The sequence below is a fragment of the Leucoraja erinacea genome, chromosome 24, assembly GCF_028641065.1.
Source record: "Leucoraja erinacea ecotype New England chromosome 24, Leri_hhj_1, whole genome shotgun sequence".
Taxonomy (NCBI): domain Eukaryota; kingdom Metazoa; phylum Chordata; class Chondrichthyes; order Rajiformes; family Rajidae; genus Leucoraja; species Leucoraja erinaceus.
In genome coordinates, this window is record NC_073400.1 from 3,770,478 (window position 1) to 4,058,835 (window position 288,358).

Sequence of the window (288,358 nt, forward strand, 5' to 3'; positions counted from 1 at the left end):
GCTAAATGTTTCACACCAGGAGCTGCCAGAAGAGATAGTGGAGGCAAGAGCAATGACAATATTTAAGAGGCATCGGGACACGTACTTGAATGAGAAGGAATAAAGGAATATGGGATTAATACCGGCGTGGGATGAATGGTTTAGATGTATGTAGTGGGCCGGAGAGCCTGTTTCCATGGTGTCCAACTCAATGACCTTAAAGCCAGTGAATGTAGTTACGTGGCCAACTTTTCTGCGCCTGAATTTATACATTTAACGCCCACATCACGGTGTTTTAAACGGTTAAAACCAATCTGGTATCACGCAGCAATTTGTTGAGCGGATTCCTGGTTCTTTAAACACAACTGCGAGCGCTCCAGGAGGCGGCGTCTCGTTAAATATTTAGAAAGATTACTATTCATGGGTGTTGTATAAGGGTGCGACGTTAATGTTCACGAGGAGAGGCCGCGTCTTCCTCCCGTGTAGCGGGCTGTGCGGCCCCGGCTCTCTCCAACAAGCGGCCCGGCTTCTCCCCTCACCCGGCCCGGCCCGGCCCCGCTCCCTCCCTCCCTCCCGCCTCCTCGACCCGCGGCCCTGTCTGGTCTGGACTCCTCCCCGTTCTCCCTCCCCCCGCGCGGCCCGGTGCCTGGTCGCAGGGAGGCGGCGGCGGCAGTAGGTGAGTGCGGGGCCGCGGCTTCCCGCTCCCCACCAGGCCGCACGGTGGGAGAGGAGGGAGGGAGGGCGGAGGGTTCATGGCGGCTGGAGGAGAGGGAATGGAGGAGCAAGTGGTCTGTTGGGAGGGAGGGAGGGATGGATGGGGAGAATGGTTGTGATTCCGGATGAAAGGGAGGGTCGGGGTGGACGGTGTTGAGGGGAGGGGAAGGAGAAGGGAGGGCTCAGGTGAGGGGGAGAAGGAGAGAAGGGAGGTGGGTTCTGGTGGAGGGTGAAGAAAGGGAGAGATTGAGGTGAGGGGTGAAGAAGGGGGGGAAAGTCTGGTGGACAGAAGAAGATGAGGAATGTTCTGGTGTGGAGAATGGGAGGGGGCATCTGGCTGGGAGAGGTCTCTGGTGGGCAAATATTATAGAGGAGCTCTTCTAGTATCTTTGCTGGTGGGTGGGTGGGGGAGGATGTGTTTTGTTGCAGAAGGGGGGATAAGGGGAGAGAAGTTGTTCTGGTGGGTGAAGGTGGGATTCTGGTGATGTGTCTAAAGTGGGGGGGGGGGGGGGATAGGGGTGCAGGGGTGGGTAGAGGGGCAGCAAGGTTTGTGGGGTGGATTTTAGGAGATGGATTGGGAAGATTTTCAAGTGGCACAAAGTACCTTGTTTCGCTGCTGGACCATGTGTAATTTTCATGTGGGACCTTGTGTGACCATTATTGGAATCACGCCAGTTACACGCTGAGCCCTAAATTGCATCAACTTTATTTGTATATTGGTATCTAGGTAAGATGAACGACAGATGGCCTTGAAAGCAAGAGACACCATAACTTGGTACCAGAGGAAGGTATGTGCACAACTTATCACACCCAGTACAAGCAGTAAATGGGCGTTGATGGAACTTGCAACACAGCATCAACCCTTTGGATCAACAGACCTAATCTGCTGTTTATGCTCCTCGCGTGTCTCCTTCCTGTCTATTTCCTCTTGATCGACCAATATTTTCTTATTTTTCTTTCCCTCCCGAGTGCTTAGCAACGTTTCCCTTCAATGCACCTAACCTGTATGTTCCAAATGTTCAGTGAGGTCATAATTTCCTCCTGCAAATGTGTTGCATTAATTTGGAATGAGTGGAGATACAAGAAACTGCAGATACTGGAATCTTGAGCAAAAAACAAAGTACTGGAGGAACTCAGCAGGTCAGGCAATGGTGGTGGAGGGAATTGTCAGATGATTTGGGTCAGGATCCTTCTTCAGACAGATACGAGTGGGGGAGGGGGGAGGAGAGAAAGCTGGAAAAAAGAGCCGGGGGTGGTACAAAATCTGGGAAGTGTTAGGTGAATAAAGGTGGGGGGGGGGGGTTAATGATAGACAGGTGCAGTGAGTGACAAAGGCTGGAGGTGAAAAGGAGACAAAAGGTTGTCAGATTAGGATAAAAGAGGAGGAATTGTAAATCTGGATATGGAAGGTGTGGGAAGGAACTGCAGATGCTGGTTTACATTGAAGATAGACACAAAATGTTGGAGTTATTCAGATTGAAGAAGGGTCTGGACCCGAAACATCACCCATTCCTTCTATCCAGAGATGCAGCCTGTCCCGGCTGAGTTACTCCAGCATTTTGTGCCTTATCTTCTGGATATGGAAGGGGACAGGGGAAAGGAAAGACGGGGAAATGAAAGGAAAATGTCTTGAAGATGGGAAATGAATGTGTGGAAGAAGGGAAAAGGAGCGAGGTGACTTTGTGGTTGGGATGTGGTGAGAGATTGGTGTGCAGTGGGGTGGGGGAGGCATGGGAAAGAGGGGGCTGGAGAGGTTACGGAATTCAATGTTAATATCGTTGGGTTGTGAGCTACTGAACTGGAATAATGGCTAATGTTCCTATGGTTTGCTTGTGGCCTCTCACCAACAATGGAAGAAACCAAGTACAGAAAGATCGGTGTGGGGATCAAAGGACAGTTACAGTGGTTAGCAACCAGGAGATCCAGCGTGCCTTGGGCGATGGAGCGCAAGTGTTCGGCAAAACTTCGGCCTAGTCTACACTTGATCTCTGATGTAAAGGAGGCCACATAGGGAGCAGTAGATTTAATAGACAAGGTTTGACGAGGTGCCTGTGAACAGCTGCCTCACTTGGAAGGACTGCTGAAGGAAGTGAGAGAGGGGGTGCAGGGACAGGGTGTTATATCGCCTTCGGCTTTAGGGGTTTACCTGGGGATGCGGTGTGCTGGTGGGGAGGGATGAGTGAACCACGGAGGGGAGCGGTCATACAGTCATTCATTGGGGAGGGCGTAGTCATACAGCATGGAAACGGGCCCTTCAGCCCAACTTACCATGCCGACCAAGTTGTCCATCTACACTATGCCACATGCCTGCAGGTTTGACCCATATCCTTCTAAACCTTTCCTACCCATGCACCTGTCCAAATGTTTTTTAAATACATTCTCTATGTAAATGTGTGGGGTTGGGAAGACGTGACCTCTCACGACCATACAGGCGAACACTGGCGACATGTCACGGATGACTTCTCACGACCATGCAGCCTGTATGGTCGTGACAGGTCTCCAAAGAGACGTCGCGTCTTTCTGGTCGCCGCTGAATTTTCAATATGTTGAAAATTTTGGCAACCTACCACGGGTGCCGGCAGTCGCCTGTAAAGGTCGCGTTAGTGGGACAGGCCCTTAAGAGATGGTGTTCCTGCAAGAAGAAAAGTGGCTGGGTGGGGGGGGTCGTATAGGTAGATGTCTTTCCCCTGTGATGGAGACAATAAAAGCGATATTGGTGAGAGAGATGCCAGTGGTTCAACTTTACAACTATCTTACTCAACCGCACAGACTATTTCTTGACACCCTCTTTTCCCTCCTTTATGAAGTCGTCTCCAATACCCAAGTCCTCCATTTCCCTTTTATCTCCCATCTTTCCCCATCCCCACTGTCCCCTTCCACCCATATCCCTTCCACTGGCTTTACATTTCACTATACTTTCTCTTCTTATCTGACACCTTTTGAAAAACAAGATCTCCTGCCTGAACAACTATCGACCAGTGGCCTTGACATCCGCCATAATGAAATGCTTTGAGAAGCTAGTTGTGGAACACATTAAATCAGTCTACCAAGCATCCTTGACCCACTGCAGTTCTCCTACATGCCCCAGTTTGCATTGACAGCACCGAGGTAGAGATAGTTCAGGTTCCGAGGAGTAAATATCACCAGCAATTTGTCCTGGACCACCCATATTGAAGCCCAGAAGCAATGGTCAAGAATGCACACCAACGCCTCCATTTCATCAGAAGGCTTGTTCGGATTTCACTGTACCTTAATTGGTACATTTGACAATAAACTACCTTGACGCCTTGAAGTTCGGTATGTTCCCAACAATTCTCACCAACGTCTATAGATGCGCCGTAGGAAACATTTTACCGGGTGCATCACAGCATGGTTTGGGAACAGCTTCATCCAAGAGCGCAAGAAATAGCAGGGAATTGTGGACGCAGCCCAGACCATCACGCAAACCAGGGTTCCTTTGGTTTTCTCTATTTTAGATATAAGATCATTTGTTCACCATTTCCTGATGGTTACAGCTTCTTTGAACCTATTCAGTGCTAGATCAGTCCGGTCAAAACATGTATGTGGCTAGTTTTGCAATTATTAATTTAATCAAGTGATGGTGATGGCTATGTAATAAAAACCACAGTGGTTGGTGGTGGTCCTCTGGTTGGACAAGATTTCACTCCAGACACGATTCAAGAAATGTCACTTTTATATCCTAATTTTCTCTCACAAACAAACAAATGTACAGATCCGTTCATTGATATGCTGGCTTGCGTACTCGTGCACTAGCTTGCTCCCTCTAATTTTGTATTTGGAGCTTTTCCTTTGAATTATTGTAAGTATGATATTAGATCGACAAGTCTGAAAGTACCATTGCGGTAACAAAAATAACGGTGAGACCTTTCACCACATAACTTGCTGTGTTTCAGATTGGAGCTTACGATCAACAAATCTGGGAAAAGTCGATTGAGCAGAAGGAGATTAAGGTGGGAATAACAGTCTGATAAAATGTTCCTGCTCTCAAAGCCTTGATGAAACATAAATATTTGAATAGATGGCATTCCTGGTTGTGAGAAACGGTTTGGGTTCTTTGTAAAACCTTAAATAGAATGTTGCAAGGTGCCAAGGTCAGCATCTGTGATGCATGCATTGGAAAATGTGAGCTAGTTCCCATTGATAACTGCAGTGTTGTCAATACCAAGAGAGAGGACTGGCAATTCTAAGAATCAGCTGCTGCTATAGTTAAACCTGACTGGTAGGTTTCTGGCTGCAGGGACCTTTTCCAGGAATTTTAAATGGAAGCCTGAAGTAAAATCATTAACAATTGGATTTCCATGGACCAGAATTTGTTGGCAATGGTCAGTGTTTGCACTCTTTGGCAAGTACAAACCTGTGATTTGCACATCCTCACATAGATGACAGCCTCGGCAAGGCCAGCAGCATAATCAAGGACGAGTCGCACCATGGCCACTCCATCTTCTCCCCTCTCCTGTCAGGCAAAAGGTATAGAAGTGGATTCAGGGACAGTTTCTTCAAAGCTGTTATCAGGCAACTGAATCATCCTACCACAACCAGAGAGCATCTTGAACTATGATCTACCATTTTGGTCACCCTCGGACTATTCTTGATCGGACTTTGCTAGCTTTACTATGCACTAAATGTTATTCCCTTATGTATCGATACACTGTAAATGGCTCGATTGTAATCATGTATTGTCTTTCTGCTGACTGGTTAGCACGTCACAAAAGCTTTTCACTGCACCTCGGTACACCTGACAGTAAACTAAACTGACTGACTGGAGGGGGCCTATTCGTTCCCTAGTTACCCATGTTTTATATATTATACACAAAATTGCTTTGGATTCCTCTTAATTGTATCCACCAACACTACCTCATGCTCCCCTTTTTCCCCTCTGGATTTCCTCCTGAAGTATGCTCCTCAGTTCCTTTAAAATCCTCCAGGGATAAATGTGATTCCAACTGCTTGCACCATGGGTGTACAATTTTGCTTGAGATTCTGCGGGAAATACTGCAAAAGGTGGTCTCCAGACGAAATCCCATTTAGAGCATAGCGTTAGAAGAGCAAAAGACTGCAGATGTTGTAAATCTGAAATGAAAGCAGTGACGTTTGGACACTCAGCAGGCCAGGCAGCATCTGTGGTGAGATAATCAGTTAACATTGCAGGGATGACATGACTTCAGAATTAAGGGACAGATGTTTAGGGGTAATATGAGGGGGAACTTCTTTACGCAGAGAGTGGTAGTGGTGTGGAATGAGCTCCCAGTGGGAAGTGGTGGAGGCAGGTTCATTGGTATCATTTAAAAATAAATTGGATAGGCATATGGATGAGAAGGGAATGGAGGGTTATGGTATGAGTGCAGGCAGGTGGGACTAAGGGGAAAAAAAAAATTTGTTCGGCATGGACGCTACCACTCTCTGCGTAAAGAAGTTCCCCCTCATATTACCCCTAAACATCTGTCCCTTAATTCTGAAGTCATGTCATCCCTGCAATGTTAACTGATTATCTCACCACAGATGCTGCCTGGCCTGCTGAGTGTCCAAACGTCACTGCTTTCATTTCAGATGGCCTGTTTCCGTGCTGTAATTGTTATATGGTTATATGGATCAATGGCTTTTCACCTCAGTTGATTTAATTGAAGTACAGATTTATTTGAATTGCAGTCAGCAAACGTAGTCACCATTTAACAGTGTTTCTTTTGTACACCTGATATTTTAATGTAATTATCGTTTATATAGAAATATGTAAAACAATTATGAATTATTTATATATTGTATTTCTCCAATGTGTAGGGTATGGCAGCACACGAAAATTCACAACCTGGAAGCTTGTGATGAATTTCAATGGGAATCCTGATTGTATGAGCATTCAAATTGTGTATGTTTCCAAACATAGCTATTTGAACTACAGATTTAAAGTGTGTACAAATACAAGTCGTTACTAAAAAGTAGCAAATAATTCTGAATGAGATTTCTTGGCACACTTTAGTCTCCCAATGATCACAATAAAATCAATGGTGACTTTCTTTGGTGAATGGGAACTATAAAAGTCAATCTTGCGGAGTGGTGTGTACTGGTGAACTCCCCTAACAAAATTTAATTGCATTGTTTCTCGATTGGTTTAGTCATAGCAGCTGGCAATCTCCAAGTTGACACACCAGGGGCTCGGTGCAAATATAACAAAACAAGTCACTGTTTCTTGGCAGCTCATTCAGTATTGCAGGCACCGATGAGATTTTGAAATTCACCAGAATTGTTTGCTTCATTACAGGGTCTGCGAAGTAAACCAAAAAAAACTGGCCGAATAAAGTCTGACCTGATTGATGTTGACCTTGTAAGAGGTGAGTGCCAAGGATGTTGTCCCCAGTAATTTTCTTTAGTCTGATAAACTAAAGGAACATATACAAATACCAGCAGGCAGTCAGGAAATTTAAATTCAGTTCACAAGTTATGCGAGTAGAATTAGGCCATTCGGCCCATTGAGTCTACTCCGCCATTCAATCAGCGGACCCTAATCCTCCTAATCCCATTTTCCTGCCTTCGCCCCATAACCTTTGACACCCGTTCTAATCAAGAATTTGTCAACCTTGCCTTAAAAATATCTACTGACTTGGCCTCCACAGTTATTTAAATGAAAAGCCAATGTCAGTACTGTGAAACGATAGCCAAAAATGCAATTGACTCGGTAGAATTGTCGAGCTTTATATAATAATAATAATAATAATAATAAATCTTATTTATGGGCGCCTTTCAAGAGTCTCAAGGACACCTTACAAAAATTTAGCAGGTAGAGGAAAAACATGTAAGGGGAATGAAATAAATAGTAGAGACATGACTAGTACACAAAGTAAAGACAGAATTCAATTCAAAACACAATATGAGGCAATTAATGCACAGATGAAAAGGGAGGGGGACGTGGGGCTAAGGATAGGCAGAGGTGAAGAGATGGGTCTTGAGGCGGGACTGGAAGATAGTGAGGGACACGGAATTGCGGATCAGTTGGGGGAGGGAGTTCCAGAGCCTGGGAGCTGCCCTGGAGAAGGCTCTGTCCCCAAAACTGCGGAGGTTGCTTTTGTGGATGGAGAGGAGACCGGCTGATGTTGATCTGAGGGACCGTGAGAGTTGGTAGGGGGAGAGGAAGTCAGTGAGATATGGGGGGGGGGGGGCAGATGGTGGAGGGCTTTGTAGGTGAGGATAAGGATTTTGTAGGTGATCCGGAGGGAGATGGGAAGCCAGTGAAGTTGTTTGAGGACTGGAGTGATGTGATGCCAGGATTTGGTGTGGGTGATGAGTCGGGCGGCTGCGTTATATAGCATGGAAACAGGCCCACATTGACTCTGCCGAACAAGTTGGCACACTGGGCAAGTCTTGTTTCCCTGTATTTGGCCCAAATGATCGCTCTTCAGAATTTCCAAGGAAAATAATTGTAAAAAAAAAAAAATGCACTCTGTGTTGTGAAAGTATATTTTCTAGAATTACCGAGCAGATCTTATTACAGTGTTGTGGATGCATTAGTTTCGTAGAATAATTATTTATGGACAAACATTTTATTTAACATTAATTATAGAGTTTTTGAAAACCTTACATAAAAAAACCACAAGTGGCTACATTAAGTGTATTGTTGTAACCTCTTGCTATGGGCTAAAAGAGTGGGAACGCTTTGAAATAAAACACAAATGAATAAATAAATGAAGTAAAGGGCTCTGGTGAGACCACATCTGGAGTATTGCGTACAGTTTTGGTCTCCTTATTTGAGGAAGGACATCCTTGTGATTGAGGCAGTGCAGCGTAGGTTCACAAGATTGATCCCTGGAATGGCGGGACTGTCATATGAGGTAAGATTGAAAAGACTGGGCTTGTATTCACTGGAGTTTAGAAGGATGAGGGGGGATCTTATAGAGACTTATAAAAGGACTGGACAAGCTAGATACAGGAAAAATGTTCCCAATGTTGGGTGAGTCCAGAACCAAGGGCCAAAGTCTTAGAATAAAGGGGAGGCCATTACTGTAATATCCCAGTTCCCCAAGCTAATCCATGCCCAGTAATGTCATTTAACAAAGGAATTATAACTTCCTTGTTTCCCCGGACAAATAATTTAATTCTTAATTCTTAACTCTTAGCTGTCCTCTAAACCAGTCCAGTAAACTACACAGTTGTGTCAAACAGCTGTGAATAATCATTATTAATACTAATTTCAAAGCTTTGTTTAAGCAACGTTTAGGGGGGAACTGCAGATGCTGGTTAAATCTGAAGATAGACAGAAAAAGCTGGAGTAACTCAGCGGGACAGGCAGCATGGGTCTGAAGAAGGGTCTTGACCCAAAACGCCACCCATTCCTTCTCTCCAGAGATGCTGCCTGTCCCGCTGAGTTACTCTAGCATTTTGTGTGTATCTTTGTTTAAGCAAGCAAAGCCTGGCATGTTCAATTCTTTCTGATGTTATAAATGTCCATGCCCGGCTGTTATCAGCTTTTAGTATGTTTTTATTGTTCCCTCTGAGAGCTGCTGTGATGTTTTAACTAATTGTGTTCATCATCCAGGATCAACCTTTGTGAAAACTAAACCTGAAAGTCCATGGACGGCTTTAACACGGAAGGGGATAGTACGAGTGTTGTTCTTTCCATTTTTCTGCCAGTGGTGGATCCAGGTAACCTCACGAGGCATCTTTGCATGGCTTCTGCTGCTCTACTTCATGGAAGGTAGGTTCTGTCAACGCAGGACCATGTCCTTATCTGTTGTCATTTTATGTGCAGCTTTGTGTAAGACGACACGCCCTTCATCGCCAATTTGTTTCTATTTTAAGTGATTGCCATCGGCCTTTACCTGCAAGATCCAGTGTTGTACGTCAATGAAATCATCAACCCCATGGTCCTGATGCTGCTACTGGGGACTGTCCACTGCCAGATAGTCTCCACCCAGAGGCAAACTCCCTCCCCCACAAATGGAGGCAAGCGCAGGAGGTGAGTCTTTTGATGATGATGATGAAGATGATGAATGCCAACAACTGCCCTATAATTCACAAATTTAATACAATTTATATATATATATATATATATACTCAGTCAAGATATACACAAAATGATGGAGTAACTCAATGGGATATTCAGCACCTCTGGAGAGAAGGAAGGGTTGATGTTTTGGGTCGAGGCTCTTCTTCAGACCATCAGTCTGACGAAGGGTCTCGACCCGAAATGTCACCCATTCCTTCTCTCCAGAGATGCTGCCTGTCCTACAGAGTAATTCCAGCATTTTGTGTCTATCTTCAGTTTAAATCAGCGTTTGCCGTTTTTTCCTATACATTCAGTTGTGGCTTATTCTTTCTAAATTCTTGTTGGCATTTCTAATCACAGACACTTCCCACCTTACATAAAAGTTACTTTTCACAAACCCTTAATTAAGACAGATTTTATGCAAGTTGGAATCACATTAAGACTAGACAGAAACAAAGAACTGCAGATGCAGGTTAATACACAAAATGACTGGAAAAGGGTCCAGACCTGAATTGCCACCTATCTATGTTCTCCATAGATGCTGCCTGACCCACGGTTATTTCATCACTTTGTGTCATTTCACCATAAAACTAGGTGTTGATACTGCTGTTCTGCACCAGCGAGACCTTCTTCACCAGCTACAGCCCCATCCGGTTGACTGCTGTTGTTGCGGCATACGTTGTAGCCCTTGACCAACAGCGCTTTTATCAGGCCGCAGCTACTGACAGGACGCGCTCAGTCACTATGGGGCTCCCTCCCCTCCAGCTGCCGCTTCTTCCTGTCGGCCGTCGCTTGGCTCCCCCCCCCCCCCACCCCCCCCCCCCCCCCCCCCCCCCCCTTTTTGCACTGCCTCCTCCTCCATCTCCCATTGCTTTGTCCACTCCACTGCTCCCCCCTCCTTCTCCCCGGGAGTCCAATGTGTCTAAGGGGGAGGATGGAGGCGACTGAGGGAGAAGGAGAAGGAGGCGGCTGGTGAACCTTGTGGAAGCGGTCAGCGTTGCCCTCACCACCTCCCTCATTCTCACTCGCCTTCCCAGTGTCGCACCAATCCTGGGCGACACTTTTATATCAATGACGTAGACGGGAAACGCTCGCCATCCTCCTGTTAAAATAACACAGGTTATTCTTCTAATGGGATTGCCTAGTGTGACGAGTTTACATAAATCGCCTATTACATAGGTCAGGGAGTGCCTGTAAAATTGATTACAAACACGCTACACTGCAGCACCTGTGTAGATGGGTGAATGGAATTACATAGGCAGTTATAAATGCCAGTATAAGAAGCTTCATGGAAATACAGGTGAAATGGATTGCTTCAGAATCGAGATAGAATTATAATGTGGTCAGTGATTCACAATGTCTAACTTGGACTGTTGCAAAAGCATTCAAAGATCTCGATTTTACAAAGAGGCACATTCGGTAAAAGCAAGGAAGTAGAAGTTCTTGCCGAAGTAAAAAAACGATTTAAATCACTTGTTAGATGCAGAGGAAGGATTGTTCAAATGTGAACTCTAAGCTTTAGGATGTCAATGCTTGAAAGAGGGAACACTATAGATTGTTGGAATTATACCAGCTTGAGGAACTAATTTTGTAGACCTGAAGAAGCTGGAATTTTACCCTTGAAACAGAATAAGTTAAGGGATATTTAATTAAGGTGCCCAAATCTACGAGGGATGTGGGCAGAAAAATGGGAGAAACTTCCACTGGCAGAAGGTTAGAAACCCGAGAAGAAGAAAGCTCTCGACCCGAAACGTCACCCATTCCTTCTCTCCAGAAATGCTGTCTGTCCAGCTGAGTTACTCCAGCGTTTTGTGTCTATCTTCAGAAGTAAGATAACTGGCAAAAGAACAAGAGGGATTTTTAAAGGGTAAAATGTTAAAATGGTATCTACTGCATAGAAAATTGGTGGAATTTTGCAATGGGGATTGGAAAGGGAATGTGCTTTTTTGGACTATGGGGGAAGGGGGGGGGAGGGATAATGTAGGATGTGGGACTAATTGGATAACTTGCAGGGCTGTATTGAACATGGAAGGCCCAGTAACCTAATTTCCCTTGACTAATATATTCAATGAATTTGATAATATTAACTTTTCCCAGGACTGGGCCCAGCTCTTGCGATACATTCTTATCAAGACAACATCCAGATTGAGTAGTGTCTTTATAACTCTTTACTAATCTATCCAGTGAAGCATTTCCGCATTCAGTTTCCATTTATTTTTGAGACCTGGTGATTCTAGGTGGCGGATTAAAAATGATGAGACTATTTGTGGGTCATGAGCATCCCAGAGATGAAAATCTAACAGTGAAAATCTTTTTCCATAAACCTCCCTTCCAAATCTGGGGAATGAATGCTGGTGCTCTGTTTTATTCCGGAGTGTGTATGCATGGAATGAAGTGTCTTTTCCTTTATCCTCAGAACTACACAAACAAGACACCTATCTAGGAAGGTTGAACGTGGCTCCATGGTCCCCACGCCCAATGGGAAAGTAAGTCCGTACCCCTAATTGTTGTGGTCTGGTGCTTCTGATTCATAATTTAGTTCAGTTGCTTGAGTATTTCCACTCAGTTTGTACACATTTACTTCAGATATGTTGCTTGCAGATTGATCAATCTGTGGATTAATTTTCAATTTATCTATTGTTTAGATGACGATTTGGAAGTCATCCATAGATCGATAATGATTTTATTAGAGCTGGAGCCTCTTGTTGTTAAGAATAGGTGAGGGGAGAAAAGATTTAATAGGAACCTGAGGGGCTAGTGTTTTACACAAAGGATGGTGGGTGTGTGGAACGAGCTGCTTGAGGAGGTGGTTGAGGCAGGGACTATCACAAAGTTTAAAAAAACATTTGGGCATGTGCATGGAAACGATAGGTTTGGAGGGATATGGGTCAAACGCAGGCAGGTGGGACTAGTGTAGATGGGACATGTTGGTTGGTGTGGGCAAGTTGGGCCGAAGGGCCTGTTTCTCAGCTGTATGCCTTCATGCCTGTAATAAGGATTAGAAAATTAATTTCAGTTTCTGGTAGTCACTTAGTTCTTGTTCAGACCTGTCGACCTGTTTTGTACTCGGTAAAGTCTGCACAGCGATACACTAGGCTTTAAACCTCCTTCATGTTCGCAGGATACACAGCAAAGAGTTGCCAGTCGAGGTTCAGAGGATAATTCTAGTGAAGAAACAGAGGGCCAAACAAGGCACTTGCTATCGCAGCAAAGGGTGAAGGGAACTTTGAGCATCTTACGACTGCGAAGAAGTGCACAATCCAAAACAACTGGAGTTGCAGAGGTAGTGTGTGTCTCTCTCTCTCTCTCTGTCTCTCTCTGTCTCTCTCTGTCTCTCTCTGTCTCTCTCTGTCTCTCTCTGTCTCTCTCTGTCTCTCTCTGTCTCTCTCTGTCTCTCTCTCTCTCTCTCTCTCTCTGCCTCTCTCTGCCTCTCTCTGCCTCTCTCTCTCTCTCTGTCTCTCTCTCTCTCTCTCTCTGCCTCTCTCTCTGCCTCTCTCCTCTCTCTCTGCCTCTGCCTCTGCCTCTGCCTCTGCCTGTCTCTCTCTGCGCTGAAAACCACATCTCCACAAACATTTCTGTTCTATTCACACCACCCCCACCCAAGTGAATTACAGTCTGCAAGTGAAGTTGGACATGTATTTGGAGCAACTTTAACCAAGTCCTGCCTTTGTTCCTGCAATCACTTTCCCTTCTACTTACAGGGTAGAGAGAAGATTCCAAGGTGGGAGATTCCTAAACGGCTGGTGGGAGATTCTGACAGCTTACAGGACTCCGAGTTTGAATCTCCAGCCCCAGATCAGGTATGAACTTCAATGATGAGTTTATCAAAGTATCTACCATAAGATCAAGATCGGGCTCCCTGACATAGTAAGTGTTTGTCTTTCTCATGCTGCCCATTTAAAGAGGAGGGGAGGGAGTAAGGCATAAAATCATCCTAGGAGAGACACAAAAAGCTGGAGTACCTCAGCGGGTCAGACGGCATCTTTGGAGAGAAGGAATAAGTGACATTTCAGGTCGAGACCCTTCTCGAGTTGAAACATCACCTATTCCTTTTCTCCAAAGATGCTGTCTGACCCGCTGAGTTACTCCAGCCTTTTGTGTCTACAATTTAAACCAGTATCTACAGTTCCTTCCTACACAAATCATTCCAGGAGTTGCTGCCTTTTTGATGGTGAGCTATCTACGTCTACCTCTGTCTACCTGTAGGCAAGAGGGTTCTTCACGAAAAGTGTAAGCTGAAAGCATTAATAAGAATGAGAAGTTAGAAAATAATGTGTTCTCCAGAAAAGGTGAGGCTGGGGGTGTCCTGATAAAAGGCTTTTAATGTCATAAAAAGATCTGGTGGGTTAAACTTAGTGCTTATTCTTTTGCAAATATCTATCATAAACATTTGTTCAAGAAGGAACTGCAGATGCTGGAAAATCGAAGGTAGACAAAATTGCTGGAGAAACTCAGCGGGTGCGGTAGCATCTATGAAGCGAAGGAAATAGGCGACGTTTCGGCCTGAAACGTTGCCTATTTCCTTCGCTCCATAGATGCTGTCGCACCCGCTGAGTTTCTCCAGGAATTTTGTCTACCTTCTATCATAAACATGTTGGATACTACCAATCCAATCAAGAATCCGAGAAGAACTTCGTAACCCATGGCAGCTTCTCGGAGCCCTTCGACATCCGCAGTGGCATCAAACAAGGCTGCGTCCTCGCTCCCACACTCTTTGGGATTTTCTTCGCTCTGCTCCTGAAACATGCCTTCGGCACTGCAACAGAGGGGATCTACCTGCGTACAGTAATTGCATGCAAAGTATGGCAGGCCCCCCTGGGTCATGACTGACCATGGGTGATGCATCCTAGTTGTTGGCTGCTTGCTCCAAATCTCGGCTGGAGCAGAGTCGCTTGTGGCTGCAGAGACCAATGTGGGAGTGACATTCTCTGTGGCAAAGGTCACATTTGTGTGTGTGGTCTCTGGTTTGTTGAAGTTGCTGCGCTCCTCTCTGCATGCCCGCTTGTCTGCCGCTGCGTTCAACAGTTTCTCTTCCCCGTTTTGAGATGTTGGTTCAGGATACCTCTCCACCTCGTGCGGTCAGCTCAAGGCTCTCCCAGGACTCCACATCGATGTCGAGCGCCTTCATATCTCTCTTACAGACATCCTTGTAACGTAGCTGAGGGCGGCCAATGGTTCTCCTCCCAGATGTTAGCTCTACATAGAGGATGTCTTTTGGAATACGGCCATCCTACATGACCCAGCCACTGCAGTCTGCGCTATCCAGGTTCTATCATGCTCTGCAGTTTTGGTGGGCAGCCGATCTTTGGCAGGGCCTTAAATAGGCCATCTCTGCTGGCGAGGTTGAACGCCTTGGTGAGGTCAATGAAAGCAACATACAGGGGCATCCGCTGTTCTCTGCGTTCCTCCTGGAGCTGGCGAATGGAGAAGACCATGTCGACTGTTGACCTTCCAGCTCGGAAACCGCACAGTGACTAGGTAGACACGTTCTGTCAGCCTCTGCAGGCGGATCAAGATGACCCAAGATGACCTTGCCGACGATGTTGAGGGGGGAGATGCCTCTGTAGTTGTTGCAATCGCTTCTCTCACACTTGGAGCCGTGTGGAGCTGTGCGGGGCTGGTCCCGACATCGCGCGGGGCTCCGAAAAACTGACACTGTCCAAAAACCCCGCGAGGCCGTACGCCTGAAGCCACCACGTTTGGTCGAGCTCGCCGCATGCAGTCGCATGCTGGTGGGACAGGCCCTTAAGGTAGTCTTGCAATGCTTGATCAGTTCATGGGGAACCCCGTCACTGCCTGGGGCCTTGCCTGAGGCCAGGCTGTCAATGGCCTTGCTGGGCTCTTCCACCGTCGGCTCTGCGTCTAACTCATCCATGGTCAGCAGGCACTCACTCGATGGCATCAAGGGCTGAGGGGGACACAGTGTACAAAAGGCATATGTAATTGTTATTATGAATCATTACAGAATATGTTGGTACAAATTGGCTCTTACTCAATAAGAAGTATAAGTATTGTAGCTCGTTTAGAATTAAATAATGGGTAACTGAACCACTATCTAGTTCCACTTCTAGTTTCAGTTCTCGTTATTGTGCCGAGTTAGTAATAAGTTTGAACAGTGGACGGCACGTTGGCGACTGTCATACAGCACCAGAGACCCGGGTTAGACCCTGACTACGGCTGCTTGTCTGTACGGAATTTGTACGTCCTCCCCGTGGCCTGCGTGAGTTTTTTCTCCAAGATCCCACACTCCAAATACGTACAGGTTTGTATGTTAATTTGCTTGGTATAATTGTATAAATGTAAAATTGTCGCTAGCGTGTGCAGGGCAATGTTAATGTGCATGGTTTGCTGGTCGCTGCGGACACGGTGGGCTGAAGGGCCTGTTTTTGAGCTGTATCTCTAAACTAAACTAAAACTGAGTAGACTCGCAGATACAGACGTAAAATGATTGGGTGTTTTATTTTTCTTCCTTTATTTAGTCGCAGGATAATTCGTACATGAGCTTCAGCTCCGTGAGCTGCAGTAATTCCCGGCAGGACTCCGAGAGTAGTCAGCAGGGCTCGGAGACTGAGGATATGTTATGGGATGATCTTCTCAATGGTCCTCGATGCCATTCCTCTTACAGCAGTGAGAGTGACTGTGAGAACATGCAGAGAGTGCCACTGCCTAAGAAAGAATCCAAAGATGAACAGGTGGGTGCTGCTGATCCGTGCAACGATTTGTAGCTCGTTTTATAACAACGATGGTTTGCATTTATTAAATAAAATCACAAACTGCTGGAAATACCAAGAACTCAGCATCTCTGGAAAGTGAAACATTTAATATATCGGGTTGTGAATCCTTCAACAGAAAGTGAGAAAATAAGTGAGTCTGAAGCAGGGTCTCGACCTGAAATTTCCCTTTCCTTCTCTCCAGGGATGCTGCCTGTCCCACTGAGTTACTCCAGCATTTCGTGTCTTTCTTTGGTGTTTAACCCGCACCTGCAGTTCCTTCCTACACAATCGAATGATAGAAATGTCCAACAGATCAGGATGCCTCCAGGGAGAGAGAATAAACTGAGGGCAGGTGAGGAGAAACTCATTATAAATGGCAGAACAAAGGTGAACTCAAAGGTTTGAGAAATAGATGTATTCAAGGGTTCTGTCATTCTTGATGGGCAAATGAAGAAGGAAGACTAGTCAGGCATCTGTATGGAAATTCTCTAAATATAAGCAGATACAATGGAGATATAGGAATAGTGAAAATAAAATGGCGTTATTACAAGGTGCAAGGTAGGAGAAAGAACATGTGTGTGAGTCTGGACCTTGTAATGCATGGAGCAGTGATTTGCTTGTAGTTCATTCTCGTGCACCACATTCAGTTTTCACTATGTAGTCTCTATAGTGAAGAAACTAAATACAATTGGATCACTGTTTTCGTGGATTATTGCTGTTTCGTCCACAGAAGTGACCTTGAGCTTCCAGTTGCCTGTCAGTCCATCGGTAATTTTCCATTTCATTCCCATTCTGATCTATCTGAATGTGGGCTCCTGTACTCTTCCAATAAGGTCCAAATAGGCCGGAGGAGCTGTACCGTATCTTCCATCTGAGCATGTTCTGGCCTTTTGGACTCCACGTTGAATTAAACCATGTCAGGTGACTTTTTGTTTGTATCAGAACTGGCTAGTTCTGCAGTAAATCCAAGCATCTGTGACATTAACAGATTTTCTCTCTACAGACACTGCTATGGCCAGAGCTTTAATGTGTCCCTTTGTTTGTTTGTGCTCTCTCTCTTAACACTTATTCAGACACCTCCGTATATGTTGGGATTATCTTGCAACCCTGGCAGCCTTTGCAATTTGCGACTAGCCTGTTTTCTTATTTTCCCAACTCTGATGAAGGGAGTCCCATAATGTTTGGGACAAAGACCCATCATCTATTTATTTGCCTCTGTAAATCACAATTTGAGATTTGTAATAGAAAATATCACATGTGGTTAAAGTGCACATTGCCAGATTTTATTAAAGGCCATTTTTATACATTTTGGTTTCACCATGTAGAAATTACAGCAGTGTTTATACGTAGTTCCCCCCCCCCCCCCCATTTCAGGGCACCATAATGTTTGGGACACATGGCTTCACATGTGTTTGTAATTGCTCAGGTGTGTTTAATTGCCTCCTTCATGCAGGTAAAAGAGAGCTTTTGCCTTGTATATGCTGAAGAGAAAACTGAAGGGGACTAGCCCCTAAAACAAGCATAGGCTAAAGATGGCTGCAATACAGGCCTGGCAGAGCATCACCAGAGAAGACACCCAGCAACTGGTGATGTCCATGAATCGCAGACTTCAAGCAGTCATTGCATGCAAAGGATATGCAACAAAATACTAAACATGACTACTTTCATTTTCATGACATTGCTGTGTCCCAAACATTATGGTGCCCTGAAATGGGGGGGACTATGTATAAACACTGCTGTAATTTCTACGTGGTGAAACCAAAATGTATAAAAATGGCCTTTATTAAAATCTGACAATGTGCACTTTACCTTCATGTGATTTTTTTTCTATTACAAATCTTAAATTGTGTAGTACAGAGGCAAATAAATAAATGATGGGTCTTTGTCCCAAACATTATGGAGGGCAGTGTATCTCTCCTACTTCCACAGATGCTGACAGATCAGTATTTTATGTTATTTCAGATGTTAAGCATCTACAGTTTATTTATTTTCAATGATGGCTTGCCTCTAATGCAGTGCCTTTAACGCAGTAAAACGTTCCCCAGTGCTTCAGGAGAGAGTTGACAGAGAAGCGAGCATTGGGCACTGGCTCCCTTTGCATTGTGGAATTCCACAATCTCAACACCAATGTAGTCTTGGGAACCAAACTCTTCACAAAACACTCCACCAATACTCTATGGGGAAAGGGTTGAGAGAACTTGATTTGGAACAAACAGTGACCACTGCTTTGCTCAATGTGCTCAGCAAGTGCATGTACCCTGTGGTGAGAGGCTTGCTACATACCAGCAGTGCATTGTCCTGAATGTCCGTCCTTTCCAAATGTTAGTTACCATCTGGTGTGTGCGTGAATGACTGATCCGACAGCATTTTAAACTAACTCTACCTTCACTGAATTGTGTCTTGCCATCTCCACTGATAGTCTACAAAAAAAGGACCTTTTATTATCTGTTGTTCTGATTTGTATTAGTTTCCACTTTGATGGAAGTTTTTAAAAATCCTCACTCTGATGTTCACTGTCCTTGTCCACTCGATCGCACTTTCTCTCTCTCTCTCTCTCTCACACTCTCACACTCGCTCACGTTCTCTCTCTCGTCTCTCTCTCTCTCTCATTCTGTCTCACGCTCTCATTCTCTCACATCTCCAAAATGACAAACCTCCAATGCCTTTGCTATCCTCATTTAAAAGACGATGATGCTCTTTCAGTCACTGGTGGCTCTAAAGTGAACATTATTTAATTTCAGAACCACTTGAACTGGTTGTACAGCAGCAGCCGGAGTTCAGAGAGAGTCAGCGCCATTGTCTGGGAAGGAAATGAATGCAAGAAGTTTGATATGTCCGTCCTGGAGATCAGTGGAATGATCATGAAGCGGGTGAGTTTCTGGACATCTCGTGGTAAACGGTGAAAGTGACTTGAAACCTGATTTCTCTCTGGGACTGAGATTGAAACCTGATTTCTCTCTGGGACTGAGACGAGACAGAAATGCAAACGAGACGAGACAGTGAATGAGAGGGTGGTACGGGGATGTCTGGGCAAGGTGCCTCTGGATTTAGAAAAGATGCAGCCCAGGGTTGCTGTGGTGTTACTCAGATGGATGGAAGGGCAGGGCAGGGCGTGGTGCAGTCAAGTCAAGTTTTATTCGTCACATGCACAAAGTGCAGTGAAATGAATTTGCCAGCAGCGGTACATAAAAAAAGAACACACAATACACAATAAAAATGTAACACAAACATCCACCACAGCATTCATCACTGTGGTGGAAGGCACAAAGTTTGGTCAGTCCTCCATTTCCAGTGGCATACAGCGTGGCAACAGGTCCGATGGCCCAATTTGCCCAAACCGACCAACATACCCCATGTCCACTAGTCCCACCTGCCTGCGTTTGGCCCTTATCCTTCTAAAACTATCCCACCCATGTATCTGTCTACATAGTTTTTTTAAACTGCCCATTATTTAAATACCCATTCTTTCCAAAAGCTAGTTAAAGAAATGTGAAAGCCTAGATTAATTAGCGTTTGAAAACGTCAAAGGTGTCTAAACTCCAGATATAGATTTTGGGTTTTTAAGGGAGAATGAGAGCTGTGTGTTTCTGCAAATACTATTCTTCCTCTCATTTCTCCCTCCGCCTCACCTCTGTTCTATTTATATTTTACATCAACAGGCAAATACCTTTGAGCAGCAGAATGGTTACCGGATCTTGGGATACGTGGTGACTTCTGTCCTCACCCTGCTGCCCTTTGCATTTCGCCTTTTCCAACAGAAAACCTTGGACCAGCTGGCCTCGTCTTCTGTTTCTGAGCTACTGACAATCAGCTGTGGTGGAAACCCTGAGGGGCTTCTCATTGCCTTGGTGCTGATTAACATTTTGGAGCGTTTCTGTTTGATGTGGATGTTCTTCTTCATTCTTTGTGTGGCAGAGAGAACATATAAACAGGTGAGCAACAGTGGAGTCTCAGTTGGACAAAAGTGCTGGAGAAACTCAGCGGGTGTTACAGAGATAGGTTGAATAAGTTAGGTCTTTATTCTCTGGAGCGCAGAAGGTTAAGGGGGGACCTGATAGAGGTCTTTAAAATGATGAGAGGGATAGACAGAGTTGATGTGGACAAGCTTTTCCCTTTGAGAATAGGGAAGATTCAAACAAGAGGACATGACTTCAGAATTAAGGGACAGAAGTTTAGGGGTAATATGAGGGGGAACTTCTTTATGCAGAGAGTGGTAGCGGTGTGGAATGAGCTCCCAGTGGAAGTGGTGGAGGCAGGTTCATTGGTATCATTTAAAAATAAATTGGATAGGCATATGGATGAGAAGGGAATTGAGGGTTATGGTATGAGTGCAGGCAGGTGGGACTAAGGGGAAAAAAATTTGTTCGGCATGGACTTGTAGGGCCGAGATGGCCTGTTTCCGTGCTGTAATTTTTATATGGTTATATGGGTGCAGCAGCAGCATCTATGGAGCAAAGGAAATAGGCAACGTTTTGGGCCGAAACCCTTACGGGTTTCGTCCCGAAACGTTGCCTATTTCCTTCGCTCCATAGATGCTGCTGCACCCGCTGAGTTTCTCCAGCTTCTGCCCGAAACGTTGCCTATTTCCTTCGCTCCATAGATGCTGCTGCACCCGCTGAGTTTCTCCAGCACTTTTGTCTACCTTCGATTTTCTAGCATCTGCAGTTCCTTCTTGAACATGGAGTCTCAGTTAACCACTGGCCTAATGTTATCAGATTGCAGCATCTCACCCAACCCTTCCTCACGCATTGAAATCCTCGCCTAACCTGTTATCTCCAAACCGTTGACGGTTGAGGTTAATCCTGTATATTCCTGGCATCCCTCCTATTTTCCACCACCTGAAAGCTGCTGACCTCGCTTCATTCATTAAGTGCCATTGACGTTTCTCCCCTAGGCTCACCTCCTGTGTTTCCCATTCACACAATGCCTCACTTTAGTATTTTCATCCTCATTTCTAGTCCTTTTATCTTTAAAATCTCAGCTCTTAATTTTGGGCAAATTGGCAGCCCATCATTTTAATTGCTCCAGCATTGGTGTCTGTTAATATTGGAACCTCTGGCCAAATGAAACCAAATGAGAATGCAATCGTACAAATAATTGAATCAAAACCTCTCTCTTGTTGCTGTAGTTTCTCTTCACTGAGACGTGGTGTTAAGTCTCGTTTGATATTCCTCATGGGGTCTGCTTTTGGCACATTCCTAAATAGGAACACGATGTGACATGAGCATCTTCATATTTTGATAATACACATAAACGTCACACTGAATGTGATCCCATGTGGTTTAAACCTAACTTAAGCCTCCTCTGCAGTTCTGGCAAGTCTCCTCCCATTGCCTTTTCTTTCCATTGCTCTCTCTCATCCCTGCCCATTTTTTGTGGCTGCTTTTTCTGAAAACAATCAAAGAGACATCGAGTCATACAGCAGGGAAACAGACCCTTCGGCCCAGCTTGCCTACACCGACCAACATGCCCCATCTACAATAGTCCCACCTGCCCCGTGCTTGGCCCATAACCTCTAAACCTATCCTATCCATGTACCCATCTCTTCACCTCTGCACACCCTTAGTCCCATGTCTCCCTCCCCTTTGCATCTCTGTCTTACTGCTCTATTTTGTTTTGTTCTTGACTCACCATGTAAAGCGACTTTGAGTCCTTGAAAAGCGCTATACAAATAAAATGTATTATTATTATTATTACCTGTCCAAATGTCTCTTAAATGTTGTGATAGTACTTCAGTTAAAATTCTTGCAAATTTCTTCTTCAATATTTTAAACTTAATCAGGTCATCCACCCACACTAACTCCTGCAAGTATGTGACCTGCCCCCTTTTATATCCTGTAGTTCAGGCTTTCTGTCATTTCTATTCTATTTTGTTTCTTGTACTCTATTTTCCTTTTGAAAGTGTCTGCACTCTGTGAAGAAAATGTTTGGTTGTAACTTTTGTAATTGCAAACCCATATTACGAATCTAATTATCTAAAAAAGGTTATTCTCCAATCTGTATGTTACTTCATGCAGAATAAGGTTGTGATGAATCTATTTCAGAAAATGGTTGCTCAGTGGGACATGACTACCAGTCTAACCATATAACAATTACAGCACGGAAACAGGCCCATCTGCCCTAGTCCGTTGCCGAACATTTTTTTTTTCCCTTAGTCACCTGCCTGCACTCATACCATAACCCTCCATTCCCTTCTGTGATGCCTATCAATTTATTTTTCAGATACCAAAATGGTTGCTCCACTGGAACACGACTACCACTCTCTAAAGATGGGTGTAAGGAGGTCTACGATGGGTGTAAGGTTATCAGGATGCTGGCTCTGGTTTATAATCCTTTACTTTATTGGAAAGCAATGTATCTATTGAATTTACGTACTCTTTTGATGCCCGTTCCCTATTAGATGGGTAAAGCTCACAGCTTCCTCTTTATTTCTACACAGCGCTTGCTGTTTGCCAAGCTCTTCAGTCACCTGACGTCGGCTAGGAAAGCTCGCAAGTCTGAGATCCCCCATTTTAGGCTGAAGAAAGTGCAGAACATCAAGATGTGGTTATCACTTCGCTCATACCTAAAGGTAGGTGCAATGATCACGAAATAATGAAGCACATGAAGTGTATTTAATGACACAAAATGCTGGAGTAACAGACCCGCTGAGCTGCTCCAGTGTTTTGTGTCTATCTTCAGTTTAAACCAGCATCTACATCAGTCCGAAGAAGGTTCTCGACCTGAAACATCACCCATTCTTTCCAGAGATGCTGCCTGACCTGCTGAGTTATGCCCCTGTCCCACTTAGGAAACCTGAACGGAAACCTCTGGAAACTGCACCCCACCCAAGGTGGCAGGCGGTTGCCGGAGGTTGCAGGTAGTGGAAGGGAGACTGACAAAAACCTCCGGGAACCTCACGGAAACCTTGGGTGGGGCGCAAAGTCTACAGAGGTTTCCGTTCAGGTTTCCTAAGTGCGACAGGGGCTTAACTCCAGATTTTTGTGTCTATCTTTGGTTTAAACCAGCATCTGCAGTTCCTGCCTACACAAGTGTAGGAAGCAGTCTTTATCCGGGATACTATGAATTAGTGTCGAACACTATTTAAGCAGCTTCCTCCAGCAAAATCATTGAAATTGACCAAAGAAGGCAGTGAGTTTGAGACACACAAACAGTTTTCTACTGAACATTTCAGCATCAGCAAAGTGTTGGGAGAACTCAGCAGGCCAAGCTGCCTCTGTGGTGGGAAATGCGCAGACGATGTTCTTGGGTTCCTCCAGCAGTATGGCATTCGCTCAGGAATTTTGAGAAATTGTACCCTTATTGTTCAGTCCACTTACCCACGAGCTTCTGAGGGATCATGCTGGCAGAATGAAAAACCAGAACTACAAACTGAAAAACTAACACTCAAGCATGAACCATGAGTGCGATGTTTGCAAATGGCCCAATTTGGAGCGCAGAGAATTACCGGAGATTTATCACAGATTAAAATCTATCATCTATTGCCTTCCAAATTGTGATAAAATACACAGCCCATAATGGTGCCTTTTTCTTACTTTTGTTGATTCTTTGTTTTTCACTAATTATCCATCTTATCTATTGCTGGTAGCCCTGAATCGCTTATTGTTATCTCTTGTATTTTTGTTCCTCTTGAAACTTTCTCTCTTTATATATATATTTAACACTGTTTTGTGGTCTGTCTCTTTCTTTCACAGAGGCGAGGCCCTCAGCGATCGGTTGACGTTATTGTTTCATCAGCATTTTTACTTACTCTCTCCATTGCTTTTGTCTGCTGTGCTCAGGTAAGACTTGGAACTTGTTGCAGTTTATTGGAAAAGGGGAGAGTGTTTCTTTGACAACCTATAGAAAGGCCAGAGTCTCGTGGGAAATGACTTGCATGAGCTTTGGTGCAGGGGTGTTGGGCTGGCAGGGAGAAGGGCGGAAGGTTTCTACTATAGCCTATTGGTGTGATTCCTTAAGCATTTGAGAGGTTGATGTTATTTTGTGTTAATCTTCACCAACAATCTGGAGTTGGAAGATTTTTATTTTGTTTGTTCCCAGGACTGAGACGTTGTAGCTATGGAAACCTGGCAAAGAGATGGACAGGACTGGCAGCTTAAACCAGGTTACAAAGGCTATAGGAGATAGTGGGGGTGTTTATAAGGAATTAGGCCATTTGGCCCTTCATGACCATTCAAGGAATCGGGCAATGTGGCCATTCAATCATGGCTGATCTGTCTCTCCCTCCTAACCCCATTCTCCTGCCTTCTCCCCATAACCTCTGACACCTGTACTAATCAAGAACCTATCTATCTCTGCCTTAAAAAGGCAGTGTTGCTGTATTGATGGAGAGTGTCGCGGACGAGATGACATTACTGATGGTTCAGCCAGTGAAGCTCTATGGGTGGAACAGATAAATAAAAAAGGGATGACCACCTTGTTGGGAGTGTACTGTAGGTCCCCAAATAGTCAACGGGAATTGGAGGAGCAAATATGCCAAATATCTGGTGGCTAGGCAAGTTTCTGGAGAGTATAATAAGGAATAAGATGTTTTCCGCATTTGGATAGACAGGCTGATTTCGGATAGTCACTGTTATTTTGTACCTGGGAGATTATGTCTTACAAATCTGATTGAGTTTTTGAAGAAGTAAGTAACCAAAAAGGTTGACAGGGGTAAAGCCGCAGAAATTGTCTATATGAACTTCAGCAAGGCATTAGATAAGGTTCCGCATGGGAGGTTGCTGTTAATGATTTGGATGGGAATGTAGAAGGCAAGATTGGTAAGTTTGCAGATTACGTTAAAGTGCATGGTATCGTATTTAGCAAATGTGGTCATTAAAAATTGTAGCAGTATCTTGACCAGTTGGGTAAGCGGGCTGAGGAATGGTTAATAGAGTTTAATATAGATCAGTGCGAGGTATAGCATTTTAGGAAGTCAAACAAGGGCAGGACTTCCACAGGTCCCCGGGGAGCATGGTAGAACTAGGGGATCTAGGAGTGCAGGTACATCATTCCTTGAAAGTGGCGTCACAGGTAGATGGGGTCATCAAGAAGGTACATTGGCCTTCATCAGTCAGGGTATTGAGTATAGAAGTTGGGATGTTATGTTGCAGTGATGCAAACATAGAAAATAGGTGCAGGAGTAAGCCATTCGGCCCTTGGAGCCTGCACCGCCATTCAATATGACCATGGCTGATCATCCAACTCGGTATCCTGTACCTGCCTTCTCTCCATACCCCCTGATACCTTTAGCCACAAGGGCCACATCTTAGCCAATGAAATGGCCTCAACTACCTTCTGTGGCAAAAAATTCCAGAGATTCACTCTCTGTGTGAAAAATGTTTTTCTCATCTCGGTCCTAAAAGATCCCCCTTATCCTTAAACTGTGACCCCTTGTTCTGGACATCCCCAACATCGGGAACAACCTTCCTGCATCTAGCCTGTCCAACCCCTTAAGAATATTGTAAGTTTCTATAAGATCCCCTCTCAATCTCCTAAATTCTAGAGAGTATAAACCAAGTCTATCCAGTCTTTCTTCATAAGACAGTCCTGACATCCCAGGAATCAGTCTGGTGAACCGTCTCTGCACTCCCTCTATGGCAATAATGTCCTTCCTCAGATTTGGAGACCAAAACTGTACGCAATACTCCAGGTGTGGTCTCACCAAGACCCTGTACAACTGCAGTAGAACCTCCCTGCTCCTATACTCAAATCCTTTTGCAATGAAAGCTAACATACCATTCGCTTTCTTTACTGCCTGCTGCACCTGCATGCCTACCTTCAATGACTGGTGTACCATGACACCCAGGTCTCGCTGCATCTCCCCCTTTCCCAATCGGCCACCATTTAGATAATAGTCTGCTTTCCCGTTTTTGCCACCAAAATGGATAACCTCACATTTATCCACATTATACTGCATCTGCCAAACATTTGCCCACTCACCCAGCCTTTCCAAGTCACCTTGCAGTCGCCTAGCATCCTCCTCACAGCTAACACTGCCCCCCAGCTTAGTGTCATCCGCAAACTTGGAGATATTGCCTTCAATTCCCTCATCCAGATCATTAATATATATTGTAAATAGCTGGGGGTCCCAGCACTGAGCCTTGCGGTACCCCACTAGTCACTGCCTGCCATTGTGAAAAGGACCCGTTTACTCCTACTCTTTGCTTCCTGTTTGCCAGCCAGTTCTCTATCCACATCAATACTGAACATCCAATGCCTTGTGTTTTAAGTTTGTATACTAATCTCTTATGTGGGACCTTGTCGAAAGCCTTCTGGAAGTCCAGATACACCACATCCACTGGTTCACCCCTATCCACGCTACTAGTTACATCCTCGAAAAATTCTATAAGATTCGTCAGACATGATTTACCTTTCATAAATCCATGCTGACTTTGTCCAATGATTTCACCACTTTCCAAATGTGCTGCTATCCCATCTTTAATAACTGACTCTAGCAGTTTCCCCACTACCGATGTTAGACTAACTGGTCTGTAATTCCCCATTTTCTCTCTCCCTCCCTTCTTAAAATGATCATGGCTGATGATCCAACTCGGTATCCTGTACCTGCCTTCTCTCCATATCCCTTTAGCCACAAGGGCCGCATCATAAATATAGCCAATGAAATGGCCTCAACTACCTTCTGTGGCGGAGAATTCCAGAGATTCACCTCTGTGTGAAAAATGTTTTTCTCATCTCGGTTCTAAAAGATCCCCCTTATCCTTAAACTGTGACCCCTTGTTCTGGACTTCCCCAACATCGGGAACAACCTTCCTGCATCTAGCCTGTCCAACCCCTTAAGAATTTTGTACGTTTCTATAAGATCCCACCTCAATCTTCTAAATTCTAGCGAGTACAAGCCGAGTCTATCCAGTCTTTCTTCATATGAAAGTCCTGACATCCCAGGAATCAGTCTGGTGAACCTTCTCTGTACTCCCTCTAGGGCAAGAATGTCTTTCCTCAGATTAGGAGACCAAAACTGTACGCAATACTCCAGGTGTGGTCTCACCAAGACCCTGTACAACTGCAGTAGAACCTCCCTGCTCCTATACTCAACTCCTTTTGCTATGAAAGCTAACATACCATTCACTTTCTTCACTGCCTGCTGCACCTGCGTGCCTACTTTCAATGACTGGTGTACCATGACACCCAGGTCCTGTTGCATCTCCCCTTTTCCTAATCGGCCACCATTCAGATAATAGTCTACTTTCCGGTTTTTGCCACCAAAGTGGATAACCTCACATTTATCCACATTATACTGCATCTGCCATGCATTTGCCCACTCACCCAGCCTATCCAAGTCATCTTGCAGCCTCCTAGCATCCTCCTCACAGCTAACACTGCCCCCCAGCTTCGTGTCATCCGCAAACTTGGAGATGTTGCATTCAATTCCCTCGTCCAAATCATTAATATATATTGTAAATAGCTGGGGTCCCAGCACTGAGCCTTGCGGTACTGCCTGCCATTCTGAAAAGGACCTGTTTACTCCTACTCTTTGCTTCCTGTCTGCCAGCCAGTTCTCTATCCACATCAATACTGAACCCACAATACCGTGTGCTTTAAGTTTGTATACAAGATGTTGGTGAGGCCACATTGGGAACATTTTTTTCATTTTGGTCACCCTGGCTCCACCAGCTGAGCCACTGAGCTTCAGACTCGCCTATCCATGGTCCATCATACTACCTGACCCGCTGAGTTACTCCAGCAGTCTTTTTTACATGTGCATGTTCTTTATTTCTGAGAGATGTTTTGTGATTTATATTGGAAGGAACTGCCTTCTGTTATGGCACCAGATACGTGTGCAGAATCCTTTACAACTCATTTTCTGAATCCACAGATCCTTCATGGTCACAGCAGCTTCCTGGACTCCTTGTATAACTGGGAGCTCCTCATCTGGGAGGCATCACTGACTGTTTTCTTGCTGAGGCTATTTACGTTGGGGTCAGAAGTCAGTAGGAAATACAATAACATTTCCATTTTGCTCACAGAACAGGTATGGAACTTCCCTTTACATCGCCAGTTCATTGCAATGATGTTCCCACAGCCCTTCACTGGCACAAGGCTCAGTAACTGGAATCTGCCACTGCTGGAATTTAGCTTATTATTCAGCAATTGTTTTTATTAGGACAAAACTGAAAAGTGTTGGAAATATAAAGAAAATCATTCATTTGTGGTGCAGGCCAAGTAGTGTTTACATTACTTCCCTTTTATTTTTATAGATCAATCTATACCTTAAAATGGAGACCAAACCCAACAAGAAGGAACAGCTTACCCTTGTCAACAATGTGTTGAAACTTGCCACCAAATTACTGAAGGTGAGCAGCTTGTCGGCTGGCTGTGTGTACTCTGTGTTGCCAAGCTACCGTGTTGCTACACAATCTTACTCTTGTGCTGTGCAATAGTTCTGCAACAACTACTTGGGATATAATTTCCATGGGTAACACTAATTCTTGGTCCTGTTCTTTCTCAACTTTCTGTGAGTGTAAATAATGCTGTGGCATTTATTAATCGTGGACAAAATCTGTCCACTTGCGCCACCAGCTTCTTGCTTAAAGGCGATCTGTACAACAACTGCACTAAACTTGATCGGGCTCAACACCGACAAGACTAAGGAGTTAGTGGTGGACCCTTGCCCTGTCTCCATCAATGGCGTGGATGTGCAGTTTACCTGGGAGTACAAATACCTTGGAGTGTACCTGGACAGTAAACTGTACTGGTCCAGGAACGCTGAGGCCCTGTACAAGAAGGGACAGAGCCGGCTGTACTTTTTGGGAAGGCTCCGCTCCTTCGACATCTGCAGTAAAATGCTGCAGTTGCTTTACCAATCGGTGCCGTGTGCTGGGGCAGCAGGGCGAACTCCGCGGACACCAACAGGATCAACAAACTCATCAGGAAGGCTGGCTCCGACCTGGGGGCGGAGCTGGATTCATGGGAGGTGGTCTTGGAGGGGAGGATGCTCCTCAAACTGCGTTGCATCTTGCACAAAACAGCTCACCCCCTCCATGACACACTGGACAACCTGAGGAGCACCTTCAGCAACAGACTGGTTCCACCAAGACAGAAGCCCCCCCCCAATCCTTTCTGCTCGTCAATTTAATTTCATGCTTCATTTATTTTGAGTTTTATGACTGTTGGCAGATCAATTTCCCTCCTGGGATAAATAAAGTTCTATTGAAGGTACTCCTCGGGTTGACCAGTGTGTCATGGAGGGAATGAGCTGTATTGTAACCAAAAAAAGCAAAAGTCCTTGTGCCTTACAAGCATAGCGCTGCGAATGGAACCCTACTCCAGAGACTTGGCTCAAATCTGAAATATTTGCACCCACAGTTCTTGTTTGGATGCCTACGTTAATACTTATTACTTAACCTTCAGTCACTAAAACAGGCAGATGAACCCCAACTGTCTTGTGGTTGTGAAGAAATGTAGCAGCAACAGTGATGTGTAAGACTCATGCTTGTCATCTGCAGGCCGGCATCACTGATCCAAGTATCATGCTTTGCCTTTACAGGAGCTGGACTCTCCTTTCAGACTTTACGGACTGACCACAAATCCACTGCTCTACAATATCACCCGGGTTGTCATTCTGTCTGCCATCTCTGGAGTGATCAGTGATTTGCTGGGCTTCAATCTTCGGGTAAGTCGTGAACAATAAATCATCCTTCCCACTTTCTCTACCTACCCATTAATATTTTGTTCCAAGGTGAGATTGTTGCTCGAAGTCTTGCCTAATATCTTCCATTAAAGTCAAAGCTCAATGTTTAACATCAATGGCATTTAAAACTCGTCTGCTCAAAGTCAAAGATAATTAAGGTATCAGTTATTTGATTAGACCACACAGTTAACGTAACTTTCTCTCCCCTAGCTGTGGAAGATTAAGTAAACTGATGACTGCTCCGGTCAAGATGGTGAAGAACACTCCTACTCGACTGACATGACCTCCTAACATCATTGCTTTCAGAACACTGACAAGGTGGAGGAATGCTTGTCGTTTTCCTCCCTGCCATGCTTTTGCTTCCACCAGCAAATTTGGAGGATCCCAAATAGAAAATCACTTCAATTCTTTACCAGTTTGCTACTTGGAAATGCAGCTTATGTTAAGGTCATAATAAGAGTAGAATTAGGAGTCTACTCTGCCGTTCAATCATGGTTGATCTATCTCTCCCTCCTAACCCCATTCTCCTGCCTTCTTCCCCGAAACCTCTGACCCATACCAATCAAGAACCACATACTTCGTTGACAATAGATTCAAAGGAAGAGATCCATCAGGTATAAAAAGACCAGAGCTTTGGCCTAGGCATTTCTTCTTCATCCATCCCTCTACAAAGTGGCCCTGGTTCAGCACATCTCATATTACAAATGTCCCACTCTGGTATGGCAGCTCCTGTTTTCACCCTATCCAAATACGAAATCTCAATTTTTAATTGTGTGTAGTATGATGCTTGAGTGAAAGATCCTGCAGAGCAGGTAAAGACAAGGCTGGTACTATAAATATAATATCCATGGACAGAAAGTGCTGCTAAAGTTGTTGATTAAGTAGTGACCCGTTGACTAATTGTACAGTCACAGGTTGCTTCTACAATGTTATTTGATGAAATCTGTCATTTCTAGTGATTGCCAGCTTGGCTTTCAAAATAAAGCAAAACTTCGACTTGAGCATCTCTAGTTTGATCTGTCAACTAATAAATGGGCTGGAGACCAGAGATTATACTAGTAACGGAGTTAGAGTACAGTATGTGTTGGAAGAGTAATTGGGGTGACATTCAACATTTATCGAAAGCCTTTGTAGGATACACTCAAAGTTGCATGTCTAACCCTAAACTTGCACATTTGACCTTGCTACCACAGAGATAAGGTTTAAACAAAATATATCTGATTGGGCCTGGGAGATTTATCTACTTTCATATGGTGTGATAGGCCGAATGGCCTAATGCCCCTGTCCCACTTAGGATACCTGAACGGAAACCTCTGGAGACTTTGCGCCCCACCCAAGGTTTCCGTGCGGTTCCCGGAGGTTTTTGTCAGTCTCCCTACCTGCAACCTCCGGTAACCGCACAAAAACCTTGGGTGGGGTGCAAAGTCTCCAGAGGTTTCCGTTCAGGTTTCCTAAGTGGGACAGGGGCATAATTCTTTCTTCCCCTTTATATGCTAATGATTTTATGTATCTTAACCAGAAGATTGACTACACAAGCTATAACTTGGGGGAACTTTAAATAATAGTAGTCAATAAGGTAGAGAGTGGCACAGCAGAAGAGTTGCTGCCTAAGGGAGCCAGTGACCTGGGTTCTTTCTGTATGGAGTTTGTACATTCTCCCTGAGGATGCGTGGGTTTTCACCGGATGCTCCAGTTTCCTCCCACAGTCCAAGACATACGTTTGTAGGTTAATTGGCTTCAGTAAAAATTGTGAGTTGTGGGATAATACATTGTTGGTGCACGAGGTTGGCCACAGGGCCTGTTTCTGTGTTGCATCTCTTTAAAAAAAAAAAAAAGTGTGGCAAGGTGCAGTGGTGGAGTTGCTGTCTATCAGCATCAGAAACCCAGGTTCAATCCTGACTATGGGTGCTGTCTGTACCGATGTTGTGCGTTATCCCTGTGATCTCGTGGGTTTTCTCCAGGTGCTCCAGTTTCTTTCCACACTCCAAAGACATGCAGGTTTATAGGTTAAATGGCTTTGGTTGAAAAAAACATTAATTTGTCCCTAGTGCATGGGTTAATCGGTGGTCGGCCTGGACTCGGTGGGCCAAAGGACTTGCTTATAAGCTGTGTCTCTAAAGTCCAAAAGGTAGAGAACAGGTGCTCATTACCAAAGGTAGACACAAAATACTGGAGTAACTCAGCGGGACAGGCAGCATCTCTGGAGAGAAGGAATGGTTGAGACATGAAACGTCGCCCATTCCTTCTCTCCAGAGATGCTGCCTGTACCACTGAGTTACTCCAACATTTTGTGTCTACCTTCGATTTAAACCAGCATCTGCAGTTCTTTCCTACACATGTACTCAACCTATAGATTAGGAAGCACACCAAAAAAATCTCATGTAGTTTCCTCCCAGTTGTCAGCTTACTTCAAATACCACACAAATAAACAGCAATGTGTAGATTAATCAACCTCTAACATTGCGCCTACTTGTGCAGGGGGTGGATGAGAAAGTGTGACAACATAGAACAGGTATGAACCTTGAGTCAGCGTCGGCCAAAGGGCCCATTTCCATTTTGTATCTCCAAACTAAACTCTATTATCAGCTAGAGACAGTTAGCTTTGATCTTGACCATTTTGAAACCAAGAATGAAAGTTAAGATTTATTTTACAGTGCAACAGTTCAACACCATAACCAAGGATTGCATTTTTCATGTCATACATAAAAAAATAATGAGGGTTTACAGATCTCTCCCTAATGACAGTATTTATAGAGACTGTACAGTATAAAAATTTACAACCAACAACTCAAGGCTTGTTCAGCTTTACTCAAAGGCCATACCTATGCCTTGAGTACTGTACAGTCTGCAAGATGCTTTGTATGTTACTGATGGGGTGGAACAATGAATAATAGCTATTCTACTGCAAAGGAAATTCAGAGAATACTGTGGAGTGAAAAGCTGGAACTGATCAGTGGATGAGCGTTATGGAATATCAAAACATTTCTGCATGAATTCCTAAGTTCAACTTTTACACATTATCGCATATGAAATATAACAGTAAAGTGGTCATAAGACACTGTCTGTACCACACTCACAGTCCAGGGTCTTTATTTCCTACTGTGTTTTAGCTGGAAGGGTAGGAACAGGGACATACAGTGCCATGGAGGATAACAGAAATACTTATCGGCAACAAAGCCCCCTGCAGGGCAATGGAAGTTACGTACCAGATACAAAATGTTCAACCATTCAGAAGGAGAATGTGCCTCACAGATAGTGTATGTGGGGATGGGTGGGGGCTAGAGAAGAAGAGCACAGGCATTGGCCACGTATGGAGAGGCCATTCCGGAGAGGAACAAGGCTACAGGCGGCTCATCTATTCTATCGCTGCCACCATTTCCAGAAGAATCTGTTACAGATCTTAAACGACTGAACATAAAGTGTTTGTGCTGCAACGAGCTCAGCGGGGCACAGAACGCGGATCAAACACGGAGAAATGTCTAAGCGCACCAATACCCTCCAACATTGGAGCAGGGTGAAGGTCCAACGCAGGTGGGATGGGAGATGCAGTGGCTTGTTTGAACAAGATGTGTGACTGAAGTTCTCAACTGCAACGCCAAACAAATCGCTAATCCATGTGCAATATGTCCTTTGCCGATCTCGTTGCTTGTTAAAGTGACCAGCTAATCTTAAATCAGTCCAGGGAGCAGCGAATCGGGCAGAACATTTTGCAGGACCTTTTCAGTGGCTGTTCGAGGAGAACTCACAGATACTGAAACCAGCAGGCGAGAGGTCGCAGTTCAATCGTGGTCAGAATACGGTAAATTATTTCAGCTCAACATCAGGCGACAGGAAGATTTTCACAGAGTATTAGAGAAAACGAGAATTAAAATGCCCCACAGCGAGGCACAATTTAGTCCAGACTGACAAAAAATAAATCAAACAAAACAAATAGCTGCCCTGGTTAATGATAAAAAAAAATGTCTCGGCGAACTAGTGATTTCAGGCCTGCAAAGAAATGGCAAGATTGTACCCATGATCTTACACAGACATCCCGTGACAGCTTGGTGCACTACTGCCTGACCTTGCTCACACACAGCAGTCCCATCCCAAGTACACAGCTTTCCCAGACGGGTACATCATGCCCATTAGCGCATACCTCGTCAACAATTAGCAGAACAGGGACCCCCCCCCAACAGAACGTCCTTCGCAGCCAGTAAAATATGTTCCAGCGGCCGAGTACTGGAGTGATTCCTTCACTTGGACAGTCAGTCTTAGAGAACTTCGGTTGAACTGCATAATCTTTAAATAAGATGCAACAGATGCTCAACAGAAATCAAAGTTTATAAAAAATAATTTAACATATAATTTGCTTTCTGTTACACGGGCCTCTGAGCATCGGGCTTTTTCCAAGGCCCAGGGGTAATTGTCTTTCTTGCCGTGGCTGCTGCTCTTCTGCTAGCAGGGCTGGAGTGTGATGTTGAGCCGCTCTGCTCACCCTTGCTTTGGTCCTGACTCTTCGCCCCACTGGCGCTGGAGCCGGGGGGATGGGCTGCAGCGGGGCGGCTCTGCCCAGCGCCGTGGCCGTGGCCGCTGCCGGGGGGACTGGGCTGCTCTCGGCCCTTGGCCGCCCGGACGCCGCTCTCTGGACTCCCGGTTCGGAGCTGCAGCAGGCTGGCTCCGTCCAGCGGCTCGCCCGCTGCTCCTCCACGCGGACTCCGCGGTGGGCCCCGACCTCCAGCTGCCGCCGGCCGCTCCGTGGCGCCCACTACTCCCCGGGAGCCACCGCTTTGCAGCGTCGGGTTCCTGCCTTCGTCCTTCCTGGGACTGCCCGGCTGCTCCCTGGTCCCCGCGGCTCTGCGTGGGCTAGCACCCCGCTTCTCCCTGTCGCTGAGCGGCCGCCCTCTCCTCGGGCTGCCTGCACTCTCACCCGGCACAAAGCTTCTCTGCTGTGCCGCCTTGTCCTTTGCCAAAGCCCTGCGAGCCTCCTCCTCCTCCACCCACCCAGCGCCCGCTATGTTGGGCCCGGGCTCCTCTTCTCTCTCTGGCTTCTCCTTTGATGGCATCTTTACAGGGTCAGTAAGGTTCAGGGCGGAATGTGGATCGGATGGTGATAGCAAGTCTTCAGGAGCTGTGGGTAGTTCCTGGAGGCTGGAATATGGAATGTCCTGGGTGTCGGGGTTGTCTGCAAAACGCAACGCATTCAGTTAGCCATGAAACTAATAGCATTCGAACCAATGAAAACCTCTCCTGCACAAAATCCCAATCTCCCCCTAACCAGTGTATACGCAGTGCCAGCCATGCATAATGCGGGAGAGGAGGGCAGAGGGCAGAGCAGAGAGAGGAGGGAGAGAGGAGGGGTGGAAGCAGACGAGACAATGTAGTTGATGTGGAGGGAAGACGAAACAGTAACATCACGGTGACAGATCGAGCAAACATGAATGTGATGACTCTGGAGATTTATCATCAGTACAGGCTGTTGTAGTAATCTGCCATCCGTCCCTGAACCGGGCTACCGTCCACACGTGGGTTCATTAAACCTTCCAAAGGGGGGGGGGGGGGGGGGGGGGGGGTTAGTGAACTGGTACAAGCCGATTCAATACTTGTGTTGGAGCTACTAATTGAGAAATATTTATACCGTTTTTCTACTCGCCATACATCCCAGTTTGCTTCAGGGACGCTGGAGCTTAGAGGGTAGAAGATGATGGGCAGCTGGTGAGCTGTGGGGAGGGGAGGAGAGGGGAGTCACTGGAGCATGTAAAGAGGAGGTGCCAGTGAATGTCATGTCTCTGGGTGCAACATTACAGAACAGAAAACAGGCTTTTGGTTCAAATAGTGCATGAAGGGAGCTGGTTTCAGTCTCATCCTGACATTCTTTCTTGCTTCTCTGAAATGTGGTTCTGCTGTTTGAACTTAACAGCTACCCAAAATATTCAATCTTTCTCTTCCACAGAAGCTGTCCAAATACTCCCTGCATGTTCTTTGTTTTATTTCATATTTAGACCATTTGCTCTTGTGGCAGTGAGTTCTATATTGCGTTTCACTGACTGACACGTTGGACAAGCCCAGCTGCTCCATTCTCTCAGCATATGACAGTCCCGCCATCCCGGGAATTAACCCTGTAAACCTACGCTGCACTCCCTCAATAGCAAGAATGTCCTTCCTCAAATTAGGGGACCAAAACTGCACACAATACTCCAGGTGTGGTCTCACAAGGGCCCTGTACAACTGCAGAAGGACCTCTTTGCTCCTATATTCGACTCCTCCTGTTATAAAGGCAAACATGCCATTTGCTTTCTTCACTGCCTGCTGTACCTGCATGCTTACTTTCATAGACTGATGTACAAGGACCCCCAGATCCCGTTGTACTTCCCCTTTTCCCAAGAGATGTTCCTTTGCTGGAACAAGACATGTATTGGGTCGTTAATCTTTGGGTCAAACGTTGTGGGTTTAGGTGGCCTACCAGAAATCCGAGCACAATCCTGGCCAATTACTCACACCAGCTGTTTGAGATGCAATCTTTCACAAATCGATCATTCAATATAACCATTCTCAGGAAGGTGCAGGAATCTCATGGCATGATACTGAACAAAAGCAAGGGGCCATACTTCTGGTGTCCTTCCCAATATTTTACCAGTATTAAAAAAAATGATTAGGACCATTATCACGATTGCTTTGAAACTGTAATGTGCTTACGTTACCCGTCTCATCTCCGACAGCAATGACGACACTTCATTGCCCGTGAAGTGCATCGGGACATCCTGAGCTCAGGAAAAGTACTGTATAAAAAATTTGCTCCCTAAAAGCAAAGTTTTAGTGTAAACACAGAACTCCCTTAAATTCAGCAGATTTAAACAGACTGCAGGAGGGTGAGCGCATAGGCAAATGGACAGAGTGAGGTTGCCATGACGATGAGACCAAGGGCTTGATGAAGGGGTACACAGGAAGACAGCAAAGGCGAGGGCAAAAAGCGAGAGAGAAAGACACACTGAATCAAACTGATAAAAGCTTTGAGAGTGTGAATAAAACCAATTAAAAGACGTGCTGATTTACCAGGTCCCAGGAGAGATGAGAGGAGATGTGAAGCCTCAGCGCTGCTCATGAGTCGTACATGTCGAGAGACTGCAAGGTGCCATTCCTAGAGAAGGGGAGGGAGAAGCCTAGGACTAAATGCAACTATGAGAATAAAATTAAAGTTCCACAGAAGATCACATTTCTGCAAAGCCAGTGGTCCAGAGCAGGTCGAAGAGACAGATACACACAGACCAAGGGGCAAGACGGAAGGAAGGGGGCGGGGGGGGGAGGGTCTTCAAAGGAATCTTCTAGCATTATCGCCTCATGATGGAAGCACCATTCAGCTCTATATCATTCGCTGGATTGGGTGGTGGTGGAAGAAGCAAAAAAAAAAAAAAAAAAAAAAAAAATCACTGCTTGATCACCCCCACCCCAATCATTTATTATATTACAGCAATTAGTTCTGTAAAATTAAGGCTGAAAAGGAAACCCACCAAAGTCAGGCACCTGACCTATGCCTGGCTTCAGGACAAGATGCGCTTTCCTGCCTCCGGACTGAATCAGCTCGATGGCTCTTTTGTGTGTGATCCCTTGCGTAGATTCTCCATTGATCTCAACAATCTGATCACCAACCTGCAAGAGTGGAGGAAGAAAAAAGAGAAAATCACATTCTGACTGACGTGGTGGCATCCTTGGGGAAGGCAACACGCAACTTGGAGACGTCTATACAAAAAGTAAGAACACAGCATGAGCAGTGAGAGGTGAAAGCGAGTTGTTGGATGGAAATTTGAATCAATAACCCAGTAATATTACTACACCACTACGCCCATACTAATCAAAATATAGCAAGCTCATCTTAGAGGCTAATCGTTTTACCCATTATAGCTGCATAATCCAATGTCCCGCTCCCGACAGTAATGTGTACAAAAATGCTTTGCAACACAGCAAATTTGCTTCTGTGGTATTTAATATGGCAGCAGTCATCATTTCTCACAGTTGGCTTAAATTCCAATACTGTGTATTCTCTCACATAACAGCGGGTGGCACCGTCAGCGATGGCAACCTCGCCAACGGTCTGTCTGCCATTTCTTCTTTTATGTTATTTTTAGTATGTTTTAAAAGTATGTGTTAATATTCTCTGGTTTTTGTTTTATGTGTGGGGGGGGGGGGGAAAGAAGAGGGTCGGGGGAAACTTTTTTTCAATCTCTTCCTTTGCTGGAGATGCGATTGTTTTCTGGATCGTATCTCCGGTCGCTCTGCAGCCTAACATCGTGGAGCTGGAGGCCTTGTTCGGGACTGACTTTGGGCCCCACCCGCGGGGCCGTGGACTTACCATCCAAACATGCGATCCCCTGCCTGGGATCGGCGCTCCAACCGCGACCTGCGGATTTCACCACCGTGGAGCTCGCAGTCTCGGGCGGAGACTGATGTCGGGAAGCTCCAAAGTCGCAGGAGGTTCGGCCAGCCCCGACCCGGGGTCCGATCTACCGGCGCGGGGGAGTTGACTTCCCCCCCGGTGCGGGAGTTTGATCGGCAACGGAAAGCTCGAAGCCCCCGACCACGGGAGAACAAAGAAGGGGAGAGATTGAAATTTTTTTCCGCCTTCCGTCACAGTGAGGAATGTGGAGGAGTCACTGTGGTGGATGTGTATGTTAAAATGTATTTTGTGTGTCTTGCTATTTATTGATATGACTGTATGGGAAATCAAATTGCTCGTATGTTGCAAAACAAACTTGGCTAATAAAGTATGATTAGGATTTATGAAGATTGTAATCATGTATTGTCTTTTCATTGGCTGGTTAGCACGCAACAAAAGCTTGTAGTGACACCATCTCCCCTCCCTAGCAGACACATTCAGTTCCAAGCCCCCCCCCCCAGAGATAAGGATCCCAGGCCAAATGCAGGTCGCCGTAAACACCAGAGTTACCATAAACACAAGAATGGCGCGCCATCCTTCTACAACGGGCACAGAACCACTTTAAACACGTACTTGGATTCTACCATCAAGCAATGCCGCACCACCTTCAGCCAGGCGGAGGATGAAGAGCCCCATGTTGTATTCCTTGCCACCACGGACACTGAACCCAAACCCTCGCGGTCCTCTCTCCAATTCAACCGGGAAGCAATCAGTGTTCTATTTGTAAAAGGAAGACAAAGAGGAAGACAGTGAGGAGTAAGACAACCTGGGACATTTCAAACACAAGTAGCACGGCAGATTGTGATCAAGGTTAAACAATCATGCTTTGATTCATTCATTGTGGGTGATGCTAGCAAGGCTATTAGCACGAAGACCATCATATTTCCGCTACTTGATGGGACTGAACTGACTTACAAGGGCTGAGGACAGGCCACACACACTGCTGTGGAACTACATTACATAAAGGCAGAAACTTTCCTTCCCAATAGTGAAGCAGTTGAATTTAATAAAATAACACTGTGCACACTTTGTGGCTTTGAATCTACTTTGGGATGAATTGTCTAGTAAATGTTACAGTACTACATGACCCTTCTTAGTCTGATCAGAAACTGGTGCAGTTAACTTCACTACATTTAAAGGGGGATCATGTGACCCATGAGCCAGCTCCCTGGCACATTCATCCAATGAATCCTACTGCCTTGAATTTCTCTATGGTCTTTACCCAATGTTTATACAATTCCCTTTTTAAAATGATCACAGCAACTTTGGAAGGCACATTCCACTTTACAACATGTGCAGAAAAGAACTGCAGATGCTGGTTTAAATCGACGGTAGACACAAAATGCTGGAGTAACTCAGCGGGACAGGCAGCGACTCGAAACGCCACCCATTCCTTCTCTCCAGAGATGCTGCCTGTCCCGCTGAGTTACTCCAGCTTTTTGTGACTACCTTCCATTTTACAATACTGCATAAAAATTGTTTTGTTTTACTAATTATCTTAAATCTAATTCTTTGTTTCCTGACCATAAGGTGAAGGTAGATTGCTTCTTTGTATTTAATTGAAGTGGTTCAGCATATCTCTGCACACCAACTCGGCTCCAAAGGGAACATCACCAGCTTCTCAGAGCACCATACACAGCCGTGAGTTCCTTATGCTGGGTACTATTTTAGGGAATCTTCTCAGAGCCCATTTCCAAAGACATCCTAGAATATGGCCAGAATGAAGTTATACTCTAATTCGGGCCTAACCAGTGATTTAAGGTTCAGCCTAACCTCCTTATACATCTCTATTTCAATTTACCTTCACCTGAGAAAACTAGATTTTTTAAAGATGATACAGGTACAGACACAGGTGAAGATGGAAATTGCTGCATTTTTTGTGTTATATCAGAAAAGTATGGAGACAGCTTTGTCTAGTCAGCCGGTGAATGGGATGCTTGGAGAAATGAGACCTTGGGCCTTACCTGGGGTCTGCTGCCTGCAGTCCATGTCTCTCTGTCAGCAGCTGGCTGGAGGTACTGGTCAGATGCTGGCTGCCTGAAGTTAGAAGGCGGGTTGACAAAGTCTCGAGACTTCCCACTGCTCCTTTCATCTACATCCGTCTTGCTGTTGGACAGAATGAACAAAATCTGAGTCTCGGTACAAGTTCATTCTCTCCCCTCACAAACCCAGTCATGTAACTTCCATGGCATCTCACACCCAATGATCACCTCTTCATGCAACCTCCCCACCAGGCGCATTGAAGAATTCACATTTGCAAAATCAAAGCTACCGGAGAACATTGGCACCTAAGGCCGAGCAGACCCACTCCACTGCAAGAGTCTACAAACTCAGAGCAGGTCCACAAGTATACACTCTCTCCAGTCACTGAGTGACCAGGCCTCTCACCTGTTGTCCTGTGCTGTCATGTGCAGCGCTGGAGTTTGTCCCATGGGTTTGTGCTGCAAGGCTGGACTCTGTTTGGCCGAGCTGCCCCCTGATGGAGGGCCAGTCACATCTTGGAGGAAAACAAAATGAAAGTGCGTTAACAGAGTGAGGGGTGCTCGTTGTTTGTGCAGGAAGGAGCAGGAAGCTGCTGGTTTACACCAAAGACAAGACACAAAATGCTGGTAGCACCCGAGACCCGGGTTCAATCCCGACTACGGGTGCTGTCTGTATGGAGTTTGTACATTTTCCCCGTGACTGCGCGGGTTTTCTCCAAAATCTTCGGTTTCCTCCCACTCCAAAGACGTACAGGTATGTAGGTAAATTGGTTTGGTAGAAATGTAAACTGTCCCGAGTGTGTGTAGGATCATGTTAATGTGCGAGGATCACTGGTCGGTGCGGACTTGGTGGACCAAAGGGCCTGTTTCCCCGCTGTATCTCAGATTCAGATTCAACTTTATTGTCATTGTGCAGTGTACAGCACAGACAACTAAACTAAACTAAGCAGGACAGGCAGCATCTCTGGATAGAAGGGTCTCGACCCTGAAACATCACTCATCCCTTCTATCCAGAGATGCTGCTCAATGTTTGTTGCTGTTTAGCAAGAATCTAGTGGCAAGTCAATGCTCCATAGGTTTAGGCATCACCAGCCACTGCATGTGGGAGGCCAACATGAACAATCCTCACAGGAAGCATTTCTTGCCCATTACTCCAAAGAGTGCAGGTATGAGACAAAAGGCAAGGCTTCTCAATAGAACTGCATCAATTCTCCACAGCTTGCACTGCATAGATTAGTGCCACACTTTATAAAGAGTTTTTCCTGGTGCTGAGAGATCCTGAATTCCCAATGGAATGAAGATGGGCGGACTGGGATCTGGTTCATATCTAGCTCTGACCAAGAAAGCATTCACTCAGTCTCTCCTGCCACAGAAATAACAATTTAAATCTGATAAAGTTTTACAGAATTCCTGGTGGGCACAAGTCTGCAGCACAAATCTACCCGCAAGCGGACACCGATTGGCAATGTTATGTTTGCCAGAGGAAGGTTACTTGATGACCCCGCATATGCTTTGAAGCCAAGGTTTTAGGTTATGGACCTTTACACTTACCTCCCCCAGGTGACAATGTATTTCTCTGAAGATCTGAACAGTGTTGTGCAACATGTAATGCAGACACAGGCTTTCAACGATAGGTTAAACTGATACCTCACACCTAACATGTTCTTTGTCCCCTTCCATATCTCATTTATCTCTCCCCTGGCTCTCAGTCTGAAGAAGGATCTCAACCCGAAATGTCACCTATTTAGAACGGAGACGAGGAAACACTTTTTCTCACAGAGAGTAATTAGTCTGTGGAATTCTCTGCCTCAAGAGGGCGGTGGAGACGGGTTCTCCGGATGCTTTCAAGAGAGCTAGATAGGGCTCTTAAAAATAGTGGAGTCAGGGGATATGGGGAGAAGGCCGGAACGGGGTACTGATTGGGGATGATCAGCCATGATCACATTGAATGGCGGTGCTGGCTCGAAGGGCCAAATGGCCTACTCCTGCACCTATTGTCTATTGTCTATTCCTTTTCTCCAGAGATGCTGCCTGTCCCGCTGAGTTACTCCAGCATTTTATGTCCATCTCACATTGTAATACTGCTTGCATTTCAACCGTACACAAATGGACAATAATGGGCTCTGGGACATGTTCTTTAGTATTTAGATATGATAACCTGCATATTTGAAACATAATCATTTCCCAACACAAAATTTCCTTGAGCACAAATAGAAGCTCGCATGAAAATCTCAAACATGTAGATTGTATGGAAAATTAAAACAATGGGTCAGAATGCTACAATCAAACTATCAAAAGGAACACAGCTGGCAGGCACATTAATGGAGGGGTAAGCCTCGTCTACTCTCTTTCGCCACCCTCTGGGCAGTAAGGTGACAGAAACTGCAGAAGTGTCATATTTTCTATCATTCTATCAACATGATCTTGAATAGGCAAAAGTTGCAATAAGACCAGTCACCACCCAAGCTAGAGGGTACCATGCCCCCCCCCCCACCCCAAAGTCTCCGACCCCCTCGTGTTGAATGTGCCCCATTAAATTACAGAATGGCTAAAGGTTTGAGAGAGGAGCTATCCTTGGCAAGACTGCCTCTTTGTCCTATATTCATCACCCTGGGTTGTGTTGGCATCAGCAATTAATCCAGACCTCAGATTTGCAGGTTAGACTTGTCCCTCAAAGTTGCTGGAGGTGCATGAAGCATGAAGCACAGGCCAAGTGTCTTGACTCAATGAATGGGCTGGCCCAGGAGGTTGGGAGCCAGTTATCGCTGCGACCACCTACCTTCTTCGGGAGTGACAGTGAGTGTGACCGTCTGGCCTGCATCTTTGATGAGCTGGACGATGTCATGGTGGGGCATCAGCACAATGGACTGGCCATTCACTGCTGAGATCCGGTCTGTCACCTTCAACTTCCCACAGTGGTCGGCTGGGCTTCCTTCGATAATGCGACCAATTTTGTGTGGCACTGCTGTGGAGAAAGCATCGGTAAGACAGGGGAAATCCGATTAAGTTCAGGAGGGATTTAAGCTTTAATAATTAAAGAAAATAATTAAGATTAGGGTATGAAGTAGATTCGATTTTTAAAACAGAGATGATTCAATTGTGTTTGTTTATCATTACAGAAATAACTGGGATCAAAGGGAAAGCTCATCTCCTCTGGTGAGATAATCTCTAGAAGAAGGACCATAGCCTTATAATTAGAAGCCAGCTATTCAGGAAGAGCATCAAGATGCCCCATGTAGTTTAGTTTAGTTTTGTTTGGAGATACAGCGCAGAAACCGGTCCTTTGGCCCACTGAGTCTTTGCCAACCAGCGATCCTCGCACATTAACTCTACCCTACACGCACCAGGGGGCCATTTCACATTTAAACCACAAACCTGTATGTCTTTGGAGTGCAGAAGGAAACCAAAGAAAGAACCAAAGGGAAAGGCAGCAGCACTGCTGTGCTGTGGTAGTTGAAAATGTGAAGAGCTTACGTGGATGTATTAAATTAAGTTTTCAAAACTGAGGTTAATAGGTTTATCATGGATAATAAATCAAACTAGATTGACAGAGTTAAACTAGAAATCAACTTTGACCTTATTGAATGGTCTGAATGGACATTCAGAAAGGACAAATAACCTCAGTAATATTCTAACTCAATCTTCCCAGCTCATCTTAAAGTTACTTTACCTCTTCAATGTATTGCCTCCCACACAAATCCCATAAGAGAGGTAGATGGCCAAGTTAGAGAAGAGAGAATGAGGGCAGAATACATTATTTGTTGCTACTCCTTTAGCAAGACCATAAAAATACCTTAATCTATTGCACCCTGGTAAGGAAAATAGTAATTCCCACACAAATTATTTTGTAGAACTCAACTAAATTTTCCCTCAGCCACTTATGTCTAAAAAACACCACAGCCCAGCCAGCTCCATCCTGCTGGAACAACAGCTCAGAGCCTTACATCTGTGGTAGGCAAGCTACTGGAGAGGATTCTGAGGGATAGTCAGAGCTGACTAGGGATAGTCAGCATGGTTTTGTATGTGGGAGACTGTGTCTTACAAAGATGTTTGAAGTAACCAAAAAGGTCGATGAGGGCAAAGCTGTCGGCCTTGTCCACATGGACTCCAGCAAGGCATTTGAAGGAAGCAGAGAGTGATGGTGGTAACTAGACACAAAATGCTGGACTAACTCAGCAGGACAAGCAGCATCTCTGGATAGAAGAAATGGGCGACGTTTCAGGTTGAGACCCGAAGGTTGTTTTTTAGGACTGGAGACCTTTGAGTGGTGGTGTACCTCAGGAATCGGTGCTGGGCCCATTGCTGTTTGTGGTCTATATCAACAATTTGGATGAGAATGTAGACGGCAGGATTAGTCAGTTTGCAGATGATACTAATGTGGATGGGATCATCGATCGTGAAGATAGTCATCAATACATAGCAGGATCTTAAATAATTGGACAAGTGGGCTGAGGAATGGTTAATGCAGTTTAATGCAGATAAGTGCAAGGTGTTGCATTTTGGGAAGTCTAACCAAAGCAGGACCTTCACAGTAAATGGCAGTGCCATGTGGGCTGTTGCAGACCAGATCTCGGAGTGCTGGCATATTGTTCCATGAAAGCAGTGTCACAGGTAGGTAGTGTGGTCAAGGCAGCTTTTGGTACATTCACCTTCACCACTCAGGGTATTGAGTATAGAAATTGGGATGTTACGTTGCAGTTATACAAGATATTGGCGAGGCCGCATACTGTGTTCAGGTTTGGTTACCTTGCAACAGGAAAGATGGTGTTAAGCTTGAAAGACTGCAGAGAAGATTTACAAGGAAGTTGCAAAGGACTTGAGAGCCTGAGCTACAAGGGGAGTTTGGGCAGGCATAGACGTTATTCCTTGGAGCGCAGGAGGCCAAGGGGTGATCTTATAAAGGTCCATAAAATCATGAGGGGAATAAATAGGATGAATGCATTGAGTTTTTTTAACCCAGGGTAGGGGAATCAAGAACAAAAGGACAATGGTTAAGACGAGAGGGGGAAGATTGAATAGGAACCCGAGGGCTAACATTTTCACACAGTGGGTGGTGGGTATATTGAGTGAGCGTACAGAGAAGGTAGTTGAGGCAGAGACTATAACAACATTTAAAGGCATTTGGACAGGTACAGATTCAGATTCAATTTTAATTGTCATTGTCAGTGTACAGTACAGAGACAACGAAATGCATTCGTTGTCTCTGTACATGGATAGGAAAGGTTCAGAGGGATATGGGTCTAATGTAGGCATGTGGGACTAGTGTAGATTAAGGGGCATCGTGGTCAGCATGGGCAAGTGGGCTGAAGTGCCTGCTTCCATGCTCTATGTGCCAACTAAAGTCTCTACTCAATCTTTGGCACTGATGCCAGATGTAGATCTGTGGTGTGATGATTAGAGATACCTGATCATCTAGGCAGTAGGTTGACATGGTGCCCATGGAACCCTTACCCTAGCAAGAGTCTGGAATCCATGGAAGTGACGACATTCATACTGATTTGATCTGCTGATTCATCGTGACGGTGTGGTAGAGTCAGAGAGTCATAAAGCACAGCAATAGGCCCTTGGGGCCAGCTCATCCGTGCCGACCTAAGCTGGTCTCATTTGTCCATGCATGGCCCATATCCCTCTAAACCTTTCCTATCCTTGTTAATGAATCTATCCAAATCAAACTTCTTTTATATGCTATTATTGGACCTGCCTCAAAGACTTCCCCAGTCAGGTTTATCCATATACCCACTATCTTCTGAAAATGTTACTCCTTCAGGTTCCTATTAAATCGTTCCCCCCTCACCTTAAACAAATGCTCTCTAGTTTTTGAATTCCCTTCCCTGGGGAAAACGACTCTACCTATCCCACACATGATTTTATACACCTCCAAGATCACCCTTCAGCCTCTTGCGATCTAAGGATTAAAGTACAAGCCTTCCCAACCTCTCCCTATAGTCAGACCTCGAGTCCCGGCAATCACCTGATCAATCTCTGCATCTTTTACAGCTTAATGGCATCTTTCCTGCAGCAAAACTGAACACATTACATTGAGTGCTGCCTCACCAATGTCATGTACAACTGCAGCATCACATCCCAACTCCAATACTCAAATCCCTGACTGATGAAAGCTTTGCCACCAACCTATCGACCTGCGATGTCACTTTCAGGGAGCAATGTGCTGGTATTCCTAAATACCTGTGCTTTACAACACTGTGACGGTCCTGCTGTAGTTCAACTTCCCAAAATGCAGCGCCACACTTCTGTGAATTAAATTTGTCACTCCTCAGACCACTTCGGCAGCTGATCATGGCCCCGCTGTAATAACATTGTCATTATCCACAACTCCACCTATTCGAGAGTCATCTGCAAACTTATCAATCATGCCGTGAGCATTCTCATCCCAATCATTGATATAGAAGACATGCAACAATGGGCTAGTCACAGGCCACCAGTCCAAATAAAGTGCTTCACCACCGAACCTTGGTTCCCACCATGAAGCCAATTCTGTACCATTGAGCTCCTCTTAGATACCATGCGTTCTGATGCACGAGTCCTTCCCCACAACCACACTTTCTGAAGTCCACAACGTTTATACTCACCAACAGCTGGGGATCTGTTCTTTGAAGTGATAATGACAAAGCCGAACCCCTCCGTCTCTTTACGTTGCAGGACAATATCGTATGACTGTGCGGACTCGGCTGAGTTGGGGCCCTGAGGGAGTGCGTGGACATGGTCTGTGTGATTCATCCTTGGAGAGCCATTCTCTGCTGGGTCCGAACCTGCATCTCGACTATCATCATGTTGGTCTTCTGTTTAGAGAAAGTAATTTAGAGGGTACATCAGTCACGTGAAGGGTGTGAAGCTAAACAGTACATGTTTTATTGTTTTAATTCTCAGGACAGTGCAAAGTGGCGCAGCAGTACAGTTGTTGTCTTACAGCACCAGAGTCCCAGCCTCGATCCGGACTACAGCTGCTGCCTATGTGGTTTGTACGTTCCCCCCGTGACCTGCGTGGGTTTTCTCCGGGATCTCCGGTTTCCTCCCACACTTCAAAGACATTCAAATTTATAGGTTAATTAGCTTGGTATAATAATAAATGTGTCCTAGTGTGTGTAGGATAGCGTTAGTATGCGGGGATCGCTGATCAGTCCGGACTCAGTGGGCCAAAGGGCCTGTTTCCGGGCTGTATCTCTAAACTAAAAATACACTAAACCTGGGTTTGATCATAAATCAGATGCTGTCTGTACGGAGTTTTTACATTCTCCCTGTAACCCCATGGAGTTTTCTCCGCGTGTTCCGTTATCCTCCCACACTCCAAGAGGCACAGGTTAATTGGCTTTGGCAACAGATGGAAAATTGTCCCTAGTGTGTAGGATAGTGCTACACTGTATGGGGTTATCGCTGGTCGGTGCAGACTCAGTGGGCCGAAGGGCCTGTTTTCATGCTGTATCTCTAAAGACAGGGTCATTCCATGTCTGCGTTCACAGAACCAGAACATGGGCAATTTGGCACATGATAGGCTTGAATTGTCCAATTAATCCGCTTCTGTTCCCCAATCTGTATTTTCTCTACAGCTGTAACACTATATTCTGCACCGTTTATTTCCCTTTTGCATTACATGATGTACTCATGCATGGTATTATTTGCCTGGATGGCATGATGCAATATGTGTTATTGAGAGAGGCAAGAGAAGACATTGCGGGAGCCATGATGAAAATCTTTGAGTCTTCTCTAGCCAGGCGAGGCCCCGGAGATCTGGGGAGTAGCTAATCTTGTTCCTTCATTTAAGGAGGGAAGTCGAGAAACTATTGGAGATGATTCTTCGGGATAGGATTTACACCCATTTGTTCAAGATTAGGTTAATTAAGGACAGTCAGCATAGTTTTATACATGGCTGGTTGTGTCTTACTAATTTGTTTTACTAGTTTTTTTGAGGTGGTGATGAAAGTGATGGTTGAGCAATGGATGTATGACAGCATTGATGTCACAGTCATACAGCGTGGCAACAGGCCCTTCGGCCCAACTTGCCCGCGCCAACCAACATGTCCCAGCTACAGGAGTCCCACCTGCCTGCGTTCGGCGCATATTCCTTTAAACCTATCCTATTCATGTACCTGTCTAAAAGTTTCTTAAACATTGCGATAGTACCTCCCTCATTTACCTGCACTTCGTTCCATACACCCACCACCTTTTGTGTGAAAAGGTTAGAGGGACCTTGAGGTCCTCATCCATAACTTCATAAAAGTGGCAACACAAGTAGATAGAGTGGTAAAGGAGGCAAATGGTATGCTTGCTTTCTTTCGGAGTTCGGTGCATTGGTTATAAGAGTCAGGAAGTCAATGTGCAGCTTTATAGGACTTTGGTTAGGTCGCTTTTGGAATATTTTGTGCAGTGCTGCTTGCTTCATTACAGGAAGGATGTGGAGACTTTGGAAAGGGTGCAGAAGTGGTTTACCAGATTAGTGGAGTACCAGCTACAGGGACAAACCTGGATTGTTTTCTCCATTATGAGAGGCACAGATTATGAGAGGCATAGCAGTCAGAATCTTTTACCCCCTCCGAATAGGAAAATCAAATACATGAGGGCATAGCTTTAAGTTGAGATGAGCAAAGTTTAAAGGAGATGTGCTGGGCAAGTTATTGTTTATGTACAGAGGGTGGTGAGTGCCTGGATGGTGGTTGAGGCAGCTGTGCTGGAGGCATTGAAGAATTTTGGATAGGCAAATGGATATGCAGGGAATGAAGGGATACGAGTTATGTGCAGATGGATGTGATGTTCTTGGCATCATGTTCGGCACGGACATTGTGGGCCGAAGGGCCTGTTCTTGTGCTGCACTGTTCTACGTTCTACTAAAGCAGAGTTTCACACTACATTGCGGAGCACATAACAAATCTAAACTAATGCCAAACATTGGCCTTCCCCAGCTTGCCTTGAAATAGTGACCAATGAAAGTGCACCCACAATTTCACAAGGGAGAGAATTGCAGAATTTTAACTCCACAATAATGAAAGAATTGCCCAAGTGGGGATGGTGTGAAGATGGTGGCACACTTGTGCATCTGTCCACTCTGTACTTAGAAGCTTCCAAAATGCTGACAAAATCATGAAAAGTTGCTGCAGTGCCTTTTATAAATGCTGCACAGTTCATCGATTGAGGTAAGTGATGGCAACTTATTGTTATGCATGACAATAATAATCCCATATCAATCATATTAATATTGAATTTCAAGTGCTGTAGGACCTAACCCATCCAAACAAGTTAAGCCTTGGAATGTTTTCATGAGTTAGAGGGTAGTTAGGACTCAAATCTTTGTGCCACTGGGAATGTTATACATTGTCAACAGCGGAAATGCTCCCCAGATGGTTATAGTTTTTAAATAGAAACTAAGCGGGTGAGGCAGCATCTATGGAGCGAAGGAATAGGCTATGTCTCGGACTTGAAACGTCACCTATTCCTTCGCTCCATCAACGCTGCCTCACCCACTGAGGTTCTCCAGCATTTATGTCCACCTTCGATTTTTCCAGCATCTGTAGTTATTTCTTAAATAGTTTTTAAATATGCTGCTGGAGATGATTAAGATGATTAATTTAGAACAGGGTGGGCATTTGAAAAAACCTGCACTCCCTCTGGCAAGGAGCGGTTTGCTTTTGTAACGTCACACTTGCCCCGTCCAGTCACTCACCAGTAGACAGGAGGTTTCTCCTGACTGTCAGCAGCACCTGGTTATTTCGTGTTGCATTTTGCATCAGTTCTAACACAAAGCGATGAGATCTCCCTTTAACTAAGACTCCGTCAACACACAGCAGCTCATCGGCCACACGAAGACGCCCGTCTCGCTCAGCTGCCCCCAGTGGGATTATGGCACCAATTAGAACCTGATCAGGAGATGGGGTAGAAAGAGCAAAAGAGTTAAGCCCCAGATTTACATGGCATTTGATATTACATCCACTTTGGAAAAGGTTCACCATCGAGCTGGCTCTGGTGTGGACAGATTGCTCTGATGAATTCTCTAACTCAGCTATAGAGAAAACCTATTACCGAGGTTTCCGTCAACTCAGTACCTGGCTCTTTGCCTTTCATTGTTACTTCGCATTAGTATCACAGATTGGCATTTTCACAGAGTCTTACAGTCAACTGATTATGAGGAAGAGTCACGAAACCAGTCGGATTGTGATAGGAAGGGATAAAACTGTGAGAAACACTTACAGGTGTGTCTGCTCCATCACCACCAAGCACGCGGAATCCAAATCCACTCTCCAGTTTACGCAGGAAGATATCAATGTCTTTTGTGTTTGGAGCTAAACAAAGAGGAAACACAGTATGGAGTGGAAATGGCCAAAGGGCTGCAGGTGCTATAGAAACTGGCAAAGAGGTCATGGAATCTGTCGGAACTGATGCATTCAGCATTATAACATCTCTTCCAGGGTTTAGACTTTAGACATACAGCGTGGAAACAGGCCCTTCGGCCTACCGAGTCTGCACCAACTACGAGCAACCCATACACAAACACCATCCTGCACACTATGGAAAATTTGAAATTTTACCGATCCAATTAACCTACAAACTTGCATGCCTTTGAAGTGTGGGAAGAAACCAGAGCACCCAGAGAAATCTCACATGGTCACAGGGAAAATGTACAGACAGCACCGGTAGTCAGGATCAAACTCGGGCCTCTGGTGCTGTAAAGCAGCAACTCTACTGCTGCACCACCTAGAGTATGCAATCACACCAGCCTGACTTCTTTAATGCAGCATGTCAGAATCTCTCTTCTTTGCTTTGAATCCGTTTGCTAAGATACCAGATAGAAAGGGAGTCATTTCTATGCCTACAGCTTGGATTTGGAATGCACTGTGATGCTGGTGTATGCATTAGTGTTGGCAGAGGCTAAAATTGCAATCTCCAGTTGGCAGCAACCCATATCCATCCTGAAGATAAAATGTATTCAATTCAATTCAATAGTTTAGAACTACAACTCTTCCTGGCATGGCACAGAAATCAACTTGATTATCTTAGGCACTGAGGAAGACAGAACTGGGGTGTTAATGGGAAAACACCTCATTCTAAAATTAAATCACAAATCTGGTGCAATCAATTAACAACTATGGAAGGAAGGAACTGCAGTTGCTGGTTTAAACTGAAGCTAAGGCACAAAAAGCAGGAGCAACTCAGTGGGACAGGCAGCATCTCTGGAGAGAAGGAATAGGTGACATTTCGGGTCGAGACTCTTCATTAGACAACTATGTTATACAAGTTATATAAAGATGCTGCCTGGACAAGATGGACTGAGTTATAGGGAGAGGTTGGGCCTGTTGAAACTTTATTTCTTGGCATGTAGGGACTGAGAGGTGATTTTGTAGAGGGGCATAAAATCATGAGGAGCACAGATTGGGTGCAAGCAACAATCTTTTTCCCAGGTACACAAAAGTGCTGGAGAAACTCAGCGGGTGCAGCAGCATCTATGGAACGAAGGAAATAGGCAACGTTCCGGGCCGAAACCCTTCTTCTCCATAGATGCTGCTGCACCCGCTGAGTTTCTCCAGCATTTTTGTGTACCTTCGATTTTCCAGCATCTGCAGTTCCTTCTTGAAATCTTTTTCCCAGGATTGGGGAAATCAAAAACTGGGCGGCATAGGTTTAAGGTGAGGGGAATGATTTGATAGGAACCCGAGGAGCAAATGTTTCACACGTGAGGTGGTAGGTATATGGAATGAACTGCCAGGGGAAGTATTGAAGCAGGTACAATAGCAACATTTTGAAGACTTTAGGACAGTGCATGTATAGGAATACTGGAGCACCTAAGCTTTAGATATGATAATCAAGTATTTCTGCAAGTGGATTAACGACTATCGCTTTCCCTACATAGTTAAAGCAACACAGTGGCACAGCTGGTAGAGATGCTGCCTCACAACGCCAGAGACCCAAGTTCGATCCTGACCTCGGATGCTGTCTGTATGGAGTTTGCACGTTCGCCCTGTGACCGTGTAGGTTTCCTTCGGGTGCTCCGGTTTCCTCCCACACCCCAATGACGTGTGGGCTTGTAGGCTAATTGGCCTCTGTAAATTGCCCCTAGTTTGTAGGGAATGGCTGAGAAAATGGGATAATATAAAATGAGTGTAAATGAGTGACGGATGGTCAGTGTGGCCTGTGTGGGCCGAAGGGCCAGTTTCTATGCTGTATCTCCAAACTAAACTAAACAATCTCAGCAACATCCTGCCGCTAAATCGATGTTTATAATATATACATTTTCCTCCGAGTACTCCGGTTTCCTCCCACATCCGAAAGACATGCAAGTTTATAGATTAATTGGCTTCTGTAAATTGTCCTTAAGAGCGTGGAACTAGTGTAGGGGTGATTGTGGATCGGCGTAGACTCAGTGGGCAGAAGGGCCTGTTTCCATGCTGTATACTAAACTAATCAAAATGTTCAGCCTTCAAATGCTGTGTTCAGGTTTTTGATTTGATCACTTCTTCACACAAGATGAAGATGGGTAGCACGGTGGCGCAGCGGTAATGCTACTGCACCACAGTTCCAGAGTCCCGGGTTCAATCCTGACTACGGGTGCTGTCTGTGTGGAGTTTGCACGTTCTCCCGTGATCTGTGTGGGTTTTCTCCAAGATCTTCAGTTTCCTCCCACACTCCAAAGATGTACATGTTTATAGGTTAATTGGCTTGGTATAAATGTAAAAATGTCTCTGGTGTGTGTGGGATAGTGTTAATGTGCGGGGATCGCTGGTCGGCACGGACTCGGAAGACCGAGGGGCCTGTTTCTGCGCTGTATCTCTAAACTAAACTAAAGATGATCTATACTATACACAAGAACACCACTTCATTAGAGACTGGTCACCCGATCTGAGCTCTTCTTTTCAGATTCAGTTCAGCTCAGGTCACATGTGTATTAGGATTATATTTCTCAGTTTGGATCTTGTCAGCCTGGCTCTATAATCTAGCCAGGGTCAGGTTGATTACCTCGTATCTTCTCAGTTTAGTTGGATCAAATTTGGATCATGAATTTAACTTTAGTACACATTAATCATACACCCAATCCTTCCTCCAAATATTATGAATGAATTGGATCATCTCATTCCCTGACTACAGGCAACAATCACAGACCCAGAACCAAGTGACACAGCTGCAACATAGTGAATGAATTGTAGCTAAACCAATCCTAAATTAACCCATGGACGATGATGGTACTTTGCTGTAACGTACCTAGCTACTGGCAGTGCCATCCTTTGTTTTTGAATACAAAGCACACAAAAAAGCTGCCACAAAGTCGCTGAAAAAGTTACAAGTATTCACAGGTCACAGGAGTAGAATTAGGCCATTCGGCCCATCGCGTCCACTCCGCCATTCAATCATGGCTGATCTCTGCCTCCTAATCCCATTTTTCCTGCCTTCTCCCCATAACCCTTGACACCTCCGTTCTAATCAAGAATTTGTCTATCTCTGATTTAAAAATATCCACTGACTTGGCCTCCACAGCCCTCTGTGACAATGAGTTCCACAGATTAACTGTCCTCTGACTAAACCTCCTGCTTTCATCTCCGCAACATCGCCAAACTCAGACCCTCTCTCACACCGCCCGCTGCTGAAAGACTCATCCATGCCTTCATCTCCTCCCGACTGGACTATTGCAACTCACATCTCCTTGGCATCAGCTCCACCTACATCAACCGACTCCAACTGGTCCAGAACGCAGCCGCCCGACTCATCACCCACACCAAATCCTGGCATCACATCACTCCAGTCCTCAAACAACTTCACTGGCTTCCCATCTCCCACCGGATCACCTACAAAATCCTGATCCTCACCTACAAAGCCCTCCACCATCTGGACCTCCCATATCTCACTGACCTCCTCTCCCCCTACCAACCCTCTCGGTTCCTCAGATCCACATCAGCCGGTCTCCTCTCCATCCACAAGTCCAACCTCTGCAGTTTTGGGGACAGAGCCTTCTCCAGGGCAGCTCCCAGGCTCTGGAACTCCCTCCCCCAACTGATCCGCAATTCTGTGTCCCTCACCATCTTCCAGTCCCGCCTCAAGACCCATCTCTTCACCTCTGCCTATCCTTAGCCCCACGTGCCGTCCCTTTTCATCTGTGCATTAATTGCCTCATACTGTGTTTTGTATTGAATTCTGTCTTTACTTTGTGTACTAGTCATGTCTCTACTATTTATTTAATTCCCCTTATATGTTTTTCCTCTACCTGCTAAATTTTTGTAAGGTGTCCTTGAGACTCTTGAAAGGCGCCCATAAATAAAATTTATTATTATTATTATTAAAGAAGTTCCTCCTCACCTTTCCAAAAGAGCGCACTTTAATTCTGAGGCCATGACCTCTGGTCTTCAACTCTCCCACCAGTGGAAGCATCCTTTCCACGTCCACTCTATCTATGACTTTCATTATTCTAAGTTGCAATGAGGTTCCCATCTCAACCCTAAACTCCAGCAAGTAGAGGCCCAATGGTGTCAAACACTCATTATTTGTTGTAGTCCATTAATTCCTGGGATCATTCTGGCAATGATTCTCCTCTGGACCCTCTCCAGAGCCAGCACATCCTTCCACAGATATGGGGCCCATATCCGTCCCTTCCATCCCTTTAGTTCTCGGCAGCCCTCCCTCTTTGTTCACGATGGTCCCTCCACGGACCCCGAGGTTCCGTCCCGACCCACCTCGTTTCGACCCCCTCGCTCCGCGCCAGCTTCTCCTTGGGCCGCAACGGGAGAATCCCAGCCCCGCTGCTCGTTAAAACGTCATTAAAAGTTAAAAAACAAAATGACTTACGTTTGTTGTCAAATATAATCTTGGATTGTATGTACACCTCAGTTGGGTCACGCTTGGGGGAGGAGGACCGCACAGCATTGGGGGGGAAGGGCATGGGCTGGGGGATGGGAACCCCCGGGGATGCATTCTGGGACGTTGCTTGGTTTTCTTCATGCTCTAATGTCTAGGAAAAGAAAAGCAACGTGAGATTCTTTGTAGAAGGCTGCAAACAAAAACAGTTACATTGAAAGTAACACAAGGCACTCATTCCAAGTCAGCATTGCCAGGTCTCCACAATACAATGCCTCTCCTCCAAGATCCCTCACTACTGTAATCATTTACACCTGGATATCAACCATGCCCGGAACACTGATTTTAAATTACATTTCTTTTCACATTTTAGATTTTTATCAGCCCTGCCCTAGTCACAGAACTTGCCATTTCTTCCATGTACCCAAATCCCTCCCACCACTTTATAAAAGTTTAGTTTAGTTTAGAGATACAGCACAGAAACAGGGCCTTCGACCAGCGATCCCGGCACACTAACACTATCCTCCACCCACGAGGGAGATTTTTTACATTTACCAAGCCAATTAACCTACAAACCTGCACGTCTTTGTAATGTGGGAGGAAACCGAAGATCCCGGAGAAAACCCACGCAGGTCACGGGGAGAACGTACAAACTCCTTACAGGCAGCACCCGTGATCGGGATCAAACCCGGGTCTCCGGCGCTGCATTCGCTGTAAGGCAGCAACTCTACCGCTGCACCACCGTGACCCGCACTTGTCATTTTAAAATGGTTAAGGGATTAAAATCTTTCCGATTTGGTCAAAGGTCATCACGCCAAAGTGCTAATGAGATCACTCCTGCCACACGTGCCATTTGAACTGAAGATAAGACACAAAATGCTGGACCAACTCAGCGGGTCAGGCAGCATCTCTTGAGAAAAGGAATGGGCAATGTTTCAGGTCGAGACCCTTCTTCAGACCCGCTTGAACTGCTGTGCTTTTGTGTACTTTTATTTTATTTGGGATTAGAATCACAGGGATTCATTTGGGATTCATTACTCCTATAGCAGTCGATTGCATCCTCCAGAAATGTGGCCGGAAATTTTAATTGATTTAGGGATAAATGCAGGAGATACAGAAGGTGCAGATGAGCTGCAATTAGCTTGTAAGGGTCTGCTCATCTCCAGCTCCTGATCACTGCTCTGGGGGAGACAAAAGGAATGTGAAGACCCCCCAAGTCCCGCTCCCACCATCGAGAAAGTTGTGAAACCATATAACCATATAACAATTACAGCACGGAAACAGGCCATCTCGACCCTTCTAGTCCGTGCCAAACACATAATCTCCCCTAGTCCCATATACCTGCACTCAGACCATAACCCTCCATTCCCTTCCCGTCCATATAACTATCCAATTTATTTTTAAATGATAAAACTTACAGTGTTTGGAATTTTAGTTGGTGACGGAGGTCCTGTAAAAAAGAAAAACATATTAATAAATGGGAAGGGGAGAGATAGTAATAATTAGTATGGGTGTCAGAGGTTATGGGGAGAAGACAGGAGAATGGGGTTAAGTGGGGGAGATAGATCAGCCATGATTGAATGTCAGAGTAGACTTGATGGGCTGAATGGCCTAATTCTACTCCTATCACTTATGACCTTAAGAGAGAGATAGATAGCAAAGCAAGGCAGAGAAAGGGTGGAAAAACGCACGGCTGTGGAAAGGAAGGAAGGAAGTACCAAGAGAAAAAGCGAAGCTGGCCAATGGGGCCAATGCAGCAGGAGAACGAGAAACCAAGGTTGGGGGAATGGAGTGAAAAAAAAACAAGAGGGTGGGGAGGTGGGAAGAGTACTAGCCAAAACAGGATACATTTACCTTGGTGGGAGGGACAGGATGTGGGCCAGAGAAAAAGTGCTGGAGTGGGAGGAGACAGAAGCAGAAGTGAAAACAGGGAACGCAATGGTTAATCTGCAAGATCATGTTCATATCATCAATCAGCATCACAATGTGCTATACATAGTATATCGTAAATCAACAAATGCACCAGGGCGTTTTCCTAAGTGGGATTTATATAGTAGTTCGCAGCTGGAAAGCTGTAATGTATTGACACATCAACACGATCTGTGCTTTAGTTCAGTACTCCACCTCCCCAAGACTGCCAGCATTATTTCACCAGGTTCGTGCCTTTCAACCTCACCTAGAAAGAACAATGTAGAAAGGCAAAGCCAGGCAGGGGAGGGGGGCACGTAGGGAGAGAGAGAAAGGTGAGAAAACAATTACAGCAGAAGCAGCCTCAGAATCTGTATTTACTTCAACTAGACTATACAAGAGTTGATGTTCTTCAGATCCCCTCACAGACTATTATTTTCAAAAAATAAAATGTAACATCTTTGTATTGCTGAAAAGCCAGCATTTATTTCCAACCTCCCAATAGATCTAAAGATGAAGCGTTTGGTGGTAGAGGTTGCAGGCTCGGCATGCATTTTGGCTGCAGCTTGGGTAAGTTAATCGAGCTACAGATCCACCTGCCCACATGGGATGAGGGCTTCAGGCACATGGGAACACTCCAAGTCATCCTCCATCTTGATTCAGAAACTTAACGCCATTATCTTATCACTGGAGCCAAATCCTGGAATGCTGTGCTGTAGCACTGTGGGGTTAACATCGTCGGAAATACTGGTGGAAGTGACTGTGCCACAGTCCATCTGGAAACAAAGTCCCACCTTCACATTGACGACAGCTCCCACAACTGTTGTGCCAATGGAGTGGTCACAAGTCAGATCTGGCAGCTCACAACTGATAACATCATAGAGAGATTATCTACCAGGCCACAAGATTATATATTATGGCAGTGTATTTTGCTGCTGCTGATAGTCCATATGCCTCGGATGCCCAGTTGAGAGCTGCCAAATTAATGTCAATTTAATGAATAGAGACGTGTTAAAGGTCACAAACTTGAAAGACTAATTGTTTTTCGCTGTACAGACAGTGCCTAACCAACGAAGCATTTCATTCTATGTGTTTTAATATGCACAAGCACCAACAGGTACCAACCTGGAAAAGCTGTCACACAGAATTACATTCTGCAAAACACAAAACAGCATGTAACAAATAGAACTAAACAATTCTGCAACTGACAGATCAACATTTAGTTGTGAAGAATGTTGGATAATTAAGTAGCTGACAGAAGGAGACAGCTCCAAGGACACCCTCATCCTTACTGACATCAGGGCCCAGTATGGGAGTATTAAAGGCCAAAGCAGTTGCAACCATCCCTGGCCAAAAGTTAGTGACCCAAGCTGCCGTCTCCCCGAGATTCGCCACCACCACAGATGCCAATGTAATTCATTTCATGGGATAGAGCAAAATGTCTGACAGCATTACACACAACAAAGACTATGAACCAGATGACACCTGGGCTGTGGTACTGACGTACCTGCTGCATCTCAAGCCAAGTAGTTACAGTCGCGTCACAAAACTAGTATCTAGATGACCATGTGAGAAATCACCTGCACACTCCTTGAACACAAAAAGCAGGACAAATTCAATTCACAGCTCAGTCTATTCTTCAGACTGATAGATGTCGTTAACAGTGGCATAGCCTGGCACCTGCACTCCACCAACCTGTTCACCAAAGCCCAGTTTCACAGGAGTTCACAGCCTACTTTGGTTCACACCATAGATGGTGTTTTTCAGAGGCAAGCTCACACTGACTACCCTTCATGTTAAGGCACCAAGGTGTCTTGGCAAGACCCAAGTCCATGGGCATCAAGAGATAAAGACTCCAATGGATGGAGTCAGATCTTGTACGTGAGAGTTGGAGGTCATTCACCTGACCCTTGGACATCAGTGCAGCAGTCCTCGTGTTTGCATCTTGGTCTCTCTCACCACAGCTGCTCCATCAAAGACCTAACTCGCAAATCAAGATGAAAAGGAAGCCGAGAAATGATTGAGTCTTTGCTAAATAATTGGCAAGAGACAGTTAATGCAAAAGACTGCCAGAAAATGACCAACAAGAGAAGCTGTAACCAAGTACTTCTGCAAACACTACTTTTGATATTCAATGACAGGAACAACCTCAAAAGGCTAGGGGGGGGGGGGGGGGGGGGGGGGGGGGGGGGGGGGTGAGAGGGTCATCTAGTTTGTGGTGGTTGCTGGTAACCCAATTGAACCACCAACACTGTACTTTTGCTACCAACCCAAGTTAGAGGCTAGATATTACACAGCAAGTAACTTACCACTTGAGGCCTGTGGTCCTTTGTAAAGCATGTGTCAGCAGTGTGATGAGCCCCTGTCCCACTTAGTAGATCTAAACTGCAACCTCTGATGACCTTGCCCATCACCCAACAAAAAAAATCAAGGTCGAGGTGACCTGCAACCTCCTCCCACCTCCCACGCATATGTTGAAAACCTTCCCTGACTATGAAGAAAATCGGCTTCGACTAGACCTGCGACTAAAAAATGATCGATTTTTAAAACGGCAACCTATTTTTAGTCGAGGCTGGTTTTAATCATGATGAAAAAATAACAGCAACCTAGATGAAGCCTCGACCACGGGGAAACCACTTTCAACCATTAGGGAGAGTGACCAAAACCTCCGGTGATCTCATGGAAACCTTGGATGGTGGGCAAGGTCACCAGAGGTTGCTGTTTAGGTCTCCTGAGTGGGACATTGGCTTTAGTTTGTGTAGCTGCAACAGGACTTCAAGGGTTCAGCCACCAATTGATTACCCCACTCATCCCAACTATTCATTCCCTCCCTTCACCACCAGTGCAGTAAGTACCATCAGCAAAATGCATTGCAGGTATTCAGAGGCTACTGTGGTGGCATTCTGCAAACTGGTGACTTTTACTGTCCAGAGATAGAACAGAGGAAGCAAGGAAATATAAGCACGCGCAACTTTCCTTCCAAGACATACATCAAACCTATCACTGTTTCATCATCACAAGAGCCCAACTACAGGAATTCTAGAATGGAAAGTGTGGAGGACCTTCAGCAGAAGACTGCAGCATTTGAAGAAGTGTGCTCTCCACAAGGGCAATTAGGGATGGTTCACAAATGCTAGCCTTGCCAAAAATACCCAAATCCCACAAAAAGAAATAAATTCCACAATCTAAGCACTTTGGCTAAAGTTGCTCCTAAACTTTATCAATTAATTCATTAATTAATTAAGATTATTGGGACACAGTTACCAGCCTTGGAGGGCATCTACTACACACGGTGCCTCAGGAAGGCCGTTAGCATCCACAAAGACTCCTCACACCCTTGTAATAGTCTGTTCGAACTCCTACCTTCCGGCAGACGTTACAAGGCCTTTTACGCCCGGACCTCCACTCAGGAACAGCTTCATCCCCAGAGCTATCGCTGCTCTGAACCGGCCCTGCTGAGTGCCCCCCCACCACCCCCATGAACTGTATACATGCACATCGACCCAGCATAGACATATTTGCACTAGACTGTTTTACTGCACTTTTTAAAAAATAAATCATGTTTCTCGGGGTATCTAAATGTTATTAGTTGTTTAAGTTATGACTATCTGATGGAAGCTGCGTACCAAATCTCGTTACACCTATGTGCAATGACAATAAAATATATTATTATTATTATTAGTGCCCATCTGAAATTGATGCAGCTTAGTTTTCCTCTTTTTCTCCCTCTATGTGGAAATCAAACCTTATGATTGTAATTTTCTTCTCACCCTCTTTTCCAGGGGGATGAATGCCTCCCTCACCTGCTCAATATTTTTTACACTACCAATTCTGGTATAAACCAAGAAATCTTACCGCTCACATTTTTGTCATAATATATCCTTTTATGTTAACATACACAGTGGTTGAAGATTAGCTGGGCAAAACAGATTATTTGGTGGGATGCATCAAAAGCTACTGATAAAGCAAAGTGATAAAAATGTAACCAACCTCCTCTTTGGACGAGCAGTGATATTTCACTGCCCACAGGCCAGTCCTTTAGGATGTCCACCACCTGGGCGTGGCTCAGCTGTTGCACGCTCTGCTGGTTAACCTCCTTGATCACGTCACCTTTCTGTAGACCTTTGCACCACTGGCTGTCCAGGATCATTTTCACTTTCTGCCCGGCCGGACTGTCTGCTATGGCAAAACCAAAGCCATTTGGCCCCTTCAGCAGAGGAATGGTCAGTGTCTCCGGCTGCGAACCTGCCGAGGAGGTCATGGATGACCGGTCTTCAGTCAGACCCAGGTAAGGTCCGTTTGGCCGCTCGATGCTGCCTGCAGGGGGGGCGTCTCTCCCGCCGTGGTCCGGGAGGCCGGGCGAGATTTGTAGGCCCTGGGCTGCGCTTGCCGGCTTTGCAGTCGTGGACAGCCCATCCACAATGGGGGTGGCGCTCACCACGTCGATGGTCGGCACCTGTGTGTCGGCGGGGAGCGGGTAACCGCGGCACAGGATCAGCTTCACCGTCTGGCTGATGGGAACAGACTGGAAAAGCTGCACAACATCAGCGTGAGTCTGCCCAAGGACACAAGTGCTGTTTATATACACTATTACATCACCTGCAGATAAAAGCCCAAACCAAACAATCAGATCCACGCAAACCACATTACCGACTTGCTAAGGCATGCCCAATGAGGCCACTCCAGATCTTTATCTGCGTTAAAATAAATACCAGTGATTCAATAACTTTGTGATCGGCCGTGGGGATAAATACTGATGCCAGTTTCCACATTTTCCTTCTCCAATGTCACACTTCCCAGTATTTATTGCCTTTTAAAACACTTTTGCAATATAATATAGATAAATGTGAGGTTATCCACTGGCGGCAAAAACAAGGGGCAGATTATTATCTCAATGGGGTTAGGTTAGGTATGGGGGAGGTGCAGCGAGACCTGGGCATCCTTGTACACTGGTCACTGAAAGTTAGCTTACAGGTACAGCAGGCAGTGAAGAATGTTGGCCTTCATAACAAGAGGATTTCAGTATAGGAGTAAAGAGGTTCTTCTGCAGTTGTATAGGGCTCTGGTGAGACCACATCTAGAGTATTGTGTACAGTTTTGGTCTCCTAATTTGAGGAAGGACATCCTTGTGATTGAGGCAGTGCAGCGTAGGTTCATGAGATTGATCCCTGGGATGGCGGGACTGTCATATGAGGAAAGATTGAAAAGACTAGGCTTGTATTCACTGGAGTTTAGAAGGACGAGGGGGAATCTTATAGAAACATATAAAATTATAAAAGGACTGGACAAGCTAGATGCAGGAAAAATGTTCCTAATGTCCTGGACTCTCTACTCTCACATCACCATAGCCCACTGAACCCGCTGAGTTACTCCAGCTTTTTGTGTCTATTTCCCCTCCATTTAAGTCCAATCCTTTGTTGACCACTTCTCCACACATTGAATGTGCTATTCCCCTCAGCCTCTATGGCCATTCTCCACACATTTCCCATTCCCCAAAACTACTATTTCCCAGCCTAGCTCTCCAGAACACCCATCACTTGCATCTTGTGGTACTGTGGGGGAAGCTCTGTCATTTGTGTACATGCTTACGTTCTGAATTGGACACTTGCCTGCCAACATGTTCCCGTCCTGAGCTGCAGGTCCATCTTGAATCACATTCTTCACTTGCAGGAACTCATCTGGGCTGTCCCCGCCGATGATTGTGAAGCCAAACCCCATCGCACTCTTCTGAAGTGTTGTCCTAATGAGCATTCCCTGAAGATGGGAGGGGTCTCGAGTAAACATCGGCCTCTCTAACATGGGATCGAGTGGGAGAGGTTGAAAAGAGATGCAACACATTAAAATTTAAAAATGGTGGCCTGAAGCAAAAAACGCAAAATTCTTGCAGGACTGTTCTGTTATGCTTCTTGAGATGATGGGGGCTGCAGGGGGGCAAGGGTCAAAGGAGGAGAGCAGAAGGGGAGGGGAAGAGAATGGGAGAACACAAAAGATAGAGGGGAGCGGGGAAAAAAAGAGGCAGCACTAGGAGGGCGGATATCTCAATTTTCTGGACTAGAATCTCCTCATTAAATTAAAGCAAATATTTTCCACCACAATATTTACTTATAAAACTACCTTTGGCATCCATGCGCACTTTACACCCCAATTTGTTTGTAGAGCTATATTTTCATGCATAGGACAAGGTTACCTCTAATACATGGATCTGGGAGTGACAGACTCTGGGGAAGTGCATCAAGAGGGGTGCAAAGGAATGCTCATTTGGAAAGTGAAAGGATCAGGGAGCTCAAGGTTCCTTGAATAATTTCCATTCTTTCAAATTATTTTTGGGCAAAGTTCACAGCAAGAAGAGAGAGATTAAATGACAGGGTGTGGTGTGGACTTTCATTCGTTATTGAACAAAAAAAAAAATCCTCTCGTGTTTGATGTGTGCTATCTGATAGCAAATTTGCCTTTAAGAGCCTAATGTGTTTGAGCAGGTGGAAAGGGGAAGAGGACGGCCAAGGTAGTGGCGTGGAGAGCAGGAGAATGCGAAGGTGCAGGGAGCAGAGAAGCGGCAGTGGGAGAGAACAGTAGAAAATAGTGCCGCTTTGACAGAGTTCAATTCACACAATGGCAAACAGTGGTGCTTAAAAGTGAAAGTTTCCATTTCAGCAATCTGAAGCTGTCAAAGACAATATACACCATTTCCCAAACCGATATTAGAGTTTATCGAATGATTTAGTGGACAAAGATTTGTCAGACACTGCCCACTAGTAGTCCTTCACTCAACACCTAGACTCTCTGGTGTCTTAAATCACTGACGAATGTGTGTCATATGAGGAAACTAAAATGGAGGAAACGAAAAAGAAGGGAGAACCTTGAAATCAAGAACAACTGAAGTATACTTACTCCTTCATCATCCGTGCAAAATGAATGCTCAAGTCCAGGTTGGTCTAACTAACTATCATTGTACACATTGAGACAGGATAAACGAGATGGCAAGGCCTTCATCGAGAACGAGTGACAAATAACAACAACAATGATTCTGGGAGGTTACTCGCAGAAATTCAGCTGGTATAAGAATTACATTTAGGTCGAGGTCCAAACGGGTATGAAGATAGATAAATCTCCTGGGTCCGATCAAATGCATCCAAGGATACTGTGGGAGGCTAAAGAAGAAATAGCAGGGGGCCTTGCTAGGATATATCAGATATATGACTGAGGGATATATAGCCAACTTCCAGTTGAAGTAGGTACAATAACATTTGAAAGACATTTGGACAGGTACATGGATAGGAAAGATTTAGAGGGATATGGGCCAAATACAGCTGAATGGGACCATCTTAAATGGGGCATCTTGGTTGGTTAGGACTTGGTATATATTAAAATAATCAGCTAACTTCAACAAATATTTTAAATGGTTTGGGACATCAGGAGGTAATAAAAAGCAACGTAAAGGCAAAGTTTTTCATTGTATATATAGGTTCCAGTACCTGGCCGCTGATCTGCATGCAACCCTCGCTGACTGTCCCGATGGTGGACCAGTTGCTTTTTCCGTTTTGCTTCAATGACTGGATTCTCAAACTGGGTTCTCTGGTTTACGTGGCTGAGGGGTCGCAGTGAGGCGACAAAAAGGAAAGATAACTCAGTCTGAGCACCAATTTTGCATATTTACTCACAAACATTTCTCAGCCACGGTTTCACTGATACACTCATGTGGACATGCTCCTGCAATGTGCCTCTTGTGAATTCCACCTTTTCTCAAATATGTGTATTGAAAAATGGTCATTTGGTCAGTTAGGTCAATTACCAGGAGGACCATCAGACCTGTAGAGCTATCCCCAGGTGCCCCAGCTGTTTCAGCATAATGGCCATGCTAAGGAATAGAAAAAGCTCATACTGACAAGATGAGAGAGATGGAAGGGAATCCTCAGACGAGGGAGCACTGATGCGGAAGGGTTTGTCCAGTGAGGAGACACTGGATGGGCATATTGGCAGATGACAGAAGGGGGAAAAGAATGGACACGTTTGGTTGGTAAGTTTAATCAGTACTGAAAGGTCTTTGAATTAATTATTTTTGATTACGATCCTTGACGAGTGAAGCGTGTGGCAGAAAAAAATGCCGTAGGATGGAAGGTGGGAGCGATTATCTATCAAAAATAATGATGAGAGGAAGCAAAGGTCCTCTTCCCACAACCAAGGTCGAAGCAAAGGTTGTCTCAAACTCCACAACCCAAAGTAGACATAATACAAGATAACATTCAACGGCAGATGCGACTGGATCTCAAGTAAATAATGGCCCAATAGGCAATATAGGATGGCGTCAGCTGGATATTAAATTTGGCAGAGAAGCCTATCTGCACATCAAATGTCTTTGGGATAGTTAGATGAGCAGAAGGATAAAGCAAATTATCTTCTTCAATGGGAAGGCTGCTGAGCGGAGTTACGGTGTAAATTTTAAAGCGACAACCAATAATAGACATTAATATCACAACAGGGAAAGACCAGTAGCCATTTACTACTTGGCCCAGTAGGTGTCACATTCATCATTTGAAATCTGTGGGACAAATGCTACCAAATGGAGGACAACAACAGGGGAAACCATGTGTAAAAATCCTTAGGACAGGTTTGCATCATAACATTGAGATCAGTCCTGTTTTAAACAGATATAGATGCACCTCATGTTCTAGAGTAACTTACTCAATGTAGTAGAAACCATACACTGGATCGCTGATCTTTTCCCAGCCATACGGAAGCTCTGCAAGTTTGAAAATGAAAAGAACACCTTGATCAGTTCCATCAATGAAAGTCAACTGCAACTCAGTGCTGTAGTGATAACAGCCACATACTACAATATCCAGCAAGAGCTCCTGAGAACTCCTGCTGTGAGTGGGATTAGACTCCATTCAGTCCTGGTTTATTAAACTGTGATGTGAGCAGCTAACAAATAATTAGAGTGCCATATTCAAGGTCTGTAGATTAGAATTCTTGTGGAAACAATTAGAGACAGTGACCAACTGAGTGGATAGAACACGTTTTGGATTGGAACCCTTCTTCAGACTGGATGCACTTTTCCAGCAGTCTGAAGAACTCTCAAGACCCAAAACATCATTCATTCCCCTCCACAGATGCTTCCTGACCCACTGAGTTCTGCCAGTACATGGTTTTAACGCTGCAGATTCCAGCACCTGTAGTCCCATGCGTCTCCAAGTTTCTATATATGTTGTCAATGTGGAATGCACGAATATTAGAAAAACTAAGCACTTTGAACTGTTGGCAATCCTCTCACACAACTAACTATAAACTGGGAATTACAAGAACATTTGCAATAAAGGACAGTGTTCTGATTAGTTAAATGAGACAGAGTTGCCCTAGGATATGGAGAAACAAGCGACTATAGGTTCTGGAATCTGGAGCAAAAATGTAGAAGGGTCTCAGATTTCCATTAAAAATGCAGATGCATTGCAAATTACACTCGATATAAGTTTCATAGTACGACAAACTGAGTGTGTAAAACTGGGAAATGCAATTCAGTAACACAATTATCACTTGTGATCTTAAAGGCAAGGGAATAGAAGCTGTAAAGGAGCAAAGGAATTTGAGTGCCCATAGACACAAACCGTTAAAAGATTACCCACAGCTGCAAAACACGATTTAATCCTGACTTACACCTCAAGGGGAATGGGAAATAAGTGAGAAAACTACTTGGTATTTTTAGAAACTTATATTGGGCAACATGGAGCAGAGTTCAATATCTGGCACTAGATTTCAGCCTCTATGGGATGGAGAAGGAAAGTGTTGTCTATACTAACCTTGGATGAAATAGAACATGTATTCCATAGAAATACGAGGGGACCATGTGAAATTATGATGACAGATGGGGTACGTTGAGCAGTCCTTGGTCCAGGCCCTATCCCCCAACTCTTTCTCCACTACAACAACTTCACGTTCTGTCACCTCCAACCTAATCAGACTAATCACATCTTCCCATGTCCACACCTTTCTGTCTTCCGCAGAGACCTCTCCCTCTGCAACTCCTTAGTTCACTCATCCCTTCCCACCAAAACCATTCCCTCCCCCTCCCCTGCAATTGCCGGACATGGTTTTAATGCTGCAGATTCCAGCACCTGTAGTCCCATGCGTATCCAAGTTTCTATATATGTTGTCAATGTGGAATCCACGAACATTAGAAAAACAAAGCACTTTGAACTGGTGGCAATCCTCTCACACAACTTACTATAAACTGGGAATTACAAGAACATTTGCTTATGCTTGTTTTGGGGGCTAATCCCCTTCAGTTTTTTCTTCAGCATATAAAAAACATGCTCAATTGGGTTTGGATCGGGTGATTGACTAGGCCACTCAAGAATTTACCATTTTGTTTTACCCTGCCAGTCCCTTTGCGATTAGTAAGCTCCACAGTGCTCTCTTTCTTCTCAATGATGTTCCAAACAGTTGATTTTAGTAAGCCTAAGGTTGGCTGATGTCTATAACAGTTTTATTCTTGTTTCTCACTCATAATGGCTTCTTTGACTATCATTGGCACAACTTTGATCCTAATGTTGATAAACAGCAATAAAAGTTTCCAAAGATGATGGACAGACTGGAGGAAAGACTATGTGCTGAGAGCTCTCTTATACCTGCATTAACGAGGCAATTAAACACACCTGAGCAATTACAAACATCTGTGAAGCCATATGTCCCAAACATTATGGTGCCCTGAAATGGGGGACTATGTATAAACACTGCTGTAATTTCTACATGGTGAAACCAAAATGTATAAAAATGGCCTTTATTAAAATCTGACAATGTGCACTTTAACCACGTGAAATGTTTTTCTATTACAAATCTCAAATTGTGGAGTACAGAGGCAAATAAATAAATGATGGGTCTTTGTCCCAAACATTATGGAGGGCACTATATCCCTCTTGGGCTCATATATGTCTCTATCCAACAATCTGTTATCAGGGAATTTCCTCGGCTGACCCGGGCCGGCCCTGATGTGTCCTGATTGTCTTCGCTTCCAGATTTTTTCCCTGCTTTCCCTACTACAATCAGTCTAAAGAAGGGTCCTGATGCAAAACGTCACTTGTCTATTTTCTCCATAGGTGCTGCCTGACCTGCTGAATTACTCCATCATTTTGTGACTACTTTAGTTAAATCTTAAGGTTGTAGAGTTAACTAATCAAGCTTTCTAAGGGGTGAGATTGAATAGAGAAACTACTTCCTTCAATGGAAAAATCTAAAACAATGGAGCAAAATCTGTTCAGTCATAATATTTATGTTAAAAATACCTCACGAAGGCACCCTCCTTCAAAATCTATCTATTTTAGCACCACAAAACATGTAGGAATCTGATCTACTCTCAACTACTGCCAGAAATGGCTCACAGGGACGTTTAAGCGGAAGAAGATTTAAAAAAAATCTAAAATATTAGCACTAATCTTGCATTTGGTAGAAGGCCAAGAAAGAATTCAGCTCTATTAATCCAGAAGTTCAGTTTACAAGTTAAGAAACTGCAGGCAATAAATTCATCTCCTACGAGCCGACATGCTTGGTTTTCGACCACCCCGACTCCGTAAGCCAAGTCACTGAATAAGCTCAAGGAGTTTTCTAGATGGAGGATATCAAGAATACGGGAATATCAAGAGTTTCGGAAAATGATAGAGATGAAGTAGAAGCTATATCTGTGCTGAATGCAGAGCAGGCTCAAAAGACCAAAGCATTGACTCCAGAAATAATATCTCAGTACAATAATTTCCTTAAAAGTTTGGGAGAGTGTTGGCTATTCCCTGCCTATCTTGTCTTTCCAACCATGGTTCTGGGATAAGCATGATCAATCCTATATTACATGTCTACATGGTGAGATGGTAATGCACTTGGGATGGATAATAGCAAACCAATAATACCCACAAGGAGAACAAATGAACAAGAAAAAGTGATTTGTGTACCTATCACTTTCTAATCTGCTTGAACAGCATATATCAACACCTATGCCTCTACAGACAACCTCAATTGCAAGGTATTACACTCTATCCAGACCAGCAAGCACCCTATTAACACTGGATAACCCACCTACATGATAGACAAAAACATTGAGGAAGCCCCCCTCAAATATTTTCCATGTTCCATGACCTATTGACCTTAATATCCACAAATCCACAAACTAAGCAACTAGTGAGTAACCCCCTAGTGAGTACTTCTTGGCCCAATAGGAAGTACCCTATTATTTTATTAGTTCAGTGCTTTGCCCTAATTATAAGTAAATATCTGTTCAAAACACCAAATTTATTGTAACTGGCAGATAATGTTACTACCCTAAGGGCCTGTCCCACTTACGCAATTTTTTCGGTGACTTGCCGGCACCGTCATACTCGCAGCAGGTTACCGAAAATTTTCAACATGTTGAAAATCCAGCGGCGACCTGAAAAAGGTACGACTCTTTGGGCAACTACTCACGACCGTACGGGCATCACAACGCGACGTGTCGCGTAAGTAGGAAATCCCTTTACTGTTTCGATCAATACAATAGTACTAAATAAATATGAGCACCATATAGTACCGAACGAGTGCTTGGAAGTGGCACCCTTCAGGGAATAAAAATGATTTAAGTGGCCACTCTGCATTAATATAAATTATGCCATTGAAGTCAGGGGAAATGTCCGTGCCACAAGGTGACAGCACCTCCAATTGCCAACTGTGCTGCATTGCTATTATATGAAGGTGTTATTAATGCAAGTGGTTTAATTTACCTTGTCATGCACAACCTCAATGCAATATAATATTTTCCTCATGTACAACTATACTGGCCAGTAGGGAGTAATAAGTTAACTCTCAATCTATTTTGTATCGAGAGTTTTCATTATTTACTTCAAAGTTCAATCAATGTCAGACCAATGAATCAATAGCTGTCTAAGAGAGATTGCACTGCCTTCAACGTAGCAAAAATCACTCGGATTACATCCCATGGATGAAACCAGCTTGCTTTTTCTTCATCCCAGCTCTGAAGAAGAGTTTTCAGCTCCTCAGTTTTCTTTCCACGGATGCAGTCGGATCTGCACAACGCTTCCATTATTGTTTAGTTTAGTTTAGTTTAGAGATCCATGCCGACCAGCGATCCCCGCACATTGACACTATCCCACACACAATTGGAACAATTTTACCAAGCCAATTAGCCTGCAAACCTGTACGTTTCTGGAGTGTGGGAGGAAACCGGAGAAATCCTACGCAGGTCACGGGGAGAAGGTACAGACTTCGTGGTCGGGATCAAACCTAGGGCTGTGAGCAGCAACTCTACTGCAGCACCACTGTGCCGTGTTGTCCTCCATTTTCACATTCAAGTACAAATTCAAGGTAATATCCCTGATTCATTGATGTGACAGAGAGCAGACAGGGTGTTGTGCAAGATGCAGCATGGCCACTAATGGGAAACAGTCTTAAATGAGGAGACATTCAAAGACCATTCACTGCATCTGCCCTTGGCAAGCTCTGATTTCTTGCCCTTCAGCCCATGAGGACATCGCACTTTGTCTAAGAAACTGATGTACTAAAATGCTGAGAACGACATTCTCCACTCTGTATTTTCCCCTTTGCTCTATTTATAGTAATTGATTTTGAACTGATTGTACGTAGGTATGGATATTTGAGCTATTAAGATAGCCTGGAAAGGGAAGTCTTTCACTGTACCACGGTACGTCTGATAATAACAAACCTAAACCCACTGGCCTATTCCAAGCCTAAGTTCCAGTCACCATTATTTGCTTGAGTTAATGAAAGCATATGCCAAATGCCCATCAAAAACAGATCATTTCCACCCAAAACTCTCCCACATAATCAAGATACACAAATCAGGCCTTGGAACATTTTTAGTTCCCACTTTTTGGAGTAATCCCAAAGCCAAGGCAGTACGGAATTACTCTTGGCAAAAGTACTGAGGCAAAAAAACATATTTGAAGGCCCATCAAATTCAGTGCTGAGATCATGGCCTACCAAGCCATCCACAATGGACACCTCCAAAGCACTGAAGAAATCCCACCAATGCAGCCTCTGCAAAATCCTTTACATCCAAAACAGAATAAGTGATCAGATAGACAAAATGCTGGAATAACTCAGCAGGACCGGCAGCATCTTCTCTGGAGAGAAGGAATGGGTGATGTTTCGGGACCCTCAGGGTCTCGACCTGAAACGATGCTGCCTGTCCCGCTAAGTTACTCCAGCATTTTCTGTCTATCTTTGGTTTAAACCAACATCTGCAGCTCCTTCCTACACAAGTGAACCATCAGTATCCATTTGGAGGCCAGCACAGAGTGCTGATTGCACTCAAACAGCTCATCCACATGGCCAAATCAGCATCTCAAAGCAAGCAATTTACTCAGCTTTGTCACAGATACAGAATTCCAGAAGGACAGAAAATGCTCCAATATTTTCAAAGCTTCCGTGGAAATAAAGTGCAGCACTCTCATAAACAATGCAAGTTCTCGGTTCTTGGCAGCTCAAAATGACCATCATTCGCCAAGGGCACTAGACATCTCAAATCTTCGTCATAGAAGCACACCGATTCCATTTGCAAACAGCGGAAAAAGCACGCAACATTCCAAACCACCTCATCCAGCATCACCTTCCCCACCCGTGGCAGAATCTGCAAATGTTGTACGCTGGCCTCTGTTCCGAAGGACTGCCCAAGAGGTGATAATCAAAATTCACATTCCCAAGAGAGATGTTACATCAAGATCCTGTACATCAAGATCCTGTAGGTGGATGGCAATGACACCATGCTAGTGTTCCAAGAGTCTAAATGACCCTGACATCTGGGATTTTCCCTCAAAATGACAGAAAACTGAGCAACTGCCTACTCTTTCCATTGCTCATAATTGGTCATAGCATACCTGAAGTTTTATTCATTCTGTTGCTGGAGTAGTAATTTTTTTTTCATGCACTCTAAAACGATTCAAGAACCATAACTTTGTCACTGATTGATTCTTGCTAAACATCATGCAGCCCTTCATAATTAATTCAGTCCTGTTTGGGTAGGTGCCTGCAGTTCATATAAAACCATCTTACTATATGTTGTCTACATCTCCAAATGGTGTCAGACAATATATGCTCAACGTTTGAATCGAAAGGCTGAAATCCTACTCTATCTTATTACCTTAACGAGTTACCCAAAATGGTCAAAGTCCTCCATGGGGTCCCAAAAGGTTCTACAGGGCAGGCTTTGTATGAAACCCTGTCTGAAGTGATGGAAAAAATCCCTCAAAATTCTCTCAACAGCAGGAGAGATCTCCTGCAGCGAAACGCTTATTGCTCCAGTCAATTAAAGTATCAGTATGTTGTGCGATTTTAACTGTTATATTAATACATTTTCTTAATGTTTGTGGCATTCTGTTATCAGTTATTTTAGGAAAAACATTGCAGAAGTTTGACTTCAATCAACGATGAGCGCATTTAAATCTCCATTCTCCACATGACCTTTAAACGTGCTTGACTATTTAAAGTTTCAAGTGGATCAAAATTTCTCATCCCAAAAGTTCACTTTTCACTAGCACAGTGATTAAACCTGGGGAAAAGTCTCATGGACTCTATAAAATGTTTTGAAAGGTCCCCGAGGTTGTAACAAAAAAAGTTATGGATATGCAAGTCCGCCTTCAACAAAAATAAAGCTACATATGTGAACTTTCCTGATGCCAATTTAGCAAATGTAGATCAGGAAATGTCTTGGGCCAATCCCACTCTGCCTGCCTGATGTCAGTGCTCAAGCATTCCATGTTCATCGGATGGGTAAATGTGTAGCCAAGCACCAATGTGTGGACAACAGGGCTCGGCAGAACTAAGCGACTCAGAAATGAAGCCTCTACTGTTGAATAGGCTGCCAAAAACTCACCGTATAGGCTCAAAGATGTTGAATGGCCACTTGGGCGAGATAGTGGAGGACAACCAGGGGTGCCCATGGAACCATGCCCCAGCAAGGAATCAGTGCCTTGAGGAGAGGAAGAGAGAGAAAATTGGTGGAAAAGATGAAGGAAACAAGGGAGCAACTTCAGGCTGTAATGTAATCTCAGGGTTCAACAGGAGTCATTTGCTGCTCATGCTTTACACTTGATGCCTCTGTGAAACATGACTCTCCAAACAATTGTTTGTTTTTGACACAAGCCCTTTGTGCCATTGCACACAATCTCACCTCGTTTCAAGGAGGCAAATAATGAAAAGCCTGGAAGTGACTGTGAGAATGTCAAACCTGTAGGTTAGACTTTTTTTTAAATATTGTGGGACTTAAAATCGGAAGAGACAGTGATCCCAAGATGTCCAGTCCTTTGAGGATATGCTCTTATTTGGGATGCTGTTGGAACCCCTCAATCAAATGACAGCCACTGATGCTCTTGCCAGTCAGATTCTCCATGTAACAGAGGTTCTGTTGTTAATGATTACACTTCCCCCATCTGCCCCAAGAGCGGAGCTTGAAGTCTGACAGTTGCAGAAAACCTCACAGTTATGAAGTAACCTGTTAACCTCAGGATGGATACAAATTGAACAAACAAATGCTTCCAGTAAAGACTTAAAAAGGAAAGTCATGTCACCCCTACAAATTGGTCGAGGTGTCAAAAGGCACAAGTTATAGCCCACCAAGGGCGGCACGGTGGCGCAGCGGTAGAGTTGCTGCGTTACAGCGCCGGAGACTCGGGTTCCATCTCGACTACGGGATCCGTCTGTACGGAGTTTGTACATTCTCCCCGTGACCTGCGAGGAATTTCTCCGAGTTCTTCAGTTTCCTCCCACACTACGAAGAAGTAAACGTTTGCAGGCTAATTGGCTTGCTATAAGTGCAGATTGTCCCTAGCTTGTGAAGGATAGTATTCATGTTCAGAGATGACTGGTCAGTGCAGACTCGGTGGGCCGAAGGGCCTGTTTCCACGCTCTATTTCTAAACTAACCTTTAACAAATACTTGATTCAGATTTGAATATAATAATCCTCCCCTTCCAGATATACAACTCCTCACCATAAGACCAATCTGATCCAAACTACACCGAGTCATTCCCAACCACCTCAGACCACGAACCTCAGAGTGCTTTATCTCCCATCTATTAAAACTCCATATCTCACACAATAGGTCTCTTTATCCCGCCTCGTATAAGTGTATGGAAACATCCTTTTCATTCCATCTGCTCATCTAACCAGCTTCCATTTTACCTCATCTTATCAGTATATTAACGCTGAATGGGCTACCATTTAATTCCCCTCAAAGGACAAAGACATAATCCATCTTCTTTCATTTCAAACGCTGACTGACCTGAAGTGAATATCCTACACTTAGATTAATAAAATTCACTTTGCCTTTTGTTTCCTGTTGCATGGAGAGGTTTCTCTGCAAACGTTTGCAAGTGGATTTATAGACACACAATGACCAATTTTCCAGTGGTAGACAAAAGTGCAGGAGAAACTCAGCGGGTGCAGCAGCATCTATGGAGCGAAGGAAATAGGAGACGTTTCGGGCCGAAACCCTTCCGGGTTTCGTCCCGAAACGTCGCCTATTTCCTTCAGGGTTTCGGCCTGAAACTTTGCCTATTTCCTTCGCTCCATAGATGTTGCTGCACCTGCTGAAACCTTCCGGGTTTCGTTCCGAAACGTTACCTATTTCCATCAGGATTTCGGCCTGAAACGTTGCCTATTTCCTTCGCTCCATAGATGCTGCTGCTGCACCCGCTGAGTTTCTCCAGCACTTTTGTCTACCTTCAATTTTCCAGCATCTGCAGTTCCTTCCTAAATACCAATTTTCCAGCTATCATTTAGTTTAGAGATACAGCGTGAAAACAGGTCCCTTGGCCCACACCAACCATCGGGTCACCTGTTCACATTGGTTCTACGTTTTCCCACTCTCGCATTCACTCTCTACACACGAGGGGACGTTTACGGAAGCCAATCTACCTAGAAACCTGCAGGTCTTTGGAATATGGGAACGGCACCCAGGCTTCACAAGGAGAATGTACAAACTCTGCACGGTGGTCAGGATCAAACCTGGATCTCTGGTGCAGCCATGAGGAAGTAGCTCGACCGCAGCGCAACCACATCACCACATTGGTATAAAACACTTGCATCCCAAGTCAGTCTAAATGAATCCTCCCATAGTTGATCATATATTCAAGAATATAAATGAATTACACCATTTCAGGTTGGTCTGAGGAGCTCGTATCAGTGACAAGTCTATCCAGTTTTGGTCTCCTAATCTGAGGAAAGACATTCTTGCCATAGAGGGAGTACAGCGAAAGTTCAGCAGACTGATTCCTGGGACCAGACTGATTCCTGGGATGTCAGGACTTTCATATGAAGAAATTTAGAAGATTGAGGGGGGATCTTATAGAAACTTACAAAATTCTTAAGGGGTTGGACAGGCTAGATGCAAGAAGATTGTTCCCGATGTTGGGGAAGTCCAGAACAAGGGGTCACAGTTTAAGGATAAGGGGGAAATCTTTTAGGACCGAGATGAGGAAAACATTTTTCACACAGAGAGTGGTGAATCTCTGGAATTCTCTGCCACAGAAAGTAGTTGATACCAGTTCATTGGCTATATTTAAGAGGGAGTTAGATGTGGCCCTTGTGGCTAAAGGGATCAGGGGATATGGAGAGAAGGCAGGTACAGGATACCGAGTTGGATGATCAGCCATGATCATATTGAATGGCGGTGCAGGCTCGAAGGGCCGAATGGCCTAATCCTGCTATGTTTTCTATGTTTCTATCCCATAAGAGCGATGGCCTGCATTAAATTACATACTAACTAAATAGAAATATATTGATCCGCATGTTTTCTCAAGCTTACCAAGGGTAAAGTTTCAAAGCGGTTACTTACCCCCTTCGTTGCACTCTTCGGGAGGTTTTGCTTTCTTAGCAAGCCGGGGATCCAGCCACGTGGTCGTCTTAGTGTTGTGACTATGAAAGAAAGGAGGACATTCAACTGGCCATGGAGCACTGGAGAAGAGGATGGGAAAAGCAGAGCATTGGGGAATAGAGGAGCCAAGGTGACTCAACAGAAAGGCAAGTACATTAACTGAATCATAGACCTGCTTGCACTAAAGAGAGGAAGAGACCTCACCTTTGGACAAGGGCAAATCAAGTTTTGACCACATTCCTGGGCTGCACACTAAGGGTGGCTGACCACTGAGATGGGGCAGTATACAGACTCTGCTACATTTCCTTGATTACAATGATTTAGAAGCATCTAATTACAGTTAAATTATTCTGGGATATTGCTAGATCAAAAGATATCGATGCTGGGGTGAAATGAGATTAATTACAAAATGGTGGCTGTTTCATCCAGACAAATGTAAGACAACGCACTTTGGGAGCACTAATGAGGCTACGACATACAACATGAATGAGAGGATCTCCGTGAGCTTTGGCAAACTACAGGATTTTGGAGTACATCCTCGAAGATGGCAACACACCTGAACATGGTTAGCCATAGGATATTGGTCTCCATTCATATAACCATATAACAATTACAGCACGGAAACAGGCCATCTCGACCCTTCTAGTCCGTGCCAAATACGTATTCTCCCCTAGTCCCATATACCTGCGCCCAGACCATAACCCTCCATTCCTTTCCTGTCCATATTCGTCAGGGCACTGAATATAGAAGGAGGGAAGTTATACTTCAACTCCATAAAACCTAGATTAGAAGTCAGCTGGAGAACTGCATCCAATTCTGATCACCAAGATAAAGGATAAGACATTGAAAAGGCTGCGTGTCATTGTCTGGGATGGAACTATTCCGTTATAGAGTCATAGAGTGATACAGTGTGGATACACCAGCCAACATGGTTAGCCATAGGATATGGCTAGGGGACATGTCAAGGGGACATGACATGAGAATTATGGGACTGAAGTTTAGGGGTAACATGAGGGGGGAACTTCTTTACTCAGAGAGTGGTAGCTGTGTGGAATGAGCTTCCAGTGAAGGTGGTGGAGGCAGGTTCGTTTTTATCATTTAAAAATAAATTGGATAGTTATATGGATGGGAAGGGAATGGAGGGTTATGGTCTGAGCGCAGGTATATGGGACTAGGGGAGATTATGTGTTCGGCACGGACTAGAAGGGTCGAGATGGCCTGTTTCCATGCTGTAATTGTTATATGGTTATATGGTTATATTATAACATGTCCCAGGTACACTAGTCCCACCTGCCTGTACTTGGTCCATATACCTACAAACCTGTCCTATCCATGTACCTGTTTCTTAAATGTTGGGATATTCCCAGACTCAACTACCTCATCTGCCAGCTTGTTCCATACACCCACCACCCTTTGTGTGAAAAAGTTACCCCTCCAATTTCTATTAAATCTTTTCCCCTTCACCTTGAACTCAGGTCCTCAATTCCCCTACTCTGGGCAGGAGATTCTATGCGTCTACCTGATCTATTCCTCTCGTATTTTGTACACCTCTATATGATCACCCCTCATCCTCCTACACTCCAAGGAATAGAGACCCAGCCTACTCAACCTCACCTTATAGCTCACATCTTCTAGTCCTGGCCACATCCTCGTAAATCTTCTCTGAACCCTATCAAGCTTGACAATATCTATCCTATAACATGGTGATGTTTCCTATAACATATAATGTTATGAGGAGAAGCTGGAGAAACTAGCTCCTTTCTCCCTGGAAAAGCGATGGTTAAGAAGGAATGGGACAGAACTGAGGTACATTTAGTTCCGCTCTAATACGTGTTTCCACAGGCGCATTGGATATAGAACAATGAATTAGGGAACACTATGTGTGTTAGGGGGGGCTTAATCGGTTATGACAAGATTTCGATTGTGAAGAAGATAACCACAAATTATTTTGGAAATTGAGAAGCAGAAAAATAACTGTCTTGGAAATAAATTTCCATGTAGCTTCCACGTGGCAATCAGATATTTTTGTCTACAAAAAACACATCTGCCACTTTCACCACGGGTGGTCATTGAAAGTGACATTTGTGCCACGATCCTGTACTAAACAATGTAACCTGCAGCCTTTAATATTTTTAGATTGTAGTAACAAAAATAAACATGGCTATTTAAAAGGCCTTTATTTTGAAAATCCTGCTAGGAAAAATAACTTATTGCAAATCAGAGACTTTCTGACCCCAAATCCCATTCCCCCCCCATTGATAATTGTCTTTATTGTGCCATTTTCTGTGTCACGTCAATTCTATGGAACACTAACTGTCGCATATTAGCAGAACGAGCTGCAAGTAAAACTATGATGGGGTATAGGTAGGGCACAATAGGCAGATGAAACTAGAGGACATGTTTTAAGTAAGGGGAAGAGGATGCGAATGATCTACACAGAGAGAGTGGTAACTACCTGGAATGCACTGTGGTGAAGTAGGTTCAGAGTGCATTTAAGAAATGTCTTGGACACCTGAATCACTGGGGCAGAGGGGTCTATGGACCAAATGTTGTGCGATGGGGTTAATACAGAAGAGTGCCCACTGGCAGATGTGGACAAGTTGGGCTGAATGATCTATTTCCATGCTGTACAATTCCATGATTCAGAGACACCAAGGAAATGCAAGATCGGCTTTGAATATTAAACAAAATTGTGGCCAGACCTTGATGAAAAGTAATTCTGAATATCAAAACCTATTACAGGCTGTAATGTTTCCACTCCCTAAATGCATCTGACTCCATTTCATTGCCCTTTAAAACTCATTTCTCCAAGGTCAATTTTGCCCAATAGTTTGAGATGTTCGACCTGATTGTAATCCCACTCGTTGTTTGACTGCAATATCACTACATCAACTCAAGTTGTACAGATAAGAAAATCAGATTTACCAGACACTCCCCAGTCCGTGATACTCACTCAATGAAGTAGATCATTCCGCTGTCAGTGTACGCCATCTCCCAATTGCTCGGCAGTGGCTCCATCGAGTCCTCTCTGGCAACCGGATCCAAGTACCTGAATTCTGAGACCCCATCAGTTTGGCTGGGCCCTGGCCCTGAGGAATGAATAACCCCCTCCATTACAGTGCTTAGGTTGAAATGTGAAAGCCAGGAAGGTTTGCACAAAAACTAAATATTTCTACATGACTGGGACAGATACTGTAATGAGATTAAATCTCAAACAGATGGACAATTTATGATCTTTCTCTGCATATTACCTGTAAGTGCGCACAATAAAATGATAGGATATCTAGCTGAGAGTAAATTAAAAAAATGCTGGATTGTGGTTTGAGCCCATTAGGAACAGAACATCTAACTCTAGATTTTTCATGATGACTGAACTATTTTATTTGCTTTCTCAGCTGGTTTCTAAAGCAAACCTTGACAGGAAGGTGATCAATACATTAGCTGTGACAATGTATCGATGCAAAACTCAGTCCATGCAGAAGTGGCAGGTGCCCCATGTGCGCAGTGTGACAGCAAAGGAGCAGAGCAAGAATTTGCACAGTGACCAGGCTTGAACTATGTCAAAGGACGACTCCACACTTACTCACCTGGGTAACCAGTCCCATTAGCAGTGGGCCTCTCATCGTCATCGTCTTCATCAGGGACCAGAGTGTCAGCTCGCTGCATCATGCTTACTGATGTTGTTCGTTTCCTTTGTGCCTCATCTGAGTTGTCATCCAGAACAACTTGATCCACTACATCCTGCTGAAAGGGACCAGGTTCTGCAGGAGGCTTCGGTGTCCCATAGAAATTACCTGCCAAATCGTGGTGCGGGAGACGGGGAAGGGCACAAAGTGCAAATGAGCTTCTTAACTACAGGCTTAACAAATAAATGGTCGAGTATAAGTGGAATGGGAACTCTGATATACACAGTACTATTGGCAGCAAGTTCAGGAGCACTAAGGGTAACAGGTTTAGGAGCACTAACGGCCACAACTTCAGTTAATCATATATTTCAGCCCAACACAGTCCTTCTCTCCAGAGGTACTGCCTGTCCCACTGAGTCACACCAGCATTTTGTGTCTACCTTCGATATAAACCAGCATCTACAGTTCCTTCCTATACATATCTATGTCTGTTCCAAGGAAAGCAATCCCGTTTGTCCCTACTTCCCTTCTACATTTCACTATACCCTTGCAACCTTTTCTCCCTCAGATATGATCAATTCCTGCAGTTCATTTTGCCATTAACCTTGTGGGAAATCAAAATACGGGGGCCATAAAGATGAAAATTCTGCAGAAACTTTTTTTACCCAAAGAAAAGCTAGAATGTATGTCACAACGGCCAGGAATCAAAACAGAAATGCTGCTTTAGAAAATACATCAGATAGACACAAAAAGCCGGAGTAACTCAGCAGGACAGGCTGCATCGCTGGAGAGAAGGAATGGGTGATGAATTGACCCGAAACGTCACCCATTCCTTCTCTCCAGAGATGCTGCCTGTCCCGCTGAGTTACTCCAGCTTTTTGTGCCTGTCTTCTGTTTAAATCAGCATCTGCAGTTCCTTCCTATACAAAAGACACTAGATGTGTATGCTGACTGCTACAGATTTCAAGTTTGTAGCCGTAAGTGTTAACTGTTGCACTCTGCAGATTCTACCGGATCTGCTGTGTATTTTTCAGAATGTTCTGTTTTATTTCAAATTTACAGCATTCACAGCTTTTGTTTTCAATAGCTGTAAACTGGGTATCAGTAAGTAATGAGTCAAACAGCTAGCAGCTGCGTATCTTGGTAATTGAACACTACTGGGATTCAAATGTTAGCCCATCTGGTAGTACTGAAATGGGAGCCTGGCAGGGGAACAGCATCGGAATGCAAGGGATAATTCATTTATTTATTCCCACTCATAATAGAAAGTGGCCATGTAAGATGAATGCCCAATATACATCGATAGTGGAATGAAAAGTGCTTTACGTAGGAACAAAAAAGAATTCAAGACAGACTTACTTACAATGGAAAGCGTGTAAAGCAGATTTAAATGGAGGATCCTGCGGGATAAACAAGCTATTGCTGTGATGCTCAAAGACAATGAATAAAATGAGCCAGATTTAGTTTGTAATTCACAAAGCTCAATAAAGACAGTCTAGTAATTCTTGTATTACAGGTGCACAACCTTTTATCCGGTGTTCCAGAAACCGAAAAGCTCCGAAAACCGGCCATTTTTTCCAGATGTCGTCTGCGCACCAAAGCTCGCGTTTGGCGCCAAACCTGACCCAAAACGACCCACGGTCAACCCAGGTCTGTACTACTGTGGCGGCTGCCTCCTCCCTGGAGACCGGGAGACGCTTAAACATCTGTAAATCATTGCTTAAAGGTTAGTCAGTTAGTTTGGAGGGCTTTTATGTGAAGGGGGGTGAAGGGGTAAACTTTAATTCTTAGTCCCCTACCTGGTCGGAGAGGCGGGGAGCGGTCAATGCCTTACCGGGTCGCTGTGCAGTAAGCTCCGCAGCGCTGTGGTCGGTGGGGCAGCGGGCAGCGCCGGTTGTAGCTCCGACCCCGGCAATTCTACCGCTGGCTGCGAGGCGCTCCAAATCCAGCGCGGCCCGCGGCCGGACACCCCAGCTCCGCGAATGTCGGGAGTCGGCGGCGTCGCAGCGCTGGGATACACAACATCGCCGCCGACACACAACATCGCGGAGCGTCGCTGTCAATTTGGAGCCGCGCAGCCAGGGGTAGAGTTGCCGGGGTCGGAGCTCCACCTGCGCCGCCCGCAGCCGGACGAAGCCCCCAGCTCCGCGGCTCCAAATCCAGCGACGCTCCGCGATGTTGGGAGTCGGCTGCCACAGCGCTCCGGAGCTTGCCGCACGGCGACCCGGTAAGGCATTGCCCGCTCCCCGCTGGTATCCCAGCGCTGCGATGCCGCCGACTCCCGACATTCTCGGAGCTGGGACGTCCGGCCGCGGGCCGCGCTGGATTTGGAGCGCCTCGCAGCCAGGGGTAGAGTTGCCGGGGTCGGAGCTACAACCGGCGCCGCCCGCGGCCGGACGGAGCCCCCAGCTCCGCGAGGTTGGGAGTCGCCGACCAGGTAGGTAGGGGACTAAGAATTAAAGTTTCCCCCTTCACCCCTACACCACCACCACCACATAAAATCCCTCCAAACTAACTGACTAACATTTATGCAATGATTCTCCCGGTCTCCGGGGAGGAGGCAGCTGCTCCAGACTTTTCAAGCCGCCCGCGCTACCTACCTAATCTACGCTAAAAATCTTCCATTCTGAAATCCGAAAATGTCCGAAATCCGACAAGTGTCTGGTCCCAAGGCTTTCGGATAAAAGGTTGTGCACCTGTACCTATGTGTGTGCTACAGCACTTTGTGCAGTCCAGTCACTCCAGTCGATAAAAGATTTTGCAGATATTAATTATGAGAGGAGTTACTGAAATGGTTAAGGGAATGGGGAAATTTGTTTCAGAAGCAATTAAGTCATTTGGAGATTGGTTTATGCTTTCAATTCTAAAGCCTCAAGATCATGCTGAGCATGACAAGCCGTTTCTCCTTGACCTGTACAGAACGGAGTTGGTGGGGTAAAATTAATCTGCAGAAAGTGTTTTTTTTTACCATGTGGTCAACGGATGGACCAGGTTTCAAGAAGCCAGAGGGAATTGCTGGTATAATTTCATTCAAGATCACTGATTTCTTACAGGAAATAAGTTAGAGAGTCCAAACATGACTAATTGGAGACCTGAAATATGGTTTTAAGTACAATGAAGTTGGGAGGAACTGCTGTTCTGTCAATGTCCTGCACAAGTGCAGGATGCAGGAGAGAACCTCAATGCAGTTGTAGATGTAGCAGAGAAAGATTTGGGGGATGATGCCACTGAATCACGACGGGAAATTAGAACATTCAAAAGACACTTGGACAGGTACATGGATGGGAAAGATTTACGAGGGAAATTAGTCTAATGTGCATAAATGTGATTAGGCTAGATGGGGCATCTTAGTCGGTATAGACGAGTTGGTCTAAAGGACCTGTTTCTGTTCTGTATGATTCTATGACTATGTATTATTGAGAACAACGAAAAGTGCAGCACAGTCACAAGCTCTTCAGCCCACAATGTCTGTGCCAGGCTAAACTAACCTGAACTGCATGCACATGACCCATACCCCGTGATCCATTGTTTGCACTTCCATGTGTCCAGCTACAAGCCTCTTAAACACCATTATCATACTAATAGATAAATATGACCAATTCTTAAGGAGTTGGTCTCCTTTCATCGACTTTTTGGAATCATGTGATGCAGCGGTACCGTAAAGATTGCTGATTTCAGTTCATGACGCGGACAGATCTACATCTCCGAATACAGATTTGAAAAATTCTCTTTTAAGGGGCCTTCTCTTCTATTTCTACTTTCCACTTTCTCTCTTCCTTTTTTTATTTTTTATACACACACTTCACATTTTCCTACTCTCTACCATCTAATTTTCCACTTTTTCCCCTTTCTATTGTTTTCTTTTTCTTGTCCTGCTTACTTCCTTCTTATAACATAAAACTAGAGGTTGTACATAGAATGGATTACGATATTACATAGTTGGCACCTAAAATTAGGTTCCACTGTACTGTTTTGTGCTGTATTAACTTCTAATAAAATAAACAAAAAAAACCCAAAAAAAACATCATTATCATATCGGCCTCCACCAGCATCCCTGGCAGCATGTCTCCAACCACCCTCATGCCAAGCACATCTCCTTTAAAGTTTGTCCCTATCACCTCAGATCTATACCCCCCCACAAGTCAAACACATTTCTGTGAGAGAAATGTTCTGGCTCTCTATCTATGCCTCTCAATTTTATATACTTCTATCCGCATCCAACACTCCAGAGAAACCAATTCAAGCTTCTCCAACCTCCCAGTACTATTACGCACTAATCCAGGCAGTGTTTTGGTAATCCTCTTCTGCACCCTCTCCAAATTATACACACCTTTCGTGTAATGGCGCAACCAGAATTGCACACAATACTCCAGATGTGGCTCAACCAAAGTCCTATGAAGCTGTAGCATGAATTAGTGGCCTTTATACTCAATGCACCAGCCCATGAATTTCTCCTTTACCATTGTATCTACTTGTGTTGCCACTTTTAGGGAGCTTTGGACTTGAACCCAAAGATCCCCTTGTACACGAAGGATCTTTCCATTAACGGTATAGTTTTCCCTTGCATTCAGCCGCCCAAAGTGCAGCACCTCACGCTTGCACAAGTCCCAGCACACTGTTAAACTCCACATCCAGTCTGAATCGTGGCCTTCCATCACAACACTGTCTTCTATTAGTAAGCCAGTTCTGAATCCATACAACCAAGTCACTGTGAATCCCGTGCACCTTAATCAACCTATGGGGCAACTTTATCATACGCCTTACTAAAACCCATGTAAAGAACATTCACCACCCTGTCCTCAGCGATCACCTTTGGCGCCTCCTAAGAAAACACAATCAAGTTAGCAAGACCTGCCATGTACAAAGCCATGCTGACTGCCCCAATTAGCCCTTTTTTTAAATTATATCCTGAAGAATCTTTTCCAGTATTCCCAAATAAGGCTCGCCAGCCTATAATTCCCTCACTTTGCTCATTTTTAAGGTATAAATAAGGATTAAAATCAATTAATCCACTTCTATTTTTCCAAATGATATTACAGCCATTCTGTACCACGCAGTTTGGTACCGTAGCATATTTTTCCAAATCGTGTAAGATCCAATTACTCCTCTAATTCTTGCATGTGGTCTCCTTCAGACATTTCTTGATAACATTTGAAGCACCTTAAAAATATTTTATCATGATAAAGGGAACTCAGGCAGTTGTGACATTTGTGTTTCATTACGAACTCCATCTATGCTTTGAGCATTGAGCTCAGTAGCGTGCAACTGAACGAGGGGAGGACTTGGCAATTCACCATCAAACGTCCCGCTCTCCAACAGGGCTCCGCTGTCTTCTAGTGTTTTAAACTCTTCCAGAGAAATGAAGTTATAATCAACTCCTGGAACTTCACCATCCCGGGGTGGCCTTGTTGTGCCTGAAACAACAAAGAATAAAAGCAATGATGGAATGCATTGTAGATAGAAGTGGCAGTGGAACCTTCCTGTTCTACCATTTAATGAGATGACAAACACATTCATCCAATTCCCAAAACCCACATTTGCTGCATATTCCTCAAGGTTTTACCTTAAAAAAAACTAAATTAATAATTGATTTATCAATTGTCATTTGAAGAGCTTTGATCTGCCAAGGAAAAAATAGCATTTCCAGCATATTCCTCTGGTGCCCAATTCTAAATTTTCAGATTGGTTATCTGACACTGTATGGTTGGGAAATTCCAATCCTGGATAGCTTTGGTCTATCCTACTATTCCCCTGACTAATTTTAACATTTTGTAATCAGATTTGGGTTCCCTTGTAAAGGAAGGCAAGCTCTTTCTAAAGGGCCTGTCCCACTTTCATGACCTAATTCACAACCTTTATTACTCGTGGACATTTTTCATCAGGCTAGAAAAAACGCCCCAACCTACTTGATGCCACGAATACCTACGACTAGCATCACGACCTACCTACGACCTCATGACGATCATGCTGCGAGTATGAGTCAAGGGCAAACTCGGCAGAGGTTGTGAATTAGGTCGTGAAAGTGGGACAGGCCCTTTACTGTGAAGCAACAAAATAACTTTGAAGCTGTATCGGCTCAGCATAAACACATTTGGAAATTATTTTCGGAGAATATTGAGAAGTGAACCAAGCCCTTAACAATCTTATATGTTTCAATGAGATTCACTCTCATCCTTCTAAACTCCAGAGTGTACAAGCCCAGCTGCTCCATTCTCTCAGCATATGACAGTCCCGCCATCCCGGGAGTTAACCTTGTAAACCTAGGCTGCATTCCCTTAATAGCAAGAATGTCCTTCCTCAAATTAGGGGACCAAAACTGCACACTATACTCCAGGTGTGGTCTCACTAGGGCTCTGTACAACTGCAGAAGGACCTCTTTGCTCCTATATTCGATTCCTCGTGTTATAAAGGCCAACATGCCATTCGCTTTCTTCACTGTCTGCTGTACCTGCATGCTTACTTTCATAGTAAGATTTTCTCTGTGATCTTCAGTTTCCTCCCACACTCCAAAGTCGTACAGGTTTGTAGGTTAATTGGCTTGGTATAATTGTAAATTGGCCCTATTGTGTGTGGGATAGTGTAAGTGTGCGGAGATGGCTGGTCGGTGTGGACTGGGTCGGCCGGAGGGCCTGTTTCTGCGCTGCATCTATAAACCAAACTAAACAGTCTGCTTCCATCATATTGAATGTCCAAATATACATCCATTGCTTCTCTACTGTTCTACTCAAACTCTAAAGGAACTCCAATGTGCCCTTTTCATTCACACACACTTACATGGGATTGTTCGCAGGTACAAGTTATCCCGGATCACCTGCTGCAGTTGGTGGTCCACCGACCCCTTCTGGAACTGCAGGCTGAGGTAGTGACGAAGCTCCTTGTTTATTATCCTGCCTGTTTAAAACAAAATACCTTCATTATTTTAATTGTCATCTATTAGACAGTAGGCAAGGAAAGGATGGTCTGAATATACCAATTATTTCCCTCAATATAGAACCATCTAACCATGGGTTCAATGGATTTCTCACACGGAACAGACTACATTATTTATAACACCAAGTGCCTTCATTAAAGTTTAATATTTCTACTATTAAAATGTCACCATTTAAATTTGATTTTATCAGTATGTGAAGCGACCATAAAAATGTTGTTCTGATCTTCATCCTCACAGACAGCAGACCAGTCATACACTAGAACAACTGGACACATTGACACTGAACAGCCCTTTCACGAATAAAACGCGTTAACTGATGGAAGGAGGATACCGATGTCGTTTTAATAAGATAGCATTGCACTCTGTCCTGTCCAACGGCACAGCGTCTATCACAGAACACGTCCACGGGCAGATAGGCGAATGTCATTGTCAGTCGCTTCAACGCGGCAGGTGAGTGAATAGCTCGTCTTGCAGACTCCCTCCTCTTTGTCCCCCATTTTCCCTTCAATCCCCAAATGGCCTTTCAATCGCACGTACTCACCTCTCTGGGACAGGTCATGGGTTGCTTTCAGCTAACATTTGCGGACATGCATCGTTTTTAAATTAAATTCTCAGCCTCCTTCAAACGTCCTGCATCAGAAGATCCTGCAACAGCATGTTTGTTGTATCTTCGTGCAACAAAGCTGCACAACAAACGCCCGAGGGGGTTGGAGCAAAGAGAGCTCCTCTATAATCTTTGGTTTGGATTCCCCCTCAATGACCCTGCCTGCCACCGGGCAGCGAAGCGCAGATTCAATGCAGTTCACTCCACAGCGGCCATCGGGCAGACGGGCAAGATCTGCAAACTGGCTTCCAGGATAGCGTAAAAAAAGCAGCAGCTTCCCTTTCAAGGGACCAAGTCTGCACCACCCCTCTTGACGTATTGGCGTCCCGGGATCGAGGATTATACAGCAGGACGCAGGACGTCAAAGGATGGCAGCGAAGTGCAATCCTCCTGCTGACGGACGCATCTTGTACATGCGCTGCCAAACGCGTTGTTACAATCACGTCTCATTGTGTGCACCTACTATTCGGCGCAGCCCCAGATTCCAACCCCTGAAATCGGGCTCAAATGATCGGAGGTAGACAAAAAAATGCTGGAGAAACTCAGCGGGTGCAGCAGCAGCAGCATCTATGGAGCGAAGGAAATAGGTAACGTTTCGGGTCGAAACCTTGAGGGAAATTTCCTTCGCTCCATAGATGCTGCTGCACCCGCTGAGTTTCTCCAGCATTTTTGTCTACCTTCGATTTTCCAGCATCTGCAGTTCCTTCTTAAACGCAAATGATGCGTCTGTCGCCCTTGCGGTAATGAATGGGGTTTATGCTCGCCACTACCACCACTACTACTGCTACACTGAATAAATGTGATGTGTTTAGCATGCACCACACGTCAGCCTTGAATAAAGAGTAGGCTGCCGGAGAACGTCATTGTCGTTTCACCGCTGTTGTAACAAAAAAAAGCAACAGGGACAACCCCCCCCCCCCCCGCGTCACATAAACGTGTCTGCCACACCACGTCCTCCTCCAAACCCATTGAAGAAACAAGACCGTCTGCAATTAGTCGAGCTAGATTCATCCCGCTCTCTTTTGGTGAATTTGCATTGCACCCCGTCAAAGACCGAGGTGTAGCAATCCGGTTTGCCGAACGTAGGGAAATTGCAGATGCTGGAAAATCGAAGGTAGACAAAAATGCGTTTGAAAGGGCGCAGGAGAAACTCAGCGGGGGCAGCAGCATCTATGGAGCGAAGGAAATAGGCAACGTTTTCAGGCCGAAACCCTGAAAGAAATAGGCAACGTTGCCTATTTCCTTCGCTCCATAGATGCTGCTGCCCCCGCTGAGTCTCTCCAGCATTTTTGTAGTCTGCACCCTTTCCAACGCATTTTCGCGCTGCTGCCAATCTAGCAGACAGACACACGACCAAGGTGAATGCACAAATCCCAAAGAAAAACGGCCGATTTAAAATAAAATATAAATATTTCGTCGTATTTAAACGTATTTCCGTCGTGTGAACTGTATCAGGTAAATCCCATTTATTTGACAACATTACAGATTTAATATTCATATTTTACAATTCACAAATTATTAAAAAGGTAGAATCAAAACCAAATGCGTGTTATTCACTGATGCCACATCTCACTGCAAAGTCCCTCATTCAGCCAGGTGCTGTTCAAGCCTCAGGGAACTAATGGCTTCACAATTGCAAGCCGCCCAGTACTTGCACTAAATGACTTGATGTAACCGCTCACACAAGAAGATGCCACAATCACTACAGGTGTGGATTTCCTGTTAATCATATCTCATACTAGTATTAGATAGACACAAAATGCTAGGGTAACTCAGCGGGACAGGCAGCATCTCTGGATAGAAGACAGAAGAAGGGTCGTGAACCAAAATGTCACCAATCGATGTTTACAGTGTAGACAAAAGTGCTGGAGAAACTCAGCAGGTGCAGCAGCATTTATGGAGCGAAGGAAATGGGCAACGTTTCGGGCTGAAACCCTTCTTCAGACTTACAGTGTACTATGTTTACATATTCTGTTATGCTGCAGCAAGTAAGAATTTAATTGTTCTATCGGGACATTTGACAATAAAACACTTTCTAACCAGAGATGTTGTTCCTTCCTACCCGTACTAATATTGTTCTCTTTCTTAATAGTTTTGTTTTCATCTCATAGCACCAACCCCCAAATGCATTCACATGCTGTAGGTTGAAGGGTAGGAGATGACTTGTTCTGAGCAAGGAGACCAGTCATTTAGGTCAGCTTCAAACCCAGGTCGAATTCCGAGCATTACAAATAGCTCACACAAGATGGATTTCTCCCAGGTTACCAAAAGCAGCATTCAAAATAAGAATCACATATTCTGAGGGACACCCATCAAAATCAGGCTATTGAGGGTTGGTGCAAGCCCAATTTTATATAATTTCTATTCCAGGGTACGTAACGGGAAAGTGAGTTTGTCCCAGTGATGAAGAAAAATGTCATGTGTAGGAAGGAACTGCAGATGGTGGTTTACACCGAAGATAGACACAAAACGCTGGAGTAACTCGGCAGGGCAGGCAGCATCTCTGGAAAGAAACATCACACTCAGTACCCAATTTGGCATTGTGGAGTTTGCCGTTGCGTTTTTGCATCCAATATCCTTCTCGAGTGCACTTTAGGCGCTGCTGTCAAAACAGCCTTGTGAATGAGCAGCTGTGCATTTTATAGATGACTCACAGTGCAGTCACGGTGCTCCCCCAGAGGAAATGAATGTACACTTTGCTCCTTTAGACAAAGCTGTACTCATCCAAGCAAGCTGAGTATTCTAAACTCCTGACGTGCGTTTTACATCATGCCATCCATGGCAATCCCCAGGGTGTTGATGGGTTAGTCAATGGCAACAGTGCTCCTAAATGCACAGGATAACATGCTGGTGAATCCCTACTGCAACCTCCAAGTTACAGACACCCTTCCAAAGGATGTCTTCATCGTATCTCCGTCCACACCGCGGCATAACATTGAGAAGTTGTCGGCCTGGAGACCGACTTTTCAGAGCTCAAACGCAGGTGCCTACGGGACATATCGCGGCGCCCATGATCCCTTTGCCAAGGATCTACTTCGGAGCTCCAACTTTGTGAGCTTGTGGACTTTAACATCACAGAGTCCACGGTCTCTGGTCAGAGACCGACTTCAGGAACTCCATGCCGCAGGAGCTTCGATCGCCCCGACACATTACGTGGTCGTGTGACTTGCTTTTTTTTTTCATATGGCTATAGTTATTCACATATCACTGTACCTTAACTGGTATATGTGACAATAAAAGACCTTTGAAACCTTTGAACTAGATATCATTCCCACTGTCCATATCCCCACTAATGTTGATGTTATTTGTAAATTTACTAACAACGTTAACTCCAATTCTCTATCGTACGCAACAAGCAACAGTAGACCCAGCACCAACCCCCAGGGTGCTCCTCGGGTCAGAAAAAACAACCTTCCACACCTATTCTGACTCCTTTCTCCAAATCAATGTTGAATCTAATTGGCGAGCTCGCCTTGGATTCCATGTGATACAATCTTCCAGACCATCCTACCATATAGGACATCGCCGAACGCTTGATAAAATCCATATGGATAATATCCAAAGCTTGACACTTATCCATCCTCTTGGTGACCTCTTCAAAAAACTCTGATCAGATTAGTGTGACACGATTCCACGCACGAAGCCATGCCTATCCAAATGCTAGTAGATCCTGTCCCTAAGAATCCCCTCCAACACTGTTCCCACAACTGATATCAGGTTCATTGGCCTGTGGTTCCCTGGCTAGTCTTCGCTCCGATTCTTAATGAGCAGTACATAAAGCCCCTGTCCCACTTAGGAAACCTGAACGGAAACCTCTGGAGACTTTGCGCCCCACCCAAGGTTTCCGTGCGGTTCAGGGAGGCTCTCGGAGGTTTTTGTCAGTCTCCCTACCTGCTTCCACTACCTGCAACCTCCAGCAACCACCTGCAACCTCCGGGAGCCGCACGGAAACCTTGGGTGGGGCGCAAAGTCTCCAGAGTTTTCCGTTTAGGTTTCCTAAGTGGGACAGGGGCATTAGCTCCCCTCCAGCCTTCCAGAACCTCATCAGTGGATAAAGATGATGCACATATTACAGGCAATGTTAGTGGTCATTGAGGATTTCAATTTGCACGTAGACGGAAGATCAGGATGGTACAGGATCCCAAGGAAAGGAATTTGCAGAGTGCCTATGAGATAGCTTCTTAGAGCAGCTTGTCGGCGAGCATACTAGGAAAAATACAATTCTAGATTTGGTATTATGTAAATGAACAGATTTTATTTGAGAGCTTTAGGCAATGAAACCCCGAGGAGGCAGTGACAATACAATATAACTTGATTTACCCTAGAAGGGAAATTGATCTGCCAACAGTCGTAAAAACACAAAATATGCAACATGAAAGTCGTCTTCTTCTTCTTGCGAATGAAACATAAATAAATAAACTAAGGTTAGATCTCAAGCCTGGTATTGAGCAGCCAGCTTGTTGTCTCTGCGTCAATGTCTGCCAGGCCCCGAGCTCCATTTGGTGGGTGGTAGAGCAGGCACCCAGAGATGACATGGTTGGCTGTCAGTTGTTCTGCTCCACATTCACAGGCTGGGCTTTGGCGGAGCCCCCATCTCCACATGCTGTGGAAATTAAAGTGACGAGTGGATTGGGGAAATGCAAAGGCTGTGGGGGAGGGGAGAGGGGGGGGGGGGGGGGGGGGGGGGGGGGAAGTCACCACGACAGAAGGGGGAGGAGTTATACAGTTTGATAGCCACAGGGAAAGAGGATCTCCTGTGGCGCTCTGTCCTGCATCGTGGTAGAACAAGTCTGTTGCTGAAGGTGCTCCTCAGGTAGACCAGTGTGCCATGGAGGGGATGAGCTGTATTGTCCAAGATGCTCCGCAGTTTGAGGAGCATCCTCCCCTCCAAGACCATCTCCCATGAATCCAACTCCGCCCCCAGGACAAAGCCAGCCATCCTGATGAGTTGTTCGCCGATTGAGGGAGAGTCTGTCAGGGAGCAGGGGGGAGGGTGGGCAGACGCCCTACCATCAAATCTATTAAAATACAGGTTTAGCTCGTTGGCCCAGTCCTGATTGCTTTCCCTCCCCAGGCCACTGGTGTTCTTGGAGCCTGTAATGCTCTTCACACAGCTCGTGTTGTTCTGCTGAAATTTCAGCTCCAACTTCCTCCTGTAGTCGTCCTTGCCCTGCCTCAGTCTCGCCTTCAGGTCTTTCTGCACCCGATTCACCTCCTCCCTGCCACCATTCCTAAAGGCCATCTTCTTCTGGTAGAGAAGGGCCTTCATGTCACTGGTGACCCAGGGCTTGTTGTTGGGGAAACAGTGAACAGTCTCCTCAGGGAGAACGTTATCCACACAGAACTTTTACATTGGCAGGTCCAATGTTTTCATATCCCTGGTGGACAGTCAACAGCAGAAACTTCAGCAGAACAACACAAGGGATGTTTCATATCCCTGGTGGGACAGGTAGCGTCCAAAGTCACGTGGTTGAAATCCCCCAAGATAGTGATGAAAGCAGTTGGGTGCTGTTTCTGGAGTCTCACGGTGACTGTGACCATATGATAAAATTCAACCTATAGTGATCTCCACCAGATGGCGCTGTACATGGCAGCCTCGCCAACAGCCTGTCTTGCCTTCTTCTTCTTTTGCTGTTTTGGTCTGTGTTTACTTGTATGTTTTTAGTGTACTTATAGTTTTTATATTATGTGGCGTGGGGGTTGGGGGAAACCTTTTATCTCTTTCCTCAACAGAGATGTGACTGTCATCGTATCTCCATCTGCACTGCAGCTTCAACATGGTGGAGCTGGCGGTCCCTTTGTTAGGGATCGACTGCAGGAGCTCCAACCGCAAGAGCTTCGACCGCCCTGATCGCGGTAGCTTCGATCGTCCCTATGCGGGAGCTTCGACCGCCCTGATCGCGGTAGCTTCGATCGTCCCTATGCGGGAGCTTCGATCGCCTCAACTGCAAACGTTTTGATTGCCCCGACCGCCGGAAAAAAGAGAAAATAAGGTATTTGCCTTCCATCACAGTGGGGAATCTGAAGTCACCAAAAAAAACCCCCAAGATGGACGTGCTGCCTGCATTGGTGAGGACTTGGAGGGAGTGCTGTGATCTCGGTGTTTTGCGGGGACATGGCTCCATGAGGACATCCCGGAGTCTAGTGCAAGTGTGGACGGCTTTCTGGCTGTTCTGGGGCGGACAGGGACTGCAGGGGGAGTGACAGTGGTCAGTACAACTCTGGCCACACCACGATGAAGGAGCGTGTGTGTTCTCAGCTTATGTGTGCCTTGGGGATTCTCACACGCCGCTGTGGTGGCTATTTAAGTCTATGTTTAATTTTTATGTGGTTATGTATCTTGTTGCTTTCTTGTATGACTGTTGGCAATCAACTTCCTTGTGTTTACATATCTGGCTAACAAATTAATTACAATAGTTTGAGAGGGTGAAGATGAAATCACACGTCAGTATTGCTGTTGAGTAGAATTAACGAGAGAGGCATGAGAGAGGAGCTAGTTAAAGTTGATTGGAAAGCAACCCTAGCAGGAATAACGGTGGAGCAGCAAAGCCAGGAGTTTCTGGGAATATAATTTTCGGAAGATAATTTTATCCAAAAAAGGAAGAAAAATTCTAAGGCGGGTTGGCTGACAAGCGAAGTCAAAGACAGCGTAAAACTAAAGAGAGGGCATCCAATAGTGCAACGATTAGTGGGAAGCTGGGGCTTTGGGAAGCTTTAAAAACCTACAGAAGGTAACTATAAAAGGCAATACGGGGAGAAAAGTTTAAATATAAAGATGAGCTAGCCTATAATGTAAGAGGATAGCAAATGTTTCTTCAGATGTATAAAAAATAAGGGGCAAGATTAGACATTGGACCATTGGAAAATTATGCTGGAGAAGTGATAATGGGGAATAAAGAAATGGCAGATGGATTGAATCTTATAGAAACATATAAAATTATAAAAGGACTGAACAATCTAGATTCAGGAAAAATGTTCCCAATGTTGGGCCAGTCCAGAACCAGGGCCACAGTCTTAGAATAAAGGGGAGGTCATTTAAGACTGAGGTGAGAAAAAACGTTTTCACCCAGAGAGTTGTGAATTTGTGGAATTCCCTGCCACAGAGGGCAGTGGAGGCCAAGTCACTGGATGGATTTAAGAGAGAATTAGATAGAGCTCTAGGGCCTAGTGGAGTCAAGGGATATGTGGAGAAGGCAGGCATGGGTTATTGGTAGGGGACGATCAGCCACGATCACAATGAATGGCGGTGCTGGCTCGAAGGACCGAATGGCCTCCTCCTGCACCTATTTTCTATGTTTCTATGTTTCTAATACGTTTTTGGGGTAGTCTTCACAGTGGAATTTGTGCCTGAAATTCAATAGCCAGGGGACGGAAGTTAGTGGAATAGCTATTACGAAGGAGAAGGTGCTTGGGAAGCTGATAGGTGTAAAGGTGGACAAATCACTTGAACCAGATGGACTATACCACAGGGTTCTGAAAGCAGTTGAGATTGTGGAGGCATTCGTGATCTTTCGAGAATCACTAGAGTCAGTAGTGGCACCAGAGGACTGGAAAATTTGCAAATGTTACCCCTCAGTTCAAGAAGGGAATGAAGCAGACGTGTGGAAACTATCGGCCGGTTAGCCCGACTACAGTGGTTGGTAAGATGAGCCCATTAGAAAGGATGAGGTTTCCTAGTACTTCGAAACACATGACAAAATAGGCTGAAGTCAACATGGTTTTGTGATTTGGTGGACTTTTGTGGACCTGGTGGAATTCTTTGAGAAAATATATATATAGCAGGATAGACAAAGGAGAGTCAGTGGATGTTGCTTACCTGGATTTCCAGAGGGCCTTTATTTAGGTACCACATATAAGAAGATAGGGAAGATACTAACATGGATAGCAGGTAGACACAAAATGCTGGAGTAACTCAGCGGGACAGGGAACACCTGTGGAGAGTAGAAATGGGTGATGTTTTGGGTCAAGACTGACGTCAGGGAAGTGGGCGGGACAGAGATATAATATAGTCGGAGACAGGAAGGGTGGTGGGAGAACTGGGAAAGGGTAGGTGATTGGGAAAGGGGGAAAGCAAGGGCTATTTGAAGTTAGAGAAGTCAATGTTCACACAGCTGCCCAAGCGAAATACGAGGTGCTATTCCCCCAATTTATGACCAGGACAGAAAGGTCAGATGGGGGCTGGGAGGGGGAGTTGAAGTGCTGAGCAACCGGGAGTTCAGGTAGGTTAAGACGGACTGAGTGGAGGTGTTCAGTGAAATGATCGCCGAGCCTGCGCTTTGTCTCTCCGATGTACAGAAGCTGACACCTGGAACAGCGGATACAGTATGGATAGCAGGTTGGCTAAATGGCAGAAGACAAAGAGTGGGAATAAAGGGGGATTTGTCTGGTTTTGCTGTCCGTGATTAGTGGTGTTCCGCAGAGGTCGGTGCTGGAAAATAAGTGGAGGGGCAGGTAGTGTAAAGAAAGCAGGGACTCTGCAGAAGGACTTGGACAGTGTGGGAGGTTGGTCTAAGAAGTGGCAAAGTGTGCGGTTGTGTATTTTGGTAGTAGGAATAAAAGCAGAGACTATTTTCTAAATGGAGAGAGAATTCAGAAATCGGAGCTGGTGGAGGATTCTCAAAAGGTTAATTTGCAAATTGAATTGGTAATAAGGAAGGCAAATGCAATGGTAGCATTTATTTCAAGAGGACTAGAATATAAAAACACAAATGTAATTCTGAGGATTTATAAGGCATTGATCAGGCTGCATTTGAAGCAGTTTTGGGCCCATATCTGAGGAAGGATGTGCTGGTATTGGAAGGGACCCAGAGGTGGTTTATGAGAATGATCTTAGGGATGATTGGGTTAATGTAAGATGAGTGTTTGACGGCACTGGTCCTGTACTCGATGGAGTTTAGAAAGATAAGAAAGAACCTCACTGAAATTTACCAAATACAGGTGCACAACCTTTTATCCGAAAGCCTTGGGACCAGACATGTTTCGTAATTCGGAATTTTTCGGCTTTCGGAATGGAAGATTTTTAGTGAAGATTTTAACGGCTGGCTCAGTGGTAGAGTGCTCGGCTCATATCCGCAAGGTCGCGAGTTTGCGCCTCGATCCCGGCAGTTACTCGATCGCGAGTTTGAGTCTTCAATGTAGTTTTTTTCTTGCAGAATAGGAGAGAATAGGGAGGGTTAGGCTGGGATCATTCTCTGCGAGATGATCTTAGTGCGGGAGACAAGTGTAGGAGAGGTGTACTGACTGTGTGGGCAGAACTTTGGAAGTGATTGCCCACCATTCTCAAAAGCCGCTGTGTCTCCCTGTCCCTGGGATAGCAAGGGGGCGATCAAACAGCACAATACCCCCCTCCCCCCCCTCCAACTCCAGAGGAATCGGCTCCCCGATGGGCCGCTACGGTGACAAGTGGCAGTTCGCCCACAGCCCGAGCTGCGCCACCCCAAGAACAAGACGTACCTTGCACACTATCAGCTTCTGCCCCTACGGGGAGCGTGCTCCTCTGGAGTTGGAGCGGGGCTGGACTGGAGTTGCTGATCTGGGATCTCAATGTTTGCAGTGGGCCTGGGGGTCAGTGTCCCGATGAGGGGGCGCAGCTCGGGCTGTGGGCGAACTGCCACTTGTCGCCGTAGCGGCCCATCGGGGAGCGGCTTTTGGTGGTCCTGACGTCTCCGGCCAGTTTGCAGTTTTCCTCTGGAGTTGGAACGGGGCTGGACTGCTGCTGGCTGTGGGTCTCTGGGATCTCCGTGCTTGCAGTGGGCCTGGGGGTCGGTGACTGGCACTGACCTGCTGGCATCGCCGACGTGAAGACAGTGCAAAGCCCCTGCGCCGGTGCAATGGGCGGGGAGCTGGAGAGGGGAGGGAAGGGGTCACACACATGGCCGGGAAGCAGAGGGGTGTAGGTGGGGTGAAACTGAAGGGAGCGACAATCTGCTGCTGCCTGCCCGCTGAGTTAAAAAGTTCCCACGCAAGACTCACGATACACTGTGTATTGCGAGTCTACCGTGGGAACTTTTTAACTCAGCGGGCAGGCAGCAGCAGATTGTCAATTATGAACCCTCCCGCGCAATATACCCTCACCTTCTCTTTATGAATGGGGATTTAGTTCCCCTTTCTTCGAGGACCGACCGGAGGTTCCGCTGTCACCTCTGCGGGCCGCCCTCGGTGAACGTCTTCAAGGACCTTTCTTCAAGGGTCGAAAAAATGTCCGCTATTCGGAGCATTTCGTTATTTGGAATTTCGGATGAAAGGTTGTGCACCTGTAGTGAAAGGCCTGGATAGAATGGATGTGGAGGAGATGTTTCCACTAGTGGGAGAGTCTGGGACCAGAGGGCAAAGCCTCAGAATAAAAGGACATACCTTTAGAAAGTTATAGTAGAACTAGGCCACTAGGCCCACCGAGTCTACTCCACAATTTAATCATGGGAGATCATTATTTTCCTTTCAACCCCATTCTGTCTTCTCCCCATAATCTTTGACACCCTTAAGGGCCTGTCCCACCATGGCGACCTAATTTACGAGTTTAGAAGAGCTTGCGCTCGCCACAAACTCATGGTCCTGGGAGGTCACTGTAACTCTCCTTCATGCTTGAGGGAAGTTCCCGCATACTCGCGGCCTCAGTTTGGTCGAGGAAAATGTTTCAGCATTCTGAAAAATTTTCCGCGAGTAAAAATTGGGCGGCATGGTTCTTTTGAACTCGTAGAGCAGTGGTAGTGGGGTTGCCATGTAGTTATAGGCAGTCGAGGTAGCCCTAGGCATTCTCCTTTGCTGACACAGCATTTTGAATTGGCTCAATAAAGGTAAGCACGAGTTTTCAGAACCAGAAGGTCGCAGACAGTTGCTGAAAAGTCGCGTAAATGGGACAGCCCCTTCATTAATTACAAATCTCTCAATCTCCACCTTAAAAATACCAAATGAAGGCCTCCACAGCAGTCTGTGGAAATGAAATCCAGACAGCTGTGAACAACAAGGAATTGGTTATTTTTAAGGCAGAGATTGATAGTTTAATTAGTATGGGTGTCAAGGGTTTTGGGAAGAAAGATGGAGAATGGGGTTGAGAGGGAATGATAGATTACAATAGACACTAGGTGCAGGAGTAGGCGATTCAGCCCTTCAAGCGAGCGCCGCCATTCACTGTGATCATGGCTGATCATCCACAGTACCCCGTTTCTGCTGTCTCCCCATATTCCCTGACTCCACTATCTTTAAGAGCTCTATCAATCTCTCTCTTGAAAGCATCCAGATAATTGGCCTCCACTGCCTTCTGAGGCAGAGAATTCCACAGATTCACAACTCTCTGGGTGAAAAGGTTTTTCCTCATCTCCGTTCTAAATGGCCTATCCCTTTATTCTTAAACTGTGGCCACTGGTTCTGGACTCCCCCAACATCGGGAACATGTTTCCTGCCTCTAGCGTGTCCAATCCCTTAATAATCTTATATGTTTCAATAAGATACCCTCTCATCCTTCTAAATTCCAGTGTATACAAGCCCAGTCGCTCCATTCTTTCAACAGATGACAGTCCCGCCATCCCGGGAATTAACCTTGTGAACCTACGCTGCACTCCCTCAAATTTGGAGACCAAAACACAATACTCAAGGTGTGGTTTCACTAGGGCCCTGTACAACTGCAGAAGGACCCGTTTGCTCCTATACTCAACTCCTCTTATGAAGGCCAACATGCCATTAGCTTTCTTCACTGCATGCTGTACCTGCACGCTTACTTTCAGTGACTGATGAACAAGGACACCCAGATCTTGTTATACTTCCCCGTTTCCTAACTTGACACCATTCAGATAATAATCTGTCTTCCTGTTCTTGCCACCAAAGTGGACACCCTCACATTTGTTCACATTAAACTGCATCTGCCATGCATCTGCCCACTCACCCAACCAGTCCAGGTCACCTTGCATCCTCATAGCATCCTCCTCACAGTTCACACTGCCACCCAGCTTTGTGCCATCTACAAATTTGCTAATGCTACATTTAATCCCTTCATCTAAATCATTAAAGTATATTGTAAATAGCTGCGATCTCAGCACCGAGCCTTGCGGTACCCCACTAGTCACTGCCTGCCATTCTGAAAGGGTACCAGTTAATCCCTAATTGTTGTTTCATGTCTGCCAACCAATTTTCTATGCATGTCACTACCCTACCCCCAATAACATGTGCTCTAATTTTGCCCACTAACCTCCTATGTGGGACCTTCTCAAAGGCTTTCTGAAAGTCCAGGTACATTACATTCACTGGCTCTCCCTTGTCCATTTTCCTAGTTACATCCCCAAAAAATTCCAGAAGATTAGTCAAGCATGATTTCCCCTTCGTAAATCCATGCCGACTCGTGACTGAATGACAGAGTAGGCCTGATGGTGCAAAGATGTACTTAGCCAGCCCTGGGGATTTATCCATCTTAATGCGATGTTAACACTGTCAGCCTAGAATTCTGTGTTTGGGCCTCAGCATGACATTTGAACTCAATATTCCAGTTCAAAAAGACTGTTAGCCATTGAGCCAAAGCTGACATGTAATCCCAAGTTATCCTTCTCTTCACTACAGAGATAAACTCCGAAACGATCTGAAAGTCAGTCTGTGTAAAGAGGGGCTTCTGCACGCATCTTAAGCAAACGCATGGCCACATGCATCACCTTTGTGACGTTTAAACAATGCCAGTCACTTACCATCACGCACACTACCCCGTTAACGAGTGCCACTGAGATTCAGCCCAGGGCTAACTTGGAAGAACAATGCCTTTGACAATCAAGTTAGAAATATTTGGTAACTATGGAAATGATGCAGTCATGCACATTGCTGGATTTGTATCGCCATCTAAAATCTGCTCACTGCCACTGCCACACAATGCTGGGTCATCTGCACATGGTCACATAACCAGACTGAGGTGCATGTAGACCTAGCAAGGTCTCCTGTATGGTCATAAGGTCAGATTCCATTATTAATTGCTCTGGAAATTTCTGAACATTTTAGAACAAGGTATTTATTTTTGAAAACAGATTCACATGTTAATGAATGACACTCCCTCCAAGTGGAACAATACATGGAATGCAACTCAAAATATGCAACCAGTCTGGTGAAAAGTTACCAAACATGCACTGCACAATAAATGACTTGCGCGTGCTATATTCTTCAATCTTCAACTGAGAAATCCCACAAAAAATATTCTACTGCCCGTGGAATGCCCATTAAACAGGAACAATAATACTTCAGGTACTATCAAGATCAATTTACATTTTTGAACATAGATAAACGTGCGCAAATGAAAAAAAAACAATATTCATTTTGCTAATTGGTAAACTGCAAATAATGATTTCTAACTTTTAGCACAGTTTCAAGATAAAAGTGTTTTGGGCGGCAAAGTGGTAGAGTTATTGCCTTACATCGCCAGAGACCCAGGTTTGATCCTGACCTAGGGTGCCATCTGTACAGAGATTGTATGTTCTCCTTGCCGTGCACTTGGGTTTTCTCCGGGTGCTTCAGTTTCCTCCCACATTCTACAGATGTGCAGGTTTGTGGATTAATTGACATTTTCACATTGCCCCTACTGCAGGATAGAACTAGTGTACGGGTGATCAGTGGTCAGCATGGACTAGGGTAGGCCCAAGGGCCCGTTTCCATGCTGTATCTCTATACTAAACTATAAGCCGAATGTCGAAGTTTCCATGGCTGAATATTTTCAATTAGCACCTTCTCCGCAAAAACTGCCACCAAAAGTTAAACAGAAATTCAAACTATTTTCAGCCCAACAGTTTCGGGTCTCCAAAAGTCTAATCAGACAGATTCAATATTTGTATCATTACTTCAAAATCAAGACGCTGGAAATCTGTAACAAAAAACAGGGGATTAGAAATATTCAGGTCTGGCATCATCTAAGGAGAGAAAAATAAGGTTAATATTTCTGACCCATCAAAATCTCAATGGTGAAAACCCTCCAACCAATATCCCTGTTTCTCTATAGCTAGATTGGAAAATGTGCAATGATTCGGTGATAGATCATTTTATTAAATATCTAATTTCATAATTGTACTATGTAGCAATAACTAAGCAAAATATTCATATTGTTACATCAGTGGCTGTGAAAGGCTCAGACTTTCGATGGCTGGAAAGGGCGGATGCGTGGCTCAGTCAATTGTCGAAGCATTCCTGTGTCCAGAACCGATGGCCAAGATGAATATACATCTGCAGGCACACGTGGGTGGCAAAGATCATGCAGTAGTTCATTGCTCACAGAGGCAAAATGGATGAAATATCCCCTGGGACAGGTGTTGTACACTCCTGCCAACATCACAGGAGTCCGAATGAATCCTTTTTGTAAACTTCTGTCCACCCTGTTGTCATGACGTTGATTCACATATATAAACAATTCTTCAGAATTGGTACACAGTGATGCAGCAGGTAGAGCTGCTACCGAAGTGCCCGTCACCGTACTGCGTCCTCTGATCAATCAATTGATCTCGCATTTGTCTGTGACAATGCAGTTACAAGCTCTCGGCAGCAAGTGGCAGCATAGAGCAGACTCATCTAGTCTTCCATCCTTTGGCAAAACATCACCCATTTACATTAGCGAGAGATCTGTACTGGGAGGAATATCTTAAAATAAAAACAGGCATTGGCTCAACTGCATCCTTCCAATAAATATGCACTGTTGAAGATAGATTTTGAGTTTAGGGGAGGGGTGGAAGAAGAGAATTGTTGGTGTGCTCCCATCAATTCAGGTTCAAGTTATCTCTATATTCACAGTGTGAAACTAATCACTATTTACCCAGGATATCTGCATTGAAGATCAAATCCATTAACTTCTGACTCAGAATTACTGCTGAGCAAATGATCAGCTGTCTGTGCAATGGGCTTGGTGCCAGGCAGAATGGTGCAAAGCAGAGGCAACATGGCTGCACATCCAGCTGTGAACATCAGTCGAGGGGAAAAATAGTTAAATGTCAGAAAATGGGGATTATAGCGCAAGGCAGCGGCAATTTTACATATTAATGTACCTTCACGTGAAAAGTTAATAGGATAAGCAAAGATCAAATCTATGCTGCAGTTTTTGGAAATACCATAGTGTGGAATAGAGTAGAGGTGGGTTTCACTTATATAGAAAGAATTGGAGCTAAGCCAGAAGAACTGACTCATGCACACAGTTCAAGAACAATACATCCTCATCTTCAGAAACACTAGGTGACAGCATTAAAAATACATAAATTATAGGTTTCTGCATTCAACCTTGCAAACCTTTCATTTCCATGAATCAGTCATACAGCTGTTTACAAACTCGAATGCATTCCTTTTAAGTATTGAAAAATGTGTACCTTTTTGTTTTAAACAGCTATTGATTCCTGGGCCATGACATCTAAAGGCATGCCAAAAAGAAACCAGAATGAAACGCTGTTCAAGGTACATCTACACAAGCAGAAAAGGCAGCTCAATCAGCAATTCAATGGCTCAGTGAGCAGCACTCTTGCCCAGAATTCCCCCTGAAGGTAATGGGTTCAAGCACAAAATCTAAACTGACATCCCCTCATGCTTTACTGCCATAATTTGCCAAAACTGCCATGGGAGGTGCCATGATTTGAATGAGCTGTTCAAATGAAGATTCAGTACATTCAGGTGAATGTAAGACTTCCCGCTCAGCAACATCTCTGTCAATAATATTCCTCAGTGTGCGCAAGTTCCAAAAACAATGTCTGACCAATTCATGTTCGTCGTTTAGCTTAGTTTAGAGATACAGCGCAGAAAACATGCCCTTTCAGCCCACCGGGTCCGCGCGAACAGTGATCCCCGCACATTAACACTATCAATATTTTTTAAAATTTACCAAGCCAATTAACCCACAAACCTGTACGTCTTTGGAGTGTGGGAGGAAATTGAAGATCTCGGGGGAAACCCACGCCGGTCACGGGGAGAAAGTACAAATTCTGTACAGACAGCACCCGCAGTCAGGATCGAACCTGGGTCTCCGGTGCTGCAGTCGCTGTAAGGCAGCAACTCTACCGCGCCATCATGTGCCGCAACTTTGAAGTAGTAAAGGGAACTGATGGGCAAGCTAAGATTTCCAAAAGAAATTTGATCAAAGGTTAAGAGTGTTTAATTGTCATCGTACTGAAAACAGAGCAATGAAGTTCTTACTTGCAGCAGAATATTGGGTCTGTAAACCCAGTACTTATAGATAGCAAGATAAACAAAACCAAAAAAAATCACAAAATTAAAAACCCCAATATTAGGGTGAAAAAAGCACAAAGTCTTAGTGCAACCACGGCAGTTCATAGTTTAGTTGGTGTTTGCAGTATTCAAGAGCCAGAGTATTATTGGGTAGCAGCTGTTCTTGAACCTGGAGGTCAGGGTTTTCAGACTCCTATACCTTCTTCCTGAAGGCAGGAGGGAAATGGGAGTGTGGCCCAGGCGGTGTGGATCCTTGACGCTGGCTGATTTCAGAAGACAGCGCTTCTTGTAGATACTTTCGATGATGGGGAGGTCAGTATCCGCATCCAGCGCTTGTTCTAATCCCCTTAATTTGCTCGGCATTCGAGTTGCCGAATCAGGTTGTGGAGTAACCAGTCAATATGTTCTTTACCTGTAGAGGATCAAGGGAGAATATGTCACTCGAGTTTAAAAGCAAGGATGTTCTGCTGAAGGTCAGACCACATTTGGAATATTGTGAGCCATTATGGGCCCATATTGGAGGAAGGATGTGCCGGTTTTGGAAGGTCGAGAGGAGGTTTACGAGAATGATCGCAGGTTAAATGGTTTGATTGGGTTAACAATTTACTAGAAGGCAGGAGAATGAGGTTGAGGGGGAAAAATAGATCAGCAATGACTGAATGGCGGAGTAGATGCGATGGGTTGAACAGCCTAATTCTGCCTCTATGTCTTATGACTTCTCCAATGAAGACGACCGGCTCATGGATCCTCGGCTTTCCTCTTCTAAAGTCCTTGGTCCTACCGACATTGAGAGCAGGATGGTTGGTTTGGCATGTAACAGGCGATTGATATCCCTCCTATACTCTGACTTGACATTACCCATAATTCATCCAACAACGGTGGTGGTGTTGGCGAACTGAAAGACGGGATTGAAGCCGTGTCTGGTTGCACAGAGTCATGGGGAGAAAGTGAGTAGAGCAGGAGACCAAGCACACTGTTGTGAAGTGCCCCTACACTGACAGCTGAAGGAGGAAATGGTGTTGCCAATACAAACCGATTGTGGTCTGCTGATGTGAAAGTCAAAGTTCCGGTTGCAGGGGGTGCGCAGAGACCCAGCTCCAAGCTTGGTAGCATGTTTGGATTGATGATCTTAAACACCAAAGTGTAGTTGATGAACAACAACCCGACGTATTCTTATTGTCAAGTGGTCCAGTGCAGCAGGGGAGCCAGCTAGATCGCAGCACTTGTCAATCTATTGAGGCAATAAGCAACTTGTAGCGGGTTCAGATTCTGGTAGGTGTTGATACGCGCCATAACTAATCTCTCAAAGTACTTCACCACCATGGACATCAGTGTCATCGTTTGGTAGTCATTGAGGCTTGTCACCCTTCTCTTCTTGGGTACCAGTATTATTGATGCCCTTTTAAAGCAGGTGGGAACCTCAGACCTCAGTAATGAGAGGTTGAAAATGTCCGTAAATGAGAACACAGCCAGTTGCGTCATCAGGTCCAGACGCTTTGACGGTTCACCCACTGACGTCGGCCTCCGTGACTGATTACAATGCCATTGTAGCCTAAGGGGGCCTCGAGAAGGCACATGAATATTCTCCCTTTCGAAGCGTCTGCAGAACCCATTGAGTTTGCCCGGGTGTGATAGTCCACTGTCGCTTGAACTGCCACTTGGTTTCACCTCATAGAAAGTGATAGCGTGCAAGGCCATCCACAGCTGTCTGGCTCACCTTCCAATTTAGTGTGGAAAGTGTCCAGTAACCTTTTAGATGGCCTTAGAGGCCATATCTAGAAATCTTATATGATTCTATATCAGCAGCATTGAATGACTGAGATCCAGTCCACAGAAGATTGCAAACCTCCAGGTTCATCCAAGGCTTCTAGCTGGGCAACACCTGGTTGGTTTTAGTGGGAACACACTCCTCCACACATGACCTTCAGAAGTCGGTAACAACCATGACAAATTTGTCTGATCCACTGCAGAGTCCATGAATATCATCTGATCTACCCACTCCAAGCAATCCCAGCATTGTTCCTCTGCCTCACCCGAGCAGCTCTGTGCCGTCTTCATCACTGGAGCTGCGTTCTTCAGTCACTGCGCAAGGTGGCGGTACACAGCCACTTGGTCAGATTCCCCACAGTGAGGGCGAAGGATGGAGCAATGGACATCTTTGATGGTAGAATGGTGACGGTTGAGGGTGTTTGATCCTCTGGTGCTGCAGGACACATGCTGGTGGTAGTTTGGAAGTGACTTCTTCAAACTGGCCTTGAAGTCACTGGCTGGAACAGGAACGGTGTCAAGTTTACACCGTCTGGAGTTTGTTGACCGCTGCATGGAGCTCCTCCAATGCTATATGAACATCTGCCTGGGACGGGATGTAGACCGTGGTAATGATAATGAAATTTGCTCGGGTGGTAGAAGCGAAAGCTCAAGGTGTAGGAAGCCACATGTTGGCGTGGATAGAGATGTACGGAGTACTGTATGGCATGTTTGCCTTCATCAGGCAAGGCATTGAATACAAGTTGGGATGTCATGTTACAGTTTACAAAGAGTGGTTAATGTTCTGGTCAATGCACAATAGGATGAACGTGATTAAGCTAGAGAGGGTACAGAAAAAAAATCACAACAATGTTACTTGAATTGGATAATGTTATCATGAGAGATGTACGATGGATCTGCTCTGCCTGAAGAAAGCAGAGGTGACATGATAAAGGCAGAATCAAATGCTGAGCGCCATAGGCAGGGTAGATGGCCAGTGACCGATTCCCATGCTTGGGGGATAAATTATTCACTTAAAGACACAAAGAACTGCAGCTGCTGGTTTATAAAAGACACAAATGCTGGAGCACTTCAGTGGATCAGGCAGCATCTCTGGAGAACATGAATAGGCGACATTTTCAGTCAAGATGGGTTCCAACCTGAAACGTCACATGCATTTTCTCCAAAGGTGCTGCCCGACCCACTGAGTTACACCAGCATATTTGTCTTTTTGGTAGTGAAATGACCGGGAGGAGATGGTGGAGGCAGGAACAGGGACAACATTTATGAGGCATCCGAAAAGATGCAGGGCATGCATATTGGTATATGCAGACAAGAGTGATTAATACAGTTAGGCATGATGGTCAGCTTAGATACAGTGAGCCAAAGGGCCTCATGATTGCCTCGGTGGAGTAGTATCATAGCATTAGTGCATTCCACAACCCTCCCTACCAGTACAGTACTTCTAGCAATCTGTTTGTTTTTCCGATTCCAGCAACAGCAGCAGTTTTTAAATATAGTATAATGTTAGGGCAGTCAGTCACCTAATTCAATATCCTACTATTTGGAAATCTACCAGATTAGCGCTTGCCTCGCCCGGTAGCATTTGGTGCTCTCCATTTCTGTTTGTCAGGGCCTTGATTTCCTTTCTACTGGGTCACTGAAAATTATACTATGTATAACATCCAAAACAAAAATGAATTGTTAGATATGAATAGAAATATTAATACAAATGATATCTAATCGTTTTGTACAACCACCAATTTAGCATCAGTCCTGAATGTGCCAGATTATCAGTGTTTCCCTGTACCTAGAATGGCAGGTCGAGTTATGAGGTGCTGATGGACAGGCCAAGATTATAGCTAGCAGGGATTAGAAGAGTGGGTGGTGATTTAACCACAAGATACAAGGCATTTTGACAGGGTGAGTGAAGATGTTACACGTGGCAACATTTTGAACTAGAGGCTTCTGGTTAAAACTAAGCACTTACCCATTTAAGGTAGACAGAATTGTAAGAAGGAACTGCAGATGCTGTTTTAGCCCGAAGATAGACACAAAATGCTGGACTAACTCAACAGGACAGGCAGCATTCTCTGGAGAAAAGGAATGTGTGACATTTTGGGTTGCGACCCTTCTTCAGACTGTAGACAGAGGTTTTTCTGAGGTTTAAATATCTTTGGAACTCTTCAAAAGGCAGTGGAAGCTGTCTGGATATTATTTTAGGGAAGAATTAAATGGATCTTCGATAAACAAAGGCATGAGAGGTTATTGTAGATAGGCAGGAATGCACAATGGAGGTTACATTCAGATCAGCCCCAATCTTACAGGTTGGCAGCGTGTACATGAGGCACGAAATGGCCGGCTCTAAATTCATATATTTCTATTCAAACTGGCTACAGCATTTCCTACTTTGATTAAACTTCAACAACTTCTGTGAGTGTAAAATATCATGAAGAGCACTAAATGTCTTTTTAGTCCTAAAATGCATTAGCACAATTTGAGGCAGATGATAAAAGGCATTGGTTAATGTACCAGTCACCAAATAATTAGCAGGATCAGCAAATAAAAGAATGCTTGCTGCCTATGCTAAAGCAGCATGGGACTCATAAGCTTAAAAGAAATGCATGGATGTAATGAAATCAGACAGACCTAAGATGATCTCTTAAGGTAGAGCTCCTGCTTCACAGCGCCAGAAACTCGGGTTCGATCCAGGCTACAGGTGCTGTCTGTACAAAGTTGTTATGTTCTCCGTGACCACGTGGGTTTTCTCCGGGTGCTCTGGTTTGCACCCACATTCCGAGGTGTGCAGGTTTGTAGGATAATTGGCTTCCCCCAGTGTGTAAGAAGCAAAACTGGGATAACATAGAACTAGTGTTTAATGGTAGACGCTGACTCATAGTCTAAAAGGCCTGCTTCCACATTGTATCTCTAAACTAAGCATGACCTAAGCATGATTAGCTGGTTAGTTATGTATAAAATAACTGACAAATCTAAGTGACCTTCGTTTGGAAATAGAAGATATATAGGAAGCTTTATATGGACGTTGGTATGTACCCAACTTTCTTGTTGAAGCATACAATGGCCTCCATAATGTTTAGGACAATTACTGCTCTAATGGTAAAACCAAAATGTGACAATGTGCACTTCAACCACATGCAATATTTTCAATTACAAATCTCAAATTGTGGAGAACAGCGGCAAATAAATAAATGATGGGTCTGGTCCCAAACATTATATATTTAGTGTTCCCTAACATGTCTTCATAGATAGTGCAATAAAATGGTCCTGAATGCCAGTAACCACATGCGGCATCTTTAAAGGTGTTCCATTTCTAACTTGTGAAAGAAGGAACTGCAGATGATAGTTCAAAACTGAAGATAGGCACAAAATGCAGGAGTAACTCAGCGGGCCAGCCAGCATCTCTGGAGAAATCGGAATAGGTGACGTTTTGGGTCGAGACCCTTATGGGCCTGTCGCCCTGCATGAGCTAATTCAAGAGTTCTCCCGAGTTTCCCCCGATTCGAACTCGGAGAATTATGGTAATGGCCGCTCGTAGGTACTCGGGGCTCTCGTAGACATTTTTCAACGTGTTGAAAAATCTTCACGAGTCAGCCGCTTCCCCCCCCCCGCCCGTACCTGCCGTTAGCGTTACGAGCCTCTAAGAGACGTCCCAAGCTCCGACGTACATTCTATGTGCTAACCACGAGTTTGATTTTTTTTTTAACTAGGGAGAGCTCTTGGGTGAACTCATACAGTGGGACAGGCCCATTATTCTTCAGAAGAATCTCAACCCAAAATGTCACATATTGCTTTTCTCCGGAGATGCTGTCTGACCCACTGACTTACTTCAGCTTTTTGTGTCTGTCTTCCATTTCTAACAATGTTTTTGCCTTAACCCAGTTTATCTTCTGCTTTGAACATTCAAAATGTCCTTGGATATCTCCCATGCTGAAAAGGTGTCCTGCAGGCATCCTGACATTCTGTGCTGTGCACTCACATTAGGAGATATACGGGTCTGATGCATCATTACCCAGGGAACCCTAAAGCCAACCAAGTGGCTGGGGACCTGAGAAATGTGCAATACTTGTGTTGCCATGGTAATGGTGGTGTTTAAATTAACAGCTGCAGTAACCATCTGCCAATCTGCAATCCAAATAAACCCCCAAATGTACAAAGCTGGTCTAAATAATCGCAGGTCAAGAAACAGGAAAGTGCAGAGGTCAGAAAAATGCGAATTTTCCCAAATCAAACATTTATATGGCACTTTCAGGCAAAAATAAAATTTTGAAAGGTTTTTCAGTCAATGGCAGTCAATTTATACAATGCAAACTCTCACAAATAACATTTAGTCATATTGTTTAAATTTTCTAAAATCTGGCTAGGTCACCTATGCACACTTGCTGCTTTTTTGAAAAGCACGGCCACCCGAGAACTGAAGATGCCTCGGGTTTCATCTATCCTTGGTACCTATTGGGAGCAGATATTACACCAGGATTACAGCATCGCCAGATGGAGTGGAACTCGAATTAGAGACTAAAATGCTACAAGCTAATATTGCTAAAATGTTGTGTAAAAGTATATGCTGCAATGTTCACAGAAGACTTGTCCATACCAACATAACATATGGCTATAGAGCACACACAATAAATTAGCATCTTCAACAACATCCACCCTTCCTATAACTGTGTTATTCCACCTTGTGTAAAACTTCCTCATTCACAAGAGTGCAAGATCCAACTCCACCTTCCCCTGGGCCAGCCAGTCACTCCGAAAACATTTCACAGATACAGAGCTGGCCACATAACTGTTTTTAGCAGCTGGGAGCTACATATGGTATGCCATACATGCTGGAGCAGAACAGGAGACAGGCAGCAAAGCTTGGAAATTGTGTATGCATAACATTTAAAAAAAAAGAAGAAATACAATTATCAAAAGATTGCACACACAACAAAAAGCAATCAATGTAGCACTGCGTTCAGTATACACTGTAATAATCAAGACAACAAGCAACTTCCCCACCCTTCTTCATATTCCGATCACATTTCACTTTCTCCCTCAAGCACCAGTAATTTTCCTATAAAAGTTATGCACATCAAATATTCGTGGTAGCGCGATCCCATTCAAATAACCTCCAGATTCGCTCTTGAATTCCCCAGGCATTTATTGATAACAATTTTATGGCCCTCCTCAGTTTTGCAAGTCCCCACCAAATAGAAACATCCCCCCTCTCCCTTCATTGCTGAGCAGATTTTGTGGAAGACAAAAATTGGTGGAGACACAGTATGCAGATGATAGTGACGATGAGGAGGCAGGTGGATGTGGTGCAGGCACACGATGAGAAAACATCTGACATTGCACATGCCTATATGTCATAAGCTTTAGTTTCTTTGGTAAATTCAGTTGCTTTTGAAGTGGAGCATGCCAAACCAGTAAGAATGGTGTGTGCACAGCAAGATTTCACAAGCAGCAGCAAGTGGAATACTCAATTTACTCCATTATGGTGGAATCAAGTGAACTCAATGTTCATCAGGGTTCCTCCTACTAATAATTAGCTAGTGGCTCAAACATCCTCCCAGCATGAATTAGATCAGTATCTACATAGATAGAATGACAGTGCTCAACTGTGTTTAAGAAGGAACTGCAGGTGCTGGAAAATCAAAGGTAGACAAAAATGCTGGAGAATGCGGGTGAGGCTGCATCTATGGAATGAAGGAAATAGGTGACGTTTTGGGTCGACACCCTTCTTCAGACTGATATGGGGAGGTGCGGGAAGAAGAAAGGGAGAGGCGGAGACAGTGGGCTGTGGGAGAACAGGGAAGGGCAGGGGAAAGAGGGAGAAAGCAGGGACTACCTGAAATTGGAGAAGTCAATGTTCATACCGCTGGGGTGCAAACTACCCAAGTGAAATATGAGGTGCTGCTCCTCCAATTGCACAGCTGTGTGACTAGTTTTCAGACCTCATTTCTGAGGACTGCGCTGGACCATCATATTGTGTTGTGGGCTCAAACCCAATGCGCTGAACTATAAGAGCATGTTATTATCGACTGCAGCTGAATTATTTTGCCCACTTTGCTTCTGCCAGCACTTTTTACTTGGTGTGCCTTAAAGCAGACCACAAGGAGGAAACATTGCTGAGTGTGCAACATTAAAAATGCAGAATGCTAATGCCTAATCAGTTACAAGCAAAAATTGAACACTGCTGAGGGAAGCCATATACTAAGAGGTACAAGCAAGATTTACACTTCCAATCAGAGAGTCATCATATATTTAGGAACTTCCCAAATGCATTAATCACAGCCTGCCTTCAATCACTCCACCTGTCACCACCACCACTGGTCACTAAACAGTGTATCTGTTCCCAAATGCATGGCATCTGGAAAGTAAACCAACTTATCATCATATCAAATAACCCCTGCCCGTTATTTACAAAGACTTCCTTTCGATGCTTTTGTTTTTAATGATTTTTCTCAAGCTACACATGCAATTGCTCATACTCCTGTACTCCAAGGCATTCCAGGAAAACAATTATATTCACACAGAAAATAAATGAGGACTACACCATAGGATCATAAATGATAGGAGTAGAATGAGCCCATTCAGCCATTCAATCATGGCTGATCTATCTCTCCCTTCTAACCCCATTCTCATGCCTTCTCCCCATAACCTGACACCTGTACTAATCAAGAATCTATCTCTGCCTTAAGTATATCCACTGACCTTATCTCCGCAGCCTTCTGTGACAAAGAATTCCACAGATTCACCACCCTTTGACTGAAGAAATTCCTCCTCATGTCCTTCCTAAAAGAATGTCCTTTCATTATGAGGCTATGACCTCTTGTCCTAGTGTCTCCCATTAGTGGAAACATCCTCCCCACATCCATTCTATCCAAGTCTTTCACTATTCTGTACGTTTCAATGAGGTACTTCTAAACTCATTCTTCTAAACTCCAGTGAATATAGGCCCAGTGCTGTCAAACACTCATCATATGTTAACCTACTCATTCCTGGGATCATTCTTGTACACCTCCTCTGGAGGCTCTCCAGAGCCAGCACATCCTTCTTCAGGTATGGTGCCAAAAATTGCTCACAATTTCTCAATTTTTCTCAAGCTTCTCTGGTCAGCAGCACCACTCAATACAATGATTGAACTTCCATAAACTAGTTTCTCTCGCCTTAGTTCACAATTCCTTTAGCAAAATTCTACTGGTCTTGGTTTCAAATGCACTAATTGAATTTGCATCTACAATCCTTGCAGAATATAGAATTCCAACAACGTTCCAACAAAAAGTCAATTTTTTTAAACCATCATCGCCTAATTTAAAGTCTGCCCCTTAATTATGGACACAATGCCCAAATAAAGGCAGCTTTATAAGATAGATACCATGTCGCAGCAGTATAGTTGCTGCTTACAGCGCCAGAGACCCAGGTTTGATTCTGACCACGGGTGCTGTCTGTACGGAGTTTGTATGTTCCCCTCATGACCTGTGTGGGTTGTCTTCGAGGTCGTCGGTTTCCTCCCACACTCAAGACATACTGGTTTGTAGGTTCATTGGCTTGATATGAATGTAAAATTGTCCCTAGTGTGTAGGATTGAGCTAGTGCATGGGGATCGCTGGCTGGTGCGGACTCGGTGGGCCGAAGGGGTTTCCACACTGTATCTCGAAACTAAACTGAACTGAGATGCTAAAAATGTTTCAATTACATCACTCACACATGCAAACTCAAAGAATATGTGGGGTGTTCTTTCCCAGCAGGAGATTACTCTTATCTAGAAATCAATAACCAATAGCTCAGAAGACAAGATACAAACACCTAAATTCATGAGGGTACACAAAATTGCTGGAGAAACTCAGCGGGTGCAGCAGCATCTATGGAGCGAAGGAAATAGGCGACGTTTCGGGCCGAAACCCTTCTTCAGACTGATGGGGGGGTGGGGGGGAGAAGGAAGGAAAAAGGGAGGAGGAGGAGCCCGGGGGGGGGGGGGGGGGGGGGGGGGGGGGGGGGGGGGGGGGGGGAGACAGCTCGAGGGTTGAGGAAGGGGAGGAGACAGCAAGGGCTAGCAAAATTGGGAGAATTCAACGTTCATGCCATCAGGACGCAAGCTACCCAGGCGGAATATGAGGTGCTGTTCCTCCAATTTCCGGTGTTGCTCACTCTGGCAATGGAGGAGACCCAGGACAGAGAGGTCGGATTGGGAATGGGAGGGGGAGTTGAAGTGCTGAGCCACCGGGAGTTCAGGTAGGTTATTAGACTTATGGGGGGTGGGGGGGGGGGGAGGGAGAAGGAAGGACCTTTCGTCTTCCAGCATCTGCAGTTCCTTCTTGAACATCTAAATTCATGATCTTGCCATGTTTTGTTCCTTTCCAGTGATAACATAAATGGTGTCGAAAATATTAATTGCTTGGCAGATAATACATTCAGAACATTCCCACATTGTGGAGTATTTAACTCACTGGGTGGGCGATGTATTGGACTGTGTAATTTTACCTGAAGTAAAAATTTATAATCCATTAGGAATTTGAACCATTCTCATTAGTAAAACCCACCATGCCCAATTGCAGTCAAACATTAATCAGTGGACCTAGTGAGAATTAGCCCGAATGCTATGCACCACATTACATAGAGATGGCCCTGTAGGCACACAGCACGAGTCCTGAATTAACACAAGGTATTACATACTGCTATATTGTGACCAGTTATGAAAGTTATTCTATTGGCCCACAAAAAAACAGAAATTAATCTTCAGGAGGGGCCCCAAAAGGAAAATATATATACTCCAGTGCAACAAAATGGCTGAAAAATTAATTACTTTGACTTAATGCTTAAATGAGATCACTCATTCATCCAAACTCAAAGAATATGTTCGGAGATTTTATTCCAAGCAGACTAATAGGGCAAAAATGTACAATATTTAAGTTTGAAATGTGGAGATAATGGAAAAATTAATCAGAAAGTCAGAGTCATACAGCGTGGAAACAGGCCCAACTTGTCCACACCGACCAAAATGCCCCATCGACACTACTTCCCAACTGCCTGCATTTGGCCCATATCTCTCTAACCTTGGCCTATCCAAGTACCTGTCCACATCTTTTTTTAAACATTGTGATGGTATCTGCCTCAACTACCCCCTCTGCCTGTATTCCACATGGTTCTTGGTTCCTTGGTCCTCCAAAATATTCCAAATGGAATTTAAACCGGAGGTGGTACCTCATGGTGGTACCCCCATCCCCTCTCTCCCCCCTTCCCCTCTCTCCCCTTCCCTCTCTCCTCCCCTCCCCCACCCCCTCTCTCTCCTCCCCCTCTCCATCTCCCTCTCCCTCTCCTACCACCCAGTGTGAAAAAGCAGCTCCTCAGGTTCCTATTCAATCTTTCCCCCTCTCAATTCAAGCCCATGTGCTCAGGTTTTTGATTCCCCTCCAGGAAAAAGACTGTACATTTACTCTATCTATTCCTCTGACTATCGTATACACCTCTACAACATCACTCCCTCATCCTCCTGTGCTCCAAGGAATAAAGATTGATTTTATCATATCCAAAGGAAACAAGGTACTATCTAAAAAAGCATTTAAACATGGAATAATAGCATAAAACTGAACAATGAATGTGGTTTGTAGAAAAGGGAGCTACAACAAAACCACAGAACTACAGATCAATTATCCTAATGTCAGTGGTTGGGGAAATAATGGATAATTATTCAAAGATGCAATAGAAAAGAAACCAGAAGCTTAAGATGTTGTCGAGAATAGTCAGCAAAAAAATATTACAAAGGGTGCGACACTGGGTTGTAATTCATATTCTGCTGATCTAGCGTGGAACACATTACCACTGAGAGAAAAACAATTATTTCACTGTTGTTTCTTCCATTACAAATAAGCTGTTTGCCTTTCAAGAATACAGATCATCAAGGGAAACAGATTGAGTGCACAATGAGGCAAATGCGGTGTTAATGGGATGTATGCTCAATAAATAGCAGCATTAACTCAAATCTGCGGATGAGAATTATACAAAAAAGATCATGCTGAAACCACTCAGGCAGCATCTGTGGAATGAGAAAGAAATATTTTAGGTCAACATTTTTGTCAGACGTGGCAAGATAATTTTAGGTTGGAGGGCGGGAAAGGTTCAGATAGGTCAAAACCTCTGAGAGGGAAAGGCTTGGGATTTCCGGGCAATTCCTAAGTTTACAGGAAGCACATGGATTAATGAGGATAGTAATGGCAAACTAAGTGACAAAGCTGTGAAATGCAGGTCAGTGCAGTTGCTGAGCCCAAAACCAGAGGAGAATGCCGAGACCGCGATGACTGCATTAATGCTATTTCCTACGCATAAACTTGAACATTTCCTTACTTTATCCATCAATTTCCACTGCTCACATTTTCACATTGTCCATCTCCGACCCTTTGCTTTCCATTCTGATTCCCTGTCATACTCCCACTTGGAAAAGGTTATTACCCAATATTAATTGCAAGTCCACAAACATCTTGACTATACTTCCTCACACTCTGCTTCCTGAAAGGACTTCATTCTATTGCCTCAGTCCCCACTGCTCCGATTCGACAAAGGTACCATGGATGTCCTACTTTTCCCCTAACGGCCGTTCCACATATGCCTCCCAATTGGAGCACGTTTCCACAATCTGAAGATTTTATCATCTTTGTAAAACAATGACAAACATCTCAAGGGATCTGTGCCATTGTCAGACAAAATACTCATTTCCAACAGAGGGTCACCAGCGGTGTCCAAGTGGATTTCAGTGGTTTTGTCATTGTACCTTCACCACACCTCTGTTACTCATAACATGACACACTTATTCATTGAGCATCATTCTCCCGCAGCCAGGCTCTGGGGTGCGGAGAGGCCTAGGGAGGGGGAGCGGCCTAGGCCCGGGCGTGGAGACTGGTTCGGAGAGATACAGAAGGCTGCGATTGTATCCTTGCTCTGTTATTCCCATGTGGATCTGGGACTGGACTGATAGTCTTGTGGGCCTGACTGCTCCTCCACTGTGGACATCAGGGTCTCCTCCTAACTGCCGCCCAGTGAACAGTTTAGAGAGCACTGGTGCATTACAGTCTGATGTGGCAACTCAAAAGCCCATGAATGAAGGAGACTACAGGGAGAGGCAGACATATCGGGTCACTCACAGATACTGCCCTTCCCCCCACTCCCCCCCCCCCCCCCCCCCCCCCCCCCCCCCCCCCCCCCCAATCAATGGGATCTACAGTAGGAACTGTGTTAAAATGCAGTCAATATTATCAAATGCCCACTACACCCTGGCTGCACTCACATTTCGCTCCTACCATCAGGAAGAAGGAACAGAAATGTGAAAACGATGGCCACAAACCAGCTTCTTCCCAACAAATATTGTGCTTTTGACACAACACTAACCTCAGCAACTATGATCTTTTGTGGAACATATCCTTGGTTGCACTATGGATTTCAGTTTTTGCATGGCCTTGGATACCTAGTAATACGGTTCCTAATTAAATGATTTTTCATTATTATATACTTCATATGATCTGTGTGCTGTTTTGTTTACTGGCCTGTAAAACGGCAGCAACTATGAATTTCATTGTTCCATTGCCAGTACACATGACAATTAAACATTCTTTACTCTTACAGCGCATTGCTTCCCAGTCAATTGGAACGCAAATAAAACCTGCATAATCACATTTTTTTCAATAATGCCTTTTCCCAGTTGCATTTTTTTTAAAATTGATTTCTTTACAGGTTACTTGCAGAAGCATCGGGAGAATTATCTTTAACTACACATTGAACAGAATAGAAACATTATCCACCCACAGAGCAGGAATGGTATTAGATTCAAGAAGCAGCAGCCAGGGAAACCAACATTAACATGTTCGCCCTTTTGCCTATTTTAGGAAAGGATTGAGTGAATACTACTCCCCTGCCTTGTATCACCAGACAATTCATTAATCAAATACTGCAGCCAGCTTATTTCCCACAAGAAGTCCAAACCATCAGCTTGGTCAAGTAACATGGTAGTTGATATAATTTACTAGGTAAACTACTGAGCTATTACTCACAAGAGTGATAACTCTACCAAAGCTTTACAGCCCATTCGGAATCTGAAATATCCCAAATACGAATTACATACCTCAGTCAAAAAACAGTGAGAACTAGTCACAATACAATTATAGGTGACAATGCTACAGTCAGATGTTAAAGTAATTTCCCTTTCAATTGAGCTTGTTGACAATACATCTAACTGATAGATATGTGTACGAAGGAACTGCAGATGCTGGTTTACATTGAAGATTGACACAAAATGCTGGAGTAACTCAATGGGACAGGCAGCATCTCTGGATAGAAGGAATGGGCGACATTCTGGGTTGAGACCGTCTTCAGAAGGTTCTGAAGAAGAGTCTTGACCTGAAACGTCACCTATTCATTCTATCCAGTGATGCTGCCTGTCCTGCTGAGTTAATGCAGCATTTCAAGTCAAGTCAAGTTTATTTGTCACATACACATACGAGATGTGTCATTTTGTGTCTAACTGATAGTTTTATGCACAAAACTATTGTGAACTGGAGTAGGATTGGGATAAGTTGCAGCCGAATATAAACAGATTGGTGTGATGGGTAGATAAAGTTTAATGCAGAGAAATGAAAAAGTGCTTTTTTTTTTTACAGGAAGAATGAGGAGCAACAGAATAAATAACAATTCTAAGAGAGGTGCAGGGGCAGAGGGTCCTTGGGAAAGGGTGCACAAATGAGCACGTTGAGAAAGTAGTTAAAAAGATACACAATTCTGAGCCTTCTCAAAGCAGAAAAGCCACGCCGAATCTGATATAACATCAGGGACTAGCCTTAACTGGAGTATTTGTTCCATTCTTGACAAATGATGATGTAAGGCATGATGGAATCCAGAAGAAAGGCTTCTACCACAAGACACTAATCACAAGGATAGAGACTGCATCTGTTTTGTTCAAAGGATAAAGAGAGATTAGGCAAAAAAAAGAGTGTCCAGACAGAATTGGATATTGGGCAAGTGTTCTTGTTAAGATGAAAGGGCTAAGAATTAGAAATCACAGGCTTAAAGAGAGAAAATAATTAAGGGTGACACAAGGAAAAGATGTTTATTTTGTGCAGCTTTGATTGGAACCTGAATTCACTCTGCAGAAATGGTCGAGGCAAATTCAATTGCAATTTATAAAAGGGAACGAAAATACATGGTAAGGAAACATTTGAACGCCATGGAAGAAGGGCTGTGGATTGGAACTAGTGATACCTTGACCCAGATGAAGTCCTGCGCTGGGTCCTCGGGACCTGTGTGGAGCAGCTGGCAGAGGTAGTCACGGACATTTTTCCATTCAGAGATCAAAACTGCTTTAAGACCACAATCATCCTTGTGCCAACTAAATCAAAGTTTAAGGATAAGGGGGAAATCTTTTAGGACCGAGATGAGAAAAACATTTTTCACACAGAGAGTGGTGAATCTCTAGAATTCTCTGCCACAAAAGGTAGTTGAGGCCAGTTCATTGGCTATATTTAAGAGGGAGTTAGATGTGGCCCTTGTGGCTAAAGGGATCAGGGGTATGGAGAGAAGGCAGGTACAGGATACTGAGTTGGATGATCAGCCATGATCATATTGAATGGCGGTGCAGGCTCGAAGGGCCGAATGACCTACTCCTGCACCTATTTTCTATGTTTCTATGTTTCTAAAGTAGCGTGCCTTAATGACTACCACCCAATACCTCTGACATCCATCATCATGAAGAGCTTCAAGAGATTAGTGACTATGCATTTAAACCAGCCTCCCAGATGGCCTCGATCCACTGCAGTTTGTCCATCATTGCAACAGGCCCACAACAGATGCCAACTCATTTCTGGAACATCTAAACAAGGACACCTATGTGATGCTGCTATTTATTGACTAAACCATGATTAGTGAAGAAAGGTGACAACATATCCTCCACTATAATTCTCAACATTGGTGTTCCACAAGGATGAGTTCCTATTCACCTACTATACTTCCTATACACTCGTGGCTGCATGGTCAAATGCTACTCTAACTTCATTTACAAGTGTGCAGATGATACCACTGTGGTGGGTCAGATCAATGATGAGATGGCATATAGGAAGGAGATAGAGAACCTAGTAACATGGTGACAGGACAATCTCGCCCTCGCTGTCAGCAAGAGAAAGGATTTAGTTATCGACTTCAGGAAGCACAGTGGAGTACATGCTCCAATCACCATCAATGGCGGTGAGGTGGCAATGGCTGAGACCCTCAAGTTCCTTGGCGTTAATAATATCAATCATTTGTCATGGTCCAACCACATTGGTCCAACCACTTCCTCAGGATATTGAGGAAACTCGGCAAGTCCGTAGTGACTCATACGAACTTCTACAGATACACCATAGAAAGCATATTGCCGAGTTGCTTCACAGCTTGGTTTAGGAACAGCTCTGTCCAGGAAGCAAACTGTCCACCACCGATACCATCTACATTTCATGCTACCGCAAAAAAGCAACCAACGTAATAATGATGTCTCTTTCCAGTTATTCCATCTCCCCACTCCCGCCAGGCAGAAGATATGGAAGCCTGAAAGCCCGCATCACCAAATAGCATCTTCCCTTATCAGGCTTATGAACGGTCATTCCATAAGCTAGAATACAGTCAGATTCACCTATACCCCATTGCACATATTCAAGCTTGTCTCTGGAACTGGTGCAATACAATCCTGAGGACCAAATTCTGCACCAGACTCTTTCCCTTCGCTCCACCTATTGCACTTGAGTAATGCCCCTGTCCCACTTAGGAAACCTGAACGGAAACCTCTGGAGACTTTGCGCCCCACCCACCATTTCCGTGCGGTTCCCAGAGGTTGCGGGTGGTAGCCGGAGGTTGCAGGTAGTGGAAGCAGGTAGGGAGACTGACAAAAACCTCCGGGAACTGCACGGAAACCTTGGGTGGGGCGCAAAGTCTCCAGAGGTTTCCGTTCAGGTTTCCTAAGTGGGACGGGGGCATCAGACTTGAATATATTTATATATAGTATTCCGATTTGATTGGATAGCATGCAAAATAAAAGCTTTTCACTGTACCTCGGTAAGCATGACAATAATAAATCAAAACCTTCTGGGAGCAGAAGAAAGACAAATTACTGGAGTAACTCAGCGATAGATGACATTTTGGGTCGAGACATTCTTCACACTTTGTCCTTTTTTGTAAACCAGCATCTTAATTCCTGGTTTTTACCTTCTGGTATTAAATTGATGAAGACATAAATGGGCCAATTCGGTTGGGGTCTATATTTATTATTGTGACAAGTGCCAAGGTTTGTTTTGTATGTTGTCCCATCAAATCATAATACTGTACATAAACACAATCAAGCCAAACTGAGGAACAATAGGTAGAGCAAAGGGAAAGATACAGCAGGAAAGTGGAAAATATAGTTCTCAGAATTGTAGTGCACCAGAGTCAGAGACAAAGTCTAATGTCCACAATGGGGTTGAGGTGAATCAGATGGTACCCTAGCTTCTGGAAGGACTGTTCAGAAGCCTGATAACAGAGGGGAAGAAGCTGTTCCCAAGTCTGGTGATGCATGCTTTCAATCTTCTGCCTGACAGGAGCAGGGAGGTGGGGAAAGTCTGACTATGTTGGCAGCATGTGTAGATGGAGTCAGTGGGGAAATCTGGTCTGTGTGACCATTAGCTTTTTTCTTATACTATAACCATTCTATGACACTATTTAAACATTCTCCAATATGGGTTTTTTTGGAGAAATATAATCTGCTCTTAGCAGGGAAGTAGATTCAATTTCCTGCAGTTTTATAAATTATTTTTCTGCTTCTTTGCTGCAAGTTATTTGGCCTGCCACACCACCTACTCACTGGTTGGCCCACTCAATAAATACTCTTGTCCATAAAAGCTACTGCCCTCTTACAAAAATAGAAAATAGGTGCAGGAGTAAGCCATTCGGCCCTTCAAGCCATTCAATATGATCATGGCTGATCATCCAACTCAGTATCCTGTACCTGCCTTCTCTCCATTCCCCCAGATCCCTTTAGCCACAAGGGCCACATCTAACTCCCTCTTAAATATAGCCAATGAACTGGCCTCAACTACCTTCTGTGGCAGAGAATTCCAGAGATTCACTACTGTGTGAAAAATGTTTTTCTCATCTCGGTCCTAAAAGATTTCCCGCTTATCCTTAAACTGTGACCCCTTGTCCTGGACTTCCCCAACATCGGGAACACAATCAGGTTTTGATCGGGTTTCCAATAGCTTTAATTTTGAGGCATGGAGGCATCACTGGCAAGGATGGCATTTATATCACATAATTGGTCTCAATGTAGGACGAGACACCTTGAACTACTTTGGTCCTTCAGGCGTAGATACCCCCAACACAATTAGATAGTACCTTGGGGTGAAACCTGCAGACCATGTCTCTTATGTGGAGATACAAAATAATGCAGTGAATTAACTAGAGAATCACAACTGTTTGCCATTTGGCCCTTGAACCCTACTTTGCCACTCGTGAACTGTACACTTGAAGATAAATAGACACAAAAACCTTGAGTAACTCAGCGGGTCAGACAGCATCTCTGGAGAAAAGAAATTTGTTTTCAGGTAGAGACCCTTCTTCAGACAATGAAGATGAAGTCCATTCCAATCAAGGAGCAGCTGATCCGCTGACCTGAGGCACCGGGTAGGAGCATATAGGTGGAGCAGCTCAGAGAGGTAAGGCGGGGCGAGGCCATTCAAAGATTTAAAAACAGACAAAATAGACACAAAAACCTTGAGTAACTCAGCGGGTCAGACAGCATCTCGAGAAAAATTTGGTTCTTCCACTAGCTCAAGCACATGAATCAAGCAAGATGACCAAACTGTACTGTATTATTTGTGTGGTCTCAATCTTAGGCAAACCTGCTCTCTACCTAATGGTAGGAACTAAGCTTAAGTCACCTTCATTCAGATAATTACCAAAGACTCATCTGTTTCCCTGTTCGCAAAATTAATTTCATGCATATAGCCCATAGAAAACATTTCCACTGATTACTTTTCTGTGAAACAGCCAGCTTTGTATTGTGGAGGAAATCACAGCAAAACACTCAGGACCGGGATTTCTCTCTCACCTCTTAGCAATTAGAAAGCCATTTAGTGAAGGTGCAAATCCAAGATTTACAGATCCATGTGCACCAGCTGGTCCTGAGCAGGACAATCATTCATCTACCAAAGATCAGTAGATTAGCAACTGTACAATTTGAGCATGAACCCCATAGGAGTTGCCAGACATCCGAGCCTGGGAGGTTGCAATGTGAAGGGCAGATTTTTGATTCTAGAAACTTGTGAAATTGCAATCTGCTAGATGGTACTCTAAGTTTTGTGGAATCATAGCAGCCAATTTGCAAACAAATTCACAAGCAGCACCCAGATGACTGAATCACTTGGGAAACAGAAACACTTTTCTTTTAAATAGTGCTCTACAATGTATATATTTGCTGCAAGGGACACATGGGGGCCTTGGTCAAAAGAGTTATCGATGTGCCTGTCTTGTGTGGTCAGAATATTAAGCTGTCAAGCTCGCAACCCACTGCACAACCTACATATTAACCCTTCCAGAGTTGCTCACCACCCATTAGGTTGTGAATAATTGCTATTTAGAGGCGAGCCGCCGCAAAGAGCAACTCCCATTTGTGATTTATTCTACATTTTTTGGGTCCGCTCACATTTCTCACCCACTATTTAAAACACAGCAACCAGATAACTGGTTCAAATAATCCGTGCAAGCCAGTCTCAGGAACTCAACCCTTTGTAAACAAGGGCCATATTATTCCTCAGGGCTCTGGAATCGGTCCAGTTTCTGAATCCCACACTGCTCTTGTGATTTATGACGGAATCTGAACCCTTTGATTGAATTCCAGGCTGTAATTCACTCCCAAGCATTCTTCATGGAACGCACTGGTATGCTCTAGGCTCACAGTGAACACGCTGCATTACAGTTCAAAAGGAAATATTTAACAGATTAAAAAAAAAAAATTCTGTTTCTGCTCAAAACTCAGCCACTCGCAATCAGAGGCCATGTTTTCTCTGTTTAAAAGTGATATGCTTTAATATTCGTAGCCTCATTAAAATGCTTGTCAAAACCTTAATCTGAAATCTGGAAGCACTCAGATGGATCCCCGTTACCATACCTTCCTCCCTTTACAGGACCCGGCAGTGAGGAAATTTAAGAGCTGCTGGGGAGCATTATCAAGACAACAGCTCCCAGGTTACCAGCTGAATGAAGCTGTGCACCCCAGAATTGCACAAACAAGAGATGACGATCAGCAACTTGTGCAGCCATGCAGGGTATAACATGTCACCATTGTAGCATTGCTATTGCAGCAGCAAAGTAACAGATCTGACTTGGCACATGATGAGTCTTGTGATTGTGCTTAGCTCTGCAATTCTACAGCTGGGAATACAAGTAGAAATGTGGCATTTACTGAAACAGTTTCATCATGGCCTCACATAAACAATGAGGAAAAATACATGTTATGGACCTGTCCCACTGAGGCGACTCTTTAGGCGACTGCCAGGGACTAGTTTTAATGGAATTCACGTACAACACCTGGCGACAACCTACGACAGCACCAACGACAACCCACCACTCAACCTACGACAGCAAAAATTGTCGCCACTGTCGCGGAAATATTGTAATTGTTATATGGTTAATGTGTTTCTGGCTGATCATCCACAATCAGTACCCCATTCCTGCCTTCTCCCCTTATCCCGACTCCGCTATCTTTAAGAGCCCTATCTAGCTCTCTCTTGAAAGTATCAGAGAACCAGCCTCCACCGCCCTCCGAGGCAGAGAATTCCACAGACTCACAACCCTGTGTGTAAAAGTGTTTCCTCGACTCCGTTCTAAATGGCTTACCCCTTATTCTTAAACTGTGGCGCCTAGTTCTGGACTCCCACAACATCGGGAACATGATTCCTGCCTCTAGGGTGTCCAAACCCTTAACAATCTTATATGTTTCAATAAGGTGCCCTCTCATCCTTCTAAATTACAGAGTACACTAGCCCAGCCGCTCCATTCTCTCAGCATATGACAGTCCTGCCATCCCGGGAATTAACCTTGTGAATCTACGCTGCACTCCCTCAAATAGCAAGAATATCCTTCCTCAAATTTTGAGACCAAAACTGCACACAATACACCAGATGTGGTCTCACTAAGGCCCCGTACAACTGCAGAAGGACCTCTTTGCTCCTTTACTCAACTCCTCTTGTTAGGAAGGCCAACATGCCATTCGCTTTCTTCACTGCCTGCTGTACCTGAATGCTTACTTTCATTGACTGATGAGCAAGGACCCCCAGATCCCGTTATACTTCCCCTTTTCCCAACTTGACACCATTTAGATAATAATCTGCCTTCCTGTTTTTGCTACTAAAGTGGATAACCACACATTTATCCACATTAAACTGCATCTGCAATGCATCTCCCAACCTGTCCAAGTCATCCTGCATTCTCATAGCATCCTCCTCAGTTCACACTGCCACCCAGCTCTGTGTCATCTGCAAATTTGCTAATGTCACTTGTAACCCCTTCATCTAAATCATTAATGTATATTGTAAATAGCTGCGGTCCCAGCAGAGCCTTGCGACACCCCACTCATCCCTGCCATTCTGAAAGCGAAATCCCTAATATTTCCTGTCTGCCAACCAATATTCTATCCATGTCACCACTCTACCCCCAATACCATGTCCCCTAATTTTGCCCACTAATATCCTATGTGGGACCTTATCAAATGGTTTCTGAAAGTCCAGGCACATTACAACCACTGGCTCTCCCGTGTCCATTTTCCTGGTTACATCCTCAAAAAATTCCAGAAGATTAGTCAAGCATGATTTCCCCTTCGCAAATCCATGCTGACTCGGATCGATCCTGTTACTACTATCCAAATGTGTCGCTATTTCTTCTTTTATGATTGACTCTAGCATCTTCCCCACCACCGATGTCAGGCTAACTGGTCTATAATTCCCTGTTTTCTCTCTCCCACCTTTCATAAAAAGTGGGATAACATTAGCTACCCTCCAATCCACAGGAACTGATCCTGAATCTATAGAACATTGGAAAATTATCACCAATGTGTCCATGATTTCTAGAGCCACTTTCTTAAGTACCCTAGGATGCAGATCATCAGGCCCTGGTGATTTATCATCCTTCAGTCCCATCAGTCTACCCAACAATTTCCTGCCTAATGTGGATTTCCTTCAGTTCTTCCATCACCCTTTGGCCACTACTATATCAGGAAGATTGTTTGTGTCCTCCTCAGTGAAGATGGATCCAAAGTACCTGTTCAACTCATCTGCCATTTCCTTGTTCCCCATAATAAATTCACCCTTTTTAGTCTTCAAGGGTCCAACTTTGGTCTTAACTAATTTTTTCCTCTTCACATACGTAAAGAAGCATTTACTATCCTCCTTTATATTCTTGGCTAGCTTGCCTTCGAACCTCATCTTTTCTCCCCATATTGCCTTTTTAATTATTTTATGTTGTACTTTAAACATTACCCAATCTGAGGGGTAACTTTTTCCACACAGAAAGTGGCGAGTGTATGCAACAAACTGCCAGTCACTGCTGGACTTTCCAAATGTTTAAGAAACAGTTAGACAAGTACATGGTTTGGAGGGATATGGACCATATGTGGGCAGGTGGAACTAATGTAGCTGGGATATGTTGGTTGGTGTGTCCACGTTGTATCACTCCGACTCTATGACGGTACACGTGACAATAATAGGCTGCACCAAGTAATAAGATAACCAGAGAAACACACCCTTCCAAACAATTCTGTAAATGCAAAGAGTTCACACTGGGAGGGGGAATCTGAACAATTGTTATCATAACATTCAGCCACACCTTGAAATGATTACAGGTTTTCCTCTTCACTGTTACAGAATTGTACAATTTGCTACGTTGATAGTATATTCCATCGACTCTTTTCCGCTTTAATTTAAGTGTGCTTGAACGGCAATTCAATTCAGCCTTTCAAATGTTACTATTACCACATCTGGGTGATAACTGGGCATCCTTTAGATTTAGTGTGATCAAAATTTTTCAGGCACACTTCAACACGAGATAAGGATAAAATCAAGCAAGCTGAAAATTGAAGAATTGAGAAACTCACACCATGAAAGGCAAGACGAATCAAATAGGTTGCAGCACCTATTGGATCTGCTGGCGTGCACCATTCGTTTTGGAAATGCCAATACTTGTCTCAATTCATCCATCAAACTGGCCAGACCAATTCTCACATGAAGCTGACATGCTTTACCATGAAGGTACACAAAATTGCTGGAGAAACTCAGCGGGTGCAGCAGCATCTATGGAGCGAAGGAAATAGGCGATGTTTCGGGCCGAAACCCTTCTTCAGACTTTACCATGAACTAGTCCCTTTACCATGAACTAGTCCAAGCAAAATTGAACAATTTTCCCCTTACAACTACAGTTGTGCAAGTGGTGGTCACCAGATGTATTGGGTTTGTATCCCACAAGGTCAGTCTTTTGTCAATAACTTAGCAGATGCAGATTACCACTTCTTCAATGTTTTCTTGGCATCTCTAAAACCGCGGCATCTTACAAAGACAAACTCTATCTTTAGTTTTCTTGCATTCCAGAGCCCCATTTGTGTATCGTTCACCCCCATTCTCCCTGGTTTGGATCTTCACCCACCCAACCTCCCCCCCCCTCCCCAAAAGTCTGATAAAGTCATATAATGCACATCGTGAACCAATTTCTCTTTCCACAGATGCTGCTCGATGCTGCATTTGAGTAATTTCCGTTCTTTTCCAGCATCTACTGCTTTCCGAGTATATATTTTTTTACCCAATGAATACTGCAAATCTGTGGTCATATAATAAATTAAACAAATTGAGATTTGGAATGAGAACCTGATGAGCAGGCTGTCAGTTTTTACGACAATAAACTTCGTACAGCTCCTTATACAACAGGACGTCCAAGAGGACTATATACCAAAGGAAGTAAATCTGAAATACAATCACCATTGTAACATACAAATCATGGCCTCAAAATAAACATGTTCACAAATAGCATCATGATAAACAAACCTCATAACACTTGACAAAACTTCCCGTCTGTGAATGCTGATTTTTTTACCACATACAAAAGTTAACCTAATTTATTATTCAATGCCATGCTGCTAGGGGAAGCCTGGATATTGGGTCTTATCGTTGACTGAGGCAAGACTATTACTAATTCAGTGATGAGGTGATACAATGGCTTTGTACATAAATAAAGCCTCTTGATCATGGGGTGGGGGGGGCAAAATAAAAATGTTCGCCACTTGCTAAATTAATCAGCATCTACGAGTCATGTCGGAATTGGAATTTTACATTCAGTACACGTGGGGTTAAATGTAGCAGGTCCTCCAAATGGGAACAGAATCTGCAGCAGAATCTCATCTGGTCTCAGCTTAAGATAATTTGACCTCCACTCACTGAAGCGCACAGGACAAAGCATGTCTGCACCTAATGCATCAAAGTGTACACTGACAGGAGAGGGTCTCATGAAGGATAAAGCAGAGCCACAGCTCACTCACTCAAAACATTTTTAAAATGTCACAAATATCTAACTGACAAAATTCAACCTTGCTTGACACAAATTAAATGACCCATTTGCCTATTTAAAAAACACGTACTATCCGTCAAAAGGTGCTTCCTTGGTTGCATTTACTCTTGGGGTGGGGGGAAGCTGGCGTGTCTCCAGGCACGACAGAGATGTAAAGCCAAGTAATATTGTCTTTCCTTCACATCAGCCCTTGAGATGAAATGTAATTTTAGTGAACGCATGTGGAAGAAATAAATTGAGGGAAATTAAAGGAAAATGAAAGGTGGAGACTTTACAGGTTTGTTTCAAGAGACTTTATTGTATGATATCATGGAGAGATGGCAGCAGTTAACTGAAAAAAAACCCAGAATTTACCCACATTGACATAACCCTATCCATATCCCAACACTACAGGATAATATTAAACTTATTGCAACCTGGGTCACTTAGCCAGGTTTTAACCCTTGCTCTTATTATGGTTTATTTTGTCTCATGTACATAGTAACTTCCAATTCAGAAACAACTTCCATATCTTTCTTCCTGCTATCCTTTGATGAATGATGGAGACAAGGAACTGCAGATGCTGGTTTATAATAAGAGACAGTGCTGGAGCAAACCAGCATGCGAGGCAGTGTCTCTGGAGAACATGGACAGGTGAGGTTTCGGGTCAGGACTGAAAGATTCCAAAACATCATCCATCCATGTTCTCCAGAGATGCTGCCTGACCTGCTGACTCCACTCCAGCATTTGAATTTTGTTTCATCCTTTGATGTACATTACCATCTAAATATCTGCAAGTTACACATTTATACATGCTATGAGTTTAGTGATGATAGAAAATAGGTGCAGGAGGAGGCCAATCAGCCCTTTGAGGTTGATAATAAAATATCAAAACAAGGAGAATCATTGGTATGTAGAGAATTGAAATACCAAGGGGAAAACAAAGTAAACACGTGAAGAAACAGACTATAATTTAAAGATTTTAAAGAGTCTGAAGAAGGGTTTCGGCCCGAAACGTCGCCTATTTCCTTCGCTCCATAGATGCTGCTGCACCCGCTGAGTTTCTCCAGCAATTTTGTGTACCTATAATTTAAAGATAGATGAGCTGAGAAGGGTTGTTTGCAACCCCAATGTAGACAATTGGTCTGATAATGCTACATATTAATCGACACTGTCTGAAATGACTATTATACATGCTTTAATGAAACCAAACATCAGTCTTTAGAAGAAAGCACAAATCAAATTCATACTAACGCTTCTTCATTTGAACCTTTTGGGTCTGGTATAATTCTGCAGATGTTGTTATGTTGTTCATTGAATGAGAACTCTTGTACCACGGGCAGATGCTTAATTTGAAACGATCTCTGGCCAATTACAACTAATTTTCAGTTGAGTTGAGTTTATTATTGTCACGAGCACCGAGATACAGTGAAAGGTTTTTTCTTTGGGTGTGCTATCCAGTCACAGAAGACTATACATGAATACAATCAAGTCTGACCCAGTACTGAAAAGTAAGAACCCCCAAATGTTAAAATAGCTGATATCATAAGCAGTGAAGACAAATGTGAAAAATTACAGCACGGTCATGATCAGCTGAGCAAGTGGGCCAAGGATTGGCAAATGGAGTTAAATGTAGATAACTGCAAGATGTTGCGTGTTGGGAAGTCAAAAACAAGGCAGGATCTTCACAGTGAATGACAGGGTCATGGGGAGTGTTGTAGAGCAGAGGGGTCAAGGAGTACAGCTTCATAGATCTCTGCAAATAGCACCACAGGTAATAGTTTTTTTTTATCCATGTACCTGTCCAAGTGGTAAATAGGGTGGTACTGGAGGCTTTTGGTACATTGGCCTTCATCAGTCAGCGTTTTAAGTATAGAAGTTGGACATTATGTTATAAGTGTACAAGACATTGATGAGGCCGCATTTGGAGTACTGCATTCAGTTTTGGTCGCCCTGTTATAGGAAGAATGCCATTAAGTTGGAAAGAGTATAGAGGAAGATTTATGAGGATGTTGCCAGCACCAGAGGGCCAGAGCTAGGTAAAAGTTGGGTCGGCCAGGACTTTATTCCTTGGAGAGCAGGAGTCTGCGAGGTGATCTTAGAGGTATATGACATCATAAGGGGAATAGATAAAGTGAATGCACAGAGCCTTTTACCCAGGGTAACAGAGTCAAACGATTGACAATAGACGTATGAGAGGAGACGATAGGGCACACACACACACACACACTGAGATGGGGGGCCCGGAATGTATTGCCAGGGTAGTGGTGGAAGCAGATACAAATGGGGCATTCAAGAGGCTTTTAGATAGGCACATGGACGTGCAAGGAATAAAGGGATCTGGATCAAGTACAGGTAGATGAACGGCATCATGATCGGCACAAACAGTGTGGGCTGAAGGGCCCCACCAAGCCCTTTTATGCCCTTTGTTCAGTTTATAGGTACAGCGCTGAAACAGGCCCTTTGGCCCACTGTGTCCATGCCAATCAGCGATCCCTGTACATTAGCACTATCCTACATACGAGGGACAACATTTTTTTTAAAAACATAAGCAAATTAACCTACAAACCTGTACGTCTTTGGAGTGTGGGAGGAAACTGGAGCATCCTGAGAAAACCCATGCGGTCACAGGGAGAACGTATAAACTCCATAGAGATAGTACCCTTAATCAGGATCGAACCAGGGTTGCTAAGGCAGCATCTCCAACGCTGCACTATCATTCTTCGTGAAGAAATAAGATTTAGCCTGCACTGTCATTCAATAATATCACAGCCAGTCTGAACAGTCCAAAGCACCTCCTTCCCAGGAAATTTCCTCTGCAATCACAGGAAATGTGACACCTGCCCCTATAACCTTATGGCTGGCACGGTGGCGCAGCAGTAAAGTTATTGCCTTACAGCGGCGGAGACCCGGGTTTGATCCTGACTACGGGTGCTGTCTGTACGGATATTGTACGTTCTCCCCGTGTCCTGCGTGAGTTTTCTCAGAGATCTTCGGTTTCCTCCCACATTCCAAAGACACACAGGTATGTAGGTTAATTGGCTTGGTGAATGTGTAAATGTTTTTTTGCCTTGGAATTTGCCTTGGTGCTCCGCTTGCAAGTAACACGACATACAGTAAACAATTAAGAATAAAACATAAAACATTAAAACATTAAGAATAAAATATTATAGTTTAAACATGTGAATGAAATAAAATACCAGAGCAAAAGGAGGCTACAGACTTTTGGGTATTGAACAGAACTATAGTTCATGGAAAAAAGCTGTTTTTATGTCTGGCTGTGGCTTCCAGAGGGAAGTGCTTCAAAGAGTTTGTGGCCAGGGTGAGAGGGGTCAGAGATGATCTTATCCGCTCGCTTCCTGGCCCTTGCAGTGTACAGTTTGTCAATGGGGAGGGGAGGAAAGGTTGCAGCAAACAACCTTCTCAGCTGATCGAATGACTCGCTGCAGCCTCCGGATGGTGGCTGAGTGAAACCAGACCATGATGGAGAGGTAAGGACAGACTCTACAGTGGCAGTATAGAATTGGACCATCATTGCCCGTGGCAGATTGTGTTTCCTCAGCTGCCAACAGGAAGTACATCCTCGGTTGGGCCTTTTTGACTATGAGGTCGATGGTGCCCCCCCCCCACCCCACTCCCCATTTAAGGTCTTTGGAAATGGTTCCAAAGAACCTAAAAGACTCCACAGATGTGGCTGTGGTGTTGTTGATGGTGAGTAGGGGGGGGGGGGGCATTGAGTTCCAGGTTGTTACCAAGGCCCAGGACGCCAGCTGTGTCACTTCCTGTCGGTAGGCAGATTCCTTTCCATCCTTGATCAGTCCAATCAGGGTTGTGCCATCCGCAAACGTGAGAAGCTTGACAGAGGAATCTGTGGAGGTGCAGTTGTTGATGTAGAGAGAGTAAAGGTGAGGAGAGAGTACACAGACTTGTGGTGCTCCTATGCTGAGGGTCTGCGGGTCCGAGATGTGCTTTCCCAGCCTCACATGCTGCTTCCTGTCTGTCAGGAAGTTGGTGATTCACTGACAGAGGGGTTCAGGCACAGCCATACGTCACGGGCTAGTGGAATTCCACGCCAGGGGCTAGTGGAATCAAGGGATATGGGGAGTAGGCAGGCACGGGCTATTGATTTGGGACGATCAGCCATGATCACAATGAATGGCGGTGCTGGTCCGAAGGGCCGAATGGCCTCCTCCTGCACCTATTTTCTATGTTGCTATGTCATCCACTGATCTATTGGCCTGGTATGCAAGCTGCGGAGGCTTCAGCAGAGGGTTTGAGATATTTTTCAGCTGGGCCAGCACAAGCCTTTCAAGGGTCTTCATGACTACAGAGGTCAGTGCGACAGGCCTGTAGTCATTAAGACCAGTAATCCTTGTCTTTTTCGGCACAAGGACAATAGTGAACACTTTGAAGCAGGCAGGGACAGTACAGGTTTGCAGGGACAGGAAATTCTCGACATGTCTAAAGTCCACTAACATCCAAATCTTTCACCATCAAGGCAGGATGAAACATTATTGGCACAAGATCAGGGTTTTTCTCTATAGCCAAGCCAAAGCAACGTTTTGTATTCTCAATAAAACCCAATGCAGCAATATAAACAGATTTCTCAATTAAAACCATCCAGAATCAATGTTTAATGGAATATTGATCACAACCTCTGGTATAATTGACAAAAATCAATTGTAATAACAGACGAATGAGCAATTTCTCACGCTTATTAATTTTCAATTATAGCTTGTCCAAACACACTGAATATATCAGGTGAGAGCATTTCTACCTTGTGCTTTCCCACTTTGTAATCGGGGCAGAAAAATGCCAAGAAACATATGGTTATGCATATAGTATTGGCTGCATTTAACCAAAGACAGATACGTCAGGTAACAACTGAAGTGTTCAAAAATGTTAAACACATTATTATTGATTGATCAAGTAGCACCAAACTAAATATCAAAGGAGAACCTGGAATCAAATTACATTGATGAATAGCAGTGAAATTTAAAGCAGCTCTTTCTACAATCCACATTCAGTTGCAGCATGGATACCAAAGGTGAAGCATTATTGGGTCACCATCGGTGTCATGCAAAAGCAGGCGTGGCATTTGGTTGGGTGTAGGTTCCAATGCTAGGGCTGACAAAATACTGTGCAAAGTTCCTCAGCCTTGCATATCTGCAGGAAATCACTGCTCATCCAGTTTTGGGCAGCTGAACATACCTGCTTTTCCTTTCAGCTGCACAAGCATTAATATCCCCACCCTAAAGCTCTCCACCCTCCCTCAAGGAGCTTTAGGTCACCTTTAGGTCTTTGCATAGCTTATTCTCAAATCAATGCTGCAAAACGCCCTGTAACATTTTATCAACATGAAATGACATGTAGAGTGCCCTCCATAATGTTTGGGACTAAGGTGCATCATTTATTTATTTGTCTCTGTACTCCACAATTTGAGATTTGTAATAGAAAAAAAATCACATGTGGTTAAAGTGCACATTGCCAGATTTTAATAAAGGCTATTTTGATACATTTTAGTTTCACCATGTAGAAATTACAGCAGTGTTTATACATAGTCCACCCATTTCAGGGCACCACAATGTCTTGGACACAGCAATGTCATGTAAATGAAAGTAGTCATGTTTAGTATTTTTGTTGCATATCCTTTGCATGCAATGACTGCAATGGACATCACCAGTTGCTAGGTGTCTTTGGTGATGCTCTGCCAGGCCTGTATTGCAGCCATCTTTAGCCTATGCTTGTTTTGGGGGCAAGTCCCATTCAATTTTCTCATCAGCATATAAAAGGCATGTTCAATTGGGTTCAGATCGGGTGATGGACTTGGCCACTCAAGAATTCACAATTTTTTAGCTTTGAAAAACGAATTTGTTGCTTTAGCAGTATGTTTTGGGATCATTGGCTTGCTGTAGAATGAACCGCCGGCCAATGAGTTTTGAGGGATTGGTTTAAACTTGAGCAGATAGGATGTGTCTATACACTTCTGAATTCAGTATGTTACTACCATCAGCAGTTGTATCATCAATGAAGATAAGTGAGCCAGTACATTCAGTAGCAATACACACCCCCACCACCGTGGTTCACAGATCAGGTGGTATGGTTTGGATCTTGGGCAGTTTCTTCTCTCCGCCATACGTTGCTCTTGCCATCACTCTGATATAAGTTCATCTTCGCCTCATCTGTCCACAAGACTTTTTTCCAGAACTGGGTTTGCTCTTTTAAGTACTTCTTGGCAAACAGTTGCCTGGCCATCCTATTTTTGCAGCTAACCAGTGGTTTGCATCTTGCAGTATAGCCTCTGTATTTCTGTTCATGAAGTCTTCTGCAGACAGTGGTCATTGACAAATCCACACCTGACTCCTGAAGTGTGTTTCCTGATCTGTCGGACAGGTGTTTGGGGATTTTTCTTTATTATAGAGAGAATTCTTCTGTCATCAGCTGTGGAGGTCTTCCTTGGCCTGTCAGTCCCTTTGCGATTAGTAAGCTCACCAGTGCTCTCTTTCTTCTTAATTATGTTCCAAACAGTTGATTTTGGTAAGCCTAATGTTTGGCTGATGTCCCTAACAGTTTTATTTTTGTTTCTCAGCCTCATAATGGCTTCTTTGACTTTCATTTGCACAACTTTGATCCTCATGTTAATAGCAATAAAAGTTTCCAAAGGTGATGGACAGACTGGAGGAAAGACTAGGTGCTGAGAGCTCTCTTGTACCTGCATAAAGGAGGCAATTAAACACCCCTGAGCAATTACAAACACACGCAAAGCCATGTGTCCCACACATTATGGTGCCCTGAAATGGGGGGTGGGGGGGAAACCATGCACAAACACTGCTGTAATTTCTACATGGTGAAACCAAAATGTATAAAATGGCCAACATTAAAATCTGACAATTTGCACTTTAACCACATGTGATTATTTTCTATTACAAATCTCAAACTGTGTAGTAGAGGCAAATAAATTAATGAAGGGTCTTTGTCCCAAACATTATGGAGGGCACTGTGAATGCTATATGTACATACATACAAATCAAACTAAACAACTACCATGGTGATTGAAATAGCATGAACGAGATATTTTCCGATGCCTTACTGCCACCGGGGGTCCACAATTTCTAGGAGTGAACCAGCATGAGGCGGGTTAACCGTTGAAATAAAGTCAAGATTCAAGGCTTTTTTGCAACTGCAGACTCTCAGGTCACCCACAACTTAATTAACTGAGTCGAGCATTAGCGATGCTTCAGTACCATGAATACAGAATTAGATCTCCCTGGATGAGTAATCAATGACAGAGCTTGAACCTTGAGATTTATCTCCACCTGTCATGCGGCAGATTTTTCTTTTTAAAGAGGTAAGAGGGGAAATGGAAACGGGGGAAACTGTTAGAGGGAAGGGACCATAGAACAAATTTGAGATTAAAAGTCCAGATTTCATTTACTGAAACTCAAATCGTCTACGCATGTGTTTGAAGGGGAACATTAAGAATACAACTGGTTTTCTGCCTCTGTTGAACAATATGGACCAACTGTAAAACATTAAACCAATAAACCAAGCGGATAATCCCAGTGCAGTTTTAACAAGCACTGCAGTCTTTCTGCTGTGTTAGTAACAGAACGTATTTCTGCTCTCTGATGGCCATTGCACTATTTTAGTTCGCTAGCCACACAATCTGTTAAGGATATTATCAGCTTGCTTGTGGGAGCTTGGTCTTTGCAAATTGGCCACTGCATTGTTCTTTGTTTGGACAGTGATTGTCCTTCAAAACTACTGCACTGAGTACCTGTGTTGTTATGGTGAAGATAGACACAAAATACTGGAGTAACTCAGCAGGACAGGCAGCATCTCTGGAGAGAAGGAATGGGTGATGTTTGGGGCTGTGACCCTTCTTCAGACCAGCATCTGCAGTTTCTTGCGGCGCCTCGCGGCAGTGACTCCTGCAGTCAGTCTGTCCTTTTTTTAATTTTTGTCCCGTTGATTGTGTAGTTTGCTGTGGTTTTTTATAGTGTTTTTGGCTGTGGGGTGGGGGAAACTTTAAAATCTCTTCCCTGTACGGGTGACCCGACCTTTTCCCTGTCGGGTTGTCGTTGGGGCATAGCACCGTGGAGCGGCCTCCAGCCGGAACGACCTGGGAGCTCCAGTCGCGGAGCCTGCGGACTTAACATTGTGGAGTTGACCGGCTTCGGAGCGTGGAGAGCTGTGGTGACACGCGGCTGTGACCCAATTCCAGAGCTCAGAGGCTTCAGCCGCAGGCCCTGTGGACGGTGACATCGGAAGCTTCGCGGGTCCCTGGTGGGAGACCGCTTTTCGGAGCTCCCGCAACAACAACTTCTCCCGCCCAAATTGCAGGGTTAAAAATGACCCGGAGCGGGACCTTGCATTGCCCAGCGTGGCTTTAATGGTCCGCGGGACTTACCATCGCCCACCGGGGGCTCCAACATCAAGATCCGGAGCGGGGCCTTGTATCGCCTGGCGCGGCCTTAAAGGCCGCGGAACTTGCCATCGCCTGCCGGGGGCTTTAATATCGGGAGAGGATGGAGAGCAGGGGAGAGACAAGACTTTGCCTTCCATCACAGTGAGAAGGAGATTCACTGTGATGGATGTTTATGTGAATTGTGTTTATTGTGTGTCTTGGTTTTTTTTCATGTTTGTATGACTGCAGAAACGTAATTTCGTTTGAACTTAGGTTCAAAGTACATAATAAATTCATTCATTCATTCTTCCTTCACATTTAATTATGGTGAAAAGTTGGAGGCAAGGACAAAGGAGAAATTAAAAACGAAGAACAGGCATCCGTTTGAACATGGGAGTGCAGCGTTTATTCCAAGTACAAAACTCTGAAAACTAGTCTGAATGAATTCAGTCTCTATTTTAAACTATGAGTGTGCAACCTGTCATTTGAAGTATTAGTACATTTACTTATGCATACAGCGTCAACAGCATGTGGGCAATCTGGCAAGAAAGTTATTTAAATCTTGTCCAGCAGGTTTATCCATTATGATTTTGCAAGAAAGGTAGGATCTCAGAAAGGTATTTCCTGTTGCACCAAAGCTGGATCAATGCTGAAATCCTTGTTTGATTCGACTTAATAGGCCTTTGCTAAGGCGCCACACATGGGGCTGCTAAAAAAGATGAGAGCCCATGGTATCAGAGGGATGATAGTATAAGGATAGATGTGTGATTGAATTACAAAGAGGGAATAAAGGGGGCTTTTTCTAGTTGGCTGCAAGTGACGTTCCGAAAGGGTCAGTGTTGGATCCACTACTCTTCATGTTGTATAATAATGATTTGGATGTGGGAATTGATGACTGTGGGCAAGCTTGCGGATGATGCGAACATGGGTGGAGGGGCAGGATGCGTTGGAGAAATTGGGAGTCTGCAGAAGGATTTCAACTGGTTGGGAGAGTGGACAAAGAAGTGGCAGATGGAGTACAGCGTAGCAAAGTGTGCAGTGATGCACCTTGGTAGTAGGAATAAAGGTGTAGACGATTTTCTAAATGGGGAGAGGATTCAGAATCTGAGGTGCAAAGGGACTTGGGAGTCCGTGTGCAGGATTCCCAAAAGGTTACTCTGATGGTTTAATCGGTAGTAAGGAAGGCAAATTCAATATTAGCATTCATTCCCAGAGGACTAGAACATAAGAGCAGGGATGTAATGCTGAGGCGTTATAAGGCACTGGTCAGACTGCATTTGGAGCATCGTGAGCAGTTTTGGGCCCCATATCTGAGGGATATGCTGGTGTTGGAGAGGGTCCAAAGGAGGCCAACGGGAACGATCTCGGGAATGATTGGATGATGAGCATTTGACGGCTCTGGGCCTGTACAGGCTGGAGTTTAAATGTGTTAGGGGCGCTCTCATTGAAACCTACCAAATAGTGAAAAGCCTGGATAGAGTGGATGAGGAGAGGATGTTTCCACTAGTGGGAGAGTTTAAGACCGGAGGGCACAGCCTTAGAATAAAAAGATATCCCTTTAGAAAGGAGATGGAGACATTTATTTAGCCAGAGGATGGTGAATCTATGTAATGCATTGCTAGAGATGGCTGTGGAGGCCAAGTGATTGGGTACTTTTAACGTAGAAGCTGACATGTTCTTGATTTATAAGGGTGTGAAAGGTGACAGGGAGAGGGCAGGAAAATGCTGTTGAGAGTGAAAGATAAATCTGCACGGTTGAATGGTGGAGTAGACTCGATGGGTTAACTGGCCTAATTCTGCTCGTATGACTTATGAATATAGCACTGGGGTTAAAACAGACAACAGGGGATCCATTAGTGCGATGCACAACTACATAATTTGGTACCACTCCAGATTGAAACTACAAAGGGAAGGAGTGCAGCCTATGAAAAATAAATCACAACCTCAACCCCCAGCTCAATGTTATTCAATAATGTTTGCAAATCTGTACAGAAGGAACCAAGTCACCCGGATATGATCAGTACTTTAACCCTTTTAAAACAAACGAGTTTCAGAAGACATCATATCTGACCTGCAGATACTACTGTCGAAAAGATTGTTGATCGGTTTGTGAACAAGGCCAAATACTGAGAAAGACAAATGCTGAATTCACTTTTTTCTAGAGAAACCAACCCAGAACACCCAAATATTTCACAGCCGACAGTGAACATTAAGCATGGGGGATTCTGCAATGTTGGAAGGACACGCCCCGCGGTGGATGCTCCGCGCTGGAATGGCCGCGGGTACTTGTTCACGTATACACCAAAAATGACCTCGCACCACCCAAATAATTTCAATTACATTTGACAATCTTCAATTTCAGCCGGGAACTTTGACTTTCATGCAGAGTGGAGAGATAATTTTTTACTGGAGCATCACTTCTTGTGATGGATGTTTATGTTTTTTTTCTTCTGGGTCTTTTTTTAAAATTTTTAAATACGGCAATATAGGGGTCCCACATAAACGACAAAGACTCTTGATCGGTTTGGAACAAGTTATAATCCCAACGACGGCGCACTTTTTTCCAGAAACACCCAGAACACCCTCTATCATCATTGCAACTGGAAATAAGCATGGGCCATGATGTATGTCTGAACCTCTCAATGTTCAGACTTGGGGCATGATAGTGCTGCCCTCAAAAACCCCACTAGAAATTAATATTTTTACCTGAATGTCTACACTCATTCACTATATTTAAAAACCACACTGCAAAGGTCATTCTGTTGAAGGACTTCAATTTTGTTCCTCCCTCACAACTTTTGTCTTCAATCTGTCCTCCATATTCTGAGACACTAAATTATCATAAACTCATTAATCAAGTTTCCTTTTTGTTTCAGTCCCATTTGTATCACATTTTTTTCATGCCTTTTTACAAAAAGTTGGCAATATCATACCGTGGCAAACTATAAAGGAACGATGTCTTAATGGGTTTAAATCGAATCACGAGAAGCAATATTCAGTTAACATCAGTATTTGCTCATGTATAGCAAAATTACAGCTTGCTCCTGTCAGAATCATGTTTTACTGGCATTCTGGGGACCACTCCTGGGACACATTCGCCAGAAGGCTTCTCTCAGCATTAAATATATCACAAATCCTCCATGTTCCAAGCACTACGTTGGCCATGAATGGCCAACTGTGCACACACCCTCAAGAGCACTTAGAGTTACTGGCACAAGAAATTACTGTGCATTTCTCCAGCTGCATACTCCAAAAATAAACCTTTACCCTTCAAACATTAGAGAGGTTGCCGAGCAGATAGATCAGTTCCAAGGTTCTGGTATTTTATTATCACACATACTGAGAGAAAGAGTAAAAGCTGTTCTGCATGCTATCCAGGCGTGCCATGCCATAGATGAGTACAACTGGTAGTGCAGAAATTGCAAGGAAGCAGTTCAGAATATAGTGTTACAGCTACAGAGAAAGTGTATATAAAAAGTGAAAAAGTGCAAGGTCTACAATAAAATGAATTGGAAGATCAAGAACACATTATCACAGCATACGAGAGGTCTATCCAGGAGACTGATAACAGCAGGGAGGGAGCTGTTCTTGAATGTGGTGGTATGTGCTCTCAAGTTTGATGAGGGAATGACCGGAGTAAAAAAAGGTCCTTGATTTTGTATAGGAAAGAACTGCAGATGCCGATTCAAATCGAAGGTAGACACAAAATACTGGAGCAACTCAGCGGGACAGGCAGCATCTCTGGAGAGATATCCTTGATTATGTTGGCTTCTTTCCCGAGGCAGTGAAAAGGGGGAGATGAGCGAAGGAAATAGGCAACAAAACCTTGCCTATTTCCTTCAGGGTTTCGGCCTGAAACCTTGCCTATTTCCTTCGCTCCATAGATGCTGCTGCACCCGCTGAGTTTCTCCAGCATTTTTGTGTACCTTCGATTTTCCAGCATCTGCAGTTCCTTCTTAATAATGTAGAGATTAGGCATGATATTCTCCTCAGACCAGAGGTTTAGAGAGAATAATCAAAACTGTCCGACCTGTTAAATAGAGACTTTCAAAATTACAAAGGGCTTTGATATAATATTTTCATTGCCTAGTTTATTAAATTGGAGTTGGGGAGGAGTAGACTTTCTATTTAATTTTTTTAAAACATCCGTTTGGAATGTACTGCCTAGGAGGATGGTGGAAGTAGATTCCAATTGTTGTAAAGGGAATTGTTGTAAAGACAAATTTGTGGGCCTATTGGGAAAAGAGCAGGGAAGTGGAACTAATTGGATAGATCTTTTAAAGAGTCAATACATATGGTGGCCAAATGCCCCTCTGATTCAGGATTTCAATCAACTGTATGGTATCGGTAGTAAACAGAGAACCAGTCTGATTAGAAGCAGCATCTCAGGGTGTGTCAGTCTAGGTAAACCTCATACCCAAAAGGAGTGACATAAACCTGATGATTATCTGAACAGCTGTACATTGCTAAAACTCCCAGTTCCGTTAGAGTCAGAGAACACAGTCTCCAGCATGATAAAGGACCTTAAACTTCAACCACCTACTACTCGTCGCAAGTTCATCAGACTGATAACATTCCGCAAGATCTAGAATATCACTATGGATTTAAAGAAGGAGGACCACATCCAGTTAATCCAAGCACCCATAGGCATGTCAACCAGAAGCTACCAACCTGGAAATTATTTCATTCCGCACGGCACCTCATTAGCACTTTCCAACTAATTTTTCGTCAAGAAAGCAAGGGATTGGAATACCCTACCAGCCAGCATCAGAGATCTCCAAAACATCAACACATACAAAGATGCACTGACTCTAAAAGCATCTCCATCTCGACTAGCATGTCCACCACCATCATAGTGCTGAGTGATGCTCTACCTAGAGCTTTTCAGCGTATTACATCCAGACTCTGATCCAGTCATAGAGTGATATAACGTAGAAACAGGCCCTTCGGCTGAACTTGCCCAAACCGGCCAACATGTCCCAGCTACACTCGTCCAACCTGTCCGTGTTTAACTTATATCCCTCCAAATCTGTCCTAACTGTGTACCCATCTAACTGCGTCTTAAATGCTGGGATAGTCCCTGCCTCAACTACTTCCTCTGGCAGCTTGTTCCATACACGTGAAAAAGGTACCCCTCAGATTTTCACCTTCACTTTAAACCTATGTCCTCGATTCACCTAGTCTGGGCATGAGACTGTGCATCTATCCGATTTGGATCCCGTTTATATCAATTCATTTATTCATGTATATATATTGATATAATGGTATATGGACACACTGATCTGCTTTGTAGTCAATGCCTACTATGTTCTGTTGAGCTGAAGCAAAGCACGAATTTCATTGTCCTATCTGGTTCTCCATGTCAGTGAGATCAAGGAACTGATTGTGAACATTGGAAGAGGAAGGATGAGGACCCACAAATCTGTCTATATTGACGGGTCGATGGTGGAATCAAGTTTCAAATTCCTGGGCGTGCATATTTCTGAAGATCTTTCCTAGACCCAGCACACTGATGGAATTATAAAGAAAGCCAATCAATACCTCTACTTTCTGCGATTCGATACGCCAGTGAGGATTCTCGTGAACTTCTGCAGGTGTATAGTAGAGAGCATATGAACTGCTTGCATCACGGCCTGGTCCGGCAACTTAAATGCCCAGGAGCGAAGAAGACTGCCAAAAGTGTTGAACACTGCCCAGTCCATCACAGGTGATAACCTCCTCACCATCCAAGGGATTTACAGGAATCGCTGGCTCAAAAAGGCTGCCAGCATCAGAGATCCACACCACCACCTCATTTCACTCCTACCATCGGGAGGAAGATATAGGAGCCTGAAAACTGTAACATGCAGGTTGAAGAACACATTCTTCCCAACAGCCATCAGGCTATTAAACACTACAACGTCCAAATAAGCTCTGAACTACATCAACTTAGGAGCATTGGTTTTTGTACCATTATAGTTTATTTGTTTTAACGTGAACACGCACACACACACACACATCTATTTTGTCTGGTATTTTATATTTTTAACGGAGTACTATGTTTATATATTCTGTTGTGCTGCTGCAAGTAAGAATCTCATTGCACCAACCTCTTCCTGCACTGAGACATGACAATAAAGCACTTGATATCAATAGACAAATTGCTGCACTACAGATCGAGGCAGTTAGCTACATTCAATGGGTTGTCAATTTCCTAACTTACAAAAGTAACCCTACTTCAAAAGGAATCAGCCATGAAATATTTCTAATCATTTCAAAAGATGAAGTGCTGGTAAAATGCAAATTATTTCCCTCCACAGATAATACCAGGAAAAAGAAAAATGAGGACGAAACACTGCACACAAGAACAAACCCGATACATTTTCCATATCAAGGCCATTTAGATGCCGGAATACAGCTTCTCATTCTTTTTTAACCTACCACCTACAGACATCATCAATGCCATGAAGCGCAGGGAAGAAGTTTGAACAGAAAGAGGGGCCATTTATAGCTTAAATTTCCTGGGACTGAAATAGACTTCAGATTCTAAACAACTCAATCCCATTCAGTGGCACAGCAGGCACACAACACATACATGTCAAAGATAGACACAAAAAGCTGGAGTAACCCAGCGGGACAGGCAGCATCTCTGGAGGGAAGGAAATGGGTGATGTTTCAGGTCGAGACCCTTCTTCAGACATTGCAAGGACTTCATCTGGTGGACACACAAATACACACAATTATTTTTTCTTCTAGACTCAACAACCAAGCATTGAAGCACAGCAAGTTCAAGCCTCACCTATCAAAAAACTCCTGACATTGCACAAATTTAACTCATCAGGGATGGGAGCACAGAATCAGGGGGTTGAGAGGAGAACTTATTGAGAACTCCATGGATTGGACTAAAAATAACATGTTTTGCCCCACCACTCCAAATTAAAGAAATAGATTAACTACATTAATATAAACTCAATTTAAGGGATGTCCAAAGCTTCAATGCCACAGCGTAATTCGAGACACGCACAAATTAGCTGATTTCAGAGTTTAAAAGCAGATTTATTACCATAGGAAACCCCAAGGTACAATGTAATGAACAGGTTCAGCACAGGCTGATGTTTGGAACAACTCATTAACACTGCCCACATACAAACATACCACATCCTTGACAACTGTGTTACCTTAAGGCCACCACTTGCCAGAGTTGTTTTGAAGGGATACTTCCCTGTTAGGGAAGTGCTGAGGGGTTGTTAAAAGAGCCATCAAGCTGGCTGTTGTTCAAACCAGTTAAATATGCTGCTTAAGGCATTAGTATCCCTGCGAGGAGGCATTAACTCAAGGCTACGCAAAAAATTAATAACAATCCTCACTTCAGCAACACATCTCTAGTGCCAGTAATATGTCAACTCAGAGAATTCAGTGCCTTCTGTATTAGCGGTGCTCACTCACCACCTAGTTAGGCAGGCTGTAAAATGCATGTGCTATAGCTCCCAGTAGATAGATCAGGCAACAGACATTATGGGCTGAAGGGCCTGTTCCTGGGTAGCACCGATCTATGTTCTAACAACCTAAGCCACCTTCAGCGCAGAACAAACATCGGATGACTGCTAATCCAAGTGTTCCAGTAATAAAAAAATAAAATTCCTTTAGCACAATCTTAGCAGATGATTCAGTAACCATCTTGCAGCAGAGATCAGCTATAAAGCAACCTACTTAGCTGAAAAATCCATTAGTAACACACTGTGACTCAAAGTGGAATACTATGCAGGAAAGTCAATGCCAGCAGTAATATCCAGCTAAAAAGTACATTACTTCTAGAATGGGTAGACAAAAATGCTGGAGAAACTCAGCGGGTGCAGCAGCATCTATGGAGCGAAGGAAATAGGCAACGTTTCGGGCCGAAACCCCTTAGGGTTTCGTCCCGAAACGTTGCCTATTTCCTTCAGGGTTTCGGCCTGAAACGTTGCCTATTTCCTTCGCTCCATAGATTCTGCTGCAGCTGCTGAGTTTCTCCAGCACTTTTGTCTACCTTCGATTTTCCAGCATCCTGCAGTTCCTTCTTAAATTACTTCTAGAATAGCTCTATTGCATGGAATTATAGCAAGCTTTTGAACAGTTTTAAAAACTTGCAACTATACAAGGCCATAAAGCACCTGCCCCAAGGTAACTAACAGAATCAAATTTTGAAATCAAGCCTCCTGGAAAAATAATAGGGCAGATGATGTTCATTGCGTAAGTGGAAGGCAAAATACACCCATGGACCGGCCACCTTTAAAATGTCTGAATAAACACGTGGAAATAATCAATTCCCATACAAGACTAGTTTCATTTGGAGAATTACAAATCGCCCTTTCATGAAGAATGCAGCAGGTGCAGTGAGAACTCACAACATGAGAGGCATAGAGAGGGTAGACAGTCAGAATCCTTTACCCAGGATGGAAAAATAAAATAAAACAATAGAGGGCACAGCTTTACGTTGAGGGGCAAAGGGTAAAGAAGATAGATGCGCGGGGCAAGTTTTATTTTTACACAGAGGATGGCGAGTGTCTGGATGGTGGTTGAAGCAAATACGTTAGCGGCATTTAAAAGACGTATAGGTACGTAGATATGCAGGGAATGGAGGGATATATGTTATGTGCAGGTACATCAGTGAAGGTCTTGTCATCACGTTCGGCACAGACATTGCGGGACAAAATAGCTTGTTCTTTTAGAGTTTGGAGACAGCGTTGAAACAGGCTCTTCTGTCCATCAAGTCCGTGCCGACCAACGATCACCCGTACACTAGTTCTATGTTAGCCTATACACCAGGGGCAATTTACAGAAGCCAATTAACCTGCACGTATTTTGGATGTGGGAGGAAACTAGGAGCACCTGGAGAAAACCCCACATGGTCACAGGGCGATAAGTACAAGCTTCATACACTCAGCACCCGTGGTCAGGATGGAACCTGGATGTCTGGACACTAAGGCAGCAACTCTACTGCTGCACCACTGTGCTGTCTGTTCTATGTTCTAACAGTGCTCGACACAACAAGATAAAAGTTCATCTTGAAGAATGACATTGGAAGCTCAAAGGTCCAAATGGCCTAATCGTGGTGCTATTTATTATAATCTAACCTTTCCTAAATAATGTCAATTGAACTTTGATTTAACTCCCAGTTATAAGGGAGTGGCTCACAGTTCTGAATTGTTGATCGTCCTGCATTTCTGTACAACTGGCAGGTTGATTTTTATAGATCTGATCACTTTGCTGTTTCAATGACTAATTGCTATCCAAAGTTTACAAGCTAGCAGAATCTCTAATCACTCAATATAGTTGCCCAGCAAGAACTGTTGGGCAGCTACAAACAGTTCCCGATTTGGAAACAAATAGGTTTCTCTCCTGGAACCTATTTTCCATTAAAGCTAAATATTAGGAAATATTAGGACATTCCCTCCACAGTAGATGCTGGCAAAAGTACAGTTTCACATCTCCACTTTCTTTGCCTGTGCCCATAGAACCCAACAATGCACAAAGGACAGGACAGCACATTCCTTGATTGCGTAAGCTCTTTGACTGAGCTAGTACGAGAGGCTTCAGTTGAAGAGCATCAATAATTAAACATCCGTAATGAGACCAACTGGGATTAAATAATTTACATTGACAGTGGCTTTCACTTTTAGAATGGTTCAAAACAGTCAATGTATGCACTCTCTGAAATGCTGCCAGAGCCTAATTGGAAGCAAAAGCCTTAGCCAAAACACCAAGTGCTGGAGGGATTCAGTGGGTCTGACAGCATCAGGGGAAGCGAATGGACAGGCGACATTTTGGATTGGGACCGTTCAGCAGACTGGAGGCCATCAATTTGAACACAAAGTTCCCATCGATATTGAACTCTACTTGTGCTAGTTATTACATAACCAGCAAATCTGTTCTGCTGTTTGAAGTACAGTATACAACACTACAAATCCTGATCACATCAGCTATGGTTGTATTTAGTACAACTTCTAGATAAACTAACAAAAGTAGGAAACAGTAACCATAAATGCCATCCCATTAAGGGGGTGTTAATAATCAGTTGCAGCAGTCACAGAATGTTCTTCAGTGACAAGTGGATTCTCTTTACGATGGGGCCAATTTTTCTATTTTTTCCCCGTGTTCCCACGCAAGAGTATTACCAGATAGGTAATTTATTAATGACTGCATGCTCTATAGTCTGCCAGCACTTGGTCCATATCCCTTCAAACCTGTGCTATCCATGTACCTGTCTAACTGTTTCTTAAATGTTGGGATAGTCCCTGCCTCAATTCTGGCAGCTTGTTCCATACACCCCCCACCCATTTGTGTGTAAAAGTTACCCCTCAGATTCCTATTAAATCTTTCCCCCATCACCTTGAACCTATGTCCTCTGGAACTCGAGGCTCAAGTTGCAAATCAAGGCTATGTCTGCTCCAGCTACTCTCCTACCTCACAGCTTTTAAGAGAAGCCTCTTGACCCAACTGCTCCTACAATGAGTTGCTGAAGTGAGCAGCACAACTTTCATTGATGGGAGGGTGGAAACGTACACTCCATGAGAGAGCAACGTAGAAGGATATGCATGTGGGAAGTGACTGAAACACTGACCCGGTCCAGTTGAGCTGAATGACCTGTTTTTCTTTCCAGCAGAAGACTTTCTATTTTTTTTCCTTAACAAAAAGCAAATGCACGCTGAAAAACCATCTCATTGACAGATGTGGGTGTAGACCCCGGGCTGATCTAGTTTAAACTAGATTATACATACACATTTTCCTCTCCCTGTGGATCTCCCCAAATATTCCCCGATCTTGGAGGAGTTGGCGGATTGCCAGATGCGAGAGGGCTTAGCTTCAACCCTTGGGGAGCGGTATCATGCTGAATTAATCTTTCACCGTGATGTGGAGGCATTTTTTTGCTGAGTGCCGAGGATTTCTTTCCTCCTTCCAAAATGAAATGAGAGCAGAGTAATTCTTGATAGTAGCCTAGCAACTGGTGATTAACGCTTGCCATATTAGTTTAGATTTTAGCCTCGTTTTAAACGGGTAATATTGCCATTAAAAGCAAATGTTTTCCATACATATATCTGCTATTAATGAGAAGCTGCTGTAATATTTAATAGTGCTTTTTGAAGCAGATATTCACATTTTAGACCATGTGATGAGCATGTTCACTTCAATGACAATGTTTTAAGGTTGAAGACAATCACGGCTGTATGCTACATTGGAGAATTGCTGCTCTCGGAAGATGTCCAATAATACGGTCCACTTCTGTAAACCTTTCAGGCACACTCTATGCTTTTTGTAGAACTCATCTCAAGGGCACATTGTTATTATGAAGTATCAGACAGTTGTTTACTTTGTGGATTATGCTTTTTGGCTCATCGTCCTGAACAATTAGTGTTATTAAATTGGATACTTTTCCACTCTACTTCCTGTATCGTTCAGCCATTCAAGTATTGGTTTGCGCTCCCTAATAAAGTTTCCAATTCTCCAATGTGAAGGCGACAGAGGAGCTCTCTAATCAATCATTGTGTTTGAGGATAGCTGTGTGCCATACGACTTTACAGCAGGATGAGGAATATTCCTCTGGAACTCAAGGCTCAAGGATGAGGAATATTCCTTTGCCTCAACAATTACTGCTTAGACTGCTGGAGGAACTTGGTGGGTAATCTTTTGTGTCATAGCCTGGTTTTCTAATTCTTTTATTTGAACGTACCCAAATTTGACTCCGTAGCTTGGCCTGTGCTTCCTTGCTCAGAATGAGATTTTCTGATGTTTGTGCTGTCGGAAATAAGTTGCATTTATATAGTACCCCCCACCACAGGAGGTCACATAGCACTTTGTAACTCTCCTGCAGTTCTGCTCCCACTCTCCCTCCCACAAGATGAAATAAGTATAGATTTCCCTGGTCCTTGGTTTCAGCCCACCAGAAATCAAACACATCACTTTCAGCATATTTGCCACCTTCAATGTGATCCCACCACTGGAAGTACATTTCTGCCAATACCCATTTCCATGGAGAGCCCTCCCTGTACAACTCCTTGGTTTGCTCATCCCTCCCCACCCGAAATGCACCCTCCCCTGGTGCATTTGCCTCTGTAACCGCAGGAGATATAACCTTTCTCAGTTCCATTCAGACTCCACAAAATGAGACAGAGCTTCACGTGCACCTCGTGAATTTCATTCAGTGCTCCTGATGTGTCCTCCTTTACATCTGCGAGACTAAGTGCTTGTTGACTTTTCTGTGTTTAGTGTAGATGGGACATGCTGGCCGGTGTGGGCAAGTTTTGCCGAAGGGTTATTTCCACGCTGTGTTACTCTGATTCTATGACTAACAAGATTGTTCTGCAATCAAAGTAGGAAATAAAAGGGCGAGAATGAACCAGATAACAAATCCTGCAGAAAGATAAAAAACATTGTGCCAAAATTGACGTTTGCCTAGTCTTACTATCAACAAGAGTCATTCACAATCAACTTCGGAAAGCAAGGTGGAACACATGCTGAAGTCAGCAATGCTGAATGGAGATGAAGAGCTTCAAGGCGCTCGGAGTAAATATCATCCATGAGCTGTCTTGGTCCAAATACATTGACGTTCCAGCCTAAAAAAGCACACTAATGCAGTAAGAAAATCTGGCATGTCACCATGACTAACCAGTTTCTACGGATGTACTGTAGAAAGCACCCTATCAGGATGTATCACAATGGTTTAGCATCTGTGCTGTCCAAGACCACATGAAATTGCAGAGAACTGTGAATACAGCCGAATCCAATCCAGCACCCCCCTCACCCCGATTGTTTTACATGCTATAGAGAGAGTACAGAGGAGATTTACTAGAATGTTGCCTGGGGTTTCAGCAACTAAGTTACAGAGAAAGGTTGAACAAGTTAGGGCTTTATTCTTTGGAGCGCAGAAGGTTAAGGGGGGACTTGATAGAGGTTTTTTAAATGATGAGAGGGATAGACAGAGTTGACGTGGAAAAGCTTTTCCCACTGAGAGTAGGGAAGATTCAAACAAGGGGACATGACATGAGAATTAAGGGACTGAAGTTTAGGGGTAACATGAGGGGGAACTTCTTTACTCAGAGAGTGGTAGCTGTGTGGAAGAGCTTCCAGTGAAGGTGGTGGAGGCAGGTTCGTTTTTATCATTTTAAAATAAATTGGATAGTTATATGGATGGGAAGGGAATGGAGGGTTATGGTCTGAGCGCAGGTATATGGGACTAGGGGAGATTATGTGTTCGGCACGGACTAGAAGGGTCGAGATGGCCTGTTTCCATGCTGTAATTGTTATATGGTTATATCCACTCAGTGCAGAAAATACAATACATATGTGCAGTGAACTCCCACTCAAGTACAATAGTTAATGCAGAGTGCAGAATATAGTTCTCGGTGTGGCAGAGCACCAAAATCAAACAACAAAATCAAACATCCACAGATAGGATGTAGCTACGGAGGAACCTTTCAGAAGACTGATAACAAAGGGGGATGAGTAGAGATTTGTCGATGCTGCTGGAGTTTTGGCCCTGGGAAGGGCCGTTTGGGTTACGAGTCACTAGTGGCATGGTCAAATATGACACCAAAACACTATGTCTATTTGTTTGTGCACGTCAGGTTGATTGCATTGGTCGTAAGTAGGTGGACCACGTGAAGGTTGCAATCCTTCCCACCCACACTGACCTGAACAATCTGCCCAACATGCGCCCGAGTCCCGCAAACCCTTCTGGTCTTCCGTTAAATCCCTGGAAGACTCTAAGACTGAGTGGCGCAGAGCCTGGAAAGATGCCAACACCAACAACGGAGAGGTCATCACATACCCCACAGTGAAACCACCGGGTTTTGACCTCCATCGCAAGCAATGGCTAACCCTGAACAGAATCCACACCCTCCATGCAAGAACAGCCCATCACCTGCATAAGTGGGGGATGACAGACAGCCTTGCTGTCTGCGACTGCGGACATCCAGACCAGACCATCCCACACATCACGAATGACTACTCACTGAGCCTCTTCCCTGGTGGCATCAAAGCCAACCACCCAGTAACTGATGGTGTCCTGGCCTGGATGTCTACCCTTGAACTACAACTTTAGGCTGTGCATGCCAGACACAAGAAGACAAAGGGTGAAAAGCTGTTCCCAACTCTGGTGGTGTGTGCTTTCAAGCTTCTTTATCTTCTGCCCGATGGGAGCAGGGAGAAGGAGGAATGACCAGGGTGGGGTAATGTCTTTACATTGGCTGCTGTCCGGAGGCAGGGTGAAGTATAGATGGAGTCTACTCTGTGTGATGGCATGGGCCACATCCACAACGCGCCACAATTTCTTGCGGTCTTGAACTGTTCCCAAAGCAAGCTTTGATGCAACCCAGCAGTATGCTTTCTATGGTTCGTCTGCTGAAATTTGTAAAAGTCATTGGATTCATGGTGAATTTCCTCACTTGTCTAAGTGTGCTTTCTTGACTATCACTTCAACGTCGTTGGTCCATGACTAAGCGTTGCCAATATTAACGCCAATGAACTTGAAGCTCTCAATCATTTCCACTTCACCACCACTGATGCTGTTTGGAGCATGCACTTCACACATCCTGAAGTCAAACACTAGCTCCTTTTTCTTGCTGACATTGAGAGAAAGGTTGTTGTGCTGATACCATGTTACTACGTCCCCCATCTCCTTCCTGTACTTTGTCTCATCTTTATTTGTGATCTGGCCAAACACAGCGGTGTCATCTGCAAACTTGCAGATGACGTTAGAGCCGAATTTGGCTGCACAATTGGGTGTGGATAGGGGGTATAGTAGGGGACTGAGAAAATGCCCTTGCAGATGGACTGGGCCACATCCACAACTCTCCATTTGAAGGAGGTGTTATCAACTATTCTCATTGATTGTGGTTTGTGGATCTTTAAGTTGACAATCCAATGGCAGATGGGGTACTGATTCCTAGATCCAGAAGTTTGGATGGGATTATGGTACATCTCATGCTGCCTCCTTAGCTGTAACATTATATACTGCACTCTGGTTATATTTCTCTTATACTTTATTGCACTCATGTATGGTATGATCTGACTGAATAGCATGCAAACCAAACCTTTTTCACTGTATCGCAGTAAATATAAACCAATACCAGTTATTTGAATATGCCTGAATTTCATAACATTTTTGTATCCACAAAGATTCTGTCAATGAAAGAGGAAATGGGAATTTGTTAACATGAAAATTACTTTTTATCTCTCTCCTAAGTTCTGAAAGTACCATTTTCACCACTGTCATCAATTCCACAGGCAACCATACTAAGTTTTGTTCAGAGAGACAGTGTGGAAACAGGCCCTTCAGCCCACCAGGTCCGCGCCAACCAGCGATCCCCACACATTGACACTATCCCAATCACACACACACACTTGAGAACATTTTTACATTTACGAAGCCAAATTAACTACATGCCTGTACATCTTTGGAATGTGGGAGGAAGCCGAAGATCTCTGAGAAAACCCATGCCACCACGGGGAGAACTTACGAACTCCGTACAGACAGCGCCCGTAGTCGGGATCGAACCTGGGTCTCCGGTGCTGCAAGTGCTGTAAGGCAGCAACTCTACCACTGGCAACCGTGCTGTAACCAAGTCCCCACCTTTTGGATGTATACGAGTAAAAATAAGACAAACCCTATTCTAATTTCCACGAGCAGGTTTCTTCAATAAGCATTAATTTCAAAAGCAGAAGTCCAGGAAAATATTCTGCCCAATCCTTCCTCCATAGCAAAGGGTTGCAATAAACCCACTGTAAGCCATTCCTGCTAATCGTAACAAGATCAACTACAAGCACAGACTAGAAGCATTTAGATTCTCGTAAGGACACCCCGTTATCTCTCTGAAGAGTCTTAGTCCGAAGGAGGATCACCGATACATGTTCATATAAGAGATGCCGCCTGGCATTCCAGCACTTTGACCCGTTTATCTGTTTGGCAAATACTATACAGTGAGGCAGAGAAAGAATTTGGGCAACCTGATTTACAGGCCTTCATTACAAAGCTCAGCTGGACGCATATGCCGATAAACCATCAAGGAAATTTCATGTTATGCAAATACCCTGTACATTTGATAAAGCACAAGAAGCCATTTTTGGTCCACCAGATATGTTATAGTGTTATATGATCCCTACTCTTTCCCAGACCATTTGCCTTTAGGTATATATTTTCCAATTCCTCATGTTACTTTTGCCCTTACTGGTAAATCATTTTAGATGATAAGAATACATTTATAATCCAGATTATAAGACTTTTCTCCTTTCTCTTGGCTCGTGGATCTTTTAACCTCCTTAATCCACATCCTTTTGCCAGTTCTACGGTCATTATTTTAGACCACAGCTACAAACGTCCACTGCTGTTTCTCAGGATCACACCAGATTCTCTCTAGCGTCCATACATACATTCATGCAGTCAATCTCCTTTCACACATTATTCCCTGGTACACCAGGGAATACTATGCTCCTCCTGGCAATTAACTAGTGTTTCATATATTTTCGTATTGCTGGCTGCAGTGTACATAATTAGGTATCTGGATTAAAATACAGATCTCAAGAGTCCCATTTGCCAGTGCCTTAAGTACATCATAGTCTCCACACACCATGGAATGGATAATTAACTTTGTTTTATTAACTGCATGAGTAGAGGGTGTACACTCATAAAGGTGATTAACACTGTGCCATCCAGCATCCGCACTTCAAAATAAATTGTGCTCAACTGTGAATGAAGATTACTTTACATGCAATTTTAGCTCATGGATCCAGAATCCCAATTATGCTCGACATCCCAGTAGATCCTCTTCCCTGTGCCCTGAAACCACAATGACACAGTTCCCGTATATCAAACCAACTTTATTCCCTTCCGAACATTTATAAAACACTTTACACTTCATGAACCATACTTCTGAATGCAAGATACACAACAGTTAATTCACACGCGATGGGCTTCCACAAACAGCGACGTGGCAATAAACAGTACAATCCACTTGAGTAATGTTTGATATAAAACATAATAACTGGCCAGGAGGCGAGGACAGATGGGCCTCAATTTAACATCTCATCCAAAAGTCAGCAGCTCGGATGATGTCCTCCTGATACTACCCAGAAATGTTAACCTAAATGGAGTGCTTTGAAAAATATTTTTAGAGACTTCAGCACATAACCCAAGGGAGAGGTCAAATCCTAACACAGTAACAGTCATCAGCTCTGTGTAAAGGCAAGTCACTTCAGCTTCATAACACAGATGGTTATAACAATTAAATACGATAAAACTTTATTCATCCCCAGTGGGAAATTGGTCTGCCGACAGTCACAACACACGAGGTACAAAAACTTGAAATTAAAAGTGAAAACAAAATGGAAAAGACAAGCGACTACTGGCTGCCCTGTGTGCAGCGCCTTCAACAAAAGAAAAAACAAACATTATCTCCAGGACAGAGGGGTTCTAAACTAGAGTCTCCCCCCCCCCCCCCCCCCCCACACACACTGGGTCCCGCTTTGTATTCCCACTGTCCCTCACAGCAGCTTCCCGACGTCGGGTCCCCAATGTTCTTCACGGCAGTCCCCCACGCCGGATCCCCATTGTCTTCTCCTCCGCCCCACGCTCATTGACCGCCATCGAGGCCCTTGCCGCCGCTGAGGCTGCCATGGTGGAGGCTCCAGCTGCCGCCGAGACGCCCATTGCTGCCACTGCTGAGGCCCATTCGGCCCAGACAGGCCTCACTGCCCGGCTTCACCGCAATCCCCTGGGAAGCCTGCGGCGCGAGTCAGGCCTATCGGGGCGCGTTCCGGTCTTCGGTCATCCTTCTGGTTGGCGGCAGCGCAGTTGTTCGTCGGATGGATCGAGCCCGCGCGGGAAGTATAACGGAAAATACTTAGTTCTTAACAGCAGCCTAATTGATCCATTCTGAAGAGTCAACGTTAAACAAGTTCTGATATGATACAGTGAACATACTGATAGGCTAATTAGGAATCTTAGCACTGATACAAACTTCAATAAATTCAGTCTCAGGAGATGAGCTGAAAGAAGCTAGATCAAAATTTCAGAAGGTAATCAGGAAAAGTATATATCAACTATTCGGTTCAGCTATCCAGGCAGTCACAAAATAGAGTTAACTAATCATAGTCAATCTCAATCAATTAGTGTAAAACAGGCTCGGGGGATAAACCCAGTGTTGTGGAGTTTTATGTAAGAAAGTTTACAAGGATGTTGCCAGGACTTGAAGGCCTGAGCTATAGGGAAATGCTATGCCCCCTCTATCAGGAGACCCCCCCCCCTATCAGGAGACCCCCCCCCTTTATTGGGGTTGACCCACCCCCCCCCCCCCCCCCCATAGGGAGGATCCCACCCCCCCCCTATCGGTAGACGCTATATGATGCCCAGAATTCAAGTTTCTCCCAAGCACACTACATTCAGGTTATTTCTCAAAAACTGATTTAAAAAAGACATCCCTCCAATCTACTGCCAAATGGATCAACAGCAACTATTTCCACCATCTCCCTAAACGATCTGTTCCAGAGCTTGGCCTATCTCACTATTTAACAAAACACAAAGCGCTGGAGCAACTCGGCAAGCCAGGCAGCATGTGTGGTGCAAATGGATAGGCAACATTTTGGGTCAGGACCCTTCTTCGGACTGATTGTAGTCCAGGGGAGAAACCTGGAAAAGAGGTGAGGTAGGTTAAAGTTTGACGAATGATATGTGGGAGAGGGGTTTCAGTGGACAAAGGCTATAGAGGAAGGAGACAAAAGGATGACTGATGAGGTTGAGAAGGGGAGTGAAAGGCAAAGAGAGAGTTATAGATGGAAGAGGGTGAGTAATAAGGGAAGGGGAAAGAGGGGCAGGATAGTGGGAGAAATGGGTGCACGCTGGGGTGGGACACAGGAAAAAAAAAGAGGGTGGAGCGTTTGTTAAAATTGACGAATTCGATGTTCATGCTTCCAAGTTTACAAAGGGGAATACATGCGCTGTTCCTCCAGTTTTCCTGTTGCCTCACTCTGGCAATGTAGGCAAGGACAGAAAGATCAGTATGGGAATGGGAAGAGTAGTTAAAATGATTAGCAATCGGGTGATCCAGCAGACCTCAGTGGACCAAGCGCATGTTTCGCGAAACGGTCACCTAGTCTGCACTTGTTAATGTAAAGGATGGCACACAAAGGGAAATGTGGCCTCTACATTGGCAAGATCGTTAATAGACTAGACGACCATTTCATGTAACACTTACGCTCGATTCGACCTGTTGCTAACTATTTTATCCCCCCTTCCCATACCAACCTTTCTGTCCTGGCCTCCTCCACTGCTGAGGTGAGGCCACAGGAAAACTGGAGAAACAGCACCTCATATTCCACTGACTGGCCCAGCGCTATGAACATTGAATTGAATACAATAAATGTATTAGCCAAGTTTGTGTACGTACAAGGAATTTGCCTTGGTGCTTTGTATTTATGTACCCTCATCCCCCTCGCTCTCTTTCCTGTGGCTCCACCCCAGTGTGCACCCATTTCTCCCATTATTACTCCCTTCTTCTCCCCAACCCAATCTCCTCCCACCTACACCCTCCCCTCAGGCAATGTCCTCCTCATTTGACACTCATTTGTCTCCTTGTCATCTCTGCTTTGTCCACCTAGCCTGTCGGCCAGGCTCTATCCTGTCCTCACTTTTCCAATTTTCTCCCCCATACTGTTGCCTGAAATGCTGCCGATCTATGTCCTCCGGAGATGCTGCCTGACCTGCTGAGTTACTCAAGTGTGTTGTGCGTTTTGCTAAAGATTCCAGCATCGGCATTTCGTTGCGACTCCCTCCAAGTAGTGTTTCCTCAGGTCTGTTTTGAAATCACACTCAACCACAGGCCACATTCTCTGGCTTTACTGTTTTGGACAAGACAAAACAACTGACCTTAGTCAACATTATACAATCTCTTTACCATCCATTAAACAGTGACTTAAATTAAATATTTCTCAACCGGATCAAAAAATAACTATAGAACAAAAAAACAAGTTCAATCCTGCTAATCCCAATTTTCTACCCTCTTTCTCCAGGCCTGCAACCCCCCTCCCCCCCCCATTTCAGGTACCTATCCAGCTTTCTTCTACATTACAACTGAACCTGCACCCACTATACCTGGGAATGCATTCTAAACCCTAACTACTCACAATGCAAAAACATCTCCCACCATTTTTCTGTTCTTTTGTCTTGACTAAATGTCATTAAGCATTTCAATCACAGTTACCTCCACAGCTTCTTCTGGCAACTTGTTCCATATACTCAACACCCTTGGCATGGAAAAGTTACTCCTCATGTCCCTTTTAAATCCTTCCCCTTACATCTTAGATCTATGCCATCTAGTTTTAGACATCCCTACCCTAAAAGACTGTGACCATTCAGTTTATCCATGAACCTCATGATTTTACACACTGGATAATGTCACCCCTCAACATCCTACATTACAATGAGAAGAGACCCAGTCTACCTAGAATCTCTTTCCAACTCAAGCTTTCCAGTCCAGGAACACGCGCGTGAATCTTCTTGGCACTCTTTTCAACCTATCCACATAATCAAGAAATTACTTAATTTCAAAATCGATGGCCTTCAAAGCAGCAAAGCACTGTTGCTGTGTACCATTGATGGATTCAGTAGCCACAGTCCTGTGACAAGTCTCTGTACGTACATTCTCAATCAGGGCCAGACACTTCACCTTTACCTAGTTGCTGCTCAACACTCAGCATCAATACCATCAAATCCTGCATGTCACTAAAACAGCTGGCAGCACCAGTCAGATTCAAGACAGTTACCAAATTCACAGTGGGCCCCAAAAAAACAAATCAAAGCTAACCAAAAATAGTGTTTAAAAAAGGAAACAAAAGAAAAGCCCAAGGCAATGTGAAAAGCAAATGAGCCCAAGTAGATAAATCAAATAGTTTGATAGCTCTTATTGATGAAACACAGGATATCATGTAAACACAGGATTTCATGTCTCCGTTTTTGTAAGAACCTCACTCTGCTCATACTGGAAAGTCATTCTTCAATACACATCTAAATGATTCACCATTATGACTAGGATTCATTCCACCACAATGATTCTAACTAACCTGACAAAGAATTCACTCTGCAACTCCATAATAACCTTAACACAAAGAACCCGCCTCGAAATTCTTAAAGGATAACACAGTTACAGTGTAAATCACTGAATTGCACAATACACGGGTCCACTCTATCCCAATGACATGTCACCCAGCCATCGTCCATCCCAAACCACCACCCTCCCGGCAGGGTCACGCACCCCTGCCCCCAAGGGTCTTGCCCTCCCACCCTTTCGGTGTGGTAATGCAACCCCCTCCCAAACTCCCACTACCCTCCCTCCCGGCAGGGTCTTGTTCCTCCTCCCTGTACACCCACCGTCCCTGTAGGGTCTTGCCCTCTCCCCGGCCCGGCCCCCACTCACTCACCTGGCCGTACGGTGCGCACCCGGACGGGCTGCGGGAAGTGGCTGACGACGGCGCGCACATCGCGGCGGGTGAGGCCACTGACCGGGGTGCCGTTCACCTCCAGCACGATGTCCCCGGCACACGGGCCGGGCTCGGCGTCCCCGGGAGCCGCGGCCAGCACCGGGAACTGCCCGAACTCCGCCCCGCCGCCCAGCTGCAGCGCTTCCCCGGCCACGGCCGCCTCCTGAGCCCGGCTCAGCCAGTGCCGTCTCCGGCGCAACGACTTGGACATGGCGGGGCTTGGGGGCCGGGTCACCGGGTGCGCATCACAGCGAGCCCCGGGGCTCCCGGTCCGCTGGGCCCCTCGTCGCTGGCCGTGGGCCCCGCTCTCTCCACCGAGCCCTGGTGACCGGCTGCTGCTCTCTGTGGGGCCCCGCTCTCTCCACCGAGCCCCGGTGACCGGCTGCCGCTCTCTGTGGACCCCGCTGTCTCGGCCGTCCGGAGCCCAAGTGACCGGTGACCGGCCGCCGCTCCCGCTCTCCCTCCGTCTCCGATGACGTCTTCACGCAAGTGGGCGGGGCGCGACGTTATGGACATGACGTAACGTAAAGGGGCGGAACTATGACGTCTGGAGGCGGGACTCAGTGACGTAGGGAGCAGGCGTTACGTCAAGGGGCTGGATGTCACGCAAGGGAGCGGGGTGCGACGTGCGACGTAGAGGGACGGGGAGGGGCGCAGGCAGCCAATCAGCATGCAGTCCCAGAGGGGCACGTCTCCTCTCAGCCCCGCCCACTGTGTTGTGACCCGCCCCCTGCCCCAATGGTCCAGGGAGGAGATGGAGATGGAGATGGAGATGGAGAGGAGATGGAGATGGAGATGGAGATGGAGAAGGAGATGGAGATGGAGAGAGATGGAGGATCTGCTGCCTGCTGCTGAGTCCTGGTCCAACAATTACTTTGAAATGGTCGCTGAAATACCCTCCTCGGCCTACCTGATCTCCTGGTTGCCAAACACTCCAATACCAATACCAATACCATTTATTTGTCATTTGAACCTCACATGAAGTTCAAACGAAATTTGGTTTCTGCAGTCATTCAAGAAAAGAACCAAGAAACACACCAACACAATTTACACAAACATCCATCACAGTGAATCTTCTCCTCACTGTGATGGAAGGCAAAGTCTTGTCTCTCCCCTGCTCTCCATTCTTCTCCCGATGTCAAAGTCAAAGCCCTCGGCGGGACGCTAGCAAGTTCACGGCCATTTAAAGCCACGCCGGGCGATGTAAGGCCCCGTTCCAGGTCACTTTCAACCCCGCAATTCGGGCAGGAGAAGTTGCTGTTGCTGGTGCTCCGTAAAGCGGTCTCCCACCGGGAACCTGTGAGCTCCCGGTGTCACCATCCACCGGAGTCGGGTCGCCACCACAGCTTTCCACGCTCCGAAGCCGGCCAACTCCACGATGGTAAGTCCGCAGGCTCCGCGACTGGAGCTCCCAGGTCGTTCCGGCTGGAGGCCGCTCCACGGTGCTAGGCCCCAACGACAACGGAGACCGACAGGGAAAAGGTCGGGTCCCCGTACAGGGAAGAGTTTTAAAAGTTTCCTCCTCCTCCCCCCCCCCCCCCCCCCCCCCCCCCCACACATACCCAGTTAAAAACCCACTACAAAACTATACCCTCAACGGGACAAAAAAATAAAAAAAGACAGACGGACTGCAGAGGCCGCTGCGACGTCGGTCACGCCACCCACAAACTCAAACACCCCCTCCCATTCCCTCGCTGACCTTTCTGTCCTGGGCCTCCTCCACTGTCAAAGTGAAGCCAAACACAAATTGGAGGAACAGCAAAGTGTTTAAGAAGGAACTGCAGATGCTGGAAAATCGAAAGTACACAAAAACGCTGGAGAAACTCAGCAGGTGCAGCAGCATCTATGGAGCGAAGGAAAAAAGCAACGTTTTGGGCCGAAACCCTTCTTCAGACGTCTAAAGAAGGGTTTTGGCCCGAAATGTTGCCTTTTTCCTTCGCTCCGTAGATGCTGCTGAACCCGCTGAGTTTCTCCAGCTTTTTTGTGTACCTTGGAGGAACAGCACCTCATATTTCGCTTGGGCAGCTTACACCCCAGTGGTATGAACATTGACTGCTCTAACTTCAAATAACCCTTGCTTTCCCACTCTCTCTCTGTCCCTCCCCCGCCCTCGTTCTCCGACTAGTTTCACGGTCCTCCTGATTAATTTCTATGCCTACTTGCCACTTTCCCCTCAATTAACAATGAGCTTTGTCTGCTTTATCTGCCCTTTTCACACCATACCCTTCCATACCTCTAGTCTCATTCTTCCCTGATTCTCAGTCTGAAGAAGGGTCTCAACCCAAAACACGGCCTATTCCTTCTCTCCAGAGATGCTGCCTGTACCGCTGAGTTACTCCAGCATTTTGTGTCTGCCTTCTGTTGAGTTCTGCTCCAACAAATACTTGGAAACAGGGAACTGCAGATGCTGGTTACAAGGCTCCTGACCAGAAACATTGCCTATCCCTGTTCTTCAGAGATGCTGCCTGAGTTACTCCAGCATTTACTCCAGAGTTACTCCAGAGTAACCCGCTGAGTTACTCCAGCACTTTGTGTCTTTTTTTCCAAACAAATACTAATTCTTGCTTGCAAATCGACATCGCTGGTGGAGCTGCTGTCTCATGGCGCTAAAGGCCCGGGTTTGATCCTGACCATGGCTGCTGTCTGCGTGGGGTTGCACATTCTCACTGTGAAACCCACTGTGTGGGTATCCTCCGAATGCTCTAGGTTCCTCCTACATACCAAAGATCTGTGGGATTGTTGGTTAATCTGTAAAATTACCCCTAATGTGCAGAGAGTAGATGAGAAAGTGGGACAACATAGAACTACTGCGAATGGGTGAAACATTGGTCGTCATGGACTCAGGGAAGTCAAAGGGCCTGTTGCCATGCTCTATGTCTAAATCAAACTAAATCCTTCCATAGTTTTAACCCAAATCTAGAAGGGCATTAGAAATAGAACAGGAAAAGGCCACCAATCTTCGAACATCTCAGTCCTGTTCTGAGCAATTTTCAAAGCCTTGACTCTAACATCTTGCAACATTTTCCAATGCGAATTATTACCGTTGTTACACATCTAAGTCTAGTCTCCCAGCCCATTCTTGATTTATTTTATATTATGATTGCTATCTTGGTAGTTTGGACGTGGTATTTTCCAACATAAGGCAAAAACACAGTAAAATCAGAGGAACTGTCCCGTTTCTGTGTTGGAACCAACTAGACCTCTTAACGTTGTCTCGTTTGTAAGATAGAACATGCTTGCCATAAGTTGTAATTTCAATCCAAGTAGTCACAAATCGACAACACAAAAAATTGCCCCAGCGTATTACTTTTCTGCCATTCCTCTTCAGGAGATCAGACTTAATTTGTGGTGATATTAAAAACCTATTAGCTTCCCCTTGTGGACATTGGATACTACTGCAATTTCTGGCCGTCAGCTTTCATTGTGTGGTTGATGTAGGGGGTACCCCCTAACTAGCATTTTACTGCCTAAAGTTCAATTGAATGTTAAGAATATGTGTTTGTATGTTCAACCAAATAGGCATTATTTTGTACAATTCCTCCCTTAAACACCTTTGCCTCGCCTCTCTTCTTTAATGACAATACTTAAAACCTAACTTTTCAACCAGAAGATAGACACAAAATGCTAGAGTAACTCAGTGGGACAGGCAGGATCTCTGGACAAAAGGAATTTGTGACGTTTAGGGTTAAGACCCTTCTTCAGACTTCTGCATTTGTCATGCGTTCGTCTGGGCGAATAAACTATTGTTCGTATAAAATTTAGTTTGTTTTGGAGATATGAATATTAAATCTGGCAGGTGAGTGATCAGAGTCAGAGTCAGAGTCAGAGTCAATTTAATTGTCATTTGGACCCCTGGAGGTCCAAACGAAATGCCGTTTCTGCAGCCATACATTACATACAAATAGACCCCAGACACAACAATAATTACATTTAACATAAACATCCATCACATAGCTGTGATGGAAGGCCAAATAAACCTATCTCTCCACTGCACTCTCCCCCCCCCCAATGTCAGAGTCAAAGTCATAGCCCCCGGCTGGCGATGGCGATTGTCCCGCGGCCATTAAAGCCACGCCGGGTGGTGCGAGGTCGCACACCGGGTCTTGATGTTGGAGCCCCCGGTGTGCGCTCGCAGAGTCCGCGGCCATTCCAGCCGCGCGGGAAAGTGGTGTCAGGCCCCGCTCCAGGAGCTCTTCAACCCCGCAACTCGGGCGGGAGAAGTCGCCGTTGCAGGAGCCCTGAGAAGCGGTCTCCTTCCAAGGAGCCGTGGGCTCCCGGCGCCGCCGTCCACAGACCTGTAGAGAGCCTCCGACTCTCCGGTAGCAGCAGCAGCAGCAGCAGCAGCAGCAACAGCAACAGCATCAGCAGCAGCAGCGCTCCTCCACCGCTCCGGACCCGGCCAGCTCCGCGACAGCAACGGTGAGTCGGCACCAGAGTCCCCGGTCTCTTCCTGTTGGAGGCCGCTCCTCGTTGCGGCCTCAACGACAATGGAAACCCGACGAGAAAAGGTCGGGTCTCCAGTGCAGGGAGAGATTCACAAAGTTTCCCCCCCCCCCTCCCCCCACCCCCCCCCCCCCCCCACACACACACACCCCGACATAAAATAACAAAAACTACATAAAAACACAGACAAAAATAGTAAAAACGCGGACAGGCTGCAGAGGCCGCTGCTGGCCAGAGCCGCGCCGCCTACCGGTTAAGTTAAGACTGGTAGAAGATGGCAGACTAGTTGAGGGCATGGTAAAATATGATGACGATCAGAAATAGGCAGCTTATTGTACTGGTTTTCACTTGGCATTGTCGGGTGCAGCAAAATTCTTCAGTCCTGATCTACTGTGCGGAAGCCACACTGCTATTTGCATGTGTTAAATGAGGTTGGGAAGCAAGATTTGACAAAATGATGCTTGCAAACAGATGTAGCAGTCAAAGAGAAGAACCATTTGCAGTGAAAACTTAATCTCAATGTTCCAATTGATCCTTCCCTAATTTATGTGTTTTTAGATGAGCCCAAATCGGTCTATTTGCATTTTGATTTTTAAAAAAACATAATTCAGCAATCAAAAGTTTCACTGGTGCAGGATTTTAAATCACCCTTGTAAGTTGACTTTCAGTCTCAGTTGATCAGGAATATATTCTCTCTACACCATATTTAATTAAATAATAGCTAAATGACACCATGGTTAAATGCAGAAATATATTATTGAATGTAAGATAGACACAAAAAGCTGGAGTAACTCAGTGTGGCAGGCAGCATCTCTGGAGAGAAGGAATGGGTAAACTGCCTGTCCCGCTGAGTTACTCCAGCTTTTTGTGTCTATCTGCAGTTCCTTCTTACACATATTATTGAATGTAACTGGAACTGTATCACAATATGATGAAGGTAGATGCAAATTCCAGAGTAGCTCAGCGGGACAGGCAGCATCTCTGGAGAGAAGGAATGGGTGATGTTTCGGGTCGAGACCCTTCTTCAGACAACTATGTTTTACAAGTTATATAAAGATGTTGCCTGGCTAAAACGTCACCCATTCATTATATTTTGTGTCTATCTTTGGTGTAAACCAGCATCCGCAGTTCCATCCTACACTGTATCACTATATGCCTGGTTTTGTTTTTGCTACTAAGAACATCGGTTGGATATCTATATCTTGATATCTATACACTGTAAATGGATCAATTATAATCATGTATTGCCTTTCTGCTGACTAGTTAGCACGCAACAAAAGCTTTTCACTGTACGCCGGTACATGTGACAATAAACTAAACTGGACTATATTCTAATGCATTTTAAACTGATTGGGGCTCTTAGATCAATACCCTTGACTATGATGCTGTCTCATTTGCTGGAGAGATGATTGAGTAATTCAGGACACACAGACATTAGACAATGGCACAGGGAACTTAAATTGCTGGGATATAAAATTGTCAGCTAAATAGGAAAATAATAATAGACTTCCCGGTTGTAGGAGTAGAGATTAAAGGGCCTGTCCCACTTGGGCGTTATTTGCACGTCATTTACGCGACAGGCCGGCAGTGACTGTCGCGCGAAAATCGTCTAGCTTTGCTATTGAGGGCCGTGCTTCTTTTAGGAGCCATTGCCATGTCGTTCGTACAGTACTGTTATTTTAGTCTGATCTCCGTGGCAAGGATTTTCCCAGTGAAAAACGTTCAAAAATCGTCGCACTTTATACCCAGGTGATTGCATGGTGCGGCGCTCAAATGACGCGCAAATGGCGCGCCGACGGCGTACGCGGCAATGCCTGGTCACCACGCGCTACACGTACGCCATCAGTACGTCAGCATACGCCATCAGTACGTCAACGTGCGCAAGGGATACTTCACGCAGGTGGCGTGTAAGGATTTTGAACATTCCAAAATCCTGGGTTGATAGGGAAGCACCGCACGTTACCGCGCGTCACTGCATGCCACCACGCCTCACCACGCGCCAACCAATTTTTAGGATGTCGTGTAAATGACGCGCAAATGACACCCAAGTGGGGGAGGCCCTTAAGAGTGTGGAGCGATTGTAATATATGGTTGTAGATCTGATTTTATGGCCAGCACACAAATAGTCGCCTGGGTTTGGCGGCATCTCAGGGTTAGAGTAGAGTTAGACCAAATAAAATGTAACTGTGATCCATGCAAGCTAATAAAAGATTTGGGGTTGCAGATGCTGGAAAATCGAAGGTACACAAAAATACTGGAGAAACTCAGCGGGTGCAGCAGCATCTGTGGAGCGAAGGAAATAGGCAACGTTTTGGGCCATAACCCTTCTTCAGACTGATGGGGGGTGGGGGGAGAAGAAAGGAAAAAGGAGGAGGAGGAGCCCAAGGGCTGAGGGATGGGAGGAGACAGCAAGGGCTAACAAAATTGGGAGAATTCAATGTTCATGCCATTTGGGGTTGTCTTAAAGGAGGAATGTATAAAGAAGGAATTTCAGAGCTTGTCTTGGCTAACAGTGGTGGAATGATTAAAAGACCAAAAGACTAAAAGACCAAAACTGAGGGATTTATGATTTTACTGGATGATTTATGGCTGGGGAAAATATTTATAGAGATGGGGATTAGCAAGACCCTGTTTGTATGGGAGTCTCATAGTGTGATTCATATTGCATTAAAATATGGAATAGGCAGGATGAATCGATTGGTTTTTATTCAACATTTTCTTTTATATGTAGCATATTCACTATCATAAAATAAACCAGTTGCCCTTTATTTGGAAGTATGCAATAAAATGCAAGGAGATCTAAAAGCTTGTGGTGTGTATGAAGGAACTGCAGATGCTGGTTTAATCCAAAGATAGACAAAAAATGCTGGAGCAACTCAGGCAGCATCTCTGGAGAGTAGGAATGGGCAACACCTCGGGTCGAGACCCTTCTTCAGACTTGAAAGTTTAAAAAAAAGGTTTAAAAGTTAAAAGCTTGCTGTGCTATGTAATCTGTCGTCATCTCAGAGGTAGACAAAAATGCTGGAGAAAACTCAGCGGGTGAGGCAGCATCTATGGAGCGAAGGAAATAGGCAACGTTTCGGGTCGAGACCCTTCTACAGTGATGTGAGGGTGGGGGAGGGGGGCGGGAAGAAGAAAGGAAGAGGTGGAGCTAGTGGGCTGAGGGAGAGCTGAGAAAGGGAGGAGAAAGTAGGGACTACTTGAAATTAGAGAATTCAATGTTCATACGGCTGGGGTGCAAACTGCCCAAGCGGGTTGTCCCAAAATATTTTACAGCCAATTATAATGACAGTCATTATGGTCATATTAGAAATGCTTCCATCATTATGCATAGCAATATACCAGAAACGGCAAGACGTTCATGACCTTAATGGTACTGATTGAAACTAAATATTGAACAATGGAGAAGTCCCCAGTCTTCATGAAAATCTTTACATACACTGGTGAGTATAGGTAGGATTTTGGTTTAATATCTCACCCCATAAGGCACTACCACCAATAACGCACCTTTCCTCACATCTTCGACCTGGATAATGTATGTATTTCTCCGGAGTGGAACTTGAACACATGTTCTGTCTCAGAAGCAGCAGCATGACCACTGAACATGGCAATAACATTCCGTTTTTTCATGGCATTTCACCAACCAGCTAGGTATGTCATTTGAAAACTCCAGGATAACTCCAGGTTGACTTGTCAATGCCTGTGCTGCCAACAACTAATTGATGTTAGTCATGGTTTATGACCCGGGTCAAAGTCTAAGAAAATGCATTATCTGATGTTTGGAGGAATTCAATGGGTCAATAAATTCCTCTTGTAAATCTAAGGACTGGATGTATCAATGCGATTCATAGTCAGTTCAGATTTTTCAAGGCGAAATGGAACAGGCAGTGAAGGCAAATGACACAAACAAAAGGATCAGGAGTTTATATATTAAAAGTCATGCGTAGAGAACTCATCCTCTATGTGTTGTCTTCACACTGTGTGACAATTCATTGTCATACTTCCTGCGACACTATTTTAACACCCCTAACCTCTCACAGTGCACTGCGGAAAATCTGTCAGTATTGAATTAATTACTTTCTCTAAGAGCACAAAAAGGAGATTAATGTACATCAGAGAAGGATAGATGTAGATTTAAATATAGAATGAAGGTATGCATGGATGATGCAGAGTACTATCACCAATTAAGGTGGAGATGTGAACCTGGAGATGTATAAAATTGCAGAAATATAGTTAACATTCTTTTGTTGTTGCACCTAATGTTCAGATTATAGGTTTGGCCAACATTTAATGCCCATCCACAATTGCCCTTAAGAGGATAACACATTATTTTATTGAACCACTGCAGGTAGGGAGGGTCAAGAATTTGATCCAGTAATGTTGATGCATTCTCGAGTCAGGATGGTGTGTGACTTGTATGTTACGTGCGTGAAGGAACTGCAGATGCTGGTTCAAACTCCCTGAGTTAGTCCGACTTGTATGAAACATAGAAAGATAGAAAATAGGTGCAGGAGGAGGCCATTCGAGCCAGCACCGCCATTCATTGTGATCATGGTTGATCGTCCCCAATCAATAACCCGTGCCTGCCTTCTCCCCATATCCCTTGATTCTACTAGCCCCGAGAACTCTATCTAACTCTCTCTTAAATCCATCCAGTGACTTGGCCTCCACTGCCCTCTGTGGCAGGGAATTCCACAAATTCACAACTCTCTGGGTGAAAAAGTTTTTTCTCACCTCAGCCTTAAATGGCCTCCCCATTATTCTAAGTCTGTGTCCCCTGGTTCTGGACTCGCCCAACATTTGGGAACATTTTTCCTGCATCTAGCTTGTCCAGTCCTTTTATAATTTTATATGTTTCTATAAGATTCCCCCTCATCCTTCTAAACTCCAGTGAATACAAGCCTAGTATTTTCAATCTTTCCTCAAATGACAGTCCCGCCATCCCAGGGATCAATCTCGTGAAACTACGCTGCACTGCCTCAATCACAAGGATGTCCTTCCTCAAATTAGGAGACCAAAACTGTACACAATACTCCAGATGTGGTCTCATCAGAGCCCTATACAACTGCAGAAGAACCTCTTTACTCCTATACTGAAATCCTCTTGTTATGAAATCCTCTTGTATCGTCTTTTTGGAATCATATGGTGCAAGCAACACAATTGTAAAAGCTAACTGTTTCAGGACTGGACGAGGGATGGTGAAGATTATAAACAATGATCTCCTTACTTCTTTTCTTTATGTCTTATTCTCTTTTTCCTATTTTCTTTTCTTCAACTTTCTTCATTCATTCTTCTTTTTTCTTTTTCTTCACACGCTATATATCTCACGTCTTTCTATCCTTTACTATCTAATTTATTTTTCTTATTCTTATTTTTCTTTATTATAACAACAAAAGAAATAAGAAGCTGTACATAAAATGTATTATGAAAATATATATTAGGCACTTTGGTGCCATATGATTGTACTTCTAATAAAATAAAAATATTTAAAAAAATGAAATCCTCTTGTATGTCATGTTGTTCGGATCTATCTGCTGTCCTTGTCCTTCTTGATCATCCAGGGTGTGGGTTTACAAGGTACTGTCCTCAAAGCCTTGATAAAATGTTGCAGAGCATTTGCAGCTGATTCACACTGCAACCCTGGTAACCTGGAGTGGAAGGATTGAATTGTGTAGGACTTGTAGTAGTCGCCAGACAAATGGGTAGTTTTGTTCTGGATGGTGCAGAGTTGTTGGAGTTGCTCTCATGAAACCAAATGGATAGCATTGTGTTCCAATCCTGATGTGTCTTGAATACTGTGTAAGCCACCCTCTGTTTATACAGCCTCATCTGCTGGTTGAAATGCAACACTTGTCTAGTCCAGTTATCTGGAACCCACAATGTTGACGGTGGGAGATTTGGCCACAATTAATATTTTTTGTTTAATTTTTGTCTCGTTTTCACACCTGGCACTTCCTTATCTCTGTGTCTCCCCCTCCCCTGACTCTCAGACTGAAGAAAGGTCTTGATCTGAAACGTCACCCATTCCTTCTATCCAGAGATGCTGCCTGTCCCGCTGAGTTACTCCAGCTTTTTGTGTCTATAAAAGATGAACGAGCTTCAGGCTCTGGTCAAGGGAACTCCTGCTGTAATGTTTTGGCACCAAAATAGTTAACATCTAAAGAAACTATACTTCCATCATAGGTGTAATTACAGAAGTGCAGCCCTTTCATCAATGTTTGGAGCAAAACTGTAATGAGGTCTTTGTCCGGCTGGATCTGAAGCTGATCATTAATCATTGCACACCGGCCAATTGAAGCTACAGCTGCCAGTCAAGGCTAGGCAGATCGGGAAATAATTACTTAGATAGAAATTACCCAGCTTGATATATCTGGGCAATTCTTCACATTGTTGGCAACGTACTATGATGTGGCTTCACTGAAAACCTGGTGAGATGCATGGCTGGAATGCAAGTTTCAACACTACAGCCAGGCTGGTGCTTGAAACCTTGGGCATATTGAGTACTTTTAATTTTTTTAAATATTTTCATACTGATGGGGAGATTAGATTCTATAATGTGGGGTGGGGGGAAGGGGTTGGGGGGGTTGCTCAGGAGAAGATTAACCTTTGCTGACTAAGGTGGCTGAGTTCTGTAGCGCAAGTCGCAACATTGTGAGCCTGGGGTTTGCAGCCAGTGGTGAGAGAAGCAAGACCAGAGATACAACCCACTTGACTCCGTCCGCACTGCCACTGATCCACCTACTCGTGACAGTGTAACCCTCTCACAATCTTTGGGGAGACACAGAGATTCACCCCGAGGAAATCTCACATCTAGACATTTAACACTTGTGGGAGTTGGTTGGATTCTGTAACAGTTGACACTGCCCAAAATTGAAAAACAATGAAGTCTCGATGTACTTATTCACACTAAAACTTATTACAATAAAACTCTTGTATCAAGGATTTAACCGCTGTTTCATAACATGACTGTCAATTTACATGCGATTCTAGTTCTGAATGTGATATCATAACCAACTATGCATCAGTGGCTCGTGCAGTGCACCATGCGGTGTCAGTATGAGAACAAGGCCATGTTTGGGCAGTGCTCTTTATAACTAAGACAGGACTAAGACGAGGACAGTGCATAATAGTGATGAATAAACTCCCCATTGCCGAGTGTGAGTCAGCATGTAATATAGTCAATATCATGTCCAATATCATGATGGAGAACAGGCACCACACTGAATAAAATCCATAACTGCCATTTGACAGAGCTCATTGATCTAATTCTTAGTGTAAGTGCCAGCTGGAGTTTGGTTCTTTTCCTCTTTCCTTGTTCTGAGCACAGCACCAAGATGAGTAATTATTGAACAGGACATGTCCTGCAATGAACAAGTCACTCACTTTTACATCCACCTTTGGAATGCTAAAGGAAATATTGATCAGCTGGAAAGAGTGTCGAGAAGATTAGTTTAGAGTTTAATTTGGAGATATAGCACGGAAACAGGCCCTTTGGCCCATCACGTCCGTGCCAACCAGCAATCCCGCACACTAGCAGTATCCTGCACACTGTAGGTGACAATTTACAATGCCACCAAGCCAATTACCCTACAAACCTGCATATCTTTGTACTGTGGGAGGAAACCTATGCAGGTCACAGAGAGAATGTACAAACCCCATACAGACAGCATCCATAGTCAAGATCAAACCTGGGTCTCTGGCGCTGTAAGGCAGCAACTCTACCGCTGCACCACCGTGTCGCCCCTGTTAAGATTTACGAGGATGGTGCCAGGACTTGAGGGCCTGCACTATGGGGCGAGGCTGGGTAGACTAGGACTGTATTCCTTGGAGTGCAGGAGGATGAGAGGCAATCTTATAGATGTGGGTGAAAACATAAAGGGTCTTTTATGCAGACCAAGGGAATCAAGAACAAGAGGACAAGGTTTCATGTGACAGTGGAAAGATTGAATGGGAATCTGAGGGGTGACATTTTCACAAAGGGGGTAGTGGGTACATGGAATAAGCTGCCAGAGGAGATTTAGTTTAGTTTAGAGATAAATCATGGAAACAGGCCCTTCGGCCCATCACGTTCGGCACCGACCAGCTATCACCCATATCCTAGTTCTATCCTACACACTAGGGGCAATTTACAGAGGGCCAATTAGCATACAAACCTGCACGTCTTTGGAATGTGGGAGGAGACCAGAGCACCTAGAGAAAATCCACGCTGTCATAGTGTCATAGAATTATACAGTGTGGAAACAAACTCTGCAGCCCAACTTGGCCACACCGCCCAACATGCCCAATCTACAAGGTAGACAAAAATGCTGGAGAAACTCAGCGGGTGCAGCAGCATCTATGGAGCGAGGGAAATAGGCGACGTTTCGGGCCGAAACCCTTCTTCAGAAATGTTGCCTATTTCCCTTGCTCCATAGATGCTGCTGCACCCGCTGAGTTTCTCCAGCATTTTTGTCTACCTTCGATTTTCCAGCATCTGCAGTTCCTTCTTAAAAACTACACTAGTTCCACTTGCCTGCATTTGGCCCATATCCCTCTCAACCTATCTTATACATGTACCTGTCTAAATGTTTATTAAATGTTGCGATTGTACATGCCTCAACTACCTTCTCTGGCAGCTTGTTACATACCCACCCTTTGTGTAAAAAAGTTACCCCTCAGGTTCCTATTCAATCTTCCCCCCCTCACCTTAAACCTATGTCCTCTGATTCTCGATTCCCCAACTCTGGGCAAAATAATCTGTGCATTTAACCCATCTATTCCCCATGATTTTGTACACCCCTATAAGATCACCCCTCATCCTCCTGGGTTCCAAGGAATAGAGTCTCAGCCTGCTCAACCTCTCACTATAGCTCTGGCCCTCTAGTCTTGGCAACATCCTCGGAAATCTTCTCTGCACCGTTGCCAGCTTAACAACATCTTTCCAATGAGCATAACTGAGAAACCAAAACGGTCACAGGGAGAACGTGCAAACTTTGTCTAGACAGCCCCTATAGTCAGGATTGAACCCAAGCCTCTGGCTCTGTAAGCCAGCAAATCTATTGCTGTGCCACCGTGCTCTTTAATAGTTCACAATGAAATATACCAATAAATGCTTAAGAAGGAACTGCAGATGCTGGAAAATCAAAGGTACACAAAAATGCTGGAGAAACTCAGCGGGTGCAGCAGCATCTATGGAGGGAAGGAAATAGGCGACGTTTCGGGTCGAGCCTTCTTCAGACTGATGTGAGGATGGGGGGGCGGGAAGAAGAAAGGAAGAAGCGGAGACAGTGGGCTGTGGAAGAGCTGGGAAGGGGAGGAGAAGGAGGGAGCAAGCAGGGACTACCAATAAATGCTATTGACACAATGCAATGTTTAATTGGACTAAGATACAGGATTTCATTCTGCAATGCCACACTTTGTGCACTTAGTCGTTGCATTGTCACACCTCACTAACACACTGCTCAATGGAAAGCATTCACTGACTTCATTATATTTACTTTGTAACAGTTGACCTAGATTGCACAATGCATGAACACCTGTGAAATATTTGCAATGGAATCGATGTGTGGGTCACCTGCCCCAGCTGAATGAAACAAATCATTCAATGTGTCATCAACAGCACAATGCACAATAACTAACTGGGAGACGGCACTTATTCAATTTCCAAATGTCAAGAGTCAAGAGTGGTTTATTGTCATGTGTCCCAGATAGAACAATGAAATTCTTACTTGCTGCAGCACAACAGAATATGTAAACATAGTACACTGTGAATGCCATTGTTACTTACAATACAGTAATAATACTTTATTAGCCAAGTATGTTTTGCAACATACGAGGGATTTAATTTGCCAAGTTGCAGCTCCCGACTTGGTCTCTCCCAAGATTGCGAGCTCTCGATGGTAAGGTCCGCAGGCCGTGGTTGGAGTGTCTATCCCAGGCAAGGGATTGGCTCGGATGGCAAGTCCACGCCCTGCAGTAGGGCTCAAAGTCAGTCCCGTTTGAGGCCTCCAGCTCCACGATGTTAGGCCGCAGAGCCACCAGAGATACGATCCGGAAAACAATCGCATCTCCGGCAAGGTAAGAGAATGAAACAAAGTTTCCCCGACACCTTCCCCCACCCCCCACATAAAACAAACCAAAGAACATTTACACAACCTTTTAAAACACACTAAAAATAACAAAAAATAGACAAAAAACAAACAGACTGTTGGTGAGGCTGCCAATTGTACGGCACCCCTGATGGTATATAATCTTGTTTGTTTCTAACATTGTATCAAGGAGAATGCCTTGAAAATCTGAATATAGTGCATTAGGAAGTCAGAGAGTCACACGGCACAAAAGCAGGCCCATTGGCCCAGCTTGCACATGCCGACTAAGGTGTCCCATCTACACTAGTCCCACCTGCCCACGTTTGGCCCATATCCCTATTAACCTTCCTTATCCATGTGTCTTTTAAATGGTGTTTTAGTTTCTGCATCAACTGCACCGTGCTAGAGACCCGGGTTCGATCCTGACTAAGGGTGCTGTCTGTACGGAGTTTGTACGTTCTCCCTGTGACTGTGTGGGTTTTCCCCGGGTGTTCCGGTTTCCTGCCACAATCAAAAGACGCACAGGTTTGTAGGTTAAATTGGCTTCTGTAAATTATAAATTGTCCCTAGTGTGTGTTGGATATGGGGTGATCGGCGCAGACTCAGTGGGCTGAAGGGCCTGTTTCCATGCTGTATCGCGAAAGTCTGAAGCATTAATCCAATGGTATACCTTATTAGTGTCACGGTGCAGCCATATAGTTATATAGTGCGATATGACAATGCTGGTTGTTAATACAGCAATGTGATGCATGATGAGGTGTGCAATGCAGTGTGCAGTGGAAACAGTTCGTCAGTATATAGTGTGTCGGTGCAGTGTGTTGGTGAAGTCTGTAGGAACAATATGTCAGTATATTGTGTAGGTGCAGTGCGTTAGTGGAGCTATTCAGTTAGTATCGTGTGTTAATGGAAATGGTCAGAAGAGTTTGTTAGAATGGTGTGTTGGTGCAGTGTCGTAATGCTTTATGCCAATGCTGAACTCCAGTGTGACTTTCATGTGACAGTGCAGTGAATTAGTGTTGCATGCTTGTGTAGTGCTTTAGTATTATGTGACAGGAATGTCCAACAGTGCATTATATTTGTGTACTCTGGCAGTGGGCTGTTGGGACTATGCCCCTACTTTAAAAAAATGAGCAGACAAATTATTCAATGTGTCCTGACCAACATTTATCTGTTCATGAACGTCAGAATTAAAATACATTACTAAACTAAAACCTCATTGCCTACCGTGTTTAAATCAGCTGTCACTTTTGTAATAATACAACAATAACTATCAAAATACATATTTGGTTGTAAAATGTGGTTGTTTCAGGAAAGGTGCTGTTTGAAAAGTCTGAAGAAGGATCTCGACCTGAAATTTCTCCTATTCCTTTTCTCCAGAGATGCTGCCTGTCCCGCTGAGTTACTCCAGCTTTTAGTGTCTATCTTCGGTTTAAACCAGCATCCGCAGTCCCTTGCCACACGCTGTTCTTTGTTTCTTGGATGTAAAAACCTCTTTCTTTCTTGGACAATTCTTCAGCAATTCACGACTGCTGTTTGGGCACCTCCTTCTCAGATTATTGCAATTTATTCCTAGGATCAAGTCAACCCAGGTAAGGCTACCTTTTTTTCCTGCATTCATGATGGTGATCCATCTTGGACCATTGCAGTCTGTCTGTGTGATGAAGGTACTGCTGCAGTGCTGCTATCATGTGGGAATTTGATCCGGCCACTATGAAACAACAGCTAATACATTTTCAAGGTGGACGGTATGAGCCAGACTTGGAGATGGTGCTGTCCCATGCAACTGCTATCCTCGCCCTCAGTGATAGAGAATGCAAGATTGGGACTTGTTGGTGAACATGTCCTTAAGTGATCAAGAAGGAACTGCAGATGCTGGAAAATCGAAGGTATACAAAATTGCTGGAGAAACTCAGCGGGTGCAGCAGCATCTATGGAGCGAAGGAAATAGGCAATGTTTCGGGCCGAAACCCTTCCTTAACCTTAAGTGAGTTGTGATACATCTGTGCAATGCCTCACTTTGCAACTGATGCATCAGTATGGATGGAGGTTATAGTTGAAGCTGGCGATGGGGTTCTGACTATGTGGACTGCTTTGTCCATTGTGCAGCATTGAACCTGCTTTCACCCGGGTTAGTGGCAACAATTCCATCATCCCCTGGCATTCCTTGCTGGTGGTGGAGAGGCCTTTGTGGAGCTAATATTTTTTGAACTAATATTTTTTGCTGAGTGCATTTTGTTGGGATAGGATCAGCTCTGTATAGATATGACATCCTGTTGTTGGTCCCCTCATCCCCAGACCAGTGGAGTAGGGTCATTCAGAAGCTTGGACATGGACAGCATTTCTACCACGAAATGAACAGAGGCAACAGATCGGGCTTCAACTCTGGGGCCCGGTGCTTGATCTAGCTTGATTTCCTGAGCTAAGAAAAGCAACGTTATATTTCCTGCTAAGTAACAAGACAAAGCAGGGGCACATTATTGCATGTGCTGAAGAAGGGTCTCGACTCAAAGCATCACCCATTCCTTCTCTCCAGAGATGCTGCCTGTCCCGCTGAGTTACTCCAGCTTTTTGTGCCTATCTACGACACATCATTGCACATCATTTTCATTCCAGTCTCAAAACAAATAAAGTGGGATAGGCACACCTCTATTTATACATCACCTTATTACATCTGTTCGCAATATTGTAAAGTACTTCACTTACAATGAATTGCTCTTAAATTGGAGTGAATGCTGTAATGTAAGGCAAGGTTGAATCAAAGGATGCACAGAAGGATCTTAAAACAGTAACAGTGGCTTATACTTTTCCCTTATATGGCTCAATGGGTTGCTCTCTTACCCCTGAGCCAGGTAGTGGGGTCAAATCCCTCTCCAGAAAACTGAGCACTTAAATTGGGTTGACACCCCAGTTTAATATTAAGGGAATGTTGAAGTGATGGCTTTTGGATGAGTAGCCAAACTGAGTCTAAAGAGGGGTCTCGACATGAAGTGTCACCTATCCATGTTCTCTAGGGATGCTGCCTGACCTGCCGAGTTACTCCAGCATTTTGTGTCTTTTTAAGTCCAGTTCCTGCCTGCTTCCTCAGGGAATGGTCCTATTTTTAGGATTAATAGTGATTTTCACCTTGGTCGCCTGAGACCAACATTTACCTTCCAGGAAAGGTTGATATAGGATAACAAATTAAGTTATAGAAACATAGAAACATAGAAAATAGGTGCAGGAGTAGGCCATTCGGCCCTTCGAGCCTGCACCACCATTCAATATGATCATGGCTGATCAACCAATTCAGTATCCTGTACCTGCTTTCTCTCCATACCCCCTGATCCCTTTAGCCACAAGGGCCACATCTAACTCCCTCTTAAATATAGCCATTGAACTGGTCTCAACTACATTCTGTGGCAGAGAATTCCAGAGATTCACCACTCTCTGTGTAAAAAATGTTTTTCCCATCTCAGTCCTAAAAGATTTCCCCTTTATCCTTAAACTGTGACCCCTTGTTCTGGACTTCCCCAACATCGGGAACAATCTTCCTGCATCTAGCCTGTCCAACCCCTTAAGAATTTTGTAAGTTTCTATAAGAGACTTTTAAGGTAGATAAAAGTGGTGGAGAAACTCAGCGGGTGCGGCAGCATCTATGGAGTTTCGGCCCGAAACGTTGCCTATTTCCTTCGCTCCATAGATGACGCTGAGTTTCTCCACCACTTTTGTCTACCTTCGCTTTTCCAGCATCTGTAGTTCCTTCTTAAACACTTTATACTTTTACCTTGCTGTCGTTTGTGAGAGTTTGTTCTCACAAGGTCTCTTAAAACTGGCAGCTTACAGAAAACGATTTTGGAGAAATGAAATCCCACACTTCAAGGGTGGGAATCTGACAGTTTTGAGCATCTGACTCATCACCTGAAACATAGACCTTTCTCAAAGCTGATCTCCCTTCTCTGGCACACCTCTGGTGTTGTGGTCCAAAATAGGAGACACTTTACACACAGAAGCCTGGTTAATTACCAGCCTAAACATTCAATCGCTCAACCATGAGTGTTCTGTATAGGCACCATCTACAAAGCACATTGCAGCGGTCGCTTAGCTTAATCTGACAGCACCACACAAACCTGCAGTCTCCACCACCAGAAGGATGAAAGAGCAGAGTCTGGGAGCACAAGGAGTTGCAGTGAATTGTGACCATCACACAAACCAACCTCCCTTCCATTGACTGCGATTACACCTCAGGCTGCCTCGGCAAGGCCAGCAGCATAATCAAGGACAAGTCGCAACCTTGGCCACTCCCTCATCTCCCCTCTCCCATCGGGCAATAGGTATAGAAGTGTGAAAATGCTCATCTCCAGATACAAGGGCCTGTCCCACTTGTCTGTCTTTCGCGCGCCATTTATGCGACCTGCTAGCGTGTAGGTAGCGCGGGGGCGGGCGCATGGAGTGGCGTGGAGGAGCGTGGACTTCGTCCTGCATGAAATCTTTGCTCGCCACCGGCCTGTCGCGTAACTGACGGCCAAAGTGGGACAGGCCCAAGACCCTGGTGCGGCGCAACGTCTCACCTCCAACAGCAGCAGAAGCAGGCAAACAATCGCCGAGCTCGGCCTGGGGCTCACGGCCGTTGCGGATCCGGATCCGCCCCCACTCCTACTCCCAGAGCGGGGCCAAGACGATTGGAGATAGACACAATGCTGGAGTAACTCAGCGGGTCCGGCAGCATCTCTGGAGAGAAGGAATGGGTGACGTTTTGGAGTCAAGACCCTTCTTTCAGACTGAAGAAGAGTCTTGGCCCGAAATATCATCCATTCCTTCTCTCCAGAGATGCTGCCGGTCCCGCTGAGTTACACCTGCATTTTGTGTCCATCTTCAAATGACGTCACGTGCTCCAGACGGCTGTGCGGGCGCATGATGACGGGCGCGACTCTCGCGGGACCGTGGCGCGACCGTCCCTACCGGCCTGTCGAGTAAGTGACGGCCCAAGTGGGACAGGCCCTTCAGGGACAGTTTCTACACCGGGTGTTATCAGGCAACTGAACCATCCTACCACAACCAGAGAGCAGCGCTGAACTACTATCCACCTCATTGGTGACACTTGGACTATCTTTGATCAGACTTTGCGTGCTTTATCTTGCACAAAATATTATTCCCTTATCATGTATCTGTACACTGTAAATGGCTCGATTGCAATCATGGATTGTCTTTCCACTGACTGGTTAGCACACAACAAAAGCTTTTCACTGTACCTCGGTACACGTGACAATAAACTAATACTGAACTACTTTTACAAGCTCCCCTTCAACATTGAGACCGTCTTGACTTGGACTCATATCTCTATCCTTCACTGAAGTTGGGACTAAGTCCTGAAATTCTGAAACAAACAACATTATGGAATGACTGTGCCAATTCAAGGAGGAGGCTCACAGAAGGAGGGTCTCGACCCGAAATGTCACCCATTCCTTCTCTCCAGAGATGCTACCCATCCCACTGTGTTACTCTAGCGTTACTTCGAGTTCACGACTACCTTTTCAAGCAGGAGTGGGGATTGGCACTACACTCATTGAAACATATAAGGTTGTTAAGGGCTTGGACACGCTAGAGGCAGGAAACATGTTCCCGATGTTGAGGGGGTCCAGAACCAGGGGCCACAGTTTAAGAATAAGGAGTAAGCCATTTAGAACGGAGACGAGGAAACACTTTTTCTCACGGAGAGTGGTGAGTCTGTGGAATTCTCTGCCTCAGAGGGCGGTGGAGGCCGGTTCTCTGGATGCTTTCTAGGGAGAGCTAGATAAGGCTTTTAAAGTTAGCAGAGTCAGGGGATATGGGGAGAAGGCGGGAACGGGGTACTGATTGGGGATGATCAGCCATGATCACATTGAATGGCGGTGCTGACTCGAAGGGCCGAATGGCCTACTCCTGCACCTATACCTATTGTCTATTGTCTATTTTGGTTTTGCTAGCAGGGCCCTGATCCTGAAAATCAAATTAAAAAAAATGTAGCGGAAATATTTCACTTGGTTCTTGATTTGTGAGTGGTTATGCGGTGCGTTTCTGAGGAAGCAGTTCACCGTGTGAAAGGCAGTATACTTGTCATCAAGGCTTGTCGTGGCAATTTCCCTTCAGCCCTTCACACCTGATCGATCCATCCATTTGTTGCCTGTGAGATTCTTGCCTTCGCTCTTCAGCTTATTTCAGTGAACTCTTGACTCCCATCCCCACTCCTCCCATCAGCTGTGTTCCATTTGCAGTCTTGCATCTGCATGGTGCTCTATCATTTTCTTCCAAATTCCATACATGCCTCTCCCCACCCCTTCCGCCCACGCCAACATTACTTGCAGTACAAGCTGCTGAAAGCCAGGATCTGACTCATACAGTTCCTTTGGAGACAGTGACTGATTCCGTCAAATCTTTGCTCCACCAGCTCAGAACCAGCCAAAGGCAGCTGTGGGAGGTTCAGAGGTGAAGCATTTTAATCAGCACCGATTTGCATAAATGCATCCAGAAATTCACAGCTCATTTATTTTTGATCTCAGAAGGTTTTTGTCCCAAACCTTAGATTCTCTATCGAACTTGGCATTAAAATGGTGCATCTTGTGACTTCCATAGCACTCTACATTCTGTAGAGATTCATGACTTCTTCCTTCCTCACATAGTCATAGAGGCTCATAGCGTGGAAACAAGCCTTTCGGCCCAACTTGCCCACACCGGCCAACATATCCCATTCACACCAGTCTCACCTGCCTGTGCTTGGCCCATATCCCTCTAAACCTGTCCTATCCTGTCTAAATGTTTCTTAAACGTTGCAGTAGTATCTGCCTCAACTACCTCCTCTGACAGCTAGTTCCATGCACCCACCCCTCTTTTTTTGTGAAAATGTTACCCCTCAGGTTCCTATCAAATTTCCCCCTCCTTACTCTGAGCAAGAGATTCCGTGCGTCTACCCGATCTATTCCTCTCATGATTTTGTACATCTCTGTAAGATCACCCCTCATCCTCCTGCGCTCCAAGGAATAGAGTCCTCGCCTCCTCAACCTCTCCTTATAACTCAGGCCCTCGAATTCTCGCAACATCCTTGCAAATCTTCTCCGCATCCTTTCCAGCTTGACTACATCTTTCTTATAACATGGTGCCCAGAATTGAACGCAATACTCTAAATGCAGTCTCACCAACATCTTATACAACTGCAGTAAGGCCTCCCAACTTCTATACACAGTGATAGACACAAAAAGCTGGAGTAACTCCACGGGTCAGACAGCATCTCTGGAGAGAGGGAAAAGGTGCCGATTTTGGGTTGAGCCCCTTCTTCAGACAGAGAGACTGGGGAAACGGGTAACGAGACATTGAGACGGTGATGTCTAGACCGTCTATACTGTATCTCTCCTCAGTGTGAAGAAGGGTCTCGACCCAAAACGTATCCTTTTCTCCAGAGATGCTGTCTGACCCACGGATTTGCTCCAGCTTTTTGTGTCTATCTTCGGTCTAAACCAGCATCTGCAGATCTTTCCTACACTTCTATACACGACGCTCTGACTGATGAAGGCCAATGTGCCCTTTTGACCACCCTATCTGCCTTACATCTTCACTATCTACAATACTACCCACTTTAGAGTCATCTACAAACTTGCTAACCATGCCGTTTACATTCTCATCCAAATTATTGATATAGATGACAAACAGCAACACCGAACCCTGAGGCACACCACTAGTCACAGGCCTCCAGTCCGAAAAGCAACCATCTTCTGCTTTCCTCCATGAACCATTCAGCTATCTTTCTTTGAATCCCATGGTATCTAACCTTGCAGAGCAGCCTACCATGCGGAACCCTGTCGAATACCATACTGAAACCTATGTATACAACATCTACAGCTCTGCCCTCATCAACCTGTTTGGTCACACCCTCAAAAAGCTCAATCAGATTTGTGAGACATCGCCACCCATGTACAAAACCATCTCTAATCAGCCCAAGTCCGTCTAAATCCATGTATATCCTATCCCTCAGAATACTCTCTAGTAACTTTCCGACCATGGATGTTAGGATCACAGACCAGTAGTTTCCAGCCTTTTCCCTTATAGTTTTCCAGCCTTTTCCCGTATTTGTCCACCTTCATCCATGTCAGGACCTTCAGCATCTCTGCGACCATAACACTGACTTCATGGAAAGAATGACAGGAAATGCAAATGCTATCTTTTTCCCATCTACTGTGGGATTTAGGAGGCTTTTGGATAGGCAGGTTGTGGGAGGATATGGGTTATGCACAGGTAGATAAGAGAAGGTCTTGACATCATGTTTGACACAGACAGTGTGGGCCAAAATGCCTGTTCTTATGCTGTACTGCTCAATGTTCTACTGTTCTACAGTGTTGAGGAGTGCTGTCTGTGCCATCCTGATACGCCAAGTTGCGTCAGTGAAAGTGAGATACTGAACTGACGCTCTGTCTTAAGGGCCTATCCCATGAGCATGAGATTGCATGCGGCAAGCGCGACCTAACGTGGTCGCTTGAGCCGTACGGCCTCGCGGGGCCAGTCCCACTACGATCGCTGGAGCCGTATAGAGTTGTGCGGAGCTGGTCCCGACATTGCACGGGGCTCCGAAAAACTAACACTGACCAAAAATTCCGCGCGGCAACAGCCTGCCGGCTCGCAGCCGCATTGAGGCCGTACGCACCGCCTCGACGGGTGTGCGCAGCGCCTCGACGCCGTACGCAGCGCCTTGACGGCGTACGCCTAGCGCGAACTTCCCGTGGACTTCGCTCGAATTTCACGTCAACTCGTACGGGATCACTCGACCTCCGTGCGGCCCCCTCTTCCGGTTTGGTCGCGCTTGCCGCATGCAGTCGCATGCTCGTGGGACAGGCCCTTTACTGCACAAGATGAGAGACCTATGGCACTGTCTAAATGATACAAGGGCAGGTGTGACAGTTGTTCGACCCAAAGGTCATCCCTTAACCAAGAAATCAAAGACGAGCACAGATTTGCTGCAGTTATTTAAAAGGAAGAAATTGTACATCAGTTTAAAAACACCTCATCAGCTGCAAAGCACCTTGGAAACGGAACTGAGACTGTGAAAGTTACTGCATAAATGTAAGTCCCTGCATTCAGTGTTTTGTTCCTCATGCTCTCTCTCCCTTACGGCTTTCAATGATTCATGGATTTGCAAACTCATCTGTAATTTGTCCCACCAGCTGTGAACACCAGGGAAACATGCGAGTGCCTGGAATATTGAACGAATAATGGGGCCGTGTCATTTTGTAGGGAAATTGGTTGCATCATGGCCTGGCACGATGAGACCAACACACAGGAATGCACGAGGCTTCAGAGAGTGACGGACTCAGCAATATTATTCACGGGCACGGCCATCCCCTCCATTAAAGGAATCACTGGCTCAAAAACACAGCTAATACCATCAAAGACACACATCACCCTGGTCATGCTCTTATCTTGCTGCTAATATCATGATGAAGGTACAGGAGCCTGTGAACCATGAAATTCAGGTCCGTCTGCTATAACCAAATTCCAGCTATAAAGGGATCTGTTAAAACAAGGGTTTACTGGCAGCTCATTCCAAATACCAGCCACCTTCTCAATGAAAAAGTTGCTCCTCAGGTTCCTATTAAATCTTTCCCCTTGCATCTTAAACCTATCTCCTCTGTTTCTTAATTCCCCCACGCTGGTTAAAACTCTGTGCATTCACCTCTTGATTTTGTAAACCTCTATAAGATCAACCCTCAGCCTCCTGTGCTTCAAGGACTAAAGCCCTAGCCTGCCAGCCTCTAGCAATCTGGTGATTTCAAGCCAATTCTTGATATTGAAGTGAAGCACAATTTCATCCAACCCCTCCTTATCGATGATAGACTCCAGCCCAGGCAATATCTTGGTGAACCTCTCCTGAACCCTCTCCAAAGTCTCCAATTTCATATCAAGAATTGTCCTGTAATCACCAGATAAAGAAGATTAACCACAGCAAGCAAAACCTGAGATTAAACCAGGATTAAAGCCATAGTACTGTCGGATTAAAAAACACCTGTGGGATGGAGTTTACAGTATCTGTGTGCACTAAATGTCTTTATAGTTGTATAGGTTCGATTTCAATTCAATTTTCCATAAGTTTCATTGATATAATCTCAAATCTAAAGTCTTTCATTAACCAGCATAATATAATTTAATTGATGAATGTGAGTGTGAGCAGTAATGAGGATAATGAGATCCAAACACTGGGATATGGATAAGTTGAGTCAAGGTGGAGTTGCATCATGGCCACTCCCTCTTCTCCCCCTCTCCCATCAGGCAAAAGGAATACAAGTGTGAAAAGGCACATTTTCAGATTCAGGGAACATCATCTCATACAGTGCCCTCCATAATGTTTGGGACAAAGACCCATCATTCATTTATTTGCCTCTACTCCACAATTTGAAATTTGTAATAGAAAAAAAATCACATTTGGTTAAAGTGCACTTTGTCAGATTTTATTAAAGGCCATTTTTATACATTTTGGTTTCACCATATATAAATTATAGCTGTGTTTATACATAGTGTACAAGAGAGCTCTCAGCACCTAGTCTTTCCTCCAGTCTTTCCATCACTTATTGCCGTTTATCAACATGAGGACCAAAGTTGTGCCAATGAAAGTCAAAGAAGCCATTATGAGACTGATAAACAAGAATAAAATTGTTAGAGACATCAGCCAAACCTTCAGCTTACCCCAAATCAACTGTTTGAAACATCATTAAGAAGAGCTCACTAATCGCAAAGGGACTGGCAGGCCAAGGAAGACCTCCGCGGTTGATGACAGAAAAATTCTCTCTATAATAAAGAAAAATCCCCAAACACCAAACAATCCGACAGATCAGAAACACTCTTCAGGTGTGGATTTGTCAATGATCACTAGCCGCAGAAGACTTCATGAACAGAAATACAGAGGCTACACTACAAGATGCAAACCACTGGTTAGCTGCAAAGATAGGATGGCCTGGTCACAGTTTGCCAAGAAGTACTTAAAAGAGCAACCACAGTTCTGGAAAAAGGTCTTGTGGACAAATGAGGCGAAGATTAACATATATCAGAGTGATGGCAAGAGCAAAGTATGGAGGAGAGAAGAAACTGCCAGGATCGAAAGCTTACCACCTCACCTGTGAAACACGGTGGTGGGGGTGTTATGTATGACTGCTGAAGGTACTGACTCACTTATCTTCATTGATGATACAACTGCTGATGGTAGTAGCATAATGAATTCTGAAGTGTATAGACACATCCTATCTGCTCAAGATAAATTTACATTACTCCATATCGATTGGAAAAACAGAATTTATAAAAAAAGTGATAAAGTATGTTGATGCTCAAAAGGGAACTGCATGTCATTGTACCTCAGTCTGAAGAAGGATCTCGACCTGAAATGTCATCCATTCCTTCTCTCCAGAGATGCTGCCTGTCTCGCTGAGTTACTCCAGCATTTTGTGTCTACCTTCGATTGAAACCAGCATCTGCAGTTCTTTTGTACAGATGTTGTTGAATAACTCCTACTCTAACTTCTTATGTCATAGAGTTAAGCAGTATTTTTTTTTGAATTAATAATGCAATGTAATCAATAAAATGACAAAATATATAACAATAGCTAATAGTTACACTGATTTATACAGCTGATGTTTTATTAAATTACATGCTTGCTGATATGAAAAAGCTTACAGAGTGATGGCAATAGCTGTTCACCTAAGAAACAAGTGACGACTTCCCAATCAGTGCAATGATTTAGAATCTTATGGAAGAGCGAGAAATTCTAATAACAAACTGCATCTTGAACTGGTATATATAAGGTGCAGAAAACGCCAGTTGAGTGGTTTGCACGAGCTGGGGAGGAGATGGTGACATATGTATATATAAATTCCTTACATATTTGTCTTCAATTGCATTCCAATGTAACCTGCAGTAAAATGAGTTTGTGTAGGAAGGAACTGCAGATGCTGGTTTATAGCGAAGATAGACACAAAATGCTGGAGTAACTCAGTGGGGCAGGGAGCATCTCTGGATAGAAGGAATGGGTGACGTTTCAGGTTGAGACTCTTCTTCCGACTCGAGTTTGGGCGCCTTTCATTTTCCTTGAGCATTACTGAAATATCAAAGGCTGACTCACAGTCAGAAACTGCATGTTTGGGTAATATCATTTGTTTGTGCTCTAGTCAGCCAGGGAGTTGTGCTGATGGACCCAGCAGTGGGGGTTAGGATCGAGGGTGAATGATTAAATCGTGAGGAATATATCTGACTGAGACTCAGAACATTGAGAGGTTTCTCTGGGTGATTTCCCACTGGAAGTGAGTGACTGGGGTTGGTTCAGATGGGAGAATCAAGTGGAGAGATTTCAGGAGCTGAAGATAAAATGTGAAGAGGATGGGCTTTTTGTGGCTGGGGAAGGCTGGGGCTGGGGACTTGGTGAATGTTTCCAGGGAAGTGGTGTGGGAAAGTGATGAGAGAGCGTTAAATTTGGCCCACCTCGGGGCTGGGACCAGGAATAGCTAAGATGCATTAGAAGGTTAATCAAGGTCAGATCATAATTGCCGAGAGTGCTACAAGTGACCACAACTAACTCAATACATTACATTCTTTCATTACATTTTCCATAGAGTCATAGAGTGATACAGCGTGGAAACAGGCCTTTCAGCCCAACTTGCCCACACCGGCCACCATGTCCCAGCTACACCAGTCCCACCTGTCTGTGTTTGGCCCATATCCCTCTAAACATATCCTATCCATGTACCTGTCTAACTATTTCTTACACGTTGCAATAGCCTCTGCCGCAGTTACATTCTCTGGCAGCTTGTTCCATACACCCACTTTATGTGAAAAAGTTACCCCTCAGATTCCTATTAAATCTTTTCCCCTTCACCTTTACCCCGATCACGGGAGCTTCGATCACGGCTGCGGGAGCTTCAATCGCCCCCGACTGCGGATGGTTCGACTTAGCCACACCTCATGGACCATGGACCGCAGGAGGAAAGAAGATAAGACTTTATTGCCTTCCATCAGTGGGGAATGTAGAGGAGCCGCTGTGGTGGATGTTTATGCCAAATTTTGTAGTCGTTGTGTGTCTTGTTGCTTTTTTGGTATGACTGTATGGCAAATCAACTTCCTCATATGTTGCAAAACATACTTGGCTAATAAATTACAATTATGATTATGATTTAACCTATGTCCTCTGGTCCTCGATTCCCCTACTTTGGGCAAGAGACTCTGCGTCTCCCCGATCTATTCCTCTCATGATTTTATACACAAGGTCCATGGTCCATGAGGTGTGGCTAATAATTAACAATATCATTTATTTCTAAACCCATTAGAATAAATTGCCCAGGCCTTGTGAAATGGGGCTCTTTTCAGCAGCGGAGCAATGGCGATCCCCCTGTGATAGGGTATAATTCCAGACCCCATATTATCAAGGAAACATGGGCAATGAAATCAGGCCTTTGAACTCTGCAGTGTTTTTAGATCTGATTGTTGGACTTGTTAGAGCCACTTGCCCAACCCGAGCTACTCCTTGTGAAATGGGGCATCTTTGACCTCAGCAGTGGAGCAATGGCGAGCGCCCTGTGATTAGGATTGTATAATTCCAGACCCCATATTATAAGAGGAAACATGGGCAAAGAAATTTCTTCCTGGTTATTGCCTCCTCTCCTTCCTCAAGTTGAAGTTTGCGTTTATTTGACAATTAACCAATTAAGGTACAGTGAAATTTGAGTTACCATACAGCCACACTAAGTGAAAAGCAACAATACCATTTAACACAATTTAACATAGACATCCACCACAGTGGAATCCACGTTCCTCGTTGTGTTGGAAGGCAATAAAGTTCTGTCATCTTCCTCCTTTGTTCACCCGTGGTGGTCGGGCCCTTTGATCCCTCAGCAGTTGCCGCTGCCGATGGTCCGATGTCCGATGCCCTCGCGTCGGTATGATGGAAACTCCAGTAATGTTGGGATGGATCAGAAATTTCCGCGGCATGAAGCTCCCGAGTCGGCCTCGTCTTACCGGAGGCTGCGGCTTCACGGTGTTAAAGTCCACAGGCCCCGCGGTCTGAGCGCTTTCACTGGCAATCCTCGGCAAAAGACCGCCCTCTCCGCGATGGTAAGTCTGCTCCGTGCCCACGGCTTGAAGCTCCAGGCCGGTCTTCAGGAAAGGCCGCACCAATCCAAGTTGTTAGGGTGCGGGGGGACGGAGATGCGACACGGAAATAAATCGCATCTCCGTCGAGGTAAGTGACTGGAAAATGTTCCCCCGATTTGCCTCTAACTCTCTCTTGAAAGTATCCAGAGAACCGGCCTCCATGGCCCTCTGAGGCAGAGAATTCCACAGACTCACAACTCTCTGTGTGGAAAAGTGTTTCCTCATCTCCGTTCTAAATGGCTTATTCTTAAACTGTGGCCCCTGGTTCTGGACTCCCCCAACATCGGGAACATGTTTCCTGCCTCTAGCGTGTCCAAACCCTTAATAATCTTATATGTTTTAATACCGTGGCTCCTGATGTGGTGGAATTCAGGTGCCTCGTATTTTGGTGAGGCCCAGGGTAACGCAAGGCCTGTTCCAACATAAATGGCTGGCGACTGAGAAGGCCTTTGAAACCTTGTGAAAACATCCCCGCTGAGTTCCTCCAGCACTTTATGTTTCATTCCAAATCCCAGCACCTGTTGTCTCTTGATTCCTTTTCATGACTGTTCAAAATCCAGAACTCTGGAAGAGTCACCAATAAATTCCGTTTAGTTCAGTTTAGAGATATAGTGCGGAAACTGACCCTTTGGCCCACCGAGTCCGCACTGACCCGCCATACCAACACACTACCACTGTCCTACACACACTGGGGCCAATTTACACTTACACCAAGCCAATTAGCCTACAAACCTGTAAGTCTTTGGAGTGTGGGAGGAAACCGAAGATCTTGGAGAAAACCCACGCGGTTCACAGGGAGAACGTGCAAACTCCGTACAGACAGCACCCGTAGTCAGAATCAAACCCGGGTCTGGCGCTGTGAGGCAGTAACTCTACCGCTGCGCCACCATGCCGCCCATTTCTGCCAGCACCTCTTTTAAAAACACAGTGAATAGGTCTTCTGATCCAGGGACTTGGTTGCCTTTTCGATCCTTTAACTTTCTCTTTATTAGTATTGATCTTTAGACTATAGAGTTACAGCGTGGAAACAGGCCCTTCGGCCCACCGCGTCTGTGCCAACCAGCGATCACCTTGTACACTAGCACCATCCAACCCTTTACAATTTTTCGGAAGCCAATTAACCTACAAACCTGTACGTCTTTGGAGTGTGGGAGGAAACTGGAGCACCCAGAGAAAACCCGCATGGTGACAGGGAGAATATACAAACTCCGTACAGACAGCACCCATTGTCAGGATTGAACCTGGGCTGGAAGGCAGCAAGTCCACCGTTGTGCCACTATTGCATCCATTATCATTTGGAGTTTTTCACCATCATTCCTTTAGGTCCACCAAATACCTTGGTCATTTCCTTATTCCTCAATGTAAGTGTACTCGATCAATCAATCAAAACTTTATTGCCATTCAGAAATACATCAACAAATGCAATTCTGAACGAAATTCCGTTGCATCTGGCTCCCTGTGCAACATAATAACAGAAGGATAAAATGGATAAAAAGATAAACTAGATAATGATGGTGGCACATTACATGGCATTCAAGAGCCTGATGTCTCGGGGGGGGCCGTTCTGAGAATCTTTTGTTGCAGAAAACCTGGGGCCGTAATACTCATGCTCCTTATGCTACGATATAACCATATTCACAGCCCGAGGGCAGCCCAGAATGCCGAACACACAAAGTCCATGATGGAGATACCATAACCCTGTGGGGTCCTTTATAATTTTTTAAATGATACCAATCCTTGCACTGGAAGCTCATTTTACCAATGAGTAAAGAAGTTCCCCCTGACATGAAGTCATGTCCTCTTGTTTGAATCTTCCCTATTCTCAAAGGGAAAAGCTTGTCCACATCAACTCTGTTATTTTTACTAAAGACCTAACTTATTCTCCTCAGAAGCTCTCCAGTGTATACATTGGCATATTTTGTGTTATTTGTCAATATATACTTCGCTGTTCATCCTCTGCCAGTTTTTGTTGGTCATCCATCACTGATTGCTAATAATCTATCTGATTGCTGATTATCTCCTAATTTGCAGGTTTATTAATGAATGAATGAATACGTTTATTGTCATTGCACAATACTGTCCAACGAAATTCCATTACATCTCCTCCGGTTAAAAAAAATACAAACACGACAAAGATTAACACATCTGTACACTTATTAATAAAATAATAAATAGGTATTTTAAAAGAATTTAATAGAAAATTTAAAGAATTTGGCGGCATTTCTTGGAAGTACATTTTGCTTCCCCAGTGTTCTCTGTTGGAATTTAGTTCTTTTATCGCACATGGGTAGAAACTATTTTTTAGTCTACCGGTGCAAGCCTTCAGAGTCCTGAATCGCCTCCCAGAGGGTAGCAGAGTAAAAAGGTGGTTGGCAGGGTGGGATGTGTCCTGCTTGATAATCCTGACCACACGGACATTTATTTGAATCCACCCAATCCCTGCATCTTTAAGTAACCAATGCCCTTCTTGGAGTTGGTTTATTTCAATGAAATGAATATGTAAGACTTCAGCAAAATATTCATTCAACTGCTAGGCGTTATTTACGTACAGGCAAACGTCACTCTGACCTTAAACCTCTTGTTCTTAATTCCCATCCTTGGAAAAATTCATTCATTCATCATCGTTGAAAACATTAGCGACGCAGCGGCGCTGGTTTCCACCGGGAACGGTGACGGACGCACCACACATCTCTGTCCTCCAGTTCCTGCGAACTTCTGGCCGCTGGAAGTATAGGATTTTGGTGTGTGTGTGCTTTATCATCATTCCTTACAATGCCGTGTACAACAATGATCGCAACTTCTACTGAAGTGTGGATGGCCGTTGGCTTGCTAGAAGCTCATCCGCCCTTTGACAGGTCTTGTTTTTGGTCCTGCTGGGGGTCCACAGCCCCCTCCTCACCTGGCAAACCAGGTGGGGGAGATGGTTTAGTCGTTGACTATCCGACCATGGAGCAGGTAGCACGGGATTACATGGTTCCCGTGGGGGGAGGAGCTCCCCCAACCTGACCTGAACTATGTATAAACTCTGCTGTCATTTCTATATGGTGAAACCAAAATGTATAAAATGGCTTTTATTAAAATCTGACAATTTAACCACTTCCCATTGTAATTCTTAATTCCCATCCTTGGGGAAAAAGATGGTGTATTCATCTTATCCACACCCCTCATGTTTTATACACTTCCATAAGATCACCCCTCAGTCTCCTGTGCTCCAAAGAATCAAGTCCCAGCCTGACCAACCTCTCCCTGTTACTTATTCTCTCAAGTCCTGTACAATCTCTACAATATCCTCGTAAATCTTTGCTGCCACCTTCAGGGATTTGGTACTTGAAGCCCGTCTTCTCCCCAAGTCAGGACCAATTTCTGCTGCGAAAATCCTACCCTGGCTTGACTGACCAAAGTACACCTCACAAATCTGGATTAAACTCCATTTACCATTCCTCAGATGATCGAGATTCTACTGGTATTTCTTGATGCAATAACTATCTTCACTGTCCATGATACCACGACCTGCAAATTCACAAACCGTGCCTTGTGCATCCTCATCCAAATCGCTGATGTGAAGGACACACAGCAATCGACCCAGCACTGATCTGAGCACACCACTAGTCACCATCCTCTGCTCCGCAAAGCCACCTTTAGCTTCAGCACCATGAGACTGGTGTTCAGACCTCCTCCAAATTTCAGTTAACACAGTAAACTAGCGTGTAATTTAAAAAAAGATAATATATCATTCGCAATTTCAGTGAGACGCAGTTACACAGCAGGAGCTGCAGGTGGCACTGTTACTCTATCAGTGTTGTGGAGGAAGGAACTGCAGATGCTTTAAACCATAGACACAAAACGCTGGAGTAACTCAGAGGGACTCACAGCAACTCTGGAGAGAAGGAATGGGTGTAGTTCAGGGTCGAGACCCTGCTTCAGACCCGATCAGTGTAGTCAGCTCTACTCCAACATTTGTGAACACTCAGGAAGGGAGCAGCAGGCAGACTGATGACAAGATTCAGGAATGTACACAAAACCTCTTGTTCTTGATTCCCCTCAGTCTGCATACGGGAAGAATACTCGGGTCTATTCCCAGTTATTCGTTTTTCACGGCTGTCTGATAAGATGACCTGCACACTCAAAGCCTCCTCTCAGGCCAAGGGATACAGCCCTAGTCGGTGCTAAGCCAGTCTGAAGGCCCCATAATGCTGGGGCCCTCGAAGTGCTGCTGGCACCATCCTCGTAAATCACTAGTCGGAAGGGTGGCGGGGGTGGTGCAGCGGTAGAGTTGCTGCCAAACAGCACCAGAGAGGACAAACCAATTTAGCCCAATACACGGGATGTCCCGGCTAATACGGGACAGTTGGCATCCCTACACGGGGGATGTCGCTAGTTGGGGCGGACTCGGTGGGTCGAAGGGCCTGTGTCTCTAAACTAGACTCAATCTCCTTAAAAAGTTGTAACATTCCCACCAACTCCAGACGACCTCAAGTACATGCCTGCTCTAAATGGAGAAGGACCACTTGGGGTCACTTTGAGAAGCTGGAGGCAATACATCAGTCATGCAGAGGCTCTGCCTAAGTAAGGAATGAACCTCTCTGCAAACTACCCAGCATCAAATCTAGATGCCCCGTCTTTGATAGAGCATGTGGTACCGACCCACAGGAACACAAGGGGCTGCAGAAAGTGGTGGACTCAGCCCGGTCTCATCACGGGTGCAGCCACTGCACCATCAAGAACAAATACACAAGGTTATTTTTGTTTCAGATTTTAGAGAAACAACGGGGAAACAGGCCCTTCGGCCCACTGACCAGGGATCCCCGCACACTAACACTATCCTACACGCACTAGGGACAATGTTCATTTATACCAAGCTGATTAACCTACAAACCTGTACGTCTTTGGTTGGGCAGGGTTTGAAGTGATATGATAAGATCTTTTGTCCGCTTGAGATAGTCATAGTCATGAAGCACGGAAACGTGCAATGAATTGAAACATCAAACAACTTGAACATTGGCATTTATTAGAATAATGCAGATTGGGCATCATTGTAGTATTTACAGCAGCGGATAGGGTTAACAGAAAACATCTTCAAGTGCAAGTTCAAATAAAATTTCATATACAGGGCACATGAAATGATCAAACTTGTCCTGCTAGTTTAATTTTGAGATACAGCATGGAAACAGGCCCTTCGGTCCGTCAAGTCTGTGCCGACTGATGATCCCTGTACACTAGCACTATCCCACACACGGGACAATTTAAGCCAATTAATCTACAAATCTGTGTCTTTGGACTGTGGGAGGAAAACTAAACTCCCAGAGAAAACCCACAAGAACTACGTATAAACAGCACCCATAGTCAGGATCGAACCCAGGTCTCTGGCACTGTAAGGTAGAAACTCCACCACCGTGCTGCTCCTAATTTTCTTTGACAGTGAAACACTAATGAGGTGTTTTGTTTTTTTTTAAGGAGGTGGTGAAGAATGACAGTATGGCATTGGATGCTGTTTACATGGACTTCATTAAGCCATTTGATAAAGTCCTCCATAGTAGGCTGACCCAGAAGATTAAGTGACTTGGTTATGAGGATACAGAATGGGCTTATTGATAGAAATCCGAGGGTTCTAGTGGAAGGACAATATTCAGGCTGGGCGTCTGTGACCAGTGGAGTTCCACAGCGAACTTTTGTGATATATATATATATATAAATGACTTGGACAAAATCATACAAGGGTTGGTCGATAAATTGACAAATCACACCAAGATTTCTCATGTCACAGACTGTGAAGACAACTGTCAAAGGATACAGCTGTACATAGATTGGTTACAGCACTGGAGAAATGGCAGGTGCAGTTTAATCTAAGTGTGAGGTGATGTACTTTGGGAAGGTTAATGGGGAAATATACAATTAATTGCTTGAACCATAACAGTATTGATGTACAGAGGGATCTTGGGATGAAAATTCTTAACTATCTGAAAGTGGCAATACAAGTAGATAAGAGTGGTGTAGAAAAGCTTATGGCATGTTTTATTTCATAAGTCAGAACTTTGAGTCAGAAAGACATGATGCAGCTTTATAGAAGTTAGGCTGCATTTAGAGTATTCAGGTCACCCCATTATTGGAAAGATATGGAGGCTTTGGAAAGGGTGCAGAGGTGGTTTACAGAATGATCCATGCATTAGGGGCATTAGCTACAGGGAGAGATTGGACAGACAGGATCGCTTTCTCTGAAACACAACGAGGTTGCAGGGAGACCTGAAAAAAGTTTAGAAAATGACGAGGGGCATACATAGGGATATCAGTCATAAGCTTTCTTCCAGGATAGAAAAAAAACAAATACTTGGGGGCATAGCGTTAAGGTGATAGTTTAGCAGGGCAAATTGATTAATTACAGAGGGTAGTGAGTGCCTGGAATATGTTGCTGGGGTTGGTGATTGAGGCAGATACGATAGTGGCATTATAGAGACTTTTGGATAGGCCATGGATATGTTCGGCACGGACTAGAAGGGTCGAGATGGCCTGTTTCTGTGCTGTAATTGTTATATGATATGCAGGGAATGGAGAGAGGTTGGCATCTTGTTCAGCTCAGACATTGTGGGCCAAAGAGCCCACTCTTGTACTGCTTCCATGAAACACAAAGCCACGGTGTTGCCAGTCAATTAATATTTTTAAGGCTGACATAGAAATAGTTTGGAATGCAGAGGACAAAGGGAAAGATCACTCAGGGAAGTGGAGTAGAGCAAGTTTGGGCAACAACACAGCCTACTCTTGTGCCAGTATGTACTTATCCCTGTCATTTTACGTGGCTTGGTTCAGCAACTTGAACGTCCAGGAGCGGAAAAGAATGCAGAAAGTTGTGACCACTGCCCAGTCCATCATCAGCTCTGACCTCCCCACCATCGAAGGGATCTATTGCAGTTGCTGCCTCAGAAAGGCTGCCAACATCATCAAAGACCCACACCATCCTGGCCACACGCTCATCTCTCCGTTGCCATCGGGAAGAAGGTACATCCAGGTTCAGGAACAGTTTCTTCCCCATAGCCATCAGGCTACAAAACACGACATCAAACAAACTGAAGAATATCAGCCTATTGCACTTTATCTGTTTATTTATTATGTATATATATGGTCTATGGTATATAGACACACTGAATTTTTTTATCTCCTGTTCTGTATTATGTTTACATATTCTGTTGTGCTGCAGCAAGCAAGAATTTCATTATCCTATCTGGGACACATGACAATAAAACCCTCTTGACTCTAGCACAACTTGGTCATTCTGAATGCCCCAGCACAAAAGAACAAAACCTTCAGTATATCAATAACAACATGGGAATAGATAAGCAGCGATACTGAATGTTCTGGTGTATTTACCTCCTCGCCACCTGCCATACTGAATACACCAAACACACACCTACTGTGTTTCCAACTTTTTATTGTGTGCAGAAATACAAGATATTTTACATTAATAGGTTTATTTTACACATGCTTTACAGAATGTACACAAGTGAGAATCAAATATACAGAAACATAGAGTCTGGTCAAGACACGTTGCACACAGCATCTAGAGGATTCACAGCACACTATGTATATACACTGCAGGTTGAAGCATAGTATCTGCAGAGTAGATTCACAGCACAGTACCTGAAGAGTGGATTCATAGCAAAGCAGACCGGGTGATAGTTAAGAGTCATAGCGCAGTATTTATACCGAGAGGATTCTTAGAATAGCAACTGCAAAGGCTCGCAGCACAGAGGGTTTACAAAACTGCATTTTAAAGAAAAAGAAACATTCATCGTTAAACTCCTGCTTGTTTCAGGCACTGTGTGCATCACAAATAACTAAGTTTGATCTGCTTCAGAAAGCTGGTACAGAGAGGGGCTGAAAGGCCCCTTGTTGTCATACATGTAGAATTCTGCTGCACGCTTATTTGTTGCCGCTCACGTTTCAGGACCACCAATGTTTCACTTTCACAGACGTTATTTCCGACCTCCAAAAGAACAATCCTTTATTTCCATTATCTTTCTTTGATGCCCAGCATAGATTTTTGCCACTTTCATCCAAGCACACACGCCCTCACGTCCCCTTCCTTTCATATGGCAATGAAAATGGGCCTTGGAGATGGCCATCAATGTGTATCCTCATCACTCAGATGATGTGAACATGGACCACAAGAACAAAAGTCAAGGCAGCAACCCATCAAATATTGTTTTGACTTTTATTGGGGTTGGGGAAAGAGAGGTTGGTTTTGGCAGATGTAATGACAGATATACTAAATCATAAAGCACTTGCATAAAGTAAGGGTTGTTGAAATTGGATTGGAGGAAGGTGGAACTAAGTGACTGTCAGATCTACTGATGAAGGGGCTAGCAGACGTCCCTGATGTACTTCAATTGCAAGTTGCTGTGCCTATAACATGCTTTGAGATTCCCATCAGAGGGACTGAATCTTAATCGGTGGATCTTTGGCCATTAACTTGCAGTGAAGTCTCCAAGAATCCACTTAAAAGACCTGCTGACCATTGCTTGGTCATGGTGGGCTGTATATCCGTCAGTCCCACTTTGATATTGAAAATCAAAACTCGCTAAGTAAACTGTGGTATTTCCTCGATCACCTGACCCACATGCCCAAAAATCTACTGATAATGATGAAAGAATGGATCGACTGGGCTTATATTCACTGGAATTTAGAAGGATGTGGGGATCTTATAGAAACAGATATAATTCTGAAGGGATTGGACAGGCTTGATGCAGGAAAAATGTTCCCAATGTCCAGAACCAGGGGTCGCAGTTTAAGAATAGGGGAGAATACGTATTCGGCACGGACTAGAAGGGCCGAGATGGCCTGTTTCCGTGCTGTAATTGTTATATGGTTATAATAGGGGTAGGCAATTTAGGACTGAGATGACGATGAAATTGTGAACCCAGAGAGTTGTGAATTTGTGGAATTCTCTGCCACAGGAGGCAGTGGAGGCCAATTCACCGGATATTTTCAAGAGTGAGTTTGAAATAGCTCTTAGGGCTAACGGAATCAAGGGATAAGGGGGAACAAACAGGAACGGGGTACTGATTTTGGATGATCAGCCATGATCATATGGAAAGGGCCGAATGACCAACACCTACACATATTTTCTACGTTTCTAAACAATTTTCAGAAGCAAAATGATAAACTGGAAACCTGAAATAACAAAATCCTCAGCAGGTCAGGAAGCATCATCCGTGAAAGGTAATGAGCTGTTTCAGGTCAGATGTCGCCCGAGTAATTCCAGCATTTATTCCAGTATTTGATTATTCATTATGCCTGCTGTCACCTATAGTGTGACTGCATTTTAAGTTATGTCAACTCTTATGGGGTTACGGGGAGAAGGCAGGAGAATGGGATTACGAGGGAGAGATAGATCAACCATGATTGAATAGCAGAGTAGACTTGATGGGCCAAATGGCCTAATTCTGCCCCTATCGCTTATGAATGTATTGGTTACTTACTGTAACTGGCGGAAAAGTGACAAGTCACAAGATGTAACAAGTTGCATGACCACTAACTTAATGATTAGTTTTACTGCTCTAAAAGTATCAATGAGAGGCATTTAGGAAAATGCTCAGAATGGGAGTCTGTATTGATGGCTTCAAAATGGGTAGCAGTGGCACAGCTGGTAGAGGCGCTGTCTCACAGCACCAGGGCCCCCAGTTCAATCCTGACCTTGGGTTCGAGCATTGTGGCGTTTGCATTCTCCCTGTGACTGCGTGGGTTTCCTCCTGGTGGTCTGGTTTCCTCCCACATTCCAAGGACGTGCACAGTTGCAGGTTAATTGGTCTCTACATTGTCCCTAATGTGCAAGGAGTGGATGTGTAAGTGGGATAACACAGCATGTGAACGGGAGATTAACGGCTGGTGTGGACACGGTGAGCCAAGGGGTCTCTTTCCTTGCTGTATCTTCCAATCAATCAGGCAGTTGTTGCCCAAGTGCCATTTTAAGAATGTGTATGGCTGCACAACTCACTTAATGGCACACAAATCCTATGCGTGCAACCATGATAAATCCAACAAGGTGGTCTGATGAAACTTTGACCCAGGGATAGCATGAAGCTGACTAGCGCATGGAGTAGCTACAGTGAATAGCATGGATGGATTCAAGGCAAAGTTACTTAAGATCCCAAGGCAAAGTGAATAGAAGCAAGCTATTAGAAGTGAGATGAAGTTGGGCTTGAGGCTTGAAAGAAACCTCCTGCACAAATGTTTTGAGGCTCAGTGACCTGTTTATATGAGCAATAAAACCCTACGTACATACTGAAGAGCAGAAAACTTATTCCCAACAGTTCAATGCATGCCAGCGATCAGTGTGCACTTGAATGCTAAGGTAATAATTCACTGCAACCAATCATTAATCATTGGGCACCAACATGATCCTTCACACCAATGCAATACATCATTGTGAATGGCTACAACTGCAGGAAGAACTGGGACAAATAAATCTGTAGATAATCATTAATTGTTGGTTAAAAGCAAACGTGCACAATTCTAAACAATTATTAACGAGGTACCAATTCTTTTATCGCCAGTCATAATTCAGGAAGAGCAGGGATGCAGAAATAAATGGGCGGTAGTACAACATTAGATGCCAGTCTTAATCGTGAAAAGGACTGGAATCTTGCAGGATTTTACACACACTCACGGAGAGAACAAACATGGTGGGAAGGGGCAAGCGCAACAATCTGCAGCTTGAATGACTGGACTTGTGATAGCAGCCTACATTAGCAATCCAGGCAAGGCGTTCAAATCCCAACATGGTGCTTCAGAACAAGAGTTCGTTCTAAGCCTGCAATCAATAAAAGTGGTCATGAACAGTTCTTTTGGCATGAAAACACAATTAGTTCATTAACGCTCTTGAAACCTGCCATCTTATCTGTGGAGGCACACACAAAACTGCAGTCCCACCGCAACATAGAGGTTGATCAGTCTCTAGTTGCATTCTCTTTCTGCCATTATTTGGGCAACTGGCGATGCCGAATAAATTCAAAATCACTCTTTTCAAATGCAGTATGAACGTGCACGAGCCATTCAGCAAATATTTGGGAGAACCATCAGCCACCCCCAGCTACTTTACAACCTTGTCTGCAAGAGAGATATGAAGGCGCTCGACATCGATGTGGAGTCCTGGGAGAGCCTTGCAGCTGACCGCACCAGGTGGAGAGGTACCCCGAACCAACATCCCAAAACGGGGGAAGAGAAACTGTTGAACGCAGCGGCAGACAAGCGGGCACGCAGAGAGGAGAGCAGCAACTTCAACAAACCAGAGACCACACACACAAATGTGACCTTTGCCACAGAGAATGTCACTCCGCATTGGTCGCTGCAGCCACAAGCGACGCTGCTTTAGCTGAGCAAGCAGCCAACAACTAGGATGCATCACCCATGGTCAGTCATGACTGAGGGGGGTCTACTACTCAGATAAATTCCTCACACTTTTGACTGATGCTCAGGGATCACCTGCCAAACCTGGATTTATAATGGCAAGTTATTTCCCAAACTACAATGCATGACGTTGATTTTGCAACATAACCAAATGACGTCACCCCACAGCAGTTCAGAAACCTTCCCAAAAAGCAATTTTAAAATCCTGTGTAAATTAATTTAACTGTAAAGTGATTGATTTTCCCCATAGCAGTCTACAAGTGGTTAAAAAAAGTTTTATAGCATTAATAGACCTGTCATTAGAAGGACAAAACTCTGAAAATAGGAAATTAGTAATTGTGCTGGAATGGTCGGCTACATGCGTTAACTGTCAGCACTCAAATTGTTTTTATTTAAAACATCTTTTCTCTGTGGATGAGTGACACCAATAATGTTTTAGCCAACCCACTTGGTGTGAACTGGCATTACCATTTTAGGCAAGAGGTTGTCTCTCTTGTGGAAAAGCATCAGATAACTAGCCTGGTTTCAACAATGTTAGAACTTTGCGTGCTCTGATATTTAACCACCATTTAGAGAAATCAATGCCAACATTTGTCATTGTGCAGTCAAAGCTAGATTACTTGACCTGTACCAGAACCAAAAGGCTAACACATCAGAGAGATCAAAGTTAGACTTGCCCTACAGTGTGACACGGTCTTGGCGGGAGGGGGAGGAATGAAATTTGAAACAAGGCATGAAATGGCATCTGCAACTACATGTTAAGTGAATAATTTGGAAGAAAGGATTTACTATACAGCTTCACTCTGAATGTTTTCAGCAATGGCTCCAACACAGGTATGGATATTTAAGATACAGGCAAATAAAGCGTGCTGGAGTAACAGGCAGCATCTCTGGAGAACAAAGGTTGGCAATATTTCTGCTCGGGACCCATCTGAAGGCGGCTTCCGTTTCGAAAATTCCGCCTATCCATGTTCTCCAGAGATGTTGTCACACCCACTGAGTTACTCCAGCAGTGTCTCTTTTTTGTAAAGCAGCATCTACAGTTCCTTGTGCCATGATTTAAGGAAGAGGCACTTATGCAAAGGCAGAATTTACATGTTTCTGAATTCGCTCGTCAGCATATATGTGCTAGCATTTAATTACCAAGAAGCATCCTGCACCAACATATGTGTGAAGAACACAAATGTTTTGAAATGTTAGAAAATAATAATCCTACAGGTCAGACAACGGCTCAACTTAGCCGAGGCCAGGCAATGAAGTTTCCCCAATACCACAGTATTCTATTGATCTGTAATGAACTGGTCAGATTATATGCACAAAATTCTGGAGTGAGCTGGACAGGCAGCATCTCTGGAGAGAAGGAATGGGTGACGTTTCGGCTTGATACCCTTCTTCAGACTATCATGGTCACAGATTATCATGGATCTCACTTAAAGATTCATATACTTGTTAGGCGAATAGCAGATGGTGGAATTAAAGACGTTGTCCCAGCTATATTGTGATTTGTACCGATCTTCAGAAAATGCACTCAATCCCTAATTTACAAACAGCATATAAGGCTTAATACTTGAGTTTACTCGCTTACATCATATATATATATATTTATAAAAGTTATAAATGCAAGTCAATCTATATCAAAGATTCCAAAATAAAGAACATTATGACTTGGGGATTGTTTCAGCAGTTTCATTGAACGTTTGTTTCTAACCACTCCACCCCCCCCTCCCCCCCCCCCCCCCCCCCCCCCTTGCCCCCCCCCCCCCCCCCCCCTCCCCCCCCCCCCCCCCCCCCCTTGGGACGTTTGTTCCAAATGGCTACCTAATGAGGGATTAACGTAGAACAAAATAAAATGGCTCATGTACTTTTATTATTATTGAACCAATGATTATGCAGCAGCACAGGTGGGGCAGCACTAGAGCATTCCACATTTGCCACACTTCCAGAAAGAGTGCTTTTTATCCCAAATCCGATCTTGAACAGATGAAAATAATCTGGAGTCATCAACTCTTGATTAATGTTTGCATTTTCAAAACTCTCACTCATGCGGCAAATCAAGAATGAGTCCATCATTTTGCACCCCACAGCCAAACCAAAACGTGTCCTCCTTAATTCTTCCACACACCAGTAATTGACAATGTGATGGTTTACTGTGAATGGAGCACTGCGATTCCTTAAGGTCTTTCCCAACTTAAATCTGACACTATACCAAGGCACAATCCACATTTCAAGCTGTATATTCAATACCATTACAGTCCACATTTTCATGAATTTGTATTTGCTGCACTAAACCTGGCATTGGCCAATCCATTAAGTGTGTCGATGATAGACTCAAAATGCTGCAGTAACTCAGCAGGAGTCTATCTTCGGTGGAAACCAGCATCTGCAGTTCCTTAATACACGTTAAGTGTGTCGCCGTCTATACCTTGAGAGAAAAAGTATTATTTTGGCTTCCTTTGTAACTTATTGCTATTGTATTGGCAAACATTTTCACATATTTAAGTTGACCGTCAGCTGCAGAGTTGGTGTTGTTGCAACATTAATCAGGACAGGAAAATATCCACTCACTGTTTTTGTCAGTTAGAACATCGATATACTGTAGTGGAGGTCACAATGACGTTAGTAATACTGTGGGCAACACTTAGTATTCACATAAACTGCAAAACATACGATCCCCACGTATAACCAGAAGCAGTATGGAGATCACCGAGACAAATGGCATCAATGCCATGAAAGTAGTGTTTGTTAATATCAGAAACATTTGACAGGAATGAATTGATATGTCACACCAAAGACCACTGTGAAAACAAAATGGCACCAAGGGTTACAATCCCTGCAAGTATTTGACCCAAGCCAAATTCCACTTTCCTCATACAATTTGCAGAGATTTGCCCAATATTCTGTATCTCCGGTTGCTTTCTTTGCCTGAAAAAGGTATCAGCATGGATGCACAAAAAGTTCCTAACACTATTTGTAACTAGCATCGACAAAATAATGCATTTCAATTCCTCCGCTACATCTTTCATAGATTCTTAAAAAAATGTTAAAGTCTGAGAAGTGGACAGTAATGAAGATATATTGAGCTTCATCATAAACACTTATTTGGTGCATTTGGCCTCAGTGTCAGTGCTTCGAGGTAGTGGGTGAAAGCTCGGTCGCTCAGAGTACTGATAATGCGTTTGCACTGAATGACGAGGTGCATTAAAGACCTACGTGGTGGCACCATAGGCATGAACGGCTCGAGTCCTCTCACTGTTAATGTTCTGCTCAGAGCTTCTTTGGGTTGGTCTGTTACTAGTTGCGGAGGGCTCAGATCCATCCTCCACTTCATCGTCACCTTCTATGAGAGCCCGTGGATTCTCATGTACATTCACAGGTTGATGTAAATAGCGTGGATACGTGTGCAGACCCGAATCTGCGTTCAAACCTCGTGAAGACCGCGGGCACAAGTCTGAAATAAAAAAAGAAAGCACTGGATCATTTAATTCCTTAGTGGAAGAAAGATTCTAAGGGGAGTAAGAGGCAACCGTGGCTGACAAGGGAAGTTAGGGATGGAATAAAACTAAACGAAGAGGTGTGCAACATAGCAAAGAGCAGTGGGAAGCCAGAGGATTGGGAAACTTTCAAAGGACAACAGAAGGTAACAAAAAGGGCAATACGGGATGAAAAGATGAAGTACAAGGGTAAGCTGGCCAAGAATATAAAGAAGGATAGCAAAAGCTTCTTTTGGTATGTTAATGGAAAAGGTTAGTAAAGACAAATGCGAGTCTCTTGAAGGCAAAAACAGGTGCAATTATTCTGGGGAACAAGGAAATGGCAGAACAGTTGAACAGGTACTTTGGTTCTGTCTTCACTAAGGAAGACACAAACAATCTCCTGGATGTACTAGAGGATCTACGGAGACAGAGGAACTGAAAGAAATTTGCATTAGGCGAGAAATAGTATTGGGTAGACTGATGGGACTGGAGGCTGATAAATCCCCAGGGCCTGATGGTCTGCATCCCATGGTACTGAAGGAGGTGGCTCTAGAAATCGTGGACGCATTGGCAATCATTCCAAGGATCAGTTCCGGTGGATTGGAGGGTAGCTAATGTTATCCCACTTTTCAAGAAAGGAGCGAGAGAGAAAACTGGGAATTATAGACCAGTTAGCTTGACATCGGTGGTGGGGAAGATGCTGGAGTCAATTATTAAAGAAGTAATAACGACAAATTTGGATAGCAGTAATAGGATTGGTCCAAGTCAGCATGGATTTATGAAGGGGAAATCCTGCTTGAGTAATCTTCTGGAATTTTTTGAGGATGTGACAAGTAAAATGGATGAAGGAGAGCCAGTGGATGTAGTAATTGGACTTTCAGAAAGCCTTTGATAAGGTCCCACAGGACATTAGTGGGCAAAATTGGAGCACATGATATTGGGGCTAGGATATTGACATGGATAGAGAATTGGTTGACAGACAGGAAATAAAGAGTAGGAATAAATGACTCCCTGTCAGAATGGCAGGCATTGGCGAGCGGAGTGCCGTAAGACTCGGTGCTGGGGCCGACACTATTTACAATATATATTCATGATTTAGATGATGGAATTAAAAGTAACACTAGCAAATTTGCAGATGACACAAAGCTGGGTGGTAGTGTGAACTGCGAAGAGGATGCTAGGAGGTTGCAGGATGACATGGATAGGTTGAGTAAGTGGCCAGATGCATGGCAGATGCAGTATAATATAGATGAATGTGAGGTTATCCACTTTGGCGGCAAGAATAAAGAGGCAGATTATCTCAATGGTGTCAGATAAGGAAAAAGGGAAGTGCAATGAGACCTGGGTGTCCTTGTACACCAGTCCCTGAAAGTAAACATGCAGCTACAGCAGGCAGTGAAGAAAGCCAATGGCATGATGGACTTCACAACGAGAGGATTTGAGTATAGAAGTAAAGAGGTCCTTCTGCAGTTGTACAGGGACCTAGTGAGCGCATGTCTGGAGTATTGCGTGCAGTTTTGGTCTCCTAATTTGCTATTGAGGCAGTGCAGGGTAGGTTCATGAGGTTAATCCCTGGGATGGCGGGAGTGTCATATGAGGAAAGATTGGAAAGACTGGGCTTGTATTCACTGGGATTTAGATTCAGATTCAATTTTAATTGTCATTGTCAGTGTACAGTACAGAGACAACGAAATGCATTTAGCATCTCCCTTGAAGAGCGACATAGCAAACGATTTGAATAAAAAAATAATAAGTGTCCGGGGGGGGGTGGTGGTGATTGGCAGTCACCGAGGTACGTTGTTGAGTAGAGTGACAGCCGCCGGAAAGAAGCTGTTCCTCGACCTGCTGGTTCGGCAACGGAGAGACCTGTAGCGCCTCCCGGATGGTAGGAGGGTAAACAGTCCATGGTTGGGGTGAGAGCAGTCCTTGGCGATGCTGAGCGCCCTCCGCAGACAGCGCTTGCTTTGGACAGACTCAATGGAGGGGAGCGTGGAACCGGTGATGCGTTGGGCAATTTTCACCACCCTCTGCAATGCCTTCCGGTCGGAGACAGAGCAGTTGCCATACCATACTGTGATGCAGTTGGTAAGGATGCTCTCGATGGTGCAGCGGTAGAAGTTCACCAGGATCTGAGGAGGCAGATGGACCTTCTTCAGTCTCCTCAGGAAGAAGAGACGCTGATGAGCCTTCTTGATCAGAGGGGGTCTTATAGAAACATATAAAACTATAAAAGGACTGGACAAGCTAGATGCAGGAAAAATGTCCCCAACGTTGGGGGAGTCCAGAACCAGGGGCCACAGTCCACGAATAAAAGGGGAGGCCATTTAAAACTGAGATGAGAAAAAACGTTTTCACCCAGAGAGTTGTGAATTTGTGGTATTCTCTGCGACAGAAGGCAGTAGAGGCCAATTCAGTGGATGAATTTAAAAGACAGTTAGATACTAGGGGCTAGTGGAATCAATGGATATGGGGAGAAGGACGTCCTTTGAGGATTTTGGGATCTTTGGGATGTGGAAAGAAACTAGAACAGCCAGAGAAAGTTCACTTGGTAACAGGGAGAACCCGAGGTCAGGATCAAACCTGGGTCTCTGGTGCTGAGAGGCTGCAGTTCTACCAGTTGTGTCACGGCACTGCCCCGTGCCTGTCGCAGGCCTGTCCGATATATCCAAAATCCATTATAAGGGAGTCAATAAAACAAGGGCTTCCTTTATTGTCTTTGCTAAAGTTAGGAGAGAAGATTGAGAGCATAGCTGAAAAGGGATTTTGGGAAGCAGCTTTTTAAAGGTGCCTGGTAAATTAGAGAAGGTTTGACAGGAAGTTCGGAGTTCCATAGGGCCAGCCAGAGGTGGAACACGACAAACTGAAGCATTGAGCCAGCAGAGATAGAATTAGACAAGGCCAAGGAGGGGTTTCAATGTTCAGATGTTAACAAATAACTCTTTTGTGAATAACAAATAACACAACAGGAAAGGATGCTTGGACTCGTAACACCACCTGTGGCCACTCATGGTATCTCAACTGAGCTCTGGTAATTTTGTCTGCTATGTGGGGGTGGGGGGGTGCATCAACTACTGGAATATCTGTGTTCAACCTGTATTTTGCTTTCAGCTTTAAGGTTGCAGCTTCCTCTTAGCCATGTTTATTGCAAGACGAGGGTTCCGCAAGAATCAAATATCTATAATTTTGAGTCCCTGCTATTCCACAATTTCCATGCATTTACAAAGGTCATTGAAGCCGTGTGTGTAACTTACCAATGTGATGCTGCTGAGTCATAGTTGGATTGCATATCCTATCGTGGTTTGTCAGGTAAACAGACACGTCAGCTTCTGTGATCAGGCTATCTACAGCTGTGCCTTCATGCTGATTCTGTACTGTAAAGCTGTCTTTTGGAAATTGTCCCATAACATTGGTTAGAGTATGGTCATGAGATTCCTCCTCTCCAAGGAATGCATATGGACAGTACTCTCTGTTCTTTCCATACATGTTGGTGCTGTCGTAACAGTCTGAGCAAATGATCAATGGTCCAGAAGTACCACCTGAAAGCAGAGTTTGCAATTTAAATAACTATGCAACACTTCAGAGACACTGGATATTTTTTACTGTATTCCTGTGGACAACAATGTCTAACCGTATGATTTTGGGAGGCAACTGATAATTAATTAAATATTTTGAACCACATTTGCACCTACAAATTTGTTAAGCGCTGCATCAGCAGCAGTCTGTGCAAAATTCTAGCCTTTAAATCAAAAAGCTCCACTGGGATCAAATTAGATGACATGTCTCATAAACTCGTAAGACATAGGAGCAGAATTAGGCCATTGAGTCTACTCCACCATTCAATCATGGCTGATCTATCTGTCCTTCTCAACCCCATTCTCCTGCCTTCTCCCCATAACCATAAAGCAGAAATGTGAGTTTCCTGCTATTTCATCTGTACCATGGAGAACTTGTACATCCATCTAAACTTGATTTAATCTCTCATCCAAAAGAGACAGCTTCCAAGTGCAGCCCTCCCCAGTTGCAGTGAAAGCCCACATCATAGGTTCGGTCAAAAAAAAAAAAAGAGCTGAGCATCACCTATCCATATCCTCCAGTGATGCTGCCTGACCTGCTGAATTACTCCAGCACTTTCTGTTGGATGCGAGATTCCAGCATCCACAGTTTCTTCAAGTACATTCCACTGTAAAATCTTCTCAAGGTGTGCCTATTTTGTAGAAGTTGCCCTCCAGTCTGAAGGGTCCCAACCAAAATCGTCGCCAGTCCATGTCCTCCAGAGATGCGCCGCTGCCTGACCTGCTGATTTACTCCCGTACCCTGTGCTCTAGGCATGATTCCAGTACCTGCAGTTCCTTGTGTCTACAAGCATACATTATAATACTTCACCTTGAACAACACTGAACCTGCTGATGCCAACCAAGGTGAGATTGTGTCAGCTTGCTTCTTTGGCCAGCAAAGAGGAAGACATAACACCAGAAGACATAACACCTTCTTGTGGAATCAATCACATTCTTTGCCATCAATGGTCTTCCTTTACAGTGTATTTTACTTTGAAGTTTGACTGATCAGTATTGATCCTAATGCCAGTGACGCATACCTGGGTTGGTCTGCTGCGCAAGCCCTTCATGAGGCCCACTTGGATGGAAATTGCTCCTGCCGGCATATAAGGAACCCATCCGCCCATGCAGATTAGATGCAAGTGGCGTGGTGAGAATGTCCGCATCAGTTTCGCTCCCAGTGTCTGCGTAGCAAATGCCTATCGGAAGAAAGCAACAACATTTAGAAAATACACAAGGGCATAACAAGACTAAAGAGGTGTAAACTCTGGCAACTGTACAATGAAGCAAAGGCCCAAGAGACCAAGAATATATCACTGGATACGTTCAACCAGTTCTCTCCTTCACCTTGTCAACTCCAACTGCATGTCCCAGTTTCTTTGGCAATACCTGGGATCAACATTATTCTAACCTTTTTGCAAACTAAAATAGGGACTAAAGCAATAAAAGAATGGCTCATACAGAGTATAAAAATGGCATATATTGGTGTTTAAGAAGGAACTGCAGATGCTGGAAAATCCCAGGTACACAAAAATGCTGGAGAAACTCAGCGGGTGCAGCAGCATCTATGGAGCGAAGGAAATAGGCGAAATTGCCTATTTCCTTCAGGGTTTCGGCCTGAAACGTTGCCCATTTCCTTCGCTCCGTAGATGCTGCTGCTGCTGCACCCGCTGGGTTTCTCCAGCATTTTTGTCTACCTGGCATATATTGGTGTTGATTAAATTATATGATTGTGCTGCAAATTCAATGCAAAACCAGTCATGTTGACTCGATTGGCAGCAGTAGAGATCTGTAGTGTGCCAAAGAGGCAACAGCACAACCTGCTTGAATTGCTTTTTGGAAGGCGATGCGACTAATTTGTACTTTGACGTCAACGGCTTCTTGTTCACAATCCCCCTACTGAGCTTCATAGTCTACCCTCAGTCGTCTCTCCCCAAAGAAGTATCCAACTGAGAACTCACCATTTAAGTTTCAGTTTCATTGTTCCTTTCCAGTATATAAACCAATTATACCAAGTATTTTAAAATTGATTTTCCTATTAAACCCAAGGTTTGAAATTATTCAGATCAGGAGGTCACTCTCTTCTCCCTGTGGTGTTTTTTTGTTTGTTTTTGTTTTGTTTTGTATTCAATTTATTGTCATTATCTCATATTAGAGACAACAAAATGGATTTTCCTTACGGTCAAGCAACATAAAAATAAATAATAAATTAATAAAATATATTTTTTTAAAAAGCACAAACACAGAAGTCCACGACACAACATAACCCCACAGTGGCACCAAAGTTGAGGAAGGAACCAAATTCCAGCCAGCCTCCCCACCGATCTTCCCAGATGTTCACCCGTGGTCGGGGCCTCCCGAGCACCCGCAGTCCCATGGGCGACCCGATGCTCAGGCCGTCACGCCGGGATGATGGAACCCCGACGCCGAACATCCTCAGCGGCCCGGACCTCCAGATCAGCCACCTCCCACCGGACTCCGCGGCTCCCGAGTCCATAGGCCGATGCTGGCGCAGAGTCGGAGTTTGGCCACCCAAACTCTGCTTCACCTCAAGCCAAGCTGAATACTCCAAAAAACTGTATTGGAAGAGTAGGACCATTTTACTAACCATCCGTCCCTTTGTGTATATAGCCATGCGCAGTAGATGCCATGAGTTGCTGGTGACTTCCTGCCTCAGAGTTGCTGTAGCCTTCCTGAGGCTCAGAAAGAGTTCCTTGGGAAGACAGGCAGCTTGGAATATCGGGAGGCAAATTCATTTCATCTGGGGAAAACAGAAAAAAGTAGCATTCATTACAGAGGCCATAAACAATTGTACACTAACTGCTTTATCTTCTAACACCTCAAAGAAACAGCTAGCTTCCAATTCCCCAAAAGTTGCCTTTTGATCACCCTGAGTTTATTAGTTTGAAACCTATTCATGCATTTTCCCAAATGAAACGTTGAAAGTCACTTAACACTGGAGATCATAAACAGGTTACCACACTATGTAAAAATTGGCATAACTGCTTTAAATATCAGCATAATGCAATTTAATGGAGTTTACTTTATCACCAGGTTCCAGAATCAAGGTTAAAGGAGAAAATAATTGTATCAATTTAATGCCTTGTATGGCAAGGCATCAGAAACCATTTTTCATAATGAATGCACATAACTTATACTGGCTGACTCTTTAGGTTGGAGAGTGGCATAATATTGAAGAGTCATTTGAATACCCTTTGACAGAAAACAGTTGATTTAAGACAATAGACAATAGGTGCAGGAGTAGGCCATTTGGCCCTTCGAACCAGCACCGCCATTCAATGTGATCATGGCTGATCATTCCCAATCAGTACCTCGTTCCTGCCTTCTCCCCATATCCCCTGACTCCGCTATTTTTAAGAGCCCTATCTAGCTCTCTCTTGAAAGCATACAGAGAACCTGCCTCCACAGGTTCTGAGGCAGAGAATTTCACAGAATTCACAGATTATCAAGCCCAAAATATTATTTTGTATGAGACACTTTCATTCCATTGTACTTGGAAAATTAAGGCCCAAATCCAACATCAAGTGAAAAAGAGTTAGGCAGGGAAAATTAGACAATGATTTGAAACTAGTGTGAAATATATGAAGTGGTCTTCAGCATCTAAAGAGAAAGATGGCAGGCAACTATCACGGATTCAGCCCTCCCTTTCTCTGTGAAACACTCAGTCTAAAGCTTGAACAATCTACATTCGTGATTGTAATAACCCTGAAGGTGGGTCTCGACCCGAACCGTCACCCATTCAAGTTTTCAAGAGAGAGGTAGATTTAGCTCTTAGGGCTAAGGGAATCAAAGGATATGGGGGAAACAGCCGGAACGGGGTACTGATTTTGCATGATCAGCCACGATCATATTGAATAGTGCTGCTGGCTCGAAGGGCCGAATGGCCTACTCCTGCACCTATTTTCTAAGTTTATATTCCTTCTCTCCAGAGATGCTGCCTGTCCAGCTGAGTTACTCCAGCATTCTGTGTCTACCTATGATTTAAACCAGCATCTGCAGTTGTTTCCTACACCTGAAGTTTTAATGTTCTTTGTATGTAAATATATGTATACACTGCCCACAGTTTTCACCATAACACTTCAAGTTTAATTTAGTTTAGAGATACAGCATAGAAACAGGCCCTTCTGCCCACCAATTCCACATTGTCTAATGATCACACATACACGGTCTATCTGATACTTTAGGGCCAATTTATAGAAGCCAATTAGTCTACAAACCTGCACATCTTTGGAATATGGGAGGAAACTGGAGCACCCAGACACCGCCATGGCCACAGGAAGAGGACACAAAGTCCATACAGACGGCACCTGTTGTCAGGATTGAACTCAGTCTCTGGCACCGTAAGGCAGCAACTCTACTCATGTGCCACTGCGCTGCCCCTATGATTTACTACTGCGATCAATAAGTACACTGGTAATTAAATCTTTAGATGTGTCAAGGTGCTGCTACTCACCCATTATAGGAAAATGTTATACATTGGGACAATCTATCTTACAATTCTGGACAACAAACGCACATTTAAAATACAAATGTAATAAGTGTTCACATTTGAAGTTGGTCTTACCTGTGTGTGTGATACTATAATCTTCACTCTTGCGTCGCATATGGTAGATAACAATCACCCATACCAGCGAGGTGCCCACCACACAAACCACCACAACAATAATCACTATTCCAATAGTTGTCCAGCCATCCTCCTCAAAGACGGAACTTTTTTGCATGGGGTCACAGTTTGAAGTTGGAATCACATTGAGGTAAATGTGACCACGCTCTGTCCCGAGTGTGTTGGACATCACACAGGTGTACTTCCCAATGTCCTCTGGGCCCGCATCCACAATGATCAGAAGCTGGTTGGCAGCAGCAAAGAAATGTCTCTCAGTTACAATCAAAGGGCCATCGTCTTTGGTCCAGTTCAGGCGTGGTGTCGGGCTCCCCCCAGCTATACACTGTAGAACTACAGTTTCCCCTCTGGCTACAGTCCGATCCTCCAATGGTCGCATAAACGAAGGAGTTTCTGTGCATAGTGGTGGGTTGGGGATAGGAATGGCAGTGGGGAGAAGTGCAAAAAAACACCAGTTTAGACATTTACACCAGGCATGTAGCTAAACTTGACAAATACCAAGTGAGAAAAATACTAAAGCTTTTAAAATTCCAGTAAAACATTTTGTAGGAAAAAAAATAAGGATTATAGCCACAAAGAACCATTTCTGTTCAGAAACAAGATAATTTGGAAAAATAATGATACTTCACTTTGCTCAAGGCAACTTGGTTTAATGAATCGTATTCAGAAAGATCCAATCATGACTTGGACACAGCTGTAATAAACCTAATGTTCAAAGAGGGTAAAAAAAAATAATCTGATCTTCACTTAACAATTCATCAGTGCAGGATCCATTCTTATCTAGGTCTGTCCAACATAACTGATGCTAACGGTGGTTTTCATAAAAGCCATCTTCTTACCTAGGACAGTGAGCGTAGCGTTTGCAGAAATGCCTCCTGCGGCGTTTTGTGCCATACAGCTGTACATGCCCATGTCTTCAATTTTCACGTTTGCAATGAAGAAGACATCATCCTCTGGCATGACGTGCATACGCCTCTCCCGTGCTGCAGGGAAGTCCGTCCCACCGTCTTTCTGCCAAGCAATCTGTGGTATTGGGTGCCCCCCTGCAGCACACTCCAGCCGAGCCATCGCTCCCGTTCGAATTGTTAAATCCATGGGAGTTTTCATAAACAAGGGAAGTTCTATCAGGAACAAAACAATCAATGTCATAGCATGCATTTATATATATATTTCAAATCATCATCAAAAACCTTCTCAGGTGCTTAAGGAGATAACATTTCACAATGAGTGAGCAAAGAAAATATTGGGACAGGGCTGTAATCTTGGCCAAAAAGGTCAGTTTTAAGGGATATCTTGAGATGGAAGGATTACTCAAGAGACCAGTTTGGGGCCTATGCAGCTAAAGGCCAGCGATGAAATGAAGAGAATGAATGTACTAAAGGCTAGATCAGGAACAACACAAGAAGCTCAAAGTTGTAAATCTGGATGCAGTTGTACAGAGAAATTGCATAATCTGTGAAGGAGCGATGCTCACTTAATGCAGAATGTTTCCAGTTACAGAAACATTCACTGTAACATGGAGAACAAATAACCATTTTCTATACAATGAAGTGTATCAACCAAAATGGAAAAGCTGCATAAAATGACAATGTTATATCAGTCAGATTCGGTTGATTAAGCCTTGTGGGCAGATTGTTGAAAATGATTGAGAATTACTTTCTGTACATTATTTGTACTGGTTTTGTGCAAAGCATCTTTCTGTAGAAATTCCGTTCATTGGTAGAACTTGCTATAATACTATGTATTCCACTTCTTTTTTAAAAGAGGACCAATTTCAAAACTTTATTTTGCTGTGCAGCCAATTTGCTGTCGGCCCAGACACATACCCGTGTCACATTGGCGCACGCTGCACTGCCAACAGACTCAGACAAATACTCAACTTGTCAGGTTGCAATGCAGCGGGAATGAGAAGTTAAAGACTGAGTTCCAGACATGCCAGTGGATACCTCAAAAAACAAACCGTTTAATATTGAAGTAGAACGTTGAACTGTGGCACGGGCTTCTGTTCTGGATCAGTTAGAGCGTGGAAGCAAATGAGAACTTATTGATCCCTCTGCTTTAAAAGTCAAAAACTTAAAACAGAATACGGCTCACAGTGGCGCAGCGATAAAGTTGCTGCCTCACAGCGCCAGAGACCCGGGTTCGCTCCCGACTAAGGCAATGTTTGTACGTTCTCCCCGTAACTGCGTGAGTTTTCCACGGGTGCAACAGATTCCTCCCATATTCCAAAGATGTACAGGTTTGTAGGTTACATAGAAACATAGAAATTAGGTGCAGGAGTAGGCCATTCGGCCCTTCGAGCCTGCACCGTCATTCAATATGATCATGGCTGATCATCCACCTCAGTATCCCGTACCTGCCTTCTCTCCTCTGGTTAGTGAATATGGTCACTGAGCACCCCCTGATCCCCTTAGCCACAAGGGCCACATCTAACTCCCTCTTAAATATAGCCCAATGATGAAGTTGACGTGCAGGCCTCATCTTCTGTTGAACCCCTCTGTGGCAGAGAGTTCCAGAGATTCACCACTCTCTGTGTGAAAAAAGTTCTTCTCATTCTCGGTTTTAAAGGATTTCCCCCTTATCCTTAAGCTGTGACCCCTTGTCCTGGACTTCCCTAACATCGGGAACAATCTTCTTGCATCTAGCCTGTCCAACCCCTTAAGAATTTTGTAAGTTTCTATAAGATCCCCTCTCAATCTCCTAAATTCTAGAGAGGTTAATGGGCATTGGCAAAATTGTAAAAACTGTCCCTAGTGTGTGCGATAGTTTAAGTGTGCAGGGTCGGTGCGGACTCTGTGGGCTGAAGGGCGTTTCTGCCCTGTAACGCTAAAATCAAAAGGAAATATTTTTCCAATAAAAATCACAGCACTATTTTGTTTAATGACAGCTACTCAAATAAACATGCCAAATTGCAAATGTATCCTCTGGTTAGTGAATATGGTCACTGAGCACCAAGTAAAGATTTTAATTATAGTGCAAGATTGATCACTAATGTTAAAATATGGCCACAGGAATCTATAATGGAAAGATTGGCAGAAAATGCCTGCGAATGGGCCAACAAACTTTGTGATAGGATGATGAGTTGACGTGCCAGCATTTATTTTCATCTTCTGTTGAACCAAGGATGCAATGACAAAGCACAATATTATGCTCCAAAACTTCGGGAGAAAAGTAAATGTTTTATCAGCTTGACTATATATTTTTATATATATATATATATATATATATATATATATATAGAGTATATATATATTTATCCCTTTCACCTCACTGTCTTTTTGTCTGAAAAAATCCACGTACCATTTTCACTGTAAGTTTTGCCTTGTTGGAATAATTTGAGCCAAAGTAATTTGTAACAACACACTGGTAGCGGCCCTCATCTGTAAAGTTGATGTTCCGCAGCTGCAGCACGGTGGTGTATTCAATAAACTCGCCATCTTTCTCTCGCAAGCTGGAGAAGTTGAGGATTTCTGCATCATACAGCAACTCGCTATCCTTCCTCCACGCAGCAGCCATGGGGGAGTCACTGCTGCTGCCAGCTATACAAGTGAAGCTGACATTCATCCCCCTCAGTGCAACAGTGGTTTCAGGGTGGGCGGTGAACACAGGCTTCGGGAAATCATCTAGAGAATAAAACAAAGAGATAGGTCACAATACAAAAACTAAATCACAAGAGTTTGTTTTCCACAATTGGAGTGTAGTACTCATGCTCTGCTTACTCTGAAGTTACTGCTTTCAAGATTGAATGCTCCAGGAATAAATGTAAACTCTTTCCTTAAGAATATATTGCTGAAAGTCATGCTCAGATCATCTGAATTTAACAATATCAAATAAGTAGTGGCTCATACGCATTTTTCTCAGCGACTTGCCGGCACCCGTCCTAGTTGCAGCAGGTCGTCGAAAATGTTCAACATGTTGAAAATCCTGTGACGCCCAGAAAAAGGTACGACACTTGGGCGACTACTCAGGACCATACAGGCATCACCCAGCGACATGTCGCGTAAGTGGGAGAGGCCCTTAAGCAATTCAACCCCCCAAAAAATCAAACCTTTGCTCTCCATACATTAAATTTATATTGCTAAATCTCCTTATCCATTCATTGATCTTTATTTTTATGATTGACTGTATCAATACACCCTAACTAACCTAAAATCTTATGGATGCTTATGAATGTTTCTTCAAGTCAAGACACAAGTTTACTAAGGCAACTTCCATTAGGACCATGCACAGGGAAGTATTAAAATAAGTCAACAAGACACATGAATATCCAACATATGATTCAGTTAGACAACCACTGAATTACTAATAAAGCAGTGCAGCAGATATTGGCCCAGAAACCTTTCCTTTACTCTTCTTTCCCTCTGCTGCCTCAATATCCAGGCACAAAAAAGCCACCCTAACAAATATGCCTGTTTTTAAGTAGTCATGTAATATAGCCAATACAAATCCTATTTTAACAAACCAGAGGACGCAGATGAACCACTGCAGTGCTGAAACTAAGAATGCAGTCAGGACATTTGTCAAAAGCTGCTTGGCTCTTGAACAGTGGGGTCTTGAACATGACCATCCACAAAGGAAAAGCATTCTGCACACATGAAACAAGGACAAGAGTGCCGCCATATCAACCACATATGATTCTGCCAACACAATTTGCCTGCTACATGTAAGCTGCATCCAAGAGTTTAGTAGTTTGAGTCAAGAAACCATAACTAATAGCTTGAACGGTCTAGAAAACAACTTTGAAACCAAGAAATGCACGGCTAGTCCATGGAACATGCATTAATTCTGTATAGCTGTAGAGGTTTTCCCAGGATTATGAATAAGCATTTAAGAGGTTGGTGGAATGGATTTGCTGGCTGCTGCAGACCAGCTCTCATCTTCTGCCATGCGGGAGATTGGTTTGCAGCCGTATCTGAATGGTTGAGATAAACTTCTTGGCTTGACGACATTTGGATGAGGGGATTGAAGGCTCTGTGGCCAAGTTTGCAGACGATACAAAATAAGTGGAAGGGCAGGTAGTCTAGAGGAAACAGGGACTCCTTGGGTTCCGAATGGTCTAATTCTGCTCCAATCACTTATGACCTTACATGTTGGCCTGTTTTTATTTATATTCACAGTGCTCACATTTCCAACATCATAATCTGGGAGGACCAGCATAACATTTTCCCTAAATAATTCTAGAAATTAACATTTCATTCAGGGGGTAAAATTGATTAAAATCCCCAAAAGAACTGATATCTACATCTTAATTTATCAGAGGGAGAACACTGATGTGTCTTCCCGAGCCCGATGGGATTAGTCACAGTCACAGAGGCTGACGTCAGAAGATCCTTCAGGGATATGAACACTCGGAAAGCATCTGGACCTGATGACATACCCGGTCGAGTTCTCAAAGTCTGTGCAGACCAACTGGCTGGAGTTTTCACGGGCATTTTCAACCTCTCATTACTGAGATCTGAGTAAGAGGGCATCAATAACTCCGGTGCCCAAGAAGAGTAAGGTGACGTGCCTCAACGGCTATTGACCAGTGGCACTAACATCTGTGGTGAAGAAGTGCTTTGAGAGGTTGGTTATGGTGCATATCAACTCCTACCTCAACAAGAACTTCGGCCCACTCCAGTTTGCCCATCGTCACAACAGGTCATCGGAGGATGCAATCTCACTGGCTCTCCACTCCGCACTGAACCACACGGACAATAAAACACTTATGTCAGGCTGTTGTTTATAAACTCCAGATGGGCGTTCAATACCATCATCCCCTCCAAGCTGGTTACCAAGCTCACAGAACTGGGCCTCTGTATATCCCTCTGCAATTGGTTTCTCGACTTCCTCACCCACAAACCAGTCCGTTCGAATTAGCAGAAATACATCTTCCTCATTAACAATCAGTACATGAGCACCTTAAGGCCACGTGCTCTGCCAACTGCTTTACTCACTCTATACTCATGACTGTGTAGCCGGACATAGTGACGACTCCATCTTCAGGTTCGCCGATGACACCACTGTCGTGGAACAAATATCAGACGGTTATGAGTCGGAGTATAGAAGAGAGGTCGATTGATTGACCAAATGGTGCCAGCACAACAACCTGGCTCACAATATCTGTAAAACCAATGAACTGATTGTGGGCTTTGGAAGAGGTAGGATGACGAGGACCCACAATCCTGTTTACATCATGGTGGAGAGTCAAAAACATCAAATTCCTGGGCGTGCATATTTCCGACGATCTTTCCTGGACCCAGCACACTGATGCAATTATAAATGATGCACATCAACTCCTCTACATCCTGAGAAGATTATGGAGATTCAGTATGTCACAGAGGATTCTCTTGAACCTATAGGTGTACAGCAGAGAGAGTATTGACTGGTTGCATCATGGCCTGGTTCAGCAACTTGAACGTCCAGGAGCGGAAAAGACTGCAAAAAGTTGTGAACATTGCCCAGTCCATCACCGACTCGGACCTCCCCACTATCGAAGGGACTTCTTCCCTACACCCACCAGGCCAATAAACACTACAACCACAAATAAGCTCTAAACTACAATAGACTATTGCTGCCTCGCCTCGTCTTTTTCCTTCTTGGTTGTAATACAGATGTTTTAGTGTATCTTTAGTTTTGTATTATGTGAGGGGTGGTGGAAACTTTTTTTTAATCTCTTTTCTTGACAGAGATGTGACTTTTCCGTGTCGTATCTCCGTCCGCACTGCAGCCCAACATCGAGGAGCTGGCGGTCCCTTTGCTGGATATCGACCTCGGAAGCTCTAACTGCGGGAGCCTGTGGACTTAACATCGTAGAGCTAGCGATCCCTTTGTAAGGGACCAACTTCGGGAGCTCCAAGCACCTCAATCCCGGTAGCTTCGATCGCCGGCTGCGGAAGCTTCGATCACCCTGACTGTGGATGGTTCGACTCCCCCGACCGAGGGAGAAATGAAGATAAGACCTTATTGCCTTCCATCACAGTGGGGAATGTGGAGGAGCTGCTGTGGTGGATGTTTTATGCCAAATATTTATGTAGTTGTGTGTCTTGTTGTTTTTTTGGTATGACTGTATGGCAAATCAAATTCCTTGTATGTTGTAAATTAATAAATTAAGATTATGATTATTGTTATTGCACTACTATTGTTTGTTTTTGTGTGTTCGGATGTGTGCGTGTGTGTATATATATTATTATATTGTCTGAAGAAGGGTTTCGGCCCGAAACGTTGCCTATTTCCTTCGCTCCATAGATGCTACTGCACCCGCTGAGTTTCTCCAGCTTTTTTGTGTACCTACCATGATTACATATTCTGTTGTGCTGCAGCAAGTAAGAATTTCATTGTTCCATCTGGGACATATGACAATAAAACACTCTTGACGACTCTTAATTCTGGCTCTTATGGATTACAAAATACACCAAACTATGCTGAATATATCTGAAAAGATTAAATTTAACAAGTTCTTCATTCTCTTATTTTTTGTTACAAGGTTTACATCCAGAAACTCTTTGAGAACTGTTCACAATTACTGGGACCATTATTTAAAGCTGTACTTTATGCTGAATCAGCAGTAAGAAAAACTATTTGCTATAAAAGGAGGCGACTAATAAAAAAAAACGACAAAGCAACCCAGCGGGTCAGGCAGCATTGCTTGAGAACAGATAGGTGATATTTTGAAGATAGACACAAACTGCTGGAGTAACTCAGCAGGACTGGCAGCATATCTGGAGACAAGGAATGGGTGATGTTTCAGGTCGAGACCCTCCTTCAGATTGATATTTTTTGAGTTGGCTATCTCACATCACCAGTGATTGTCTCCAGAGATCCTGCCCTATCCACTTAGTTACTCTAACACTGTCATTTTCTGTAAACCTGCATCTGCAGTTCCTTGTTTCTAAGTGGATTCCCACAAATTAAGTCAGAATAAATATAAATCATACAAACCACAAATGTAGTCCTCCGCATCAATATTAAAGATGCTTTTTCCTGCTAGCCACACAGGATGAGCACATTTGGCAGTAACCATGTGCGAAAACTTTTTTTCGATTAGAAACTGAGGCAACCACTTCAACTGGCAATCGCACAAAAGACTGGAAGTGTTCAGCACACTGTGAATAATAAATATTATAATTTTGAATGCATTTTAAAATCATGTGCCTTTTAAGAAACCAGTACATGCAGTGAATTGCAGGCATAATTAATTCCCAGATAAAGACCTTGCAGAAGAACAGATAGAGTGGTAACAACAAAAGCCACAATTTCTTTCAGAGCCTCTCATACCCTGCACAAGAGAAATATAGTCCAAGTAGCATTACACAGTTGAGCCAATCCAAAAGGAGCATTCGCATCGTATGTCAAATGTATCACACAGCAAATCAAAGGCATCAGCAGAGAATATGTTGAACATCAATCAGACCTAAAAACCTTCACCCAGAAAATACAATGGAAGTTCATGACCTTCCTTTCGCTCAATACCTCATCCAGATTAGAGGTGGGGAACCAACAAACATTTAGTTACCATTTATTTTTAAGGTTGGGTTAAAGCAATGGCCCCCTTGGGCTCTTAAAATTTTCTGTGGCCCCCTCCCTGACATAATTAGCGGGAAAAAAGTGGCCCCCTTCATTGAACCTGTGGCCCCCTAAATCCCCAAATTTTTCTGTGCCCCCCCCACCCTGAAATTTGCTATGGCCCTAGGTTGGGAATCACTGGGTTAAAGCATTAAAGGATAGAGCAGCAAGCCAGGTAAAACATTAACTGATTAGCCACAATCCAACAAATGGCATTACAGGATTTAGAAGCTGAATGACTTCCTTTTATTCCTGTGTGTTTTAAAACTCAAACTTCAAAGCTTTTAATTTATAAACCTTACTGGTTATCCAATTATATTTATAAAGCAACTCCTGTTGACAAAGTAATGAAAGCGTTGAAATAACATGTGTGAAGGTGTCTCTATATTAATGCTCTCCAATTAGGGGTAATTTTACATAAAATACCACACTGGAAACACCACCTTTCCCCACTCTCACCAGCATCTTTATTGCTATACATTAGTAATTCAATTGGACAACTTGAACCTCAAGATATGATGGACTAACCAGGCACAAGATACATTATATTTTCCTATCTGATCACATCTCTCATTACAGCTCTCAATACTCGCACACTCTTTCAAAGCACCCTGGGTTGCCAAAATACTTCAATTTCTCATTTATATGTAAAATATCCATAATTCATTGCCCACTACCACATCCCATCTCCAACCCAATGCCAATTTTCTGCATTAATTGACAATAAAGATACCTAGGTGGAGGCTTAACGCGTGACCGAAGAGTATATTTAATCAGGAAGAGGCTTTCTAATTAAATTAACGCGCAGTTTCAATTGACTAGAATGATTTTAAATACTCACATTTCCTTAAGTATCATTTGAGAAAAAGAATTTCCTTGAAGTGACATTATGGCATTATTGCTCAAGTCTCTAAAAGGAAGGAAATAAAACTGTTTAAATAGAAGCTAAAGGGAATAGACACAATTACACAGGATTTTAACATAACAGTGAGATTAACAGTGAATTGTTTGTATGGATTTGGAGCTGGCCTACTGATAGACAGAGGGTTGCCTTGGAATGACAATTTCAGGCTGGGAATGACAATTTCAGGCTGGAGTTCTGTGAGCAGCAGAGTTCCACAGGGATCTGTGCGGAGACCTCTGCTGTGTGGGATATATACGCATGACTGGAAGAAATGTAGACAGGTTGGTTAGTAAGTTTGCAGGTGGCACCAAGATTGCTGGGGTCACAGACTGTGACGAAGGGTATCAAGATATACAACATATACATCAAAATAGATCAAAGATCAGCAACAGAAACAAGCAGATTAAACATCTGCCATTTCTCTGGCCAAGTGCAAGGTGTTGTACTATGGGAGGTCAAATGCAAGGCGAAAACATGCTATTGATGGCATGACCATCAACTGCGTTGATGTACAGCGAGATCTTGGACTCCAAGTCCGCAACTCCCTGAAAGTGGCAACACAAATAGACAGAGTGGTAAAAAAGGCATATGCTTGCCTTCAGAGGTCAGGGGTATTAAGCACTAGAGTCAGGACATCAGCATGTAGCTTTAAAGGATTTTGGTTAGGCCACTTTTGGAATATTATGTGCAGTTCTGGTCGTCCCATTACAGGAAGGATGTACAGGCAAATGAAAGGGTGCAGAGGTTTACCAGAATGTTGCATGGATTAGGGGACATTAGCTACAGGGACAGATTTAAGATGTTTTTTTCTGGAACGCCGGAGGCTGCCTTGGGAGCTGATAGAAGTATGTAAAATTATTAGAATCATTGGGTAGACAATCAGAACCCCCCCCCCCCCCCTCCCCCTCAGGAAGGGAAACAATGTAGGGGGCATAGCTTTAAGGTGAGGAGGGCAATGATTAAAGGAGATGTGCAGGGCAACTTTTTATTTACACAGAAAGTAGTGGGGGCCTGAAATACGCTGCCAGGGGTGGCAGTTGGGGCGAACATGATAGTGGAATTTAAGAGGCTTTTATATAGGCAACTAAATATGCAGGGAATGTAGGGATACGGATTATTCTCTGGAAGATAAGAGATGGTCTTAGCAGGTTTGGCACAGGCACTGTGGGCCGAAGGGACTGTTCTTTTGCTGTTCTATAACAAAGTGTCTCTCATGCTTGTGAAAGGTCAACAACATTTCAGGCTGCAACACCTCCCCAACACAAAGAACTGAAGCAGTTGAAGGAAGGTGACTTAGTTGGAACAGTGAGAGTACTACTTCCACTCTTCATATGATTTGTACCTGCTCGTATGAACAAACAGTTTATTAAAGTAGTCTTCAAAATCTAAATAAGTGAATAGATTTTTAAAAAATGGAGCTAATGAATCATACAGCATGGAAACAGTACCTTTGGGTGATTAAGTCTGTACTAACTATCAAGCAACCTTTTACTATAATTCCATTTTATTCTTCATATATTCCCATAAACTACCTTGATACTACTATTCATGCATTAAGGCAATTTGTAAATTACCTCTCATCTTCAGGAAGTGGAAGGACACCAAAGTACCTGGAGATAAACCATGCCATCCCAGGAAGAATAGGCAAACCTCACATAGACAGCAGCTTCACAGAGATCAGGATTTAAAATCCGCCACTTAAGCCAACAGCTCTATTGTGTTAACTAGTCTATTTTTCAATGCCAAAAAACACAGACAGAACATATGGGCTGAGAAAAGCATCTTATGATTAATTCCTTCACTTCCAAGTAGGCAATAGTGATTTTGAATTAGCATAGTTATTTCAGGGCCACCATATCAGCTGAACTATTTGACTCAAACGGCAAACAATGAGGAAAACCAGCACATAACAGTGGCGCAGCGGTAGAGTTGCTGCCTTACCTGGGGACCTAGTTAGAGACCTGGGTTCGATCCTGACTAAGGGTGCTTGTCTGTACGGCATTTGTACGTTCTCCCCGTGGGTTTTCTCCGAGATCTCCAGTTTCCTCCTCCCACACCCCAAAGACCTATAGGTTTGCAAGTTAATTGGCTTGGTATAATTTTAAATTGTCCCTGGTGTGAAGGATAGAACTAGTGTACAGGTGATTGTTAGACGGTGCGGGCTTGGTGGGCCGAAGGGCCTGTTTCCGTGCTGTATCTCTAAAACTATAAACAACACTTTATTTTTCTGATTTAGTAAATGAAAGCAGAATGTGGTAATTTCAATATATATTTATGGTATTCTCATTTTAATTGCCAGTGAATTGAAATGTATTTGTACTCACAGGTATTCAAGGGTTGTTAGTCCAGAAAATGCTTTATTTGTGATGGACGTTATTTTGCTTCCCTGCAGAATCCTACAAAGTATAAAGAGACAATTGACAGATGACAGTTAACACTGTGCATTTCAAAAGTTGTCTAACAAACTGGTAGTTCCTTTCCTTCAGATTTTAGGAGTCACAACATGCGATTTGGGCTAGGTTATGTCTTCCTTATTACAGCTGCTGCAAATGCATTCATAATTCAATGTTCCAACAAAAGCTGGGTCTTGGTGGTGGCAAAAAATTATTTAATAGGCAAAATAATGTCAACACTGAACAGAACAGCTGTTTGTTTCTTACCAAAGTAATGCCTTAGACAGAGCTGCAATTTGGTTGTTACAACTGATTTGTACTTGAGTATCCAAACTGATGATCTTTTTGTACCTCAAACTAACTTTGCTTTTTTTTCGTCATTTACCAGAACATCGTGGACACTTTAATTCAAATCAAAATTTCCACTGGATAAGGCATCGGATCATAAGATGAGGTTTTAAAACTGAGAGAGTGCGTGTTCAAATGATCACCGCAACATAACATTGAAGCTGTTATTAAACCTCAGACACGTCTGCTTACAGGAAAGGACATTAGGCCTGGAGGAAGTCAAATTGGATACAGCTTCACTTAAGCAGTTCAGTAAAAATGCTATACGTGCATATTACTCTGCTTAAATTGAGCAATATCTTGTGTGGGGTGATAGGAGGAAAGAGGATGGAAAATAATCAGCACAAATATGGATTAACTTTGAAATTCTTAGCTTTGAGGGAGAACACCTATTGTAGTGGGAAAAAGCAGAGGCCAACACAAAAATGCAACATAATAGGAAGGTACATAATCACAATATACATACAAATTTTGCAACTTGTCTAATCCAGTGAAAGCACCATTTGAATCCTCAATCGCCCATGAGATTTCGTTATTCCTCAGATCACTGTAGGAACAAACTCACCTTTATTAAATTTTACAAACAGTATGGGAAAGTTTAGCAAATTCATAAGAACACAGCTTTGAATTTTTAAAGCACCATTACAGCCACATTTAAAATATGGACCAGACAGCCAAATTAATTCAACATGTCCTGTTCTTGATGGCCGATATCATCATAAGAGGACTGAGCATAAATTCTGAGAATGTGAAGTCAGAATGAATGAAACACAATGAATATCACCAGAATAGACAAAAACAGGCTAAACATTCCTGTTAAAGGCATGTGACTAAATAGATCTGCACTGGTTCTTGTTTTTAAACTATAAGCACTATTAACTTCAAGTTATGAAACACTCTTAAGTTTTAAAGTCTGACTTTGCTTTTGGGGGAAGTCTTTTCTTGCAAGGTATAATTAAAATATATATTTTTACCATGTCCATAAAAGATAGTGAACAACTGCAGGAACAGAAAACAGTGCAGTGAGTCTAAGACGTTTGTATCAGAATACAGAACTTAAAGACTCTTTATAAAACTTGTGCCTGGGGAGATACTTTTTCCAGACATTTTTAGTCGGAACTAGGGAGAAATTGGTGAATTTCAGAATGAAAATATTGAATATTTTCCTTTCAGTTTTAAAGCTGTATATATTGTATGCAAATACTGTGGCAAATGGGCAATGCATCTTTGATGTTTGTCTATGGCATTCGTAGCAGAAATCTGGTGTGAAGTTAGCTTCCTCTGTTCAATTTGTGCTTTGAGAATAGAACGCCTGTGTTCAGAGGCCCAAGGACGTTGCATCTCTGACATGAGATTGTGCCTTTGTGGACCAAAGGCATTACATAGAAACATAGGTGCAGGAGTAGGCCATTCAGCCCTTCGAACCAGCATTGCCATTCAATATGATCATGGCTGATCATCCAAAATCAGTACCTTGTTCCTGCTTTTCCCCCCTATATCCCATGATTACCACAAGCTTCCAATTCTACCACATTGAGATTCAAATTGTAAAATTCTGATGTTTAAACAAAAGCTATTTCATTTAGCGTTATTACCAACTTTATTTTGACAAAAGATGTTTGAACTGTCTGAAGAAGAATCTCGACCCAAAACGTCACCTATTCCTTTTCTCCAGAGATCCTGGCTGACCCGCTGAGTTACTCCAGCATCTTGTATTTGTCTTCTGTTTCTACTCTTTTACCCTTGCCCTGATCAATTAGTTTTCCCTTTTCCACACAGCTGCTCAGGCATCAATAGCTGGAGCCTTGTTAATCAGTAATGCCTGGAATGTGAATATGGTTGGTGACCCTGAACTGAAGAAACTTACCAGCCATTTATTTTTACACCCTGCCCCCATAGTCAAAATAACACAAGTTAAATTGTTCCCTTTCTGTTTTGAAGCGCTTTGAACCAATCTAGATTAATTGTGATTACGTATATACTAATGGTTAAATCAGGGGACAAAAATTTCCCATTACACAATCCCATTCAGTTTAATTTAGGACTTTTAAAACATCAACCCAGTTCAGTATTTCAACGGTGAAGTTTAATTTACAAATTACTTGGGTGCGGAAGGGGGAAGAGGAAGGAATAATTTGGTATATGGCAATAGATACAGTAGAGTAACACATTTTTTGCATTATTAATTGAATAGTTGGCATTCTTAATGCAACTTGGTACCAATTTATTTTCCTGTAAATTTTAAATAACTATTTACGGATCAGGAGCCAAATGAATGCTGACAGTCAAATTTCTACTATATGTGCCACAGGACTTTCCAACCTCTGCAGTTTTCACCATATTGCAAATAAAAGTATACACCTCAGATAGAAAACGTGAAGCACCATTTTCCTTCAGTGCAATTTTTTTTTCTGATATTCACAGAAAATGTTCATCAATGACCTGTGTTTGTAACTAAAACCACAGCAAGAGAGGTTCACTATCCACTGTGGTCGATAATGACTGAGATAGAGGACAAGTTTCATTCAGCAATGATTTCCATGCCCACTGCAAGTTTAGGTCTGCATTATGTGTTACCAAATAAATTAGCTAAGTTAAAGGTACAGTTTTTGGGATGTGATGTGTAAATGATACATTTTTGTTCCTTTATCGAGCAACCTTATTTATTCCGCATACTTACAGCGTGAGCAGGTTAGACAAGCCGTTAAAAACTCCATCAGCGATGTAACTCACTCGGTTGTCTCCCATGTTCAAATTCTCAAGCAATTTCAAACCCATAAATGTAGACTCATCTAAACGAGTCAACTGGTTATGGGTCATGTCCCTAAAATAAAACGCACAAAATTATTGAGGTTGCAGCTTATTTTAATACTACTCCACCACCTTATTTACAATAACTTGATCATTCATAATTCAGACGTACAACACTGCGCATGTCAGTCAATATTAATTATAGAAGATTAAAACCGGGGAAACATTTTTTTTTTTAATTGAGCCATGTCGATTGGCATTTTCCTTGTTAAACCTGGAGGTTCTGGAGCACTTACTGCATTTCAAACCCTTTATCACGTTCTTGACATGAAATGGTGATGTCAGAAGAACAATCCATGCAGGAACCCGTCTATACCCACAGGAAAATAAACTAGTTCAAAGGCAGAGTGCAGATAGACAGCCCGGATTTATATCACAAAAAGCATACCAAAACAGACTACTTTGAGTAAACACTTCAATAACATACCAGTGAGGAAAGAAAGTACTGGCATCAGTTTCTTAATGCCACTATTATTTCTCCTTTTAAAAAAAACTGGAGCACACAGATCATTATTTCATATTAATTATGAAACAATTTGAAGTTAAAGATCATGTATGCACAGATGTTTCACATCAGCTTTGAAATTTCACAACCAATACATTCGGACAAATGACCAAATGAAAAGGGCTAGTTTTCAAGACTTAAAAACCAAAGAGAGGCAGAAACGAAGGAGAACAGAAAATAAACACCCATTGCTCCCCCTGAAGACAGCATAACTTTTCTTAACTCAGTGGCTGAAACCATCGTGTACAGTAATTAAAAACATGATCCTACATGAAGCCATGTAGTATCAGAAGGATGAAGGAAGAATGAAACAAACCCACAGCTCAGTCAGTTTCTGACAGAACTCCCAGGCATCAGCACTTATCCTGGCAATGGCATTCTGGCTCAGGTGCAGCTGTTGCAGGAGTTTGAGGCCATACAGCCAGCCCTTGGTAACTTCGGTCAAATTATTGTGTTCCAAGTCCCTAAAACAGAGAATAAGTACATGCATTTGTTCCCCCCTGAGGTTAACATAACTTTTCTTAACTCAAGTCGTGTAATAATTTGGGCAAAAAGACTTAAACATACTACAATAAACCTTTTAGTCATTACGGACCTCTTTTTATAACGGATTGTGATTACAACGGATGGACTACTGACCTTCGCCAGGCCGGGCAACCAAGACCACCCCAGGTTCATACCCCCTCCCCAGTCACTTCCCGGCCAGGCTGCCAATACCCCAGTCACTTCCCGGCCAGGCTGCCAATACCACCGTTGGCCTGCATCAACTCCCCAGTCCTTCCCAGGCTAGGCTGCCCTGGCCCACACTGCCTCCCTGGCCGCTTCCAGATTAGGCTGCCCAGGTCACCCCTGGCCACCACTGCCTTCCCGACTAGTCTGCCTACACCACCCCCAGCCCACACCGACTCCCCAGTCACTTCCAGGCCGGGCTTCCAATGCCACTGCCGACCCACACAACTTCCTCAGCTGCTTCCTCGTCGTACCTGCCACCACCGCCGACCCGGAAAAACAAGGATTTACTACAATTTAAAAAATTTCAATACCATTCCAGTCGCAAAAGAAAGAGCCCTTGCACGAGTTTCATAATGCTACTATTATTTACCATTTAAAAAAAGTCTGGACTGTACAGATCATTATTTCATATTAAATATAAAACAATTGTAAGTTAAAGATCATGTACACAAATGCTTCACAGCAGATTTAACATTTTACAACCAATCCATTCGGACAGATGATCAAATGCATTGTCAAAGGGCTAGTTTTTAAGACACTTAAACAGCAAAGAGAAAGGGACGAAAACAGAAATGAAATATCCATTTTGTCTCCCAAAGCTAGAATAATTTTCTTTTAACCGAGTTCCACAATAATTTGGGCAAAAATTCCTGAAAGAGTCAAAGTAAAAACAATCAAATTTGAAAAGCAAAATTTGGCCTGGTGCTAAATCATTAAAAAAAGTTATTTAAAAAAAAAATCTTAGTAAAGTTTAGATATGCATGCAACGGCGCTAACTCTTTTTCACACAAAGGGTGGTGGATGCATGGAATAAGCAGCCAGAGGAGGAAGTTGATGCAAGGATTATGCCAACATTTAAGAAGCAGTTAGACAGGTACATGGATAGGACAGGTTTGGAGGGATATGGACCAAATGCTGGCAGGTGGGACGAGTGCAGCTGGGACATGTTGACTGGTGTGGGCTAGTTGGGCTGAAGGGCCTGATTCCACACCGCATCATTCTATGACTCTATAACTACCATGTTGAATTAAGGTTCAACTCCACAGCCAGGCAGACTATTATGGCCCAAATATTACATTCAAAAACTGGGCAAATTTCAGCAAGTTAGTTGCATCATCAAAAAGTGCAAAGCTCAGGCGAGGAGAAATCAAGTCTGTGGGTGCACAGACCCAAGACAGCGGTTGACTTATCAGAGGAAGACAAATTAATGCATTCTAACAATTTAACAATTACATTTAATTTAATTACATTTTATTAATCACTTCAAAACTCCAGTAATCCAATATTTTCCTAAATGGCTTGACAAGATTTAACTGTCCTACAAAAGTACTTACAACTCCTCAATTTCATTGAGCCCCCAAAAGGCACCGTCCTTGAGTTCATTGATCTCATTGCGCTGCAGTTTCAATGACTTCAACGAGTCAAGGCCATGAAATGCAAGACTCTCGATAATCCGGATTCTATTGCGTTTTAGTTCTCTGTTGAAATATCAAGACATAAATTCAAACTGTGTGGTTAAGACTTCCCTTAAAAAGACCAAAATTGACAAGGATTTAAAAAAAAAAAAAATCTGTGTTAGCAGCGACAGGTTGAAAGTACACCATAATGTGACTTTTAGTACAAATTCCTAAGTTGCAATAGATGGTTATACATATCTCATTTCACTTCAGTGATAAGTAATGTAACAAATATGACTGTACTCGCCAGACTGGATGTTGACAATCTTATTCAGCAAATTAAATTCTACCTACATTCAGCAATTTTTTGTCCACTTGGGAGTTCTAACATGACAGAACTAGAACAAGTCAATTGTGCAATGTTTTTGATTTATCTCAGTCATGCTTAAGGATGAGCCTTATTTATGCTGCCGTAACCCAAAATCATCCAGCCCGCAGGCGGATCTTTCCCCCCCGTAATCATCCGGTCTGCCGGGCGCCCCGAGCAGCGGCCGAGATCTGGCTGTACCACACGGTTTTAAGAAAAAACTGCAGATGCCAGAAAAATTGAAGATATAGACAAAAATGCAGGAGAAACTCAGCGGGTGAGACATGCAAGGATTGCATGAAGCTGCCTCACCTGCTGAGTTTCTCCAGCATTTTTGTCTACCTTCTGTGAACAGGTGATTTGATGCCTGCCATCCGGGGCGGGATCCATGTGTACACGTGATAGATGTGGCCCACCATCCGCTCACAGACATGCGTCCCGGCCCTTATGCAGGACAAGGTTGCCGACCCCTGCTGTACAAGCTGTGTACAAAGAGGGCTTCATAGGATCATACGAAATAGGAGTAGGCCATTAGCCCACAGCCTCTGCTAATATTTTCAGTAGCAAATTCTAAAGATGAATGCAAAAGAAACTGCTCATCTCCATCCCTAATAGGTTTATTTATTCCAAAACTAGACTCCCAGCTCTAGATTTCTTCAGCATGTGATGCATATTCTTAACAATGGAACTTTAGAAATAAATTAATGTTAAGATTCCAGCAGATTCAGATAACACTTCAAAAACAAGATCTACTTGCATCGATACACTTTTTCGATAGTTATATAATTTAGCATAGAGACAGTATAATAGATATTATGACTATTTTACATCTTGAAACTTCTGGGCAACAAGTTTGACACACGTTGGAAATATATCAAAAATAAAATTGTTGAAAATACTTACCACCCAGAAAATACTCAGAAACAGTTAACATAAATTATGTTTTGTCAGAGCCCGGTCATGAATGTAAAACATTAACAGGGTTTCCCTCACCACAGACATTGACCGCCTGGCATATTCTACCTGGAACAGGTTGGCTTGCTTCAACCACCAACACAATCAATTTACATTGAACAAGTCACTATTAATCTCAAGGTACTACTTCTCCGAAAGTTGCAGTAACCTTTTTCTCATGTTTTAAATAGACATGCTTCTGCGATTTGAATAATAAAAAACTCACAGATACTGAAGATGAGGCAACCGGAAGCTCTTTGGCTGAATGACAGAAATTTTATTTCTGTTCAGTTTGAGGACCAGCAAGGTGCTGGAGAGATTATCAAAGCAACCTGGCTCAAGGACCATTATTCCGTTGTTGTTCAAATGTCTGTAAATTAGATAGATATTAAGTTATTAAAAAATGAAACTCATTTTTACTCATACAATATCAGATATCAAAATACCAGATATGCTTCCCACCGTTCCAATTTAACAGAGGGAGAACGATGGTAGAATCGCTCGCTGCGCCCAGATTGCACATAGCGATAACATGATTTTCAGAACCAAGTACAAAACAAGATTCAAGTCTTCATTAAATCTAGGATTACAGGAAACAATATTAAAGGCTGCTAATGCATCGGCCTCAGGAGCTTTGGCTAAACTGTTATGGGTTTATTAAAGGTAGACACAAAATGCCGGAATAACTCAGCAGGTCAGGCAGCATCTCTGGAGACTGGGGTGACATTTCGATTCGAGTCCCTTCTTCAGACTGATTAGCTGCCTGAATACTGCTCTGTGTATATTTCTTAATCCTTTTTAATGTCATATCTGCACCCAGCTTAATGCATTTTCCTCATTCAAAACAAATTAACGTTACCACAAGAAACAACCGACAATCACGTACAAATCTATAACTAATGCAATATATATAACATATAGAATAGCTCCACATAATAACTTTCAGAAAGTTAAAGAGCAACCTCTCCAGCATGAATCCCAAGTGTCACTTATCCAACGACTAAAAGATGTACAAGTTTAATGCACATTCTGAACCCTTCAACAAGCAATAATAAAATTCCTTTACACTCAGGGGATGTCTTTTCAAGCTGTTCAGATTCACACAGGTACCATTTTCCTAAGTGAAGTCTGCACGCACAACTTGAAGAACATATCCCATTATGTCCACAAAGAGCAGAATGGTGGCGCAGCAGGAGAGCTACTGCCTTACAGCGCCAGAGACCCGGGTTCAATCCTAACTACGGGCGCTGTCTGTACAGAGTTTGTATGTTCTCCCCGTGACCTGTGTCAGGATCACTGATTCCTTCCCACACGCCAGAGATGTACAGGTTTGTAGGTTAATTGGCTTTGGTGAAATTGTAAATTGTCCCTGGTGTGTGTAGGATAGTGTTAATGTGCGGGGATCGCTGGCGTGGGCAGACTTGATGGGCTGAAGGGCCTGTTTCCGCGCTGTATCTCTAAACTAAACTACAAATACAAATTGGCAGAGACTGAAGGAGCTTTAATCTGGGAAAATTATCCAGCATGCCAAAAAGCACTAAAGCCTTGCCCCATTCAGCATCCATCAAATAACAATGTATCTGAAGAAGAATCTCGACCCGAAACGTCGCCTATTCTTTCTCTCCATAGATGCTGCCTCACACGCCGAGTTTCTCCAGCATTTCTTTTCTTCTTTCGATTTTTCCAGCGTGTATAGTTCCTGTTTAAACAATGTATTCATCGGTGTAGGATTACATGATGCAGAGCAGAAAGATTCTCCTGGCCACTACTTTTGGGTCTATCCTTCTGAAAGAACAGGTAGACAAAATGTTGGAGTAACTCAGCGGGATGAGCAGCATCTCTGGAGAGATGGGATGGGTGACGTTTCGGGTCAAGACCCTTCTTCAGACTTGTTTGCCCAATTATCCACATCTTGACCCAAAACGTCCCCATCCCTTCTCTCCAGAGATGCTGCCTGTCCCGCTGAGTTACTCCAGCATTTTGTGTCTAGCCACATTGATTGATTGATTGATTGAAGGATACAGCATGGAAACAGGCCCTTGGCCCACTGAATCCACTCCACCCATTCACACAAGTTCTGTTATCCCACTTTCTCATAAACTCCCAAGACACTTGGGGCAATTTTACAGAGGCCAATTAACCTACAAACTCGCATGTCTTTGATTTGTGGGAGCAACCCCAGAGCTCCCAGAAGAAATCCACATGGTCACAGGGAGAACATGCAAACTCCACATAAAAAGTCAGGTTCGAACCAGAGTCTCTGGCGCAGTGAGACAGCAGGGCTAACAGCTGTGCCGCCCAGATTGAGTCCTGGAGATTGGAATGTTAAAATAGTAAGGGTTGCACTTCAATCTTCAGTAATGTAGAGGGTTGGAATAACAATCTACAGACCAGACTCCAGTTCAAATCCCACCACAGTAGCCTAGCGATGTAAATTCATTTAATAATTTGCAATTTGAAATGCTATAAAGTTGGACTGATAACATCAAAAATTACCAGATTGTTGAGAAAGGTAATTTAGTTCAGTAATGTTATTCAAAGGAGAAAACCTAATATTCTTATTTTGTCTGTTCCGTGCATGACTCCAGACTTGCCAAGTGAGTGGACTGTAAATTAGAAAAGCAAGCTATTCAGTTCACGGGTAATTAGGCAAGTACAAAATTGCTGCCTTGCCAACAACACTCAGATTCTGGAAACAAATAAACAGTGGGAATGTTTTCTGGAAATATGTAGAGCTGTATCTACATTTTGTAATAAGGTACAATATTTATTTGACCAGCTACAAATCACCAGAAACTTCATAGAGCAGAGGTGAAATCAAATGTATAAGCCATTCCATGCATCTGAAAATAGCACTGGTTAAGAAATGTTCCAGGCCAAAAGCGATGCTTGTGCCCCTCAGAACTCTTGCCCACTGACTGGAAAAACACAATGGTGCAGGAGACTCCATGGAGCCGATCACAATGGGCTGGAATCATATGGAAATCCAGAGGACACAGTTCAAAGACTTCAGTGCCTTTTCAATTAGAAGCACGCATGAAATTCCGCAATTAATCTACTCCATTCTAAATCGGGATTTCACCTCTCCTACATGGATATAAAAAAAACTATGAACCTTAACAATGATTGGAGATGGACTCAAAACATCTTTTCAACGTTAAACAAAACAAAAAATCTTCAAGACGTTCTGCTCAAGTTACGCTAAATACTTTAATGGTGGGGTAGTTAGTCACTTCAATAAACTGCCAGTCTCACCTTGCTGAGTACAAGCTACATAAAAGGCCTATTCAGAAACATTTAGTTAATGACTAATCTGGTGAGCAAGGAAGAAAATGAACAGTGGAAAGGCAGAGCAAAATGCATTTTCAACATTTAAAATTTGGTGGAGGAAGGTCACATGCTTCAATGGCGAACAAAGTTGAAATGGTACAGAACTCCAAATTCCTTGGCATCAAAATTGTGGACCAAGCACATTGAAGCAACTGTCAAGGTGGTATACCAAATACCTCGACTTCCATGGGAGACTAAGAAAATTTGGCAGATCTCCATTGACACCTGGAAACTTTTACAGATACACCACAGGAAGCACATTGTCAGGCTGTATCACCGCTTGGATTGGGAACAGCTTTGCCCAAGACCGCAAGAACTTTCAGAGAGTCGTGGATGTAGCCCAGTCCATCATACAGATGACCCCATGTTAGACAAAATTGCTGGAGAAACTCAGCGGGTGCGGCTGCATCTATGGAGCGAAGGAAATAGGTAACGTTTCGGGACGAATCCCGGAAGGAAATAGGTAAATTTCGTCCCGAAACGTTGCCCATTTCCTTCGCTCCATAGACGCTGCCGCACCCGCTGAGTTTCTCCAGCAATTTTGTCTACCTTTGATTCTCCAGCATCTGTAGTTCCTTCTTGAACATACAGATGACCCCATCACTGGCCCCCATCTACACTCCACGTTGCCTCGGAAAAGCAGCCAATTTCATAGACTTGTCCCACCATGGTCATTCCTTCTACAATCTCCCATTCGACAAAAGATACAGAAACATGAAAACCCACACTGCCAGACTCAGCGAGTTTTTCCCCTCCATTATCAGGCTTCTGATCAGTCCTTGGATAAGCTACGGCAATGTCCAGCTCACCTCTACACCATTGGGCTTTCAGGAAGTGGTGCGCTATAATGCTGAGAACTATATTCTGCGCTCTGTATCAACCCATTGAACTTGATTTTGACTATTGTATTATGTATCGTATTACACGATCAGATTGAAAAATATGCAAAACAATGCTTTTCACTGTGACAATGATAAACCTTAACCTATCTGAAAGCCAGAAAAATATTATTGGTGAAACCTGGGGCTTTCCAAAGATAGGGATAAATACAAGTTAGGAAGAATGAAAAATATGTTTATTGTTATCCAAAAAAAAAATGAAGATCTTGTTGACAAATCTTCTCTACAAAATTACTGCACTTCTCTCCTGCCCACTTCTTCCTGCATGTTGCTCCAGCACAGCATTGTTTAACTATACTGTATTACTTAGATAATTGATTTATCATTTATTCTTACAAAAGGTACAAGAGTGTTTAAAAAAAAAACATTTATGGTTTTGAATTGTAAACAGAAAATTAAAATATACAATCTACCATAGGTAGAGATATACACACAGATCAGAAGAACAGAATCCTTGTACATAATCAATCCATCCCTGTATATTAAGAAATAATAAGCCTTTATCATAGATGTCAAAGCTATTCCACATGAACTTCATGTTTCAGTTCACCTAATTTGGCCCCTTAGTTTAGCATTCCATTTGTCTACTTTCTAATTCCGAGTAGTCCAAACAAAACTGTTGTGATGCACTATTGCTATAAAGCAATAAAGGTAATGAAATGTTTAATTACGCACAGGTTTTTCAGTTGCATTATTGGAAACGAAGTCGTTTTGATTTCTGAAAGCAAGTTTGAACTCAGATCTAAAGTCTCCAAAGAGCTATATGGCTGAAGATCCATCAAAATCAACTCTGCCAGCCGGTTATGTGTCCTGAAAAGTAAAATAGCAAATATATCAAAACTGAGGTTCTTCGTTCTTAATGAATATTTTCCCTTACACCCAATTTTACACCCAATATTTTCCCTTACACTCATATTTAATTACTTAAAAGAAAAACCACAGAACATAAACCAGCGGCTGAAGTAATGTTAAAGGAAGAAATTAAGATTAGAAGACAATCTCGCAAGGGGGGGGGGGGGGGGGGGCTGGTCCTATACGTTAGTGGAGACGTTAGTCCTATACCTGTTACAGGTGAGATTTGCAGCTTTGAGCAGTTGCCAACTTGGGGACAAAAATATTAAAGCATTGAATCGATTAAAAACTCAAATAATCTCTTGTATCACTGCTCCATCTTACCTTAGTGCGGTGATGTCTTATTACAATACTGGTGCAAGAAGCTTTGCTTCTGCTGAATACATCACAAAGTAATGAGCAAGGAAAAGGAAAGATTGGCAAGGTGCACCGTAGCAGTTGAAGCACAATTTTGGAATAATGTAGCACAAATTATTTTAATTGTATTTTTATACAATGTATTACTACACTGTTATGCAACTGTATCATGTTATATGATGTGAGAGAACGAGAGATTATTACTTTCCCAGGAACTACTATCTATTACTTATTTGTCAAAAAATATTGACGGGTCAGTGTAAAAAGGATTCTTCTAATTGAAAGCAATTGGTAGATCAGTGAACAGGAATATTTGCAAAAGGGTTGCAGTTTCATTGCAGTGTGGGCAATTGAAGATTATCATACTATTCCTTGGGAGAAAATGTGCCAGAAATTAAACAGAATGCTCTCTCTCTTGCACGTGAAAAACAGTCAATGCACATTTCATCTTATAGAAGCAGCCTAACATTGTACTTACAATGACAGCATGGTAATGTTAGCTGCTGCAGCTCCTAATTGAGGGATTGAGGAGAGTAGATTATGGTTGATTTTCCTTAAGGAGAAAAGTAATCAATTAGCAAAAATTCTTAAGCTTAAATAACCAATTATTTGAAGTAGTCACGTATGTAAAATATTGGCAGGATACTCACACTTCCAGCAGCCCATCAAGACCATCAAATGCAGCATCTTTAATGGAAATGAATCGGTTATGACTCAAGTCTCTGCAAAATAATCCAAAAAATTAATGCAATCTCAAAAACAATTCTTCCTAACATTTAAAGATAGTCACTATTCAGTTTTGCACTGCAGTTCATGTCAACCATACAAAATATTACTTATCCATCACAGATGGACACACAAAAGCTGGAGTGACTCAGCAGGACAGGCAGCGTCTCAAAGAGAAGGAAATTGTGACATTTCAGGTCGAGACCCTTCTTCAGACTGGTTTGGGATAGACTAACAAATCTGAAGAAGGGTCTCCACCAGAAACATCACCCATTCCTTCTTGCCAGAGATGCTGCCTGTCCCGCTGAGTTACTCCAGCTTTTTGTGTCTATCTTCAGGTTAAACCAGCATCTGCAGTTCCTTCCTGCCTTATCCATCACACATCTTCTTGATAACTTTTAATGAATACCCTTTCAGATCACCCTCACATTCAAATATTTACTTGGGCCATCCTTATGGGCCTGTCCCACTTAGGTGATTGTTCAGTGGACAGCAGGCGACTGTTAAGTCGCCGACAGTCGCCTGAAAAAAACCGGGAGCTGGAATGGCGACTGTCAGAGTGGAACACACACACACACACACACACACACACCGCTTCCTTCACCAGCACATGAGAATTTTTTAGACAGCACTCTCCCCACTTGCCCCGTCTAAAAAATTCACACGGTGCAAAACCAAGGAGAAAGGTAATTTAGTTCAGTAATGTCATTCAATGGGAGAAAACCTAATATTCTTATTTTGTCTGTTCCGTGCATGACTCCAGACTTGCCAAGTAAGTGGACTGTAAATTAGAAAAGCAAGCTATTCTGTTCACGGGTAATTAGGCAAGTACAAAATTGCTGCCTTGCCAATAACACTCAGATTCTGGAAACAAATAAACAGTGGGAATGTTTTCTGGAAATCTGTAAAGCTGTATCTACATTTTGTAATAAGGTACAATATTTATTTGACCAGCTACAAATCACGAGAAACTTCATAGAGCAGAGGTGAAATCAAATGTATAAGCCATTCCATGCATCTGAAAATAGCACTGGTTAAGAAATGTTCCAGGCCAAAAACGATGCTTGTGCCCCTCAGAACTCTTGCCCACTGACTGGAAAAACACAATGGTGCAGCAGACTCCATGGAGCCGATCACAATGGGCTGGAATCATATGGAAATCCAGAGGACACAGTTCAAAGACTTCAGTGCCTTTTCAATTAGAAGCACTTGCATGAAATTCCGCAATTAATCTACTCCATTCTAAGTCGGGATTTCACCTCTCCTACATGGATATTAAAAAAACTATGAACCTTAACAGTGATTGGAGATGGACTCAAAACATCTTTTCAACGTTAAACAAAACAAAAAATCTTCAAGACGTTCTGCTCAAGTTACGCTAAATACTTTAATGGTGGGGTAGTTAGTCACTTCAATAAACTGTCAGTCTCACCTTGCTGAGTGCAAGCTACATAAAAGGCCTATTCAGAAACATTTAGTTAATGACTAATCTGGTGAGCAAGGAAGAAAATGAACAGTGGAAAGGCAGAGCAAAATACATTTTCAACATTTAAAATTTGGTGGAGGAAGGTCACATGCTTCAATGGCGAACAAAGTTGAAATGGTACAGAACTCCAAATTCCTTGGCATTAAAATTGTGGACCAAGCACATTGAAGCAACTGTCAAGGCGGTACACCAAATACCTAGACTTCCTTGGGAGACTAAGAAAATTTGGCAGATCTCCATTGACACCTGGAAACTTTTACAGATACACCACAGGAAGCACATTGTCAGGCTGTATCACCGCTTGGATTGGGAACAGCTTTGCCCAAGACCGCAAGAACTTTCAGAGAGTCGTGGATGTAGCCCAGTCCATCATACAGATGACCCCATGTTAGACAAAATTGCTGGAGAAACTCAGCGGGTGCGGCTGCATCTATGGAGCGAAGGAAATAGGCAACGTTTCGGGACGAAACCCGGAAGGAAATAGGCAACGTTTCAGGACGAAACCCGGAAGGAAATACGCAACGTTTCGGGACGAAACCCTTCCGGGTTTCGTCCCGAAACGTTGCCCATTTCCTTCGCTCCATAGATGCTGCCACACCCGCTGAGTTTCTCCAGCAATTTTGTCTACCTTCGATTCTCCAGCACCTGCAGTTCCTTCTTGAACATACAGATGACCCCATCACTGGCCCCCATCTACACTCCACGTTGCCTCGGAAAAGCAGCCAATTTCATAGACTTGTCCCACCATGGTCATTCCTTCTACAATCTCCCATTCGACAAAAGATACAGAAACATGAAAACCCACACTGCCAGTCACAGCGACAGTTTTCCCCCCCTCCATTATCAGGCTTCTGATCAGTCCTTGGATAAGCTACGGCAATGTCCAGCTCACCTCTACACCATTGGGCTTTCAGGAAGTGGTGCGCTATAATGCTGAGAACTATATTCTGCGCTCTGTATCAACCCATTGAACTTGAGTTTGACAATTGTATTATGTATAGTATTACACGATCAGATTGAAAAACATGCAAAACAATGCTTTTCACTGTGACAATGATAAACCTTAACCTATCTGAAAGCCAGAAAAATATTATTGGTGAAACCTGGGGCTTTCCAAAGATGGGGATAAATACAAGTTAGGAAGAATGAAAAATATATTTATTGTTATCCAAAAAAAAAAAATGAAGATCTTGTTGACAAATCTTCTCTACAAAATTACTGCCCTTCTCTCCTGCCCACTTCTTCCTGCATGTGTTGCTCCAGCACAGCATTGTTTAACTATACTGTATTACTTAGATAATTGATTTATCATTTATTCTTACAAAAGGTACAAGAGTGTTTTGCACTGCAGTTCATGTCATCCATACAAAATATTACTTATCCATCACAGATGGACACACAAAAGCTGGAGTGACTCAGCAGGACAGGCAGCGTCTCAAAGAGAAGGAAATTGTGACGTTTCGGGTCGAGACCCTTCTTCAGACTGGTTTGGGATAGACTAACAAATCTGAAGAAGGGTCTCCACCAGAAACATCACCCATTCCTTCTTGCCAGAGATGCTGCCTGTCCTGCTGAGTTACTCCAGCTTTTTGTGTCTATCTTCAGGTTAAACCAGCATCTGCAGTTCCTTCCTGCCTTATCCATCACACATTTTCTTGATAACCTATACTGAATACCCTTTCAGATTTAGAATCACATTACCCTCACATTCAAATATTTACTTGGGCCATCCTTATGGGCCTGTCCCACTTAGGCGATTGTTCAGTGGACAGCCGGCAACTGTTAAGTTGCCGACAGTCGCCTGAAAAACCGGGAACTGGAATGGCGACTGTCAGAGTGGAACACACACACACATCGCTTCCTTCACCAGCACATGTGAATTTTTTAGACAGCGCTCCCCCCCGCTTGCCCCGTCTAATAAATTCACACGGTGCAAAGCCAAGGTGATACAGACACACGCCGTGATGAACAGGAAGGTTGGCACTGTAAAAAGCACAGTGTACGGTAAGTCCTTTCAAAGAGGGAGGGGGAGAAGCCAGAGATACACGGCTGTGAAGCTCAGCGGACATTTAACATTACCAGTCCGTTATCCTTAATTCTGAAAACTACTGCTTACCTTTATTTTTCCCCATGAGCCAATGAAATTCACCGGTTAGCACCGGCCGGCTCCAACCTACGAAAACCTCAGAGAACCTTCGATCTCCTAGCAGCCCACTAGGACCTCCAGCCGACCCACCCGCGGCTCAAGAATTCTCGCTGTCCCATGGCGGTTTCATTCTAGTCGCCGCTAATTTCTCAACATGTTGAAAAATTCACGGCGATCATAATGAGGGAACTCCTCATGACCATGAAGGCAACACCCTGGCAACCACCCGCGAACATATGGCGACTGCATAGTCTCCTGCAGTCGCCCAAGTGGGACAGACCCATCACAAAGCTCCAAATATCCTCCAACCTCCCTTGGCCACATTTTTTCAAAACTCCTGTATTGTTGCTCAATTATTTAATGAAATGTCCCTACATTAACACGAGTAAAGTAAAATGTTAAATGGTAAAAGAGGCTGGAATGTTTGTTGTTTGTGGGCTCCAGTCAAAAAAAAGTGGCCCCAAACCAAGCTCCTCTTGACAAGAAAAACATATGACAAGGATGATCAATTATTACATTAGAGCATTACAATGATATGGTGTTTTTTGGAAATGCGCAATTAATAAAACGTATACTGGACCAGAATATAAAGCAATTAAAATCTAAAACATACACACTCTGGACAACATTTTATAGGAAAACAAGTTCACTGTTATTTTCTCAAGTTATCAATTATGAGCATCCATAGAACAATGTATGGATCCATAGAACAATGAAGAAGCGCCTCGACCCGAAACGTCACCATTCCATCCCTCCATGGATGCTGCCTCACCTGCTGAGTTTCTCCAGCATTTTGTCTACCTTTGATTTTTCCAGCATCTGCAGTTCTTTCTTGAACAATGTATGTATGGATGTAATTTCTCCATATAGTCAATATATTTGAGTTGCACATCTTCAGTTTCTCATTCTGCATAAAGCAAAGAACCTCTTGTTCAAGTGTTGAACTAAGTGATCCATCAACAACTGCTAAATACTCTACTCATTGAGTGAAAGGTTGGATGTTTCAAAAACTCCAGGAGTATGCATTTTTTCGCTTGCACCTCTGACTGGAGAGAGGACAGCCGGCTCCTGGTGCTGACAGTCTAATGTGATATTTGACTTCAACTCCATTATAATCTTAACAGCAGTGCACAGCAAGAACGATAACTGAGCCACTGTGGCATAAATTTAATCACAGTCTGTGTCTCAGTTACAATCTGCACATACTTGCTGACAGAATGAACATGTCTGAACAATGTCTTCATTAATGTGCATGCTGGAATATGTCCACACTTTTTGCTCATGTTTTTCTTGACAGACGCTCATCTGTAAACTATTAAGTGATAGCAATGTTAAATTAATGTTAAATGAATTTACAAGGCATTAACTCCAAATATTTATTTTGCGTTCAATAATCTCTGCTCGAGCCTACCTAGAAAATAAATAGCATCAGCAAAAATGGGTGTTTGAGTGAGCATGGACTCGCTGAGCTGAATGATGTATTTCCATGCTGTGTCTCTCTATAGCTATTATGAGGTTCTGTGAAATTGAACTCTTTCTCTCAGTTCATGGATCTTGACAAATCCATCTCACCAGGAAACGTGGGAGAGGTATGAAGGAAGAGATTTCTTTGTGGAATTATAAGGCTTGTAATCATTCTGTGGTCCATTGCCCAGAAGGTAGAAAGTCTGAGATAGCTCCACGCACTGCACAAGAGTTAAACATTCATTGCACCATTATGCACCGTGGTGGATTTTGGATGGTAATGTCTTTGGTAAAAGATGAAGGTAAAAGACTGTCTACCCTATGCCTCTCAATATTTTCTATACTTCGATTGTTTCTCCTCAACCTCTGACGCTTCAGAGAAAACCATCCCAGTTTATCCAACCTCTCCAGGTAGCTGAAACCCTTTAATACAAGCAGCATTCTGGTAAACCACCTGGTCACCCACTCCAACACCTCCACATCCTTCCTGAAATGGGGCAAACAGAACTGTACATACTCCATATGCGGTTTAACTAAATTCTTATGGAGCTGCATCATGACTTCTTGATTCACATTGTCCCAGGCATTGAAAGCAAGCCTACTTTTCCACCCTATCTACTTGTGCTGCCACCTTCAGCAAGCTGATTTCCCTTTCCTTCACCTAATAATTGTAAACTCAGGGCTCAATATCTCATCAATTTCCAACCCAGTCAATTACTTTTCAAAGGGGTAGAAGATTACAACCTTCACGTGGTCTGCCCTGTTTCGACGAATGCAATGAACATACAAATACCATTGTAGACACAAAATGCTGGTGTAACTCAGCGGGACAGGCAGCATCTCTGGAGAGAAGGAATGTTTCGGATCGAGACCCTTCTTCAGAAACGTCACCTATTCCTTCTCTCCAGAGATGTTGCCTGTCCTGCCTGAGTTACTCCAGCATTTTGTGTCTATCTTTGATTTAAACCAGCATCTGCAGTTCTTTCCTGCACATCTAATTATCATTCATTGCTGTGATCATGACAGCTGTCAGCTAACCTTTCCTCCTAAAAAAATGTCCTCTTTGTTCGAGAAGGAGTCTTGAAGCCAAAACATTTAAAGCCAAATGCTATTTACTCTCTGGGTAATAGCATCTATTGACTCTAATGGATATTTGGTCCATTCTCCAGCTGAAAAGGGCTTTTCATCGCCCAGCAATGTATATCCAAGCCTAATGCTAAACATCTGGTAGACTCAAATCTAAGTTTATGATTCAAGATACTGAAGAGTGAACTGATGGGGCTGTCCTACTGTACAAGTTAATTCAAGAGTTCTCCCGAGATTCCCGATTCGAACTCGGAGAATTATGGTAATAACCGCTCGTGGGTACCCGGGGCTCTCGTGGACATTTTTCAAGATGTTGAAAAATCTTCACGAGCTTACCCCGAGTACCTGCCGTTAGCTTTACGAGCCACTAAGAGACGTCCCGAGCTCCGACGTACCCGCAACATACATTCTACATGCTTACCGCGAGTTTGATTTTTTTTTAACTCGGGAGAGCTCTTGAATTAGCTTGTCCAGTGGGACCGTCCCTTAAGATCATCAGTTTTAAATTTGAGACCTGATTATGGAGTAAGCATTCAAAATCTCGTTTATAGAGTTGAAAGCATGAAGATCAATGAAATATAACAATGCAGTTTCTGCAACAATTTTTAGAATTATTCAAACCAAGACAACAGATTAAAATTGTCTGCTAAGATTTCAACAACCTCAGCATCACCTGATGAATAATGGTAAACAGAAAATGAATCAATTCTTCAGATGTCATCATACTTACAGGGGAGGAGTACATACACCCTCTTAGTGAAAGTAGTGCACCAGATCACAACTGCAGAATTTGGAACACAATCTTTAAGCAGCTTTTTTAATGAAAGGATATTGATTTAAAATATTAACCATTTCTCTTTCCAAGTATTCAGCCTGAATTTGAGCATTTTCAGCACCTGTATTTTTATTGCAGCACTGATTTCTTTGTGGAAAAGATTATTATAACCAATTTACTTTCTGACACTCGTACCTTATTTATCACTCGGGATGCATTCTTGGAAACAAGAGTACGTGGAATTAGTACAAAAAGGTTAATTATGGCACTGAAACGCCGTTGCATTGAAATGCCGACTGCGTGCTCAGTCCTCCACTGGCACTCCAGTGGTACAATCAAACACAGAGCAGGGAAAACTACAGCTTTCACCTGATTTAACAGGATTTGGGTTGTCTACAAACACATGGAACAGGCACTGCGGTTGCCAGTGATGGTATGCACTCCCAATGCCTGCCAAGGCGCAGCTCCCAGCTCCTACCACACTGCTTGTCCAATCCCACCTAATGTCAGCTCTCGTGCGCAACCAATAGATATGGCCTCATAGGTTCACTCCACAGTGGGCCTTGGTGCAAAACAATCACCCTCCCATTGCTGCTGGAGCTCCAGCAGAGAGAAACAGCACACAGTACAAGCAGGTGTCATCTAAAAGTACAGTGGTACATGCACTATCAGTACTCGGGTGACAGAACCAAACGTGTTATAATGATTCAACACTATTGGCGATGTTGCTACGTGAATATCAGTATAATTTCAATATGAACAGCCACATTGTCTAAAATCATTAAGGACACTTTTATACAAAGGAATCTTCAGCAAATTCAAGTAGCTCTTTAATTTGAACTTCAAACAACATTCTTGAGCAATATTACGAACTGTGAAGGGGGATAATTTTAAATTACTCTTTCCATTGAAGTACTAGTGCATCACTGAAATCTGTAATGAGGCGTGTGAACTTGCCCCCAAATATCTTTAAAGACATTGATTTAACACAATCTTATCGAAACATGACCCGAGGGGTTCTGACAGGGTGATCATGAAAATAATGTTCTCTTGTTTGGGAGAATCTAGGTCAAGATGTCACTCTTTAAAAATAAGGGCATCATGCATTTAAGACAAAGTGAAGCATTTATGTTTTCCTTCCAATAATGAGTCATTGGAACTTTCTTTCTCAAAAGATGATAAAACCAAAGCCTTAGTTAAAAAAAAGTCAGATATAGATAGATTCCTGATAGGTCTGTAACATGAATTAGGAAAACAAGGCTGAGATTTAAAATTGCAATTATTGTGGATGGATTTTGAGAGCAGAGCTTGAAACGTTGCTCTCCAATGAATTTGTTTCCCCATACGATCACATCATTAACCTTGTAAATCCTTTTAATATTGTTACGAGAATTAAAATGTGTATAGACATACTAAACAATTCACCGTGGATAAATAATGATAAATCTACTGGAGGTTCAATCCAAATATAACTTCCCAATGGAAAAGGTGTTCTAACTACCTCGAAAGTTTCAATTTAAGCAAACGTGTTGCATTTAAATACAGATCTTTTATCCAAACTAAGTTACCCCAAAATCAAATGTTCAATAGATTCAAAATGAATTTGCATCCTCTTAACAAGTATAGTAGATGACAGAACTATATGAAGCACTGGTGTTTGTCTCTGGACAGGCAAGAATAAATAGTGAGTGCAGGGATCTCTTATAATATCGAAGGTAGACACAAAATGCTGGAGAAACTCAGCGGGTGAGGCAGCATCTATGGAGAGATGGAATTGGCAATGTTTCGGGTCGAGATCCTTCTTCAGATATTATAACATCCATGCATGGGCCACACTGATGCAATTGCATCTAATGCATACATACAAAGAGAGGCATTCCCCACATTACAAGGGGTTGCATTTGTGGAAAACAGTCAGTTTTGCAATCCTTCATAGCACAAAGCTCTTTTCTCATTGCACCACATAATACAAATTGAGATGTAGTCATACAAGATGTTTGCCTCACATATTAAGTAATTTAATCGACAATGACAAAGTGACCCACTGTTGTTAATTAACAGCCGAGGCCAACAGTAGACTTGGGGGGGATGGACAAAAGTAGTGGATCAGGAATGAATTGAGGAAATTGGAATAGCAGGAAAAGGGATGGGATTGAGAATCAGGGTTCATTGGAGAAAGGTAGCATAGCAGGATTTCAGAAGTATAATACATTGCAGGTTTGTGACAGTGGCAATGGAGCAACGGCTGTGGGATTACTTTAAGGAGCTGACCATGGCTACTGCAGCTCAGAGAAAATGTATCACAAAAGAGCATGGCAACACTCCACTTGGCGATGTTTGTAGTAGAGGGGGCCCGGCAAAGAGGGACTCAGCTGTGATTGCCAATCCAGTCGACATGATGATGTTGTATTTTGGCAGCTTTCTGATGTACCCTCTGCAAAACCTCTACATTATTCTGTGACCAGAATTGTGCCAATATTTCATGTGCAGCTAAACAAAGTTTTATCAAGCTGCAACATGACTTTCTGATACTTAATATCTAAAATTATAGCAGGTATGTGGTTCTACTGGAGGAGGAACTACATGAAGCATAAATATGCTCAACACAGCTAATATTTTCACAGCATGTCTGGCAATGGATTGCATACCCTGCATACCTAACCATGTCTGAAGGGTCTTGACCCAAAACGTCACCTAATCCGTTTCTCCAGAGATGCTGTCTGGCCCGCTGAGTTACTCCAGCTTTTTGTGTATACCTAAGCAGTGATGCGCTGAAGAACGAATTAAAAGGGCAGTGTGACGAGGTCGAACATGGGGATTGTAACAGATCCAGGAAACAATTGAAAGTAGAATGGAGGTCCAAGGGAAAGCATTGGATCAAAGCATAAACTAAACTACAAAATGAGAACAAACCACAAAATTTGTGCAAAAATCAGCCAGCCATAAAATACATAAATATCAAAACGATTATGGCATTTTTAAAAATCCAAAATCTTAAAGTTTGCAAAAAAGAGCCCAGATGTTAAGCTGCTAATGCATAGGTGGAATATTATGTCCAACATATCCAAAGCCGCTACCAGGTAATTTACAGGCAAGTGAAACAGAAGCTTTAACATTTTTCTGCAACTTTTTGATGCGTGCACTCTGTAACTGCAATGCTATAATGGGGACCCTGCATGGAGGAACTGTTGGGGAGGGGGTCACAAAAGCGGGAGCCACGTGCTTTGTAACTTTGTCAGTGCCGTAGATGACCGCTATTTGTATACATTGTGTACGCAAGCAAACAATCTCACTGCCTAGTCACATGTGACAATAAAGTATTCCTATTCCTGTAACACTTATTCTGACATAGGTCATTCAGGAAACAGGACCACCAACTGTGAATTGTTTACATAAGTACAAGTTTACTAACTCACCCATCACACAAGCCAGGGAGTGCCTGTATCTCTAATTTTCACCAGTGGTGCCCATGACTTCAGGTCCCTAGGCCTTAAACTTCGAAATTATTTATCTGAATACTTTCCCGTAAGCAACATATATGCGCCCGTAAGTCGGGATCAAGACCTGGTTTCTGGCGCTGTGAGGTTGCGGCTCTACCGCTGCGCCACCGTGCCGCACATGGGGAGAAAATGGTAAAAAAAAATCCCAATTTTGCAGCGCTAAAGAGTCACCTGGAAATCCTCAGAGGTCGCGAATTTCAGGTATCTGAATTTACGAGGATGTAGCCAAGACTCGAGGGCCGCAGCTATAGGGAGAAGTTGAGCAGGCTAGGATTTCATTCGTTGGAGAGCAGGAGGATGAGGGGTGATCTTTTGGAGGTGTATAAAATCATGAGAAGAATAGATAGGGTTAATGCACTGTCAAAAGACCCAGAGTAGGGGTATCAAGAACTGGAGGTAGGTTTAAGGTGAGGGGAGAAAGATTTAATAGGAAACTGAAGGTCAAACGTTTTACACACAGGGTGGTGGGTGAATGGAGCGGGCTGTCGGAGGAGGTGGTTGGGGCAGGTACGATAACAACTTTCAAAAAACATTTGGACGGGTACATGGATAGGATGTGAATATTGGCAAAATTCAGGTAGGTTGGACTAGTGTAGATGGGGCATGTTGGCCAGTGTAGGCAAGTTGGGCCGAAGGGCCTGTTTCCACGCTGTATAACACTATGACTATGAATAGGCGCAACCATGCCAACTGGGCTGTAAGCCCGCACCATCTATATAATTAAGTCTAATCTTGACCACTTCCTATCTGCGCTGTGTGTGTGTGTGTGTGTGTGTGTGCACGTGCTGGTTGGAATTGGTGGAGAGGTCGAATATTGCATTGGGGGACCAGCCCTCCCGTGTGAAGCTTGGACCCTACGGCTCCCAATTAGTCTAGTTATTCAATATAATCCTGGCTGTTTTGCACCAGACAAAGCTGGTAATGCAGCAACAGAATGTTGCAAAGTGGTTTGAACAACCCAAAACATATTTTTGCTCTTTGCCACTTGTTTTCTTTCTTATACTCTGCATTCTCAATGAAGCACATACTTGGGGAATGTAATGTAAAAGTTACAAAATTGTTTCATAGTCTGCTTATTTCAAGGGAAATGCAAACTGAAACTATATTTCAGTAACAACATTGCTAACAAAACAGTTTTAAATCTTTCACTTGTTTGCCCAACACTGATTTCAGACTGTTATATAGAAACGTGAGCATAATGCAAGACGCTTTTTATGGCTTCGAATTTTGAATAAATAAGTGACAGCAGAATCAATTGTTCAATCCCCACAACTGCAGAGGAAGATAAATTATTCACACCACTGATATTATGCAGAGCACAGGTGCTGAGAATATAGCCTTTTAGTGCTATCAGTGTCTGAATTATTCAGATAGTGGGGAAAGCTTATAACACGTGTCCAAAATGCATGTCTACAGATTTCAAGCATGAAAAGGGCCTTCATTATTTTGAGCTCTAACATCTCGTCACAGATTGTCTAATTTTCCGGTCGACCACTTAGCAATCTTCAATGTTTTCAAAGAAGTGATTTATATTCAGTTTACTTATCTTATTGCATCCTAATGAACTGCACATTTAATTAAAAAAAAATTTTAAACTGCTACTTTTTGCATTCTTAAGTGATACAGAACATAACGATACAAGTATTTCACTGTAAAGGGAATTTGAGAGGGTTAACAAGTCATTGGGAAATTATTTCCTCTCAACCTGCATCAAACTATCTACGTATCTTGAGATTCTTTTTCAGGAAAAACAAAATCAGAAGCTACTCAGCTATTTTATTCTCATTCTTCACCCACTGGCTCAGAAAATTCTTGATCTGAGGGCTCCATTTCAGATGAGTCTTATTTTCCATTTAGCTTGAGAGAAACAGAGATTTCAGTTAATCCGAGCAGCTCTCAGCAGAACTAATTGCTTTTGTTGGTACACAAAAATGCCGGAGAAACTTAGCGGGTGCAGCAGCATCTATGGAGCGAAGGAAATAGGCAACGTTTCGGGCCGAAACCTTTCTTCAGACTGATGGGGGTGGGGGGCGGGGAGAAGAAAGGAACAAGGAGGAGGAGGAGCCCGAGGGCTGAGGAAGAGATAGGAAGGGGAGGAGACAGCAAGGGCTAACAAAATTGGGAGAATTCAATGTTCATGCCCCCAGGATGCAGACCCCCCAAGCGGAATATGAGGTGCTGTTCCTCCAATTTCCGGTGGTGCCCACTCTGGCCATGGAGGAGACCCAGGACGGAGAGGTCGGATACGGAATGGGAGGGGGAGTTGAAGTGCTGAGCCACCGACCTGGAGGTCAGGTTGGTTAATGCGTTGATGTACGACGATGCAAGTGTGAAGTATCATGAAAATCATGACAAATTATAACAGAATATATGCTACACAAATCTATTGAGGGAAATCAAACTATCGGTAACATAATATTAAGCCAGGGTTGATATCCGTTAAACATTGTTAGAGGAAGGAGTTCATTATACACATCCATTAAGTTGCTTCCAATTTTAAGGGCTTCCTTCCTCATTCAATAACCATAAACTATACATAAAAATCAATTGCAGATAGATAGTTCTACCTCAACACATTTTCATAACGTGAATCGGATAGCATGACTAATTAATTAGGGATCTCTTTTTGTATTTTGCAGGCCGAATTGGTTATTACACAATTTCTTCTGTGAACTAGAGAACCCACTTAAAAGTTACTTTGCAAATCGACAACCAGAAAGAGAACTGTCACGGAAAAAAAAATAGTTCAGGATGTTTTCATGTAACCTCCACACAACAATCAGACATCACTGGCTCTTGACAACAGTCAGTTGGTAGCTGGTGGCCATTGAAATTGACATGCAATCACTTCTATCGATGTGCAAAACTATACAGTACACCGTCATTTCAGAAGAAGGGTCTCGACCCAAAACGTCACCCATTCCTTTTATTTCCAGAGATGCTGCTTGTTCCGCTGCATTACCCCAGCATTTTGTGTCTATCTAGGGGATTAGAGTGTATGCACAGTCTTTTACCTAGGTTAGGGATATCAGAAACATGAAGACCTATGTTTAAGGAGAGAGCAGCAAACCAGAAGTAGCACGTTTTTCTACTCAGAGGGTGGCAGGTATATGGAACGACCTGCCAGAGGAGGTGGTTGAGGGAGATACTATAACTACATTGAAAATACACTGGATAGGTACATGGAAAAGTCAAGTCAAGCCAAGTCAAGAGAGTTTATTGTCATGTGTCCCAGATAGGACAATGGAATTCTTGCTTGCTGAAGAGAGAGGTTTAGAAGAATATGGGCCAAACATGGGCAAATTAGTTGACATTGGACAATGTGGGCTGAATGGACTGTTTCCATGCCATATAACTACCTGCCTCCACCAGTTGAATGGTCCCAATCAAACTGGTTATTGGCGAGCAGGTTGCACGGCAGTAAATGTGAGGGGCTTCTGCGTGTGCAATCCCAGCCCTTGGCCCAAACAGATCAAAAAGTAGAATGACTACTACCCTTGACATCAAAGCATCATTTGACTGGATGTGGTGTCAATGAGCCTTCGCAAAAATGACATCAGTGAACATCAATGAAAATTCTCCAGTTTTATATCACAAATTGCTGCATGTCATTCACCCACGAACCAAGACATCACTGCAGGAGCAACGATTTATATGCGTGTGCGCGTACACACACACTAATTTAGATACACGAGTCCTAAATAGACATGCAACAATCTTTTGTTGTTTGCTGAGGAATTAATAAAGTTCATTGGGAGAGATGCTGGACTTCCTTGAAATTAGTGCCAATCACGATTATGGTTCAATATTTCATTAGCTAATTGACAAGGATGATTACTGTGATTATTTAAATCGATTAACCTATAGAATCACCTCACCATGAGGATGACAAAAATGAAAAAAACAAATGCCACAAGGTCTCAAAATCTGAAATGTTTTATATTAAGGATTTTCAGTACAAGGTAGGCAGTATCTGAAAAGAAAACCAGTTTTAGGACATTGATCTTGTTTCATTTATGAAGATTTGTGATATGAAATAGCAAAATATTAAAGTGCTGGAGGAATTCAGCATCTGTGGAGGAAATGGACAGAACGTTTCAGGTTGGGACCCTTTTTCAGACTTGAGTGTGCATGAAGTAGCATCTTTGTTTCGTTTTTACAAAAGCCGCCTGATGTAGTTTGATACTGGCATTTCTTCATCTTGTAGCTTAAAATGTTTCAGCTCGTGGGTTGATGCCATAGCTTAATAGACCCAACCAGGTTAAGGCTGCTTTAATTTTATTTTTACTTTTGACTTGCTATTTTTTAAAATATCCTCAAAATTAGAAAATACCAAGTTATGCGATTACTTATTTTTAACATGGTGTGCATATTAAAGAACAAGAGCATTTAAAATTGTGGCAAGATAGATCCAGTGTGTGATTGCAGTTCTGTTCTTTGTTTATTATATTCCCACAGACTGTGTGCAAGACTACCAAATTACATATATTTAACGCCATGCATACAAATGATGAGCAACTTTATGCTGCTTTTTTACTTTTCCGAAACTAATTTGTTCATTTGAGGTCAGTAAAGAAACACAAGCAACCCTGTAATCTGATCTACCACTGGGAATAGAACCATTGGAATCATATGCAACAGTTAAAACAAATAAGTGTACTTAACACAAATTCCAACATAGTTCATGCAATCAAAATACATATCCAGGAGATTTCAATTTACAAATAATCACTTACAATAAATGGAGTATTGCATTCATGTCAACATAGAGCATTGTTATGCAAAGCATTTGTATATTTTTAAGACTCGTTAATAAGCAGAAGATTGCAAGGAGAGATATAATGTCACCGTTTGAGGAACACAAGAACATATGTTAATACCATCATCCCATGCAAGCTCATCTCCAAACTTGCGCGATTTGGGAGTCAGCATTCATCTCTGCAACTGGATCCTCAACTTTCTGACCAAAGACCTCATTCAGTGAGAATAGGGGACAAATCATCCTCTACGATAATCCTCAACACTGTTGCTCCACAAGGGTGCGTTCTCACCCATGACTGTGCAGCCATGTAGAAATCTAATTCAATTTACAGGTTCGTAGACGACACCACCATTGTGGGCTGGATGTAAAATAATAATGAGGTGGAGTAGAGGAAGGAGATTGAGAACCTTGTGACCTGGTGGCAAGACAACAGTCTTTCTCACAATGTCAGCAAAGCAAAAGGGATAGCGATTGGCTTCAGGAAGAGAAGCAGCGCATATACCATGCATTGACGGTGTTGAAGTAGAGATGGTTGAAAGCTGCAATGTCCTAAGAGTAAATATCACCAACAACTTGTCCTGGACCACCCATACTGAAGCAATGGCCAAGAAAGCACGCCAATGCCTCGAAGGCTTAGAAAGTTCGGCATGTCACCAACAACTCTCACCAACTTCCACAGATGTGCCTTGGAAAGCACTTTATCGGGCACATCACAGCTCTATTCAAGACCCCAAGAAATTGCTGAGAATTGTGGATACAGCCCAGACCATCACACAAACCAATCTCCCTTCCATCGACTCTATTTGCACCTCATGCTGCCTCAGCCACGCCGAGTGATTTCTTGCAACCTGTATATTTTGTTGTGGATAAATTATGTGGGAAGCGAGAGTGTTGGTGTACACATAGCAATAACGACCCGTGCTTGCTGTATAGCAATGTCACGATAATTTTCGGTCCTTCACAGAAAACATGCTTGCATCAACCTGTAGTGTGCATGGTTAAGCATATATGTTATCAAGGTCCAGGATTTATTGACACAGGTTGATCATACGCTGAAGAATCCAACCACATTTTTGTTTGGAAGTGGAAAGAAATAATAAAAATTGCATTAATTGCAATGTGTAAAAAGAGTTGAGATACCGTATTATAATTTTAATGCATGTCATTGTGGTATATATCATGTCTTGATTGGTGAATATGTTAGTTTGTGACTTTATCTGAAGGAGAAATAATATGTGAATGCTTCATTGAACATAATTCCGGCTGGTAACTACGCACTTCGTTCGAGCAAGCCATCTTAAATTACCACCTAAAATGTCATTTGGCAACCTAAAAAGCTGCCAAGGTTGCCCGGCTTGCAACAGGGAAAAAAAGTTAAGCGAGAGCCCTGATTCAGGTCGAGACCCTTCTTCAGTCCCCACTCAAAACGTCACCCATTCCTTCTCTCCAGAGATGCTGCTAGTCTTGCTGAGTTACTCCAGCTTTTTGTGTCTACCTTCAGTTTAAACCAGCACCTGCAGTTCCTTGTTACACAGGTTAATTTGCAAGTTGAATCGGAATTTATTAAAGCAAGTGGTATTTCAGCATTAATTTCGAGGGAACTAGAAAATAAAAGTAGGAATGTAATGCTGAGGTTTGATAAGGCATTGGTCAGACTACATTTGGAATATTGTGAGCCGTTTGGGGTCCCGTGTCTGAGGAAGGATGCTGGTGCTAGAGAGGGTGCAGAAGAGGTTTAGAATAATGACCCTGGGGATGATTGGGTTAAAATACGACAAGCGTTTGAGGAATCTGGGCCTGTACTCGCTGGAGTTTAGAAGGATGAGGAGGGACCTCACTGAAACTTATGAAATAATGAAAGGCCTGGATAGAGTGGATGCGGAGAGAATGTTTCCATCAGTTGGGAGAGTTTAGGACCAGAGGGCACAACCTCTAAATTAAAGAACATACGTATAGAAAGGAGATGAGGAGGAATTTTATTAGACAGAGAGTTGCAAATCTGTGAAATTCAATACCACAGCCGACTGTGGAGGCCAAGTCATTGGGTATTTCTAAGTGGAGATTGATAGGTTCTTGAGGGCATCAAAGGTGACAGGGAGAAGGCAGGAGAATGGGGCCTTATGAGGAAAATATAGATCAGCCATAATCGAATGGCAGAGTTGACTTGATGAGCCAAATGGCCTAGATCAGCTCCTATGACTTCTATATGTATGCAAAAATCATTGATATGAATAACAAACAGCACCAACCTGAGGCACACCATTAGTCAAGGGCCTCCAGTCCAAAAAGCATCCTTCCATTATCCTCTGCTTTCCACCATCAAGCCAATTAGCCAGCCAACTAGCTGGATCCCACATGATCCAAACTTTCAGAGTAACCTATCATGCAGAACCTTAAAGGCCTTGCTGAAATGCATGTGGACTACATCTATTATTACATCTACTTTCTTGGTCACATCAATGGTTTGACAATTGAAGAGAACATGGAGAATCAAGACTTTACTTGGAAACTAATGTTGTACTTCCAAACCATTTGAAAGAGGCCATGGGTGGAAACAGCACAGATATTTGGAAATAATCCTTTGCTAATGTTTCTCTGGCTATGGTGTCAGCCACATACACAATGGTAGAAAGGTGCCGAAAGTGGAAAGAATGATTAATCAAATGTGAACACTTAAACCAGGCATTTGTGTATCAGCCCTAATATCTCAAATCTGAATAGTATTCTCGCAAACCATCTTGTGGGTAACAGGCTGGTGGAAGCAGCTTTGGGAGTTTTCAACACACACTTCAGACCAATTAAAATCCTGAATATCTGGGCTACGGTATTGGTACCAAACATGTCTTGAGAAATAAAACCAATTACCTAACGGCATACGATACAGGTGATCTATCCTAAATGATCCTGGGGATGATTGGGTTAACATACGACAAGCGTTTGAGGAATCTGGGCCTGTACTCGCTGGAGTTTAGAGGATGAGGAGGACCAAAGCAAGCGCTGTCTGCGGAGGGCGCTCAGCATCGCCAAGGACTGCTCTCACCCCAACCATGGACTGTTTACCCTCCTACCATCCGGGCGGCGCTACAGGTATCTCCGTTGCCGAACCAGCAGGTCGAGGAACAGCTTCTTTCCGGCGGCTGTCACTCTACTAAACAACGTACCTCGGTGACTGCCAATCACCACCCCCCCCCAGACACTTATTATTTTTTTTATTCAAATCGTTTGCTATGTCGCTCTTCAAGGGAGATGCTAAATGCATTTCATTGTCTCTGTACTGTACACTGACAATGACAATTAAAATTGAATCTGAATCTGAATCTGAATCTGATATGCACAATCCTGTTAATAATTATAGACCATTTTGCTCTGAGCATTTTCAAAAATAGGTGAAATAATGATTGATCAACAATCAAACTTCAATCTCTTTTAGTTTAGTTTAGAGATACAGCGCGGAAATATGCCCTTCGGCCCACCTAGTCCACGCCGACCAGATTACCTGCATACTAGTTCTATCCTACACACAAGGGATAACTTACAGAAGCCAATTAACTTACAAACCTTCACTAGTTTGGAATGTGGGAGGAAACCAGAGCACTTGAAGAAAACTGTCTTGATAGTTGATCATAAACTTATGATAGTTGATCATAAACAAATTTAAAACTAGCAACTGACCACACATTTTCATATTACATCTCATATTTCCTTACAAAATGGAAGGAAATATGATGCCTTGAATCGATGCTGGCTTTTTATGCATTCCCATTTCTTCACCTTTCTTTTCAGCCAAGCATTGACTTTTATTTGTACAAGAGAGTTCAAACGTAAAAATGCCCTTTTCATGAATCACGATACTTCCAAAGAGTAAAAAAACCCATGTCCAAACTTCATACTTTGATCAGTTATCTGGGAATTCCAAAACAGCCGAAGCGGTATTACTATAACCTCAGTTCTATTTAATATTGCGAAAACGTGATCATCACTTAACCAACCAAACCACCACGGTGATGCAGCGGTAGAGCTCAGGTTCAATCCCGACTACGGCTGCTGTCTGTATGAAGTTTGTACATTCTCCTCGTGACCTGCGTGGGTTTTCTCCGGGTTTCCTACCACACTCGGGTTTGGAGGCTAATTGGCTAGGTATAAATGTAAATTGTCCCCAGTATGTATGTACGATATTGTTAATGTGTGGGGATCGCTGGTCGGTGCGGACTCGGTAGGCCGAAGAGCCTTTTTCCGTGCTGTATTTCCAAACTAATCTAAATACAATAATGGCTTGTGTAACCTATTCCTGTAAAAATAAAATTGGCTGGGTTAAATTAGGTTTGGGAAAAGACACATTGGTGATGCTTGTTAAAGATTAACCACAAAGTTAAGTATTATGCATTTCCCAATGGTCAGTAGAAGCCAAATTGATTCCGAACAAATTTGGTGTTAGATTGCCACATGCCAACTTTAAGATAACTAGAAAGACTGGTTATTTTACAGAGACTTTCAAAGAAGAATGATAATTTGAATTGTCCAAAAACAACAATATTATCTGAAGCATTCTGGACCGTCAACCCTCAGTATAATAGACCACATAGAGGGAATGATGTATTTTATTGCCGCTTGTCCACTGTAACCGATTACGATATTAGACATTGTATAAACAGTAGCAACAAACACTGCAGCTGCTGGTTAATACAGAAATGGACACAAAATGCTGGCATAACTCAGGCATTAACTTAGGCAGCTTCTCTGGACAATATGGATAGATGATGTTTCGGGTCAAAACCCTTCTTCAGTCTCTTGGTCTGAAACTGGACCTAGAATATAGATGAGTTGACAGCCCTGGCCTGCCTGCAGCTGGCAGAGAGGCAAGGATCGGTGGAGAAAATGGTCATGACCCTTGGTGACTGACCGACCGACCATGAAAGCAGCTAAGGACGCTGTGAGCTAGCAGTGGCTGTAGAAGGTCCGGCCAGAGTCAGGGGTCACATGGAGGTAGCTGGACAGCACAAGCAGCCGGTGGGTCAATCCGCTCTAACCAAAATCTGTTATAAAGTGGTCTGTTAAAACGAGGGTTTACTGTCATTACATTGCCTTTTATTGTTAGAAAACTGATACTTTACAAAAATATAATCAGAATTTTCTGCTGTTGCACAAAACCACAGCATACAACACGTTAGCAAGTAACCTCAATCTGATTTTACTGAAAGGATTAAAAGCATAATATCCTCTTTAGAGAGGGGACAGAGCCGAGTGTTATCTGTGCAGACCAAATACCAATCTTCCTGCAAATTATGCTAGATGCATTTTAAAGAAATCATACATTTACAGAATCACCAAGACATCATATACCAATGTGGAACAAAATTCTGTTTAATAATTTCTCCATTCAATTAAAAGGAGTGCTATTTTCATATTCTCATCACATTGTGTTGAACGTCCAATAATTTTGTGTAGCTCCACCAAAATCAGAACAATGACATGCTAACTATACTGAGTTTTATGAACATAATCTCCACACAAGTTAAACAAAGCTGCTTCAAATCCAAGAAATTCAATTGAAAACTAATCTAAAAGGTTTTAACCAATAATCACAAATTAGACCATGGAACAAAATGAATTTGAAAGAAAAAACAGCAGCGCTTCAATGAATTGAAATAGACTGCAACAATTTATAACCATGAAGAATTTTTAAATAGATAAATATTTAACAAACCTCTAAAATCATAAATGCTCATGGAAATACTTAGTTTCACGTACAAACTTACACAAAGAACGGCAGTGTAAAAAGCAAGAATGAAATGGAGTGCTTTAGGAATAATATTAAACACATCAACCAAACACAAAACTGCAATTACCACAACACTAGTTGTGTTGGCTTAGTCTCTTTCATACCTGCCCAAGATCACATCAGGGCTGATTCTTCAGCTTATCCACAACCTCCCCCCCCCCCCCCCCCCCCCCCCCCCCCCCCCCCCCCCCCCCACCAAAATAAGTCAAATAAATAAGTAAATAAAGTCAAAATAAGATCTTGAGGACTTGGCCAAAGATACCAACTATAAAATGTGTATGAGGTTATAGGGATGCTGTCAAGCTCGTTTCCGCATGATATGGAGAATAATTACATGCACTCACATTACAAACGGTGTAGGAAGGAAGTGATTTACACCGAAGATGGACACAAAAGGCTGGAATAACTCAGTGGATCAGGCAGCATCTCTGGAGAAAAGGAATAGGTGACATTTCGCATCAAGGCCCTTCTTCAGACTGAAAGAATTGGTCTCACATTACTGAAAGGAAAGGCCATTGTTGTAATGCAATTTGTGCATGAAGGCATAATGTGAATCCAATACGTTCTTTTGGTGTGATGGATGTGAAAATTAGTGAATATGTTTAACCTAGATACATTTAGGTAATAACTGGATGCTATGAGAGGACTGGAGAATGCTCCTTCATCCATGAATACATAGTCTACCACAACAGTAATTGCCTTCTAATCTTACAATTACTTAATGAAACATGATCATCTGTTTGTTTTAGTCTGCTGAATTAAAGCCTGTTTTATCACCAAAATAAATCCAATATAGGGACCACATACATTCCTTACTAGGAAACACCACAATTAAAGATATAATCACGTTTATGAATGCAATAAGAGACCTCACTTTACCAGAAGGATATTCTTATCTTTCCACTTACAAATTAAATTCAGATTACTTTACATGAGCATTATTTTCAGTTTCAAGACAACGTCACAAGAATCAAATATCAAATCATGCATTTTAGTTAATATCACCAGTCTTTATGCTTGTGCATTTTAAAAGCTCTCCTTCACTTCTTGGTAATATTATCGACCTATCACTTGCTTTCATGCTGTAAGACCTCGGAACATGGACCCGTTACAGTTCGCATACCGTCCGAACAGATCCACGGACGATGCGGTCTCCCAGGTCTTGCACACCGCTCTCTCCCATCTGGACAGCCAGAAGGGGGGCTACGTGAGGATGCTGTTCATAGACTACAGTTCAGCCTTCAACACGATAGCCCCCACCAGACTGGCCGGGAAGCTAATGGAATTGGGGCTCAACACCTCCCTGTGTGCCTGGGTCCTGGACTTTCTCACCACCAGGCCCCAGGTAGTCAAGATGGGAGGGAATACATCGGAGTCCCTCACCCTGAGCACAGGATCGCCCCAGGGTTGTGTCCTCAGCCCCCTATTGTACTCCCTGTACACACATGACTGTGTGGCTAGGTTCAGCTCCAATGCAATAATTAAGTTTGCTGATGACACTGTGGTGGTGGGCCTGATCTCAGACAACGATGAGAAGGCCTACCGGGAGGAGGTGGCTGATCTAGCACTCTGGTGCCAGGATAACAGCCTCCTCTTGAACATCAAAAAAACGAAGGAGCTGATCATGGACTTTAGGAGGGCACATCATCCGAGGACGTACACTCCATCGAGGATAAATGGAGATCCTGTGGATAGGGTGAACTGTTTTAAATATCTGGGAGTCGACATCTCTGAGGATATGACATGGGCATCACACGCCTCAGCACTCGTGAGTAAGGCAAGGCAGCGCCTTTACCACCTCAGGCAATTGAGGAAATTCAGAGTGTCTCCGAGGATCCTCCAGTGCTTCTATGCAGCGGCGGTGGAAAGCATCTTGTCCGGGAACATTACCATCTGGTTTGGGAATTGCTCTGCCAAGGACAAGAAGGCTCTGCAGAGAGTAGTGCGTTCGGCCGAACGCACTATGGGAACTTCACTCACCCCCCTGCAGGAACTATACAACAGGAGGTGCAACTCCAGAGCAAACAAAATCATGAGAGACCCCTTCCACCCCTGCAACGGACTGTTCCAGCTGCTACGGTCAGGCAAACGCCTCCGTTGCCATGCGGTGAGAACAGAGAGGTTGAGAAGGAGTTTCTTCCCAGAGGCAATTCGGACTGTAAACGCCTATCTCACCAGGGACTAACTCTACAGAACGTTTTTCCTTCCATTATTTATTATGTAAAAGAATATGTGTGTTATGATTGTGTTTATAATTTGTTTGGTTGTTTTGTTGTTTGTCTTTTGCACAAAAGTCCGCGAGCATTGCCACTTTAATTTCACTGCACATCTCGTATGTGTATGTGACAAATAAACTTGACTTGACTTGACCTATTTGCATACAAGATTTGCTTCAACCCTCCTGCCAGTGTTGTGTTTGAAACCATCCCATGGAATCAAGGAGAAAAGTCTGACTGGTCAAGACTAGTCTGAAGAAGAGTCCCAACCCGAAACATCACCTACCCACATTTTCCAGACATGCAACCCGACCTGCTAAGTTACTCCAACATTTTATCTTTTTTTTTGTAAATCGGCACCTGCGGTTCCTTGTTTTCTATGGGAATCTATGCCTAGCTTCTGAACTTTCTTCAGAAGGCTTATTTTGAAATCCTTGGTTAACTTCAAAAGCATCACCACAAGCCCCCTACTCCCCGGGTCCCCTGCAACTCATCATATCCTCTAGTTCCAGTTCTTGAAGTTTCCTTACTCTTTTACATCTGACTACTTGAACAGCATTGTTTTCCCACAATATTCAACAATGCCCTCAACAACCTAAGCTCCAAAATTCTCACTCGAAACTGCAAAGACATCCACTTAAAAAGAACCTTTAAAACCCATGGATTTTATTGAGCAAACTCTTTTGACAATTCCTTAAAAAAAAGTGGATGTTTTAATATAGTGGAGGCACTGTGCAATGTAAATTTGTAGCTGCTGCACATTCATCCATTGCTCACTTTGTTAAGGGGAAGCACCAATGTCCAACAGACTGCTCACCTCAGTACGCAGATGTACTCACTCACCAGCCTGTTAAAGGGTCTGTCCCACTTTCATGACCTAATTCACGACCTCTGCCGAGTTTGCCTTTGACATACTCGCAGCATGGTCGTCACGAGGTCGTAGGTAGGTCGTGATGCTAGTCGTAGGTATTCGTGGCATCAAGTTGGTCGGGGCGTGTTTTCAACATGATGAAAAATGTCCACGAGTAAAAAAGGTCGTGAGTTAGGTTGTGAAAGTGGGACAGGCCGTTTACACTACTCCATTCATTCATTTTACCAGTATATAGATGTCACTGGTAAATGGCGAAGCAATCCACATGTCCACCTTCCAGCAAAAATAAAACTCAGCTTATGCATCTGTTCAGTTTCATACTCCATAATGGAATACAACTTTGACTTTTTATCTCAATCTCATGATCAAATATTTATCTGTCAATCAATATAAACCCTGATCGTTACCTTAACACTATTACTGATACATTGATTACATGAGCAGACCACAATACTCACAGGCCCAGCCACAGACACCCAAAACAGACAGTATTTTGAGTTCTGCCACAGAAGGAGGATTTCAGGTGGACAGAGAAACTCCTGGGTACCTATTGTCCGAAAGGACAGAGAAAAGAATTGAATAGCACCGGGAAGCACCATGAATGCACAGAAGTCGGGCATAAATAGCAGAAGAGCACCACCTCACAAACGACACCAGCAGATATCTCCTGCTCCATTTGACAGCAGTTCCACAATGGTCTCCTTAGCTAACTCATTCTCAATCCTGCCGCAGGATTGTTTGCTGTGCAACAGGTACTATACTTCATCATTTCTATTGCGTTATTCCTTCCACCCTATTAGTTATTTTTAGTGTGTCTAAATGTATGTTTTAATGTTTCTTAGTATGTGGATGGTGGTGGGAGGGAATAGGGGGGGGAACCGTTTTTCAGTCACTTACCTGGACAGAGATGTTTCTTTTCTCAGTGTCGCATCTTCGTTCCCCCCCCCCCCCCCTCCGCTCCCCTACCCCGCGGCCTACCAACTGGATTGGCGCAGCCTTTCCTCCTGCCGGAGACAGTCCAGAGTTTCAGCAGCAGGCGCAGGGCTGAATTACCATCGCGGAGCCTGGGATCCTTGGCGGGGATCGCCAGTGTTGGAGCTCCATCCAGCAGGGGCCTGCTGACTTTAACATCGTGGAGCTGTGGTCTGTGGAGCTTCGAGCCACTGGCATGACACTGACTTTAACATCGCGGAGGCCTGGGATCTTTTGCCAAGGATTGCCAGTGTTGGAGCTCGGCCCGTGGACTTCGGAACCCGCGACCGATTCGGAAACTCCAAGCCACATAGTGTGTTCCGTCTGTTCTGACGCCGGAGTTTCGATCATCCCGGTCCCCGGTGAGAGGACCTGTACATCGGACCATCTGTAGCAGCTACTGCAGAGGGCTCAAAGACCCCGACCACGGGTGAACAAAGGAGAAGATGACTGAACTTTATTGCCTTCCATCAGAGTGTGAAACATTGATTTCGCTGTGGTGGATGTTTATGTTAAACTCTATTGTGTATTGTGTTCTTTTTATTCGTATGGCTGTATGGTAACTCAAATTTCACTGTACCCATTGGTGCATGTGACAATAAACCTGAACTTGAACAGCAAGCAGCGGTATAAACAAAAATGTGATATATTTCAACCCATTGAAGCACAAAAGTATCAGCTCTAAGTTAAGTTATTTTATCACTAAAGTGAAATAAGACAAAGCTTTAAAACCATCTTGATTTCAAAATTCTCTCCCGAAACAAAAAAACAACCAGTTTCATCCACAGATGTAACTACGAAGGCACCAGAGACCCAGCTAAATATCTTTCACAGAATGTTAACAACCAGCAGTTGCTGTGGACACTACTAAGAAGCTAATCCTGTTCACACTCCTGTTTGGCTCTTCTTAACCTGGAACACCAAGACAAATTGGTGAGCTGTGGTTTTTGTTTCAGCTAACTCTGCACAAGGGCATAATGCAGTCGCGCAGTTGGTAGAGCTGCTGTTTCATAGTGCACGAGACCTAGGTTCGATTCTGATCTTGGGTGCTGTCTGTGTGGAGTTTGCACGTTTAGCCTGTGAAGATGTGGGTTTCCCTCAGTGCTCCGGCTTCCTCCCACATCCTAAAGACATGCAGTTTTATAGGCTAATTGTCCTCAGTGTGTCCCCTAGTGTGTAGAGTGTGGATGCAAAAGTAGGATAACATAGAAGTAGTGTGTACATAGCATGGGATAAAATAGAACACGTGATCGATAGTCGTCGTGGACTCAGTGGGCCGAAGGGCCAGTTACCATACTGTAACTTTCTAAAGAACAATAAAACAAGGAGCATAGGCCTGCACCATTGAACAGGTCTACATTAAAGTAGACAATAAACAAGAGAGGCAGCAAATGAGCCAAATCAAAAAGTCAATTTTACTTCAGAAGCTCATGTTCAATGCCAAGACTTTTACTTTATCAGAAACCACCCACGCTCCAACCAGTCAACATTACCCAATAACTGGAAATCTCAGTAGGCATTAAAGCAGATAATGATAATGTCATTTAAGAAGCTTTTAGATGCAGGGAATGGAGGGATAATAATAATAGTAAATACTTTATTGATCCCCTCACGGAAATTCAGATGTCCAAAAGTCCCCAACCCACAAACCCACACATTCAAAACAAACGCAGACACGAACGCGGATATGGCATACGTGGAGGTGGAAAGGATTCATTTAAGCAGACATCATGTTTGGTGTAGACAATGATGGCCTGAAAGGCCTGTTCCTGTGCTGTTCTATGGTCTATTAAAATTAGAGGCCATCAATACAACAGTCACCAAGAAACCAATGGGGAATTCAGAAATAAAACACATCTACCCAAAGAATGGTGAATCACAGGAATCAATTAAAGCAAATAGTTTATATGCTTAAAGGAACATTGGACAAATACACGAGAGAAGGGAACAGAAGATTACAAACAGATTTCAAAGAAGAAATATGGATGGCGTTTAGTTTTAGTTTAGAGCATGAAATCGGGTCCTTTGGCCTACCGATTCTACATTGAGCATTGATCACCCATTCTCTCTCCCAGTCTGTTGCCCCACTTATAACCATATAACCATATAACAATTACAGCACGGAAACAGGCCATCTCGGCCCTACAAGTCCATGCCTAACAAATTTTTTTTCCCCTTAGTCCCACCTGCCTGCACTCGTACCATAACCCTCTATTCCCTTCTCATCCATATGCCTATCCAATTTATTTTTAAATGATACCAATGAACCTGCCTCCACCACTTCCACTGGGAGCTCATTCCACACCGCCGTAAAGAAGTTCCCCCTCATATTACCCCTAAACTTCTGTCCCTTAATTCTGAAGTCATGTCCTCTTGTTTGAATCTTCCCTATTCTCAAAGGGAAAAGCTTGTCCACATCAACTCTGTCTATCCCTCTCATCATTTTAAAGACCTCTATCAGGTCCCCCCTTAACCTTCTGCGCTCCAGAGAATAAAGACCTAACTTATTCAACCTATCTCTGTAACTTAGTTGTTGAAACCCAGGCAACATTCTAGTAAATCTCCTCTGTACTCTCCCTATTTTGTTGACATCCTTCCTATAATTGGGCGACCAAAATTGTACACCATACTCCAGATTTGGTCTCACCAATGCCTTGTACAATTTTAACATTACATCCCAGCTTCTATACTCAATGCTCTGATTTATAAAGGCTAGCATACCAAAAGCTTTCTTTACCACCCTATCTATATGAGATTCCACCTTCAAGGAACTATGCACGGTTATACCCAGATCCCTCTGTTCACCCACATTCCTCAATTCCCTACCATTTATCATGTACGTCCTAGGACTTTCTCATCCATTACCTACATATCAGGGAGAATTTTACAGAGTCCATTAAACGAACAATGTAATTAAACTCGCACATCTTTGGCATGTAGGAGGAATATACAAAATCCATAAACAACACCCGAGGTCAGGATCACACTTGGACCTCTGGAGCGGTGAGGCAAAGCTCCACCAGCAGCACCACCTGAATTGTGACTGGAGCACAAATACTGCTGCAGACTGGTTGGGTTGCATCCTGTTTTTGTGCTATATGCCATTAACCAATGCAAACTAGATTCAGGGTAGCACTACTAATGTAAAAGTAACTAACCTTTTATAGTATCCACATGCTTATAAAGTGCGTTTCAGTGTCAGGGGTTATGCGGAAAAGGCAAGTAAATTAGGTTAGGAGAGAGCGAGAGAGAGAGAGATAGATCAGCCTGATTGAATGGTGTAGTAGACTTGGTGAGCCGAATGGCCTAACTCTGCTCCTATCACTTATGATCTTTGGACTTTAATATGAAATACTTCACACAAGATGAACAACTGCGTAAAATGAGTTCTTTCATAAGGAACAATGATTAAAGATGATACAGAAAGTGAAATTTCAAACTTGGGGCTCAAAACCACTGGGGTAAGTTACGGAGCAAGTATTCAGAAATATTCCAAAATCTGAGGTTTTCACATAACCTCCAGGTATTTTAGCACTTAAAAGGGATAATTGGCCCAACATGTCAAGAACAAATCTGTTCATCATAAATTCACACAAGCCTGGAAGAAAGGCGATTCAGTCCATCGTGCCAATGCCGGTTCTTTGAAAGAGCTTAAAAAGTTCAGTTCCCTTAATCTTACCGCATAGCTCTACAGGTTTCATTTAAAGAATACTCCTCAGCTAATAACAATTACTATGAAATGCTTTTACTATTGTCATAGGAAATGGATTCCAAAGCATCAGAACTCATTTATCAATTCCTTGGGCACTACTTTTACAGTGATAGGAGTGGAATAATATCATGATGTTTTCCAGAGAGCCAGGATTGGGAGATCAAATCACAATCGGGGAGTCAGCTTGAGCATAAACTTTCTGAGTTCTGAAATGCAATATAACTGCTGCCAGCAGAATGATTTAATATACAAACAGAAAATGCTGGAAATAATCAGGTCAGGCTACATGTGTGGGAAGAAAAATAGAAGGATCTGATGACGTCTTTGACCAGAAATATTAATTATTTCTTCTCCCAGAGATGCAGCCAGACCTGCTAATTATTTCCAGAATTGTGTTTTAATTTAAAAACAATGAAAGATTTCCAGCATCAACATTTTTGATTGATTTTCCAGATGAATGATTTAACTGTATAATCTGCAGCTGGATAAGGGAGAAGCTTGAATGTATGTACAAATGTGCTGAACCAGTAGTTTAAACAGATTTTTCAATAATAGAAATTCTGATCTTATTACATGAGGAAGATTGTTCTGTTTAGTTACTGAGGATCCATGTCCTTTAATATACATCATTCTCCACAAATAACAGGGATCACAAAAACAATTAAGTTGCAAATGGAGGCACTAGATGGATTGTTCTAAATGTAATGTAGTTAAGACTCGGAATTATACAAAGTTGGGGCACTTTGTTGCTTTGGGCCACTATTAATTTTACAAAATGAATAGGACTGCCAAAAGGCACATATAATGCCAATTGTCATTGGATACTTAAGTGTGCGGGTTTGTGTTTTGTTGTAATGTAAATGCCCATTAATACATCTCTCAACAGTTTGCATCAGGCCATCCTGTACATTAATATTCACTTTAAAAAATATATTCCCCACCACCCACTCCCCTACCCATGCCACCCCCACCCCTCACCCACCTTCTTGTACCAGCCCTACACCCCTACCTGCTGCTCTTCCTCTGACTCCCACTACCACCAACCCTGCCCCACATTGCCCCTCACCTACCCCATTAAACACGTCCCCCTCCCCTACCACCACAATACTCCTCCTACCCTCGCCTCGTACCACTCCTCCTCCCCTACCGCCACCTCCCACCAGCAACACGTCCTCCTCTCCTCCACCATCCTCCCCACAGTTCTCCTTCCACCACCACCACTATTCCCCCTACCCCCACAACACAACTCCCCCTCCGAGAAAGCAAACCCTCCCTCCCTCCCTCCCCCAGCCGTACTCACAATTGCGTGACCCACACGGGAAGATGGCGAGGGATCTCCGTGATCCGGCGCCTGCTGCAGTCCACCAGTCCGTCGGTGCAAGAACACTGCGGAGGGCAGGCGGTGGCGGCGGCGGCGGCCTCCAGGATGAAAGCGGCGCAGAGCAGCGGGACGGCGAGTCCGAGCCCGAGCCCAGGCCCAGCCGCCATCTTAAATCCCATGGTCGACAACAACAAAACAACCCCCTCCCTCCCTCGCACCGCTCGCCTTCACCGCCACACAATGAAACACACACAAGATGGGGGCTGCCGGTCGCCGAGCTGAAGTGCCGATCACCGAGCCTCGGGCACTCGGAGCCGCGCATTCCCCCACCGACACAAAGCGCCCATTCTCACTCAGCGGCCACCACTGGTCCGACCCCCTCCTCCTGCTTCTCTCCCTCCCTCCTCCTGCTTCTCTCCCTCCCTCCCACTTCCAACGCAGGTCCCGCCCTTCGGCAATCCTCCTCCACACTCGCAGTCTCTATTAGTCCACGCTAAACTATACCTCACCGACCGTCCATGAGGACAGCTACTGTTCAGCCCCGGACACACTCACACCTGCCATTGGGGAAACATGACATCCATCACAAATGGAAAGCAGGGCGTGCTTCTATGTTTAGAAAGGGAACGCCAAATGCTGGTCAACACTGAAGATAAACCGCAAAATGCTGGAGTAATTCAGCGGGACAGGCAGCATCTCTGGAGAGAAGGAATGGGTGACGTTTCGGGTCGAGACCCTTCTTCAGACTGAGTCAGGAGAGAGGGAGACTAGACGTATGTGGAAGGGTAAGGTGTGAAAAAGACGGATCAAAACAGACGATGCTCTCGGTAGCTTTGATTTGTCGTTTTCACACCCTGCCCTTCCATATCTCTAGCCAGGCCCGTACGAAGCTTTTCAAAAAGGGGGGTGGCATGACAGGATTACAAAAACCTTCATGTGAAATAATGTGCGCGCTGCGCACATCACGAGCGCGAAGCGTGATGTCCCTCGATGCCGGGAACCAGGGCCCGCTTAAGGCCCTGGAAGCTCAGGGTTTTAGATGCTCTCTGATGCATTCTGAGCCTTAATTTGGAGCATTTTTGCACCATATTTATGACCAATATTTCAGAAATTAACAGGAACTTGCGAGGTAGCTTTTTCACACAAAGGGTTACTGGGTGTATGGAACGAGCTGCCAGAGGAGGTAGTTAAAGGCTACTGGGGAGACTTTAAACCAAAGATCTTATAGCAAAGCAAGATGGATTACTCTCACGCAAACGTGAGGTACGCTCATGGGCGGATTCATGGGTGATTATAGGACACATTTTAGCAACCTGACTCCGCCATCTTGTTCCGCTTTCTTGCTCCCGCCTTCTTGCTTCCGGCCAAAGATTGGATCCGCAGCGGGGAGAGAGAGTGCGGGGCCCGGGGCAGCGGGGAGAGAGAGTGCGGGGCCCGGGGCAGCGGGGAGAGAGAGTGCGGGGCCCGGGGCAGCGGGGCAGAGAGAGTGCGGGGCAGCAGGGAGAGAGAGTGTGGGGCCCGGGGCAGCGGGGAGAGAGAGTGCGGGGTCCGGGGCAGCGGGGAGAGAGAGTGCGGGGTCCGGGGCAGCGGGGAGAGAGAGTGCGGGGTCCGGGGCAGCGGGGAGAGAGAGTGCGGGGCAGCGGGGAGAAGGAGTGCGGGGCCCGGGGCAGCGGGGAGAGAGAGTGCGGGGCCCGGGGCAGCGGGGAGAGAGAGTGCGGGGCCCGGGGCAGCGGGGAGAGAGTGCGGGGCCCGGGGCAGCGGGGAGAGAGAGTGCGGGGTCCGGGGCAGCGGGGAGAGAGAGTGCGGGGTCCGGGGCAGCGGGGAGAGAGAGTGCCCCAAGACAATGTTTCTTATTTAATGTCCCTTGTCTAGTCTGAAATAAAGTTCATTATTGGATTAGAAGAAATATAATTGTGTGTGTTATATACATTTATATAATTTTCATGTATGTGTGTTTATAAACATTTTATTCCTTAACAAGAATCAACAGAATTATGAACTAACAGAATTATGAATCTAACCCTATAATCACGCACAAAAAGTCCCCCCCTGTCAATCACCCTGCGAGTCGGGTCGGTTCCGGTTACTACAAAATCAACTCAAACACTGTTTGTGAGCCATTTAAAAAGAAATGATTTAAAAAACATTAAAAAAGACAATTACCAGAATCAAATTTTATTCTTGACAAGAAGTTTGAACTGACAGATTTATGAATCTGACCCACACAAACTGTTGCCCCGCAACATTGATTACAGTGCGAGTCGGGTCGGGTTAGGTAGGCTCAGGTTGCTAAAATGGGCGTGGAAAAATGCCCATGATCCCCTCCATAGCGTACTACACGTCAGTCCATTGCATTTAGCAGGAGTAGCCTATCTTGCTTCGCTATAAGATCTTTGCTTTAAACTAGTATGGTTGGGGGGAGGGACTCAAAGTGGGAAAGCTAGCAGTCAGTGTATGAGGCAGGAGGCAGAGAATGGTAGCACTCTGACCTAAAATATAGGGGAGAGAGAAGAAAAAGACAATAAACAGAGAATAAGAGAGGGTGGGTTTCTTAAATGTGTATATTTTAATGCTAGGAGCATTGTAAGAAAGGTGGATGAACTTAGAGCCTGGATTGACACCTGGAAGTATGATGTTGTGGCGATCAGTGAAACATGGTTGCAGGAGGGCTGTGATTGGAAACTAATTGGAGGGGCAAGAGGTGGAGGTGTTGCATTGCTTATCAGGGAAGATATTACAGCAGTGTTTTGGCAGGATAGATTAGAGGGCTCGTCTAGGGAGGCTATTTGGGTGGAACTGAGAAATGGGAAAGGGGTAGCAACACTTATAGGGGTGTATTATAGACCACCAAATGGGGAGCGAGAATTGGAAGAGCAAATATGTAAGGAGATTGCAGATATTAGTAGTAAGCACAAGGTAATGATTGTGGGAGATTTCAATTTTCCACACATAGACTGGGAAACACATTCTGTGGATGGGTTGGAGTTTGTAAAATGTGTGCAGGATAGTTTTTTGCAGCAATACATAGAAGTACCTACTAGAGAAGGGGCGGTGCTGGACCTGCTGTTAGGAAATGAGACTGTTCAGATGGCAGAGGTATGCGTTGGGGAACAGTTCGGGACCAGTGCTCACAATACCATCAGTTTCAATATAATTATGGAGAGGGTCAGAACTGGACCGAGGGTTGAGATTTTTGATTGGAGAAAGGCTAACTTTGAGGAGATGCGATAGGATTTAAAAGGAGTAAATTGGGACAGTTTGTTTTATGGGAAAGATGTGGAAGAGAAATGGAGGACATTTATAGGTGAAATTTTAAGAGTACAGATTCTTTATGTCCCTGTTCAGTTGAAAGGAAATAGTAAAAATTGGAAAGAGCCATGGTTTTCAAGGGAAATTGGACACTTGGTTCGGAAAAAGAGAGAGATCTACAATATTTATAGGCAGCATGGAGTAAATGAGGTACTTGAGGAGTATAAAGGATGTAAAAAGAATCTTAAGAAAGAAATTAGAAAAGCTAAAAGAAGATATGAGGTTGCTTTGGCAAGTAAGGTGAAAGTCAATCCAAAGGGTTTCTACAGCTATATTAATAGCAAAAGGATAACGAGGGATAAAATTGGTCCATTAGAGAGTCAGAGTGGACAGCTATCTGCAGAGCCAAAAGAGATGGGGGAGATATTGAACAATTTATTTTCTTCGGTATTCACCAAGGAGAAGGATATTGAATTATGTGAGGTAAGGGAAACAAGTAGAGTAGCTATGGAAACTATGAGATTCAAAGAAGAGGAAGTACTGACACTTTTGAGAAATATAAAAGTGGATAAGTCTCCATGTCCGGACAGGATATTCCCTAGGACATTGAGGGAAGTTAGTGTAGAAATAGCAGGGGCTATGACAGAAATATTTCAAATGTCATTAGAAACGGGAATAGTGCCGGAGGATTGGCGTACTGCGCATGTTGTTCCATTGTTTAAAAAGGGGTCTAAGAGTAAACCCTATGACCTGTTAGTTTGACGTCAATGATGGGCAAATTAATGGAAAGGATACTTGGAGATAATATATATAAGCATCTGGATAAACAGAGTCTGATTAGGAACAGTTAATGGTTGGGTATTAATGGTGGAGTAGCAAGATGGATTCAACAGTGGCTGAATGGGAGATGCCAGAGAGTAATGGTGGATGGTTGTTTGTCAGGTTGGAGGCCAGTGACTAGTGGGGTGTCACAGGGATCTGTGTTGGGTACACTGTTGTTTGTCATGTACATCAATGATCTGGATGATGGTGTAGTAAATTGGATTAGTAAGTATGCAGATGATACTAAGATAGGTGGGGTTGTGGATAATGAAGTAGATTTTCAAAGTCTACAGAGAGATTTATGCCAGTTGGAAGAGTGGGCTGAAAGATGGCAGATGGAGTTTAATGCTGATAAGTGTGAGGTGTTACATCTTGGCAGGACAAATCAAAATGGGACGTACATGGTAAATGGTAGGGAATTGAAGAATGCAGGTGAACAGAGGGATCTGGGAATAACTGTGCACAGTTCCCTGAAAGTGGAATCTCATGTAGATAGGGTGGTAAAGACAGCTTTTGGTGTGCTGGCCTTTATAAATCAGAGCATTGAGTATAGAAGTTGGGATGTAATGTTAAAATTGTACAAGGCATTGGTGAGGCCAATTCTGGAGTATGGTGTACAATTTTGGTCGCCTAATTATACGAAGGATGTCAACAAAATAGAGAGAGTACAGAGGAGATTTACAAGAATGTTGCCTGGGTTTCAGCAACTAAGTTACAGAGAAAGGTTGAACAAGTTAGGGCTTTATTCTTTGGAGTGCAAAAGGTTAAGGGGGGACTTGATAGAGGTCTTTATAATGATGAGAGGGATAGGCAGAGTTGATGTGGATAAGCTTTTCCCACTGAGTGTAGGGAAGATTCAAACAATGGGACATGACTTGAGAATTAAGGGACAGAAGTTTAGGGGTAACGTGAGGGGGAACTTCTTTACTCAGAGAGTGGTGGCTGTGTGGAATGAGCTTCCAGTGAAGGTGGTTCATTTTTATCATTTAAAAATAAATTGGATAGTTATATGGACGGGAAAGGAATGGAGGGTTATGGTCTGATTGCAGGTATATGGGACTAGGGGAGAATACGTGTTCAGCACGGACTAGAAGGGTGGAGATGGCCTGTTTCCGTGCTGTAATTGTTATATGGTTATATGGTTAAGGCTGGGACTATCCTAATGTGGACATTTGGACACGTACATGGATAGGACAGATTTAGATGGATATGGGCTAAATGCATGTGAGTGGGACTAGTTTAGATGGGACATGTTGGTCGGTGTGGGCACGTTGGGCTGAAGGGTCTGTTTCCACACTGCATCATTGTATGACTAAAAAGTGAAGAAGAAAAATGCATGTAGATATGTAGAGCAGACTTGAAAGAGGAGTGAAATTTGAAAGCAGAGAGAGGTTTATGGGTGGAAAGGAACATAGGAAAGGAGGGGGGAGAGTGGGCTTGGGCAGATGGGTGAAGGGAAAATAGACACAAAGTGCTGGAGTAACAGTGGGTCAGGCAGTATCTGCGGAGAATATCAATAGGCAACGTTTCACAGAGTGCTGGAGTAACTCAGTGAGTCAGGCAGCATCTCTGGAGATTATATTTCGGGTCAAGATTGTTCTTCAGTAATATTCATGATGTGACATGCGTAGACATTCCTGTATGTTACCCAAACCATCGTGAGCTACTTTGTTATGGTGCTTGCCCTATCCTATAACATCTCTGCTGCCTTGGGTGATGCAGAACAGGACACAAGGTTTGGGACACGGTGTGAAGCTGTTGCCGTCTGTCCCAGCCTGGTAAAAACCTGGATGGATTGGATTTGGAGAGGATGTTTCCACTAGTGGGAGAGTCTATGACCAGTGGCCACAGCTTCAGAATTAAAAGACATTCCTTTAGGAAGGAGATGAGAAGGAATTTCTTGTCAGAGTGTGGTGAACTGTGGAATTCATTACCACAGACAACTGTGGAGGTCAAGTCAATGGACATTTTTCAGGAGGAGATTGATAGATTCTTGATTGTTACGGGTGGCAGAGGTAATGGGAAGAAGGCAGGAGAATTGGTTTGAGAGGGAAAGATAGTCATAGAGTGATACAGTGTGGAAACAGGCCCTTCGGCCCAGCATGTCCCATCTGCACGTCCCACCTGCCCACGTTTGATCCATATCCCTCCGAACCTGTCCTATCCATGTACCTGTCTAACTGTTTCTTAAATGTTGCGATAGTCCCTGCCTCAACTACCTCCTCTGGCAGCTTGTTCCAGACACCTACCACCCTTTGTGTGAAAAACATACCCCACAGATTCCTATTAAATCTTTTGCCCTTCACCTTAAACTTATGTCCTCTGCTCCTCGATTCACTTACTCTGGGCAAAAGACTCAACCATGGCTATTCAAATCATGATTTTATACACCTCTATTAGATCATCCCTCATCCTCCTGTGCTCCATGAAAGAGTCCCAGCCTACTCAACCTCTCCCTATAGCTCTGGCCCTCTAGTCCTGGCAACATCCTCGTAAATCTTCACTGTACCCTTTCCAGTTTGATGACATCTTTCCTACAACATGGTGCCCAGAACTGAACACAATACTCTGAATGCGGCCTCACCAACTTCTTATGCAACTGCAACATGACCTCCCAACTTCTATACTAAGCCTGACCCGCTAAATTACTCCAGCACTCTGTGAAACGTCACAGAACAGGGCAAGATTAGCAAGTTTGCTGATGATACAGAAGTGAGTGGTTTCGCAGATAGTGAAGATGGTTGTGAAAGATTGCAGCAGGATCTGGATCAATTATCCAGGTGGGCAGAGGAATGGTTGATGGTTCCTTGAAGGTCGTGTCGCAGGTATATCAGGTGGTCAAAAAGTATTTTGGCACTTTGGCCTTCATCAGTCAGAGTATTGAGTAAATGTTGGGAGGTCATGTTGCAGTTGTATAAGACGTTGGTGAGACCGCATTTAGAATATTGTGTTCAGTTCTGGGCACCATGTTATAGGAAAGATGTCAAACTGAAAAGATTACAGAGATCCCCATCCTGGATCAGTCTAATCAGGGTTGTGTCATCCGCAAACTTGAGAAGCTTGACAGAGGTGTCTGTGGAGGTGCAGTCATTGGTGTGGTGAGAGTAGAAGAGATGGGAGAGTATGCATCTTGCGGTGCTCCTATGCTGAGCGTTTGCGGGTCCGAGATATGATTTCCCGCCTCACATGCTGCTTCCTGTCTGTCAGAAAGCTGGTGATCCACCGACAGAGGGGTTCAGGCACAGTCAACTCAGAAAGTTTGGAGCGTAGTAGCTCTGGCACAATGGTGTTGAATGCAGAGCTAAAATCAATAAAACAAAATCCTCACCATGGCGGTCTAGGTGCTGGAGGATGAAGTGCAGGCCCAGATTGACTGCGTCATCCACAGATCTATTGGCCCAATATGCAAAATGCAGAGGGTCCAGCAGAGGGATTGTGATATTTTTCAACTTGGCCACCACAAGCCTTTCAACGGTCTTCATGATTACAGAGGTCAGCGCGACAAGCCTGTAGTCATTAAGACCAGTAATCCTTACCTTTTTGGGTACATGGACAATAGTGGAGACTTTGAAGCAGGCAGGGACAGTACATTTTTTGCAGGGACTGGTTAAAAATGAGTAATTGTGTGTGCAGTGGTGATTGGAGTGGGGTGGGTGTAGAAGGGCCCCGTCTTTGCAGACTGAGGTCAGGCTGTGAGTGGGTGTGAAGTGTTGGTTGGGGTGGGAAAGGGTCCACTCTTTTCATACTGGAGTCTTGTCTGAAGTAGGTGTGAAGTGGTGAATGGGAAGGAGAGGGTGCAGGGTCCATTCTTTGCAGACTGAGGTCTGGCTGTGTTTGTTGGGGAGGGAGGACCAGGGTTACGTTTCTGATTTTCAAACCTGCAGTAAAACTCATTCAGGTCCTTCGTCAGCTGACGATTGTCAAAAGAGCGGGGGGCTTTCCTCTTATAGCTGGTGATTTCTTGCATGCCCTTCCAAACTGAAGAAGAGTCACTAGCTGGGAACTTGCTCCACTACTTCTCAGAGTACTTTTCCTTGGCAGCTCTGATTCCTCTTCTCAGGTCTTTATCGATTAGGCTATCTTTTAACTCTTTAACGATTATGCTATCGGCTTGACGCATATTTGCCCACAATATTTGCATAGCTCATCTACTTCAAACACTTCTTCTGCCTGATCTCGTTATCTCATGAAGTCCAACACTTCCTCGTCGATAATCATCAGCACAGGGGTATCTCAAGGCAGTGTTTTCAGTACACTGCTCTGCTCGCTATATATCCATGCACAATTCCATAGTGAGCTGATCTGCTCACTTTATACCCATGCATAGTTCCAACCCACCTTTAAATTCACTGAGGACACCTTAATTGTTGGATGAATTACGTATAATGATGGGTCAGCGAATAGGAGAGAGATTAGTCGTCTGATTGATTGGTTCCAAAACAACAACCTTACTCTCAATATCAGTAAAACCAAGGAACTGATTGTTGACTTTAGTAGAGGAATGCCAAGGATCCACAATGCTGTCTTCAACAATGGGTCAGTGGTGGAGAGAGACAACATCTTCAAGTTCCTGGGTGGGCATATCACTGATGGGCTGTTCTGGACCTAGCATATTGGTGCAATCATAAAGAAACTCCATTGACAGCTCTATTTCTTGAGAAGATTGAGGAAATTCGGTGTGCCAACAAATACTCAATTGAACTTGTACAGGTGTACAGCAGAGCGCATATTGACTACAGTCTGGTTCGGCAACTTGAATGCCCAGGGACGAAGGAAATTAGAAAAACTGGTGCGCACTGTCTGATCCATCGCGGCTACTGACATCCTCAACATCAAAGGGATCTATAAGAGGAACTATAAAAGGCAGCCAGCATCATCACGGACCCACAACATCCTAGCCACACTCTCATTTCACTTCTGCCATCAGGAAGAAGGTATAGTAGCCTGAAAACTGTAACATCCAGTTTCAGGAACAGCTTCTTCCCAAAGACCATCAGGCTATTGACCACTACAAACTGCCTTGATCGCACAAGAGACTTCGGGCTTTCTGTTGTTTTTGCACTATATCAGGTTTTTTATTTATTGAACTTTTCTTATGTTTTTTTGATTTTATTATCTATTGAGTACTGGGTTTATAAACCTGTTATGTCACTTCTGTAAGTAAGAATTTCATTGTTCTGTTTCAATGCATATGACAATAATACACTCTTGACTCTAATATCCAGAAATCTTTTGATTCATGTTTTTAATTAAATTACTTTATTAATTAAATTACTTACAGAGCTTCCACAGGTCTCCAGGTTAGAGAATTCACCACCTTTGAGTGAAGAGATCTATCATTTCAGTCCCCACTGGCCTATCCTTTATTTAAATCGTGTTAATAAACAACTGTCATGTGTAAACATTGGGATGACATGGGAATTAAAACAGAAAATGTTGGCCACACAGCATATCACACATTTTGTGGGAAGAGAAAAAGTAATTGTTTCAGACTGAAGACCCAGCACGGTGGTGCCATGGTAGAGATGCTTGCACTTGCAATATACAGCACTTGCAGACCAATGTTCGATCCCGGCTACAGGTGCTGTCTGTACAGAATTTTTTTACCTTCTCCCTGTGACTTGCATGAGTTTTCTCCAAGATCTTCGGTTTCCTCCCACACTCCAAAGACATACAGGTATATAGGTAAATTGGCTTGGTAGAAATGTAAATCGTCCTGTGTGTGTAGGGTAATGCTAATGTGCGGGGATCGTGGGTTGGTGCGGACTCAGTGGGTCGAAGGGCCTGTTTCTCTAAACTAAACTAAACCCTTTATCAGAATACATTACGTTTTATTGATTTTTTTTCAGACATTTCAGATATAGGAAGTAAGGAATATCATTGCCAGTATATAGACCTTAGATGAAACTACACCTGGAGAGCCCTACACAGTTTATGATACTCCATGCAGAAATAAATACTGAGGTACTGTGAAAAGCTTTTGTCCCGTGACTGTATGAGTAGACTCACTGATAGATTAGTTAGAACGTAAGAAGAAGGTGCCATATGATAATAACACGTGCATTACTTTCCGCATCAAAATTTTTCTTAGCCAATTCTCCAAAATGGAAAATGTATATTTACAGGTTTCCTTTATTGTCATTCAGACCGAAGTCGGAACGAAATTTCGTGCCTGCAGTCAAACATACATACAATACAATAAAAAAAACAACAATAAACACATATTAACATCCACCACAGTGAGTCCACCTAGTACCTCCTCACTGTGATGGAGGCAAAAGTCTTAGGTCTGCAGTCTCTTCCCTCCTCTTCTCCCTCTGCGCTGAGGCGATACCCCACCGGGCGATGTTAAAACAGTCCCGCGGCTCAATCACCGCGGCCCGGGGTGGTCGAAGCTGCCGTCCACCAGTCCTGCTGACGCAGCCGAACCCCGGACGGGGTCGTCACAGCCCCTCACGGAAGCACTGTTCCAGTCCCGAGCCGGACCGTCGTCACGGCAGTGAGCTCAGGGCGAGTCCTGGCGGGCTCTGCCTCCTGAGCCTCGAGGTCGCCAGCTCCGCCATTAGGCCTCAGCGCAGACGGAGGCAGAGAAGGGGAATACGACAAAAAAGTTTCATTCCCCCCGAAGCGAGAGGCAGAAAGCCCTGTTTCACCCCCCCCCCCCCTCCCCCTCCCCCCCCCCCCCCCCCCCCCCCCCAAAAACACAAACTAAAAACCAAAAACTAGACTAACCAAAACGAAAAAAACAACACAAAAAAGCAAAAACAAACAAACGGGACTGCAGGTGAGCCGCTACTGCGAGGGCAGTGCCGCCACTGTCCACTGTTATGGTTGTGGACATTACCTGCCCAAGCATGGCATTTATTTATCTTTACTAATCATAGGGCATTGGACAACTTATTGGACAACTTTGTTTAAAGGAAGCAGAATATTGGGTCTGAGGAGATTAGCTGGTATTGAAAGGAAAATCTACAAGGCACAGATTGATCAAATCAAAACTGAATGACTATATTTTGAAATTTGTAATTTGCAATAAATGCACAATTACTGGTGTAGTCTTAAATGATGATTTGAAATAAAGTTTGTAAAAACAGTTATTCATGAGAAATATAATATAATTAATGAAAGAAGGGATAAAGTATAATTACAGTGTATTATATGTATTTACTTCTTGGCTCAGTGGAAACATTCTTTTCTTGTTTGATCGAGGCAGGTCAGTTTCAACCCTTTATGATTGTTGCTGACTGTCCAAAATCAGTGCTTACACTATCCCATGTTGGAGATGTAATTGCTTGGCAAAATGTTACATGCCACTTGCCATGAAGCCTGAATGTAGTCCAAAGTCTTGCTACATCCATGAAATAGAAGCAGGAATGTCATTGTTATTGCCATTCAATAAGATCATGGCTGCTCTGCTTCTGGTCTCTGCCATCCCGCATGTTTCACAGAATCCTTGATTTCTCAAGAATTTAATAACTGGTCTCTCAGGGCTTTGGGTATTTTCACTGCCTTGCCTCCATCACTGTCTGATAAAGAATTCTAAAGGTTCACAATCCTTTGAAGGAAGATATTCTGCCTCATCTCCATCTCAAATGATTGATCCTTGTTCCAAATCTATACAGGTTTAGAGGGATATGGACTAAATGTGGGCAAATGGGACTAGTTTAGATAGGGCATCTTGATTGGCATGGACGAGTTGGCCCGAAAGACCTGGACCATGGGGTATGATCATGAGTCTCTCACCTTGTTCTAGATACCATCTATCCTATAATTTCCACTCAAAACTTATTTGTGCACTCCGTCTTTCTTAAAAACTCCAACGAACATACCTGCTCAACATTTCCTCATCAGTCAACCCATTCTCTCGAGGAATGAAACTAATAAACCTTTTTCAAGCAGCCTCCAAAATAATGAACGACACATTTGCCCCCAGCATCAAAACGTAATTATTATACTGTTAACAGTCCAGCACAACCAGGGACAAGTAGTCTTGCTTGAAGAAGGGTCTCGACCCGAAACGTCACCCATTCCTTCTCTCCAGAGATGCTGCCTGTCCCGCTGAGTTACTCCAGCATTTTGTGTCTATCTTTAAGTAGTCTTTTTTTAAATAATATTTTAATTAGATGCAATGTACAATCGTATAAACCGTGGCATATAACATAATACATTTCGTGTACAACTTTTTGTTTTAAATTTAACAATAGAGAAATAACAGAAGCAAGAAAAAGAGAGAAAAGAAAAGATTAACAAAAGTAGTGAAGTGTGAGTCCCAGGAGTTAACAATTGATAGTTTGTGGAAGGATAGGGAAAAAGAACCCATAAAGATGTAACAAAAAGAGAAAACAAGAAAGGAAAAACAGAAAAAAAAAAGAAAAAAAAAGAAAAAAACAGAACAGAAAAGAAAAGAAAAGGAATATACCTACTTCATATTTTTCACACCCCTCACCCTTCAAGTAGTCTTACTATGTATGTACCAACTGAAGAACATTCTCTTTGGGTTTCTTGATTAATATTAATTCCTTAGTGAACATCATTAAAATATTATCTGGCTGATCTATGATATTGCTCTTTGGGAGTCCTTGTCACATACACATGGGCAGCAGCAATTCCCATTTTACAACGGTGACAAAACTCCAAGCTGCCTCATTGCCTGCAATTAATTTTGTCAGGCCCTGAGGCCATAAAATATACTGTGCTGATACAAGCACTTTCTCTCTCTACTGATCCATTACTTTAAACATTAAGAATAATCATTAACTATGCTTAATTATATAACTCTAATAAGAACTCAGATTTTTTAAATACATTAATTACAATCAAGCATCAGTCTGCAATTCTGCAATTCTGCTCCAAGCTTTCAGTTTCTTACTTTTTGAAGTATAGAAGTCAGAAGAAAGCTTATTACTTTCGAACTGATGGCGTAATGCTCAATTTTCTTCTGAGCCAAAACTTTGGAAGCGAGGTTGTCTGAATCACTTAATATCTTTTTCTCAAAACAAATACAAAGGGAAAAGTGAAAGAATAATTTGCATTTATACCCACAGGTCTTTCATAACCACAGGACTTTCAAATTCATGTTACACCCTTTAAAGAAGTTCTGAAATGTAACCACTATGGTAATATTAGTGAAAATAGAAACCAATTTGTGCACAAGACCACAGGAATTAAATTAATAATTTGATGATGATTGAACAAGTTCAGTGAACCTGCAATGACTAAGATGCTCATTATCGAGTGTAAAAGGATCTTTACCCTGTGAGGACTGTCCTTAATCGAAAGTTGAGCTGTGCACCAGATCCAATGGAAAACAGATCCCATATCTAATTGTGAACTGTCCCAGCTGTTACAGTAAGCAGCAAGTGATGCAATGAGATTTACTGCCTCTCTGAAGTCAAGCATTTACCTCACTTCTAATTGTAAGCAGTGCCCTACCTACAGTATCCCAGTTCTTGCAGAAAACAATATCTCCCCTTCCTAGTTCTCTGACCAGTCTGATTGTCCTCCAGATTAAATGTTATCTCCATATGCCTCACTGTCACCTTCTTCAAGCTAACAATGATCTATTCTACATTTTCGTTGAACTGCATCCCCTTTGATGTCTCGTTTTCACACCTTACACTTCCTTAACTTGGTGCTCCACTCTTCCCTGACTTCAGTCTGAAGAAGGGTCTCGACCCGAAATGTCGCCCATTCCTTCTATCCAGTGATGCTGCCTGTCCCACTGAGTTACTCCAGCATTTTGTGTCTATTTCCAGTGATAGCCACAAACTCTGAAAATGCGCTGTGCCATGATTGGGACAATAATGGGCATGTCCCACTTAGGTGACTTTTTAGGCGACTGCAGGAGACTATGCAGTCGCCACATGGTGGCCACATGTTCACGGTTGATTGCCGGGTAGTCGCCTTGGTGGTCGTGAGGAGTTCTGGCATTCAGGAAACTAGTCGCGCCCTCATTACGGTCGCTGCAAATATTTCAACATATTGAAAAATTAGCGCCGACCAGAATGAAGCCACCATGGACATTGTTACAGAGAAAGGTTGAACAAGTTAGGGCTTTATTCTTTGGAGCGCAGAAGGTTAAGCGGGACTTGATAGAGGTCTTTAAAATGATGAGCGGGATAGACAGAGTTGACGTGGATAAGCTTTTCCCACTGAGAGGAGGGAAGATGCAAACAAGGGGACATGACTTGAGAATTAAGGGACAGAAGTTTAGGGGTAACATGAGGGGGAACTTCTTTACTCAGAGAGTGGTGGCTGTGTGGAATGAGCTTCCAGTGAAGGTGGTGGAGGCAGGTTCGTTTTTATCATTTAAAAATAAATTGGATAGTTATATGGACGAGAAAGGAATGGAGGGTTATGGTCTGAGCGCACGTATATGGGACTAGGGGAGAATACGTGTTCGGCACAGACTAGAAGGGTCGAGATGGCCTGTTTCCGTGCTGTAATTGTTATATGGTTATATGGTTATGGAGAGTAGCGAGAATTCTCGTGTCGTAGGTGGGTCGCCAGGAGGTCCTAGTGGGTTGTCAGGAGGTAGAAGGTTCTTGGAGGGTCTCGTAGGTTGTATCTGGTGCTGACCAGTGAATTTCATTGGCTCATTGGGGAAAAAAATGTAAGCAGTAGTTTTCAGTACAAAGGATAACCGACCGGTAATGTTAATGTCCGCCGAGCTTCACAGCCGCGTATCTCTGGCTTCTTAAAAGTTGTCTCCACTCCTTCTCCCTCCTCCCCCCACCTCTTTTAAAGGACTTATCACTGTGCTTTAGCCGTCTTAATTACAGCGCCAACCTTCCTGTTCATCGAGGTGTGTGTCTTTATCACTTTAGCTTTGCACCGTGTGACTTTCACTCGGACAGCGCTCTCCCCCGCTTGCCCTGTTCCCCGCCTGCATAACGGGCTGGTGAATGAAGTCGCTGGCAGTCGCCTGAAAAATCGCCTAAGTGGGACAGGCCCATTAGGGTACTCTAGAGTTTAGAGATCTGCCTAGTACTAACTCGACAATGTTCAAGAATTGGGATTATTAACCCGGAAAATACTGCACTCTGGAATCATTGCATTCTCCCACCGTTGATCCAGCAGGCAATTTCTTTTTTACGGTTGAATTGCAGTAGGCAAAAGCGTCGTCTGTCTATTGCTCGGCTGTGGACTGCCAGGCATCCCCTTGTACCATTTTGGCATCTATGGTCCTTTATATTACTTTGGTTAGACAAACAGAACTCTTAGTGTACGGTGCACCGCACCTCTCTTCTTCAGGGACCTAAGTTGTTTGTGTCATACTGGACCTAAATAAAACTTTTCTTTTCTTTTGATTGCTATCCTTTCTGACCAAGAGTCAAGAGTGTTTTATTGTCATATGTCCCAGATAGAACAATGAAATTCTTACTTGCTGCAGCACAACAGAATATGTAAACATAGTATGATATGACAAACGAGAGAGAAAAAAGAAAAGCTCAGCGTATATAAATACACATACTCAAAAAACAAACAGAACAGTGCAACAATAATGATAATAGTCTGTTGTAGTCTGTTGTAGTTCAGAGCCTATATGAGGTTGTAGTGTTTAATAGACTGTAGGGAAGAAGCTGTTCCTTAACCTGGACGTTACAGTTTTCAGGCTCCTGTACCTTCTTCCTGATGGCAGTGGTGAAATGAATGGGTGGCCAAGGTGGAGTGGGTCTCTGATGATGTTGGCTGCCTTTTTGAGGCAGCGACTCTGATAAATCCCTTCGATGGTGGGGAGGTCAGAGCCGGTGATGGACTGGGCAGCGTTCACAACTTTTTGCAGTCTTTTCCGCTCCCGGACGTTCAAGTTGCCGAACCAAACCACGATGCAACCAGTCAGTATGCTCTCTACTGTGCACCTGTAGAAGTTCCAGAGAATCCTCTTTGACATACCAAATCTCCGTAATCTTCTCAGGAAGTAGAAGCGTTGCTGTGCTTTCCTCATAATTGCATCAGTGTGCTTGGTTCAGGAAAGATCTTTGGGAAATATGCACGCCGAGGAATTTGATGTTTTTAACCCTCTCCACGATCGTCCTATTGATATAAACAGGATTGCGGGTCCTCATCCTACCTCTTCCAAAGTCCACAATCAGTTCCTTGGTTTTACTGATATTGAGAGCCAGGTTGTTGTGCTGGCACCATTTGGTCAATCGGTCGATCTCACTTTTATACTCTGACTCATCGCCAGCTGTCATTCGTCCCACAACGGGGGTGTCATCGGCGAACTGGAAGATGGAGTCCGCAATATGTCCGGCTACACAGTCATGAGTATAGAACGAGTAGAGCAGGAGGCAGAGCACGCAATCTTGAGGTGCTCCCGTACTGATTGTTAATGAGGATGAAGTATTTCTGCCAATTCAACCAGACTGTGGTCTGTGGATGAGGAAGTCGAGGATCCAATTACAGAGGGATGCGCAGAGACCCAGTTCTCTGAGCTTGGTAACCAGCTTTTTCTTGTATCAAAAATAATTTATTTAAATTTCAACATCATACAAAAACCAAAAAAACCCAATACCGTGGTGAAATACCCACCGCCATATTACAGAATCACCAAACTATTCAGACATTAAATTACAAATAACTATATTTAGGTATGTTACAAAACTTACCTTCAGCGGCGCTGCAGTTCTGCCACTGGCCGTGTGCGCAACTTTGGCGCCTTTGAGAGGGGTGCGGGTTTAAAATGCCGTTTTCTCCAGCCTGTTGAAGTCGATCTTTGTCAGGCTGTTTAGCTGCTTCAGAGAAATCGATCCGACGTGTTTTATGACGTTTTTTAAAAACATCGCTGGATAATTTAGGAGTAAAATAAAAAGCGACTTCTAAAGCCGTCAATGCCGACAACGGGACGGATCTCACATACGGGTCATAGTAAGGTAATCCGTTTATTTTTACATATAAACGTGCTTATTAGGATGCCTTTAATCAAAATTTCACGTTGCGAAAAGGTGATTTAGACCCCATACTAACCGGCAGTGTTTTTCCTGCCGATATAGGGTTTAAATTCACCGCAAACCGCAACGCTCCAATCGATCGCGTTCCACAAAATCCCACTCGCAAGATGATTTAAATATCCATTAATTTACGGGAATTAAACACTAAATTCCTTCCGTTTGGCCTATAAATTCATGACAATGAGATTTAAAAATCATGTTATATTGTGAATTCTTGTGTGAATGTTATTTGGACACTTAGGCTATTTAAAAATGTTAATCTATTCTTAAGAAATGGATAGATGTTTAGATCTAGTAATTGACTACAATTAGGTAACTAATTATGTGCTTTAATTTCAGGTCATCCAAGTAAGATTGTTTCATATTTGTTTCAGAATGCTTCATTCTATAATAACTGAAAATTCCTTTCAGTTCTCTTAATTTTTAAGAAAGATGGGCTTTTGACTGTCCTCGATCACAGCTTTTGAGTTAAGTCAATGGAAAAGCAATAGGGAACAAGATGCTAATTTCAGAGTATGAAAATGGCCATAACTTTTTTAATACTGAAGATATGAAAGTGAATTAGATGTCAAATTAAACTTCTTTTTATGCTTTATTGCAGACTTGATTTTTAAAATCTCAAAATTTTGCAACATTGCTACTATATTACAAATAGCACCAGCTTCTCCAACACCACCCCGCTAAAGAGGCAAGCATCTGGCTCGGGCAAAGCCCTCTTCCGCCTGGCGCCATGACTTGCGGATGGCCAGCTTGGCCAGGCGTATGAGCGACCCAACCAGGACATCTTCAGCCCTGCCTACTCCCTAGATCCCGTCACCAGTCCTTTGGTCACTGACAGCAGAGCCACTCCCCTTGCAGACCCTAGGTGGAGTGGCGGTGCTCCTTGCCCTCCGGACCCTGGCTACAAGGGACGCTCTACTGGTCCCTCCACCCTCAACAGGAACAACGCTGCTCTTGGTCTTGTCGTCCTTCTCCAGATCGTCCAAGAAGGACCTGAGCTGATGCCGGTCGTTCCCCTTCACCCCCTTGCCCCCCCCCCTCTGAGTCTGGTCGGGCTCCTTCAGTGGCCTGGATGAACTTGCGGATTTCCTCCACTGGAATGAATGGAGTGGCGTCAGGGGAAACGAAAACATCCATTGATTCATTGTCCGAGGAGTCCCCTTCCACCCGCTCACTGCAGGTGGAGGCACCATCCCCATCCCCGGGCACACCCTTAGTGCTCGATACTCCCGCCTCACCCTGTGCAGCGGTTGCCACTGCCCCACCCACTGGTCCCACCTCCACCTCCACCTCAGTCCCTGCCCTGGGGCTGGTGACAGATTTACCCGGGGAGTCAAGACCATCGACAGTGGGGGTGACTATCCCTCCCCCAGTTGGGCCCAGAGTTCTAATTAGGCCCAGAATGACACATATAAGTTTAGATCTCTGAAGGATACTTAAAATATGCTGTGTAGGAAGGAACTGCTGATGCTGGTTTAAACTGAAGATAGACACAGAAAGCTGGAGTAACTCAGCGGGACAGGCAGCATGTCGGGAGAAAAGGAATAGATGACATTTCTGGTTGAGACTCTTCTTCAGACCCATAGATGACGTTTTGTATCGAGAGCCTTCTTCAGACTAATAGTTACTGTTCTAATTACCAAAGCTTCTATTTCATAGAAACAGAAATATAGAAACATAGACAATAGGTGCAGGAGTAGGCCATTCGGCTCTTCGAGCCTGCACCGCCATTCAATGTAATCATGGCTGATCATCCAACTCAGTATCCTGTACCTGCCTTCTCTCCATACCCCCTGATCCCTTTAGCCACAAGGGTCACATCTAACTCCCTCTTAAATATAGCCAATGAACTGGCCTCAACTAAATTCTGTGGCAGAGAATTCCAGAGATTCACCACTCTCTGTGTAGAAAATGTTTTTCTCATCTCAGTCCTAAAAGATTTCCCCCTGATCCTTAAACTGTGACCCCTTGTTCTGGACTTCCCCAACATCGGGAACAATCTTCCTGCATCTAGCCTGTCCAACCCCTTAAGAATTTTGTAAGTTTCGATAAGATCCCCCCTCAATCTTCTAAATTCTAGCGAGTACAAGCCAAGTCTATCCAGTCTTTCTTCATATGAAAGGCCTGACATCCCTGACATCCTAATCATACTATCTTTCTTTCTATTATTTTTTTTCTCTCTTACACTGAGGTTGAACTTCATTAAATACTTGATTAACTGGAAAGCCACTGAAGAAATAATGTAAATGAAAGATATTTGTTTGTTTTCACATGTGTGGAGTAAAAGAATTGATGCATCTTGCGTTATATTCTTGGGATTGTACTGAATCTAATATCAAATAAAGGGTTAATAGTTTTGATTAACATGCAAGGCTGATGTGCCACCGACATTCCTTTGAAGAGTTGACCATTGACATCACAGATTATTTGTGTAAATTTCATCTCCTCAGATGACTAATGGAACCTGTCAGCTCTTCTCAAGTAGCGTTAGAACAAAATCCCTGTTTAATGCTCAGGGTCCAACAAAGAGTGTGAGAATTACAGCAGAGCAGCTGTGATTAGAGTAACAGATAGACCCTCCTTTCTCAGTCTAACCAGCCACATGAGGAGGCAAAGGCACAACTCCAGAGCTCTCACACGTGTTGAGAAAATAGTACTTGAAGTTGCAGGGTAGAAATAGAATATCAGTCGCTAAGCTTCAGAGTTTTAAAGGTAACTGATTCGGAAATATATCAGCTGAAGATTTGTAAATTAGCACAGTGGTACAGAAGGTAGAGCTGTGTAGGAAGGAACTGCAGATGCTGGTTTAAACCAAAGATAGACACAAAATGCTGGAGTAACTCAGAGGGACACGCAGCATCTCTGGAGAGAAGGAATGGGTGACGTTTTGGATCAAGACCCTTTTTCGGACTGAGAGTTGGGGGAAAGGGAAACGAGAGATATAGATGGGATGTAGAGAAACACAGAACAAATGAATGAAAGATATGCAAAAAAGCAACAATGATAAAGGAAACATGCCATTGTTAGCTGTGGCTGCCCTGGCTCCTCAGCTTTCCTCCCATTTGTCAAATATATGCAGGTTTTCTTTTTTTTTTTTTTTTTTTTTAAATCAAAAATTGTATTCAATTATTAAAAAATAATATTTACACTACAATAAAACACCAGAACCCACCACCATAAATACAATACAAACATATATCCATAATAAACTACTATACAACTATGATACAATCCTTATTGAGGATACATTCAACACCCTGCGGAGCCCAGCGGTCTCGGAACTCCCTCAGGGTGCCCACAGACAGGACGTATTCCCTTTCTAATCCCACCCGGGCACGGACGTAACCCCGGAAAAGGGGCAGGCAGCTGGCTCGGGTAGAGCCCTCCACCGTCTGGCGCCTTGACTCGCGGATGGCCAGCTTGGCCAAAATATGTAGGTTGGTAGGTTAACTGGCCACTGTAAATTGGCCGTGTGTGGATGGAATGGGAATGTGTAGCAAAGAAGATAATGGGAAAATGATGTGAGCTAGCATAGACTAAGTGGGTGGAATGGCCTATTCTATATGGAAAAATGGAAAGAGGCAGTAAGATGGCAGGTGAAGTTGAGTAATTGGGGAAAAGTAAGTATGCAAAACAATGAAGACGTTGGCAGATATATATTAAGATATGGATGGCATCGGCCCAAAGGCTGATTGCCCTAAAAACCTTGCTAAGCATTTTAAAGGGCTTATTATTAATTAATTTATTCACTTTCCACTCGTATTAATCCTTGTCAAGGGGAGGCTGGGTTAGGCACTCAGCTAAAGCTTGCCTCCTTGTAATCATTGCTCATTCAGTAGCCTGCCTGGTGGATGCAAGAAAAGTATTTGAAGCCAGCACCAGTGCTCTATGTCAGTCCCAGCAGTAATTCTGAGCTGCACTGTCACTTGCGTGCAAGATGAGAAACATCTTTTCGCATACACTTTGGGCAGTGTGTAGACACATTAGCAACAACCTACGAGGCAACATTCCACTTTAAGGCAACATTTCACAAGCTGGAAAGGCGAGGATGTTGTCAGGGCGAGAGGGCCTGAGCTATAGGGAGAGGTTGAGCAGGCTGGGACTCTATTCCTTGGAGCGCAGGAGGATGAGGGGTGATCTTATTGATGTGTTTAAAATCATGAGAGGAATAGATCGGGTAGATGCATAGAGAGTCTCTTCCCCTGAGGACATAGGTTTAAGGTGAAGGGAAAAAGAGTTAATGGGAATCTGAGGGATAACTTTTTCACACAAAGTGTGGCGGGTGTACGGAACAAGCTACCAGAGGATGGGACTATCCCAACATTTAAGAAACAATTAGACAGGTACATGAATAGGACGGGTTTGGAGGGATGTGGACCAGAAACACAGGCAGGTGGGACTAGTGTAGCTGGGACATGTTGGCCGGTGTGGGCAAGTTGGGCCGAAGGGCCTGTTTCCACACTATGACTATATTTAAGGAATCTTGCACCTATAAACATAATACAATGAACAACTCACCAACACAAATTTCCAATGTAACTTTAAAGAATCTTACCTCCACAAAGGTTATAATCTAACAAATATCTCACCAACATGATTTTACAGTACATGTCGCTTTAAGTATTGTTATGTGAATATATGATCTGATGCTGCATTTTACAGAGTTTTACTGGAAGAAACACATGATAAACTATTACTTGACTATCACCCTGCAGAAAATTGGGACCTTTGATAGAATGTTAGCGTTCTATCAGCATGCCCCATGATACAGTGTGGTGCAATAACATGTTGATCAGCATTGTTTAGTGTCATCTAACTCATTGGTATCTCTGCCATAAATTAATGCCATCAGAACACCTTCAACAAACGTCACACTTAGTTGATCCATTGAATGGGAATTCCGTCTTTCATTAGACAATAGACAATAGGTGCAGGAGTACGCCATTCGGCCCTTCGAGCCAGCACCACCATTCAATGTGATCATGGCTGATCATCCCCAATCAGTACCCCGTTCCTGTCTTCTCCCCATATCCCCTGACTCCGCTATTTTAAAGATAGCTCTCTCTTGAAAGCATCCAGAGAACCTGCCTCCACCGCCCTCTGAGGCAGAGAATTCCACAGAATCACAACTCTCTGTGAAAAAAAATGTTTCCTCGTCTCCGTTCTAAATGGCTTACTCCTTATTCTTAAACTGTGGCCCCTGGCTCTGGACTCCCCCAACATCGGGAACATGTTTCCTGCCTCTAGCGTGTCCAAACCCTTAACAATCTTATATGTTTCAATGAGATTCCCTCGCATCCTTCTAAACTCCAGAGTGTACAAGCCCAGCCGCTCCATTCTCTCAGCATATGACAGTCCCGCCATCCCGGGAATTAACCTTATAAACCTACGCTGCACTCCCTCAATAGCAAGAATGTCCTTCCTCAAATTAGGGGACCAAATCTGAACACAATACTCCAGGTATGGTCTCACTAGGGCTATGTGCAACTGCAGAAAGACCTCTTTGCTCCTATATTCGATTCCTCTTGTTATAGAAACATAGAAACATAGAAATTAGGTGCAGGAGTAGGCCATTCGGCCCTTCGAGCCTGCTCCGCCATTCAATATGACCATGGCTGATCATCCAACTCAGTATCCCGTACCTGCCTTCTCTCCATACCCCCTGATCCCCTTAGCCACAAGGGCCACATCTAACTCCCTCTTAAATATAGCCAATGAACTGGCCTCAACTACCCTCTGTGGCAGAGAGTTCCAGAGATTCACCACTCTGTTATAGAGGCCAACATACCATTCGCTTTCTTCACTGCCTGCTGTACCTGCATGCTTACTTTCATAGATTGATGTACAAGGACCCCCAGATCCCGTTGTACTTCCCCTTTTCCCAACGACGCCATTTCCTTCCACAATTATTTCCTAATTGATTTTTTAAAATGATCATAGTCAATTAACAAACCAGAGAGCAGCAGACATAGTTATAATATTCAATGGAATCTGCAGAGGGTTGCAGTTTCAATTAATTAACTCCTGTTCAATATCCGCAACAAATCAGTTGGGATATTTTATTGCAGAAAACGAAGAGGTAACTCCATTCTGTACAATCTTCCCGAAGGAGTTGGGATTTCACAAAGTCACTGAAATGAAAGCATATCACGCTATTGTCGGTAATTCTAGTTGTGGAACTGTCCTCAATCCCTGGCTTGGAAGTAAATTATGTGCAGGAAAGAACTGCAGTTGCTGGTTTAAACTGAAGATAGACACAAATCACTGGAGTAACTCAGCGGGTCAGACAGCATCTCTGGAAAAAAGGAAGCGGTGATGTCGAAGAAACGTCTCAGACCTGAAACGCCACCTTCTCCGTTTCCCCAGAGATGCTGTCTGACCCGCTGAGTTACTCCAGCTTTTTCTGTCTATCTTCGGTTTAAACCAGCATCTACAGTTTCTTGCTACCCATGTTTCAGTGTGAGTCAGGAGATTGTGGTCCACAAACCCATTCCAGAAACCTCACCACATAACCACACATAATAATCGCCCACACACATAATCACTCCCTCATCTGTTGCAAGGTAGTGCTGTGCTGTGCTGCCCAAAAAAAAGATGGTGTCTTCCATCTAAAGTATTAAACAATATTCTCTCAGGTGGCTAGAAACAAATAACGACACAATTCCTTTTTGAAGAAGATGGGAGAATTCTCCCTGATGTCCTGACAATTTGTCATCCTTCACCAGATTATCATGTGGAGTGACGAGGTCAGAGCCCCCGTGGGTCAGAGCCCGTGGCCGAGGTCGGAGCCCGCGCGCCCTGAGTCGACGAGCCCTTGGCTGGGGGCCGGGGTCGGCGCCACGGAGGCGTTCGGAGAGGACCCGGCAGTGATAGTGGGGGGGTGATTGCAGCGGTCAATGATGGTGCTGACCGATGGACGAGG

General features: G+C 43.9%; 3 protein-coding genes across 11 annotated transcripts; 1 reads left to right on the forward strand and 2 right to left on the reverse strand.

Annotated features, from left to right (window-relative positions):
* The first annotated feature begins 447 nt into the window (after window positions 1–447).
* On the forward strand, window positions 448–31,026 carry LOC129708580 (protein PHTF1-like). Of its 2 annotated transcripts, XM_055654394.1 has the most exons (18): window positions 453–655; window positions 1,421–1,481; window positions 4,608–4,664; window positions 6,968–7,037; window positions 9,236–9,394; window positions 9,499–9,655; window positions 12,102–12,171; window positions 12,807–12,968; window positions 13,387–13,485; window positions 16,171–16,377; window positions 19,140–19,268; window positions 20,058–20,330; window positions 22,838–22,969; window positions 24,093–24,179; window positions 28,214–28,369; window positions 28,596–28,691; window positions 29,885–30,010; window positions 30,239–31,026. In XM_055654394.1, exons 2-18 carry the CDS (start codon window positions 1,437–1,439, stop codon window positions 30,254–30,256), a joined length of 2,043 nt encoding a protein of 680 aa, XP_055510369.1. In that variant the 5' UTR covers window positions 453–655; window positions 1,421–1,436; the 3' UTR covers window positions 30,257–31,026. The 2 variants fall into 2 exon arrangements, with proteins under 2 accessions (XP_055510370.1, XP_055510369.1); XM_055654395.1 differs by lacking the exon at window positions 28,214–28,369 and having other exon boundaries at window positions 448–655.
* Window positions 31,027–32,643: 1,617 nt separating this feature from the next.
* On the reverse strand, window positions 32,644–157,974 carry magi3a (membrane associated guanylate kinase, WW and PDZ domain containing 3a). 8 transcript variants are annotated; one of them, XM_055654400.1, is made up of 24 exons: window positions 157,441–157,974; window positions 86,371–86,487; window positions 84,891–85,010; window positions 79,558–79,764; window positions 78,924–79,059; window positions 75,932–76,050; window positions 72,972–73,067; window positions 65,792–65,849; window positions 64,585–64,697; window positions 62,722–62,904; window positions 61,103–61,711; window positions 57,059–57,097; window positions 56,623–56,654; window positions 55,196–55,358; window positions 50,618–50,709; window positions 50,094–50,286; window positions 47,011–47,220; window positions 43,200–43,385; window positions 40,827–40,935; window positions 40,403–40,544; window positions 39,012–39,155; window positions 37,516–37,654; window positions 37,061–37,145; window positions 35,056–35,192 (listed from the first exon to the last, which is right to left on the reverse strand). In XM_055654400.1, exons 1-23 carry the CDS (start codon window positions 157,709–157,711, stop codon window positions 37,096–37,098), a joined length of 3,528 nt encoding a protein of 1,175 aa, XP_055510375.1. In that variant the 5' UTR covers window positions 157,712–157,974; the 3' UTR covers window positions 35,056–35,192; window positions 37,061–37,095. The 8 variants fall into 8 exon arrangements, with proteins under 8 accessions (XP_055510378.1, XP_055510374.1, XP_055510372.1 ...); XM_055654403.1 differs by lacking the exon at window positions 37,061–37,145 and having other exon boundaries at window positions 32,644–35,192; window positions 43,200–43,382; window positions 75,932–76,011; XM_055654399.1 differs by lacking the exon at window positions 37,061–37,145 and having other exon boundaries at window positions 32,644–35,192; window positions 75,932–76,011.
* Window positions 157,975–199,317: 41,343 nt separating this feature from the next.
* LOC129708583 (leucine-rich repeats and immunoglobulin-like domains protein 2) lies at window positions 199,318–264,789 on the reverse strand. Its single transcript, XM_055654404.1, has 19 exons — window positions 264,392–264,789; window positions 234,247–234,318; window positions 234,075–234,149; window positions 233,063–233,197; window positions 228,385–228,528; window positions 226,775–226,918; window positions 225,029–225,172; window positions 224,073–224,216; window positions 221,859–221,939; window positions 220,976–221,047; window positions 218,589–218,657; window positions 217,124–217,287; window positions 212,500–212,826; window positions 210,043–210,324; window positions 209,147–209,596; window positions 207,170–207,322; window positions 205,602–205,760; window positions 204,259–204,543; window positions 199,318–200,982 (listed from the first exon to the last, which is right to left on the reverse strand). Exons 1-19 carry the CDS (start codon window positions 264,589–264,591, stop codon window positions 200,741–200,743), a joined length of 3,342 nt encoding a protein of 1,113 aa, XP_055510379.1. The 5' UTR covers window positions 264,592–264,789; the 3' UTR covers window positions 199,318–200,740.
* Window positions 264,790–288,358: the final 23,569 nt, after the last annotated feature.

Coding starts and splice junctions, on each gene's coding strand:
- LOC129708583 (XM_055654404.1), bottom strand. CDS start 264,591: ATGGGATTTAAGATGGCGGCTGGGCCTGGGCTCGGGCTCGGACTCGCC. Junction 234,319..264,391: donor CCCGTGTGGGTCACGCAATT/GTGAGTACGGCT, acceptor ATTATTTTGCAG/AGACTTGAGTCATAACCGAT. Junction 200,983..204,258: donor GACTCAGCAGCATCACATTG/GTAAGTTACACA, acceptor TTTTTATTTCAG/ACTTGTGCCCGCGGTCTTCA.
- magi3a (XM_055654396.1), bottom strand. CDS start 157,711: ATGTCCAAGTCGTTGCGCCGGAGACGGCACTGGCTGAGCCGGGCTCAG. Junction 79,060..79,557: donor TAATGGGACTGGTTACCCAG/GTGAGTAAGTGT, acceptor TTCATTCCTCAG/GGCCAGGGCCCAGCCAAACT. Junction 47,221..50,093: donor GAGAAACCTCCTGTCTACTG/GTGAGTGACTGG, acceptor TTCTCTAAACAG/AAGACCAACATGATGATAGT.
- LOC129708580 (XM_055654394.1), top strand. CDS start 1,437: ATGGCCTTGAAAGCAAGAGACACCATAACTTGGTACCAGAGGAAG. Junction 9,395..9,498: donor GCTGCTCTACTTCATGGAAG/GTAGGTTCTGTC, acceptor TTCTATTTTAAG/TGATTGCCATCGGCCTTTAC. Junction 12,172..12,806: donor TCCCCACGCCCAATGGGAAA/GTAAGTCCGTAC, acceptor TCATGTTCGCAG/GATACACAGCAAAGAGTTGC.